This window comes from Melopsittacus undulatus, chromosome 2 (genome assembly GCF_012275295.1).
Source record: "Melopsittacus undulatus isolate bMelUnd1 chromosome 2, bMelUnd1.mat.Z, whole genome shotgun sequence".
Lineage (NCBI taxonomy): Eukaryota > Metazoa > Chordata > Aves > Psittaciformes > Psittaculidae > Melopsittacus > Melopsittacus undulatus.
In genome coordinates, this window is record NC_047528.1 from 67224062 (window position 1) to 67436622 (window position 212561).

The following is a 212561-nucleotide window of genomic DNA, read 5'->3' on the forward strand; positions in this document are numbered from 1 at the left end:
TAGGTTTAGGTTCTGGGGTACTTTTAGCCCTTAAAAAGAATTAGTAAGATTGTATTGTGAGCCCATAGCCTCATTTTTATACTCTTACCTGCCAACAGTGTTTTAATGGAACAAAGAAGGAAATAAAATCTTCAATTGTGTGAATGAAAAAAAGATAAAACTGTCCCCCCAAAACAGATTAAAACAAATATGTTTCAGCAGAGGCTGATATTGCATTCCCTATGGCTTAAAATAACAGCTCTTGCACAACAAGTGACGGTACCAAGATTACACCAATGTAAGAAATGTTAAGGACTGTAAAATATTGTGTTAATATTTTTAACTACGACACAATGCTAAACTGATTAGCATAAATATTTCTTAAAGTGAAACAGAATTCTAGACATTACATAGAATTATAGAATCACAGTATGATTTGGGCTCCAAGAGAGTTTAAAGATCATCTACTTCCAACCCCCACATTTGGGGGTGGGGTGCCTGTGGTCATCACTCCCAGTGCTACCCCCTGTTAGTCAGCTGGTCGCATCAGCAGAGGTCTTGGGCACCTCCTGGCAAGGACTTTGATCTCCCTTCATGGCTCCTGTGGTTCAGGAAAGAAACTCTTGAATGCCATTTTCCACACACTCTGATGCTGAAGGTGTCCTCTCTGGTGCTACTCACCTTGCAAAGTAAAGTGTTCTTACAAATCAAAAGCCTCCACATTGAAAGTGAGATAGACCAATTCGGTTTCAGTGGGTATCTGCTTGTTTGCTTGTTTGTTTGTTTTTGTTGCTTCTATTGTTGTTGTTGTTTGTTTAATGAGGGGGGGGGGGAGGCAGTGTGATAGACTTTTTTCAGGGTGCACTCACCAGGTTGCCAATTTCTCTGACTCAAGGTAAAACAGACTTACCAGTAATTTAGACCAGTTGCGCAATGGTATTGAGAGATGGGGACTGAGACCTTGAATGCATCACTTTCATATTCATAATGAGAAGTTTGACCTGTTCTGGCAGCAATTTATATGGAACAATATATGTGGTTTAACATATTATTATCAGAGAGAAGGAAATCAAAGCCAAGGTATGATCTCATTCTTCCATATAGTGTATTAACCTATTAAAAGATTTAGAGTACTCCATCACAGAAGAGAATTAATAATTAAATTGAAGGTTTCCAGTGATTTATCACTCTTTATGTCTGTACTTTTATAAGAAGAGGGGCATTAGTTTATTTTAAGAAAAAAAATAGCTTAACACTGGTTAGGAGCTTTAAAATGAAATACAAAGCCTCCACAGAATGCAGTCCCGCTTCCAAAATAATAATTCCTTCCATAGCACATTTTCAGAAGATGTGTTTATTTTTAAACGTAGATAATAATACATCCTTTATAGTGTACAGACTTACTGCTTAATTTTCTATTATTACAATTTGAATATTAGTTACTTTAATACAAGTAGCTAAATGTAGTGACAAAGACAAATGAAGCCCTAAAAAGAAATTACTGAACATCTGCTATTGTGAATGAGTTTTTCATCTGTGACTATACTCAGATTGTATCAATACAAACTATTAGGCACAACATATTCCCTTGTGATGGTGTCTTCTCAGGTGCACAAGAATTGCATTCACAACTAAAGATATGTATTATTTTAACTTTGATTGTCTAGTTCTGCAAATTGTTCATAAAACAGAAGATTAAGAATGACCAAATCTGATGTTGATGCAACCATTTTGATTGATACCATATGTTGGGGTTTTACACATCCTTTTCCTTTTATATGTGTTCTTAGTATTCTGATATATAAACTAAATGAAAGAGAAAGCTTCTTCGAGTCTTGAAAGTATAAAGTGTTATGAGTTCCAGCCTACTACGACATGAGCAACAAGAAGATAGCACATCCCAATGGTACAGGATACAATCATCATGGGGAAACCTAACCTGAAATAACAATAAAATAAAGATTAACAATGATACAATAGTTTGTTCTCCAAGCAAATTAGGAAAAGAAAGCTTAAGTTATCCTATGCATTCCAAGTCATGAATATGCTTATAGCAGTGCTGAAAGTATGGATTTACCGAGAGTAGGATGTCTAGGAGTCTAATATTCAAGCTCACATTCCCACTTCCAGCCTATTTAAGAGATAAGAGGTCAAAAGTATCATAATTTCACTGGTTTCAGGGAATCTCTTCCGATTAACTCTGTCTTAGAATCTCAGAACTTGTTATTTTGTTTGTTTCTTTTTGTGTTTTATATTTTCCAAGACAACATGCAATTATTCAGGTAAAATAACGATTCTTACAAATTATACAGCATTTTCTAATGCATATGAGGTGTGTCATCCTAGTATGGCACTTCATAACTTCATCTATGGCTGAAACTCATTAAATTGTTTCCCTGTTGACCTGTAGCCATGTACAGCTAGTATTCCTCTTCCATGCCTCTCGCCTGGTTTAACAGACTTGATTATTAATGGACTGTTGGAAATAAACACCAGACAGATGTAAAAGTGCTAAAACTTTACTGTTCTAAAAAGAAACAGCTATTTCTTTTTTACCACAGAATAAGCTTTCCAGACAACACCCAGATTTTATAGCTGTTTTTAGAGTGACAAACACAGGCAGCAGAGACAAACAGCTGGAAAGGATGTTGTAGAGTAGGCCAAGTCCTACTCTGCTGGATTTGTAGGTCTGTCATATATGTGAAAAGAAGAGTTTTCTGTAACTTAAAAGAATTATTTTATGATGCTGGGAGGCTATGAAGAACCACTGTTGTGATCACACTTACTTGGTTTATGTTACTAAAATCAAAAGAACTGAGATGAGAAACGATCATGCCACAAATGATCCTCCTTACATACTTTCTTTTCTTAGTTCCCATACACCTCATCCAAACATGGCAATGTTCTCTGAAGTACAGCTTTTCACTTATTCTCTTCCTTGAAGTAAGGCCTACTTATTACAAGTGGGTATATTAGTTTGCTTTTTTGCTTTGCATGTTAGGAGCCCTTAGGAAAGTTTCTTCAGCCCATTCCCCTCTGTCATAGAGCACTGATGGAGAGATGTTAATTCATATAAGAAAGGAATACACCATTCTCTGAGCTTGAGTGGATGAATAGCTCTTTCTTTAGGAAGCCACAGCTAGAAGGGACCTCTTTGGGCATTCAGTTTGGCCTCCACTTCCTCAGGGAATGAAACCACTTACATAAAATGAAAATAAAACTTCCCAATGGCTCACTGCAGTCTGCTCTTTCCACCTGCAGCTGTGACATTACTCTAAAACTTGAGATCTTCATGAATAGTCTTTCTTTCATTGCTGTTTTGATGAAAAGCTGACTGAAAGAGGAATAGATTTCACCAGCAGATCAGAGGTGTTTTCACCTTTAACAGGCTCTGATTCAAGTTGCTGACAAGGGAATTTTACCAGAAATAAGGGTCACTGCAAGCACAAAAATAATCAGCTCTGACCTATACAGTTTGCAGAATAATTAGGAAATTAATAAAACCCAAACACTCTAAAGAAAATTTTGGAATTATTTAGGGAAGTCCATAATGTCTGCTTCATGGTCATTCTTGACCTACTGTCAAAGTGGGCCTGTCTCACATATCAGAAGAAATAGAGGCAAACCAAGAACAGAAAGGAAACCTTTGCAAGGCTGTAAATGTACAAAGGGCAAGGCTGTCAGGGCTGACAGATCATCTTGTTTCTGCATCGTTAACATCCCCCAGAAGAAGCTGGTGTGTTCCCGTGTCCATGACCCAACCAATATTGCCTGCAAGATATGCTCCAGCAGGACAGTTCCCATGCCTGACTCCATAGGCTGTCTCCTTCATCTCTCTGGGACTTAGGACCTGCTGTGATGGCATCTTTTGCCAGTTTGGTAACAGGCATTATTGCTATTCTGGCTTCAAAGACATTAGTGTTAATCTGGTATTTGGATTTGAGAAAAGTGAAAGGAAGAGGAGGCAAGAGAAGGGCTGGCTGGGTCCAAGTGGTGAAAGGTAAGAAGAATAATTAGAAAGGGTCGTAGGATTGGCACAACTTTCAGATATTTCCCAGTGTCTTGGGTTCATCTGTAGCAGTCATTTTTCTCCTTCTTATTAGCTGGTGCAGTGCTGTGGTTTTGACTTTCAGCCTGGGAACAACGCTGATAACACCGATGGTTTTAATTGTTGCTCAGTAATGTTTACTCTGACCAAGGACTTCGTGAGTCTTGCACTCTGCCAGGGAGGAGGGGAAGTTGGGAGGAAGCAGAGACAGGACACCTGACCCAAACTAGCCAAAGAGATATTCCATACCACAGCGCGTCATGTCCAGAATGTAGAACTGGGGGCAGTTACCTGGAAGGGCTAGATCACTGTTTGGTCAGGCTGGGCATCAGTTGGTGAGTGGTGAGCGGCTGTATTCTCTTCCCTTGTTATTTCCCTTATCATTACTATTATTGGTGGTAGCAGCAGTGGTTTGTGTTATACCTTAGTTACTGAACTGTTCTTATCTCAACCTGTGGCAGTTACATTCTTTTGATTTTCCTCCCCTTCCCTCTGGGAGCTGGGGGAGGAAAGTGGGGGGAAATGAGAGAGTGGCTGCGTGATCCTGAGTTACTGGCTGGGCTTAAACCATGACACCCAAAAAGTCTGAAATGCATTTGGAAGATTTATTTTATTTTTATACTTTTGTTCATGTGAACATGTAGAAATATGCTGCAGATGACTGTTACTTCTTTTCCAGACTGACTGGTCAGATCCTTGATTTTGAATGACTCCTTACTTGAAAGAGCTGAATCATCATTCAGTCACTAAACTATGATCAATCTGATAATATTGTAAAATAGCAGAACTACACCATCTCTTGGAATTATTATAGAAAAAATAAATAAATTAATTTGATGGCTAACTAACTAGTTCTCAGACCCTTTCCTTCCTTCTTTCAGCAAATCTGATCTCTGGCCTTCCCTAATCTAACTTAGATAAAAGTGTCCAGATAAGACAAAAAAGCAAAACCAGAAATGGCTGTAGGAATAAAATAGCATAGATAAAAAATCCTCCTGTATCCTTCAGTATATCTAATGAATGCTCCCTGCAGCTGTGCCCACATGACAGGTTCATCATGATTGCTACATTGCTGCAACTCTCATAAGGAAATCGGCTGTTTTTTTGACAGAAAAAAGAGTTTTATTGACCTTGCAGTTAGCAAACTGGTAGGCGTGGGGACAGCACAGATATTAATCTGCACTGATGCAACCTAACAAACTTCGCTGGAGAACACACAGCAGCTCAGCGGTGAATGGCAACGTGATGCCTTGCAAAGACTGCCAAGTGGAGGGAAGGATCCAAAAGATTCACAAGCTACACTGACAAGAGAACAGAAAAGCTAGTTCCAGTCTGGAGAAGGTCTATGAAAAACAATGTATGAATTACACAGGGACACATACAAAGATGCAGGAATTGTCATCATAGCTCCACTACCACAGTGCCAGTGAAATGTCTAGCCGGAGCCAGACACAGTCAGTCTAGGGAGGAATCTCCTTTCATTTAGTGTCGATGTTTACATGGGGCACTTCTACAAAGCTGTTATTCTCATTGCATGGACAATTACCCCTCAACTTGAGGCCTGAATTTCGGGCTCACTGGCTTGAGCACTAATGTAATTGGAACAAATTCCATGTGGAATATGTGTACCAGAGAGAGCAGAGATAAAGCTCGGTCAGTAAGTATTAGTTACTACAGAATAAATTGATTACTTGACTTGGTTCAAGCCCCACTATGCTATTACAGTATCATCGCCCTCCCTCAAAGGAAGACACAGTTCCTGTCCAGGCCACACGCAACATAGTGTTTAGGTACCTATTTTAAATTATGTAAAAATTACTTCCAACAACTCTCATTTTCAGCACCATGTCATTCAGTGGCTCCTGTCCATGAAAAAGGACCAACACAGTTTAGGAGTCATAAAAACCTTTCTTTCAAAAAGACTTCAGATTAATAAGAAACACTAAAACACTAATTAGCATATTTGGCATAAAAACACATTTTTGTATCTGGCACTAGGCAGACTTTTCTTGCCTCTCCTCTTTGCTGACAGGAGATACACATGCCCTGCATGGTACAAAAGGTTCACACCAACTCTGCACAGACAGCTCAGGGAGTTTTCACCACTGCAGAGAGGAAGCAGGGTCAGACAAAAGGAAGAGATGGGTGACAGGATCTTGCATTCTTTCCTCCTCATCTGTGTAGTAGAAGCTTACATGTAAAACTGATCTAAATTAAGTCACTCAACTTAAATCTAACAAGCAGATGTTAGTTCAGTGTGAGACAGTGAGAGCATTTAAAGTGAGAACCCCAGGGATCTGTCTAGGACAAACTTCTACTTATTAATAACTTCAGTGATCCAGTAGTGAAAAGCTTGCAAATTGCCGCAGTGTGAGCAAGATATCTGTGGAGAGCAGAATTCAGCATGTTCTTGACAAATTAAAGTGAGAATTTGAAATGAGAAAAATGAAACTCTGTGAAGGTAAGTGTGAAGTATGTATTAGAAGTCAGATGTGAGCACAAAACCAGCAAGTGAGTGAAGCTTTTCACTGGTAATGACCTAGTTATTTCTGATCCTGCCTCACTGCAAGAGAAATTAATCTATTTTATAATGAGTATCTACAGATATTACAGTTTTCTTGGATTAGAAGTTTATCCAATATTATTTGCTAAATAATAATAGTGAAGCCTTTGGGGTTTGAACTGAGTTTTTGTGGACAAACTGATCTCCTACAGTACCTTGCAGCTCAATTTCATGATGCTTTAAGAGCTAGCAGGACCCAGGTTGTATAAGACGCAGGTTTAGTGCACTGTTCTGCCTGGTTTGGGACATGAATGTTAAAAAAGAAAACCTCAAAAAAGAAAACCCCCTCCTTGGGGGGGAACCAAACATTGTTATTTGCTCTACTGACTGATTCCCTACCTTTTTTCTTTAGCTTTGGAAAGGGATGGAAACTGAAAGGAATTTTTTTTTTTTTGCCTGCCTTACTCCAAAGCCACTATGAATTTTCCTGTCTGTGGTCACTGACCTGTCTTATTTCTTCTTTCCCTTTCCTTCAATGCAGACTGCCTTATGAGTCTTCTGTTTTTTTGGTTGTGTCAACCTTTCAATCATTCCCACTCCTTGACATACTGATCCAGTTTACCTGAAAGTACAGACTTTACTAGGAGCCTAAATAAAAGAGATTCAAAATATGCATCATATGCCCACAGCCCCTTCAAATCTAGACACCTGTTGTAGCTCAGAAAACAGGTGGCTAAAACTGCAAGTGATCATTAATTCAACATTAAATTGCTGTGAATTTCATATAGTCTGGAATTACCTTAAAATTACAGTGTGGTTACCTACTAGTTACTATACACAGGAGTTACTATGTAATTTAAATTACAGAACAAAACCTACAATCCTATTTTCTTCTGATTGCTAAAATTATATTTTCTTTATGATATTCTATCTGTTTTGAATCTATGCCAAGATTTCCCATAGAGTCCCTGCCAGGAGTGAACCTGAGATAAGGGATATCAGATCCTAAGTAAGAAAATATAAAGGTGTTAGGTTTTGCCTCCCACCATCTAGAACATCCTCCTAAAGGTGTTTTGCTGTAGCCTCAACGTTTTCATGTGCAGAACAAGCAATGAGCCTTTCCTTGGCCCTCCAAAATTCTGTTTATTTAAAGAAAAAGTACAGGCTTTCACTGTTAGAGAATAGTTGGCCTGCCAGCTCCACCTGGCAGATTCAAATGACTATTGAAGAATATTTGTTGAAGTATCGGTGGTACAACTGAAAGAAAATACAGGACTTTCAGAACAAGTGACTCTGCTAACTATCCAAACCCCATCCATACACAGTAAGCTAGCACCCTGCATGAGACACCATGAAAAAAAGAAAGTGAAACCACATAAATTCTATGAAAAAATTATACTCTAATTGATTATTTAAAAATCAACAAGGCACTAGCTATTAGATGGCAATGGTATCTGACCTTTTTTTATAAACTAAACATACAATTCAAATAGGAAATGGTGAAATCATGCAGACACCCAGGGAAGAATAAAAGTTCAAGTACAAAACCAAACCTGAAAACACAGATAGAACTAATAATGATGATTTACTGGGGAATAGCAACATAACTGGTAAATTTGTGGAGGTTATATTTTCCACTACCCTTCTAATATCCCTTTAAATGAACAAATTTGATTTAATAATTTGCCAAGAGGCACAAGGTATTCAAAACCTTGTATCTAGGTGACAAAGGGGGATGAGACAGTAACTTTCAGCATTTAGCCTTAGGGCCCCAGAGCCTTACATTTAAATGAGAAAGAGAATGATTTAAATCAAGCTCATTGTTGTGACAGGATGTAAAGGAAGCTAGATTAAGACCTTTGCACATGATGAGATGTATTTTAGTAAATTTATATAGCTCATCCAGATTACCTGGCTCTATGGATTAGGCTTCAGTGGGATATTTCTGTAGAAGAATGTCTTAAACTAAAATCACTTGTTTAAGCATGGGAATAATTCCATCTTAATTTAGAAAATACATTTAAGTGTTTTGCTGGATTAGGAGTCAAACAGACAAATCAAGTGACCCCAGATATCCCTCCCATAGTCTCTTTTGGAAGATCTCTAAGAGCAGAAAAGCCAATACAATGACAAAACAGTATGATCCCCATGTGTACCCATCTTTACTTCACCCATCAAAGTTTTGGCTTTTCTCCGTTTATCTGCTCTAAGGCATGAAACACCTTTGAGGGTCTTCAACAGTTAAGTTGCAGCTTTAAGTAAAAGTTTAGTTACTCTTGACATGAATTATATAATTGCCCAAAGCAACTCACAAGATTGCCCCAAGACAGCATCACTTACTTTCTGTATGACTACCAATATCAAGAATGACCAATGAAGTCTGAATAGGGCAAACACAACCTTTCCTCAAGAAGGCTTGTGTAATCCTTCAGCCAATGTGAAATCCAGGAAAACAAAGAGCAGAGGAAGCCCTCAACATTTTCCTTTTCCTAAGATCTGTATAACTGATATAACCTGCATAACAAGAGATACAGTATCAAGTGGCCATGACAGCCTAACACATCCAGTTTTTCCAGCTGAAACCAACTGTCACATAGTAACTTAAGGATGAGAGATCATCTGTTCACTCTTATACTTGAAGTGGGCAGATCTTTCCTTACTTTCCAGAAGGAAGAAATCTTGTACACATTGGTATAGCGTTCTGGCTTCCAGAGGGGTTAATCAAACCTCCGTTTTGATAAAGAGAAAGAAGCCTTTGCTTCTTTGAGAAGTTAGTTTTGCAAAGTCAAGACTATGAATCCTCATTTCAGTGGGGAGCTATGCATTCAGACCTTCTGTACTATTAGGAATTAAAAGAGATAATTGCAGCAACTCAGTTTCTTGGTTGTTATATCTTGATATTTAAAAGAAAACAATGTGCCTTTTGGTTTGTTTTTTAAAAATGAGCAAATGCTCGTGTGCTTGCAGCTTGACCAGTATTTGTATTTAACTCAGAATATTTTATTCCGATGTTGAGAAGCAGCTGATATCCTGAAAAAACAGATGTTGCAAATACAAGAAAGAAAATACTAACATTATGTTCTGTGTACAGATATTATATTGGGTTACACTAGGTTTTTTCCAAATTCCAGTCAATGAGCTGAATGGACTCTAATAATTTAGAAACACGTTTCTTCTTTTTTGTTCAGATTTTTCCTTTCAAAGGTAATGATAATTTATTTCACCTCTATTTTGCCTTGGTTTGTTTCTAAGTCGCTATGGGAAACAGAAGAAACTGTGTGCCATTTTTTTATTATTCATTATCTTTTCTATCATACCTACAGTTTCTTAAAGAGATACAAAGGTCCTTCAAGGATAACTTTTTATTTAAGCATTTTCCCTAAGTTTTAACACTACTAAAATCTACATATCCCTTTAAATGCTTTGTATCTATTTTTTTTCAGCAATTCAATCTGTATAGTCCATTTTTAAAAAAAGTATATTATGTCTGCTTTCCATTAACAGATACTCCCAAGAAATACACAGTATTCAGTGTAAAAGCTCCAAAGTGAGCTGTCTAAACTATAGGAGTTTATAATCAAAGTAATTATTCCATTCTTTGCCAGGCAGCATTGTTATGACTATTCAAAAAGAAGTGATGCATGCTGGCAAAAAGGAACATGTCACAGACTGAATTTTAGCTTCGTCTTTAGTCAGCTGATTTTTCTCTGTGTTGCAAAGTAACATACTTGACTATGTTTCTAACATTTGTGCTCCAGAGACCAAAGAATTGCAAGCACCATGTTTATTGTTATTGCCAATATGCAGCTAGACAAGTTGTTTACTGTTACATTTACCAGAGCAGAGATAAACTCTACAAAATTAAATTTGCATATCTTCTAGCAAATTCTACTGGTAAATTTAGTTTATACAGTTTCAATTCACATGAATTTCTGGTCCACTAATGACAAAATTAATATATTTATTGCCAAGACTATTTGAGTCCCCAGATAGTCCCTCACAATCCATTCACTGGTGCTTTAATATGAAGTCCTAGAGGCAGAATAGGTTTCTATTCATTGGAATGGTTTGTGGAACTAAACAATAAAGAGAACAATGGTTCATCTATTCACTGACATTAAGCAGGCCTGTGCCCTGCATCAAAACTGCTTTCATAAGAAAAAACTAAAAAAGACTGTTTGTGATTTTCACAATGGAGTGCTGCAGTGAATGGCTATAAGCTCTATGGAAGGGATAGGCAAAGAAAGACAGGTAGTGGGGAGTGTTTCAATTGTCTAGAGCTTAATGATGGTAATGGTAGGGTTGAGTGTTTATGGTTCAGAATCAGGGGAAAGATGAACAAGGCAGATATCAGGTGGTAGTCTTAGCAACAACTAAAACATTTGTGATCTATCTGCATTGATCTCAACTGAAGCCAAAACACAGCACCGCACCAGCAGCTAAGAAGTGGGGAAAAATAACTGTTACAGCTGAACCCAGGACAGTCCTGCACTTGGGTCACCACAACCCCATGCAACACTACAGGCCTGGGGAAGAGTGGCTGGAAAGATGCCCAGCAGAAAAGGACCTGGGGGTGTTGCTTAGCAGTCAGCTGAACGTGAGCCAGGTTGTGACCAGGCAGCCAAGAAGACCAATGGCATCCTAGCCTGTATCAGAAATAGCGTGGCCAGCACTATCATCATCCCCCTGTACTCAGTGATCATCCTCCCGTACTCAGCACTGGTGAGGCTGCACCTCGAATCCTGTGTTCAGTTCTGGGCCCCTCACTACAAGAGAGATGTTGAGTTGCTGGAGCGTATCAAAGATGTTAGCAACAAAGCTGGTGAAAGGTCTAGAGAACAAACCTTATGAGGAGCAGCTGAGCGAATGAGGGTTGTTTAGCCTGGAGAAAAGGAGGATCAGGTGGCACCTTATTGCTCTCTACAACTACCTGAAAGGAGGTAATAGCAAGGTGGGTGTCAGTTTCTTCTTCCAAGTAATGGGTGATAGGGTGAGAGAAAACGGCATCTGGTTGCACTAGGGGAGGTATAGATTAGGTATTAGGAGAAATTTCTTCATCAAAGGGGTTATTAAAAACTGGAATGGGCTGCCCAGGAAAGTGGTGGAATCATCATCCCTGGAGGTACTTAAAAGATGTGTAGACATGGCACTGAGGGGACATAGTTTAGTCATGAACTTGGCAGAGCTAGGTTAATGGTTGGACTTGATGATCTTAAAGGTGTTTTCCAGCCTAAATGACTCCATGGTTCTATGACTATTAGGGGAACACCTTCTTTATAGACAGGATAGTTCCCTTCATGCCCTGCTAAAGAAGTAAGAAATTCCATGATAAAGCGTGGCATAAAGATTCAACATGATATGCTAGTGATTTTTTTAGTTTATGACAAATTCATATCACCCTTGAGTTTATCATTGTATATCAGTAATATATTTTCTCTCCACATCCCGCATCACACCATTCTAAAGTCTAGGAAATGCGAATATATGTAACTAATTCAGCTCCTTGGGAAAACCATACTTTTTCCTCTCCCACACATTTGTGTAATGAGGTGTAGTTGTGAGTATGAGCTTAAGAAGATTAAAATCACCGTGGATGACTAGAAGAGAAAATCAATGAAATATGTCACCCCTGATAGTACTTTAAGAGATGCATGTACTGATGGTGAGTAAAAACCTCAGTATTCCTGGCAGTGAATTGTTCTTGTGAATTGTTCTTATGAATTGTTTGAACAGTTCTCATATAAATATTCTACTAATGAGATAGATTTTTACAAAACTAGTGAGGATTACTGTGCAGAAATAAATGCATTAGGGCTGCTGAAATAGGTTTTACAATGTTTGCAGTTAGTGTATTTGTATTTTGTGAAACTAGCATTTTGTAAAAGTGAGCTTTTGATGATTATATGCTTGTTGCTTTGCATTAAGCAAATTTGAGGCTTACCCACAGTCTTGTTGAAATATCTTTTTATAATCAAACTTCTCTGCTATAGAAATTTGTCATAAAATAAAGTTTTGTTTATTTTTGAAACAAATGATATCTATAAAGATTTTTAGACTATATTATTTTTCTGCATAGTCAAACAAACCAAAGATAATAGATATACCAATATTTCTTATGAGATGAAAGAGGGGACCTAACAGATGGACAAGATAGAAAAAGCGTAGGATAAAGAGGCAGATAATTACTACTAGGAGGATGTTTTACCATGGGCTAGCTACATGACCAGTTCACAGGTGCTGCAAGTCAATCAGAAGCATCAATTGAAGTTCAGTGTCTAATTGTTAGAGATGGCATGTAACCATTAAGGTGATCCAAATTAAAAGGTAAAGGGGGTGGGGGGAAACAACAAAACAAAACAAAAACCTTCCTGAATGAATTTTTCCCTTGTTTTTTCTTATACTTTTCAAGGCAAGTAGAATAAAATTGATACAAAAGAAAAAAAATGAATAAATCAACACCAAAACCACAAACAACCCCCAAAAACCTTACACACAACCCCCAAACCCGCAAAACCTTGTCTGTTTCTCAGGAATAAGTTTTGTACCTTCTCCCAGAGAAGTTGCTTTTAGTCATTATCAGTTTAAAACTAATGTCATTACATAACCATTATCATTTTAGCCTATTGAATTGTAATATGTCCACATTAAATTTTAAGGTACACCTATTTAAGTAATCCTCAGTGAATCCGAAAAACTGCAAGTGTTGACCAAGAAGTTATTATTCAAAATATTTAGTAGTGCTATTTAAATTAATGCAATAGCCCTGCATGCAAATATAATCAGGAAGATCATAGTATTTTAAAGTTATCAAAAATAACTTCCAAGTTCAAGCAACAAAAAAGCAAAGAATATAGTAAATAATATCACATTTGGTGTAATAAAATAATATCTAGTTTGCACAATAAAAATCTATTCTGTTATTCCATGACAAGCACTTCTTCCTTTGAGCAATTCTAATTTCAAATGCATTAAAATGAAAATAACATAAACATTAAATCCTTCTTTCTTCTGATCATGTTGGGAGACACCAGGATAGTCCATTTCATACAATATTCAGTAACAGAGGGAAAATTATTTTCCTCATTCTATTAGAAATATCAACTTAATTGAGAAAATGAAATGCCACGTGAAACTATGATTTTGGTGTAATTCCAAATGTCTGTATGATGCTTTGTCAAAAAAACATGAAGCATGGGATAAAGTGAGCTCAAGCTGAGAAGAATTGATTTATTCTGTTAAGAAGGCTTATTAGTCAGGGTTCATATGGCAAATGTATACAAGATTCATATTGACAGTGTTCTCTGAGTTTCACAAACTTCATGCCTTTTCCTGCCATTTAAGTTACCTTTGTGTTTGGATCTCTTGCAACTTGGTTTTCAAAACTAGAGATACTGAATTTCTCCAAGCAAAGATTCTCAGTCCAGCACTTTCTGACTAATTCTGATACTTGCCAAAGTATCCTATTTAAAAACTTTCTAATGTCAACAATGTTTGAACAAGACTCTTATTCAGAAACTATCGTGACTGTCTAATCAAATTTAGCATGTTGCAATTAAGTGGAAACTTGGTATTTGATGTAATAACTGTATGAAGATGCAAAAATAGGACTTTCTGGATAACAAGACCAATTTGTACCAGTACATGTGACATTACATTTGTGAGAATTCAGATACGTCTTCCTCAATGTAAAAAACTGAATATGAATTTTGTATTATCTCTCAGGTGGAATAAAAACAGACTGAGTTAAAGGTAGTTTGGCTTTTTCTCTCTCTGAGTCAAACTACAAAAAGCATAGAAATGGCTAAGCACTACTTCTTTTCTTCTTACAATCCTCTCTACTTGGCTGAAGTTGATCCTCAAACTCCCCTTTCTCCCTTCTCCCACCAACTCACTCATCATCAGTTTATGAAGTACAGTTTGTCAGAATAGGACTAAGTTCCACCTGGCTGTTCTACAATCATAAACCCTGCTCCTGCGTCTATAGCTCATACTCTTAAATGAATCACCTTCTGAAAGTTATTTCTCACAATGAGAGCTGGTGTGGAAATAAAAGTTGTCAACACTGTAGAATGGAACAGTGAGGTTGGATGAAACTTTCCTGACAAGTAGCTTTATGAACAGTGGAAAACAATGAAGCTTTATTTCCTATCAATTTGTGTCTGAATTTTGATTGACTTTCTAAGTAGAAAGCTCCAACTGAAGCTTTCTTCTGTAACTTATAACGATGCCTACCTGCATGGATTTTTAGAGTGTGTTAGGTGTGGGCTCAGACTGCACTTTGTCTTAGTGGGAACACTAGTGGGGTTTCTTTACCTCTTCCCAGTCACCAACTTTGATGAAACTACAGGAATTTTAATTATATTTGAGGAATCAAGCCCCTTTCCCCCCATCCTCTCCCCTGTTGAAAGTAAAGATGATAAGCATGTTCTGAAGTCATTAGGTGGGAAATAAGAGACACATTCACAGCAGTATGATCGCACAGGAAACCAGATTAAAAGTTAAGTTTTGATGTAAAGACAGGAACAAAAAGCTTTTCAAAAGCATTCTCTTTTTCTGAAACACATTTGTTGTAAGTAGTTAACTGATCTTGAGAGGTGCCAAAGGCTTACTTTGGTATAACTTAAGAATGATTAAAAAGAAGGATCTGTCTTGTATGTGCTAACATTATATACTTCTAGTCTCCAATTTATTATCAGACACTTATAGTTGTGGGAAGGTAACAGGAAAGAGAAAGAAATATGAAGTTAAAAGTTGTCATGAATTAATATTTATTTTTATTTGAAATTTCATGTAATCCCTAAGGAATTGTTTAGTTAAATGCAAAAACTTAAATTTGCTTACTAAGTTATAAAAAAGAAAAAACATTATCATAATTTGATTGTAAATTTCAAGGTGATTTTAACTAGTGTGCTGCTGTTGAAACTCCCATGGTACAGACTCAGACCTTAACAGTAAATTGAAAAGTGAAGTTCAATTTACCAATTTACCAAACTGTTTTAAAACAGCTGTATGACTTAATAAATGATCTCTTAAAAAGTTCAAATAAAAGGAGCATTTAAATCAGTTTATTACGCAGGTGTATACGTACTGAACATGGAAACATTGCTGAAGTAGTGAATAATTTATCATTATTGCCTAAAGTGATAGTACTTCTGTATCCAGTTTGTATTCCAAACAGTTACATATTTGGAATACTGTTCAGAAATCTCACAAACCCAAATATTAATATTCTAGCAGTCCACCTCATAACTGAAAACCCAATTATTCTTCTGATGAAGAATAATATCTGTCACAATACTAAGAACAAGTGAGCTGCTTGTATGGCTTTGTTGAAATTATTAAACATGAAAAATGCATTTGAAGATTTTTTCTAAATGCAACTACATCATTGCTTGGGCAGTTACAATGGAAATAAACAACTGTACAAGTGTCACTGAAGTAATCTATTTAATGATAAGCTTCAACACATATTTAATATTTCAAATTCTTTTATGCATTGACATACTAATTGCTAGCACTTCAGAATATACACTGACTAAATATAATTTGTGTCACAATGATGTACTCACTAGATTTTTCTGTACAATATTCAAAGCACAGGATAATTTTAGCAGCCTTTAAGTGATTACCTTAGTAACTCTTTAAGTGAGGAGGTAATCTGCAGTCTGACTAATACAATGCCAGAACATAAAAATCAATGTAAACATATGACACAAGTGCAGATTTAACCAATGGCCTGTTGAATGTCAGTGTACCAGACATGAAGTTTCTTTTCATTGGTATACATGTACGTGCATTTTCGGCAGGGAAAGAAAATGGTTCTTTGCTTCCTGGTCACATAATCAAAATGCTGACATAAGGTTCTTTCACCTCAGTGTCTCCATGCCCTTTTCTTTGGCCTCAAGAAATACCAAGGATCACTCTCCAGATCCAAGAGTTCAACCACTACAGGACTCTCTCTGCACCCCTCCAAAAGCTCTTTTTTGATGTAAGCAGGAGCTTTGCCAACTTTCATAGACTAGTATCTCATTAATTGTCTGATTATTCACAGTGCAATGTTTCCAGCTCCATCCTGGTTTCAGCCCTCATCAGCATTTGTCATATTTCATGTTAGCACCTTACTTCCACATGCTTCCCAGCATCAGTAGGGCTTACCAGCACCAGTAGGGCTTTCCTTAGAACTGCCTGTAAAGTCACCTTGTCAGTATTCCTCCACTGCCTTTTGCCCTGGCACAACTGGCAGTACACAGTCATTTTCATTGCAGTCTCAGTATTAACATTTATTTGTGCTCTTTCTCAGTTGGACTAACATCACCTAACATGGCATTTCCAAACCTAAGACACGACGAACTAGGTATCAGTATGTGCAGTTATCGGAAAGAGATAGGCATTTATATGCATACATAGGTGCCTATCTATCTTCAGATCAACTTGAACATTTTTTCCCATTATACTTGGTAAATCTGATAAAACTCCTTTCTACAAATTTTGTGCTTGCTATGTCCCCAAAACATGTAGCAACATCTCCCAGTAGTACAAGGCCAGGATAATAATGGAGGTCCAATACATATGAACACAAGTCACAAAAGGTCAGTTATTCATGACTGAAGGGAAGCCACCTTCAAGGCCAGGCAGAACTGGATTTATGGCATAATAAGGAGAGCAAATAAGATGTATCCAGTGTATTTAAAATACCGTACGTATGGCTAAATGCAAAGGAGGTGAGAAGAAGGTATAAAAAGTATTACAGCTCTGCTATCATTCTGTATACAAATGGCAGCAAATGAAGAGCAGAAAGAAAATTACTCCAGCATGGGATAACCCACATCTGGCCATTGTCGCTACTTATCTGTATCAGGTCCTTCTTCACCTTTGGAAGAGAACAATATCTGTTTTTCTCTTTGCTGTTCACAAAGTTTTGCTGCAACATCCCCATAATAACTTGTAGAATATTGTCTTTTACTATATTACTTCCTGTCCTGGTTTGAGCAGTAGCAGTCATTTTTCTCCTTCTTGGTAGCTGGTGCAGTGCTGTGTTTTGACTTTCGGGCTGGGAACGGTTGCTGATAGCAAGTATGTTTTGAGTTACTGCTCAAATGTTTGGTTAGTCCAAGGTCTTTTCTGAGCTCATACTCTGCCAGGGAAGGAGGGAGGCCAGGGGGAAGGAGAGACAGGACACCTGACCCAGGCTAGCCAAAGAGGTATTCCATACCATAGCACGTCATACCCAGGATGTAACCGGGACAAACCCAGAAGGGCTGGAGCTCTGGGGGGATGGAGGAGGTATTGGTCGGTGCTCTGTCGGGCAGGGTGGAGTGAGTTATGGGTAGGTGGCTGGTGAGGTGTTGTATTCTCTTCACTTGTTACTTGTTTCATCATTATTGTTTGTAGTAGTAACAGCAGTAATGATTTGTGTTATACCTTAACTATTAAGCTGTTCTTATCTCAACCCGTGGGGGCTACATTCTTTGGATTCTCCTTCCTAACTCTCTGGAAGTCGGGGGAGGAAAGGGGGGGAGTGAGTGAAAGAGCTGTGCGGACTTGGTTTTAAACCATGACACTTGGCAAAATAAATTACAATTCCAAGGAGATGTGATCCTTTCCAACCTTCCAATTTGATATAGTTACTGATACTTTAGTGTTAAGCTAACATCCATGCAGATACAATATGAAATCTATGATAATTCTTGGTTTATATTGACCTTACAGAAAGTACAGGGCAGGTTAAATATCTCACTTTAGTGGCCTAAATTAGCATATTTTTTGTATTCATTACAATTGAACAATCTTATACTCAGATTACAAAATGGCTGGACAGGTACGATGGGTTTTGATCAGTGATTTTTACAGTGCCTTGCCTTTTTACTGTGCTGAGCCTTGGAAAGAACTCAGCTCTGTAGTAATATGAATTGCACAAATCAGCACTGCAAGCCTGGGTGGAATAGGCAGCTCTGCACTGAGAACATGCACATTAATACAATCCTCATGGAACTACCTGCACAGTAACCCCATCTTGTAATAGTAGAGCATAAACCAGAAGCACAATATGTTTCTAGAGGAAAATTAAAGAAGCACTTACCAGAAGAAACACAGTGGTCTCCACAAACCAAGTTGGTATCAAAAGAACAATTAAATATTCTGTAACACTGAAAAATTTTGCCTTAACTGTGTCAGTTCACAATCCTGGGAATCAAGAGCAAGTTAGCTACGAAACATTATGCTAGCCTCAGGAAAAGATAGATAACCCTTACAGTCTGGGGAAGTGAACTTCAGTTACACGAATTCATATAACTGCATCTTATTTGGTAATGTATGTTTTTCTGAATTATATTTGAATTAAACAAGCACTGGAAGAAAAAAAGGTGGTATCAGAAACCAACAGATATTACTAGATTAACCAGATCATTTTATTCCCAAAGGCAGTGGCCCAAGAGGCAGCCTTGTAATCACCTATCAGCAAGGTATCATCTGGCAGAAAATTTCTTGCATTAGATTTCTTGTATCACCTCCTGGCTTACACCACATTACTGAACCATCTCATAAACTCTACATATAATCCAACAGTGGCTACAGTGACAGCATGCAGTCTAATGTGCAAAGAAAACATTTTTTCTTGTTCAACACTATCATTAGCAGGACTCATATCTGCTCCATAAATGACTAACCTTTAAAGAGGCATGAACAACGGCTGAGTTTATCATAAGGGAATGATCTGGCCTAGTTCTGCCCTCCACCAAACTCCTCAAGAATGCCCTTTAGCTTCAAGAGAGACATATTAGACCACCTATACGTACTTTCAGCAATCTCAGTCCTCAATGTGTTGTTTTTTAAAATGAGATGGGATCAGCCCTGGCAATAACAACAAAACAATTCAGCCTCTGATATTTCCATCTATCTCAGAAACAAAGTTAAGAGCAATGGGGTGTGACATTAAAAGTGGGATTCCTTTTCTTAAAAGCAAGATAGATTCCTTGGGGTGTAGGTCACCAAAGATCATAGCACAATGTAGACAGTGTGAACGGGGCTGAGCTAGCATTACATCTGCAAGCAGAGGTACCAGCAGCAGTCCAGTCTAAGCGCCATGGAGCTCAGTATATTCCACTGCATTAGCCATGTAATTGTGATTACACTGATACAGCTGATCAAGGTCAGGAACATCTGCATTGCACTGAAGTCACTTGAAATATCCTGGACTGTGGGATTCAACTCCAGATTCATCTACTTAAGCTCAAGCGGCTACTATGGGAGGAGGCTAAATTCTGATGGCAGTCAGTGAAGATCCAGCCAATACAGCAAATGAAAACTACAGAGGTGTCTATCTCATTCTGCCCTGATACCTGTATTTGCTCAGATAAGGACCTTTTTAGGGATAACAAAAAAACTCCTGAGGAGAAAAAGATTTTGTTGTTGTAATTGCTTAAATAGACTGGCAATGTAGTTAAATAATGCCCTCCTTCCCCTACCAGTTTGCATAAAGGTGCATAAAGCACCAGCTATCTCTTTGTAAAAGGCCACATTTTTCTGGCAGTGAAATTGAAAGATAAGCCAGACCAGTGTATTCTCTCCCACTGTCATCACAGCTAGATGTGCCTGTACTATCTAAGACTTACTCGAAAACAACCCCATTCATCATTCCTCTTTAGAGTAGTAAACAACCCTTTTAACCCTTTTAAACTTGGATATTTGGGCTCCTTTTAAAGGAAGGATGTCTTCATTTTATAACTGCACATATCAGGGATTTTCTTGTGTTTACTGTGAACTACTAACTATTCTATGATTCTATTTTATGAAACATACTTCCTGTTGTTCTGTTATATACATATCACAGTGGCTCCTGAATTGCATAAAGACCAAATACTTTCTGGAAAACTTCCCTCTTCGAATAGAGTAGCAGGTTCTAGGCCAATTCAAGTAAGAAAGTTTATGTTAACACAGAAAAATCAGCTGTTAAATGGTTTGCAACAGCTTAGCCATTTAACCTTAACCACTTTGGCATTACAATTCCCCTGTCAAATGTTCATGAAAAAACAAAAATTAAACCCTTTTTTGGATAAATCTTGATCCATACTACATAAAAAGAAAAAAGTTTTAAAATATGCATTAATTGTTTGCTATAAAAATAGTCCTGTTTTATTTCTAGCTAATGAACTATAAATATGTCCAATGGACTTTGCATTTAATTAGATAAAATGTTTTAAGAAATGAGATGCCAAACTGAAATAAAAACCCAAAGCTGATATATTAGTGTCTCCATTAGGTTCTCTAAGAATACATTCTCCTTCAAGGCTGGTCAAGTAAACAGAGGTAATTGTCAGAGATTCTAGAAAGAACAGAAATTTTCAGTTCAAATTGCCATTTCTATAACCCAAAGACAGCAACTAGATCACAAAACATACTTTGTAGACACTAGTATGTAAAAACCTTCCCAGCTGAAGCAGGGCAAACATCCTAAATCATACATGCTAAACTGAAAATTCAAGATTTGCTTTATTGAGAGTCGGCACTAGCAACTGCAACAATGATGTAGAAGGAAACTACTACACAAGGAAAAAAAAATCTCAACAATTTCCTTGTTCTTTTGGAGCATTTTAGGATGCTATCTGAAGATCCTTACCTAAGGAAAAATTGTAGACCATTTCTCTAAGAATTTAACAAGGTATGTACAAAGCCATTCACAGAAATTTTATGTTAGAAATAATTATATTTGAAAGTTTGCAAATCAATAGTAGGCCTTTGATTTTGCTGTTCTGTACCTTAGTTAATTGTTTTGTACCTTAGTTGTAACTTTGCTGTTCTGTACCTTAGCTGCAATTTAGGCATGGGTGGATTTAAGTATTGTAAAACCTTATCCAAGCAGAACATGCAGACTGACCAGAGGCAGCCAAGTGAAAACAAGAGAATACTGGCATTCACATAATGGTTGGGGCCCGTCCAAAGAACGAACGGGTGCAAAGGACAAAGCTAGGAAGACTTCTTACTTCATCTGAGGAAGACTCCTTACTTTATCAGGACTACCACCAGAGGGGGACTACGCAAGCGCAGAAGAGGCTGATGTCCTAATAGGCTGATGAGGCAATCCCTGATGCATATGTATTAGTTAAAGTAGCAATTTAGGTTGAATATGCATTAATTGTGAAACTTTTGATGTATAAATTATGAACACGATGTGACAAGGTCAAAGCCAGATTTGGGCGAGTGCCCCTGATTTCCCAGCGCTGCAATAAAGTACCTCATATAACCATTCCAGTGGTTATGTGTCTGTTCTTATGCTAATAGAACCGTTAAAAAGGAAAGTCAGGGTAAAAACTGTAAAATTACTAGTCTCATAGAAAAGAATACTTCTCTGACCACAAGACTCTCCATGAACTATAAACAGCTAATCTTGTATTTCTTGTGCAGCAAAAATTTCTATCAGCCAGTAAAACTTTTCCCATTTTATGCATGATTGGACTTGAAGATTATACAGATTATGCCTATCTATAATGCATGATTCTTACAGAAGTTATTCTCATCAAGTCTGAAATTTGCAGTAGGTATGCATCATGAGCTTTTGACTTTAATACAACTTGGTCTAAATCTGATAAATGCAGAACTTAAATAAAAATATGTTATGTGACAATAGAAGCATGAAGATGTACACAAAATTTTTTCTGGGATGAGAATTTTAAGGTGAAGCAAACATCGCAAAAGGATTATTTCCAATGGACTAAAGGGCTGACTGGTAAAGAATTGTAGGCTGTTAACTAAATATATTTTACATTTGGGAATGCAAAAACAAGGCAGTGTCCTTCCTTCTGTTTTTACCTCCTAAATACACTGGACAACTGATGCCTGCTTGTTGCATATAAATTTTAGATGTAAAGTGAAATACAACCGTGAGTGGTTGCTTCAGCATCCAAACACAGTCTTCACCAAGACTGCACAGATAGCACAGTAGGAGAATCCCTTTCAAGATCCCATATTCTCAAGGACTCTGACCTTCATCAGCATATAGCTGTACTCCCCATGAGCTGCCCTTTTATAGTCATTCCAGTGTTGGGCAGGAAAGCATACATGGAGAGAAAGTAAACACAGGAAAAAGAGCCACACAGTCCTGATGAAGCCAAGGTCCTGTCCAAGCCCCAACCTGTAGCACCAAGGGCCAGGCCTTCACTGTTGTCCCCTTCCCACCAGCAAACCAGGCCCAGCATCTTCAGCGTAAAAATTAGGACAAGACCGTCACCAGCCCTGAAACAGCAGGTGGTTGACTAGAGAATGAGATTACCATGTAAAGTCCGTTTCATTTATTTAGCCAGATGAAATACAGATTTTAACCTGGCTCAGACATACCATGCTGAAAAGCCCTGACCATTGACCTAATAGCCTTTCAGAAGCTTTGGAAGCACTAGGGATCTGTCTTGTCTGTGTCGTTATTCTCACACATCTCTATGGGAGAGGAAAACACTACCTGCTGCTGGGCAGGAAATAGCAAGGGAAGAGATATGTATAGAGGAACAGTAAGGGACAAGAAGAAAGAGTAGACAGTACAGAGCAAAACGAACATACATAAATGTGTTGCAGTATCCTTATTTTTTTTTCCTGTGTACACACTCTCTACATTAATATGTTTCTGTCTTGGTTATGACTCATTTTTCTCTTTTGCATTTTCATTTGAAAAACTTTTGTACCATTTCAGTGTATGCATGATGAGAAACTTATGCTGGGATTCAGCTCTACATTCAGACACATGTAGATGGAATCTATATGTGAAAGTATTTTTTGTCTAAGTTGCCATGTTAGATAGTGGTAAATCTAGTCAACGCAGTAGACAGAATGTAGAATATATGTGTCTACTGCAGGATGAGACAAATCACACATTAGATTCCATTGAGTCTATTGTGAGATACTCAAATGAGTTGTCTAAATAAAGGCACACAGTGCTTTTGGAGATACGAAGACAGTGTCACTTAGGTTCCATCTGCCACTTGAGAATGACATGATAGTCCATTTATCTTATATCTGTCAGATGCATGAAGACACCCTGGATACAGGACTAAAAAAATATGTTTAGGCAAGTGAATAAAGCCTTAAATCCCCGCTGGGAACTCCAATGGTATTTTAGACGATCAGCTCAAGCTGAATCCCATCTTTGGGTAAACTGTATCAAGATACTCCTGTTACATGAAGATTAGCCAGAATAAAATTATATTGAAATAGTGCATTCTTTCGCTCTTTTTTGTTCTACACTTTCCTGGAATAAAAAAAAACTCAAAATTTAGTGCTTCAAATGGTTAATAGTATTTGAAAATTGATTAGAATGGTTTGAAGACTGAATTATTTCAAAGTCAGTGTGGGTTTGATCTACTTGTTTTTTAGTTGGAAGTGTTAAATAAAAAATTGAAATATTAACTTTTAATTAAATACACTATATCAATGTAGAATTGCACTCAGTTACTATGCCTTTCATAGACATACACACATGCATGCATAAATTCCACTAAAAATGGTCAAGATAAATTAATAATTTTACCCTTTTTAGCTCTCATGAATCAGGAAGTAGTAAAAGCAATGTGTCATGTACCAGTATGTCTTTTTCATATGTGCTATCATGCAGCCTTTGTGTAAGAACTGGTAAAAATGAACTATACAGATATGGTTTACAAAAGGTGCATTTTGCATCATTTAGGTTTAAGATACAACACTATAGGTTTATTTTAGTCATCTGAAATAAAGCAACTTCAAGAAGCAATTCTCATCAGGAGATATCCCTTTAATATGTAAGAACAACTCTTCCCTTTTCCTCTCCACTGACTGCAGAAGGAATAAAAATGAATAGGCTGAATTAAATGGATGAACTCAGGTATGATGAGTTACATTTCTAGTCAAGTATTCTATTTCTAACAGTTGTCCTGTTGTTTACAAGGAAAATGTAGAAAATTCTGGAGTAACAATACCATAAGGGAAAATCTGTAACTTCTGTGAGGTGAAGGTTCACTCAAAAGGTGACCAGAAAAGTCACCAACCAGGCTAAACTTCCTTTAAAGTAATATCATATGATTTATACTGATAAGTTTAGGTATGCATTTTTTTGTGCTGTGTCTTACTACTCAGTACACAGCAGACAAAAGAGCCTGTAGACACTGCTTATGCTGGTAAGTCATCTGATTTTAAATTACACTGCAAAGCTGCCATGGCCCTGAAAGTACCCATAGACCACACTGTACTTGCACAACCTCCTTTCCATTTGCTTTGGCAAATGATTAATTTTTTATATAGTCATCTGCATAAAAATGAAATAAAATAATTTTTCTATACTACAAATAGTTCAGAATTTAGCTGCATTTCTGAAAAGTATTTTCTGATTTTCTGCATAATCAGAAAATTTAAAAATTTCAAAACCTGTAATTCCACTCCATTTGCAACAGCAATTATGACAAGCACTGGCTTATAACACTTTCTTTTATTCTTTCAGTAATGGTTGTTGATTGTATTTATTAATGGTCATATTCACTATCTCAAATCTTATGGAAAAGGTGGCCAGTCATTTTTAATTTATTTCTGTCTCTTCCTATCTGAATAGTCATAAAAATTAATATTTTTATGGCTTTTTTTTCCTGTGCCTACAAAAGTGTCAATTATTTTTAACCTCTAAACTAAGGGAAGGCACATTATCTGTCACTGAACTTTTGAGTTTGACATCAATTAAAGTTCTCCCATTAAAAAGGAGTTATTAGAACAACATGAAGCCTTACACAATCAATCTGTCAAAAGATATTCCTGTAAAACCTTCAAAAAAAAAACCAACACCTTTCTTGTCAAATACACACAATTTGTAGGTGTTAGACTTTAACTTCAAAATTAAATCTTAGACATCCCTAAGAGCCTACCTTGCTCCCTTGTCCATGACAGATAAGAGCAATTTTATTTTTTTTTAATATTACCCTTAAGTAATAAAATGTGACAGATCATGCGCTATACAGAAATACTGCCATTATATTAGCTACCAGACCAAATAAATCAATATCATGATAGGTCTAAAAATGAGACATAATCTAAGCTGTCGTTATTCTCGGGACTTTTATTTAACTACATAATACAGAAAATATTATTTTTACTAATATACTGATGACCACCTTCTGGCTGCAATAGTCAGTGGAAATAGTGCATAGAACTATGAACAACAATCTGAAGTCTTCTGAATCAAAGAGACTACCAATTACAATGAGTTCTCACTAATGTAAGAAAAGCAGAAGGCTCTGTAAACAACAAACCTATATTTGACTGTTCACCCAGTCACTGCAAATAGGCTTTACTATAAACACCCTTCATCAATATACTATATATAAGATATATAACAGATTTGTTTGTTTGTTTGTTTGTTTTTTTATTTTGCTGGGGTTTGACTTTCATTGTTTTGCAGTGTTTTCCATGTTTTGAATGGTCTCAATTTTGGTTTTATATCATCTTCCTGGTTTGATTTTCCATAGCTATACTACTCACCTTCTTTCTTTTAACATTTTATGTATCACTATCACTACAGAAAACCTCCTTCTGCTGCTGAGATGAGCATACTTTTCAGACTTAAAAATCTCACACTGGGAAAAGAATTCTATTTCGAAGTCAATCCCCTCCAAAACACATGAAACAAATCATGAAACAGTAAACAGGGTGCCCACAAATAGTGGGGACAGTATCTGAGAAGCAATCAGATTAATTTTTTTCAAACAGTCCAACCAGCACCTATGTAAGGCAAATTTTCACAGTTATTTAACAACCTAAACAGTGTTTCAATATAGCTTCGGCATTTGCTTTTCGAAAGACAAGTATTTAGGCCAAAGCAGCAATTTAGAACCTTCCTGGAACACACTAAAAATAAAACAAAAATGGTAAGATCAATTAAAGCTTATGTAGTAGCCAGACTTTCTAAGAGAGAAATTGGAAAAAAGATGGGAAAAAATCTTAAAGCATAAAGAAGTTGTAAAATACACATGGCTGTGAAAACATTATAAAAAGGGGAAAAAAACCCCAAACTTACAGCAAACTTACACAAGTCTATACACAGAGAGCTTGGAATATTTAGCAAAATTACTATTAGCTCATTTTTATTTCTTTATGAATGGCCATAATGCATGGCTGCCAAAAGTCAGGATCTGATCTGACCACCTGATTGACAGAAAACACAGCTCTTTACAGTTTATGTAAGAAATAGAGCCTTGCGTTCAGCTATGCCAACCTCAAAGCTAATCTCAGAATGGTTAACTACTTCTGGGCCAGGTGTCACCCAAGACCAAGTAACAAGCCACAGTCAAGTTTAGTTGTCTGTGAGCATACATTTTAACCTACAGGATAGGATAAACTACAAGGCCCAAACAAAGTTCTCTCCCAGAAAGTCAAGAGCTAGAAGAAAGGGCTTTATACCTCACTGAAGCACTTATTTACTGGTGCATCAAGAAGAGTAAATAGATGACTTCTAGAATAAAATAAATCATGGAAGGAAAACAACTTGTATCCTAATTAAGAGAGTAACAAGAGTATCTCCTTCCTAAAGAGAGAACAGCAATTTCCACTGAAAAATGAAGTCAGACTAGACTGATTGAACCCTGATAGTCACAGGGAGGGGGGAGGGCAGAACAATAGTTGATGTTATTTCAGAAGTAATCTGCACATTTCAGAAAACTATACTTGTAACAGCATGGACTTGTGGTTTTCTTGTTTTTTGTTTTTGGGGTTTTTTTTGTTCCATTTCTTATATTCTACCACTGTAAAAAAATACACCAAAGTTTTCCCACTTTTGTGGCAAACATCTCCTTTTTATAAACACTCTCTTAACCAAATAAGCTACAATGAAGATTTTGCATTATCAGATTCCCCTGCCCCTCTGCCTTTGTATAACATACAGCTCTTTTTCCACTACACAACACACAGGTCAATTGGGTACCACATCTATAAAGAGCAGACCTTTTCCTTTTCTATGTGCTACATAAAATAAGATGGTAACAAGAAGGAATTCAACCCAGCTGTTAGCTCCAAGACATGGTGTGGAAAGTCAGCAAAGACAGTTTCGGTCCTACTTCTCTTCTCGCCAGGAATACTCCCCTAAACTTAGCTGTCAAGCTGGCAATATGATGTGGGCATGATCACCACGGAGTGAAGTCACTCAAAAGAGGCTACAGACACTGTCCTCTCTTCTAATATGGATCTACTCACAGCTTGTAAGGCACTGGCAAACCTTTCATTTAATGATCTGCAATGAAATGAGTACTAAAGCACAGTGTCAGCAGAGACATAGACACACCAACTCTTGACATATAGCCCAAATTCTCATTAGTACTACTGACGCTGATGAATTATCTAGGAAAATAATGTACTGACCTCTTTTAACTACAGAAAAATATCTCTGATTTAATAGGCTCCAGCTTTTAAAAATGTAAAATCATGACATGCCTAAAAAGCATAATAGTGCATATGACCTTCATTTTGTACCTTTTAGCATTTAACAAAATCATATTTACCTCAAAGCAAAACCAGAAAGGCTTCAAATTAACTCCTGCCTTAATGCTGCAGAAGTTTAATCAGCTACAAATCTTCATATTTTGAGTCCAGATGCCCCTAAAACTGGATAAGACCTATTTTAATTATATCTTATATCTAACCATGAAATTATGTACATTTAGATACAGTAAAATTCAAACTAGCTTTAGAGGATCTGGTGGAAATTAAACTCAGCAAAATGAAAAATTAGGTAATCTATTTGCCTTTTAAAAGCTTGCTAGAAAGCTGATTTCATCCAATATTAGTAGTGGTAAAATATGAATTCTCACAGCCAGACATGTCAACAGAGTTTTTGTTTAAACTCCATCACCTACCAGTGAAGAATTATTCCCTGCAGATTTTTCTACTAATTCATTTTTTAAGTTTTTATATGGCTTCTATTTAAAGAGACACTGAAGAAGAAGTACATCATTCCTTGGATTTTTCAAATCCACTTGGGCACAAATCATAATCTGCTACTAAAATCCTGGGCTTTGTTGATACTTCAGGAATCTTTTCATAAAAACATGATTCTGTTCATTTTAAAAAACAAAAGAAAAAGCATAGTGTAAAAGTCTCGCAGAACACTTCCCAAAACCTTTCAATGTCACCCACCTAGATATAGTAAGAGTTCTGTCTTCTCTTCAGCTTCCTTTACAGATTATTAGAAAAAGAAATGCAAAAGCATTTGAGTAGTCTAAACATAAGTCTATAAATAAATTTCTTACTGCAATATCCACTTATGTAACAACTATCATAGATCTGTAACTTGAAAGCGGTGTTAATTCAGAAAACTCGTACAGACTTGTCATATGCAAAAGACTATGGAAACAACAATGTTAAAATAGAATCTACAGAAAGACAAGATTTTAAATCTTTCACAAACGCTAAGCCAATGCAAGAATGAACTTCTTCACAGACTGTTTAAATTCTTATTTTAGAAGAGGTTACTTTTTATTAAGGACTGCTCTAATAAAAAGATGATAAATGTGGTTTCTTACATATAAGGTAAAATACAAACTCATGCATTAACTAACTGTGGGTTAGCTACAGGAATCACTCCATTTTGATGCACATCTGATTTAGTTCATATGTTTCATTATTCATCCATATGTAAAAACTCATTAAATTGAACACTTCAACACAATGGCAGTAGAGAATAAGAAGCCAGATGTTAATACTAGTATACGAAGCCTTGCTCCAAGAACATGAGCAGTGTGAGTCTCTAAACAGCTATGTTCTAAAAGTCCATGTATGAGCTCCAACCTGAAATGAGACTTGAATACATCTTTCCTTCTTTCTCTTTGTTTCTTCTACCCCTACCTACCTCCAACCCCATGTTTTCTATCAGAAGAAAATATAAACAGGAATGCTCTTTCTGCTCTCAAGAAAGGACTATTATTTCCATGTATGAAAGTTGTCCCTTCATGTTTCCAGAATGCCTCAACATAGCTCCCAGTTTCTTTAATCTGATTTTTCCCTTCCAATTCTCTATCTTCCCCTTGCCATCTGTACTGAATATGAAATAAAATTAGAAAAAGTTGGTTAGAATAGACAAGAAAAGGGTTCATCTTGCCAAACTTTACCTGTGTAGGAGTTCCAGACTCCCTGTGCATTCAACACAGCTAAAAGTATGTATGCAGAGAAAAATCCATCCCATGTATTTTGAATACAAACCTTGGCAATTAATACTTTCCAGGTGTGGTTAGGCAGATTTGTTTAATGTAGATTAAAACTGTAGAATCCTACAGATTATACAGGATTCTATATAATCTGAATATATTCAGATATAGGAGCAATTTGATCTATATGAAAAACTTCATATGATGCACATAAATTGTATTTCAAGTTGCCAAAGGAAATATTTTCACATTTGAAGGTTTGAAATACTATTTTCCCCCCATTTCCTAAAAATAAACAAGCTAAAACCTCATTTGTTTACATTGCTACTTACAGTGCTTCTTGATCTTAGATAAAAACAAAAGCATCTTGAAAAAAAAGAAAGAATCCATAACTCAGGAATTATTCTTAACATAGTTTGGACCACGCTATTGCACAAATACTTACTTTCATAGGGTTTGATGTAAGATATGCAACTGTTTAATATAAACAGCATTCACTTTATTCATCTGCCACAAATGTCAACATAAAGCTTAAAAGCAGTCGCTAGACTGACAATGACTGCTCTTGGATACCTGAAATAAAACTGCCATTCTTCTTAAAAAACCCAACCTAGAACCTGATATTGGAAGATGAATACATGCTGAACTACTTTTCTGCTTCATTGAGAGATCAGCTGAAAATGAAGATTATTTACAGCTCTGCCTTTCTTAGCATAATAGTGAATAGCATCTTAAAAATTGAGCTACATTTGTTAAACTCAGTTCCCTAAATCTGTAATAAATATTTTCATATGTATCCATTGGATCTTTGTTAAATACTTGGAACACCCCAAAATTCTATCTTCTGGAGCTGCACAGTTTGTCAGAAAGCCCACAGGTGAATTTCATTCAGAGTTAGATCAAGGGGCAATGACTGAACTGAAAGAGGGTAGATTTAGATTAGACACTAGGAAAAATTCTTCACTGTGAGGGTGGTGAGACCCTGGCACAGGTTGCCCAGAGAAGCTGTGGCTGCCCCATCCCTAGCAGTGTTCAAGGCCAGGTTGGATGGGAGCTTTGAGCAGCCTGGTCTAGTATGAGGCATCCCTGCCCATGCGAGGGTGGGTTGTAACTGAGTGATCTTTAAGGTCCCTTCTAACCCAAACCATTTCCAACCATTAAGGTCCCTTCCAGCCCAAATCCAAACAGATTATGTGATTCTGTTATTCTGTGATTCTGTGTGTTAGATACCACGCTGCTCAACTGAAGTCTCCATCATCAATATTCACACCCAAAACACTTCAGTTGGTTATATTCTGATCAGAATCAGCCTTAAAACAGCTACACTGTTTCTCATAGAGTAGTATTAATAGCAAGAAAGTAGGAGAAAATAAGGAAAAGGACTATAGTTGTCTAACACATAATCAAGTAAAGACATTTTTATGGCTTTACAGAGCCTAATGTGGCTTTTTTAACAGTTATATTCAATATGTTGTGTAAATAGGATACACAGACGGTAGCAAGGAACATCACATTTGTCCTCCCACATGCATGAATGACAGTTTTCATGGGAAGCACTATTTCACAGTCTTTATGGGCGAATGCTTTCAAGCATGGATAAATGGAATATCCTACTGTAAATATTTTTGCTGTGAATATTTCCCAAGACAAATCCTATGATAAAAACAAGTTCTTTCCTAAGGTATTATCAGAAATCAACATTTTTAGACACTTCTAAATGATTGTTATTCCTAGAGAAGACAGACAATATTCATTCAGCTCCTCAGATGACATATAAACAGAGAGCAATGACAAAAAGTGAAAACCTGAAACTATGTACAATGCTTTCAGGATCATGCTCAACTAACCTGACCACTGTGATCTAAATTTGGTCCTTAGATTCATACCCTGTTGCTCTGGACAGTCTGCTTCCTCATGGATCAAATCGTCTCTCCTGTATTCTTATTACATAGAATTATCCAATTCATTTTTCTCTTACCTATATATCCCTCACCCTGAAATATTCACTGTCAGCCAAAATTTGGTTGAAATAAAAATAGAGTATTTCCCATAATACCCACTTTCTTTTCATGTCACATAAATTCAGCATTTATCTGTGATTCTTGATACTTTTTCTTTTTTTTTTATCATATTATGCAGCACAGACACACAGTGGTGACTGGTAGTGAATTACAATAGGATGAAGGAATATGACTTATTTTGCGTTTGAAATACTACGTATTTGTATAAGGTTATAAATGCCTCTCTTAAAGAGAAAATTAAAATCAAGCTGGCAATTTTATTAGCAAGTCGAAACAGATAATTAAAGCCCCTACAGCAATGAGAACTTCTGCTATGAAGCTGGAGCCAGATTCTTCATTGGTAACAATAGATTCCTGTCGAATATAATTTTGATAATCCATAGGGTGGACTGACCTAATGGATTGCTATACTGCATCAAACAAACTCAAAGATATGTCAGTAAAAATGTAAAAAAAAACCAAAACCAAAGAAACAAACAAACAAAAGCCAGCTTGAAATAAGCATCTAGATTGGAAGAGCCATCTGCAAGGCTATTTCTTTTATCTTATTCCTAGACAAAAACAAAGCTCTCTCAATTGTTCTACCATCTTAATTGACATAAAAAATCACTATATTAACCTCTGGAAATCACTCATGCAGAGACTGTGCTGACATTTGCCTTGACCATTTGCCAAGAGAAATAGTCATGCCCTACATCTGGGTTTTCCTTTATGCAAAGCTCCTATTTATGATTTAATGTTTCTGTGATAACTAGACTAAAAATCAAATGCATATTATCTTTCCCTGCCTTCTGCTTATTCATATATGCTGTCCCTGAGCAATTACCTTTATATTATTAACATATCTGATGTTTTGTACAGGGCCAAGATTAGCAAAAAATTGTTCTCTCCAGAGGCATAATGCTCATTCGCTTGCTCTAATGTTTACCCTTGACCAGGTACTGCAAGTATCCCACTGCTCTCTGTCTCCTTTTTCAAACTCCACTGGCTCACAATTATTTCTGGCTTTATCACTAAAATATTTGTATTTGTGTTCATCCTCCAATTCACTCACTAGATCACATAGCACACCAATTCCCTTTCCTCTTTGCTGATCGATAATCTGTTAATTAAAAGCACAATGTAGGAAAAGTAAAAGAACTTGAGAGGATGACGATATACTCAGGTAAGTAATGTGAAAACCAAAAGAAACTTGGATTTAACAGTGAATAGTAAATTAAACAGGAACTTGAAATGGCTTAGATTAACAATGAAAAGGCAAATAGGTCCTTTTCATTATTTAATCTTCTCTTTGCAAAATGGGACAAAAATTAAAAGGACTGTGCCTGGAATATTGTGTTCAGCTCTGCCTTCTGAATTACTAGAAGGATAATGAAAAGTTAGGGTGCATGTAAGATTTTTTTCAGGAGGATAGATTAAAACACATAAACACAATTTGATGAGGAAATTTTCAAGGTGGAAAAGAAATGCAATTGGGATGGACTGACTCCAAAAAAGCAAGAGCAAATTGCTACATCTGAGCTTGATCTTCCTAGGACTTTGACTTTTCTTTTAGTCTTAATATTGCTTTTTTTTTTCCTTTGAATTTGAGTCATCCAGCAGCAGTTATTTTTCACCTTTAGATTTCTGGGACTGTTTAAAAGCTGAATCCCACAATGGCTGAGCTTGGAAGGCACTGACAGGGATCACAAGCACCCTGGGGAGCATCAGTGGTGGTTTTCCTACAGCTGGACTTTGTGTGCTGCTCACAGCACTGAAAACTTCTGCCTTCTTCACATCTTTTGTCTGGAGGTTATTTCTCCATTCAGTGGCAGGCTCATATGTCCTCCAATCTTCCTTTTGCTGTTGGTATATCAGTAAAAGCTTCTTTTTGTTGTCATAACATGATGTGTAACAGATTCAAGGTAAAAGTATTTTCATGGTGATAAAGCTTATTACAGTATTCTTATTTTCTAAGGGACATGGTAATCTTTTCATTTCAGTGGAACATAATGAAGTATCAAGAAAAGCTCCTAAGGGCCAGAGCAGCAAGTTGAACTCATAGCAACCAAGGCATCTTTTCTCACAGGCAATTTTGCTCTTTCTCTTGCAAGCACTTTCAGACAAAACTGGTTTCTACATGCGTTGACAGGTAATGTGGGAGAAGGGAACGAGACCCACATGTGTTCGGGGTAAAATACACAATGACACTGGCTAGCTCATTCACATCCAGGACTTGACGTCTGCTCAACCAGCAGCAAACTCTGAATCAGGCTGCTTTAAGGTGCTTCAATGCAGGGAGGGAGGATGTATGCCTTTCACCCTCTTTTTTCAGTATAATCCTTACCACCTAAATGCCATCCTACTGCGGCCTCCTTTACAGGCACAGCACTTCCAGTATATGGGCCTGAGCTGCTTGGAAACTAAGAATGGGAAACTGGAGCTGGCTGTCTTCCCCTTACATCCAGCCATGTCTAGAAGTCTGGGAGGAGATGAATGCCCCCAGGTCCTTGGGGAAATAGGACTCTTGATTCAGAGAAGGAGGCAACTATATGTGCCTCTGGAGAGGGACCTTCCCTGGGATACTAGACTTCTGGCTAACTACAGCATTCATCTCAATTCAGGCATGCACGCCCTGGCACAGGATTTCTTCTGCTGAAGGCACTCCAGACAGAAGCACATCAGGCTCATCATACCACAGCATTCGAGGCAGGTTATCACACCTGACCACCTCTGACTCCGGCTGAGCAGCCAAACAGCATTGTACAACACACCAGCTGGGCTGCCACTGCTCCCCTCTTAAAAAAAGAGAAGAGGAACCATGAAACACACCAGGTGCCACAGTACAAAGGCACATGCAGGAAGGCCATGAGCCTATCAGCCCCCTTACAAATACAGAGCCTGGTTCTTGCTTTTTACTTTCTCTCCCTACAATAAAAGACATCACGATGCCTTGCACCCCAAGGCACTCACAACCTCCAAAGCCACTCCTGTTGTGTCAAGGTGCATTCACCAGACATGCTTAGCAGCCCTGCCCAAGGCTGCCTGGACTTCCTCCTCAGACCACCCTGTTAAAACGTGGTTTGCAGAAAAAAAGAGCATGCAGGTAAGGAGGAAGAGTATGGGAGGTAGCATACTGTGTTGTATGTCCCCCACCTGGAGACAGGTGTGTCATGGATTTCCTGCACAGAGACACCTGAGAAGGACAAAACAAACAACACTAGCATAGGTTGCACTGAAGACATCTAGCAAAAGTAAAGCAGCAGCAGGCCATCATCTCCCCACACATGGTATCCATGACTTTTCCCCAGTGAGTCAAAGGGATTTGCAAGATAAGACATTAACAAACTGGCAGAAGCATGGCAGAGGACCTGACTAGGGATGTGAAATGTAATGAGTGATCCTGGCCAAACAGGGAAGAAATGCAGACAGATCACTTCATGCTTTGAGACAAACTTCATATATGAAATTAAGCAAGATCAAAATCCTCAAGGGATACATGTAATACCTCTTAATTCCAGGAGAAGCTTCAGAAAATAATGAACTGGAGCACATTCAACTGAGACAAATATTTTCCTAAGACAAATTGTGAAAGAGCTCATGATCTGGTGGCTCGGTGATTGAGAAGAAGACGGAAAAAGTAGGCTTCTGTGTTCTTTCTGCTAATTAATAGCCATTGCTGTCTGTCTGTGATCAGTCTGGATTCAGTTCTCGCATCTTTGCTCGCACCATCTACAGCCTTGCCTAGTAACCATTTACACTGAAAGCCTATGTATAGAAGATAATTTCGTAACCTGTGTATTGTCTTTAATCTCCCCAAAGAATACAGTCCAGTGAACACTGCTGAAGAGACTTAAAAAAGTGAAACTTTATATCCTTGTTTTTGCTTAGGTACTCTGTCAGTGTCATGGAAGAATTAAGAACAAATCTACGTAGAAGACATATTGCTACATACAAGTTAAGTCCCCAAATGACAAGCTGAAAATCTGAAGTTGAAGCATGAACAATCCACAGCTGCATCACCATATTTTTTGTACAAGTGCCTGACTTCCAAGAAGTCTGCTAGCTATCGCTGTATACTATGTAAGACTGTACTGCAGTCCCAAAGGTCTTGAAAACCAAGACTTTCATTTGATAGGCATTCTGTCTTTCTACATCGTATCATCAGAAGACTATGTGTGAAGACTTAAGCTGTGCTCTGAGCAGCACGTGCTTATAGCAAGAGTTTTAGCAAGAACAGCTTAGACCACCTATATTTTAGGATTATCATTGTCTCTATTCCAGATACTCCCATGTAATAATCATATTAATTATGCAGGATTGAAGGCTTTGAAGTAACAATACAAAGTAAAGCTAATAGAGGTGAGAAACTAAAATAAAAAATATAAAGAAAAAAGAGAAAAAAATATTGGTGTGAACATAACAGTATCCTTTGCCCTAAACATGCAGAAAAATAAGCAAGGAATTATGTTTTAGATAAATCAAGTACACTTTAACTTCACATCTAGTCCTCTGCCAGTTTCCATTTACAGCTTTCAACCACAGTCTCTAAAATTGGAGGAGTTTGGAAAAATATTAAACTGTTGTACGCATTAAGTTCACCTGGTCCCTCAAACACCTGCAAAGGAACTTCCACTATTAAATAACAATTATTAATTATTAATTAAACAATTATTAAACAACAACTTGAGCTGTTACTAGCTGTGCATCACATTTTCACTCTTAGATGCTAAACATTTAGTCAAAAGAAGTAATTGCTTTTGGATAAATAGGCTTGCTCATGGGATCATGAAGTAAAGTTCTACTCAGTCTAAACTGGGACATTCCACTTTTTACTGGCAATGGAATGTCATGAAAATATGCAGATGAGAAACTACATTTAAACTATTAAATAACAAAACAAGAATTTAGTTTCATTACAGAGCTTAGGGTAAGTTGAGGGTGATCAAAGCAGTAACTTCTGAGGCTTTGTTTCTCCTGTGGTTCCACACCTTTATGCATTCTATCCAAGGTACATAAAAATATCTGTCCTCCACCCTCATTTCAGTTGCCAAAAACAAATTAGGAACAAATTTTATAGACCCTTTCTCCAGGTTGTCTCCTTTGAGAATCCATTGTTTGCCTAGAGAAAAATAAAATAAAGATTTAATGCAAGCAGTTTAAAACTGTACCTGAAAAACTCCATGAAAGAGAAGCCATAACCATGCTGTTCAGCAATTCCCGCACAGACAACGTTCGCGGATGCTCCAATCAATGTTCCATTACCTGCAGTTCAGAAAGCAAATACAAGTTTAGAGTTTTGCTCTGTTTCTTACTCTTCTTCATTTATTCTGTGCTAAAAGTCCTAGGATGTACTAGTCAGAAAATAAAAATCAATTTCTCTTACATGGGGTTGAAAAGAAACATACAGACAGTATATCCACATCCTATAAATAGCTTCACACTTTGAAATGTAAGCCTGGTATTATTCTCTGATTCTACATAAGCCATAAGAAATTAGTGAAAGAACATAATACCAATCTAACACTTGTCAGAATGACACCAGGTACTTGCATTCAGAGAAACTTGCTGATTTACGCTTTTACATAAAAGAAGGTGCCAGCAGAAGAGCTGGAAAAAAAAGGGTAAGATGGTTTAAGGATACTAAGATAAAATTATGGCTTTTTTCCTTATACAAACTTGATGTTGATGAATTAGTGTCTTTTTTATAGAGAGGGTAACTAATAGCTAAGGCATATTTTTTTAACAGAAATCTAAAAATAAGTGGGACAATGGAGGGGAATTGATCTGTTCGACATCTCTCTGCTAAAGCAAAAGTATCAACACAGATACAAAATTTATTTACCAAACCACAGTGGTTCTTTAATACATAAAGGAACACACCTTTATATACTGAGTTTCACCAAATTACATTGTACCAATCCCCTTAGGAGAGGAACATACCAAAGGAAAATAATATGACATGTTCAAAATGCGCACCTATCCTCTTGGAAGAGCTAAGCCTTTTCAGTAACTGTTTCTTGATTTTCCCTTTCTCTCCCTACACAGAGGGATAATTTGTGTTTTCTCTAAACTTTTAACAATCTGGCAATGTAGAGAAGTCAGGTATTCAGAACTCAGAAAGACCGAACCATTTTCTATAGCTTTCCCATGAGTCATACCTCAGACTTAAGAAATGCTGTATACATGACTTCCACAAAGCAGATGTCTTCAGCAAATGTTTCTGATCTAAGGCACGACTCAGGAAGTGACAGTGACTCCTACATTTTGTTCCTTAACTGAAATTTTGAACAGAAGAGCCAATAATCTAGGAGAATTTTTTTATACTGTGGCAAGTCATCTCTTTTGCCATATATCGCTACATTAACAATCCATTATTCTAAGCATGTCTTCCTTTGATCCCATTGGCATATAGTTACCCTTCTCATTTTGGCCTTGTTTAATGTTACTGCTCAGTGGAGACTCTTCTGGCCTGACTTTGAGAGAAACCAATCAGAAGGAAATTAATACTCCAGTTAATTGTTTTGACTTAATAAATGTTTCATGTCACCCAGAGATCAGTTTACCAAGCAATAGGTCAGAATAAAGGCAGAAGGATTGCTTCCTTAAGTGCACACAAAATGAGCAGACTTCTAAAAATATTCTTTAAACATAATAAAGCACTCTTATCATAGAATCATAAAATCATAGAATCATAGAATCATTTTCAGATTTTCAGGTTGGAAAGGAACTGAAGATCATCTAGTTCCAAACCTGCTGCCATGGGCAGGGACACCTCACACTAAACCATGTGACCCAAGGCTTCATCCAGCCTGGCCTTGAACAGCCAGGGATAGAGCATTCACAACATCCCTGGCTAACCCATTCCAGAGCCTCAGCATCCTAACAGTAAAGAATTTTTTCCTTATATGCAGTCTAAACTTCCCCTGTTTAAGTTTTAACCCATTACCCCTTGTCCTGTCACTACAGTCCCTAATGAATAGTCCCTCTCCAGCATCCTTATAGGCCCCCTTCAGATACTGGAAGGCTGCTATGAGGTCTCCAAGCAGCCTTCTCTTCTCCAGCCTGAACAGCCCCAACTTTCTCAGCCTGTCTTCATATGGGAGGTGCTCCAGTGCCCTGATCATCCTCAGGGCCCTCCTCTCGACTTGTTCCAACAGCTCCATGTCCTTTTCATGTTGAGGGCACCAGAACTACACACAGTACTCCAAGTGAGATCTCACGAGAGCAGAGTAGAGGGGCAGGATCACCTCCTCTGACCTGCTGGTCACACTCCTTTTGATGCAGCCCAGGATGTGGTTGGCTTTCTGGGCTGTGAGTGCACACTGAAGCTGGCTCATGTTCATTCTCTCATTGACCAACACCCCCAAGTCCTTCTCCACAGGGCTGCTCTGAATCTCTTCTCTGCCCAGCCTGTAGCTGTGCCTGGGATTGCTCCGACCCAGGTGTAGAACCTTGCAGTTGTCATGGTTAAAATTTGTAAGGTTGACATCAGCCCAGTTCACAAGCCTGTCAAGATCCCTCTGGATGGTATTCCTTCCCTCCAGCGTATCAACCAAACCACACAGTTTGGTGTGGCTCTTAAATTCAAATAAAATGAAGTTATAGGGTTCAGAATTAAGGAAAAGAAAAGATGTGATGTGGGAGGAACACTGGAGGAAGGAAGGGTAAGAGAAAGAGCTTGATTATAATAATTTTGATCCCAGTTTGGATTGACAGCCATACCATTGTCAGCAGATACTGAGATACAGGTTGTTGGCTGTTCATTCTAGGGACAGAACAACAACTTAGAGAAACTACACCCCTCCAAAGTCACCCAGGACATTTTTTTTTATTATTTTTATTTGATGTCATGAAAGCCAAATTTGAAAAGGCCTTCTGTGGACAAGATATTTCCAATTGAGTACAAACAGAAAATATGATTCTTATTTACTCCAGGATGGTCAATTTCTTTCAACACAAAATAGGCATCAAACTGAGATTTTCATCCTGGAGTAGAGATCTGAACATGGATATCTGTTGTCTCAGGTCAGTGGCTTAAACAATACTTACTAAGAACAGGAGACTGGTTTGGTTTCTCAGCAGCAGCCTCAAATAGCTCTTCAGCTGATACCACTATGGACCAAGAAAGAAGCTGGAATCTTGCAATGTGAGATGAAAAAAGTATTCCCCTCATGCCTTGCAATCCCAAATACACATTTTATTTCAAACATGTAATTGTCCTTCTTCCCCCTTTCTCTTTTTCTCTGCCAGCTCTGCTGTTTCCTACTTGCCGTGGATTTAGGGTTCTAATATTGCAAAGGAGCTATCGCTGGGTGCACAGGTCTTGTCTGTCCATGTTGAACTCTGCTTATGTTAGTGGAACTGCACATCAATAGAGGAATATATCCCTATGGATGACAAAATCATTGTGGAGCATTCCCAGGAGATACCAAGGGTTATTTGTGACCTAGGCTTCTTACCCTACACAGTGAAACTCATACATGCTTCAGTTGTGGAGAAAAGATGACTAACCTTACTACAGGACCAGAAAGCTTCAAAAAATAGTGCCTAACACTGGTCATTAGGAACTACACAGCTCGTCTTGCCTTCTCTTTGCCTCAAATAATATTTTAGTTACTTTAATGCATGTTTAAAGGTAGGAAATTGGACTTGGAACATCGGTGCTCCTCATAGGATCTGGCATGAGAAAGCCAAGACACAAAATCTGTGGCTTAAGGCAAAAACAAAACAAATTAATATAGCCTGATGTTATTAAAGGAGTCAGGCAGCAACACTTGAGGAATTTTCAATTCCAAAACTAATCAGTAGACTACAGCCTCCAAACATTTCATAAGAGGCTTCTGTTCAATGTGTAGTACAGACATCATGATCAGAATAATGTTATTGTAGACAAGGAAAATAGCTCTGGCTTCAAACTAAAGAAAGAGAACTGAAACTGCACTTTTCCCATGGCTGTGACTAGATACAGTCTATTTCTCCAAATGGCACACGTTCTCCTGTGCTATACATAAGCTATAGTGATGCCTTCACATAATGAAATATTATGGGAAGAGTTTCTCTATCAGCAGTGAATTTATTTCCCCAAGTAGATCTCACTTGAGAAGAAATTGTCACCTTAAATGTTATCTGAAAGGAGCAGCATTTCTTTTCCAGTTATTCAGTGTGTGTGCAGTTTAATTAGGTACTGGCTCGGCAGGCTTCAAAGAGCTACAGTGCAAACAGAGACAAACTTTTGTTTCTCCTCCCAGGAACATCTGTCTCCTCAGCAGATATTTAACTCAGTAGTGAAACAGCAACACTATGAACTCCAAATGACAGAAAACCCAAGTCCAGGTTAATGCACATGGAAACCTACACACATTAAATTAATTCAAATTAATGCAAATGAAGAACAAGCATTTTCTAGGACTTCACCCAATCTTGACTTCATCTTTACATCATCTCACTCTTAAGAATATTTAAGTTTAAAAGCACAGAAATGACTCTTACTTGCTTGCTTGTATGCTCAAAATGTAATAACACACAGGTAAACTGCATTAAAGAATAACTCTGGAACAACCAGTCTGTTTTTAGAACTCCTACTGTAACTTTTTTTGATGACCCCTACTGTAACTCATCCTTTATCACAAAGCAGATAGTTATTAAGAAGCTGTATTCATTACAATTAATTAAACAGTATATTTCTAACATCGATATTATGTGATAGGTATGAAGTAAGCCATACATTTTATCCTGCATATCAATTCTCCCTTTTATTCTTGGTAGACTACATGCACTGTTTTCAATACTAACTGCACTTAATAATTCATAAGCATGAATCAAGGGAGACCTTTTTATAATGAAAAAAAAAAGTCTCATTTTGAAGTGTGATCATAGAAAGATACAGATATGTCACTGGAAGACCTGCTGTTGCTGCCTAGGCTACAAAGAAGATGATGATACAGGAGGGTCCTCATAGATCATATTAGTTTTTCCATGAAACTGCCCTAACTTTGCACAATCATTGCAGAAGCACAGTAAAAATTCTTCTACTGTTTCTGTCCAGCAAAGGTGATCTAAAAGTATCTGTCTGATATTTCTCAAGGCAAATTACTTTGAATATCTTTAAGGAATGTGAAAACAACTCAGAGTATAAGAAAGTATTTGTCAGTTTTGGTTAAGGATAAAGCTATCAAGAAAGTTCCAAAACCAAACCCCACACATTAAAGCATGCCTTTGAATCTCCAGCTAACTTAAAGGTACAAGCAGGAAAATGTTAACAAGGTTTGGTAAGCCTGAGCTGACTCCTTCAGTATCCACTAGCCCTGCTTCTTCCAGCCTTCTGCTTCCATTTGTAGTTACTTCTTCTCAAGTCATTGTTCAGCCATTATCCTCTGCTACATTACTCCTTCAGAGACTACCAAATTCACACACAGAATGTGCACACCACATATAATGCACTTCTCTTGGGCCCAGATAGCCTCTCCCTCAGTATAAAGAGTTTGTCCAGATGACTGTAATCTGCAATGCACTAACAAATCAATGCTGGGAGAACTGATTAAGCTTACTAAAGGAAGGGGCTAGGAAATCGGAGCAGAATCTTAACAAGAAAAGAGAGTTTGAATCAGTAACATATTTCCTCTTGCTTAAGCCTCATTCTCAGTTTGATTTCCACTTCTCAGCAGCACATCTATTGTACCTAAATACCATTAGCTCTCAAGAGTCCCTTTGGTATCTCATCCTCAAAAGCAAGCCTAACCCTTGGGTTTGCTGCATTAATATGGTTGCCTGGAAAGACCTCAAAGTGCCTGGCAGGATTAGTGCTTATTACTCAAAGCACTGAAAAATCATAGGGAAGGGATTATCATTACTAAAGCTATTTGGCCTAACGTGAACAGCCTTCATGAACAGAAACTTTCTCAAATATAAAGGAGATAGTACCTTGTGCAACAGCAAGCTTAAGAGTGGATTGCTTATGGAAAAGTCCTGCTTTGTTGTGAGCACTACAGACCACTTCCCCTCCACATGTTCTCATGGCGAATATTAAGTTACACGTGTGCTTAACAGATTGACTTTCTGCATTTTCTCTTCCCTTCATCTCTGGATAGCTAATGCAAAAGCAAAACAACTATCTGTTTTCATGTCAACACAAGCCTTGAAAACAGCTTTTCCCCGGCCTTGATTGGACAAACATCTGGGGTGGGCCCAGTTTTACACAGGCACAGCTGTTGGCACAGCTTCCTCCAAGACAAGGGTTCTCCATCTGAAACTAGGAGTTTGCTACAGAGTCATGAATAATTTTAGGGTAAGGATTCTCAGTGCTGCTTTTTGCTGTAATCAAACAGTGTCAAAACAAACTTTCCTGAAGGAAGTTTATTTCCCACCAGTTTTGAAAACTCTATGTGGTCTCCCATGTGCTTTACATCATTAAATAAATGTAGACCAACATGTGTGACTTCTTTTCATATCATATTCTCTACTGAAGCACAAACTGAGCAAATGCAACAAATCTGGCTGCAGAAGTACACACTGGATAGCTGTGTTTTTGAGCAGCATTACAGGAAGCAGCCTTCCAACTTTCAGATATTTTCTATTATTCCACACAAATCTAATCTTCTTTTTTGCTTCTTGCCTCATTAAACAAAGCTATTTCTATTCATCTGTTAAATGTCTACAAGTTTTGAATATTTTTTAACAATGTAAAAGTCTTGAATATCCTTTAATATTTGTAATGTGTAAATTAACAAGCCCTGGATAATTAAACTTTGCAATCAATAAAGAGCTACAGAATCAAGGCCAATTAAACCATTAACAGCCACTAATTTAATAAGGAACCTCATGACATAGGAAGTAAGGGGGAGAAGCCATGCATGAACTTATTCCGCATTGTTATAGATTGAAGTTTTATGACACAAATAGTTTTTCATTTTACTGATTCAGAAACATTCTGAGCAGAGTGTTTCTGCACAAATGCATACACATGGACTTTTTAGAATAGAAAAAGAGTTAGATTATTCCTAAATTCTATTTAGTAATAGAAAAACAGTTTAAATTAAAGTTTGGAGTTAACTTATCAGAAGAGTTCATTGAACTGAATTCAATCCAACATTTTTAATTAGGTGAACTTTACTATTTTTTATCACCACTACTGTACCACTGGCAGAACAGTTACTCTAAAGTATTTCACTATTCAAACTCCATTTTTGCAATGAGGGGAAAAGGTGAAATTTAAATTTGTCACTTTTCTACTGCAAGTGAGAAATAAATAAGGCAAATTGCTGAACTTCCTGCACTTGTGACTTTAATGACACAAATAAATTCATATGCTTTTTCCAAATCCAGACATCTGTGAAAGAGACATAAAACCTGAGGTGATCACTAAAGTCACTTCTCTCCTTGAAGTCAACTTACCCAGTACAAGGGTAAAATAAACTAGTATAAGGAGGGATAGCGTCAGCTGTGAGTTCTGATATGCCATTCCCTCATGCCCTGAAGCACATATTCAAGTAGGTTCCATTTAAAGTTTTTAATGCTGCACACAAGTCCCAGTTTGCACATTTTTTTAATATCTGATTTTTAGGTTCAGAGACTAGAAGAATGTCAGCATAATTTCACAGCTTCTCTACATGTAGCATTATTAAGGACCAAATATAGAAAAATAGTTCCACGTAGAGAAACCTGGCATAAAATTACATTATCCAACTTCATCATAAATCACTTTGAAGCTGAGCAGAACAAGAAAATTTTAGTAAAAGAAAAAGAAAACAAAACAATGTCCCTCCATTAAGTTATTTTAGAATATTATTTGCTGTAAATTCAGATTCTATTTAATCAAATCTACTTGCTATTGAAGCCTACCTCTTATGTTTTGCTATGGTTCAAGTGTCTTGTTCAAAATAGAAATTCATTCACATTTCACTTTCACAGCTTTTTTCTGTATATCTTCCATGCCACAGAGGATTATCTTCAGTAATCTTAAAGATTAGAAAACCTCCTTTAGCTGTGAGGACTCTGGTAATGAGCCTGGCTCTCATACCAAAGACTTCACAGCACTGCTGGACCTTAAGAACACCACACTGAAAAAGCATGAAGATGGCCCAGAGTTTGAATGTCATGAAAGAGTTAAGGAAAACAGCAGCTGGATTTTTATAGAAGGTTACTGATTCTGCCTGTTCCAGAAAATAGCAACAGGACAGTTTGGGCACTCAAATATTGATGGAGGGAAAAGATGCCTTGTGTATATATCCAATGATGCAGTTCTTCATGCTATAACAAAACCCAAAACTTTCAGTTAACACCTGAATGAGTGTTTTTTTAAGAACAAGCAATAGTACTGTTATTTACTGGACAGCAATCATAGTTTAAGACCATTATTCATTTCCATTGTCACAAACATCACAGAAATTATGCAAAGTATACTCAGAAAGTAAAGTAGATGTTACTGTAAGACATAAAATACGTGCTGTATTTTGTTTCAAGATCTGCACAGTTTAGAAGTACTAATACTGCTAAAGACTGCTCTGAGGTCTTTCAAGAGAAACTGTGAGACATTTCGTAAATTTCCTTATTTGTTTTGCCGGCCTTTCAAAGTCAAGAACAGCAGCATTTTTTTCTTTTTGAAAGATCTCAAGTTGCTCTCATTCCCTACAATACCACCTTTTCACTTGAATGAAGAGTTTTATATCCATTTAAAAAATAGTAAGTTTGCTGATGACACCAAGCTGTGTGGTTCTGTTGATACGCTAGAGGGAAGAAATGCCATTCAGAGGGAACTTGACAAGCTTGTGAGGTGGGCTGATGTCAACCTTACAAAGTTTAACCATGCCAAGTGTAAGGTCAAACACCTGGGTGGGAGCAATCCCAGGCACAGCTACAGGTTGGGCAAAAAGGAAATTCATGGTAGTCCTGCGGAGAAGGACTTGGGGGTGTTGGTCAATGAGAAAATGAACATGAGCCAGCTTCAGTGTGCGCTTGCAGCCCAGAAAGCCAACCACATCCTGAGCTGCATCAAGAGGAGCGTGACCAGCAGGTCAAAGGAGGTGATCCTGCCCCTCTACTCTGCTCTTGTGAGACCCCACTTGGAGTACTGTGTGCGGTTCTGGTGTCCTCAACAAAAAAAGGACATGGTACTGTTAGAACAAGTCGAGAGGAGGGCCTTGAGGATGATCAGGGGACTGGAGCACCTTTCATATGAAGACAGGCTGAGAAAGTTGGGGCTGTTCAGGCTGGAGAAGAGAAGGCTGCGTGGAGACCTCATAGCAGCCTTCCAGTATCTGAAGGGGGCCTACAGGGATGCTGGAGAGGGACTATTCATTAGGGACTGTAGTGATAGGACAAGGGGTAATGGGTTGAAACTTTAACAGCAGAGGTTTAGACTGGATATAAGGAAGAAATTCTTTACTGTTAGGGTGGTGAGGTACTGGAATGGGTTGCCCAGGGAGGTTGTGAATGCTCCATCCCTGGCAGTGTTGAAGACCAGGTTGGATGAAGCCTTGGGTGGCATGGTTTAGTGAGAGGTGTCCCTGCCCATGGCAGGGGGGTTGGAACTAGATGATCTTAAGGTCCTTTCCAGCCCTAACTATTCTATGATTCTATGATTCTATGAAATCAGGGCTGTCTCACCCACAAAACATATAAACTGAGCCTCAGGACTTCTCATTAAAAAACTCCTTCGGAAATAACAGGAGCATTCAGTATCAGCATCCTGGTTAAAAACAAGCTCAGGTAAATATATTCTCTCAATTTTCCTACAGTTGCAAATACACATTGTATTGCATATTCAATTACACAACAATTAAGTTCAAAACCAAAGCTGAATAATGCTCCTCTTAAACAACTGCTATATTTTTATGGCATGTATTCGATTCTTGATAGCCATTTTAAATCTTTCAAATTGAAAAGTGTTACACAAAGTTGATCTATTGTAACTATAAAATAACTTCAAAGGAGCTACAATTGTGTCTTTTCCATAATATTAGTTATTATCTATTTTAATACAGTTTATGTTTGATTGAAGACTATTACTTTTCCTTCATATTACAAAGAACGGTTGGTTTAGAAATCTAAACATTCCTGTTTTTTTTACCTTCAGTGTGTCTGAAGCTTTAAAACCAGTTTAAGATATTATTGACCAGAGTCAGCAGGAATAACAAATCAGTGATACTTCACTATGCAAGGCCCTATCTGCACCAGGATACCTGATGAAGGGTGCCAAGAGATGGAATAGCTATAGCACTGGACCACTGAGAGAAATCCCACTATTTATCTACACTGTCGGATAGCTGTAATAGGTGTAATTAACACAATATCATATGGATAATGGATTTTATTCACACCTGGGTTTTGACCCTGTAGTCTTAGAGGAAAAGTGCCAGCAGCCCTCTCCTGTCTCCTTTCTTGAAGTAGAGCTTATAACCAAGATTGTGTGGCTGAAATAACATAGCTGTAGGCATCCTAGATTGCCTCTTTTGGCAGAATTGTGACAATGTTGTTTCAGAAAAATATACAGAGAAGAAAAATACTGCAAAACTAGACACTGTAGAAAATATTTCCTTCAGATCACAGTAATAGTCACTGCATCAGAGAAATACTTTTTGCACTTTTCTGTTCTAGCAACTAAGAACTCAGAAGGTAGAAACTTTCAGATATGAATTCAATCTTTTTTTCCTCCTTCTTTTTCTTCTTTTTTCAAAACATAGTTTTTATAAATTATGAAAAAAGATATAAAAAGACAAATAAATGCCAGCTCTTTAAATGTCAGACATACAAAACCCTTTCAAATAATATCTTAGGTATAATTTCTTCAGTTCAGTGAAGGAACTAGTTCTACAGTCTTAGCTGTGTAGAAGTCTAGTTCTGAACAGTCCTAACAGGTGAATTTCTGAATGTGCATTTACTCAAATTGAGTTGAATCCTTTTCTTCATGTGATTTTAAAACTCACAAGCAAATAGAAGTAGTACAATTAGAGCTCCTCTTGTTCTGAAATTGCTGTAGCTAGCAATCTTCCTTTGTCCTCCGAAATTTCAGGGCAGCATTCCCTAGACACTACTGGAAAGTCTGTATACAACTCAGTCTCAAAAAGTAGTATAAGTCCATCATGTACTATAATAGGAAGCATTCATGAATAAAGCTTTATTCAATGTCCTCTTGTACAAAAGAAGTACAGGTGCAGATTTGTCAGAACACCTGTCTTTGGGCACCCCACTCAGTTACTGAAGTTCTGCACACAAGGGGCCTGATGTGCTCTGCAGAGAGCATCTGGCAATTTCAGTGGTTGAATAAATTTCTGCCTCCCAGACATCCTCAGCATCAAACAGGGAGCCTGGGCAACCAGACTCCTAACTTACAATTTAAGGTTTTACAGATATTTGAGACAAGTGTAATCCTAAATTTCCAGAACAAGAAAAATTACCATGTTTATTTCTTAATTATGTAAGATTAACATGACCTGAAGAAAATTTCTGCAAGGAAAAAAAACAGCAAATTCTGAGGAAAACCCAAAGATTTCAAAATTGTAACCATCCCACCAGGAACTGCTATGGCCATCACTTTCCTTAGTTTCATGATTAAAAGACAAGATTTTTTTATCCCTTCTCACTTTTAGAGACACATTTTACACAGCAAAGAGCATCTATATTCCCTTTACAGACACATAAACTGTGTTTACCTTGAACCCCAGAAATGCCATCAAATTACCAGAATTGAAGCTCTGCATTATGCAGTAAAAAAATAACCCTAAAATATGTAGTTATGTCTCTTCTACAAAACGTCTTGTTTGCCAAGAGCCTTTGGTTACATAAAGAGTGATAAGATCCAGTCTTTTGCTATAAACCTCAATGCTTTCTTGGGGCTAAAAAATATTTTTAAGAAAATGCTTTTCCACACTTTTCATACTCTAACAATAAGATGCTTTGCATTGGATTTTGGTTTTACATAGGAAAGTCAGACGCATCACATTAATTTTCAGGCTAACACGCTTATGAGACCTTTGCCAGTATAACTCAGCATATGATCAGCTTTATCCTAATAGAGCACAGTCTGAAGACTTTAAGCTTTTCCTAATAATGATAATGATCTAACTTTTTATCCAAATATTTGTCAGAGTCTATCTGCATACCTGGGCACTCTGCATACCTCTCTAATGCCTTTAATTCAAATAATTCCTGTGCTACTCTTTATATTTTTACTTTTGCCTCAGTGCATATAAGTCTCTCTTAATATCCTGACAGTCCTTTAACGAATCAAATTAAAGGAATTTATGTTAAGATGATAACTAATGCTTTAGGAAAATCATCTGAGACTTGTTAAGGCTCCAAGGCTGGTGAAGTGACTCCCACACAGAATAAATCAGCATAACCTGGCCAACTTTATATTCCTTATGCCTTTTTTCTTTTTTTTTAATCCTAAAGTTTAATGAAATCAGACTATGTTGAGTGATTAGCAAATTGTGAAGAAAGACGATAACTTTATGGCAAACATCTATATAAAGATATGCCGATTATTCAAATCACTGATTTTAAAGAGCAACAGATTAAAGTCACAATATAATGATGAGTTTAGGGATCAAAACACAGCCCAATACAATGTAACTAGCATTACAATTCTCAGTAGTAAAAAAATTATATTAACTTCATTTCTCATTAAGAATGTACATTTTAATTGCACTTAGTACACTTGTTATTTGGAAACATTATAACACCTTCATAAGCGATTTGCAAAATATAAAAAAAAAATCAAGTATAAACATTAATTTAATTAATTTAGAGATGAAATTCTGGGCCCATAGTACATACATGGTACATTTACAATTAAAAAAAAAAAGTAATGAAAGCATCTGCTTGTTTTGTGCTAATGCACTGACAATACAAGAAATCCCAGTTAACATTAAGATGGGCACTAGGAGATGGCTATTAGCTTTCATTTTTGAGCTACATTTCCCAAAGACTTTCAAAAAGGCTTTCTTTAACATGAGCAGTGCTAAATAGGTCAGCAAATGGACACTCAAAACATTTCCATGAACCAGCCAGAAAACCTCTCAGTAACTTCAGTAGACTTCGAATCAAGCCTTCAGATCTCAACTGTAACACATTTCTGCATCTTTTCAATGAGCAATGGTGGTGTCTGTTCTGAAAACTAGATGTATCTTTGTATTTTCTCTCACAAAAGATCAGAACCCTATAAGCACCATCTGGGCTGCTTCTTTATGAATCTGTACTTTATGCAGATATGGTCTTCAAACACAGGCTGCAAAAATCCTATGGCAGCAGCAGAGAGTGACTGGGATCCTTATCCAGGAGTCCTTTGAAATCAAAAGGAATTGGATCAGGCCCTCCCTATGCTTTGTGTAATAAAATCATTGAACTTATTATGCCAGTTTATAATACCATAATTACATAGCTCTTACCTCATGACAGCTTCCTGACATAAACTCTTACCTCCAAGGCATGCACCCATGGCCAGTGAGAATATTAATGGTTTCATAGGCAAGTTAACATCAGGATCTTTGCTCAGGTTGAGAAGTACAGGAATCTATGGTTTAAAAAGAGAGAGATTCAGGAGACATTATCCAACCATCAGCATAAATATAAATAAAATTCATTAAATAAACCACCAGCGATTCTAAAAATAACTTGTGTGTGGTTGTTTTTTAATTTTTCTTTTTTTTTTTTTGTAATTAGTATCTTTGCATCATATTCCCCACTGCCTGTGCAAGTCCCACAAACCAAAGAGAAGTTATCACCAAAGTAAGGTCAAGCCTAACAGAGATACTGCTGACAAAACTGAAGCTTTCTTAAGGTTACAAGTGCTTCCCATTACATCCTTCTAGTTCAACAGGAAACTGACAGTGACTGTAAATCAATTCCCCATCCATTTCTTGATATCTATAGCCCCTCTTGAAACCTATGAACCTTGAAACCTCTTGAAACCTATATGCCCTCTTCTTACTGGAAAGAGATGCCCAGACCTTCACAATTCAAGATGGCTGTAGACTATGTCACTAACTAAAAAATTCCAAAATCCTTCTTATAGTTGAAAGCACCGGAACTGTTAGGATAAAGAGGAATTCTTAAGCAGAACTGATATTTTACTTTTTATTCAAACATATATTTACCAGAGAAAGTAAATTTAGTTCAGTGGGAAATATTTGCAAGTTTAATGAATATTATTTAATCATAAAAGAAATTAAATAAAATAAATAAAATAAAAACTTTCATGCTAATTGAGAAAAATGTTTTGAGTTCAAATTAAGTGTGTAACTCCTTGGTTTGAAAGAAAGGTATAATCAGTACCTGTAGAAAAGGTCATTAGCAAGAGGAGATTTGATAACGTTATTAGCCTGGTTTTAATGTGTACAGAGGTTTATGGGACCAAAAGGAAGAGAGAAAGAATAAGTAAGAGACCAAGCAGGAAGGAATTAGTGGAAATAACTGTAATATGTCTTAAAATCAGTGCTTTCTCAGGGTCTATGATTTTCAGTAGTGAATAGTTAGAGCTTCTAATCCTCCAATTTTGTCATCTGAAAGTATTTCACAGGTCCCCCTCAAGGGGTGTGATCTCAGAGATGGAACAGCTGCTTCCTGAAAAATGTTTTTGCTTTGATGGCTGAGTGATGCTCTCAGCTTTACTGACTGTGCATGTTCTTTTGGTATGGAGCAATATATAGGCTTTATGAAGAATTAAAATCCTTTCTGCCTCCCTTCTGTCAGTGGTGCTAATCATCTCTCTTAAATCCTATAATCGATTAACCTAAATAAGTTAACAACTAAACAATTATTCTTGAATTGTACATTGCCTGAAGACTTCTGTTTCTGTTTTAATGCTTAAAGAAGGGTCTGCATGCCCAATATCGTGCCTGGGTTTTTTTCCAGTAAACGGTAATGAAAGATTTTATTTCTCCCCACCAACTAGTTGATGGTTTCTCTCAAACCATCACTGTTACAACATGATATGCAATTCAAACTGCAGTCATATGTATTTCAAAACAATGCTGTGCTTCAACATAACCCAAAATTTAAACACAAATATTGAAATCACAGGGCAAGCTCAATCTTTTCTCTATCAAAATTAAGCATTTTCTCCTACTACATAATTTTGGCCAGAGAACCAAAACCATTTATTTAGTTCCTCAGGATCATTTGCAAGTATCCTGATGTACTACAGTAACTCACTTGTTGCAGGACACAATCTGAACCATGCAGACTAGCAATATCTTTTAAATTAGATTCCTCTTTGTGTTTGCCCTGCCCAGCACAGAGAATGTGGTTAGGCAAAGGAGATTAAAACATTAATCCTATTTTCTTGCTTTGAGGTTGGTCCTGAAGCTGTTGCCAGCCAGCTCCCAAACCCAGAGCAAGTAATGCCATTTTCACACCTTGCTGGTGAAAACCATGCAGAAAGCAAAGGCCTCCAGCCCTCCAGAAGCCCTCTCCCTAATTACAGCACTGTGAAGGACAGGGGAAGGGAGAAGTAAAACAAAGATCACAGACAGGAATTCTATGAGATGATTCTCTGCTAGGTATTTGCAGCCACATATGCCTAATACTCCCATCAGAATATTTGGTTCTCTGCTCAGTGAAGGAGCTCAGCATCAGGAGCTCTGTGTCCTGCAAATCTCTACTGATTAAAGATAAAGAAACACTCTAAAAGTCACTGAACAAAGGTTTCATCTCACTGTGTCTTCTTTTAAACACAAAAATGCATTTCAATGTACCAAGAGAAGGTGCAAAACTGTATGACATGCTTGAATCTCTTTTTCTTTTTTTAACCCCCAAATATGCACTTGACCTCCTTGGTTTTCATGTTCTCTCCTTGACAAAACATAACTTTTGTGGCAAGGGACAAACACTGAAACACGCCTTAGCAATGCATATGTGTGTATACTTGAATTAGAATATTTTCCCTATTTAAAGGAATTCACCTCTACCAAAGAATAATGGCTATGAGTCATATAGGGAGAAGTCCTACAGATCTCTGACACATGCCTGAAGTTAGGTCTGACATGCACATATCCTTTGTAAATGACAAGTATTTCCAACAAGGAATGCTGTGTGTATGTTTCAGTTTTGAATAATAATATGAAAGACAAATGCAAAACATCCAGTTAAATTTTTAGTGTTTCAGATAGTAATATTAGGTTAATTCACAAAGTACACTAATTTTTTGCAACCATTATGGATTACAGTGTATGTCAACTATATTCCACAAAATTTCCAGAAGTCATTGGTATCTAATTTTTTTATCTAAAAGTAGGCATCGTGAAAACAGATTGTTATAATTTTCATCCCAATAACCTTCCTTCTCCAGAAAAAAAAAAAAAATTAAGAAACTTGATCATCAGCCAGAACTCTTGAAGCGATGTTGGGAAGCAATTAAAACCAATGGGCTTTCCTCATTGTTTAAGCATTTGCATTTTAAATAGATAAGGATCATGCACAGTCAGTTACAAAGGAACCTGCCTCTCTGTTTTGTCCAAAAATCATCTTTAACACTTTTTTGTCACATTCATTCATGCAATTACGTGTTAGGCAACAGTTTTGAACTATTAGTATCTCAAACCTTAGTTGTTATAACTGACCTGAGTGCTAAAAACAAAAAAGCAAAATATAAAAGGGGTAGAAGGAAACTTTTCACTGAAGTTTTCAATGTTTTTGAAAAAAATAAATTGGTTCTACAACTCTTTCCAGCCATAAACATTAACAATAGCATCAAAAGTACTCCAAGCTAGAACACCTTGTAAACTGGTGTATAGTTGGCTGTGATACATGCATTTGTATAAATATCTTTGTCCCATTGATTTACCTTTTTTTGAATAAAGATTTTTCACGGTTTTACAAAGTGCTGATCAACAGCAAAAAAGCAAAAGTTAAAGCTTATGAAGCTTCATGTTTCCTTCATTATTCCTTCATCAGATTATGTCAACAGCATCGTTATCAATATTAGGAGAAAAATAACATCTTATGAGAAAAAGAGCTTTATTTTCTTACACCATTTATTTCAAGTGTCTTACCAGGATAAATCTCTGTTTCACTAGTTTCCTGAAAACTTGCTAATTTTACTGAAAATTTTGATATTGATGCACCCCACACTGCTGCTTGATTGTCAAGGTTTAGATGAGTGATGTAGCTCAATAAAGCAAAGCCATATCCCCCTCACCCATTCATTGTAAGACTATCTCCCTCCAAGTATTAAAACAGAAAAGCTCAAATTGTACCTGGAAAAAGGATAGTGTCCTCAAAGATTTGAAACAGAAAGGAGAAAGCTATTCATCTTGATTCTGTATAAGGTGTTATGTGTATAATATATACAGGATATAAGCTAATACAGAAGAACAACACTAGTGTCTACAGATGTTGGCACATATGTCTATATAGCTATCTTGGTAAAAATCAACCCTTGTGAAGAAAATTTTTGTTTATAACATATACTGTGGAAGTACATAGTTACAAATATAAAAAGAATAAAAGTGGAAATGTGCGTATTCTCACTTATCAGCTGTGCAGTGCAGTAGAAAGCATCACCTTATATTGTCCATTCTGTCTATTCATGCAAAATGACTAAAAATCAGCAAATCATGTCTTTATTTTGGAGTTTCATTGCTGCTCTACACCATGGGGTTTCATAGCACATGCTTTGCTAAGAACTGCATGTGGTGAAGATGTCTTCTGTGAAAACTGCAGAGAATATACATGGATAAAAAGTGAAATATTTGTGGTTTCCCAAATTGTAGATTATTGACCTGTCTCTGCAGACAGACATTATCCTAAAGTACTGAAATATGGGATACAGAAAACTCTTGTAGGGCAGAAGACAAAGAAGATTAAAAAATAAAATTCACAATAAGAACAAGAAATACATGCAAAACATTCATACAGCAAATAAAAAACAACCTGGTAGTTTTAGAGGCAATAAATAGTGGGCCAAAAATTACCTAGTTTCTAACAAAGACCTGTCAGAGACTAAGTCACCTTGCCAGTCAGGTAGTTAATGGAAATTGTTTATTATCTTATGTTGAGGAAATAGTATTTAAATGCAGCTAAAACAGGAAATCACTATGGTTATATTTCTGGTAATAAAAGAAAAATATAAACAGATGGCTCCTGCATATACAGCTGATAAAACATGCCAATTAAACTAAAAAGCATACTGCTAATAAAATCATGTCATCTAATATTCTAAGGACAAAGTCTGTGGCTATTTAAATGACAATACTAGGAAAATGCAGGCCTAAAAAATGAGCAAGTCTGCCTGTCAAGGAATATCATTGTGAGTCTAGTCTGTTGAAAAAGGAGGAGAAATATCAGAGGATTAACAGAATGGCACATAGACCATCACTACATGGCTCACCACATTTATTCTTCAAAGGAAGTTGGATATCCAACAAGGAAAAAAACCCTTACCATTCAATAATTAAAATGTGTGAGACTTGTTAACTAAGTACCTGCTTTATGAATTGCACATGCACAGAAAATTTGTAGGTGTGATTAAGCAACTCCCAGATGTATCGATACGCATTGGATTTGCTGTTGCAACATAGCTTTTACATACAGTCAGAGTTCTTGGAGTCCCCCACAAGGCATGTCTCAAACTCAAAATCTGGACACTGAGATTGTAAGAAACCAGTCTGTATTAGCTGAAGTCCACAGGGCCTGAAGGAGCTCATCCCAGAATACTGAAGGAGCTAGTGGATGTTATGGCAGGATCATCTACCAAACACCTTAGGAGACTGTGGAGGTCCCTGCTGACTGGAAGCTAGCAGATATTGTTCCAGTTCTACAAAAAGGGGGTGAGGGAAGACCCAGAGAACTCCAGACCCATTAGTCTAACCTCAGGTCCTGGCAAAATTATGGAAAAGATTATGTGAATACTGTTGAAAGCATTTAAAGAATAATGCAATCATCAGGCATAGTCAACATGGATTCACAAAGGGAAAGTCTTGTTTAGCTAATTTGATATCCTACGATAAGGTGGGAAGGTAGCAGTGTAGTTTTTCTAGATTTCAGGAAGACTTTTGATACTGTCCCTCATAGCATCCTTCTGGACAAGATGTCCGACTGTGGGATGAGTGGGTTCTCAGTGCACTCGGTGAAGAACTGGCTGAAGAGGTCAAAGGGTTGCAGTGAATGGGACTAAATCCAGCTGGCAACCAGTCCCCAGCAGTGTTCCTCATAGTTCAGTTCTAGGGTCAGTTCTGATTGATGTTTTTGTCAAAGATCTGGATGCAGGAGCTCAATGCACCATTAGCAAGTGTGTCACTGGGGAGTCAGTGGGAGGTGCAGCTGACTCTCTTGAGGGACAGGAGGCCTTGCAGAGGGATCTAGAAGGATTGGAGCATGGACTATGATTAATGGGGTGAAATGTAACAAGTTGAAATGCTGGATTCTGCACCTGGGTCTGAGTGACACTGGACACAAGCATAAACTGGGAAAGGAGTGGCTGGAGAGCAACAGATCCCCACAGAAAGGGATCTGAGGGTGCTGGTCTGCAGCAGGCTCCATAGGAGTCAGCAGCATGTACCCTGGCAGCCAGGAGGGCAAACTGCACCCTGGGGTGCACCAAACACAGCATCACCAGCCAGTCAAAAGAGGTGATTGTCCTGCTGTGTTCAGTGATGGTGCAGCCTCACCTTGAGTACTGCATTCAGTTCTGGGTGCCATGATTTAAGAAGGATGTTAAAGATACTTCAGTGTGTCCAGAGGAGGGCAACAAACCTGGTAAAAGGGCTGGAAGGAATGTTCTGTGAGGAGTGGCTAAGGACTTTGGGTTTATTTAGTTTGGAGAAAAGGAGGGAGAAAGGCAACCTCACTGGTACCGACAGTGTCCCCAGCAGAAGATGTGTAGAAGTAGGTGCTAAGTTCTTCTCCTTGGGATCCAGTTATAGGATGTGTGGGAATGGTCCAAAGCTCTGCCAGGGCAGGCTTAGGCTGGACATCAGGAAGCATTTCCTTACCAAGAGGATGGTCAAACACTGGAACAGGCTTCTTAGAGAACTGGTGGGTGCTCCAAGCCTGTCAGCATTTTATTTTAAAGGCATTAGTTCTTGGTCAGCCCTGGATTGTTCAGGCAATTTGACTAGATGGTCCCTGTAGTCCCTTCCAACTGAAATAGTGTATTCTATTCTATAATCCCAAAATACTTTGCTATAGTACATATTTTACATATTGACAAGAAATGATTGATTTTCGTATCCCTTGCAGGCAGCTATCACAACTGCCAGGCATGTTTATACATTTCAGCATAATAAACACTCCCTTGTATAAACATCTATTTAATTAGAAAGCTGGATCTTCAGTTTCCAGTGTTCAAAGAGAAGGGAAAAGTCCTGGGATTATAATTCATCAACCAAGTTTCTGTATCCTCTTCTTGTTTTGGGGTAGTTAATGATCTTTGCATTCAGGACAAATTATATGAAACAAGCAGTTGGAGGATACTCTGAAGACTGCTTTGTCTTTGTGGGGCTTCAATGCTATATTTTAGTTTAACACAAACAGAATTTCACCAAGACAAAACAGTAGAAGTAATAAACCTATGACAAGCTAAGTGCCCTCAGAAACTCATTCCACTGTTTCATGTATGCAATTATCTTTCTACAGCATCCTCTGTAGCATAAAATGCTTGCAGTGTTCTGAGCTCTTGGCAGAGATTTCAGTTTAGTGACCTCTGTACATTAGTTCAACATGGTACTGTCATTTTTGATGGCAGGGTTATACAAGATTTACTCTTGTCTAGAGCAAATTAGAATTTGACTAACAATGATGTTGAACTGAAAACGTTCAGGGTAAGGTGCTTCAAATAATAAACTAATCTGATTCTTTGCAATTTCAGAATGTTTTGGTAAGAGAGAAATCCTCACAATGCTGTTGCTGAAGGCTGCTGAAAAGCATCCATGTATTCAAAATGTTTAAATACATGAAGATTTTGCACCTTAACATAGTTCTATCTTAAAATACCTGAAAATATTTAGGTTTTGTTCTTAAGACTGCAGATAATTTGGTGTGTTTACATTTTAGGATAAGCAAGAATCCTTATTTGTGTACATAATTGCCCTGCCCATGGCAGTGGGGTTGAAACTACATGTTCTCTAAGGTCCCTTCTGGTCCTAATCATTCTATGATTCTGATGTACTTAAAAATTTTTTCTTCTAAGAAATTATTTCTCACCTGTTTTCATTACTTCATTTCATAACACGGTTTATTTCTAGAATTCTTTGTAATGCTGGCTCAGACATATTCATATTTTATTTTCCTATTTTAAATATGGATCTACAGCTTCAATTTTTTACATTTTGTTAAGGTAAGAATCAGTCAGCTATAAATTTTAATGCTGTCAAATCTGAAACTTAAAAAAGACCAATCAACTTTATCCAAATCCAGAAAAAGTGAAATTTCTAGGCCCAAGATCCATTAATAAGGCATTCACATTTTTTTCCTTGCACAAGGCAAGTCATTATGAATCTGATTATCCCACTAGTACAATGAAGCTGAAATAAAAATTTGGGCAACCATACTTGGGTCTTTTTAAGAAAACACAATCTCTCAGTTACAGAACTATCTATAGATTTTTCTCTTTTTCTGCCCTCCAGTTACACACCATACATATCAAGCCTCAGGCTATACTGGAATTCCATATTCATCCCACTACTTAAGCAGGTTCCAGGTCTAAATACTCTACATATTAATTGTATGGGCTACTTCTACATGACCAAGTAACATGGTGTAATAGGAGATGGAAGGATTTGTAGCTGAATCTCTTCTTATCTGCAGTGCCTTCAGCCCAGGGGGATCAGTCACCTTACATAGGAGGCCCTTGCTTCTGTCCATTCTCATGCCATTTCTCAATTACTACACTGAATGTGTGAAGCCCATCCCATCTCCCTGCTCCAAGTCTAGACAGCATGCACTGCGTAATGTTGTAGGGAAAGAATGGAAGACCTTATCCAGCAACACAGAGGCAGTGTTGGGATATCCCATGAAATAATTGATGCCTGTCTTCTTGCACCACATCCACTCCTGAAGGAACAGAGAAGTATGACTTTCTAGACACTCTTGTCATCGCAGTAGTTTTGTCCACAGCCACCTGGAAGCTCACAACCAGAACGCGGATTGGCAGGACTGTCTCCTCCGTGGAATACAGACAAAAGTCATGGTATACTCACTTTTCTAACACAAAAGATTATAGACTGTTCGTATCCTCAACTATGAGCTGCCACCAAGCCTTTAATCATCTCTGCATGACATTTTAGGAATCTATATCTGCGTATAAGTCAAACAAGCTGTCATCCTGTGAGCCTTGTTTCCCATAACTCCTACTGATCAGTGACTAACTACCTTCAGGTGAGCAACTCCACTACTGGCAGAGGTCTCTGACGCCATCCTCCAAACACTCTTTGCTTAGGCAGAGCATATAGCTGACACCTCTGAAACCACATAGAGTTTTTGTATCTTTAAGTTCAAAAGCTAGGCTGAACATCCCTACCCAATCCATCAAGGCTATGACTACAAAAATCACAAGAGAGATTCCCCCATTGTCATGCAGACATTTGTTCATGACTGAAGGAGATTTATGGAGCCCTGGAGGGCCTCAGCACATCTGTCTTCTATTATTATGAGTGCAGGCTCAGCTGTGTAGCTGGAACCTTTTGTCAGGAATGGACAGGATCATTCATGAATACACCATAGCAGGTGTCCCATACTCCTATATCACTAGGACATAAGAAACCAAACTTGTACATAAAGGTATGCCAATATAATCACCTGTTCCTGAGTACACACTTGGGGTAAACTTCCAAGCTGCTGCTCCCACTGTGTGAAGATGTGAGTGAAATATGTGGCTGAATAAGTGAATTTGTTGTGTGGATGTCTATCTAGTATTAATAATCACAACTTTATTATGTAAATAGCCAGTCAATAAATAAAAGGAGATACAAGAAATACCTGTTGCACTGTGTGTTTATTACACACATGCACTCAGTCCCCAGTAAGTAAAAAGCCATTCTACAAAAGAGCTGGGTTCAATATATGCAATATACTTCATCACAAGTTCATAACAGATACAGTGAAAAATTGCCTTTCAAAACTAAATAGTGGGGGTTTTTAAGTTGGAACCAAGTGCCAAAGAAACAAAAATTATTTTAAATGAAAGTTTATATAATCTTACATCAAAACTTGGGACTTTGTTACTTAGGAATTTTCTGTAAGTATTTTCTAATGTAGAAGTACAAGCTCATTCAGTGAGCTAGCTGACACTAGATCTCAACAGTAATATCTTAACACCTCAGTTATTGACCGCTTTTGCATAGGTGACAATATGCATTCACTTTTCTTTCTTCCTGCCTCCTCCCTCTGCCTATTTTTTAAAAAAGAAAAAATTATAACAGTTTCTTAGGTTCAGCCCAAAACAGAATGAAAAATATATACATTTTAAATATTTAAAATACTGGCACAGGTCCTTCCCATGTCCATCTGTATGTCCCTCTCTCAAAGATACAAAGGAAGTGGTCTTCAGCCATCCCAAAAGATTCCTGCATTTCAATTCTATTCATTCCCCAAAATATAGTTCTTTAAAGGGTTCCTTCCAAAACCTGTAAATGACTCTTTGGTCAAAGTGCATGTAGGTGCTTTCTGGTATTGCTCCAAGCCAATTTTCATACAGTAGCTGGATATGAGGCAAAACCTTCTAAGTTAAGATTTCTGCATTACTGCTTACTAGTCCTCGAGTATCTGGTGGGAGTGACTCAACCTGAAATAATTCCATGCCTATTGTTTGAAATCTGTTGTTAAATCAATATAATTCCACAGGAAACACCATGGTAATCAAACTAAAATACCAAATTAATATATAACAATAGGGCAGTCACAAATCTGTCCAATCTGTCATATGCCCTGTTAAGAAGTGCTGTAAACCTTGACACAGGTTAAGGGCAGACGTGACCATCTACTAACAGTGGAAGAAAAGAGGCACAGAAAAATTATAGTTAGCTGAGAACAAGCTGTAACAATGAATCATTCCTATGATATAATGAATAGATTATTGGACTTTGAACAGAGAACTTGATTGAATAAACCTGTCTGAGCTTGCCCCTAATTTGTTATAATTTTATACTTTTCTGATATTAAAACTCAGCCTCTGATAAGCATTTATTATGCTTAACATTATTTGCTGGTTTAAAACTAATTAGATAAGTAAGGTAGCAAAAAAAGGTTCAGATGTTAAAAAAAGCTTTACATAACTACACAGCACACAGAGAGAAAGTATTGACTGCAGTGGACAGATATTTTCCATCAGAAAGACAGTTTTGCTTATCAGCTATAAATATGGATATAAGGGAGAAAGTGCAAAAACGAAGCTAAGCAGTACCCCTAGTTCCACAGCTAACTGTAGCTTCTAGCAGCACTGGCCAGCTAAGTGCCTAAATGGTACAAATAAGTTCATGATAATGATTCGATCTCAGGGGACAAAGTAAACTACAACACAGCAGAGGTAAAAACAAAAAGCAAATAATAATCAGCAGGCTCAGCTCCCTTGCCAACACCAGGAGCATGCTCAAGTGCTGCAGAGACCTTACCATTGTAGCCGTGAAGGGGATATTGTCAATCACAGAGGAGGCCAAAGCAGACACCCAGAGCACTAAAATGATGGCCACCACCAACCGCTGGTCCTCAGGAACTACCTGGAATTGGCAAAGATCAAATCACAATTTGGATGAGATGCTCTATCACTCCCACACACATGCACACACACACACCCCCCATGGCATAATTGCACTTTCTTCACAATTTCAATTTATCATCATTTATTATTCCTTTAGGCTCTGAGACAGGAAAAGCATCTTAAAGAATATAGCCCAACACAATCTCTTCTTTCAAGAAAATTTTAACAAATAGGTATATAAGGACTGATATTTATAATACTCTTACTTTGATTTCACACAAGAAATACATTGTGCAACTGTGAATTTTCACCTTTAATTGTTTACACTTTTTTAACCTTTGTATTTTAGGGGGTTTTTAGACTACAGAAAAGGTTTCCCTTTTGCATTTATGGCTGCATTTATTCTGGCTGTGGACAGATGCATCCGTATTAAATATCAGCCATGCCAAATTATGACATGCTTTCTTGATATTGCTGATGCAGGAATGCAATCATTAGCATTAAATTAAAAATGGAAATATTATTCATTATTCTATTGGAGTAATTCATATTTATTATTCTATTTTCCTTACCTATTGAAAAACTGTAAATATTTTAAGCATACCTTTATTAATAAAGCCGTCTGTTCTCCTATATAGTCTATTAAGTGAAGATGAGCCAAAGCCTAAAAATATATATAAAAAAATTATACCAACTAGTGAAGTATTGGATGCATTTGCATTTTTTTTTCAATGAATGTAAGAAAATACAATAATTCCTTCACATTCACAAGTAACTTCTATAGCAACTTTGCAGTTGGTGGGAAGAAAAGGAATGGCAGAAACTAGTAGCTGTATTTGCAAAAGTGGGTTAGTTTTAGTGGAATGATTGGTAGTATTACTTGAGAGGGTGAGACACAGTCATCAAAGAAAGGCTGAAATTTAAAGATCACGTTCTTCAGTGAATACGTATTTTATGAATACTCAAACACAACTGAATTTAAACCAACTTCTCCAAATCACAATATAAATAGAAGTATGTTGTGTTTAAGGTTAGATGAAACCAGGCATCTTGGGCTCAGTCTCAGACAAAGAAATAGGAAAACAGAATACATATTTCTGTTAAACATCTTTCTCAGACTCATAAAAAAAAACCCCAACAATACCTATCTGCTAAAACCAGGACAGAGATCTTGGGTGAATGGAAACTGGCACTGAGGCAGCAGCACCTGAAAAGCAGGAAAACCAGCTCTCCAGTACCTAAGTCAAGCACCCAAATGAAGGAAGCGAGACCTATAAGCACTGGACCCAGGCACAGCCTGGACCAGAGTGCTCTATCCTCCCTGTGAGAGCTCCTCCCACTTGTACAGGACATTTAGACAGCATTCTGTACAATCATGGTTACTGCAATGGATGAAAAGACATGGGAAGACCCCAGCCTAGTGGTGATGGCTCTGATCGCCCCTTGGGCAAACGGGAGGATACAAACTGAGTGCTCACATCCAGGAGAATGATCTACTCCCTCAAACCACACGGTTAAAGGGTGATTTTAACTCATGAGAGCTAGCCTGCTATTTACTTTGGTTTTGTTTTCTTTTCTTACAAGGGTCCAGAATGAAGCACTATTTTCAGGTTGAAAAAGATATATCTATTGCTATGCTCTATTTTATGACTTCTCAGTTTCTAAGGGGGATAAAATCATTCTTGGCTCAGCTTGGACCAAGCTGTTCAGCTTTCTTTCATTTATTTTATTTTCTGCCATGACAAAGAATCAGTCAGCTGCAATGCCTCATTTACTGACTGCCATCCAACACAGAGCCACAGAAGTCAGTATTCACACAATGCAACTCCATATAACCCACACACCTGGCAATCAGACAGAGCCCTTCAGAGACATCGGTAGAAAAAGCACCATTCAACTCACATGTTGTCAAATTCCATGACAGAGATGGACAAAGATCCTAATAGGCACAGTATGGTGTGGTATAAGACATGGTAATGTCAGAGTGACGAAGGGGTTGTCGTTCAGACCTGCAATTCATGTGCCTGCAACTCATTCAGGAAGCAGCTGAATGTTAGTAGTTTGGGTATCACTGCATATTAAATTTGGCCCAGAAATTATATTTCCTTTCAACAATGCATTATACAAGAAAAAGTGTGTCTACATTTAAAGACACAGCAGGCAGAAAACAAGTGATAAGACTTTTAAACACATACCCATAACCCTTACATTTAAAAAATAGGTATTTTTTCATTACTTTAATGTCTTGAGAAAGTTTCCTAAGAAATGAATTGTTGCTGGTAATTTTAAGTTACTATTTTCATTCTAAGCTATCTCTGTTGCTTTATAAACTCAAATGTCATGACAGTGACTTTTTAAATATTTGCAAAAGCAATACATTAATGAAGAGTAATATTTTTTCTGCTGTTGCTTTGTGTTCACATTTCTACATAAACTTTTAAACACAGTTGTAAGCAATTCGACCCCAGAATTATATTCAGTTAACACTGCTGCCTTGTTACTTAATTATCTATTAACAGAACATATAACTTTTCAGTAACACTCAAAATTTGTTCTGGAATCCAGACATGGTACAGCAAAAGAGATATTCAGGAAAGAGGTAAGGGAATGAAGGACACACACATCACTCCTGCAAGACAGTCAGTCTGCATGTAACCTGTCATGTCAGAGATTATCACTGATCAGACAACCAGCTTCAGGATGTCTCTATGATACCCACGCCAATTGCCTTCAAGCACCTAAGTGAAAGTCAGTTAGCACCCTGGTACCGGCCTCCCCTAGGTGTTAACTGCACAGAGAAGATCTAGAAGATCTTCCCATGTCTTCTAAGAGGAATAACTGTTACTGTACTAATTAGTGTCTTCAGGCATAATAGTTCCCGTCTGAAAGCTCAAAATAGAGTTGTACTGCAGAAAAACTCATGTACCATTTTAGATCGAAGTTTACTTTAGGCACAAAAATCTGTTTAAAATCCTTTTATGGATAATATGCCATGATGACTGTTGTGAATAAACTCTGCCTGAAGCACTTAAGGTAAAATGTCAATTTTGACTATAAAGTGAACAAAATACTGTATCCCTGAGAGAGGAGCTTATGTCACAGAAGATTTAAACAGATTTTATAGCCTGTAACAGCCACTTGTGAAAAAAGACTAAAAAGACAGCTGTAGAGATGAATTACCCAAAGTATAAAATAGAAACCAAGTGAGCTCTAAAGGATTTCCAACTTTTTCATTGCAAAAGAGTAACCAGACTGGACTGATAAGCACCCAATGGCAGAACCTCCAAGAGCTCCCTCATCGCTCTAGAAGTCAAACCACATTTTCCAGATTGACTTGCAGCCTAAGTCCCACTCAGGTTTCTAAATGGGCCTTGTAATAGGAAAGGGAACATTTATAGTGGTAGGAAATAGCTTCAGGCTGGGAACCATCCAAGGTGAAGGATCACCAAGGGTGAGGAATACTAGCTGACAACTGCTGAATGCCTGGACCATGAAAAGATTCCATATAGTTCAATGCATATCTTTGTTTTGATTTGTTTCTTCTTGACACTGTTAACTTAAATGAAAGGAAAATGCCCTAGCAAGGACTGTCATCTCCTGCAAGTGCAACGTGTAATAGATTCAGACCAAAATTAGCAGTGATGATGCACAGAACATTTTTCTCATTCAGTTACATGGAAGAATTTAATGTCTCACACTTTTCTTTTGGTTATCTGTACAAGCTTCTTTCATGACCTTAAACTGCTGCTATTCTAGAGAGCTAAGAAAAATATTCTTTCATTATCAAACTATTCACTAGTGGCCTGAGAAATCATAAAAATGAAGTTCAGTGAATTACAACAGTTGTATCTGGAGTCTGACGGTAAATGGCAAATAACTTCCTGTGTGTTTTACTAAGTTATTGTGCAGTCACACAGAATCAAAATTAAAATCAAAAAACATTCAATCCAAACTAAAACAATAAATACATCAGAGAATGCAACTAATAAGCTGCTACAGCAGCAGTAAAAAAGAGAACGTGAATTCAGTATGGATTCCCTAAAAGAGCTAGAAAATGCAAAGGTATACAGAGTCTGGTAAGGTAGAGAACAAAAAATTGCCTGTACTAATGGGTGTACAATAAATCAATATTTTCTGGTGAATTTTGAACCTAGTAGCTTGAAAACAATCCTGTTAATCAGAATTTCCATTCATCTTTTCGGAGGTTACCAGATTTTGACTTCCACCTTGGTATTAATTAGAGTTAGCTGGATTATTCTCTTTATTGTTTCAAATTTTGTCCCTTTCACTGTTGATAATTTTTTTATAGTAGAACCCCGTTTACAAATTTTTTGTCTCTCTGCAGTTACTGGAGGCAGGGGAAGGAGGCTGAGTGAGTAAATTTGTTCTTACAGGCTTTTCCCAGCCTGCTCACTCAGACACTTCACTAGCCATGGCAGTGCCAGTGGTCACTTGCGTTTTGTCAGTCATGTTTATAGAACATTATTACATCATTTAAACCCAGCAAATTACTACTGAAAAATACTGAGCATTCTAGAAGTCTAATTGACCAATAAATATGAGCATTCATACCAAGAATTATCCAAACAGTTGGGGTAAAAACAAATCCTCTCAAGCTATACAAAAGCATCAAACAGTAAATAAAATGGGGTACAAACACAGCTGGACTGCATCTGATAGTCAAGCAGACAAACACACAGAAACTACACAGCAAGATAACCAGGCATTTCAAGTACGGAGTATCTTTTTAGATTGCAGTTCCAATCTGAAATTCAGTGATGTTATCCTATCAAACCATACTTCCATGAAATCTTTTAAGCCATTTGGTAGCCAGCATGCAGTAGACATCATTAGGAACATTTTCCACCTCTAATTTATTTTTGTTCTCTTATTTTTCCTATCACTTGTCTAAATAATTGCAAAGCAAACACATAAATACATATAGACTGTGCACACATAGATTGCCAACATACCTGGAAACTAAAATTCCACATATATAAAAATGATATATCAGATATATTCAGCAAATGCAGCAGAAGGAGAATGAGTGATACGAAGCTTAGATTGAAAAATTAAATCTCAAAAAGGTTCAGCCAGCTTCCACCAGTCTGCAATTTCTCTCTATTCTACCATGACTACATTCAATCTACAATATTCCAGTGGGATTGAATATGTAGAGGCACATAATTCACATTTTAAATCGGCTGTAACTATTCAAGCTTTAGAAATCAGAGAGTATTACCTCCATGAGAACAAACAATGCTGCAAAGAAAAGGAGGGTTGCCCACTCAACTCTGTTCAGTATCATCTCAAAGTCATGGATGTCTGCTAGCACAAGCAGCCAAATGGCTCCCAACATGGCGATCCAGCCTGTGTGAGACAGAGAACACTTTACACTTAATACACTTCTTATGGGTTACCAAAGTAAGAGTCTTGCCCTTTTCAGAGTGAGTCTGTAACAGGGAAAGTTCACAGATACTACAGGATGAATGGTCTCTGCTTTCAAATTAAAATAAATTAGGAAAGGAAAATGGCAAATAAAGCACATTTGGGTTACCCCAGTAATCAATGGTTGAATCACAGAGAAACCTTTAGGTGTTTATGAGGTAAACTGAAGGATTCTGGATCACCTGGCAGGCTGGCTGCAGCCCCAGGGACTTGAAGATTCACTGGCTACTTGCTCAGGAAGATAAATGGAGGAAAGAAAAATCTCTTTAAAACAGAAGAGGAACTGACTTTCAACAGCAGGACAGCCTTACTCCAGACAGGACCCCTCTATACATCCTGAAGTGATTTAAGGGTCATATTTAAGTAACTGATTGAAAGTAAATGCAAATCAAATGCAAAATCAGCCAGAGAATATAATTACCAGATCTCTGGTCCAAGCAAGGCTCATTTTCTCTCTGCACAGTTAAAATGCTTTAGCTGTTTGATTCCTCTGACACATTTATCTTAAACAATAGAATGGGATTTCAGATATGAAAGAAAAAGGGGTTGGGTGGACTTTTCCTCAGAATGATGCTCCTCTGTCTTTCTTCTCTATTTTTTCCTAAATAGCAGATGATTTTTTTTTTTTTACACAAAACCCTAAGATACATAATTTAAGGGTTTGTTTGTTTGGTTTTTTTTAATGCCATAGAAATGAAGCCTGCCACTGCATCAAGTTATTTCTCTCTTTGTTGTGACTATTTTATACGCTTCATCCTATTTCATATAGTCACAGTCAGAAAGTGATGGATTCACAGAAATGCAGAAAAAAAGAGGAAGAAAGAAGAATAACAATCCCTTCTGGCAAACAACTTCAAGTCACAAACTTATAATCAAATAGCAAATGTGACCTAAGGAGAATAGGTTCCTGCTATGAAGTAGATAGATGAATAAAGTGAGCCCTCTCCAAAAGCCTTCAACAACTGTAAGAAAATTCAGAAATAGAAGACTGTTTCACAAAAGTTTAGGCAATTCAATTTACAGTTTATGCATCGGAGTTTTTCCATTTGAGTTAAAAGAAGAGATCAAAAAATATCCAACAGTTTAAAATTAAGCTATATTCCATTTAACTCCTATTTAAATATAAAGGAATTAAAGGCCCCAAAGGTCCTCACTGTTCATGAAGCTGTAAACATTTATTTTCCAGAAAAAAAAAAAAAAGCTCTATAAAGTGTCACATAAGTATTCCCTAATGAAAGAATGCATTTTGCTCCCTCAAGTATATTTTAGGAGCTTTCAGTGACACACTGCACTCTTTAAATGAGAATTTCAGATTAACTGTGATCAGTAAGGAAGGTCTGCTGAAAATACTGTAGCTCAGTGTGGGCAATCAGACTTGCCTGAAAGCCAGAACCAGTAGCTAAGGAGTTACTCTGTCTGGTCTGTTTGGTAAGGAGATCTAAACCAGCTTGCACTAGTTCTGGCTTATCATGCTTGGAGGTGGGTTTATATTCTGCTGCGGTATTTGTGCCACAGTGAAATCATACTTCTTGCATTGTTTGGCTCCAAAACAAAACACTCTCAGTGCTACCAAACTCTTTGGTCATTTACCTGTTCCTGCCCTTTCAATCATCTCCAAGTGCCATTTTCTTCCCAGTTCAAATTTTCTTTTAATGTCACTAATCTGGCTTCTGCCCCCTCTGCTTGACTGAAACCACATTTTCCAGCACTACAAAAGCCTCCTCTGTTGTCTAGCTCTCTCCCCATGACCATTCTTCTTATAAAGCTTCCACACGGCTGCATTGCTCTTCCCTTGATAAGTGGCTTTCATAATAAATTTTTCTTTAGCCTGCTGCAAACTTAATGTACAGGGAGATGCAGGGAAATCCTTGTAAGGGGGCAGGTATGAAGGACTAGGAAATGTAATGGCTTGTCAGTAGAAATACCACCATATAGGTGGAAACAAAACCAAAACTAAGCAGAGAGATGAAAAATTAAGGAATTTTGCATCCCAAATTTTGTAGCTTCAGCTTCTACATAGCTCCCAATACAGATTTTGAGTAAAATCTGACCTGAATGCCTTACTGGATCCAAGAACCATGTCTCACAGCGCACTCTGCTCACCTCAAAAGACAGAAAAGCTGACATGCTGCAAGTCTATTCCCTGCTTTGGTCACAGTAATCTGTCAGAGAGTATAGTCAAAAATAGTTCATGCATGAACATCATACTGCAAGGGAGGAGGAGAGCAAAAACAACCACAAAAGAGAGCAAAGTAGGAATAGCTAGTCCCAAATTTCCTTGTGAAGAATGGTATTTTACCACTCACTAGACAGAGACTCCGGAAATGATCTAAGAGTGTGAATACTCGTACTGCTATGGATGAATGCTGGATTCCAGCATAAACTGAAAATGTATGGGTTTTTTTTGTGCACTGGACTCCAGGTATATATATATGTATATAGACACTGCAAAACCAGTTACAACCAAAGGGACAGGAGTGCTCCAAGAGTTCCTAAAGTAGCAAAAGAAAGTGAAGAGGGAACTGTCAGTTCCTACATACCACACCTTTTTTCTAGCATAATTGATTTAGTGTCTTTCCAAAAACAAAGAGAGTTCACTATGCAAATTAATAGTTATTTGCTCTGAACACAAAGGGATCATGGAAATGCACTGCCTTACTTTCTTCTAACTGCCGTGTTGGCTGTTCTCTAAATTCCAGTAAAGAACATTGGGCCCAGTTCCTCCTTAAAAAAATAAAGATGATGGCAAGTCCTGTAAAAGGAATACTCAAAGGGGAAGCAGATGTGTGCAGATCAGGAGCTTAGCAGCAGAATTTTACCACTATTTTGCACAAGTGTGACATTACATTTTGTCACATCCATTTTGCATGTAAGTACGATGAAGCAAAAAATTATAGAACAGTGATTTCTCAATAGTTCTGGAACAATCTGTAATAATATCTTGGCATTATTTCTACCCTCCTGCCTCAAAAAAAAAAAAAAAAAAAGAAAACTCAACTCGAACGTGCAATATGGAGATAATTATTTGCTAAAGCTAATGAAATGTAATTGAATTGCACATAAAGTAGATAGAGCAGGCATTTTCTAGCACCATGAAGTGTTATCAGCATGCGTTAGGTCCAGACATGCAGCTCTGCAGGACAGAACAGTGCCCTGCCTTACAGTATTGTTGCTTAGGAATATCGACAGACAAGGGAGGTGTCTTCCTGCAGTGCTCCAGTAAATACAGCTCTCCAGAGGCTCAAATACCTCAGCTGCCAGTTCTGACTGCAAGAGCTTGTTTCAGTCTACATACACGGCCTATTTGGAGTGTATTTATTTTCCTTGTTGTGCCTGCAAAGAGGAGTTATCCACCTCTCAGAGTGCAGAGAAGAAGGAGGGAGTCTCTTGAGATATTTGGGGCACTTCATCAAGATGTTTGTTCACAACACCCTTTAATACCATGGTTTGACTTCAAGCACCCCCGCAGCTGGACAAGAGTGAAGTCTTCTTCCACAGCCTGAAGGCCACAGTAGTTATTGTATGCACAACTTCTTGATTAACTGTTCTCTGCCGAATTGCTTGTCAAATTTAACTGCAATGTTAGTGTCAGCCTGCAGGTTTTCTAAGGTTTTTCCAAGGACATTCTAAGTATGTTCATGACTGTGAACACACTATATCAGTGTTTTATATATTTGGGTAGCTTTGCATTTGCCCTGGATTCTATTTGAAGTATTTCTTCCTTTTTGAAGAACTGAAAGTACTAATATATATTAAACACTAGCTTCTCTCTTCATTTATTTTCTAGCTTACTGGACCACGAAAGAGAACCAGGAGGAAGAGAAATAGAAATCATTTCAAAAAATAACTTCTCATTACTATAGTGAAAGCAAAGCCCATTTATGGTTCCACAGACCATTTCCTTTACTGCTTCTCAGTGCCAATAATTGATGCTGTGGAAATATAACATGGAGAGAAATTGAATCTAAGTTCCATATCTGCACTGCTTTGGTACCTGTTGAAGACTGTGAGGGTTTCTATTTATTTTAGCAAAAATAAAATTAAATTTTATTGTAAAATGCACCTTTCAAATTTATAATGCATTCTTCATAGAAAAGATTCCCATGTCTTCTGCTTGGGAGGAAAAAAAGTACAGTAGAAATATCTTTAGTGCTCTGCTTTTCTCATACACTTACCCAGCAGGGAGAACCACCTTTGGAACAATAAATAGCACATGGTAAGAGGAATACAATTGCAATTCTACTAAAAAAAAAAAAAAAAAAAAAAAAAAACCAAAAAAACCTTATTTTGAAATAATCAAGCAGAAGAACTTGAAAATAGAAAACAATCTAACAAAATCAAATACAAGTCTAGAATATGTGGGAGGAAAGTAGGTGAAAGAGAAAGAAATTAAAGAAAAAAATTACTGTGTAATCTGCAGGCTTTTCAAATGCTCATTAAGAAAAAAATGTATTCTTTAGTAAAAGTAATTTTGTCTGACCTACTACCAGTTGAAAAGCATAATAAGCTTCCTCCTAACAATGTGAACATGTAGACACTGTATGTTCTCTTTACGTGCAAAGAATTTGAAATAACGTATTGAATAATGAGGGCACAGAGAAGTTTCATTTTTGTGGAAACTGAAATGGCACTTAAGATATTTGCTCTGGAAACCAAAGCAGAATAACATTGCATGATCTCAGTGCTGGCTTAGGAAAAACAGCATGCTCCTCATGAAAGATGGGCACAGGGTACTACATTTAGGCAAGAAGATTTAAAACTGTACAAATCCAGGGTGGGAAGCAGCTGGACACCTAAGTCTTGCAGAAAAGACTCAAGAAACACAGGGATCACGTCTGAGCCTAATGATCCACTGAAATAAAGAAGCAGAACATTGATAGTAAACCCTGTGAAGTAATCTCTGATCTCTTTATCCCTGGTAAATCCTGACAATACACACTTTAAGATACATACCCATTAGGAAATCCAAGGCAGAGAAGTAAGCCCAATCGACACTCTGAAAAGTTGGCTTTTGAGGAAAAATTTAAAGAATCTAAGATATTTAGCTCTAAAACAAGAAGATTAAAGGGGTCCTGACAAGTCATTGGGCTATTTCAGAAGGTAGAGAGAAACCTGTTTGTCACAACAGTAGTGGGCAGGACAAGAGGGAGTGAGGAGGAGGTGTAATAGCAGTGAGGAACCTTCACATTACACAATATACAGGGTCACAGATTTATAGTGGTTGACAAACAAGTAGAGAGGGTTTTTTTTTTAAATCAGCTAGACCAGCTTCTGCCAGATGGAAATAGAATACTATCTGCAAACAACGGACACATTGATTTTTTTAACATTTGTCACTGAGCAAAGCATGACATTCTCTTTCTGCAATCTTAATTATCTATTTTGTCAAAATGGTAACAGCAACATTTTGTGAACTGCAGAAACCCTTTTAGCCCACAATGTCCACTACAGGCTGTCCTGGGTTTAACAGTAGCAGTCATTTTTCTCCTTCTTAGCAGATAGTGCAGTGCTGTCGTTTTGACTTTCGGCCTGAGAACAGCGCTGATAACACCGATAGTTTTAGTTATTGCTCAGTAATGTTTACTCTGACCAAGGACTTTGCGAGTCTCGTGCTTTGCCAGGAAGGAGGGGAAGCCAGGAGGAAGCAAAGACAGGACACCTGACCCAAACTAGCCAAAGAGGTATTCCATACTACAACACATCATGCCCAGAATGTAAAACAAGGGGCAGTTACCCAGAAGGGTTAGATCACTGCTCGGTTGAGTTGGGTATCGGTTGGCGAGTGGTGAGTGGTTGTGTTCTCTTCCCTTGTTATTTCTCTTATTATTATTATTGGTGGTAGCAGTAGTGATTTGTGTTATACCTCAGTTACTGGACCGTTCTTATCTCAACCTGTGGGAGTTACATTCTTTCAATTCTCCTCCCCATCCTTCTGGGAGCAGGGGAGGAAGGGGGGGAGTGGGAGAGAGGCTGAATGGCTGGGCTTAAACCACGACACAGGTTTACCAGCTAAAACATGTTTGGTGCTTACCTTTGAATAATTGGTTACACAGCATGTTACTGAATATATGAGAAATTCTGTTGTTCTATTCCAACAGCTTAATCAAATGTCTGCCTAACTCCAGGACCCCTCCAAATTTAGCCAAGTCCTTAATATACTTATGGTGTAGTTTTAATGTTATATAAAGCATATACTCAATTATACTCTTATACAAGCATATAGAAATATTGGTGTGAAAAAGTTGAAGATTTTCAGTAGTGCTTGCTCTACTCATGGAACATATTTTATCAGCAGTTGCGAATGTGAATTAAAATATCCTGTATTTAATTTTCTGTAGTTTGTTTTATTTTATCGGACATCCTTAAAAACATATATTCTGAAATCATGCTGAATGTTTATAAGTAATACTTGCTGTCAACTGATAAGCACTGTTTTATCTTTAATATAGTTAGAGATTGCTATAGATAGTCACTGCATCTACAGGGAGGTTGTGATGACAGATACATAGCTGTGTATATTGCACCAATCCATAAAGCTAAAAAATTTACAGACCTATCTCAGAAAAGGTCACTGTAAATAAACACACTCCATTGCCATCACCTTGTTGACTCCTATGAACCAAAAATAATTTGAGAAGATGCAGATATCAAGATAAAAGAAAGGTCAGCTTCTCCAGAAGTAACCAATAAAGTATCTGCTAGTGCAGCTTTTGTACAACTGCTACCATTCTTGTTTTCTTTCTCACCATGTGTATGGGCAGCTGCAAGGACTGAGGATATTTTCCATGCTTAATTACATGTTTTTAAAGATGACTGTGTAATTTCAAGAGCAGAATTTTTTGAAAACTATCCTATAGGAAACTAAGAGTGCAAGGATCATAGAAAGCAGATTTCTCTTATTTTCATGAGCAAAGTGTTATTCTGAGAAGGGGTGGTAAATAAGATCTGGACCAGACTTTGAATCTTAGTCAATTTGACTGCATCAATTTAGGTCTATTTCAACATTTTCATTATTACATAATCATAACATTTATTTTTAACTCTTATTCAGGATTTTTTCAACATCAGTATCAAAGATACCACTTAAATGGCTACATCCATTCTCAATTTAAAACACCAATTTGCATCTTTGCTCTGCTATTAAATCTCCATACTACATAGCCAGAGGCCAGCAGGTCAGTCCCATGCAATGCTCTTCTTGACCTCAACGTAAAAGTCTTTGACATCTTAAACCAACACCACTGCATGCCAAAACAGAAAAAATAGAATCATACAGTCATAGAATGGTTTGGGAGGAAGGGACCTTAAAGATCATCTAGTTCCAGCCACACTGCCATAGGCAGGGACACCTTCTACTAGACCAGGCTGCTTAAAGCTACGTCCAAGCTGGCTTTGAACACTGCTGGGCAGTCATAACTTCTCTAGGCATGTTCCAATGTCTCACCAGTCTCAAAATGCTCAACAGATGAACGAAGCACAGGCAGGGAGGCAAAAAGCACTAAATATGTCAAATTCTGTTGACAGTTATAGCTTATACCATCTGAGGAAAAGGGCTGCAGCTCAGCCCCTGCAAGCACAACTGCAAGCACCTGGAAGGATCTCCAGAAAGGCACAAGGACTTTCAAAGAGGACTGCCTAAAACCATGGCTCTAAACTTCCTATATCTTACTACATTAGGCTGAACACTTGTCAGATGCTACAGTTCATTGCTCTGTTTACCATTATAAGGTCAGGAACTAAAGAAATCACTTTAGTCATTGAAAGTAGTGTCATAGCTTCGTGTAGGTGGAGAGTTAACAGAAAATAGGAAGAAGCTGACGCAGACAAGAGTGCACAGGATGAGTAACTGCACCTAGTGATACTAAAGTACCCAGGTTTATCAGCAACTCAACTGTAGCTAGTTATAGATAACAGAGCAAACTTAGGAGACTATCAAAACTCATTTAGTGGTAACAAAAGCAGGAGAAACAAGTGTGTAACATACATACAACATACCACATATAAAATTGGGTATAATGCAGACCTGAAAACCAAATTTGAAAAAGTGAGGTGTAAAGCTTTAGAAAATGCATAAAAATGGGCTCAAGTGGACCCAAGTACAAGGAAAAAGAAAACATCAACACTACTCACCTCCTGGTAAAAAGGAGGAAGAGAACCCTATCACACTCATCTCTGTAAAGACCTGAAGATACCAGCACTATGTTGTGTCTTGGCTCAGCCCAAAGCTGTGAACCTTATCACCCTGCAGAGCATCAAAGCGTGACCCTAACATAAAAATATAAGGGAAGGTATTGAAAGTATTTTGGTGTTTGTTGGGTTATATTTACACTTTTATCTGTATGTTGTATATTGTTGATGAGTATTGGTTTTTATTAATTAATTTGGACTGTGTATGTATTATCATAAGAGGACAAACAATAACTGTTGTGTTTTGTTTATACTGATACAACTTTTAATTAGACTAACAATAAATTCTTAGCTCCAGGTATGAGCAATATTCCCTTTTTTACCCACAATATCACAAGCATGACATCACCACTGATACTTTGAAAATGGGAACCTACCATATACAGAGATACCTTCTCTGCTGTATACAGAAAAGGCATCCCTAATCCAAATGTTTTGTGAACCAAACCCATTCATCTACTTTACTAAAATGTGTGAAGGAGTTTCCAGGCAACAATAGATTATTCAAGTGATATTTTTAGCTCTATAGAAAACGTCCATAAATGTTGCTTCCCAGTTTTTTTCATGTCATTCCTTAATATATTAAGCCATGTTGGAAAGCTTTACAAGGTAATAAAATAAAATAAAAATACAAGAGAAAAAAAAGACAAGGGAAATAAAATCTTGGTTGTAACACCTTTAAATGCAATTGATAATTCATTATCACTTGAGCCATTACTTAGCAGGCAATATCTACATGCTCTCCTCAGCTAAAACTGATTAATATCACCAAGCCTACATAATCTGGAGGTAAATGTTAGATTCAGTGACAAATTAAAAAGCAAATGTACACTTTTTGCCAAGATCATATAGTTATATAAGACATGAAATATGAGATGCACTAAACCTAACAATGTGGCTTTTGGCATTCAGCCTATGCTTTCTCAAATCTATGTCATTCACCAGATTTTATAGCTTAATAGCTGACTGCCTCACCAGTATTTTCTGTTTTCTTAAGCACTAATCAATTATACACCAGCTTATTAAACTGATCTGGTTTGTTGGGGTTTTTTCCAAACATTTTTCAAAATAACTCCTCAGTACATTGAGTAGTTCTATAATGAATCTTTCATTTTAACCATTGCACAAATTAATCTGAAACAAAACATTTCCAAAATATGAATATTTAATCTTTTTCTCCCTTTCTATGTGTAAAAACACTTAAATTTTTAGTCAGGGTTGTTTGCTTCTGCACATATAACTTTATAGTTTGTAAACAGAGTCAGATTTATACAACTCCTCTTTCATACAGGAGAGTAGCAAAATATGGTTGAATCTATTTATAACTGATAGCAGATGAGAAAAAGTTCCAGAATAACATTTTTAAAGTGTGAAAATAAGAGTCTGATGGATGCATCGACATTAACACCCCTTTCAGCCTAATGGGATCTGTCCACATCTTTCTCACCCCTGTGATTTTTCTCCATGACCATTTATAAACCTTTTGGACCTGAGAAGTTCTGCTGCTCACTGTCAGGCAGGATTTTTCTCACAGTGCTGTGACGGAGTAGTCCAAGTTTAAATACATTTTCACCATTCTAAAGAAACTTCTTAGCACAGGTTCAAATGCACATACTTTGTCTGAGGGTACAGGTAAAAGTCAGGGTGGGGAGAAGCTTCTTAGAGTTCTTGGGCAGCTTTCTAGGCTGCACATTTGGAGAAAAAAACACAAAACATACAACTATATTTATTTCACTTGTGCAATATTAGTTCGTTTTCTTAGCTTATAGTACTGAATAATATAATCAAAGATCTCTACATTTAAGGTTTTCTGTCACTGCTTACAGCACTGCTAACTCTCAGACAACCTTTTACACATACTGACCCTGCCGATCTGTCTCAATGTTACTAGGGAAGGATCGTTGCTGCAGTGAGTTCCATACTGAAAATGTCGCAGAAGAGAATATGGATGAAGCTAGTTGCTAAAGTCTTTGTAGGCTGCAGTAACACAAAACTAGCTTCAGTGTTCATAAGTCAAGTAAATACTGACAGGGAATTTCTAACATTTTGTGATTCAATGGCAAATTTAAGAATGTTTGTGAAGCTGTCCAGGGCAGTGCAGCCTTTTCTTTGTCACTAAACAAGCTACCAGACAAGTGCCACTCAGTTCCAATGCTGTTATAATGATTGGTTCACCTGTGTAAATGGCAGTGAAAATTGTGCATGTCCACTTAAATAAAAGCAGGATGAAATTCAAGAGAAATTATATAGGAGAAATTTCCAGTCCAGTCCACTTCCCTGAATTTAAGGTGTCAAACCTCTCCAAGGGTTAAAAAGGAATTTTTGCTATAATTTGCGTAACATTCTCTGTAGACATAATTTAGGGGGGGTTGTTCTGCTGAAGCCCTTTCCAATTAAGGCATTTAATTTCTCATGTGAATTTCAACATTTTTTCTGTAAATTATGGAAATGAGTCAGGAATGTGACAGCTGGTATCCAAAGGAGTGACAATATAACAGGAATCTTTTGTATTGACAGTAGCTGAACATTTTTCTCCTTTAACACTATGGCAATAAAATAAAAAGGAGCTCTGCACAATGTGCCCTACCAAACAAACAAAAGCCAGTTTAAACTAATTGAAAACAATCATTTCCCTACTTTTCCACTGTTTCTGTCATAGTTTTAAGATGTTTCAATGATGGAAGATACAACTAGTTAAGATAAATTGCAAAAAGAGACTTTCACATCCTCAAAAACATCTGAATTTGCAGACCAAGCCCCAAGACTGAAGTTAAACCACAGTGAAAACAAAAGACAAGAGAAACTAGATTTAACTACATAAATGAGTTCTCATGAAACAAGATAACCTTTGTCTGTAAATATTGAGTGATATTAGCTTTAGAGAAAGGACAACATGGAAAATTTAGACTTAGGATGTTTGCTTGACAGAAGTGCATGTTGATTTATAGAACTGGTCTTGGTACCCAGAAAAGTCACAGTAATCATGTTAGCTAGTTAAAACAATAAAAGTGTAAATTATTAAAAGTTCATAAGTTTGTTTTTTTTGCTAACACTGCTTTGGTTAGTAATAGCAAGATTGAATTTAATTAGCAGTGAAACCCCCAAATAATCAATTACTAAGCCAAATGCCCATCTAGTTTTTGTGGGTTTTGTTTTCAAGTATCTATGACTAAAATTGTCATGAGAAACATGCATGAGAAGATGCCCTCTGGCATATAAAGAGTCAGGTAAGGTGAATCATTTAATGAATTAGACATTTATAGTTCAAATGAATCACCAAATGGCACCAAAAATACCAGAATGAGCTCAGGCAATAGGTGAAGGGGCAAAAGAAACCAGGATAGCTCCCTCAAGGGTTATGATTTGAACCTCTGTCTTCTACTGGGGGTTGAGCAAATAGCAGTTCTAAATCATGAAAGAATTCAGTGAATCCAAAAATCTCTCCTGGTCCCCATGCATAAATAATTCATCAAAGGAACATGAGAATAGCCATAGCTGACAATACTCTAAGTTCATCTATGCAAGAGTCCTGTCTCCAAGAGGGAAGGTAGCAGCAATAACGTGGGAATGAACATACAAATAAGGCAACATAAAATTATATCTCTCCTGTCATAGCTGCCCAGCTTCCAGCAGTCTGCAGCCAAAACAGAGACAGCATCTATTCTCTGAAACAGGCAATATATCTCTTGTTTTGTCTCAGATAGAACCTTGTTTCTTGGACATGAGAGAGGCAGAGTCTGTTGCAACCTTCTAAATAGGAGGAGAGGACCTTCCCCTGCCTTGGAAATCACTTAGCTTGGCCCTGGGAAAGAGGCTTCCAGAGGTGGAAGGAAGCAAGGGCAAGGCGGGCCACAAGAAGCAGCATGCCTGCATTATGTGCAGAGATCACTGAGAGGAGCAGACAAAAGCAGTGCCACAGAGGTGATGGGTCCCTCTTCAGGGATACTAGAAGAAGCTGCAGAGTCACAACAGCTCAGCAACCCATTGAGCTGACTGAAACCAAACCAAAGAAGAAGGAACTGCACTACAGAAAAAAAAAAGCAGGTTACAAACTGGTTTTGTGTATTCTTTCTGATCCATTCAGTTTAAGCACCCTCTATTAAAAAGGGGGAAAAAATCTAGTTTACATTTTAACAGAATCTTGCTTTATTTTACTTTTAAAATCTATTGTCTCTCTTGGGGATTCTCACTGTAGTTCAAAGCTCTAGACATGCCTGCCTAAGAGTTAAAGTCAAAATAGGGGCCAGGTACAATCCTCAAAGGGTCTTTACTTTGATCTTTTTTCATCTTCTCTCAGGTGTTTTATCAATGCTTTATCAATAAAGTCAAGTCCCAGGGGGATGAACGAAAGCACTGTAGAAATCTTCAAGTTTGCCGTATCTGTTCGTTTAAAGTCTTGGTATGAATCTTTCGTTAACATAGATATTTCACAGAATTAGGCTAGATAAATTGATGAACAGGTACAAGAAAACTGAATAGGAAAATGTTCTGCATTTGAAAAGGCATCTAAGTATGCAAATTTTATTATTTAAATTAAAATGTCAGTTCCCTCAAATTATATTAATGATTTCAAGTTCATAATGGAAAAATTGGATCAAGGCTGGGGACTGATAAAGAATTCTATAATCTTTCTAATTCTCTCTACCAAATGCAATTAAAAGTTATTAGATTCCTGACACTTCAGCCTCCATATAAAACATTACTCTTGCAGAAAATTAAACACTGAACTACAATCTACATTCATTTTTATGAGAAAAACATATTGAACAAATTTACCCAAACCACCAGAGTACAAGATGTACTGTATTTTAAGAAATTCATTTCCATGCACTGGAGGACTAAAATCCACAGAGGTTCACTGTGGCACTACTTCAGTAATGATAAATGACAGCTATCATCAAGATAGTGGAATTTAGGAACCAATGAGATTTCAGTAGAAGTTTACAGGTTTCACTAATTGTTCATAGAAATTGCGTATATGCTTTAATAACATTTATTCATTAATCTGAGGTTCGCCATGAGTACAGAACATAGAGAAATTACACAGAACACATGGAGCCCCTATTTACTTTCAAGGTTGCAGCTGAAGATCAGCTAGTGAATAATAGAAGCCTGCACTGCATGCCAACCATGCCATTTGTTTTCATTTATTTTACTGACATGAAGTAAGACAAAACCAATCATCAGTTACTAAGTTTCTTCCAGTATTGACTCCAACTGCTTTAGAGTTTTGAAAGAATATCTTACCAGCAGCATATGCAGCCACTGCTATGTGGTCTTTACTGACTGACTGGCTTTTCAAAACCACTCATAGATGTTGGGTTTAATTCCATAAATCCTACATACTTCGGTTCCCACTCACCTGAGACAGAAAAGTAAGACTGAAAATTGATTTCTTAAATTATCGATGTGAATGCCTTCCTTATGTTCTTAGCCACTGTGACTTCGAATGACCTCAAATGTCTTCAATTTCTGCATCTTCCTACACCTTAGTAATATAGCACTTTTGCTGTTAAAATATGTCAGTGTACCTTTTAACTTCTTGACAGCCAGAAATCTTTATAGGCTGAAATTGCCCATTTCCATGACAAATACTTTGGAACAGGGAAGCTGCTATAGCAGCTGCCACACAGCACTGACTGAAATGGGGAAGAAAGCTTGGGTGACACAACCCCTTTCCTAAACTCACACTGCTTCAGGGCACCAGGACTACCACCGCATGCCAACAGGTTTTTGCTGGGTGGATTAACATTGATAACTGCTTAGCCCAAGTCCACAGTGAATTTCTAGTTCCCCAGTGTCCCTCTAATGTAAATGTTGCTTTGCTCCCAGACTCTTTGGCAGTGACCCAGTTTGTTTCATCTAAGCCAAAAATAAACAAAAGTGCAATTCTGGAGAGAACTGGTTTCAGGGATCACACCCAAACAACATGGATGAGTCTGAATCAGGTTTGTGTCTCTGCTCCAACATTATTCCTAGTGGCTCCATGCACTCAAACTCCATCACATGTACCAGGTAATGCAGTATATGCCCTCAGCCTCATAATCTCAAAACACAGCTATGCTAGGCTGCCAAACTGCCCTTGCTTCAAACCTAAAAATTAATTATCCCACACATACAATGTCAAAAGGAAACACAGGGCCAGGTGCTGTGCTGTGGAGATACAGCCAATCTGCTCTGGAGGGGCAAGATCTGGGCAGTGTGAACACAAGCCATCCTGCACCTCTAAGGCCTGAGAGCTGGGAATCAGTCCCTGAAATAAATGCATTTAGCAGCGAAGCTACACCTATTAAAACATGTTCCTCCAGACACAGCAGCCCATATCCTCCCACTGGTGCCAACAACACATAACACTGGTGCTTCCTTTCCTATGTCATGGCACAGAGAAAAACTTTCTGCTGCTGGTACCTTTTTAAGCCAGTCAATACACTAGAGGTGTGTTGTTTACAACTTGATCACCATTGTACAGCTGTAACTAGCTCTGCACTGAGCATAACTAAAATGGATTCCAATGTAGTATCTAAGTAGGAAGACTGATTCTCTGATTTACTGGTCATAAGCTATTCCTCTTCAAGATTTACATCTTTCAGCCACTGCGATGAATGTACACAGTGGGGGTATTCAGACTGCATGAAAAAAAGATAAATCTGAAATTCCATAACTTTCAAGTGTTCAACAGCCAAAAAGAAATATTTCTAACTTTTTATAGGGCAATGCACAAGTAGGCTTTATGACTGTCCTTTGGTTAAATGTGAAGGTTAATTTGGTTTTTGTTTCTGGATGTGCAGCACCTGTTCTCATACAGGTACACAACTAGGTATGTAAAAACCTTCACATATAGGTCTATACATAGAAAGTATGCATACAGCTACTTTCATTTCACACACAAACAATGTCTTCCTGATTTTATTTTGAAGGATAATTTATTCTGGTAATAAATTAATGGAGACTGGAAGTCATACAAAGAGTTATATATACCCAAGAAATAAAGCCATATTCTTTTGTTCTTCCATGGATTATATTTTGATCTTTATCATGCATCTTGGTCATTCACTCAAGCCTACAGAGCAATAATGCCAAGGTCAAACTTGCTCATTATGCAATGTTTAGCCAGCTCGTTAGCACTGGGAAGTCAGAGAAATTAAGTCAGGAGCACTCTTTGTTATTCCTCCTGGGGCAACTGGGATGTGACTGCATTTCAAGCACCTGTTCTGAGAAATCACTTCTGATTAGCGTGGTGGAATTACAAGGCCAGAGACATATGGAAAAGGGCTTTCTGAGAAGATCCAGACACAGAAAAATATTACCATTGTCTTCAGAAAGATTGGTTGTTTTACTTAGAACAAAACTAGGAAACTTACCGAGATCTAGGTAGATGCCTGGAACAAATGAGTTGAGGAAAAACATAAGAATAACGCATCCAAGCACAGTCAGGCATTTGATGAGAAGAATTTTGTCTGTTATTCTGTGCTGTAGACAGGGAGGGAAAAATAATAACTGCATTAAACAAGGAGCTATCTATTATGCATATTGTTCACAAAAGTAAGTGTGAAGTGCAAACTCCTGTTTCTGTATTGTATATTCTTCTTCAGCATAAAAGACAGAACTATTAGAATTGAAGCACTTCATGCATACCTATAAAAAAAATGAAGATGTGGCCAAATGTGATCTGATACAAGTAGCTAATATCTGCCTGCATGCACTCAGCTGTGTTTAGCTACCCTCATCACAACTTCATTTCAGCAGGGCAAGTAGGGTTGAAATGCAGTTCCTACTAGAGAGGGCACTCCAGGCATTCTGTGATTTCATGATGCTGGACAAAATCACCCTTTTTTGCACTTATGCTTTGAAAACCTATAAACTAGACTAGAGGTTAAGATCTTTTATGCCTCCTACACAACTCTCGTGGACATGCCAAGCCCATAATCTTTATGGAGCTTCTAGACTTTTTCTTTGCCCAGGTCCTGCACCCCTGTGCTGACTTCCTCATGTTCTCATCCTCAGATCCAGTGCTTTCCTCCATGACTCTGCTTCTCTGCTCTGATCTCATCCCAATTTGCTACCAATCCAGGGAATCACCATCTCCCACCCTGAGTCCTGACCTCAATTCACATACTTCAAAGCTCTACTAAAGTACAAGTAAGTAAGTCTCCGATCTTTAAAAAGGTTGTCTTTAATGCAATGCCTTGGAAAAGGTGTAAAACCTAATAAGAAATTCTGTTGGTTTTGTTCTGGTTTGGTGTGACAGATAGGACAGTGATGTCCCAGTCAAGAACTTGAGCTTCCAAACACAGTCTTGTATTCATTAGTGATGCCAGTGAGGTGGAAGGATGTGACATTTAGACAAATAAAATTAGATGTAATTAATTCCACTGCAGAGTTTACATCTCAACAGACCCAGCTTCAACATACTTAGCCACTGTTAATGTATGCACATCAAAGAGAATAGGATTTATCCAAGTGGTTTATCCCTCTGTAAATAATAAAGCAGGCATGTCACAGACAGTGTAGTACACTAGAGTCAGTATTCAGTACATCAGCAGAAATGTACCCTATCATCACACATTACGGTTATAAACAACCTGTTGACATCTTCTGAGTCTTTCTGACCAAGAAAACATGCTGAATCATTTATTGATCCTTTAAATTATATTTTCTAAGGAACAAAAGTACAAAACCTAACAAAACCTCACAATGTGGTTTAGTAACCACATCCCACTGAGAAGCCAGCCAGCTTGCCTGCCAGCTTTTCTGCCATCCTGGGAGTTATTAATTTGCATTAGATTCTAAGCACTCTCTCTGTATAAAGGCATAGGTGCACACATACTAAGAAAAACTGCTGTCTACTTACTTTTTTCTGGAGTTCCTGAATATTTGTTTCCCAGTTTTTATCTTCTTGTGAAATTTGCCTGAAAGAAAAAGATACCTGCTTTTTTCCAGAGTGAAATTAAAGCTTTGCCAAGAGGGCTGGAATAAATCCCTCTCATCACAAATAGATCAACTTTTCCCCCATATAGAGTAACTTGTACCACAAAGGAATCATGGCCTTCTTACAGCCATCATCAAAATTCCCATGAGCATTCACTTAAGAGTCCACTTTTGTAACATGCTCCACTAATGCACAAACTCTTTGGTTCATGAAGAATGCCACAGCCTTGGAAGGAACTAGCCCCCAGAGTATGGACCTTGGTATAGGATCTGGCTATATGCAATATGTAGTTCCCTTCACAGTTTCAGGAGCTGATGTGTACCCTGCTGCAATAAAACAAGGGTCACATGCTAACATTCAAAGTCAGAATTATCATTTATTTTACATTTGCATTTTATAATGAATTTTTATGATCCAAATATCATGTTACCAGCATTGTCAGCCCTCCAGCAAAAAGCCCTGGGGTTCCTAGTTCAGGAACACTGACATTAATGCTAATGAATTTTTATGTTGCTGTAAATGTACTGTGCTGCAGGAATATTGATTTTTAAGTTTAAATACGCAATTTTTATTTATACTTCAGAAGTGTCTTCTTTAGAATGCTGTAAAGTCTAATAACTGTTATAATCTTTCTAAAAGAAGGCAATCTTAACAGCCTTTTTTGTCTTTAAATATTAATACTGTCACTGCATTCAAAGTACACAATGCCAACAAAAAATGTGAAGAAAAAGTCATCATATTACTGAAATAGTTTAAGATAACATATTTGCATGTCCTTACTCATACTGCCTATTTGACATGCTTATTAATTTAAAATATTCATTTCACTTTCAGTTTAGTCAATTCTATACTTTTAGACTATTTATCACTGCTATTTTCACTCATTAAATTCCATAGCATAACAAATGGGTTTGCTGGAATGTACACAAAATAAGGTTAACATTTTTGTTAGTCCTAGTTTCAATAAACTTCTTTTCTGTACCTAAACAGTTAGTTATGTGCCCTGGGTTTAGCAGTAGCAGTCATTTTTCTCCTTCTTAGTGGCTGATGCAGTTCTGTAGTTTGACTTTCGGCCTAGGAGCAGCACTGATAACACCGATGTTTTCAGTTATTGATCAGTAATGTTTAGTCTGACCAAGGACTTTGTGAGTCTCATGCTCTGCCACGGAGGAAAGGAAGCCAGGAGGAAGCAGAGACAGGACACCTGACCCAAACTAGCCAAAGAGGTATTCCACACCACAGCACATCATGCCCAGAATGTAGAACTGGGGGCAGTTACCCGGAAGGGCTAGATCACTGCTTTGGTTGGGCTGGGTATCGGTTGGCAAGTGGTGAGTGGTTGTGTTCTCTTCCCTTGTTATTTTCCTTATCATTATTACTATTGGTGGTAACAGCAGTGGTTTGTGTTATACCTTAGTTACTGGACTGTTCTTATCTCAACCCGTGGGAGTTACATTCTTTCAGTTCTCCTCCCCATCCTTCTGGGAGCCCGAGGGGAGGAAGGGGGGGTGTGAGACTGCGTGTTACTGAATTACCAGCTGGGCTTAAACCACAATATTATGTCTGCACTCAGGTTCGCACTGAAGATTTGATTATGAAATTATTTTAAAACTCAGCAGTTCAGTGGTAACATATATTTTGAACTCAACAGCTCACTGAAGAACACTAAGTTTTTGGTAAAAAAAATGAATTGTAGCATTTTACTACACTGAAGCCACTATTGCAAGGAAAAGCCTAAGGAGATATTTGTGATCTTTTTACACCAAAAACTACCTGAAATTTCTATGCCTTTAAAATCAGGTCATATTGATATATATTTTCCAAGTCTTACGCATCAGTTTTGTCCTAAAATTCTTTGTGTTTTACTGAGGTTGAGAGTGACTCTTCATATCTGCCCCAGTACTCATTTGATCAAGAGACAAAAATATAGGTCTTATCCTAGTGAAGATCTCTGAAAGTCTTCATTTCCAGCTCTGCCTAAAATTACCAGGTGAGAGTCCTTGGCTGGTTGAAGCAAACAGAAATACTAACCCTGACATTAGCAAAGCAACACTATCGTTCCTAGATGTAGACTGAGATGAGCAGGAGCTCCTTACCAGTCCAACAAACTGCCTATGCCTGCAGTTTGTCCCCACTCAGGGTCAGAGCAGGGAAGGTGGGACACAATGGTCACCACTCACCTGTGAAACGTCCTCAGCTTCTTCTTCAGGAGCATCTCTAGGGTCAGCACCTTCTGCATCAGGAGGCATTTCACAGCAGTCTCCTCTCTGCTGGCCGGGTTAATGCGCTGTGCTGTCAGTCTCCAAACATAGATCTCATGTTTCAGCTCTAAAAAGAAGCAAAATCACTTATTTTAGAGCAAGTATAATGTATATGAAACCAGAGACACACAAAATATGTGTAATGTGCTCTGGTCTCAAAACTTTTATAATTACTGGAATGGTTGCCCAAAAAATGAATGCTTTTACCATTGATTTTGAAGAGCTGAGGGGAATAAAAATGAATGGAAATTTTTCAATATTTTAAAGGTTTCCTGAGAGGATTTAATTCTTAGCACTGAAAACACATCTACCATCACCTATTGAAAGGTATCTGATCCTGTGTAGTTCAGACAAATTGATTAGTGCTTGCAATCAGCCTCCGAAATCCTGCAAGGATTTTCAACACTTTCTGATTTTACTTTTTTCCCAGTATTGTAAAGGCCTTGGAGAATGACTGAAAAGTGTCTGTTAGTGTGAGGTGTCCCTGCCCATGGCAGGGGGGTTGGAACTAGATGATCTTAAGGTCCTTTCCAACCCTAACTATTCTATGATTCTATGATTCTAGACCTTAGACTAGGCATGAAAAAAAAAGAAACAAAATCTCTAAAGAATTAAGAGGAGAATATTCATTCAGAAACTGCACAAATGTTTCCTGGTGAAGCAACAGGATGCTGGATTTACTTCAGAAGAGCATGTCCTTTGAAAATCAGAATAGTTGATATGTCTTTTTATACTGTGATTGCTGTGGTAACAATAATTTTCTGAAAAGATTTTCTAGTTAATCCTACACAATAGACGATTTTTCTCTATTTCTCTTTTATGCACAGTCTTATCATGACAGTTCACTGTGACTATCATGATAAGATAGGTGATCCATATGTATTGGTCATTGGTTTTGTTCTGAAGGAAACATAATACAGGACCCTGAAGTCAGTGAGAACACTGAACATAGATAAAACCCAGTAGGTTTTTCTATACTTCTCCCATTTCAGGTCTGCAAACCCATCCAGACAACAACCCCTAGAGTCTGGAATATCTAATATTTTATGACATGCTATGTTGCACACGGACAAGGGCTTAAGGCTTAAGTTCTTACCAGTCACTTTGAAATTGTATCTAGGGCAACATAAATGCAGCACTTGGCTGTCCCTGAATGGGAAGGTCTTACACCCTGTTCCCCTGTGTTCTTAAGTTCCTGCCCCCTACTGGACGGGGACCATCCAGGGTGAGATCACTCCACTCACTTTTCGAGCAAAACCCAATCTGAAGAGTTCTCACAGGGTTACCTTTATGGTGGACCAGCCTACCATCCAATTTATCTTACCACTGCCAGATCTATTGCTAATAACTGATATGGTACATGTGTGTGGAATGTACCTTTCATGATAGTTTATCTTTATAAAACATCTAAATTAACATTTAACTGCAACTGTAGTAGCAGTAGTAGAAGTGACAGAATACAAAGTTTAGTATGCAGTAATCTGTAATTAAAGAAGACTAGAGAGCTACAGCTCCAGCAGGGAATTCAGCCCATTATGATACTAAAGTCTCTGTGAATATGGTACATTCATAAAGCCCACAAGGAACCACAGCAATATATCCAGCATTAGTATTTCACACCAAAAAAAAATGTTTTTTCCTTTTTTTTTTTCCACAGAAAGTCCATTTCCAACAAGAAAATAATAGTTTTTTGATTAGTTTTAGTCTCAAATAAAGGATCAGCAAATATGTAAACCCTATACCACAGATAATGACAGCCTGATCCATTGAAGTTAATGGAGTTTCGGTTACTGACCTGAGCTATAACACTTTCTGCATTTTAGCAAACATTAAATTTCATTTTAAAATGCTTATTATTTCTGCAATCTGACAATTAATAGTCAGATTAATTTTCACTTAAAGTAATCATGCATTCCCTCCCACCTGACTGCCAGTAACAAAGATGACATCCTCAAAAACTGAGTGTAATTAATTCCCAGTCTCAGAATCTGAAAAGGCCAGTCTCGTTAATTGAAGATACTCAGAAGAGCATGACCAACCTTGATGAGATGATAAGAATTATCATAAAATGACAATTTTTAACTTGCAAGTGCACTAAGTACATTAACTACCTTTTTGCAAGCAACACAGTTTGTACTGCTAGGCTGTGACTAATGACATATAAAGCATGTTCCTGTGAAGGGGATGGTGTCTCCATGTGCTTTTATAGCTTAACTCTTCAGTAAAGCAACTATGTTTCTTTGCTAACCTCTCAGATCAAGAATACTTCTGTTTAAAGGTTAACTGAAAAGCAAATTAAGTAACATTAATTCTAGCTTAATCTAGTAATAGCAATATCCATAATTTTTAGTATTTTTTTAAATCCCTGATTAATGCAATTAATCTTTTAAGCATTATTAGATGGTGTTATCTCCATTTTAAAAGCACAGAAACTAAGTCAGAAAGGTGAAAACCAAGTACAGAAAGAATTCACTTCAAGGAATACTCCAGCTCAACAACTCATGCCTCAATCCTAGAGACAGCACCCCTCAACAGGACACAAGCATAAGGCTCTCAATCTGAGTGGAAAGAAACAAGCAATGTCTGAAATGTTCTTGACTTTATTCTTTTGGGTAGCCCAGGTCATCAATAGTGGTTAAAGTTAAGCAGAGGCATAAACATTGCAGGGTCTTCAAAACTGCAACAAAACATGCTTTGCTTTATTCAGCTAAATTCTTGCAAAGGAACGCAAAAAAATATGCACAATTCTGCGTAAAGAAATATAGAGCATTTATATAAGCTTTTCAACTCAGAGGCCAACAGCTGGAGCCCCATTTGGTCGCCAAGGCACCTAATGCTGTTTCAGTTGCCTAGCATGGGATTGCATCCATGCACAGTATTTACAGGTCAACCTCATCCCTGTAGTAAAGCAGCTGTAACCTGGCAGAAAACTGCAAACCTGAGAAGGTACCATACACCTCAGTCACCTCCCAGGAGTCTTCTTCCAGGCAAGCTGGGGCAGCAGGCCCAGGAGTTAGGCTGTTCAGAAAGCTGAAAAATACTAAGTATTGTTCTCCTTCAAAATATAACTGGAATCTTTCCTCAAGGCACTTTGGGTTCCCCCCTATAGTTTTAGCTACCGAAAGAATCTACAACACTACAAGCCTATTGCTGCATTTTATAAGAGAAAAGTAAATTTAATACCACTATGATGGTCACATAACAGTCAAATGGAGTAGTCTGCAGATATTAAAGAGGATTAGAACTCTTATAACATTTCAGAATGGTTGATAAAGACATACATTAGTCTTCAATTGGTTTGTCCCTGAATGAGGGATGGAATTTCACTCAGCTCTGTTCCCATCTCTGGGTAAGTCAGACTTAGAGCAACAAAGTTATTTCAGTCCTTGTGGTTTTATCCCTCAGTTTCCTCTACTGCAATTCCCCATCTTTTCAAAGCAGGACTCTGAGAATCACAATATTCAGTACTGAGAATGGCACAGGGTCATGGGAAATCAAGGGTCAAGTAGTTTAAGCATTTGATTTTCTTATATTCCAGTGTAGTTTTTTTCAGAAATTTTTCATCAGGTTTGAAATCTTGGAAACTAATTCTGGTTTACTCCCTTTCAAAAAGGTTTAATTCAAAACTGTCAGACATGAAAACCAATTTACCCAATGTTTTCCATTAAAGTACAAATCTCACAATTAAAAAATATCTGTTCAATTCATTCTCCTCTGCTTAAACTTGAACAGATACATTCCAAACAACTACTGTTGCACCAAACATAGCCACTGCTGAGGTCCTTTCAACACCAGGAAAAAAAAACCCAAACCAAACCAATCCAAAGCAAAGTAAAACAAAACGAAGTGCCACAAGAAACCACTTACAAATGGTATTCCCAAAGACCTATTCAGGAAAAAAGAATCATGAAAAGAAAGAGCCTCAAGAGGACAACTCATAATCCGAAAGACAGTGTCTCATATAATGCTTTTAATAGGATAAAATAAAGAGCAAAATAATGAAGCACACTTCAGACTCACCATGTATTTAGCAACAGGCTTAAATGTATAAATGGTGACTGATAAGTTTGGCTTATGGCAGGAATAATTTACAAATCTGTCAAGGTTACTTTTTTATTTGAAACATCATCACAGTGAAAGCTCTCTGCAGCAAACAGACACAGAGCATGTGTTAAATTAGCCTTAATGGTTCTCCTCAGTTCTGTATATCAGGAAGATCTTATGAGCTTCAATACCATCAGAGTAAAGCAAAAAATTTTGTCACAGCTTCCTCTAAACACTTAATGAAAAGGCCAGGTCTCGTCAATCAATGTAGATCTATACAAATATTTCACACTTATGGTATGTACTCAAAAATCAAAGGAGAGACGTGCTATAAAAGAAACAGGAGGTATCACTTCCTCAGTTTTTACCTTCCATCAGTGATTTTTCGGTACTAATTCCTTCTGTGAAAAATGTGTATAATAAATTGTGAAGTGCTGCTCTATTGATTCAAAATGCCACTGTATTACATTTTCTTTCTGCATAAGGTAGCTAAAATAGTATTACAGTTGCCTTCTTTTGATGGGTATATTACCAATGCACTAAACAAATAATATGAGATTGTCATATTTCTCTTATTCCGTAATGTCAGAAACCTAGTTTTATAATCCAAAAACAAGAAAAGACAGATTGACATTTTCTTTTTTCCAAAAGGAATACTCCATCAACTCTAAAGCAGTTCGAAGGACTTACAGGTCTTTAAACATTAAAAGATTTAAAAATCTTTTAAAAGTATCTGTGTAAAGTAAAAAACCTACACTTATTTTCAATCCTTCATTCATTTTTAATGATCAATTAAAACAGCTGTTTAAGGTGCTAATACTAAAAGACAGATTGCTGTTCTACATTTTTAAACATAAAACCATGACCCTCATGGATCTTGATATATTATCCAAAAAGGAGTATACAAAAATTCTGCAGGAACTGTAAGACTACCTGTTCCTTTGGGACTGAAAGATAACTCGTAAGAAAGCTGCATCTTTCAGTTTAGCATGGTATCATCCATATTAGGAGAGTTAAAATGTTAATTATTAAAAAACAAAAACTAAACCAAAACCAAACCAACACCAAGAACATGTTCATGTTCCTCATTGGTCTTCAAGATTTATAAAATGCTTCCCATATATTCCCATGATTTAACATCTCAGGTGAGGACAGTAGAGTGCAATGCATATTTTGAAATTGCTATCCAGATTAAGTTTGGAGTTGAAGGATGGAAAATATCTTGTAATATTCCTTTCCTTGAACATTATTCTCTGTATTATCTGCCTGCTGTTTTCCTCACCTGAATGAACTTTCAAGTGAGGACAGCCCACTATTTTTGCTACATTAAATACCAATAATGCTTTTCAGGCCCTTAGAAAGTATTTACATAGATACAAACACTCCTTATGACTGAGATTCGTTGATGTACTTGATCCAGCTAGGTACCTGATGTACTTCTCACTGATTCTAGCAAGAAACTACTAACTGGTTCCTACAGTTACAAATCGGTTACTAACTGAAATACGGCTAAGGAGAGTTCTCTGACCCCAAGCAAAACACATGGCTATGTAACACCTTAGCCTCGGTGCCCTCTGTGCCCCATTGGTGTCCTCATGGCCCTGGATATTATTATCATCATTATTATTAGCCTTTTTCAGTTCAAATTGAAGCAACACTGACGTTATCTCGCAAGTCATTACATTAGTTCTTCCCCAGCACTAAACCAAAAATTGTACATTACACTGCAGGGCATGGCATGAGGACATGCACCACTGTTAGAGAGCACAGAGGCCACCAGTACATCCTATGCCCTGAGGAAACAGCAAAGCTGTTAACCTTTTAACCACGGCCACCTGTGATGAGGACCATACATACCTCCAGGCAGGCATCTCAGAGCTGTGACAGGGCAAAGGGGTTCACATGGACTAACTAATAACAAAAGCACTGAGCTACACCTTCTGTTCAGCTATGATTACAGTTGACAATACCTGTGCTTGGTCAGTTGGCACAGAGGAAATGCCTGAAAACTCACCAGACATTAAATGCTGAACAAATTTTTCAATTTTACCTTGTTTTCCCTCTTGACCATCCCTTAGCTCTCTCATTCTTCTCACGGTTTCACACAAAACAAGGACCAATGTGAGCAGTCCACACGCAAAGGAATGAGAACAATGCCTGGACCTCTTTCAGGCAGCACAATCCTGTTGGTTGTACATGTCTCACAACCCTCAGTTATCACTCCCCTACTTCTTTCCTCTTTTAGACTTTACTTTTTCACTACTGGTTTTGCACCTCTTTTTTTTTTCCCCTCCTTCTCTTTTTTTTTTATTTCTCCTAGAGAAGCAGCTGTAAAGCTCCACATGGAAGAAAGAAAGAGATTTGCCCACTCATCTGCTTGCTACATTTCACACTGTGAGAAACAGCACTGTGTTTTTCCCATATTAAACACTTTACACATGACTATGATTAATTAGAAAATTCCTTCTGTTGTCGATTTTCCATGCTGACTATCATACTACCATAGCAGTACTTTCCCAGCTGCTGAAGTGAGCCACACCAGCAGGAATAATGGCAAAATAATATACTGTTAACACCTAAGGGAAGCAAAACTTTTGGTTTCCTCGGTTGCAAGTTTTGTTTTGGTTTTTTTTTTGGGGGAGGGTAGGGGGGAGAAGCAAGTTTAATTCTTGTTACATTCATATATTATTATTTCCCCTTAGATATTCTTTTAGGAAACTATATATATACACTTTTTAAACCTTCTCAGTTTTCTACCCTAACCCTATTATCTTTTTCTCCATCACACAAAACAAGGTACAGATTTATCAGCTGAAAGTCACACTCAAAAAAAGCCGTAAAATATCCCTTAATTTTTTAATAGCATTTGTTTTTCTCTCTCACAGATGAGTTCTTCAGATTCTTTTTTCTTTTTTTAATATGACCTACTTCAAGGGACTGCAAGTAAACAGTCGCTTCTGGGGAAGGAACATGTTTTTTTTCTGCTGTACAGGTGCTGCAACTCAGCCTGAAAGGCAACAATTTAAAGACACCGGTAGCACACAGCATTGAAATTAATCTGCCAATGTATTTTCAGAATAACAGCATGGTCCGTTCTTAAAATTAGTGCTTATCCATCCTCAATAATACATGTAGCCTAAAACAACAGACAAAATCCTAAAGCACATGGAATACAGGGAGAAATCTGGGGAGTATAATAATATACCAATTAGGTCTCACATATCTTGTTTAATTGTTAATTGGGGGCAGGGTGACGGAAGGCTGGTATTCAGTTGATTAAAGCAGCTGCTTCAAACAAGCCATTTGAAGTTATCAGAGAATCATTGCAACCTGAGATGGAAGGACCCCTGAAAGCACTTTGGAGCACATTTTGCAAATCCAAACCACAACAGCTACCAACTAATGGAGCAGTGTTGGTGGCTTTCTCTTCCCCTTTCACAGAAAATTTCAATAGGAAGAGTAGCTCTTCAGCATTTGCTCTAATTGAACACCTACTGATCAGTTTTGCAGCAATGGACAAGCAGCTGATTATAACACATGGTATGCTGATTAGGAGACTGCTATATATGAACATACTAAGCTGCAAGTAACAGATTACCAAAAGATGAACTGAGGTAAATATGCTAGCCAGTGTTTCAGTAATACGATGTTTAACTGGCAGAAATATTACATCAGTGAGTAAATTATAATATTCAAATTAATAAAAGGAAAAAAGTTATGCATACTTGATTTCTTAGAAATCCAAAATAATATTTTAAAAATTCATAGATGAAAGAAAAAAGAAAAATATATTTTCCAAACTATGTATTCACAAAATAATGTCATTACGTCAGGACCAAAATTGCTCACAGTTGACAGAATTAATTTTCTGACTGTTTAGATATTACTTATCTCAAGACTCCTTGCAAGCTGGCACTTTTAAAGAAAATATAAGTATTTAATAAATCTGGTTATTCATGAAGCTACGACTTCTACTGGAACATAAGAAATTACTAAAAGCAAGCTAATTCTTTTTAACTGATAAAGTTGTGAAGTTAAAAAAAAATCCTAATAATGAATACCAACAATTGGATAATACATTTCCAGGCAAAACCAAAAGTAATAATTTTCTTTAATAATTACTAACTACATAGGGTTTTGTCTGGAAGGTTGCAAAGGGTCCATTCCTCCCTGTCCTTTAGGATTAGCAGCCATTTTTTCTCCATCTTAGTAGCTGGTGCAGTGCTGTGGTTTGACTTTTGGCCTGGGAACAGCACTGATAACACCAATGGTTTTAGTTGTTGCTCAGTAATGTTTACTCTGACCAAGGACTTTGTGAGTCTCATACTCTGCCAGGGAGGAGGGGAAGCCAGAAGGGAGCAGACAGGACACCTGACCCAAAGTAGCCAAAGAGATATTCCATACCACAGCACGTCATGCCCAGTATATAAACTGGGGGCAGTTACCCGGAAGGGTTAGATCACTGCTTGGGTTGGTCTGGGTATCAGTTGGTGAGTGGTGAGTGGTTGTATTCTCTTGCCTTGTTATTTCCCTTATCATTATTATTATTGGTGGTAGCAGTAGTTATTTGTTTTATACCTTAGTTACTGGACTGTTCTTACCTCAACCCGTGGGAGTTACATTCTTTCAATTCTCCTCCCCATCCCTCTGGGAGCAGGGGGGAGGAAGAGTGGGGAGTGACTGTGGTTCTGAGTTACCACTGAGCTTAAACTACGACACTCCCCAACAAAAAGTAAATTCCCTTCCAGGGATGATCTTTTCCCCAGAAGATTCTCATTCTTAAGCACTGTGTTGAACAGGTAGGAATTTGGTCTGTATTTACATTTTGATACAGAATCACAGAATGGTTTGGGTTGGAAGTGACCTTTAAAGGTCACCTAATCCAACCCCTCTGCAATGAGCAGGGACATTTTCAACTAGATCAGGTTTCTCAAAGCCCCCTTCCAGCCTGACCTTGAATGTTTCCAGGGATGGGGCATCTATTATCTCTCTGAGCAACCTGTTCCAGTAGTTCACTATCCTCATCCTTGTATCTCCTCTGAATCTATCCTCTTTTAGTTTAAAACCATTACACCTATTTTATCACTACAGGTCCTACTAAAAAGCCTGTCCTCATCTTTCTTTGAAGCCCCCTTTATGTACTGAAAGGCTGCTCTAAGGTCTCCCCAGAGCCTTCTTTTCTCCAGGCAAAATACCAGCTGACTGTCCTCACAGGACAGATGTATTCCACCCCTGTGATCATCTGTATAGCCCTCCTCTAGACTCACTCCAGCAGGTCCATGTCTGTCTTGTGCTGAGGACCTCAGAGCTGGGCACAATACTCCACGTGGCGTCTCACAAGAGTGGAGCAGAGAGGCAGAATCACCTCCCCCAGCTGCTGGCCACACTGCTTTTTATTGACCCCAGGATACAGTTGGCCATCTGGTCTGCGAGCACACATTGCTGGCTCATGATGAGCTTTTAGCCCACCATGAAGAAGAGAAGGAGCAATAGGAAGATGAGCTTACTACCCAGCTGTTCAGATTATGCATCTTAGTGGCACAAAGCTTGCTAAAAATTATAATGAATTATTTCCTACCTCGTAAAGAAATTGTGAACATTTGGGTGTTACTGTTACATTTCACCACTTGAACAGAAGCCTGAGAACAAAGATGAATACTTCAAAACAACTGAACAGAAAAGTATAAAAGCATGAAGACAAAAAGGAACTAACGTAGTCAACCGCCATTGAAACAGGTTTAGCAAGGTTTCTAGGTGAGGTGAGAAACCCAAAAAAGATATAATTTGTTCTTATTGAATTATAGAAATTATACACTGGGGAAATTTAGAATTGGAAGAGCCACAGTGGCAAGCTGGAAAGACCTTGGAATGTTCTTCTACTCTTGAGGAAATGTCCTTCAGAGACCACAGACCAGGAAAAGATTGCTGAAAGAATCCAGTGGAAGAAAACCAGCAGAGAGGCAATGTTACGACACTATGCCTGTCATAAGGGAAACCTGAAATATTTCTAAAGCGAGGTTGTGAACTCAGCACTTGAGCAGATGTTATCTGTTGTGATGCAGAACACACCAGTATTCAAGCCTATGGCTATAAATTGCATAAAATATCCTCATAAATTTTGAAAGATTTTTAATAATTCATGTCAACACATCAACCTTAGCATCAGGAAAACATCAATTTCTAGAAGTCAGAAAATATCATGACTAAAAATGAGACCTAAATTATTAGTTAAAAAATTTATGTTCAGAGACTGCAGGAGAGCAGGCACTTTCAGCTGAGGACGACACTGTAATAGGCACTATTCAGTTTCTATTTAGCACATTCAGCATAGTGATAATAATTTTTTTTCACACTCCCACTTACCGACAATTTCACTTGGTTCCTTATTGTAAAGTTTTTTGTTCCAGTAAAGAAGTCTGAGGAAAGGAAAGGAGACCAGAACAACAAGGCAGATGCCAACAAACATGTGACCAGTGAAGGCTGCAAAATCCAATCCCTGGAAATAAAAATGAAAGCTTAAATTAAAAATCAGTTGTTTCTCTCTATTTGCTACAGGGAAAAGTATTCAACTGTATGTACCTTAGCAATCAATAAAAAATATAAAGCAATAAACTAGGTTCCAAGTCAGTAGAAGCTCTATTTCATCTGTTTCAAGGAGACAAGCCACATTACAATTTAATTCAGAAAACTAAAATATAGCATTACGAGTTATTCTGAAATACATTTAATGTTCCTTACATGGGTAGACAATCCCAAACTGAACAGTTAACTTTCATTTTTCACTTGAATCACTGTGAATTCATTTTAAATCACACTGAATTGTGAAATAGCTAAACTTTAATGACCATCTTTTTGAAACTGATAACATGGATTTTTACTATAATTCTATTATTGTATAATTCTATACAGTTCACAGCCATGATTTGAGTAAGATGTTGGATTAGATGACCTCCAAGGCCCTTTTCAACTGAATCATTCCATGACACCATATTACACACACTGTAGTGGATCAACGTTAGCCTTCGGGTTGGGATTTTCTGAAATCCCAGCTAGTCCTGACTAGCCTGTCCAAAAGAAGATGTTCATGAAGCTCCAAGGGGAATCACATCTAAGTGATTCCTCTGTATCAAGGAACTGTCTTATATAGAGCAAAGGCTGTTTGAATTAGTCATCTCAGTAGAGCAGATCTTTGACACTTGGAAGAAAGCATGGTCCAAGCCCTGGATATCTCAGGTTGTCCAAACTGAATTTTCAAAGAATTCCCTGATTTTCCAGAGGTTCTAGAAAGTCATGGGATCTCCCTATGCCACAACTCTATGTCTCTGTAGTGACTTGTCTTGTACCAAATACCTGTGTGTTACCTATAGACCCTTTGAAATTTCAACACATGTTAAAAGCAGCTTCCCATACAGCATCAGATGATACTACTCCTGTGTGTTAAGACTGGCAGGGACTTAGTACCTTAAATGTGCGTTCTTTTATATTGTCTCCTACTAAAATGTCTCTAGTTCAAAAAAGGAAAAAAAAAATAAATGTTCACTCTATTGCACCCCAGGGCATAATAAAGTAACACACAACAAAAGAAACTGATTAAAGTCATAAAGAACTTTTGTAGCCAGATAAAGATTAATGATTATTCACAAAAAATCCATAGTTTGCTGACACTTAAGTAAATCTCAAACCATAAATATGCAGACAGAGGATTAGAATTTGGTACTATTAAAAGCACAGGTTTCAGTTTCATGAGCTAAAGAAAATCATCCTTAGTTGCTATTTAACAGTAGATTCCTTGCCTCTTCTACTCTCCAGCCACTGAAAGGTGAAACTGTATACCAGTTCATTCACTGACCTTTCATCATAACTTAGCTACTGCCATTTCTTTTATGCAAGTACAAAGAAAACTTTTCAGGAACAGGAATAAGATTATTTTAAGAATTGGACAGAAAAAGATGGTACCACAAAGGAAAATTATATACTTTCATCCAGTTTGCTTAGATAATAGGTCAGCCTGTCAAATGTCTGACATCTCTGCAAGACAGACTTTACAAGCTAATTTTTATAAATGCTCAGAAAGATTGGCCTCTGGGCATCAAGTCAAGAATCAGAACTACAGAAGATGTTTCCATGAGGGATGAAATCAACATTCATAGCTCTAGGAATTTACAAAGAACAGTGAGAAAAATAAATATTTTGCAAAGGCTCGATGATTCTAAGACCTGCTGCCAAAAAAGTCCATAATCCCCATGTGTGTTTCCTTAATCACAGCCATTTAAAACTGAGAATAAATCTAATTTATATATGAGTTACCTCTAAGATTATACACAAAAAGAAAGATCACAATATTTTGGCCAGAAAAAAAAAAAAACAGAATACTTAAAATCAAGTTGAACTGGCCTTGGTTCAGAAATCTTTCAAGTATTGACAGTGTGCCATTAAATAGTTCAGGAAGTACACAAAACAAACATTCAGTTTTCTTTGGTCTCTAAAACAGCCTAACGAGAGGTAGGAAGCTGAAAGGAACTAAGCTGTAAAAACACTGAAGCTACATCAAAATAGCAAAATCTGCCTAAATCTGACTGGAAAACAAAAAAACCCAAGAAACCCAAACTGGGAAACAGCTGGTTGAAGAGCAATAAAGTAATTAGAGGTGGTCAGAATATATCTCAAACCAGAACTATCAGAACGAGGAAAATTACTTTAAAACACTCAACGTAGTCTTGCAAAAAGCAGTGGAGATGAAACTTTCTTGGGCTGGCAGGAATGTGCCCACATCATGAATAAGGATGCCAGCAGAGTGTACCAGCAGAAGTTCTCTGCAGAGAGATTCAGGCATAAAGATAACTACTATTGCAGAAAATAAAGAAGATAAATAGGAAACCAAAGAATCCTTGAAAATGCTTAAGTTTAAATATGTAATGTCTCCATCACAGGTAAATGGAACCTGACTTTAAGGACGTGGCTCATTGCAAACAAATGTAAAGATTTATGAAGTCACTCAGCTGTACATTTTGAATATCACATCAACGGTTGTGGTTTGTTACTGAAATGCCACAATGTAGAATCTTCTCAAAAAATACAGCACAAGAATGTGTCACTTGAAGCCAACAAAACTAATTTCTCTACAAAAGGAAAATCACATGAACCTAGAAGTAGAACTAAAATGCTGAGGTTAAGAAGCAGGTTTTAGGTCTGACTGATAATTTAAAGGACTTGAAATGAAAAGGAGATTACAATACTCTTAAAAGAAAAATCGGGATTAGCACAGATTTCTGACATAAGAACTGACATAAATGAGCCCTAAAAGTGGTTTACAGTCACCGTCACAAGACAAAAAAATTGTCAACTAGATTTTTTGGCATCCTATCTAGGAACTTACTCAAAGTTGCCAAAGAGAGTAGCTAGGCTACTTTCTTTGAGTATCTCAGGAGTTTGTTAAACTTCATAATACCATGCCATTGATTTTTCTAATTTCTGAGGTCCTTGGGGAAAAACATTCTGAGCTGCTGCTAATGCAGAGCAGCTTTCCAATTCCACTGAAACAAATAGTTTTCTAACAAGGACTGTGCTTATTTCAGGAAAGAGCTTGCATGACAGTATTGCCTGTGATAGTGCAAGGATTCAACCCTCTTCCCATCCCTTGCTCCTGGCTTTCCTCCCCATTACCTCCTTGCACTGATTTACATGAGCCGGTGAGAGAAAATGCATCTGGACAACCGCTAGCCTTGGACATCTGGTACCCCACAGCCATGAGGAGATTGAGGACAACCAAGTGCACTCTTTTTTATGGCTGATATCGGAAGGGATCCCAGTGAAAAACAGACCACCACCCACCCTGACACTTTGGCCTGGCTGCTGAGCACCAGCCTTTCTGATGCACACAGAATATGGTTTCAGTGAAGCAGAAGGCAGATTGCACACTAGATATTGTCAGGTAGCTAACAGTCAACCAGCAGCCTCTGGAAAACTTTAAGAGAATAAACGGTTCACATTGTACCAGAGTTACAGCAGAGGATGCCAAAATAGTGTCACAGTTACTTCACCAATTGCTCCTACTCCCTTTCCCACACCCTAGAAAAGGCATGTAGCACCTCCACAGAGCCTACATTCTTACCCTTTGTGGCTGTGGATAACACATTTTATACCTCCTGAGTCGTCTGCACTGCTGGGGCCAGGACTCAGCATTGTAAAAACATAGTAAAGTGCTCCACATGTCTGCTGCATACAACAAAATGTAATTTTCATAAAGGTTTTCTTTTTCCTACACAATAGACTGAAATAGAATTGACATGCACAATAGGCAAGAAACACTTTTCTCCCAGGAGATTTCAATCCATCAGATAAATACAATACCTGCTTCAAATGTCCCTTACTTGAGGCTATGTTGATTTTGTTAAATCTCTCCCATTTCCCAGTCAACAGAAAATCTAAAGATTCTGTTTGAGCAAGACAGCAGTCTAAAGGTTCCACTGCCTATGGATTCAGAACTGAAACAGAATGGGCATCTTCCCTCGGTTTATAGTTTTAAATGCAAAGTCAAATACATCAAATTCATATTAAAAGGAAGTACCACACTGTTTTGCTAAAACACTAACTTTCTATCATCATTATTTATTTGTTTTTGTTGATTTTGAAAGTGTAAAATTAACTTCTAGTAATTCAGATCTTTCCAGAAGAAATCTGCCATTTTAGGGCAAAGAGAAAGCAAAAAAAATATGGCTAGGTGCAGTAATTCAGGGAGTAGCAAATACTTTGCTTCTAGCCAGAATGACTTTCACTTAATATTTTAAAACTCATAAAATGAGGAAGAAGAAGAGTAATATATCATTTCTACATTGGTTTAAACATCCCTTCTAGCTGAGTGACTGAGATCTACTTTGTCTCGGGGGGAACAGCTCATGATGTCTCAGCCATAAATCACTGATGGTCTAACACAGCTACATGAAGATAATGCTTGTCCAAGACACTGACAAACCTCCTTTTTTATCTTGCTTACCACATGCAGAGATGGGGGAAAAAAAAATCAGAAATAAGCCATAAAGCCATAATTTTTATTTCATATACTTTACCTAGGATTTATTTTTTTCTTGAGAAGAGGAATCAATGAAACATCAACATAAAAGGGTAGTTTTAACTACTCTTCAGCTTGTATCCAGCAAACTCAACAAAAAAAAAAATGCCCAGTAAGGTATGGGAGTCCATTTCACAATCTTCCAGTGCTTGAAATGCCTTTATAGACTCATATGTATGATTTTCCCTCTACCATTTTTCAGAATTTCCTACTTTTATTCATAAATTTTTGGTACCACAACTTTTCATTAAATATAATCAACTAATATCTCATCATACAAAAAACCAGCATGAAGGCTGAAAGTCTCTGAAAAACAGAACAGGAGAACCTGATGGCTGCCATTTTTCAGGAAATTCCTGTTAGATGACAGGAGTAACTCTGAGTGTGATGCTGAAACCCCAAAATCCTCAGCAAACATCAGATTAATAGTACAAGCTTTATCACATGCTAACAAAGACAGTAAATAAGAGGATATAATCCAGTGGATAGCACATGCTAAAACTGCCTTTGCTCTTAGTATTATATCTGTTAGGCAGATTAAAGCTAGATGCGCTAGTGTACACTATGTTCACACCATCATATTGCTCTGGGGACCTATTCACCATCCATTCTCTAAAGAACTTGTAATGACAGCCTAAGCTTAGAGCATAAGCTGTTCTTGATTTTCTAAGGTGTGACTGCAGATACTTGTGATACTTCCCAAACACAGAGAACTTAATGTTCAGCTTTCTGAAAACAATGACCATTTCAAAATGGTTTGTGCCCTACTGTGCACATAAAAATGGAGTTCCCAAAATCTGAAGCATATATCTCTTCAAGAAAAAATTGTGATTTTGCTAACAATGGCCACTCAGTAGCGGTACTCTGAAGATAAAAAATTAAAGCATGATCTGTATTCACTGAAAGATTTTCCATTTGCTCTTTATGAAAATTCTTATTTGCATTCCCTGAAATCACAACATAAATGCTATCTAGTGAAACTTCTTCCAATTCCAAGAATAAGCAAGAGTACAACAAATCTTCCTCTCCTCGTATGCAAAAGTTCCACTGATTCTAGGCATGATTGACGGAATATGTCAGTATTATAAATTAACCACTGCTACAGATAAAAATATCTTTTTGGCATCCACTTGCATCTTAAGACAAATAAACAAAATTACCCTTATATTTTAATGAGTAAACTGTAACATAAAGCTTATTTATTCAAATATAGTTTAAATAAAATATTCTTAATATGACATGAGTTTTCCCCAGAACCTAAGGAGAAAAATCTCTTCAGCACTACAAAGAATTAAGCATTTCTAGTACTAAAACCCCCTACGAAAGCCACTTAAAGAAAGATTAAAAAAAAAAGTTACTTGGTACAAATGTAGCAGAGACACCCTACACATTTCAGAGGCAGATTTGCAGTTGATCACATAACCTGTCCTCACAGCAACCTTTGCTAGAAGTAGTTACCAAGACAAGACAACAGTGTCTATGTTTTGTCTTCTGAACAAAACGGAGCATGCTGGAGCAGGTGGACAAATTAAGAATTGAGCTATTAGCTCAATAGTGCAGACTGTAAGAGGCCAGATGGTCCAGCTACCTCCCTGCTCTCCCTCTTGGCTTTATCCAGTTACTCCTGCCAGAGCTCTCCCCAGCAAATCTTCTTTAGAGGGAGTGAGTTCTAAGCAGTGAGGACATAAGCCAGTCTGTGCCACTCAGCCTCAGAGCCAAGGACAGGTCTCTGACCATAGACTGTGATCTATATAAAAATATTTGTATAGATAGATATAACAGTTGAGGATATAGGAAAATAACAGTACAAGTCCTATGGGCCTGTGTTAAATCTGATCGATGTTCTTACATCCTTATTTCTGTGATGCAGCAAAAGATGTGAAAACAATCCAGAGCGAAAACATTTGGAAAGTTTTTGTGCTTGTTTCAAACACCGAATATGCTATAATGTCACATTTCTATGGTATTTATACATCTGTGTCCTCCCAAAAATATCAATATCTTATTCAAGAGAAATGTAAAATTGTTTTCTTTCAATGTGATTGCTTAATTGCTTCCCATGTTTATAGCCACTTCTAAAGGTTCTACAAAGATAATGAGTTTCTGACTATTTAGGAAAATGACCTGCCTGTCAGGTGCCAATTACTCTCTTTTAGAGAAGCAGTTTTAAATAGTTGAACAGATTTCATATTTAAAATGTAAAATTAGCTACCAAATCCACAGCCATGAATATTACAGTCTCCAAAGTCATCATCTGAACAAACTAATTGCAGCACATTTCAAATATTTTGAAAGTAAACGTTCAGTTTATTAAATGCTATAAACTTTCAAAGACATTTTTCCAACCTGGACAGTACTTAATTCATTTGAATGTATTCAGTTAATTGGAAGATATTTTTTTTTGGTACAGCAATAGAAATGTAATTGACTTTAAATTTAGAAAAAAATAAATTAAAAAAATTATATATATATATTTTGTACTATAGTTCCCTTATCCCACTTGCACAGGTATTTTCACACTAGCACATACACTACTTTGAATTCCTTTAGATTTATCTACTTTGGGGCTTTATGACAACTGGCCAAACCAGAAAACATGGGCTTGGCATCCCTACAAATGTGCCTGTTACCTTACAGCCCCTTCAGTGGTGCTGCTTGGTGGGGGTGTTGGTAGGAGAGCTAGGAGGAGAACAGAGCTGCCCCATTCCAGGAGTTGCTGCCCCTTGCATCCTGAGCAAACTGTCTCCCTGCTACCCCCAGTACACCAGAGGTGGGTGATGTGCCAAAAGACACTGGGGAGCACAGTGTCAGAGGCAGACATGGGATTGGATGCCCTCCTGTTCAAGGGTGGCAGGGATAGCTAAAGCTTGGAGAACTCACATAAACATCAGCTCCATCCAGAAGCTGAAGCCTGCAAACATGAACACCCACCAGCATTGGCCCTGCCTGTCCACAGGGTAAAGAGGGCCATGTGGATGGGAGGAGATGGTGGAACCAGGACAGTACCTGTAGCAGGTGTCTGGAGTCCTGCAGTCCCATCCACCAGCCACCCAATAAAATGAAAGAAAGGCCAAGTGTTGGAAGTTACAATCTGTCACTGCAGCCTGGAGATACCAAAATGTTGGCAGGAGGTGGGAGCCAACTGCGGCTGGTGCTGCATGGGAGGAACACACACTCTCCTTTCACCACCCGCATCCCTTTGGGCTGCAGCTGAAGGACAAATTCTCTTGCAGCAGAGTCTACAGGGCCAACACAGCCTCTCACATTGTGAGGTTTCGTGTATGGACAATTACTTCTAGTTGGGAATTTCTGAAAAATAATCAAATTGTCCTATTATTTTTAACTTCTGACAGAAAGTCTATTCTGAAAAAAGTTTGGATTTTCACCTTCATTTTCGCCTTTTTCTTTTTTTTTTCCCAACTTGCTGCCCTTTCTTTACAGCTTTCCATTGTTTTGCTTCTTTCTTCACTTCACCATTGACAGGGAAATCCTCCACACCATCACCACAAAAAAGGAATCTGGTATTCTTAGTCCATATCAAAAAGTCTGTTCTTCATTGCAATTTTTGTCTCCAAAATATAACTCTGATCTGCCTGATTGTCATACTAAGAGATAGCATGGCAGAAAAAGTGGATTATGTTCTGTTTGTTTGGCTGTCTGGGGTAAGAGAAGGTTTAACACTGAGTAAGTCAACATTTGTACTTAATTTTAGCAGCCAAACAGCTTTCAGTACATACCTTTTTTCTCAGCTCCCGCTTAGAAACGATAATCACATTTGGAGGATCCCCAACAGCTGTGGCAGCCCCCCCAATGTTTGTGAAGATTACTTCTGCAATCAGGACATGCCTAGGATCAAGATTAAGTACCTCACAGAGCCTGTGGTGTAAAGAGAATGAAATTAACTTCTCAGCCTAAGACTAAAGTACCTTAAACATTAAAATTATAAATTATATAAAATTACAATTAAATAAATTATAAAACCGATAAAATACAGTAATTTCACTGAAAATTTGCAGGATTTTAAACATAATATCTACATGTGTATATATTGTTAAATCTTTAATTGTGCTACATTATATGTGCTACAATAATCATAGTAATGTAAATGCAAAAAGTCTAGATTTTTTTTACCTTTATAACTCAACAATTAAAAAAGAATTTCGTTAAGAATAATCAACTATTAAGAAAGTTGGAGTGCACAAAAAATAGCATTTCAATTTTTCAGCACCATACAGCTTTTTAAACCATGGTCCCCAGACTACACTGACCTACTGAAAACTATTCTGGGCAACCACAGGCTCTGCACTCAGCATCAGTTATTGGCTTTCTTGTGCAATGCAGGAGTAGGGGACTGCACAGGCTCCCTATTAGCCACGAATCACGTATTAAAGACCTCAGCTTTCAGCCTAGGTTTATCTGATTTATTCTGTTCTTATTTTTCCCCTTCTCTAAAGCTTGATCATGGGTATTTCTGTTTATCATGGAACAAGAGTAGAAAATACAGATTTCTCATTATTAAAAAAATCTCAAAATGTTTTTAGCTGTTGAGAATTATTTAATGCTTCTTTAGTTAGATTCTTCTTCCATAAGATAAAGTAAAATGCTCATTAAATAAGAAGCATCTAAAAGTGCCAAAGCAAATACTGAGATTGACTCAGTAACCTCATGATCCATTTAAAGTCAGAGCTCACTTACACACAGTAATCTTCACACAGATTACTTCAATTCACACAAATGACATTTATGCAGAAATCCACACAATCCACTCAATTGTGAAGTACATGTTGGGCTATAAACTTGGGCCATGGTATTAAAGGCTGAAAGTTAAGGTCACACTTAAGCACTTTGGAATAAGGGATGACTGCTTTCCTGCTCATGACTTATCAGAACGTTGCTCCAGTGTGTAAAGATGGAGGCCACACTTGAATTATTGCCCCCTCTGCCTCATACAGGATACAGGGAAGTGCAGGCAGCAAGAATGTTTTCTCAGGATTGCTTTCACTGTAGTGCTGTCACACATTCCCCTGAAGGAAGAGCTTCACTCTAAGTATGTATTATTAATATCTATATTTTAAAGAGAAGTGTATATTGCACAAAAGCTCAACTTGATACTGTTGTGACTCAACTCCAGCCAGCAACTAAGCCCCTCACAGCTGCTCGGTCATTCCACCCTGGTGGGATGGGGAAGAGAATCTGAGGAGTAAAGGTGAAAAAACTTCTGTGTTGAGATAAAGACAGTTTAAGAGGTAAAGCAAAAGCCCTTCATGCAAGAAAAGCAAACAAAGGAATTCATTCACCACTTCCCACGGGCAGGCAGGTGTTCAGCCATCTACAGCAAAGCAGGGCTACATCACCCTTAACAGTTACTTGGGAAGACAAACACCGTCACTCCAAACGTCTCCCCTTCCTTCTTATTTCCCTAGCTGTATGTGCTGAATATAATGCCATATGTTATGGGATATTCCTAGGGTCAGTTGGGGTCAGCTGTCCCTGCTGTGCCCTCTCCTAAACCCTTGTGCACCCCCAGCCTACATACTGGTGGGGTGACGAGCAGAAAAGGCCTTGGCTCTATGTGGGCACTGCTCAGCAGTAGTGGAATGATCCCTGTGTTATCAACACTGTTTCCAGCACAAATCCAAAATATAGACCTATGCCAGCTGCTGTGAAGGAAATTAACTCTACCCCAGCCAAACCCAGCACATCATTTAGGCTGTCAACAACAGAGTCAATTTAAAACTCAGAAAAAACACTGTCAGATGACACATACCTCAGCACATAGAATCTCCAGAAAAAAAAAAAAAAACAAAAACAACTATGCAAAAATACACTATTTCTCCAAAAGCATAAAATTATGCAGTTAAAGGGTACTTTGTATTTGGATCAATTGCATCAGTTGTGGTATAAGACCATAGCTGTAGTTGAAATTCTAACTTCATCACTCCTTGATTTCTGAATGCTTCAAAATATAACCTTAACTTTTTTAGTGATTCTTTCTTTCTGATGAACTTAGTGATAGCTTGAAGAACCTCTGATGTATGCCAAGAAAGGCCAAGCCCAAAGTATAAAATCATCAGAATATGTTAGCTATAGAGCAGGATCAAACTTTTGTTTACTTACCCTGGTTGTATAATTCCTCATACAAAAATCTATCAGCCTTTTCTAGCTCCAAATAACAAAGTATCTTGAAAATAAACTACAGCTAAAAAGGGGTAGCTATTAATTATTTTTATCATCTTACTACAAAATGCAGAGTGGAAGAAGTATTATGTTTTATGCCTTATCTATGGAAATAAAAATCCTTATATTAATAGAGACAGTAGGATTTTCTGCAAGCTTTATCTCCATGGCAATGACAGCACAGTGCAACACAGTGAAGCTGTAGACAAGGACTGAAGACAATGGAAGGAAGATAAAAGCAAAAAAAATTACCTCCAGCATGAAGCTTTTAGAAATGGGCAATTAGTTCGTTTTACTAGGCAAGATAAAATTTTGTTCTGGCTTTGATAGTGATTCAAATAAAAATGCTACCCACATAGAGTTTCCCCTTCTTTAGCACTACAAACTTATTTAGTATAAAACTAAAGTATTTGGGGTACATTTAATATAAAACTCTAGTACTTAAAGGGTACAAAGACAAAGACTCACGTTTCACAAAGAACTACATGGAGAAGACAATGGGCAACAAGTACAAGTTGCACTGGGAGAGATTTCCTTTTAATATAAGGGAAAAAAAATCATGGTAAGAACAATTAGCCACTAGAACAACCTCCCCAGGGGTGTGGTGGATTCTGCATCACTGGAGGTTTTCAAGCTGTGATTGAAGAGAACACTAGATAATCTCAGCAAGGCTTCCTTTCCCATGAAATGTTGGACCAAATAGTTTTTTGAGGTCCCTTCCAAGCTGGGCTGTTCTTTGATCCTTTGAAAATGGAATAAATGCTACAGTAGCCATGCCTGTGAACAGGATTCTTTCATTATACATTGACATCTGGATTTCAATCTATTGCAAATTATCATTAATTCAAAATATTCTGCAACACAGCTAAAGAAAACTTGGTGTTTAATAGTTCCAGTGCTGCTTTACTGCTAGAGGTGAAATTATTAACTGCAGTTAGGCAAAGTGATCTCTTGAAAATATAATCAGACAGAAGACAAATGGGGTTTTCATTCACCAACTGTTTCCCAATCTAAAATATATTCTACTTGCAAAATTGGTTTTTACTGCTTCATGCTACATTTTAAAGTGAGAGCATATCTTACTAGAATTTTGTGTACTTTAATGTGATAATGACTGCAAGCATTACATTGATATTTTTAAAAACACAACAGGTGTTTCCAAAACCGAAATGGATTAACCAGATTTGCCTGGCCAGATGCAGGTTAAATTCAGGTTAAACAATAATTTAAAATCATATATTGATTAAATCTAGTTGCAAATCACATGATATTAATAAACAGAAATCTGAAGTAATTAAATTCACAGATTTCTATTAAAAGTTCCTGTCCTGGGTTCAGCAGTAGCAGTCATTTTTCTCCTTCTTAGTAGCTGGTGCAGTGCTGTAGTTTTGACTTTGAGCCTGGGAACAGCGCTGATAACACCGATGGTTTTAGTTGTTGCTCAGTAATGTTTACTCTGACCAAGGACATTGTGAGTCTCATGCTCTGCCAGGGAGGAGGGGAAGCAAGGAGGAAGCAGAAACAGGAGACCTGAACCAAACTACTACAGCACATCATGCCCAGTGTATAAACTGAGGGCAGTTACCTGGAAGGGCTAGATCACTGCTGTGGTTGCGCTGGGTATCTGTCGGTGGGTGGTGAGCAGTGGTATTTTCTCCCCTTGTTATTTCCCTTATCAGTATTATTATTGGTGGTAGCAGTAGTGGTTTGTGTTATACCTTAGTTACTGGACTGTTCTTATCTTAGCCCGTGGGAGTTACATTCTTTTGACTCTCCTCCCCCTCCATCCGGGAGTGGGAGGGAGGAAGTGGGGGGAGTGAGAGAGCATCTGTGTGGTTCTGAGATACCGGCTGGGCTTTAACCATGACAGTTCCAAAAATCGGATCTCAAATTGTGGAATTAACCACTGCTGTACCAGTGCCATGATCACCAGCAGAAAGAAGATTCAGTCTCATAATTCAAAACAAAGCTGTTGGTTGAAATCTAGTAAATTTTTTAATTTATTTGTGCCCAGTATTAGAAGGAATAATGACTTCACTAAAACATAACTTAGTACCTAAAATTGTATATAGATATGAGCCAGCAAAAGACAAGGCAGTTTTAATTGAAAAATTCTCTCTGCTTACAGGAATAAAAAGAAGAAATTCTCTAGTCCAGAGCATTTGGTGCAATATGCTATTGCAGTTCAGACATGAAGACAAACCAGAATAGTTAGCTGCCAAGACAGAGTAACAGGCTTCAGATATGTGCTTTCTATTAAATCAAAGAGAAAAAGCAACCCATTCCTTTGAAAATGTTAGCTCTTCACCCTACTATAACAGGACTATTTGAAGTTTTGAATTCCATTTCAATGATCTAAAAAAAATCCAAACAAGCATTTTGCACACGTCTGCTACTGGTTGCTAGCTATAAAAGACCAAGTCCAAAACCATAACAATAAAGTACCTTATGGTTACTGGAGTAAAGAGTAGCATAGTGGTAACGTTGTCCAAAAATGCAGAAAGAATTGCAGCAATGAGACACAGAAATGTAATCATGGCCCACACTCTGCCTCTAGAGAATCTATAAGCCTAATAAAACAGACAGACAAACAAAACAAAACAAAAAATCAAAGGGATTAGGTCACTCCATCTTAGCTTTTTAAAAATTATAGATAAAATAACTTCACAAAAGATGAGGCAACAGTAAGCTCAGAGCATTAGTACTCCATGCACCTCCAACAGCACCCTCTTCAATATAAATCAATTTAGCAAGAAAACATTTAATGGAAGAAATTGGAAGCAAATATTTTCATCATGCACAAGAAGAAACAAATCTGAAGAAAAACCATGCCAGGCATGAAGAGGGCATGAAGCCATCATCTTCTGCCTACACACCCAGGTCAACTAATGTGGTTGAGATCTCCCATCTCCTTCACATGCTGGGACATCTTCTCCATCCTCAGAGCAGGATGGTCAGGGCTACACAGTCTGGGCATCTATGTAGGCAGGGGTTGTGTCCACCTATGTTTTGTTTAGGGATTCTATGCTCAAAGCAGTCCTCCTTGTGATTTTTATTTCTTTCTTTCCACCCTTCTCAAGAAAATTGAGCTTTGCAGTAGGTGAAGTAGTCCCTCACCATGCGTAACACTTTTTTTACAACCAATCCATCAGAATTGCCCTTTTAATGTAATCTCTGGTTCTGCTACTGTGAAAAACTCTGTGGCCATTTTTCATGTGTGATCATACAGCTAATTATAGCTCCCATAATTCCTCTCCCCCTCTGTCAGGCATTAACGCAGATTGCAGTTGCAGTGGAACTGCAGCCCTGGGGTAGTCCTGGGGAATAATTCAGCTTTATATTGTCCATATGCTTGTGTAGCAAAAGGAGGCCTTTACCTTTCCCTTATAGAAACAGAATTGCCTTCAGGGCTTCCTTTCATCCCTAAGAGATTTCTCAAAATTATAAGTTGACCACTGTGATTTCTAATGTGATAAGTAGACACTGCCCAAAGAAAGATTCTTCAAAGATAGTGCCTGGCAACACAGCTGATTAAGTATTCATTTGATTAATCCAGTAGTAATTTAAGAGTACAAAACCAAGCCTACCTTTACTGCACAGTAGTCAAAGAAGCCAGTCTCTGAAAATATCGCCACCAAAACCATCTACCAAAATATGAGGGAAAAGAGAATAACTTGCAACCAAATTGTTACACAAAACTAAAGCAATGTAGTTTGTGAACCTGATGAAAGTCCTTCTTATCTGATACACTTCTGAGAAACTACCTTCATATTAGGATATCCAGTACAGCTGCCATATCTCTTGTCAATGGTGAAATTTAGTTCTCAACATAAGTAGTCCATCAATGTCATACTAGTCTGGTTGAATTTTAGTTGCAATAATTAATTAGGCACCATACATTAGGTACTCAATGTATCTCCCTTCTGTCATTAGCCAAGAAAAGCCAGTAAGTGGCTTTGCTTACTCCAGTAACACTATACAGAGAGCAGAAGATAGCAGCTCCAAGAACTACATGCATTTTACCACATTTCTGAGAAGATTCCTGTCCTTCCATCTTTGATCCTAACAGATATTTTTTTCTTTCTTTTTCTGTGGGGAAGGCAGGAAGCAGGGAGCAGTGTCAGGAAATAAATAAACTTCAGAATGGCAACAGATAATTGTAATTTTGTCTCTTTATATTGTATATTTTGTGTTAGAGTTTAATAGCACTTGGACAAATCTTTTTACCATAAATAACTCTGAGCAAAATGTTTAAAATAAAATATGATTATAATCTGATCAGATATTTTTCTTCCATTCCTGGTTTGCTTTTTCTGTGGCTCCGAACATAGCACTAAGACAAAAAAAAACCAACCTTTTCACCAGACTGTGTTTGGGGAAAGTTCTGAGTAATTAACCAGATAAATGACAGTGATAATACTTGGCCTTTAAACAGGTCTTTCCATTTATAGACCTCAAGGATGTTTTCAGTATGTTAAACACAATTTTACAGATTTTGAAAAAAAGTGGAAAGTGATCAGCATTTTCAAAAGGCTGCTCCAGAAGTCCGATCATCCTCCTTTTTGATAAATCCCTCAAGGCCCAGACTTTCATCATACCATGTCTCAGTAAAATACAGTTAACAAAATGCTTAAGAGGGAAATATCTCTATATTGAATATGATTAACTCAACACATTCAGATCAAAAGATACGCTTTAGTCACCATTCCAAACAGCAGTGCCAGTGTCTCATAGTCAATCCACTCCACCACTTTAACGATACTTGGCCTCTGCAATCAAAAAATACAATTACCAGTGAATGCCATAAAACACCTAATTTTTTATTTGCTATGAAATTTAAACTCCACTTAATTAATGAACCATTCAAATAAGCTAAGATGGAAATTAATGTGTTCCTACAAGGTACACAAAAAAGACTCTTTATTATTACCATTATTACTATTATTATTACTAATTCAAAAATCCTGCTGGTATCCTAAGTGGGTCATTATCAAAAGCCTACATTAGGCTATAGGTTTATCCAGTTGTTCCTTACGTAACATTGCAGACATAAAAGACGGATGAATTATATTGTACACCTTAGTTTCCTTTTTTGTAAGAGAACAGAACTATACCACTTCACCTGTGAACAAACTGGAAATAAATTAGGGGAATATAGCAATGATGTGATGACCAGTTATGAGAAAATAAAACATAGAAAATCAATCAAAGGTTTCATTAAATATCAACTAAGAGTAAGCCAATGGAGGGTGGGGGGAGGCTTTGGGGAAGAATGAGCAGGGAAGGACTGCAAGGTGTAAACATGAGGTGTAATTATTTAGGGTAGTATAAGGCAATGTATTTCCATTTAGGTTTGCTTGGTAACCTAACATTACTGAAAATAACAGTGTTGCAGTAACTCAGCATTAAGATGAAAACAGTTGTACTCAGTCTCCTGCAAATCAGAACAAAATACCACCAACTGACTTTTTTCCTACTCTTCTTGTCTATACTCTAGGCTGACTTGTTTTCCTCAAGATATTTCCCCATCCCAATATCTGCCTTACCATCTCTTTCTCTTGAAAAACTCTGCTTGGTCATGTGCCCAGTCATAACAGGGCAAACATGGAAATTCATGATAACATACCCAGAAACAATGTGAGCACTTACAGTCTGACAACTTACCTCCCCAACAGTAGCTAAGGCAGCTAAAGCTGCCAAAGAGCCAAGCATCGCGGCAAGGGTCCTGTGGACAATCTGCAACAAAGGGTAAGAATTGACCAGAGACTCTAATAAATATCTCCTTACTATTAAAAAGGAGGAGGGAAAATAATAAAAAAAAAATCATGTCATTGATGATTTTCTTGGTTTGTTTGGAGGTTTTTACTCATTCCACCCCATTCTTATTCAAAAAGACCTGACTACAGAATGCCTGATTAATTTGCCTTGCTGTAGGATGTTATTGAAAAAAAAAAAAGAAGCCATGCTTGTGCAAAACCCTGCTGGGAAGTCTCAGCTCTGATCTCAAGGCAGAGAAGCGACTTCAAAACCAGTTTCTTATATATGACGAGTGACCCAAGAGTGACAAGTGACAATGAGTGACAAGTGACCCAAGGTAAGCAATTCACCTTCCCTAACTTATTGATCAAAAAGCCTAGTCCTGTTGACTCCCCTTCAGAGCTCATGGAATGAAGACAGGAGTTGTTCACCTCATTCTTTAGAGATGCTTGTTCATCTCCAATGTCTATGAAGTAATTCCCAAGCAAATAGCTCAGACCTGGAACAGACACATCCTATGCATACAGAAACATATTAGACTGAGTTTCCAAGTCCAGTTCTGGGCACAGACAGATCTGTCAAGCCTGTACATTTGCTTTATGTCTCACTCACACAGTTTTCTTCCTTCATAAAGTGTTTCTTTACATCAGCATTTTCTCTACGAAGTGTTTTGACTCCAAGAATAAAATCTACTGGACACCTTTGCCATAGCCTCCTCAGTTCCTCAAAAGCTGCTTTCACCAGTGTATAGACTAACCCAGCCTTGAACAATGCTTCTCCTCTATCTCTAATGTTTCTCTAGCATACAAGCAATGCATCTGAAAATAGCATCCAAACCCCTAACCACAACACAGACATTCATTTAATACTGAAGCAATTACTACATTATATGGACATTTGTCCACGTCTATGTATCTAATGAATAAATTGTACTTAAAATTCTAAAGGAGAAAGTATAAAAGCAAGCATGCCCTGAAAATGTGCTTTTTCCTCCAAGTGCTCATTTATAGTTATTTAATTGACTATGACTGGAAGATCACAGATTGTGTAAAATAACTCAGTTAAAGTAAGAATGTAATTAATGAAAATCACACTACAAAAGACCGTATCTAATGAACAGCATTTCCTATTAAGGGGTTTAAATATTATTCAGGCACAAGAATTATTTCTCAGAAAGAAATAATGCTGTCTAAAAATATTGCACTTGTTGATAATTTTGTCAGAAATATTTTGCTGATAAGAAACAGTGGAATGTGGACCTCTAAAGGCTTTCCTTCCTGCCTGTAAAGGAAAAGAAAACAGAAAAGATTTGGCTTTGTTTTTCTTTGAACGTTGACTTTTTACAGTAGGGTAAACAACCAAGCAATTTACCAGATTACTAGAAAAATAAATACAGAAATCATTGATGTAGGAGTCATTCTCATTCTCATACGTTTTTCTTCAAAATGGACTGCAGAATAACCTATTTGTAGTGACAAAGCAGGAGACCAGAACAAGGATTTTATCTCCTAATGAACTAAAAGTAAATAGGTACACCTTACAGCTCCCACCAGCTCCCATAGAAATGCATGTGATATGTCACGGTTTCATTTTTGGTTTCCAGTTTCAGAGAGTTCATATGAACACATACATATGGCATTTCTGATTCTGGAAAGTTGGGGAGCATTTTATAGTTCTTGTGGCTGATGACAGGTTGCAGGAATCATACCTTACAGTTCTTTTCAACAAAAGGCAAGAAGCGGAGGTCTTGGTTACAGAGGGGGATCAGCTTCTTACCAGGGCAAAGCATGTTCAAGGGTAAGGTACTGGGGAATCCTCAGCTGTTCTGGGGCTGAAGACTTTCTCCTCATCTAATCACCACACATGTTACCTCTTTTGCAGTTCTCAGAAAGACACGTTTTTCCCAAGATTTGACTGGCTTTAATTTATTTGCATATTTTCACACGAGCATTTCTCCCATCACTGTTGTGTACTTAATTGCATGCATTGCGCTGACTGCGCTTTCAGCTTCCAAGAGTTTCCTGTCACCTATGGGTGAAATTTGTGTTAATTTCTGCAGAAAGATGGGGAAGAAATTCTGTGCAAGCTGAGTTATTCTGTCAGTTCCTTCATCCTGGTGATATTTCAAGACGGATGTACAAGAAGGATATCCTGAAGAATGAACACAGATTATTCAGGTACAAAGTTCTATTACAAAAAACTTGTAAAATGTACAACTCTTCATTCCAGCAAACTATTAAGTAGAAGTTATATGGGAACATAAAGCCTAGAAAGCCCACTTACAGAAACTCAAAGACATGTAAATACGTAAAAGCTGAGGTTTGGGGAGGTTTAGGAACAAATAGATTACTCTTTAATTTTTTCACTATAAAGCAAACTCAAATATATATATATATATTTGCAAACTCATTTCAAAAAAGCTTGCAAATGGAGAAATTAAGAGATGCAGCTTAGAAGTTGTGACACTTTTTGAACCATACTTCCATCTACTACACATTTGGAGGGCATTATATTAACTAGAATTTCATTATTATTATTATTATTATTATTTTGGAAAATAGTACAGATCTGATCCAAACCTTTTGAAGCCTGGCAGGAGGATGAGTGTCATTTCAGGATGAATCTTAGAGAGTACCCATAAATAAAAGCTCAGGTACAAAAAAGCTCAGAAATAAATTAAGACAGAGATTTAACCCCAGGAAAGCTGAGAGATCTGGTGGAGTTCTGAATCTAAAATACATTTGGAAAGATTAAGTGGAAATAATATGTGTTCATCTGATCCTTCTCATTCTTGAGAAATTTCTGTATTCTCCAATAAGCAAAGACAGTCACACTGAACCCCAATTTGTAGCATTTCTCTTTCAAATATGAATTGCCTATAAGATCACAAATTTGGGTTGACTGCATCAGCCTGACTAGGTTGAGTATAAGTCTTATGTGCAATCTAGGAATGGAAGCAGAAGGAAACAGTGGGCCAAAAGTTACTTCAATAGCAAAGATGTACAAATTCCAATAAAAGACTCGGTGTAACGTGTATTCATCAAAGACACTGACATAGCCAATATCTCTTGCAGATCTTATTATGGTACCTACATTTTCCTCTCTATTTCATCTTTTCAAAATGCATCTCCCAACACTAATAAACTCTTCCCTGGGCCACTGTTCAGCTACATGGTACTCATTCCTTTGACAAAAGCCATCACTAAAATTCTTTCCATCTTTCCATCCAAAACAACCCTTCTGCCTGATCTTCCACACTCTCTACAACTTGCCTCTTACCTGCATTTTTGTTTCCACTCTCTTGCACGTGAATACATCCTTACATGTTCCCATCCTCTGTGGCCTTTATTCTATAAAGGCCACATCTCAAAGTGACCTCTTATTTTCATCTTATTTCTTCCATTACACAACTGTGAATCCTCACATTTCAATGATTCAGTCAGTTTTAGCACACTCTGTAAAATTCACTTACTATAAAAGTCTCTTGCCTCATTTCCCAGAAAGTTTTCTTTAAAAATAAAACAACAAAACAAAACAAAAAAAGAACACACAAAAAAACAAGCAATGGCCATTTAGACGCAAAAAAAGAGGACAAGGAAGGTACAAAGATTTTAGTCTATCAGTTTGCAAAATGAAACTCCCCACCTCCCAACCCATCTACAAGCCTTATAATTTCTTCACAGAAGGGTTATTTTCACCATTAACAGCATCTTTATACTTGTCTGACAATTGCTTAGCAATGCTGACTTAATGAATCAGCAAGAGATGGTGTTTGCTTCCTATAAAGGGACAGTTATCTCAATACAAACTGCTATTGAACATAATGCAGCCCAGATTTCACTCTTCACATTGCATGATTCAGGATATCACTAGGCTGACAGATGAAGAGATTTCAAAAAGGAAATGTATATTTACGGAATTATATAGAAGTAATGAAAACACCCAAAGCTACAACAATAGAGGCTCTCAAAGACACCAACAGTGCAGGTGTGGCAACAGTAACATCATAGGGTCATGCTATAGGGTCAGCTCAGAATGGGCAAAGATTGAGAAAAAATTTTATAGTTATTTTGTTTCATAATCATCTATAGAAATGTTGTCTTATGATTGCTTACTGCGTGATAAAACACGGGGTGCTGGATGCTGGTTCTGTATAATAGTTCTATTCTTAATTAATAGTTAATTTTAAGGTGAGAAATAAAAGCAACCCATATAATTTACACCACAAGTTTTTGTGCTTGATATAAATTTACAATATACTTTTCCAGAGTTATAATGCAAGCTGGACTCAGACAACCTAAACCTTCTCCAGATTTAAATTTATCTCTCTGAAAGTGCTTTGGAATGTTTGCACAGAGTTCATCAAATCTTTTGTAGACTGCAACAGCATCACTATAAAGAAGATTCAAAATTCCAGACACGTTATCTTGTACAGTGCTCCAGGAGATAAAAAGAAATTATTTAGAAGGCAATTGAATGGTTACCTGTATGCTATTTCAGAGCACACATTTCTCAGCTTAAATCCAGGACATGCATATTTCCAGAATGTGCTTCTGAAGATACTTTATAAATGACACATCATGCCAAATATTTTATTTCCACAAGTCCTTATTTATAAGTGATAAATGGCAGTTGAAAGATGATTGTCAGTGACTTTAATGTAAATCTTCAAATGACTCAATTCATTTCTTAGCCACTATTTTTCCAGTGAAGCCTGTTGCATTTAACTACTTATTTTACTGATAAATTAGTTTCATTCAATAGAGTAACGGCATTGCTGTATTTCAACAGGAGACAGTTATTCCTCAAGCCTATATCCACATATGGGTTTTATGTATTTTTCACCTACCTCAAGAGTGTCTAAGACCTTCTCTGTAGAATCAACAACCAAATCCCCCTTAGACTTTTATAAAGTCTCTAGTTTAGTTCTTCTCAGGGGATAAGGAAGAAGAGGAGGAGAGTAAATTTGTTCTAGGATAGCTTTTTTCCTGGCATGTTTTATATCTATTCCTTTTTATGTTTTAATAAGGGTTTATTGGATTAGCAGGAGAAGAGGTTATTTTCATAGACAAGGAGTTTTGGTTATTCTGAAGATAATCAAGATAGCATTAGCGTGACTGCCTCTGAAAAGATTTTCTTCAGTCAGATCTCTTTTTGGAGGTTGTGTTATCATTTGCTGTCACATACATTATAAATCTGGTGGTCTGTTTTGCCTTGGTCTATTCCAGCTGTTCTAGCAGGATAGAGATGAAACTTCAGTTTTTCATGTTACATGTATTTGATCCAATTACAGTTTGGAAAATAAATCCCAAAGCCTGAAACTGACATCAGATATATTTGCAGAAATACAATGGTAATTTAACTAACTAATTTAGGTAATTTTTCCTAACTCTGTGAAGCAATAAAACTGAAAATTTCAGGTCATGTTAGCAAACAATAAGGGCCTAAAAAAGCCTTGCAATACTTTGAAGTGGATCTACTGCAGGGCAGAGTTCAAAGTTGAATGGCATCAAATTCTTAGTTCATAAAAATTTGCTTTACTGCTAGCATATTGCACAATTTGGGCAGAAGATAAACCGATAGACTAAAAATACAGGACATAGTCAGGTATAGGTGAGATCAGAGTATCAGAAAATGAAGGTCAGTGAAGCCAAACATGCTTACCTGATTTTCTTCATGCTCACCTATATTAAACAGACCATTAACCAATACTAATTAGTGAAGGTATAGCAACATACATTCCCTTCAGCTGGTGATGGCAGCTAATGCTTTACCTCCTCACCCTCCTCCCCCTGGGTTGCTCCCTACACGAGCTCTGCAGAAACAGTACTGCAGCTTCTTCAGCTCCAAGGCATTCTTCCCAACACATGGGAACCCCTTACAGAGGATGTGTCTCAACAGCTAGTGCAGAAAGAATGATAATGGAAAATTAATTGCCTTAGAATTACTTAGTTAAGCAGTAGCAAGTAAATTCTGTGAGGATTTTAATGAAGCAAAAGGGAACTGCTTGACATAGTTTAGAAAGTATGACTTACACTGATGCAGTACTCAGGGGTGGACTAAATCAGTTCTTGAGGCAGCCATGTAGGGTACAGCTGCTGAAAGATTATGTGTATCCCAAAGTGATTACAAGCACTACAAAAGTCAGTAACAGCAAGAATATCTATTTCTGTCTTTGTCTGCAGATTAGGACACTATCTCTGTATATTCTATGCTTGCAGACACAAAAATCATAAAATATGACTTTACACTATGTCAAATTTCTTACAAAATCTTATTATTAATATCCTTTTAGTAAATAAAAATATATCAAAACTGCATCACCATACATAAGTATGCCTTGCTTGAAAAAAACCCAACCAACCCTGGATCAACAGCTTACTCATTTTTACAAGAATTCAGTGTTGAGTCAGTATGATGGTACTACCATATGCATGAAATATATGCCCAAGATCACTAAAGAGCACAGACTGGAAAGGTGTCTGGAATTGGAAATATTAGCTGCATATTTTAGCACTAACATGCATTCTTCTTAATTGCACCGTAAATGGCTGATCCTTGTAACAGGGGGAGGGGGGATGTTAATATCAACATCAGATTCTATAGTAAACTGCGTAACCCCTAACGAACATCTACACAACCCCAAGGTAAGAAAGCACCCACCTATGACATTCTGCTGTAATGGTTTTTTTTTCACTCAGATAGCATGTCAGTGGAGAAAGTCATGTTGTAAACAATCCTGCCTTGGGAAAAGCCTTGGGAAAAGGCATAGAAGGCAGCAGTTTGCCACTTTCTAATGAAATGTTTCGCAATATAAGATGGCACTACTTAAGATGATTATCTTTAAACAGAAGGTGATTAAAAATAATACTATATGGTATCCAAGGCAAGTTAACACCTGTATTAGTTCACTGGTTTTCCTATGGTATTTTGATTGAGCAGTCTAAGAAATACGAAGTAGGGATATTTGGGGAGTTTTGTCTAGGAACAATAGCCCTGAAATTCATGATTTAGTAACTACAGTAAGCCAGAAAGTTTCATCAGCTGACAACAATTCTCTCTATATGTAAAACATAACTGCATAGAAGGAGAGATTGTGACTTAAGGACGTCAAATTATTTTCTGTGAATAAATTATTTATTAATTCATTCCCCTATTCTATATAGAAAATCTATGAGCTGTTTGTAGATTTTGCAAAAGTATTTGTTACTCCATAGCTTTATCAAAGGATTTGAATGAATAATGTGCACAATTTGGATTCTTTTCACTGTCTGTGAGCTTTTTTATTCGGTGATACCAGCTCTTGCTGCTTGTAGAGAAAATTGGATGTGCTAAAGATTCATGCTGATATGGAATATCGAATTAACTGGTTCAAAGTAGCACTAGAAGGATGCAAGGATAAATGTATCCTTACTTAATGGGAAGATCAAAACTATTGTAACGCTTATATTTTTATGCCTTGGAAACTCAGGGGAAAAACAAAGCTGGAGAAAGGAATGTGGGTCCAGGAAGTAAGGAGGGAAACAGCATTTGTACAGATCAGAAGATCAAGAAGAGGGATTATTCATCTATAAAGAAGGTTGAAATGACTGCTAGACTTCTGAGTATGGTTTTGAAATAACTTCCCACCACAGAATATTGCTAATAACAAGTGGGAATAAAAAGGTATATAGCATCACACTTAGTAAATATTTCTATCAGATTCATACAAAAAAAATAAGAGTCTGTCATATCTCTATCATTATAGCCACTGGTGGATGTTTTCTGGCCTCTGCCTGTTGGGGTGGCTCTGATGTAAGAAAATTATTTTTACACACCTCCAGGAAACACTAGAAGGGGAATATCCAGTAACATCTAATTGTTGCAGAGCCCCTCAGAGTCAAATCTTAAAAGTGAGTTTTTTATTTGCTATGAATTTGGGGGTTTTGACTTTATGTAAAATTGGACAGAGGCATACAGAGATGAATGAGCTGATATTCTGTAAATCAGGGTCTTGAGTTAGATCAGATTAATAGAAAGTGGAGTCATGTGGAAATACAGGATAGTGATCATTTTTATAAGCCAAGGCACCTCACTTCTGTAATGTTTTAGCTACAAAAAAAGTTTGCTGTCTGACTAAAGTAGAGAGATTTGGTCATGAGCCATTAAAAAAGGACAGATGTTGTTACCTTGAAGAGGATAAACCAGACTGCTACTGTGGGCTGACATGTCCAGAGCCTTGGTATATCAACAGGCTGACCTGGCAGCGAGCTTTCAGTCTTGCAAAACCTTCTTGCAAGGATCAGTCCTGTCCTCCAGCACCTATTTCAGCAGACTTTGCTGTCTGTCTCCATCCATTTCACATGCCTTGATATCATTTCCGATGTTCACTCAGTTTTGTGCCCTAAAAGCACAATGTGGGGAGGGCTGCAAGACCGTCTTTGCAGTTCTAGAATGTCTTCTGAAACTGAAGAACTGCCACCATCTCTATTTCCCCAGTGATCTCAGCATCGTCAAGACTAAGGAGTCTGTGAATTTCTCATAAAGAAATTACATGGAGCAAATCCCAAAAAGCAAAGCTATTTTACTTCCCCTGTGTGACTCTTTGTAAGTCTTCTTCCAACATTAGGGTAATATGACCATACAGAATTACAGCCATGCACTATGAACAAAAGTACATCAAACTGTAGCACTCACATTACCTTTATAGGAAGCTTTCTGCTCTAGCCAGCAGTTCCTCTGGGGAGTCTTTAATCACTGATGTCTCTCTTTCTCACTCCAGTTTCCTTCTCTGCCTTTCTTATCACATCTTGCTCCACTCCTTCCACCTACACTCTCTCATGTTTTTTATTTACTTTTGCCCTTGCTCTAGCTGAAGGAAGACACCACTTGAGGCCCAAAAAGAAGCCGAGTGGTTCTCATCCCTGTTTGTGTGCATTAGAAGTGTATGCGTGTTCTAACACCCTGTTAAAATGTTAAGGCTTCATGGCCCTTTGGTTGCCATAGGCAGGGTAGAAGCAGAACAGCAGCATTCAATTAAGCTAATTTAATGTTCTATTGCCTGTCTCAAAAAAGGAAGGGAAAAAACAACCCACAACAACAGACACAGTATGCAAGGGAGGCAACACATATGTGCTTGACAGTCTTTCAAAAATTGAACAAAATGTAGTTCAAAATTAGTTTTAAAAGGCAACAGAAAACAGGAAATGGACATTTGGAAATTAGTTTTTACACTTAGTGTTGAAAATATGACTCCTATTATTTAAAAAAAAATACATTCTGCATAAAGTGAAGCCTGGGCAACAATATATTTTAAAGTAGACAATCCTAACAATTCCTTAGAATAGCAAGCAGCACCATCCAGTGGCAACTTCTACCTAGCAATTTCTTAATTAAAGCCAATTTACATATTACAGAAGTACTATAGCACCCAAAAAGAAGGTATTTTTCCTTAAAGCACACATAATCAGAGCAGAGCCAGACATCTAAGAAGATAGATCTATCAATTAGGCAAGTCAGTGTAAAATCAATATTTATATTAAATTAATAATACAAAACCATTGTTACAAGATATTAAGCTGGGAATCAGCTGGGGATTTAGCTTGCTGTTATGCTGTATTTTTGTTTGAATTTAAACTTATCCTGTACTTGTCTTATAGCAATCTGCTTCTTTTACACCCCTTTTGCTGCAGTTACAGCAAGTAAAAGTGACTATAGCTTGTATAACTGGTATTGGCTTTGCCTGTTGGAGCCTCCTTGTTGGTGACAGTGGCTCTATCCAAGTAGTAGAAATCAGGCACCTCAGGTATACTGATCCAAAGCTCATTATAAGCAGCAACTTGCAGTGTTGCAAAGGAGCTCCTGCATAGCTGCTTTGAAGTCATTTTGAGTCTCTCAAAATGCACAGAGGTCACACTCTTCTTTTAAATAAGAGAAAGGCAGGGAATGACCGTAAACCTTGATAGTCCAGACAGATTAGTTGATAGCTCAGTCACAGTCCTTCTGGGAGAACTTCTAAGGTGTGTATTTCACTCTGGGGGATGGGACAGATGGATCCACCCCATGTCTGGATGCGCTTGTTCAGTCGAGTCCTCCAACACCTATCTCAGGAGGTTTTGCTGCCTGTTCCTGCTCTGCATACCTTGATACCATTCCAAATGTACACCCGTAGTTTATGTCTTAAAAGTATTATTCATGAAGACTGCAAGAACTGAATGTGAGCAAGTCCATGGGACCTGATGAAATCCATTCACAAGTCTTGAAGGAGCTGGCAAATGAATTTCCTAAGCCACTGTTCATCATATTTAAAAAATCATGGCAGTCAGGTGAAGTTCCCAATGAACTGGAAAAAGGGGAAAATAACCCCCATTTTCATGAAGGGGAATATAGAAGACTCAGGGAACTACAGACCAGTCAGTCTCACCTCTGTGCCTGGCAAAATCTTGGAGCAGGTTCTCCTGGAAGGGATGCTAAGGCGCATGAAAAACAACAAGGTGCTTGGGGACAGGCAGCATGGCTTTACTAGGGGGAAATCCTGTCTGACAAATTTAGTGGCCTTCTATGATGAGGCTACGGAACTGACGGACAGGGGTAGAGAAGTTGACGTCATCTACCTGAACTTGTACAAAGTTTCAACGCCATCCCACACGACATCCTTGTCTCTAAATTGGAGAGACATCAATTTGATAGGTGGAGCACTCTGTGGATAAAGAACTGACTGGATGGCCAAATTCAAAGAGTTGTTGGTCAACGGCTCAATGTCTGGCTGGAGACCAGTAACGAATGATGTCCATCAGGAATCTGGGTTGGGACCGGTCTTGTTCAACATCTCTGTCAGTGACATGGACAGTGGGATTGAGTGCACAATCAGCAAGTTTGCTGATGACACCAAGCTGTGTGGTTCTGTTGATATGCTGGAGGGAAGAAATGCCATCCAGAGAGACCTTGACACACTTGTGAGGTGGGCTGATGCCAGCCTCATGAAGTTCAGCCAAGCCAAGTGCAAGGTCCTACACCTGGGCCGGAGCAATCCCAGGCACAGCTACAGGTTGGGCAGAGAAGAGATTCAGAGCAGCTCTGCGGAGAAGGACCTGGGAGTGTTGGTCAATGAGAAAATGAACATGAGCCAGCTTCAGTGTGCACTCACAGCCCAGAAAGCCAACTGTAACCTGGGCTGCATCAAAAGGAGCATGACCAGCAGGTAGAAGGAGGTGATCCTGCCCCTCTACTCTCCTCTTGTGAGAACTCACTTGGAGTATTGTGTGCAGTTCTGGTGTCCTCAACATAAAAAGGACATGGAACTGTTAGAACAAGTCCAGAGGAGGCTACAAGGATGATCAGGGGGCTGGAGCACCTCCTGTATGAAGACAGGCTGAGAAAGTTGGGGCTGGTCAGCCTGGAGAAGAGAAGGCTGCGTGGAGACCTCATGGCAGCCTTCCAGTATCTGAAGGGGACATATAAGGATGCTGGGGAGGGACTGTTCATTAGGGACTGTAGCGATAGGACAAGAGGTAATGGGTTAAAACTTAAACAGGGGAAGTTTAGATTGGATATAAGGAAGGAATTCTTTACTGTTAGGGTGGTGAGGTACTGGAATGGGTTGTCCAGGGTGGTGGTGAATGCTCCATCCCTGGCAGTGTTCAAGGCCATGTTGGACAAAGCCTTGGGTGACATGGTTAAGTGTGAGGTGTCCCTGCCCATGGCAGTGGGGTTGGAACTGGGTGATCTTAAGGTCCTTCCCAACCCTAACTATTCTATGATTCTATGACTCTAAGTCTGCTCTCATTATATTGCACAATTTCAGCTGGATAGGGAAAAAGAAATTTAGAGTATACTTTTGAATGGTGATGGTGTTTTATGGTTATAGGAACTTTAAAGCAGACACACAATCCCATGCTGTCCTAGAAAGATGCAGCTAACTTGATTCAGAGGGAGCTAGATTTTAATTCAAGCTAAATTTTTCTACTGGATTTTATGATTTAGGTTTCACTACACAGGATTCAGGTTCCATGCAATGCCCAGAGTCACAACACTTCTGATTTCTGGTTTAGACTAGTAAGTTCACTCTCCAGGACCTACCTTTTGGCACCGTTTCTACCTCAGTGCAAAACTCTGCAGATAACCAAGACAGTATCAAGGCAGCCTTCTCTCTTCCCAGGTCAGGACAGTAGTCTCTCAAAGAAGGAAAAGTGTGCAGGAGAGCATCCTTGCCCTGCTGGAAGCTGGCCAGCACACCCAGGGGCACTGTCTTTCCCTCTCTGCCCCAATCTTATGCAGTTTTGCTCCCTCCCATCCCTAGAAGGGGGGCAACTAAGGGCAAACTTTTATTCTTGCCCAGTGAGGTATAGCTCAGACTCTTCACCAAGGAGGATAGATGGTTTTGTTCTGATAAACCTACCCTGATTTTCTGTTGACTCCTGCAGCAGCATCTTAATTCCTCTTCACAATTTTCCATCCTAGCACAAATGAAAGCAATAGCAGCAGGAATATTATATCCACCACAAAATTCAGGGAGAGCAGCAGCTGCAGTTTTGTTTTTTACAGTCTTTCCCAATAAACGCCATGGATTTTCTTCTGTCCCTTTGCTACCAATCTCTTCATAGGATATATGTGCCGGAGAGAACACTCTAATCCACACTCTGTCTATATTTAAAGACAGATCAATTGGAGAATGGATAGGAAGTGACAAACCGTGTTGAGTAAGCACATCATTAGTTCCTGTGACTCCTGATTGGAAAAACTCTCTCTTAAGATTAGCCTAGTACCATCACTTGGTACTACATTCCGTATATCAGTGAGCATCTCTCCTGTTTTCCTATTCTCTCTCCGAAGCATAATGTTCCATGTACAGATAAATAGCCTTATTACTGGAAATAAGCAAAAACTGGACTGTGTGAACACAGACAGCAGTAATAACAAACACCTTATTTCATTTGTAAAAATGCTTCCTGCAAGGCAACATTGGTTCAACCAGCCCACTGTAGTAGAAAAATGGTCAGACTGAACCACATTAAAATTTTGCTGTCTGCAGCTAAATTCTGCTGGTTAGACGCTATTAAAAATCACTCTGCTTTGAGTTAAAGAAATTAAGCTTAGGAGATGTTTATTCATAATTTAAGCTAGTTAATAACAGAAAAGTAATATGAAGAGAAACCAACACTCTCTATTTCCATTAAAGTAATAAAAATTATTATTATAGGGTAATAATTCATGCTGGTAAAAAGCTAGAACTTTTAAAGCCAGATCTCGCACTTTCAAGTATTTCTGTTTTAAGGAGAAATACAGACATGTAAATGTTATTCAAGGTGTCAGATCATTAAAACACCATTTGAAATATCCAGGCAAGATCATTCATAGGCCTACCTACCAGACAAGATATGAAACTGAATGATAGCTCCTGTGATTAAACAAGCCCTCTGGAGGCTCTTACAGAATTTCTGATACTTGCTGGTGTCACTTTTCTGCCATTTAATGTGCTACTAGTATTGCTTCTTCTTTTTTATTTTTTCTTAATTTAATAAAATGAATGTTATTCTGTCTTTTCTCCCAACTAAATAAAAAGTTTTATAAAATAGCCTTAAAAAGATCATTACCTTCTTATTTGTTTCTGCTATCTCATTGAAGCATCATAAACAGCTAACACTGCATTTTAAACCACAACATAAAATAAATATATTATTAAAGCAATGTCCTTTAATAATATATTTTTAACATTCCTCCTTACATGTTTTTAATTAATGTAGCTCCAACATAGCTGCAAACATGCAGTTAAGAATTGCTAGTAAGAGCTTTGTCAACTCAAGAAACTTTTCCAATTACCAATAAAATTTCTTAATATTAACAGAGTAACCAGCATATTATCCTATTCTTTGTGTATACAAATACAGGCAAAAGAAGAAAATCAAAGGTATCTTACGGTATTGAAAAAAAGGAACAATGAGATTTTATCCATTCAACTTTTTACTTGTCTATGCTGTACCACCAGAAATCATACACCGCTTCTTACTGAATCTGAGTGAACGGGATATAAAGAGTCTCTTAAGCTACAAACATAGAAAAAGGCTTTGCTGGAAAAAGAATGGAAATAAAAGAAGTCAAAAGACAAAGTGCATTCTTAGCTGAAAAAACAAAGATGTTTGGAGCATAAAAATGTAAAAAATAAAGTTCTTAATCAAAAGAGGCTATGCATTTTGAGGATCAAAACTAGAAAAAGCCTATCTTAAAATACATTGTGAACTAATTTAGTACAGCAATATTAGCACTGAACTCTGTACATCAGCACTTTACACCACGTGTCCCTGTAAACCAAAGTGAAAGCATACTTATATCCCATCTTAGCTATGTTTATCAGTAAACCTGAAGGGTCAGATGGTAAAAGCTGAGATCAACAAAGGTAAACCTGGCACACTTTTTTCTTGCTTTTAAATATACACTTGGATCAATTACCAATGCTGTGTAGGCTTTCAAGAACAAAATGAAATATTTGTTTTCAACAAGTCTATAAAACCATAGAATGATAGAATCATAAATAATTAGGGTTGGAAAGGACCTTAAGATCATCTAGTTCCAACCCCACTGCCATGGGCAGGGACACCTCAGACTAAACCATGTGACCCAAGGCTCTGTCCAACCTGGCTTTGAACACTGCCAGGGATGGAGCATTCACAGCTTCCCTGGGCAACCCATCCCAGTACCTCACCAGCCTAACAGTAAAGAATTCCTTCATTATATCCAATCTAAACTTCCCCTGTTTAAGTTTTAACCCGTTACCTCTTGTCCTATCACTGCAGTCCCTAATGAACAGTCTCTCACCAGCATCCCTGTAGGCCCCCTTCAGATAGATTAATTAAAAAATACCAAAAGAAGCAGATGTTTTTTCTCCTTTTTCCTCTGAGAGAGGGGCAGAGGAGAGAAGACTGAAATGCAAAAAGGCAACTTATCAATATTTATACAAAATATCGATTTTCGAAAATTTCAAGAGAATGAATGTCTAGGTACTGAAGGAAAAGATGATTACGTTGGGAAAAAAAAGAAAAAAAAACACAGATTTCAAACAGAAAATGTAACTAAGAGGTGTCCATCTAAAGAAAGTAAAAGCAACATATCAAAATTTCAAGGAACAAACTTAGACTGAAGAAAATACTCATATTTGTAGTAAGCTTTAAAAAAATCGTTAGAAATTAAAGAGGGAAAAAAGGCATCTTCTTTTACCAGAAATATTTGCATTTCAGGAATACATAACATGCAATCAATTTCAAAAGAAAGAACACTTAAAATAAATATCTTAAGAAATTATGTGCTGTGTTTTATGAAGAGCAGTGTACCCTGAGACAGTAAGAATTTTCCACTGACAAGGACTTGCCCATGACATGCATTGACCTCCTGGGGATTTGATGCCAACATAGAAGCAAAGAGCTGCCTCAAAGCAGAATTTACTCTGTGTCTTTACAGTGGTGAAAGTTTTGAGAAAATTACAGTTTACTGTAAGTGCACTTCATTTTCCAACAGGAACCTCTTACTTCATCAGCTTTTCCCATCATCTGTAACTGCAGGAGGCAGAAGTCCTTGCAGTTTATTCTCCTGCACCCTCCCTGGTGACTAAGGTAGCAAAGGGCAAGGGGAGAAGGGGGAAGAAAGATTAAAAGATGAGGACAGTGGGGCTGAGGCAGATCTACAGTTCACGTTCTGAGAAAAGTGCTGTGCAAGAGAAGAAAGAGGCACACTTTCAAGTGGCTTTTGTGAGTCATAACTGATAAAGTGCTGCTTCTTTCTTCATTAATGTAAGAAAATATGTAAAAATATAGCTCTAAGCCTTGTTTAGTGTATCGACACTGTCTGAGGTTGAACCCATATTGCCAAAAATAATTAATAAAACACAGGAAAATGATAAAAAATGGTAAAAGATGGAGAGCAGCAACACTGAATGAAAACCCATGAGAGAGATCTCCTACAGCAACACCAATTGATTTCTCTAACAGTGACAACTGCTAATGGAATAGAGAGAGCAATGTGTTGAGAAAGCAGGACTTCAGGCACTAAACTTATAAACATTGAATATAAGGTAAGCTATTATTACATAGTCTAACAATATTTACATCAATCTCTTGGAAGAGATCTCTGAGGGAACCAAACAACAGTCAAGTTCTCATTCTATGCCAGTTATTTCAAGCTTATATATTCATAGTTTAAAATTTACTCTGGTTGTAGCACTTGTCATTCCTACAGGTGTTATGGAGAAAACAGATAATATCACGAAGCAAAAGGTGACTTTTCACATTTTTAAAATTCTAAAATTTTACTTATAAGAATCTGTTTCTATTGTCCTTGATTTTTCACTGGAACAATAAGCTAAAGAGCTGTTTTAAAGCTTTTCCTTAGAAATTACAGGAAAATACATATTTTGCTTGCCTTTAATTTTCAGTTTCAAGCCTTTATTTCCTTTTACACATAAAGTGTTTCAAAGCAGCTTTCTAGGATGAAGCACAAACCCACCCTTTACATACATTAAAAACCTGATTTTTTTGCAATTTCTAAAGGGTTGCATACTTCGGGGGGGGGGGGGGGTGTTAAAAAAAACAACTCAAAAGCTGCATTTATAAGTATTAAGATTATTTTGGTGCTGTGGTGCATGCCTACATATATTTATAGTAAAATCTAGTCCAGTCCCCCTCCACACTTAGTATTATATCCCTTTGCTCATCTATAAAGCACATAGAGGTGTTTTAAGCTTCATAAATAAATCACTATTGCGGAACAACATAATCTAAATGTGTAAAGCATCTGTCGTGTTGTGTGTACCCATTATTGATATTTGATTAAAAGGTGTTCAACTATCTTACAATTTTAGCTGTTAACAGGATGTATAGTTAAAATACACAAGGGATGTGGACATAAAATGAGCATGCTGGGACATATTTGCAATGGAATACCTTGAAGACTTAATTTGATTCACTTTTCTGTTTCATACTAGTGTAAATCAGGTGTGATTCAACTTGGACAATTCACTGACAGACTGGATGCTCACATGAATTAAAAAAAATAAAACAATAATAATTAAAAAAAATCTCCCTCCAATCTTGTTTTAAGATAATCAGACAGTGTTTTCAGTTCAGAAAAGTCAGTTGAAGCCTTGTGCTGTTTCGGACATGTTTTCCATCCTTAGTGCTGATGCAGTGCATTTTCATTGGGTTTGGTACCTCAAGGCTTCAGAAAGATGTTGCAATATATACTTAAAGTTCCCTGTCCTTTCACTTCTTCATGTTAACTCATACTCAGTTTCTTCATAAAATAATGCAGTAAAAGAATTTCTAAATGTCACTCATTAAAAAGCGTGCTCAGTTTAACCTTTTAAAAGTACACTAGGTTCATTGTTTAAGGTGCCTTAGAGAAGGGAATAAGGTAAAGAAAAAAACTTTGGTTAACTTAAAAAAATAATTCACTTAAAAAGAGGTTTTACACTCCTTTTATAACCCAGGCTTATTTTCATTCTCACAGCCAAATTATAATTCTGTTAAAATACTGAAAATCCATTAGATCCTAATAGAAAAATATACACAATCACTGTAACATTAATATAACTTGCCAAAATCAGTTACAATTCAGAACAATTCCCTCACATGTATCTTATTCATGCCACTAGCAGCACAGATAGTATACCAAGGATTCACATACATATATTAAAAATATATTAAAGCCCACCAATGAAACCCTTCCTTATGCTCCATTTACAATATAAGGGAAAAATAAAATCAAAGTACAAAACTGGCTTACTTCCAGTATGATCAGCACGTAGACACCTACTAAGATGATGGACGCAATTGTTACTTGTGCCTCTATATTTGCATGGAGATATTGATGCTTCATAGAGAGAGGAACACTTCCAGGCCCTTGTAGGAAAGCTTGAATGTTTATGAAGATGGTGCCTCTAGGGAAAAAAAAAAGAAAGAAAAGAAGTTTTGCTTATTTCTGGAATGAAATACCATTAGTTTTATTTATGCATTAATTTTATATTCAGTATCTATAAATATTTGTGCATGTGTTATATATTTACAATCACAATCAACTTTCTAACATTTTCATTCTACACCTCTAAATAGCATTGTTTAGAAAGCAACTCAAGTACAAACCAGCCTTGTAAATCCATTTAAAAGCAATAAAATTTCATCCTTTCCTGCCCCTCTGAAACAGACAATGATGTATTATTTTTAAAACACTAGCTATTTTTTCACAGTCAGGTCTAAGTAAACTACTGTTTCAATGGTCCATTTCTCAGTCTCTCTTAGCCAACCTGTTTGGTATCTGAAAGGTTCGTGTTGTGATGATTTGCTGATTTCTTCTTGAACTTAAAGATAGAGACCAGTTGTATACCACCTGAAAGAGATAAGAACATTTGGCAATATTAAAAGTCAGTGAAAGTGATATGTCTCTGCTGTAGGGTTTTATTCCTTTTTGTTCTCTCGTCCATTTAGGAGAATTTAGGACAGGGCATAGCGCACATCAGCCTAAATTAATCCACCTGATTGAAGCAAACTCATTCCCTCAATCAATGAGGTGAGAGGCACATCCAGGAGGTGCAGGAGAGACAGGATGCCAAATCACACTTTATATTGACTACAGGGAGCATCTAAGACTCAGAGACAACAATGTGGTTCACTCCCCAAAACTGCCTGGGAAGAAAACTAACACACATAAGGTAGAGATGATGAAAGGCCCAGGAGCGATGTCATACCCTCAGACATGGTAGAATTTCAATAAACAAAATTACTCTTTGCTGATCTTCCAGAAAAAAAACAAAACAAAACAACAAAAAAAAAAAACTAAATTAAAAATATCTTCAGAAAATAAACACTTTGTTCCTTGCAACACACTGATGTTCACACAAGGACCTAAATCCTATGCCTGTCCTGACCCTGTATGCTGCAAAGTGCAATAAAAAAACAGCTTAATCAGCCAGCCTAGGACATCTGACACAGAGACATGTCTGAAGAGCAGGGAAGGTTAACTTGGGTACCTACTCCTTCAGTTGCGTCAGGACCTCCACTGACACGCCAGCAGAGGTGAGCTGCTGCAGCCAGCTCTGCACTGGCTGCCCCACAGCAGCATGAAGGCTGCCTGGGGATTGCTGCTGACAGCACAGGTCACAACAGCCTCCTCTTTGTGGGGTTGTGTGGTTTAAAGAGTAATTGCTATTATGGTATTGTTTGCCATGTTGAGGTAGTGGGACTAATCTTTTGCTGTAGACTGTGAGATAGGGTGAAAGCAGAAATATTGACAGCATTGTTTAGCTGTGCTGTCACAAGTAGAGGCAGGCCATCCCATCATGTAAACAGAACGGCAGACAGTTGTTTGTATGTCAGTGCTATTTATTAAATGATGAAACTTATTTTTATTTTTCAGTGATAAACAATGACAGGTTGTAAAAGGTCCTCCTTTGCCAAGTTATCTGGAAGAAAGGAGCAGGAACTTGTTAGAAAACAACAACGATGAGAAAGCCTTAAGAGAAATAAAGCAAATAAATGTGACACATTAAAGAAAAGAACTCGCAATAAAATGTGAAAATGTATTTTAGTGAGTGCAAAAAGGCACTTTGCACTTATTTCTCTTTCTAAGACAACTTTTGAAACATTGCCAATTTTAAACACAAGAACTTCCATGCTAAGTGTCAGGCAAGGGGGGCAAATTTTACAAAGCTAAAGGAAGTCTTACACAGACAAAAGAATGTGTAACTTTACTTTTATTAGAACAAGTTTTTTAATGCTGACATTGACACACCTCACAGCAGGGAAACGCATGACGATTTAATCTGCACAATGGTGATGGAAATACAAGTGATAAAACACATCTCAAAAATTTAAAGACCATCACCTGCTGCTGGTGTCTCCTCCTTGATCCAGCATCTTCAGACTGGCTGATTTGTACTACAATGTACTCCTCTGTTTGGTCATCAACTACATCTTCTACAAATGGGCCTCCTATGTCTAACTTCAACAGGGAAGAATCATGAAAATCGGTCAGATTCATAGCTGTTAATAAAGTTGTTAAGGTGTAAATTTTCAGTAAAAAAATAGCATAGGCTGTGCAAATATCAGCAAAAAATATAGTCAACATATATTGAAAAACATATTCTTCAGCTAAAATGTTTAAGAAACTATGTAAAGAACAAAATAGATGCCTACTTCTCACCAAGCAGCACTGTTTTGGCCAGGTTCTGTCCTTTTCTAGGGTTCTTTTTGGAGACCACCAGTGTTTTTATCTAATGCTGTATGTATACTAAGATCCAAATTAGTATATAGAAATACGTATAGAGGCAGAGAAGTAAGGCCCTTCAAGTGCTTTTGCCAGGTGAAAGGCAGCATCATTAACTCAGCAATTTAAAGGTTACAGAATTTGTATTGAGGAAAACATTGTGGAAGCTCCAACCATGGGGAAAATAAACAATAGTCAGTGTCCTATTCATGCCAGAGGATTTGCTTTCTGGTCAAAATTTTACTCACCAGATAAAAAGCCAAAGCACCACCAAGAAAATTAAAACTTAAAGAAGGAAAAGACTTGATTTAATACATACGTGTTCTGTTGAAAACATGTAACTTAATCACATGCTGTAGTATCTTAACACTTTTAACATCTGACATTTAATTGAGCATGCTAAGAAGAGTGAAACTGTTCCAAAAAAAAAGCCATACAAGTTCAAACTACCAGAAGGATTTTTCCAGAAAGTCATTTTTTGTCCACAGAACTCAGGAGATTCTAATGGGAGAATTAAAAATACAGGATAGTTACAGGGGACTCAAAGTAATACTGTGCCCTGCTTCCCAGTGAACCACAGTAGGGCCATCCATGGTAGACAAGCCTTTTTGGGGGAGCTGGAGTATATAGTCCCAGCTGGGAAAACTTTGTGACATTATGCAAGAGTCTTTCATCTTTAAAAAGAGCTGCATCTCTTCACATACTCAGCAGAACTGAATCTAGAGAAAAGATTTATCTCATATTAACCCAAAAAAGACCCTACCAGATCTCATGATGTTGCAAAGTAATGTAACTGTCACCCCACTTAGCCCAGTGAGCAGAGCACTCAGCACCAGTGTCACACATGCCACTCCTTAAGAAAGAAACTCCCAAGCATCTATTTGCTTAAAGGAATCACACAGAAAAGATAAAAAAATAGCCTTGGATGCAACAATTCAGGAGACCACCTCTTGTCAGGACAATTTAGACACACAGCCCTTAGCAAGCATAAATACAAATTACAATAGTTCTTTTCCTGTTCTGAAGAGTTTTAAGTGTGTTTTGGCATCACCATTTTTCTGTGTCCTAATTAATACATAATATTAATTTCCACAGGAGCTATAGCTATACCTTTAACTAGAGACATTAATTATACCTTCTAAAAGGCCAGCTGACCTAGAGTCATTAACCCCATGATTTGGGACACCTCTTGACAGTCTGCCTTTTATTAGGAGTGTAGCCAGTAATTTATGTCTTGAAAAGCTTCAGGTGCATATAATTATAGCAGCTTCCTTTTAAGCAATACTTTTAAAATAAATCCTGTAATTACCTAGATGACACATTCAGGAGCTATTATAAAGGATGGTTAAAATTAAAGGGGGGAAGAATTAAACCTTATTTTCAAGAAGAGTGTCTCCTTCCTTCTTTTCCTATAAAGATGGAGATACTTAAGTTTTTGCATTCCTTTCTGTGCATTTATAAAATTATCAGAAAGAGTCCTAGCAAAACAGGTTCTCCTTTGATTGCAAGTAGAACTGAACATCATTCACCAGTCTGCATTGAGGCTCTGAAATCCCATCAGAGGTATCTTTCTCCAAACAGTATTTAGAGACTCTGTCATAATTCCATTGTTATACTGCGGCAGATCACAGCCTTTATGAAAGGTGGAATCAAAACAAACCAGGAGAAAGCTTTAGCCACACTTATAGGAATCAAAATGCAATTTTTTTATTAAGCTACTTTTCAGAATGTTTTTGTTCTGCCTTATCTTGGTTTTATATTTTCCTTAAATTGCCAGAATGTGATTTCCTCCGTATTTAAATCACTCTGATATGACTAACTTGTGGGAAAACTATCTTTTTACTTCTAATATCCCCTTTTATTCTGCTGGGACTTTTTGCTTTTTCTGAACTTTTTTTGTAATGTAGCCTCCAGTGTGGGCCTCTAAAGCAAAAAATTGTCCCTGACAAGATTTACAGCCAGAGCTGTTATTTTTTATTTTACTTCAGCTAAGCTGCCTCATTTTTATGTAGTTCAATTCTTGAAATTATATTACTGCTGTGAATTATCCTGTCAAGGGATTTGGCTTTTTGTATGCTTTGTGAACCATTACACAGTGGCTGTCTATATTTACATCTGGGTCCAGACTGGGCCCACTGCTCAGAGCTAAACCTGTTCTTTTCTGATCTTGGTTTTCTGACTAGCCGCTCCTATAAGGTACTGAATAGTGCGTGAGAGTCACCTCATGTCACTTTACATTCTTTTAGCTTACATAGCCAACACAATAGAATGGATGCAGTGGCTAAAATTTGAATTGGTATTTGTTCACTACAGTTTATAGTTCTGTACTTGGACATCCGCATCTGAGTTGGTTACTCCTTTAACATCAGTAGAAAGAGAATGCTGTTAAGACAGAATTCATTGCTTCATTTTAGACTACCACACAAAGATGAGAGGATTCACTCACGAGAAGCATTGGTTCTCTCTATTAACTATAAAGGGAGCCTGGGATGAGTCAGGTGTAGCTGGGACAAGTCACTTCTCAGATACTGAGTCGCTGCTCTACCCTGAACCATGCCATTATTACAGTATGTATAGAGCTAGCTGAAAAGCCATGATTGACAGAGATTCTCTTATATTTGCATGCAGATGGCTGCCTTCGTGCTTTCTTTAACACCTACTTGTATACCTTCCTCTGCCTACTGTAAAACATACCTTGAGAATACTTGATTATTTTTCACCAGGTTTTTGAGGTACCCATATACTATTGATCCTGATTTATGGCCAGGTCACTCATGCTAGTTTCCCTAGGATACTACCATTTTAAAGAAAGTATTTTGCAGGGGTCTTAGCATCTGTTTCTACATGTTGTTTTTAACTTATGTTATTTCTGCATCACTCTCTGCAGCTTTCTCTTTTGATGTCCTATCCCTGTTTGTAGCTTATGAGGTCATCCCTTCACAATATACCAAGTTGAACCACATGCTTTTCTGCAGTTATTGGTTTCCCCATCTGAAGAATGTAATTTTTTTTTCTTTTTGGAGTGTCAGCAATGGGGTTCCATTTTTGTCTATATTGGATCCATCCTTTCTCTCTGTGTTCCACCAGTTCTAGAAGTTTTGTGAGTCCTTAATAAACTCTTTTCTACAATATTTTCTCAATATGCCTTGAGATTCTGCTTCTTTGCCTGTCTTTGCATGTTGTCATGGTCTTCCCTCGTCTACTTAGCAGCTTGAACATTGCAGGCCAAAATGCTTAGTACATTTCCAACAGCATCAACAAACAGAAATGATTTTTAAATGTATTCTGCAAGGAAAAATGATGGAGGAATATCTGTCAGTAGAGAACTAGAGTTACAAAATAAAAATTGAAAAAAAATATCAGAGGGGAAAAGAACTAAAGGTATTAGAGAGGTTGTTTCATTCATCAAGTTAACTTATGCTTCCTTGGAGAAGAACACATCTTTAGAACCTCTGTGGAAGCTGAAGGGTCTAACAAAATCTGATTAAATTCTTTGCCTCACAGCCTTTCTTTCTATACATACCTCTTGTTCAGGGAGTGGGTATAGTAATTATCAGTGTCATTAATCATCATGGCATGATTACAAGTTTTCCTAGTGACCTTTTCTTGCTCCATGATTAACACAGTTGCAACGATCATTCAAACTCGTGCAACTTCAGGAAGGAATTTGATAATAGGGTCATTTTATGTCTGCTCAGTCTCCCCATAAACTTCCATATGTGGAATCATTCTAAATAGTTTCACTGAATCCAAATGAAATGAGAAAAAAACAGCATATTACTGCTATTGAGACACATCTTCTAATTTCTGAATTTGAGATCTTAAACCTGAACTGGAAGTGATGACATCCCTCAGAGCTACCGAAGAAGGAGGTAAGTCAGTGACAATGGCCACTGGCTAGTGTATTTGATATCTTTTGTTTTGTCTGATTTGGACTAATCAAAGACCTGTTCAGCCATGACTTGAAATGATGTATTTTCATTAAGTTGTGTCTGGCACGTAAAGAGCAATTGAGTAAAGAACCCTTCAGATTGGGTGCTGTGCAAATATATACCTTGCAAAATGTCAGCCTTTGCTCCGAACATTTTACTGAGGAGATATCAAACATTTAAAGCAAATAACCAGATCAGGAGTGAAAGGCTTTAAAATGTATTTGTAGAAATATGAGCTCCTTGTCCAGAGTCAGAATTCACAATTCACTCCCCATTTATGATCATGTTTCAGGTCCAAAAGAAGTTCTGAACCAAAATGGTTCACCTAGGCTGATCTAGCTTTCCCTCACCTATAATAGGAACTGGCACAATTGCAGAGGCTGAGGGGGAAACACAAGATTGTTACTGAAGCACTCACCAGGGACAGAGTAAAGATGGAAATTCACAGCTCAACAAGGTAAGCGTGAAACCCATTGCACAGAAATGTGATGGAAGAAGTTTTATTTTTTCTTGTAAAAAGAAAATACTTCTAATATAGAGAAGTGTAAAAATAATAATAATAACTGTGTCAGGTGCAGTGGAAGAAAAAAGGCACTGTATCAGGGAGGCAGACACTTCTTTAAAAAACTGTGATGGCGTATAGTTTGATTGCATAGTTCATTAAGAACATTGACAAATACCCATTACTTTCTAATTTCATAAAGCCTAGTTCAATTCAAAAAGTTAATGCACAGTTCTGCTCCACCTGTCTGCTCCTCACTGCTGGAGAAAAAAATAAAGTTTTGCTTAGATCATGGCAGAAGTTATTAGAAACTAAGGAACAAACATGGAGAATATTTAGCATTTCAGAAGATTCTTCAAGCCTAAAAACCAATGTAAGTTACGGAGAAGAACATGAATATATCTTATTCGACTGATCAGTTTGTTTGAGCAGTTAATGGAGAGAAGTTGCCTGAAGGTTTGAATGGCCAAAGGGTTACAGAAAATAAAAACATTTATGTTTTAAAATAGGTGCATGTAACTAAAACTATTTAATTTATTAAATAAACTATTTAATGTAACTAAATAAACTATTTAAATGTAACTAAATAAACTAATGTAATAAATAAACTATTTAATGTAACTAAAACTATTGAATTTATTCACTCTATGTATTCTCTTCCATTTTATAATCTACTTTCCAAAGACACATCATCCTATTAATTATTGATGCTCTGCACTTAACATACAACCTTTAAGCATATGATCTGAGGAGAAAAAAAAACAAAACCAAAGAGCTTCACACATTTACATCAACTGGGGCATTGAATCTTGCTTCTTGCAGAAAAGAGTCCGCTAGCCAGCTTCAAAACTTAGTTTTTTCTGCCACGAGAGATCTGACTGTCAGAACTTTTAAGAAACTAATTCTTAAGTGTTGTTAAGAAGGAACACCATTACCACTATTTTGAAAAACTATACTAAATATGCTGAATTTGTATCTTGTGTCATAGGGAAATCACTATTAAAAATAAAGGCAGGAAAAGCAAGCTTAAAAACTCAAAAAGCTTCTACTAACTCACAGGAGGCAAGATACTGTTTTCAAAAACTGGACTCAACACACCTCAGTGCTGTATGCCAGATTTGTACACATGGGGATAGGCAAAGCAAAGAGAGATACAATTGGGCTAATAAAAAAATCATATAATGGGAAAGAAAACAGCTGAAGTAAATTCAGACAAGAGATAAAGGTGTAGAAATATAAACTAATGGGAACTAATGGGAACTAGAGCAAGTGAAAAAGTGCTAAAAAGATGTCACCCCAACACCAGCTAATGCAGGTCCCTCCCAACACCAAAGAGAGAATGTCCTGCCTCTGAGCAAGCCTGAGATCTAATGGGTGTGACAGAAAAACCACAGATATCTAAGTGACACCAGGATAACAAAGGACATGAAGCCCAAAGGGGATCACTTGATTTGGTTTTTAAAAATGTTTCAAACTTTGTTTTGAATTTTCTTCTGTATACAGACACATCACACAGCACACATGTCCATAACACTCGCATCAGTGTGCATGGGCACATGAACTCAGAAAAAAGTGCAGTGATTTATACCCATGTGGTGCTTCTTAACAGCTTCTGGGGCATATGCAAGAGTTAAAGGGTGTTCATTTGCATAATTTGGCATCATATGAGTTAAGAGACATATTTTCCACCCAAAGCAGTCTCACACAATAACCTCTAAACTGTTTGTCACAAGGACTACTGCAGCACATCTGTCAGGCTACCATGACATTCCTGTAGACATTCCGAGTAGCACCTAATGTCCACTGGGAATACCACAGTCTGTCAACCAGCATAAATCACAAATTCAACACTGCTGTGTGAATGGTTAATCTTATCCAAGCCTAAACAAAAAGCTGAATACTTTCTTCACTATGCAACAAGGTGTACAACAACCACATGAGCTTACTTCTGTGCAAATGAAGACTGGCAGCAAGAGTGAGATGACATTCAGAATTGCTGCTGCCCTTTCCAAACCTTATTTAGAAATGCAGTCTTTCTCCTTGACCCTTCTTACTTGAATTACCACATCACTCTGAAAATGAAGCATGGCTTTGCTGGTTTGCTTGCCTCTCACATATTTTCTCTCAGCTCTGTGACCTCAGGTAGGAGACAGAACATCCAGTTTTCAACACACATGACACAAATTAAGAAGCTTCAGCTTCATGTTTGTTGCATAAGAAAGTGGAAAGCTGTATTCTGACTGTCTGACACCTATTTTACTCAAAGCATCTGGACATGATAGGTAAATGTGAAATAAAGGAACACCTGTTTGAACTCAAATCCCAATTCTACCAGCACTTTCCTGAAACAAACAAAAGGAATAGATGGTTGCAAAGTCAGTGTGTACAATGCAGCAAGTATGGTTCCAACTCAAAATCTGTTGAAAGAGAGGGAATCCCTAAGCTATGTTACAACAGTTGACTAAAACTTGAACTTAAAGACCCAACAACACCCTCCCTTGGCAGAATGGGCCATGAAAGCCCTGGTGATGTACACCGCATATACAGGAGTTTTCATTTCTGCATTCTTGGCTTCATGCAAGCTGAACACAAGGACTAGGTGGGAACCACAGGGCACACAGGCAGGTGCCAGTCAATATGACTTGGACAGGGAGCATGACTGTGGCCTGCATCAAAGGACAAGTCTCAGTGAAGCCCAGGCTCTGAGGGCACCCAGTTTTCTCAGGGTGTAAAACAGAAAACAACCACACACCTAGTTCAATCAGTTTATCAAGGAAACTTCAGTTGAGTTTTGTGGGGTTTGAAAGAAGGATACAGAAACTTTCCAGAGGTGATACAGCCAACATCTGCCAGGACACACCTTGATCTGGATAAGTGGCAAATAAAATCTAGGGCAAGGATAAAAAACATTCATTAATAACACAAAAACTGAAAAATATTATCTCAAATAATAGTATCTCAAATAATTATCTCAAATATTATCTCAAATACTTAAAGTCTTTCAATCTGTACATTAAATTGTAAGATTGCTTTCAGTATTTTCAGGTATGTTTACACTACAGCTAAAAAACAGACCTGGGATACTTAACAAACATAAATAATATTCCTTTTGTAAATTTACTGCCAAAGTCAAATTTTTGATGTATTTTATCCAAGTGTCTCCTGGGACAAAGTTGTAATCTTCAGGATCTATCTGGAAAGCAACACCCACATCTGAGGCAATAGATTGTCATCTATTTTTTTTCTGATACAGAAGCCCTGCAAGACAAAAAGGAGTTCCTTGCAGCAACTAAAAGCATAAACTCCAACCTTCTGAAATGTTTCTCAAGTCTTGCAGTCTGAGATTTTGATGATTTGAAGATTCTGGAGGGGAGGGCAGCTTTCCTCCCTGTGGCCTTCTAGCTTCCACAGCACTGCTGTGGCATCTTCCCCAGCACAGCTTTTCCTATGAACATTCCTCAGGTGTCAGCCATTATCTAAAGACTCATAGACTCATCCTAAATTCAGCAAGCAACTGTAAAGGGCATACAAATTTGAGTGCCAGCTGCCTCCTCAGCCTCAACTGCTTACACTACCATATTGCCCAGGGTGGTGGCTAGTGCACCAAACAGTGGTGTGATTAGGCATGAAGCCCTGAACAATATTTTCATCTCTTTGCTGTCTGTCTCCCACCCTCAAGACATTTTTCTGTTAGCTAAGACAACATATTATACCTCATTTTGATCTAATTTTAAGGAAATAGAATGATTCTATGATTCTGTGAAATAAGGGCCAGGGGAAGACTGCAAATCCAGTACTTACAGAGCAGACAACTACAAAGATAAAAAGGCCTGAAACTTTTAGGTATTTTAGACAGCATCTGAAACATAAGAAACACGAATTTATTATATGGCTAATTTTAAACAAATCTTTTCTGTTCTCTTAGTAGCTCTGACATTTCCAAAGCATCATGGTAAGCATTTCTGGGTGATAATAGACCACATCAAAGTATGGACACAGAACTCAGAGTAAGCAGGGACTTGGGAAGCCTTAGTGACTATAAAGGCTCTCGCTCCAGGTTTGCTGCCAGCTGGGTCTCATTGCACAGGAAGGTTTTCCCCTCAGGAAAGCTGAATGAAGGCTGCAGCATGAGCTGGTGCCAGGACCTGGAGCTGCTTCTCCACTGCTATTGCCAGCCACTGACAGATCAATAGCCCCATCAGCCCACGCTGGTCGCTCCCAGGGAGGCAAAGGAGCATTGCCATTACAGGGAGGTGGCATGACCAAGCAGAAAGCATAACTTTTTGCATAGTGGGGTGGTGTCATCAATGACTTTCTCAAAAATTGGACTTCTAATATACATCCTGAAAAATATTGGGAAAAGACAGTTCAACAGCTTTAAGTACCTTCTGATTGTAATAGTGCTTCTTTAAACCAAATACACTTCGTGAGCATCTCTAGGTAAAACAACTAGCAAAACTAGATATTTTTTTCCATAGAATGCCTGTGCCCATTGAAGGAATACCCAGTTCTGGAGATGTGATGACATCAAATCCTCTGAGGTGTCAGAGCTTACTGGGTTAAGAAAGAATAACTCTAAATTAAAACTAAATTAAAATGTGGATGTTGAAAATGCATGCTCTCAAATAATACATTTTAAGATTTAGCACTTGTAAATTGCCATCTTTTTTAAGGTTACCATAAAAGGCAACTCTTAACTAATTATTTTCTGACCACCCAACAGTATGTTACACAGATGTCTTAATTTACAGAACTCTTTTTGGTGCTATGCCCTTATTACGTCTTTTCATTAACAGGAGGTATTGATGTTCTCATTCCTTTTAAAAAAAAAAAAAACAAAAGTGAACATTCAAACATTGCTTTTCTGACAGAATGATGAATGTAAGGTTTGATTTAAGCCTGATGACAAGCAGGAAGGAAAAAAATTTCAAGTTAGTAGAAAAATCAGCTGAGAAGGGAACAGTACAATAAATAACTGCATTGGCAGATGCTATAGAACAAAGTATTAAAGCAGAGTAGTGTGAAGAGAGTCAGGAACAATTTTTAATCACAGTGGAAATAGTTCCCTATATTAAGTTCATTGATTGAAAGCAACATAAGTGACTGGAGACCCATTTTTGAAAAACATTGTTTTCTAAAGATCACTTCCTCTTTATATTCCTCCAAATAGACAGGAACAAAAACCCAGAAGGTAATAAAAATGTGTTGCCACAGGCAAATGGATAGGAAGGGGCTACAATAACTTATGAAACACAAGTGCTAGTAACTTTATGTAAACTTTTGCATAACATGAAAATCTAGAGAAGACAGAGCAAGAGGGGGTGGAAACCAGTAAGATGACTTCCAGAAATGCCAGGTGCCCCTGCTCTACTGAAAAACATGGTGGGGGGAGGGGAAAGAAGAAAATAAAGGCTTGGGAAAAAAAAAAAAAAGGAATGACAACAAAACCATTATCAGCACTTCATAACTGAAAGCTTCTTTGCCTTCCAGTATCTTGAAGGGGGCCTATAGGGATGCTGGGGATGGACTCTTCATTAGGGACTGTAGTGATAGGACAAGGGGTGACAGGTTCAAACTTAAACAGGGAAAATTCAGATGGGATATAAGGAAGAAGTTCTTTACTGTAAGGGTGGTGAGGCACTGGAATGGGTTGCCCAGGGAAGCTGTGAATGCTTAATCCTTGGCAGTGTTCAAGGCCAGGTTGGACAAAGCCTTGGGTGACATGGTTTAGTCTGAGGTGTCCCTGCCCATGGCAGGGGGGTTGGAACTAGATGATCTTAAGGTCCTTTCCAACCCTAACTGTTCTATAATTCTATGATTTATAGGAAATACCTAATGCCAGCTTAGTCATGCATCCTCTACCCTGCTTGTCTATTGTCCCTATTTCTACATTACAGTTCTATTCAGGTATTTTTGAGAATTTATTGTGTTATGAGTTACCAAAGTCCAGACCAGACTGGGGTTTTAATGTACTTAATATTTTCTGTTTGCACTTTGAAATTTTTATTATTATTATTAAAACAAGAAGCAACATTAACTTGATTTTAAGCTTTATATTTCATAACCACTTGGCTATAAATAACACAAACTCATCTAAAGGAGTTGGCAAGGTATAATAAAAAAAGCTTTTGAAAATGGTCACTTTATTAAATGTAGAATTTAGAAAGCCTTGTTCCTCCCATCTGTTTGTTTTTGTGGCATTTTGTATTAGGGAAACAGCGCTTTTAACAGCTTACAGTTGAGAAGTGATCAGCCTTTGACTCACCCGTGGCTTGCAATCTGTCTCTTGCTATAGCACTAATCTGGCACAGTGATACAAGTAGAAACCCTGTGCCAAATCCTGCACTGATATATGCCTCCAGCACAATCCTATTTGACTTCAGTTGGAAATGCATGAAGCACAAATCTATGAAGGATTTCACTCCCTGTTCTAAACCAAATGACTTTTAGTCTGGTCTGCAGGTGGTGTCAGGCAGTTTAACTCCATTTATTATCTCAGCAGAGTTATGCTGATTTACAACAGCCAAAGAGCCGGTCCCATATGTACAAGTTGCTCTATAGCAATGAAAATATTTCAAGGGAAGTTCTGCATAAAAACACTCTACTCCCCACATTATAAACCTATGTTGTACTGGAAACAATGGACTCTACAATCCCACTCAATACCTTTGTTCCATTAAATACCAGGGAAATTTACTGTGAGTGTGAAGAAATTAATCTGCCAAACTTCTTCACATCTGCTTATATTGCGCAAATTGCAGTCACTGAAACTCTCCTGCTCCATTTGTTGAGCAGCAGTGCAGGAGACTAGCACTCCACACAATACCACATGCACGATGGAAGGAGGAAAACAACTGTGATTAGCTAAGATAACATACAAATTGGGAAAAGATGCACTGACATCTCATTGGAAAGATTCTGTGGATCAACGTGGAGATCTGCAAAGCTATTTGTAGAGGCCAAACGAAACTAGTGAAAAGTATTAAAACTCTGGAAGGGGAGAGAATTAGTATCCAAGATTAAAGGTTTTGCCAGTTAAATCTGAGGCAAAAAAATCCCAAGAAAATTTGACCTTAACCTCTTATTACTTTGGTATCTTCTTAATACATTATCAGATTCAATTTCCTCCATGCCTAAATGAGGTAAAAGACAAAGGTAAAGAGTGAAAAATACTAAAGTACTTAATGATAGAAAACAATCAGTTATATTTTGGACTGCAAAAAAGCTGCTTGAAAAGCTACTATAAAAACTACAGAGAGACTGTGTTAGTACATACTTTAATTAAAGTGAAGCATTTCGTAAAAGCAACAAAACACCAAAATTATGGAATCAACCAAGGGGTTTTTAAGGAATGGTTTCAAAGAAATGTTAGAAGCAATATAGAAGGCATTTAATTACAAATTTAGAATAGGTGTTATGATTGATGCTTGTAAGAACAAGGAACTATTGATCATTAGGTAGAGGTTATATTCAGCTTCACCAGGTTTTTTTAAAACTGTCAATGGCAAGATACACCCTAATCATTAAGTGTTATTTTATTAATTTGCAGGAAATAAATTATTTTCTAGATATCTATACTTAAAAACTAATCCCTGCAGAAATTAAAAAAAATAAAAATAATGGAAAAAGAAGTAAATTAATGTTTGAACTCAGACCTCATCCTTGATAAATTGAACTTGACATGAAGGTTGTCCAAGATTTCATATCTCTCAGAAGAAGCAGATCTGGACAAGCATGTAATTTCATTTCCCAGTTGAAACCTTTGCTCAAATTCTGCAGAGCTGTTGTCCCAGGAGTCATCATCTGTGGTAAAATCTGGATTATGAAGAGCCATGCACTGCAACCTGTCACACATGTTCGGGGAACATAATAAAACAAAACAGTGGTTTATTTTAACAGGTGGCAGATGTAACTGACCTTGCATATCCTCAGGTTCACTGTGAGAGATTTTAATGGAAAAATTGATTGACAGAGATCTATGCAGTACAGACTGAGCTCCCCTTGGTGACACAGCTGGGTAGACTGGGCACAAGAGCAGAGATCCCGTGATGTTTAGGTGCACTTGGGAGAACCATCTCTCTAATGCACCAGCAGATGTGCCTCAGGATTTGGTGTGTAAATCCCCTATAAGGATCCATGCTATAGCTCTGCTGTGTCTTTCACTGTACCTGATGTAACACCACATGGAGGAAATAAGAGCATACATACAGCCTGCAGTTGCCTATCCTTAGGGCTCTCTAATCACCCTAACCTCAGACTTTACATCTTTCCCTTCCCCATTTCTTTCCACTCAAGGCCCTTCAGGATAATTCTCTGTTTACAACCCCTGCTATTCACTTTATTTCCCAGCAGGTTTGGTGTCAGGATATAAGAAAGAACCATGCACTATTAAATAGAAGAGAGCTTAGAAAAAGATTTTGAGTGAAATGAAAGTGTCTCACCCATTTTCTTCTGAGGAAACCTTCAGTAGTGGTGTCTTCTCTGTAAAGCCAGTGTTTTTTGACCTTGAGCTGAATAATTTGGAAAAATTGAAGTGATATCTTTGAAGGAGAAAAAAAGACAAAATTAAACACAAATCAGTATATCTGAAGTACAATGATCGACTGCAGTTCTACATAATATATGGTACAAATGCATTTAACTAGTTAAATATTGTTTAAGAATGGTGTTCACCTAAATCAAGGTTTTCATTACGCTTGAACTAGTCAGGGTAGCTACTTCCTTACGGTCATGGAGAATGCTACTTATTCATATAAATTCACATTAGTATACTTCATAAACACAAAATAATAGGATAATTTCTGTCCTGTAAATTTCATTTGAGACATGGGTCACCAGAAATCTCCTAATATGTACAGCAACCTCAGCACCCTTTGTATTAGGGAAGAAAGCTTTGTCCTGCAGCACAATTCTTTCCAAACATTTTCAAGTCTTGGTCCTGGTGCTGCATAAAATTAATAGAGAGTAAACTACCTCTTGCCATACAGCAGCTTAGCACTGTTAAGAAGTCTTTTGCTAAAATATAAATCCCATCTTAAGAAGCAGCTGAATAAAATCAAGCACAATCACAGGGGTCCAGCTCTGGGGAAGGCTTCTGGAAGAGATTAATTGAGCCATTTTGCAATACTCAAGACTTGGCTCTTCCATAGACTTTTCCCATCAAACCACCGTTATTCAAACACACTCTGATTTATTCTGTACAAAACTGTCACGACCCAACAGCAGAAAGTCCCAAAGAAATCTGCTAGACATACAGTCAATATGCAGACAGTTTTATTCCCAGGGACATTTAGAAGAAAACTAAAATCTCTTCTGCTATTGCTGGACTGAAAGGGGAAAGAAATTATAAAATCATAGACAGCTAATTAAAAATATATGAATATGTCTGATAATTCAATCTTCTAAACGTAAGGACAGTCCAAAAAGAAAGATCTGTGTATTTAACCTTATAGCAAATGGAAGACAGTGGAATATCTTGTAATTTGTAGATGTATGTGTGAACTCACACTTTGTAGAATTAAAACCTCCAGTTAATGCTTTAGTTTGCTTGTTTAGTACAGCTATCTATCTATCTATCTAGTGATATTCTAGGTGTGGAGTGACTGGATATGGTTATATCATCTTTGAGTGGAACAAATGTCATTCAAACTCTGCAGCAAGCGCTGTATTTGCAGTCTCAGCAGAAGAGAATGAATGAGTTATAGAGACTGAATTATCCAGTACCTCAGATCAAATGTTGAGAAGATTACAATTCAGGTGCTACATTGCACTGACACTTCATTTGTGAAGTGATGAGTGCATACTCTGAAGCTATCTAAGTGCTTCCACATTTAAATAGGAGAATAACATTCACACAAAATGTTTAGAGCGGAGAAACTCGTGTATTCTGAAGTAAGTGCTATTCTAATGTTATCATGGCCCTAGATGTAAAAGATTACCCAGAGCTTTTACAAAATATAATCTGTAAGGGTAGCAAAATCACTGTCAGGACTTTAAATGTGTGCTCACAGAGCATTGCTGATCTGCTCCTGATATGGAGGCTAACTCCTGTATCCCACTATATTCAAAGTTTGCATCCAAAGGTGACAATTTTAATGGTGGACCTTGAACTTGCACAGTCAGAAATTTAACTCATGCAAAGACTGATTAGCTGTTTCTGCTTTTAAAAAAATGATGCCACTCTCCACAAAAGAAGGCTCTAAATAAAATGTATTGTATGCTGTTCTGATCTAACCTCATACTGAGCACACCATTAACCTTTCCACACTTACTTCTTTTTCTCCTAGCACATGTACATTCTGAGATTAATAACCATAAAACTCTCTACAAAAACTTCCAATTTCTTCTAATTGTTAGGGCTCGATACCAACATTGCTTTGCTCTACATAGGCATACATATATCTACTGACAATACCTCACCTCAGCAGGTCTTAACTGCTACTGTGAATGACCATTATGCAAAGAGAGCTGAAGGACAAAGCAACCACAGCAATGGCAAGCATAAAGGGAAAATAAAAAGTTAATGGAAGGTTGTTTAAATGACAAAACCTGAGGTAAAGGATCCAGAATGCTAGCTAAGGCATCATTTTTGCTTTCTTTTTGATCAATTGTTATGCCCACCTGCCAGTATAGGTCTTGCCACTTTTAAATGGAACTTTAAAATGTAGAGTTTTACAGATTGCCAGGAATGGCAAATACAGTAAAAATGGAAAAGGTCTTCAAATAAAATGAAAACAATTAATATATGACAACATCAATTTGCAGAGAGTAAAAACACATGGACAAGAATAAGCAGCAGGAAACAGCCAGGCTCAACAAAACAAAAATAATTAGAGAAAAAACAGAAGAGCCTCAACTCCCCCATGATGTGATTACTCTAATTAGAGAATGAGAGTAATACAAACAATAAAGCTAATCAAGGCATATAAGAACCTTGAAGGCTGAAAGCCTAGAAAGAAAAGTTGTAATATCATGAAAAAATAGCATGGGCTATAAAAACAAAAGTATTCCTAAACAGAGAGACTAATGCAAGCCCTTCTGTACCCATCTTACTTCTGCAGAGACACTAGTGGGGAGAATTGGTCACCCACTTTATTAAAAGATAACACATAAGATAATCATCTGCAAATAAAACCTAGGAAGGCCCAATGACCCCCTGCTATTAGAGGAACAAGTCTATAGTGCTCAGAAACCTTCTTAGCACCATTCTTGGTGCTCCTCAGCCCTGCAAGTGGATGGCAATTGAAATTGTCTAGATAAAGGAAAGAAATTAATGTGACACTTTTCAAAACCTTTGAAGTTTACACTTTGAAGGTTTTTTCACAATCAAAAGAGCTAGAAACTTTGGTTTTACCTAGATGCTAGAATGGAGTTCAATCCATCTCCATTAAGCAATTCAGCAACATTACCAAGGAGATAATCAGGAGGTCAGCTCATTAGCCCATTGTGGATAGATGCATTCATAGGATGAAAGGACTGCTCTGGATTTATACTACGTACAGTTGAGGAAATGGTAAGCTGAACACCAATTGTGTTCACTGTTCTTCTCTCATGGTTCAAACTCAAAAATCATTAGCATTTTATACATCAAACACAAGACATGAAATAAGTGCATTTACAAATGTATATATTTATATGTAGACAGGTTCATGGATCTTCACACAAAAAAAATTTACCATTCTCATTTCCCTTTCATTCAAAATTCATTGGAGAAAAATAAAACCAAAAGTTACTGAAAAAAGTGTTTGACAAGGACCTTTTTAAAGACTTACAAAGCATCACTCATATGGAAAGATCCATGTAGAACTGACATCAGGAAAAGAGCATATCCTGCCTCCTGTACAACCACTGCTGTGGCCACATTCCTTTTCACATTTGTTACAATTGGGCATAGTTTATATTTTAATTAAGAGAAAACTTTCAAATAGAAGATTCTTAACCACTTGGATACTGCTGTGAATCATATACACAGATTCTGTCTCTCTCTGCAGGAGTATAGGTCTGTTCTGAGGAAGTGCGGTTTTTGAGCTGGTTACTTGCAATCAAAGTCATACTTCCAGTTGCTAATCTTTCAAGCAATTACAATTTCTGACTGTCTCCATAGTAACTCAGCATTGTAAGAGGGCTGTCCACACCCCAGATGAAGGTCTAGTTGCCTGACAACAGCTGAAGAAGGATTCCACCTGCAACACACGGCTGTTTCCTACTACCTGGCAGGTGATAACTTCCAAAGTCTTCGGGGGACTTTGGATTAATTCCATAAAGAGAACTCTATTCCTGTTGTTGAGCATGAGACCTGCCCCACAATCACATTTTCAGGTATTTCCTAATGTGCCACTTTAAAGGAAAGGACAGGGAAGACTTTGTGGTTGCAACTGCTGTTCAGCAAGAAGCTACCTTTCAATCCCAAATACACTACAGAAGAGGACACCTAAAGATGTAAGCACACAACAAGAGAAACCTGAGGAACAAAAAGACCATTCTCATCCTAGCCAGCTTGCAAATACTTAAAATAGTCACTAGGTTTGGCTAGAACCTATTATTTAGCCTTGTATTGAAAAGTATAATCATGCCACACAATCCATTAAGTTTTCACTTCCTATAATAAAAAACATACATTTTAAACGTCAGCTAATAAAATGCTTCATCTGACATATGTTATGACGTGCATGTAACTATCAGTAAAAGCTATTTCTGTAACAACAGAAAGCAATAATTCCTACATCTACAGAAAGGATTTGGTCAGAATTGAAGAAGAGGTGAATATGGAAGCATAAGTTTTATGCAAGAACATCAACAGCTGTGAACATAACTTATTGCAAATTTTACTATATCAAAAATTAAAAGCAGGTTTTCAGGGAAAAAGAGTATTAAACATGCACAATGCAGGAACAAATTGAAAAGCAGAGAGCTTTTTACAAAAAAAAAAAAAAAACAACCTAGAAAAAGAAAACACCACACCAGTTTTTGGCCCCATTTAAAACACATTCTTCCAGCAAATATGGTATTTGTCATTTTCTGTTAAAGTCCAGTTTTGGACAATGGTTATATGGTACAAATTGTGCTGGCCAACATCATAGCATTCAGCTTTTAAACATTTACTGTGTACTAAGCAGCTGTTAGCATACATCTATGGACATTATGATATATATGTGCCCACACAGAGACACAAGACTCCATTATGTCTTCTCCTCAGTGTCAGTCCGTCATGGGGAACTGTTATGACTACCCATCACAAATGAAGTATAGTCAACTGATATACTAAGAGTCAAGGGAAGGATCAAAGACTCCAGAGCTTACATCTCTAAACAGGCTCCAGACATTTTCTGATGACTGCTTTATGGTAGCATCAACTAAATCAGCAAATAACCTCTAGACCCTTTAAAAGCATGCACCATTAAGATGTCAGAAAAAATTTAACAATGAAAGCATTACTTAATACAGACTCATTTTCTCTTTGACTTTCCTAATTTTCTATTAGACAGGACTGTACAGAATTCTCCAGAAGACTGTGGTGCTGGTACTACATGACAGCAAGACATTGCAAGAGGTACAGTCAACTGGCAGGTGTCATATTGAGAAATGTTTGCCATGCTAAGACCCCAAGCAAGTAAAGAACATGCTTAAGAAATATCACAGAATCACAGAATCCCAAGGGTTGGAAGGAACCTCGAAAGATCTTCTATGTAGTGAAATGTGTGCTGAGATTTTCCAAGACAGAAATAGCATGTGGTAGTGGTCTTTTTTCTTTCATTTCTGCCATATTCTGCTATTTTAAGAAGCAGGGCAATTTTAAGTTTAGAAATAGCTTGGAAATAGACTGCTTCCTGTGTTTGGGTTTTTTTGAATCAAATCAGGCTTTCTAGGGTTATTGTACTTCCCTGAGAAATTAAATTTTCAGATACCTCCAGGACCTGACAGCTCCTTTTCATCAAGAGTCTTTGCCTTCCTCTGTCAGGGGAAGTCTCCACCAAGAAGACATCAAGATGTGGTTAACAGATCAGTGCATCACTGCAGTGGGTCAAGCTAAAAGAATATACTTACATCCTTGAGCCTTGAAGTTCCTTTAAGTTCCCTGACTAACTAAAAGGACTAAGATGTTCTCCACACATTTCTCAGTCTCATGTCAAGACATCACAAGATCCGGCCACCCTGTGGGAGGAGCCAGGAACAGAGGGTGGTTGTGGATCTGGCAGGACCATGACCTCCCTAACCAGGGCTTATCCCACAGCACCCAGTAAGGGAGCAGGAACAGGACAGGGACAGGGACCAGGACCACCCCAGAACTCCATGAGTGCCCAGCAGGGCCACAGTGATGAAGCAGGGCAAAAAAGCCTGCCCTTTGAAGGACTGAGAAGTTGCACTGAAAAGGCATAACTGCTATTTCCTCTTCTCTATTTTCTGCTTCAGCAAAGAAATTGGAAAGCTACAGGAGATAGCATACAAAAACTGCAGACACTCCGAAGGAGAAAATACATCTCAGGAGCAGCTGCTGCCAAAACAGTTTAGCTGTTGGCAACTGCCAGCAAGCTGCAAATTTTAAATAGGCAGCAGTAGCTGGTACGGGTAATGGCGCAACTTCCAAAACCCCAGTTTCTATACAGATTACATAGATAACCTCTTAAGAGGTATTATTCTCAGTTGCTGCAGGGAAAAATGAATCTGCTATAGGGAAGCAATTTATAAGCAACACTGTAAGCATGGCTACACTTGTAATACTTTAGCATATTCTGCAAGCTTGGTTTTTAAATGCCAACATTTCTCTTTGGTATTCACAATGGGCTTTTAGCTTAAGCAGCTCTGACGCTAACTAAATTTATGACAAATAAAACAAGGTTCACACATTTTTTGTAGTCTGTGAGGCAATTCCAAGAATCTCAAAAGTTAAGGAAGTTGTCACAATTTAATGTCTTAACTACATAAGTGACCAGACTCTCCTAAAGATGCAAGATGGAGCACTCAGATGATGGAAATACAAACAGAAGGATAGGTCTGAGAAACAAACGTATGATGTGACCATCTCTAAAGAAGGTTATTCATTGAGCATTGAAGTGATATGATATTGTAGGCCCAAAGGCTTGGGGGAACATATACGAAGATATATGAAGATTGAAGTATGTATGAAGTATGAAGATTCAGACTATCTAAATTTAAGGATGATAAAAGAAAGGAAGTGCTATCAAAAAAGACAATTGACTACCTCCTAGGTGGTGGAAAGCTTTTCTACACAATGGTGAGACAGGTTCATGTTGATATAATTTCCCTTAATCCAAACAGTGTAGTGATCTGTCACATGTAATTATGCTTCTGGCCTTACATAGTCTTATAATATACTCTTATGCCACTCACCTCAGTTTTGAAGAGTGAAAAGAATAATTAGTGAACTATACTTAGAGATGAAGTAATGCAGAAGCTATTTTTCTTTCCTTTTCTCTATTTTTTTCCAAGACATTGATCTTAAAATTGTCATTACTTGTTTCATTCCAAGAATTTGGAGATGACATTTACAGATTTGCAACTCTAGAGAAAAAGGTAACTTTGTCACTAAAAACAAAGTGTTTTCATGGCTTGGAGGTTAAAAAAAAAAAAAAAGAAAAGCCAGACAGATGTACAAAAAAGCTCATTAACAACATGAAAAAATGTGATTGATTCCTATGCTCAGAGAGACAGTAGAGGTGAAGGCAAGCAGCAGGCGACTGCATGGCTTAAAAATTCAAGCTGCCATCAAATTAAGCTTTGTTTTAAAAAAGCACATGATGGACACCAACTACAGTAAGCTTGCTGGGACTTGTATTTTGCCCTTTGGTCAGAATAAAATGAAGCAAGGCAGGTTCAAGAACCCCTCTATCTGATAAGTAGTTGTTGTCTCATAAAGTGTTACAATATAACTAGGACAACTTCTATGGCCTTTATGTAGACCCTGATCTCAGTGGACTGGCCTCAACAAAAATGCTAAAATTTTCTCCAAATCTAGGGAATGAGACGCAGTACTCAGAGCAGACATAGAAGAAACAGCAGTAAAATTTTAAGATAAATAATTTGCAGTGAAATATATAGCTATCATATATTTAAATAATGGGCATTTTTTTCACTATAATGAACATCCTGCTATTTTTTTAATAATTTTAATTGTAATGGAGATAATAAGAATTCCTTTTCAAGTTCTGGCTGAGCATAAGAAACTGAGGTTATCCATATGACCTTTACCATCTATAGGTCTGATCTAAGATAGTTACAGTCACTGGTAAGAGAGAGACATCTTCAAATTGCTTTCATCCTCCCTGCCACCTATGTTGACTATACAATGAACCTGGAGAATTAACTCTGAGATAACAAAGCCTTCACTAAATAATGTATAAGCCCCACACAGTGCACTAAAAAGTACTTTCCTCATGTACATTTTCTTCACTCTTAGATGAAATCTCTTTGTCATACAGAAAACTTTTCACCAGAAAAGTTATTCAGTGTTGACTAGGAATGCAAAGAATTATCAAGCCCTTCCAAACATAATTTCCTCTTAACTTACTAACAAGTAACTTCCAAAACAAAGTAAACCCACATCACTAACCACTGCATTCCACCTTGAATTGCATCACAGACAAATATTTTTAAAGTGCTGAAAATCCCAGAGGAACAAATTAAAGAAACCAAACAGAATAAAAAGGTAGCTGATAATAATACAATATTTGTTTTTACATTTGAAGAATATTCAGTGAAACCTCTAGGAACAAATACAGTTTTATCTCACAAAGATGATGCTCTTCCCTTCACTAGTATCACTGAAATACATTAACATATGCAGTTTACAAGCCTCAGGAAACTCGTTCTGTTTTGCTATCAGACATCTTTTTCTACCTTGAAAGGCCTCAGATATGTATAGGTACCTGAAGGCTACCATGTCAGAGAAAGAGCTATCTAATTTATGTTAACAAGAAGCTTTAAAACACAAATTTTTGATTCAATGTCATGAGAGAGGAATTTGAAACACAAAGATCTGAGCCAGTCAACATATTCAACTGAGATTCACAAATTTAAAAAGAGGGAGGGAAAAAATAGTAATAAAAGGATTATAGATAGTGCACTGCAAAGAAACAGAGAATTTCCTTGTCTCATGCTGGGAAATTATAGTCAGCAAGTCTCTCCTCAGCTGAGGAAACCTGAACACAAAAACTAAGAATAATGATGTATTTTCAGCTTCCCTTCCTCGTTATTTAATCTGTAATCCTTCTTCATGTAAGGACGTATTCCTGTGCACTGAAAAGTCAAAAAACAGTGATCATGCTCCTCAGGGTTCAGAAGGAAAATTCTTTTCCTGCATGGCAGATGACATTGTTCCAGCAACACAGTGTAACTGTATGTTGTATTTGCAATGATCTTCCCCTCAAGTCACAGACCCTTTCCAGTCCCAGATTCCTTCTTCTCAGACATAGTGTTTGCTTTGGCCCTATACGGAGTGACACTTTGGTTTCTCCATAGTCTCACAAAGGGGATTTCCTTCAATCTTTCTCCTGAAATAACATATTCTTGATAAGAAATGTCATAATATTTTGCTATGCATGTTCTAAAAATCACCATCCCAAAGATAAATAAATCCTGGATAGTGATCACCAGAAAAAAGATAGGATTCTGTTCAGTGGCTGTATGGACAATAAGTCTTTGCATACGCATGAAAATTTCTGGGTATCCAGACACGAGGTGACATAAATAAGACCTAATTCTCTGATCCCAAAGAAAAAAGGGAAAGTGTCAGTGTTGATGGCTTAAAAATTAAGTAAATAAATAAATAAAGTATTTAGCAAGAGGTTAGTTGCAGGAAAGGAGAAACTCCTTGACTGACCATTGTCATCAGCTTCTTCCCCTTATTCAGGCAGGAGGCTCCAAGCTGCTATACAAAGAGACAGATGAATAAAAACACGCAGTCAGTCCTTGCAAATGAACCACATTAAAGAAGCAAGACAGATATATCTGTCTACAAAATCAGAATTGAGATGAAGGATCTCTGTTACTGGTCCCACCCTAGCAGAGATGATGTGGAGCGCACCTGATTTACAAAGTTAAAGACATAAGTTTACAAGTATTTCATTTTTCAGGCAGATGCTGCACCTGAATAATATATTAATTTTCAATTAAAAAATCCTCTTGTTAGCATTTTTAAAATCATGAAAAAACAGGGTTTCAATTAAAAAAAAGAAAAAAGCCAAACCTTGTCCTTTGCTATGTGTTAGACCAGACAGTTACTGCAGCTATTTGATTATAAACTCAAACAGATCAAAAAGGTTTAGTGCTCTTGAATCAACAGCACCTCCAAATAAAAGACGCCTGAAGCGTCTATACATCAGAAGCCTGAATGTAGGATAAAGTATAGTACTAACAAAACACAGTTTCTCACATGTATCTTTTGAATAAAACAACTCCAGAAACTGTTGCCAAGATAAACACATACTGCACTGAAAACTGTCTTTTTAATACAGTCTGCACAGGCAGTTTGCAAAAAGAAATTATCCACAGTGTGACACAGCAGGAATAGCCTGACAATATGGCAATGCAAAGGAAAAAGGTAAGTGGATACTCTAGGCAGCAGAGCAATATACAAAGTCACAGTAAAAGAAAAAAGAGATAAACACTAAAATGCCCATAACCACATATTGTTCTTAAAAGTTAATGTAGAGGTAGCTCTTCTGCACCTCAAGATTCAATACAGAATAATGGTTGTTCCTCTGCACAAAAATAACCTATTTAAACCTCACACAATGAGATCACATTTGAGTCATGGCACTTAGAAGTAGGTTACAATTGCAAAGAAAGGTTTTAAAACCAACCAAACAAAAAATGCTTATGAAAAGCAGAAGTCCATAGGGCACTGTCTCAGAGAAAAACAAATGTACTATTTTAAGGTTATGTAATGTGGAAGTTAATCAGAATAGTGGAAGAACTAAAGCTACAGGAATTATCTCCTCCAGAAGCATTAGAAAATAGCATGGGCTGGAGAGAAAAATTATCATGACACATGGCACAGCTAAAAGAACAGATTTTAACTTCACACAAAAAGCACATAGACATACTATTTTTTTTAAAGGCCATTGATTTAGAAAGGAAGGATGGACTCCATCAACATTTGTTCATCATTGCAGGAGGTATGGTTAGAATCTCGGCACTGCAGTGTTATGCCAGTTTAAATATTAATTTATTTTAATCAGTAATCAAACACTGTAACCTCAAGAAGGGCAAAGTATGCTCCTACTTGCAACTTTCTTGTTAATGAAGGTGATGTAGAAAATGATACCATGAAGACTGCATCGCTGAAGAGATACATATGTGGCACAGGCAGGCTCCATAAGGAAGCTGATGTCAATACCTAATTCTGATGATCTCAAGTCATTATATGTAGGACCTAAATCTCCCCAGATTCATAGTTTCCCAAGTATGAAAAGCCAGAAATGTCCTTCCTCTGTCCTGTCTGCTTGAGCCTAAAAGGTTTCTTGGATTGACATATAAAGAAAATTAAATGATCAGTCCTATTCTGTATTGAAAATAAATTGAATAAATTGGTACATTCGTCGACTGCTTTTGATGTGAAGTTCTTGTGTGTTCTGCCTCAAAAACATCCAGATTTCTATCTGAAGGAAAACATGACAAGTCTAATGACATCAGTGGAGCTTTTTTCAACTTTTGCTGACAGACCTATAGGTTCGAAACTGTGATTAGCATGATACTGATCCATCCAAATCCTTATGACAATCTATCATTCTCTTCTGCCAAGGACAGACTGTCTTCTGTCAAAATAGTGTAGTTTGAATATTTCTGGTCCTATAATCATCTTCAATACTGCCACGCAACCTTGAGCAGGTTTGTAATGAGTGTTTGATGGCACTTTTTTTGTAGTTAAAACAACTGTTTTACACAAGCTGGTGTTCAAAATTTTTTCACTTTGAAAAATCACTATTCCTTACAATTTTGGCTTAACTTGTTTTGGGGCAGAGGCTACAATATGCCAAGTAAACATGAACCAAAAACAATGTCTAAAATACACAATTCCATTGCGTCACTTCTGCAAAGAGCATTTACTCTTGCTGGCCTGCGCTGGAGAGCACTAGGAGGCACAACATACAGCACACACAGCATCTTGGCAAAGTAGCCACATGCAGCCAATGGGTGCAAAATCATGTATTTATATAATATTATGAAATAGCCCTGCTGTTTTAGCTTACACAATTAAATACAAATCAGAGGAAGAAGAAGCGCATTCCTCATTACCCTTCATTCTGGGTTTACTCTTCCTTTTATCAGACAGATTCACTAAATTCAGATTCATGCTTTACACTGTAAGAGGTTTACATGATGAGCCAGCTGTCAATAGACCCTAAAGAGGATTGCAGTTCATATGTCATTGATGTGGCTGAGGAGGCAGAGTTGCTCCTGTCACTCCTAGAAAGATTAGAGATGAAAGAATACATGAGGCTGCTTTTAATTTTTTATTTTCTCAGCAGCAGAGAAAATAAATTGCATAAGACTGCAAGGATGGGTGAAAAAGACACTCTGAAATACCCCATCCAAGGAGGTATCGTATTAATCCAGGATTACACTTCTTACGATAAATTCATCGATGGCATAGTGTTTCCTTCTCAAACAGCAAGTGTAATACTTGACCAGACATACCAGTTCAATATAACTGCCAGCACTGCTGTCTGAGACAAATGCTTGCATACTCCAGCATTGCCAGAGCTCCACTTCAAGAGAGGAAGTCTTTAGAGAAGCTAACTGCTCAAGGATCTCAGGAAATGAACGGCAGATGGACTGTGTTTGCTGTCCTTACTGACTAGCATGGAAAAAGGTGTAGCTCAGAAAGTGTGAGCAAAACCTTCAGCCTTTCACAGCTGCTTCTGAATGATGCCAATTCACAGACAGTACTGAGTCAGTATCTTATGCTGCACCCCTGAAAACTGTGAGTTGTTGCAACTGCCAATCTGTTTTCTACTTCACTCTGCCCAAAAGGAATCATATAAAAACGTGCAAAGTTAAAAACTAAGTGCATTACTTCTGAACCTGCACAGTCCTGTCAGACCTGCCTCCAGCTCACTGTGCTATCCTTGACTTAGCTCCAACCTACTGGGGACAAAGCTCTGGTGGTCCATTAGCACAATCATTGCAGGTTGCCCCTGCAGTCCCATTAATACCTATCAAGCAGAGAATTGCTTGCTTGGTCACTGTCTGTAACCATTTTGGTGACTCTTTGTCAGCTTTTGCTGTATTTTAGCAACTAAATCACTTGAGCTCCTTATGAACAGGAGGTTTTTAAAAAAGCCATATGATTTGCCAGACTACAAACTGTAACCTTTTATTTTTTAATTCACTGGCTAATTTCTTCCATCTGCATTAATCTATTTTGCCATCAGCTACATTTAATTTAACATGAATTTCAGTTCTTAAACCTATGACCACCGCTACCCTAGAAATTTTCACTGTGGCTGAGGAATGATTTCCAGTGCTTCCAACAAAAAAGGACAAACCACTCTGATGTTAATTAATTCTAATGGGAGAGACATTTAAAATGTTGAGCAGACTGAAACACATCTCTATCACCAAGAAGAACTATGCTTTAAAATATCTGCTAACAGGAAGCTTTGGGGGAAAAGAAAATATATATATATAAAAAGGTTCAAGTCTTAAAGCTAAATGGTCCAAACTTACTGGCAAAAAACAGATTCCTCTCCATGACTCTTACTTTCAACTATTTTTGGCTGCACTTTCAGGGTTTGACTTGCTCTATCTTGCAAATTCAGGGCCTGAGCCCTTGGAAAAGTTACCATGTTTTCATGCAGACCACTTACCATCCAACTACAATGCCACAACGGCTGCCTATCTGCATGTTCACCAGGTGCAGTGCTACACGTAAGGGCCATGGATTTCCAATGTTTTATTTTCCTTCTCCCCAGCAACTGTCAGCAAATGCTCATTGTTCTTCCCCATGTAAAGCTTTTGCACATGCACAACTACACAGCAGAAAATTAGGGACAAAACTGGATTCGTACTAATAAGCATAATTTGACCACCTGCTAGTACAATGTTCTGATTCCCACAGACTGTTTAGGATGTCAGAAATGCTACCTGCACATAGGTGCATCAGCCAGGAACTAAGCACACTGAGCAGTTTTTCAAAGAAAAAGCTTTATTGAGGGATACCGAGTGCCTGAATTGTTTGCTTCATCTTACATGGATAGCTACTCCTCACATCAGCTACCCTTAGCCCCATGTCTGCTCTCCTGCTCAACTGGGGCTGCCTCTGTGCAAATGTATTGGGGTCTGGCTGGGAGGGAGTTAATTTTGCCTATAACAACCCCTATAGTGCTCTGCTTTTGTACTGGTAGCTAGAAGGGTGTTTTGGCTAATGCTGAGCAGTGCTTACACAGCATCAAGTCAGTTTCTACAACATTGCCCCTCAACAGCCAGGACAGCAACCCAAACTGGACAAAGGGATATTCTACACTACATGATGGCTGCTCAGCAAGAAAAGCCAAGAAAATGAGGAGAAAGGGGTGGGGAGAGGAAGAAGGAGGCTGTGTCATTCCTTATTTATGACATTGCTCTTGCAACTACTACACGTCCTGAGCCCTTCTTCCTGGAAGTGGATGGACATTGCCTTCTGATGGGAAGTAGAGAATAAATCTGTTTTCCTTTGTTTCTACACATGCTGTTTGCTTTTGCTTTATTAAACTGCCTTCATCTTGTCCCATTACAGTTTTTATCCATCTTGTTTTCTCTTCCACTCTGTCCTGCTGAGGAGGCGAGTGATAGAGGGGTTTGGTGGACAACTGGCATCTAGCTAGGGTCAACCCACCACAGCAACACATTGCTTTTCAAAGTCTGGCTGTCTGTTTAGCTTAACTCTTCAACCATATAATGTAAAAAAAAAGCATCGCTGACATTAAAAGCCTCTCCCCTGTTTAAAAAGAGGTTTACATGAGGAAACAGCTGTCCAGCCCCAAAGAGGATTGAAGCTTGTATGTCACTGGCATTTTTCCATAACTGACCTACGAAGTCTAAAAAAGACAAACCCCACATACCCATATTAGTAACCATTAGGAAGAGAGCAGCTGCTTGCCAGATTCAACAGTTTTGTGCAATGTCACAGGGATTCAATTGAAACTTTTGATCTTTGGAGTGACAAGTTCAGTTTTTAGCCTGGCAGCTGGAAAAGTTTGAAGCAGTTAATTAGTATCCCCCAGTTTTTTCAGCAGAGCACTTAAAACCGCATTCAAGTAGCTACATGGGTGTGCTACGGTTTTAGTCTGCTGCTGATGGAATAGAAACTTTAGTACATGACCAATCTGAGATATTGTAAATAGTTCTAAGAAATAAGCACTGAGATGATGAATAGTACACAGCAACAGGGAAACTAAATAACTCAACACAGGGAAATCTGTCATGAGTGAGGTCTGTTTCTGGTTTGAATTTTTTTGTTAATTTTTGTATTAATAAGAAAAACTAAGTTAAAATCAGTGTTTTGCTGAGCACACTTCTTTTGCTCAAATGAAGCAAACATTTTCCTGAAATTATACCCTACAATCACATTTCTGTCTTCTGTTACCAGTCCAAGATGCTTTTCTCTAGGAAACAGGAAACAGTTATTTAGAAGGGAGCAGCAGAACTTCCTAATAACTTATTTATCTGTGTATTGTGCATAGTGTTGTCTTCCTGTTATACTTCCTAGCATTTGAGTTAAAAATGCACTAGACTTGCTTATTGGTTTTAGTTTTTCAGGTTTTTGAATGGTATTTTGTGATGTAATAGGGGCAACAGCAGAGAGCTGTAATCTGAGTTAAGTCAGAGAGACTCAGCAGTTCCATGCCCCTACACAGTTTGCTCAAGACAAGCTGTGTTACAGCCACATGCCTCTATGTTAGCAACAAACGTTTGAGAGAATATATTCAAAGCCAAACAAACCAAATTAAATCAATTAGTAAAATCACAAACTTCCTCAGTATTATTTATTCAGCACAGTGTCACAGCACTTAAAGATCCTCATGGGGAATCAAAACTCTGAAACATTTACTACAGATAAGAAATTGAAAGAAAGCCAGAAGCATCACCATACAGGTAGCAAGCAAGATCACCAAAAGCTACACAAGAATAATGAATATGGCTGTTTGCTATGAAGTCATCTATCTGTCCTGGACTCTGTAATGTTTGTGTGATTGACATGAAAATCAGAATGGTTTCTACACAAACATGCAATTATGGTGTGAAAATGACCACTTTCCCTGTTTGAATGTTGAACAGAAGATGATCCCATTTTATTCTAATAGCCAGAGATCAAAATTAGTCTCACAGCACACAAAAAAAAAATGTGTTTTGAATGTTTTTGAGGTTTTTTTCCTCATTCTGTTTCCCCTGTCTGAAAAAGCTTTCAAATTATCACATAAATTTTACTTATCTAGACAGTAACCATGTCTTGTTGACATCTAATTCTAAGTCTCATGAATGTCCTTTAAAAGTAGCAATACATCAACATAATTAAAAATCAAAATTGAGATTTATAATCCCTCACTCCTAAAGGCATAACTTCACTTTCATAGTGACTTTTCACTATAAAACAGCTTATCCTCTCCCAGTGTCTCTAACATTAAATACAATTACAATCTTTCTGTTGTATTGCTGCAAACTGAGAATACAATAGACAGTTTTAATTCACTGACTTCCTCATTGCAAACAAGCCTCCCTACTGATCCTAGCACCACAGACACAAGGCAAAGGAAGAGTTAAATATGGTTGATTGCTTTACTTGCATAAGTGAGCATTACATAAATGAAACTGCAGGACAGGAGAAATGCTGAGAGAAATAGTTTTGTTTGATGCAACACAAATTGAAGCAGATTCCAAAGAAGAGATTATTTTTTTGTTCTCCCAGACATGAGACTTCTTAATGAGGCAAAAAGATTAAAGAAAAAAACTTCTAAGGGGTATCATATTAAATGACTAGCAAGTTCCAGGGCTGTATTCATCCAAATATAACTTCAGTGGACAATAGAGCTTGGTTTCATCGCGTTGTTTTCACAGCTTAATTTCTTGTGAAAAGTTCACAACATAATGAATTGTATGACTGCCAACCTTCTTTTATTTCCCTTTCCTAAGAAGATAATGTTACTACCTGACCACCTAAAGGAGGTAAAACCAGCAACTGCATTAAAGAAAGAAGGTCAATATGAAATTAATGCAGAGTCTAGTTACGCTGTTACTCCTCTCTTCCACTGCCTTCCACCACAATGAATGCCCTTCTTTATTTAGTAGTACAGTTTTAAGTAGCAGCACTAAGTAATTGGTTTCATGAGTTTAAGAGTTAGTATTCATCTCATTTCTATAGTTGGCCTTCAAGACCTATTAACTCCTAAACCAAAACAGAGCTGACTTCACCCCACTCCGGTGGCTCACCAAGTAGGATTTCAGATTTGGTTGATATAAAAAGCCATGACATGACATCACTGATGATGATGGGACCAAGGCAATCAAGGGCCTTTTTTCTGTGGCCACATCCTGTACGTACATAGACAGAACACCCTGTGCTTTTGGAGATTATCAGGGCTGGCCTGAAGAGCAATGGTCATGCTGCCATAGAGCACCATGAAATCTTCCCGCAAGGTAAGAGGGTTCAAAGCCGAGAAAGGTGGCTTGGACCAGTGTCTATCAACTGCAAAAGCAACTTTTACATAACTATAATGAAAAAGAGCCTGTCAATCCATTGTTTAAAAGCTGAGGAAAATAGAAGTGTAAATTCAAATTTCAGAATTCACTGCCACCACAGTACTTTAAAACCTGTATTTCTGATAGACAAAACTGCACATTCCCACTGAACACCACTGGAGCTCATGTATCAAGAGGCTCACTCCAAGAGGCATGGCTGCATTTCCCACAGCAAGCAGGACCAAAGGAATTATGTTGCTTACAAAAAGCCAGACAGGCTTATTTTAGGAGAAAGGATGCTCTGGAAAGATAAAGTCAACAGAGTGACCACTGTGGATGGCCCAGGCCTCCTCACACAGAGCCAAGGGAGCTTCAAGCATTGCAGTAAAAAATCAGAAGGTACTGGTCTTAAATAGACAAAGTAAATAAGAAGGCATTTTGACAGGCAGGCAGCCTGAGACAATACACACACCGACCACAAAATACCTGCAGGACTGTGCTGCAGTCAAATGGAAATGTTCAGTCTAGAACAGGGTGGACATAAATGTCCCTAGGAAAAGGGTCCTGCCTAACTCAAGAACACTTTCTTCAAGGTTATTTAGGGACTGAGATAAATCCCCTGTTCTGTTAAATAGATTCTTTAGAAAGTCTTCTCTCAGTGTACATTTGAACAATTTAGAGAACCTAGGAATCTTATCCCTGAAAGATAATTCAGCAATTTAAGTTAAGTAGATGCATTAAAACCAACCCATACAGATGTGTGAATTTACTGAGCCTCTTTGTGGAAAAAAAAAATTTAAAAAAAGGATTTGGTCTCCTCTTTTTTAATCATTAGTAGTTTTCTTTGCAAGCAAAAGAACAATTTACACTGAAAGCTAATTTTCATTCTAATGAACTAATCAAACAACTCGTGATTCTGCAAAGGCTTATCCATGTTTTTGTCTGTATTCTGTTGAGCAGTCCCAATGATTTAAGGGTAATTACTCATACTAGAGGGATTACACAGTATTTTAACTGCACCTAATGTGCATTGGCTAAAATACATGCTCAGAAGAACCAGAGAAGATTCATCTCCATGAAAAAAAAATCAATATTGCAGGAAAAAGAGAGGTAAAGATAAACAAGGATAAATTTCAGGAGATCCTTTCCTGAGCCCTAATATACTGCTATAGAAGATTAGATATACTTTGTATGTAAGGGAGTATGGGCATGGCTCTTTAATTCGATTCCTAAATCACAATGACTACAGTTTACTCAACAGGAAAACAGTGTTATCAAAAGACCTGCAGGTACTCCCTGCACTTGCAAGAAGGTGCACTCCCCTGTGATTTAATGTTTTTCATCTCTGACACCTGCAACCATGATTTCCAAACTGTAGTTCATAAGTTCACAGCAAATTGTGTACCACCAGTACACTGGAAAATAACAGAAAGAAATTTAGCCTGAAGGGTGATAGCTGGTCCATAAGAATCACAGAATCACAGAATGGTTTGGGTTGGAAGGGACCTTTAAGATCATCCAGTTCCAACTTCCCTGCCATGGGCAGGGACACCTTCCACTTGGTTGCTCAAAGCTCCATCCAGCCTGGCTTTGTGCACTGCCAGGGATGAGGCAGCCACAGCTTCTCTGGGCAACCATTATGCCAAATAGCAAATCATTAAGTAAATTGTACTTTTATGTTTAAGTTTAATTACTTAGGGTTTTTTTTTAATCTGATTTAAACATTAAACTGCTTTGAAATCTACCATGTTTTTTCCTTATTTCTAGCAGTGCAATGAGACTATCCAGCATCAGGCTGGCACTCTACTTCACCACTGCAATGTGAGCTGTCTTGCTCTACGCAGACCCCCCAGGCAGTGTTTCAAGACATGTGCTCTGCAGGAGCTTGGATTAGGTAACAGCATTGCTCTTGCTTCAAGTTCTATCAAGTCACCTCTACAAATTCTCATAACTGCTCAAAAAGGTTGACAGTCCACCCTCATTGCCTTCCACACACTGTTCTTGCTGCACAACTTGCTCCATCCTGCTACCAAATGGGTTTAAGAAAGTGAATATGTGAACAGAAAGGGTTAAAAAGCCACCTGCAATATTTTAGGGGCTATAAAATATTTCTAAATGCTTACAAATAGAATTGTTGATGTTGTATCTGTCACAACAGGAAAGACTAGCGCTCCCACCCCCAAACCTGCACCTCTCCTGATACAGAAAAGGATGCACAAGGAGCCCACACTTGCAGGGTGTCAGCAGTCACAGTTGTGTTATTAGTGCCATTTTAGTATTCACAGTCTTACCTGTAGTGATTCAGTTCACAGCCTTACAGTGTGTTTTTCTGAAAGAGGTGGGGGGAGGGGACATGAAAATTTCTTTATCTCTGTGTGTTTTGTGACACCAAGTAGGGAAGGAAAGGCATGTTCCTGGTCTTGAAAACACAGTAAAATTGGCTTATGGCTGCTATTAAAGCTGAGACTAGCTAAAAAATCCACAACCCCTCCATAGCCATTAAGACTGCTCTGGTGCCCCATTAAGCTTCCTGTTCTCTATGTAGGTGGGAGAAACAACATTCACTTAATAAACATACATATCTGCTCTGTAAGGAAATAAAAATTAACTTTAATTAGGAGAAAAAATATTCTATTTGTCCTTATTCTTACCTTCCCTGAATGGGGACAGGGGTGAAATCCTTCCCCAGAGCAATGCAGACATCCTCCCCTATGGCTGGGTTTTCACACAGGGTCTGCTGCTCTCCAAGACTTGCTACCATGCCATGATACTCTTTCAAAAGCCGCAGCTCATTGCAACTTCTGGTCACCGGTTTGGCTGTCACTTTTGCACTTTGATGTAGAGATGTCTGATTCAACTCCATCTCTTGTTGTCTAGGATTAGTACTTTCATCTTTGTTATCCAAGTACATCTGTCCCTGGGGGGTGTTCTCCTAAAGAAAGTGAAAACAAATATATTAAGACTAAATTGAATTGACTCAACATTTACTTCAGTATGTGTGCGCTAAAAATGCCAAGCAGAAGACTTTATGTTTACCTTTGGATATTTCTCTTGATGGTTTATTACCACAAGAAATGATTCCAGCATCCTATACATCTTTGCATCTTCAAAATTAACCATGATAAGAAGCATTCAAATGCATAGAGATGGATCTTCTACTTTTTCCATGTCTACTGTGACTTTCTCCCACAAATTTCCCAGGACCTATCCCACAGAATAAGCAAAAATAATCTCCACATCAGTGGCACAAGAGCCACTGGTGCAAAACATCTTCCCAGCTTATAACAGCACTGCCTAACCACCGTGACACAGGTTTCCTTCAGCAGTTGTGGTGGCAGCAGCCCTGCAGAAGCCACCTCTCCCCTCCTAGCGCTCAGGCTCCCTCTGGAAACATGGTCAGGCAGAAGCTCTGTTGCATCTGATGGCCCCTCATTAAGCAGAGAAGGTACTTGAGTTTTAGGAAAACAACATGCCATTTCAGCACTTGCCAGAGGCATTTATGAAATGTGAATCAAACCTTGATGAAAATTAGGTTCTATTAGATGATTATTAATGGTGATTATAATAAAAATTAGTGCATAACAGTCAAAAAGCTTTTATGCTCTCATCATTAAAATTCAGCGTGAAAAGTGATAAAAAACACTTCAGAACCCCACAAAGTGCACAAATCAAGCATGAAGACCGAGTTAAAGATCTGCCTGTCTTAAACACACACTGTGGAGTCTAATCACAGGAATATTTCAGTATGAAGTGCTGAAGCCACCACAGAGTACAGCAAGAGCTCAGGAAACAGGCCCATCAGCCTCCAACATCCCTGCAGTGGGGGAAAGCAGCTTTGCCAGAGCACATATGGGGCAAAAATAGCACAGTAACAGGAAATAGGTTCTGCTTTGGTTCCAGCTGTAAAAATCACTAGAAATTGATATAACAAAAAGCTCATGATGATTTTGTTCAGCTTTGACCTCTCAAAGCTATAAAGTTATTGGCTTTACAGAGGTCTTGGGTTTAGACATGGCTGACATACATCAAGAGACACTGAAAGCAGTTCAATTTTCAATGGATAATACTTCTCCCCTAGATATTTTCTTAAAGGGACAAGCCCTTTCTTCACTCAGTGTAAGTAATACAAATGTGGCTGATGTAATAACAAATACACTGTCACTGAGCTGGTCTAGGGCCTCTCCATGGCCTGAAAAGCACGAATTTTGGTAAACCAAGACAAAATCCTGAGTAGAAGTCCTGGAAAGCCAGGCTTACCGCTCCTGCACTGGGGGATCTAAGGCTGCAGATATTGCGAGAGCCAGCACACCACATGCAGGAGCAACCACTGCCCCATGAACGTCTTCTTGTCACCTCTGGTAGCCTGCTGCCCCTAACAGGCAGCCGCTTTTGCCTATTCTAAGATCCCAAGCTGCCTTCCTCCCTAATAAATAACTTTGAAATGTGAATACCTCCAGCTCCAAATGGAAAAGATAATTGCTCTTGTTTTCAATATTACTTTATATTTTTATGTACTGTTTTTATTAAGACACTCTGTAAATCATAATTGAGATATCTGCCCACTTATTCCATTTTTCATAACATTTGGTTTGTCTGAGTGCCTGCTGTGAAAAGACTCAGACTTTTAAATTATGTCAGGCTGTGGAAACATGAGCAGTAAACTTACAGCAACTCAGGCTGTACCAGTTCTTCAAAGATGAGAACCTGAACACAACCTTTAAATTCGACCCTGTCTCACCCCAAAAGTGGGAAGCTTTTATCTGTAGGTAAGTAAGGACTAAATTAGTCAGGCTTTCATAGGTACAAAGCCCTTACTATGAAAGACATTAAGTTTCAGAAATAGTAAAAAACAAAAGAATGCCAAGGACAAAAAGCTTGAGAGAGAATCTGATGCCTAGATCCAAAACCAATAAAACACATTATTATGCATTCACAAAAGCTTTGCAAAAAGATAAAATAATACAGCATCATTTTGCCACAAGAGACAGGTTTGATTGCGATTACCTACGTAGCTAAAACATTGCTAAGGCAACTATCACCATGGTATCTAAGCTTCTAAGACATCGGTGCATTTACCATTCAAGAAATTCTCAAATGATCACATTTTGTCTGTAGTTAAAGAACTTTTCTCCACTTTTATTTCTTCTTCCTTTTTCTTCTCCTGCAATGTCTCCATCAGGAACAAGACAGAGGTGAGATGTTATCAGGTGAAGGTGAGAAGATATTTTAGCCAAGGAAGCTTATATGCGGTTCATCAGTCTAGAGCTATGCACCACCAAGGGCTTTTTTGCCACAGCTATAAACTGATCCAGTAACCCCACATCCAGAGTTTTACTATAAAAGCGCTAATACAATGTTTAAGCCATGCTTGTTATGCCTTCTTCATCCCTGTCATCACAAGGATCCACTTTTAAAGCCCTAGTGCAGAATTTATATTTTCTTCAATTTTTCAGGTGCTAATAAGATCAAAAGGATGTGTTATTTTATTTAAGAGGGTTAGAATATCCTGCTTTTTGGTTGCAAAACAAAATGCTGGAGGCAAATAATGTAGCTGGTAATACATCATCATTTAAAGCATTATTTTCCTGGGTATGAATTAAGCAAAGCACAGAATTTTTGCAATCCAAAATTAAGTGGAATTTTATCTTAGGGACCATGAGACAATGAAATATCGCATCTGCTCCAGGTAATGCCCAGGGATAGCATGTTTTCTTTCTTGCTTATCTTATTACCCAGCAAAGCCTCTCTCCCCTGAAGACTGGAAGAAAACATTACCTCTGCACTAAGCCACCTTCCCATTATCAGGCAGAAACCCAAATCCTGAAAAAGAGCTAGTTGAAGAGGGAGGGAGTGGTGCTGCTGAGCAGTGTGCCTGCACACCCACCTTACCCAGGGGAAGGAGAACATGGCTCTTGAAGCAACACTCTCACTTAGCCCCCAGAGCTTGGATGGACTGGAGTCTTCCAGAGAAATTTCAGACCAAATCTCACCTGCTTGGGAAATCTCTCCACGGCATCTGAGACTAAACAAACTCGTCTCTTGCTCCAACTCCTCTCTCAGTGTGCTCCTGTGCCAGGCACACTGCGGAGGCCATAGGTACAAGCTGCGAGGAACCTCCCACAGTCTCACACTGACAGAGTACACCATGCAGACATGCCCCCAAGGCACCTTTCTATATGTGCATCTCCCTTCAGATATGCCTCTCCAGACAGATTCCCCACAAGTCAGACAGTTGATGTTGTACTGGCCTGCCTTGGCAAAGACACCTTAAACTGATCTCAGTAGCAGGGAGGAGAGTTTTTATTCCCAGCCTGCAGCCTGGAGAAACAAACCAGGTCTTCATCACTACATCTCATAAACCTTCCCACAAGAGGCTTGCCCTTACATAACCACTGCATATCCCTGACCCTGCCATTCTGGGGACAGATAGATGAAAATGCAGCTCAAAACCCATCTTTAGGGCCATAAAAACAAGACACTGTACATGCACACGCTCCCACACTACCACAGCCAAAACACGGTAATTTAGATTTACTTATTTTGAATAAAGGAAGGGTGTCTATTGTCTATTGTCTAAAGCTGTGATGTGCAAACAAGAGTTCTCTGTATTTCTTAACTGGTGTGTTTTCTTTTATAAATAGAAGGTGCTTCTAACTGTAGGAAGAAGGTAAGACTGGATTTGGCATACAGGGTGTAGCAAATCACTTTGACATCAGGATTTCACAGTATGTTCCAGTGAAGCTGTTTTCCATGGAAACCCTGCCAATCCTACATATAGGATCCCCATTATCCCATAGGGTGGTGCTAGGGATTGCACATTGCACAGAATAATGCTGCACAGAGCAGCTCCCACTGTGGGAGGCATGACAGAGTGGGAAGACAACAGAGTATGGTGTGCAGAGAGTAGCTTTCAGGGCAGGTCAAACAGATTGCTGCTGCTGACTCTTCGATGGTTTTGGGGTCATCTCATGCCACCCATCAATGACAAGGGGAATGATGTGGATAAACCTTTATCATTATGCATCTACCATACAAATAAGACTACCTGAGGCTCATGCCTAATATAAGACTCCCTACTTAAATTCCCCCTGGATTCTTGGCTTACAGCTGCAGGGAGGACTATTTGGCATGTGGAAGCAGGGTGAGAGGCTATAGGAAGCTTTGTCTCCATTGGCCTGCCCAAGAAGAAATTGCTTCAAATTGTTCACATGAGATCCATTCCCAGGTGTTTGTTCCCAGACACAAAAATAATGTTAAAGCCCAAATACCTTATATTCTCTCTCATCAGGTTGGGTAGTGGTTTTCAACTAAAAGAGGGGAGGTTCAAGCTGGATGTGAGGAAAACATCCTTTACCACGAGGGTGCTGAAATACTGGAACAGGTTGCCCACCTTATAGTGGTGTTGATGCAGCAGTCCCTTTTACATACACAAGACCTCAAATTTGTTAGTGCCTGGGCTGATTGTCTCCCCCCACTGCTCACAGAGTTCATAGGGCTGATGAGGAGCCAGCACAACAGCTTCCCCTGAGCTTAACAAGACACAGGAAAAACCTTTCTGTGGTCAAAGTTAAAACTCTGTGGTCAGAGTTCATTTGCCTCTGCAAATGAGTCCCCAGTCTCCTTCACACTCAGCTGATTCTGCTGCAATCCAGCAGCTGCTGTGCCTGGAGACACGGCCTTGACTCCTGAAGACACTAGACAGCTGCAGAGCCCAGGGGAGATGTGGGAGTGGAGGCTTTGCAGGGTGGAGGTCCATCGCTACCCATGATGATAAGGATAGTCATGATGGCGAAGTCTGCTCAGGGGACAAGCTTATTGTACAGGCATGGTTAAAACAGCTTAAGAGGGAGAGCATTTGTGAGCCCTAAAACAAAAGTAACATTGTGGAGAAACTACTTGCAGGACAGCTGATGAAAGAAAAAAAATATGTTCTGTTATTCTCCTTTTTGAAGTGCAACCCCACAGGTGACTGCATCATTGCAACTCTGGGCAGCAAACCATAGCACAGAAGCAAAAGCAAGCAGCCTTGAGGAAAGAAAATGTAGTGCCCATCTGCATCCCAAGAAAGCACAAAACTGTCAGGCTGCACTGACATAGTCCCTCAGAAGGGACTGTGGCAAATAAGCATGACAGAGCAGATGTAATAGGAAAAAAAAAAAAAAAAAACAGCGTTGGCACAATGTGGCAACACTTTCAAACACCATGCTGCCAGCAGAACAGGGAAGGATGCGCGTCTTCCCTGGGTCACCTTCCAGTGCCTGTGTCGGGCAGGACACGCTACCTGTGGGATGGTCAGAGCTGCGGCACCAACACTGCCGCTCCTGGAGTGCCTTAGGGTAGTCCTGCGGGGCAGCACTAAGCGTTAGCAAGAGTTTCAGTGCCCCGAGGCTTCGCTCAAAACGGCCACAGCCTGAGCCCACCGGCCCGGATCCAAGCGCTTGCAGCCCGGCGCATACACGGGCACAGGCTGACCCCTGCTGGCAGCCTGACCGCCGACCAGAAACGCGTTTTCCCCGGGAAAAACATATTTAAAGGGATTCCATTTGTAAAGCCGGGTGTTGAAGGAGAATCCGCAACCCCGGGCCGCACCTGCAAGCGCCCTGCGAGAGGGAGGAGGGCCTGGCCGTGGCCGGATCAACCCCAACAGTTCCTGCCACAGCGCTCCCCAGACTGTACATCGGTATGCATACATATATATACATGAGTATATATAATTATACATTAGCCAGCAGACACTCGTTCTGCATACTCAGGAATGGTCTGATAGGGCAGTCCTTCGTGCAACAGGAAGAGGTTTGTATGTATCTTAAGGTGATGAGCAGCACAGGGGCATGCACAGGCTGCCATGGTCAGGGCAGCCAGGTTTTAAGAATTTGCCAGAAAAAAAAGCAATTTTTGAAGTTTCATCCAGTCCAGCTGAAGGTGGCATTGAACAGAGGTTACATCATCACCCAGGCAGTAACTGCTCATCCTGTTCAAAGATTCATTTCCCCATGTAACCACTATCCTATGCTAAAAATCCCCAGAAATTGGGCATTGTTAAAGAACACACTCTGTCCCTGCATGTTTATGTTCCAATGCCCTGCTCTTGCTCAGTGTTTAATCTACAGATTTGGTTTCCAGAGCCTTTTAGAAGGAGTCTTTGTTGAAAGAAAAATGTATCAGCTTGGTCGTTAGGAGCAGGGAGCACTGCACACATAATGGCAATCAAATAGGCCAGCTACCAGGAAAAGAAAAAAAATCCAGATAAAACAGTAATTTCCTTTTTCCTTTCTTATCGCATCTGTCAAAGAGGACAACACAAAGCACATTCAAATAAATAGGCAGACGTTTACTGTCTAATCAGATACAGATAAGTTGCAATACATTGGAAAGTTAGCTTCTCCCCTCCACCACCTTCATGTCCTAGATCCCTGTAAAGCCCATAGAGAGAGACAGGTGCTGGCAGCCAATCCCCCATCCAGCACATACTACAGTGGACCCCTGGGACAGGGTCAATGCAGCATGCCTCAGAAGTGCCTGGAACTCTCCCTTACTAGCTAGGGACCTGACCTGAGGCAGATGTGTGTTGTAATGACATCTCAGCTTCAGTGAATTTCCAGCAACTATCACTAGCCTAACATCAGGGACTGGAGTCACTGGGAACATGAAACCTGTGACACCAAATAATGCTGTATAGTTACTAGGATCAGTGTTGGAGCTTGATCATTTCATGACTTAATGCTGTCACATCAACAAACCACTGCATATACTGAAGTAGACTTCTTGCTGGTAAGATGAGAACAAGTGAAGAGGGAGGGAGGGTGAACATCAATACAACAAGCCACTGAACAAATTATTCAGCCAAGGTTGCTCGAGTATGAGAGTTGCATCACTGTGCACAGGGCCTGTGAGGCACTCTCACTGGAACCAAAACAGTGTCAACATCTTAGACTAAAAGGAGAGAAAAGCAGCCAAGTACAAAGCAGCTAAACACTATCTTAAGTTTATGAGCTCAGAGATTCAGAGGGCTGTGTCAGAAGACAGCTTTGTCGAATGGAAAATCGTGTAACTTTGAAACAAACTTTTTGGATTTTGGTCTTACTTTGGGTGATACAAAAAAAAAGAAAAGAGATGCTAGAAGAGACTTCCAAAATATAGCTGGTGACCACTCAGTGTATACAGCTTTCTCTGATTAAAAGATGCTGAGAAACCAGGCAGGTCTGAAAGGAAAAAGAGGTCACAACCAGTCTTGACCCAAGTGTAAACCCAGAGAGGATTTTCTTCACTCCTTAAGCTATGAGACCTGCTTTTTGCGCCATGAAGTTAATGATTCTGCATTCTTTTAAAAAGCAAATGCCATGTTGTTAGCTCAAAGAAGCTAAACAGCCTGCTGAGATGCCCAAGGCCATTCCTGGCAACTATGTGTGAGAAAGTGAAAAGATTCACACCTATGAGTAAAATTCCAGCACTGTAGCTTTTGTAGAGGACTTTTGAGAGCTCAGTACTTCACTTTTGCACTTTCAGAACCCGTCATTATATGGTCAAGGGAAGACAGTGAGACCTCATGGTTTCAGATCGCGTTAAAGAGCTTCTGTGGGTAACTTCTGAGGTCTCAAGGTAGAGACAGGCAAGAAATGCCAGGCCCTGTGGCACTTGCGAGGGTCTTGGGTGTCCCCAGAAGCTGCAAGCAAAGGCAGCACAGGGTGAGAACACAGGCAAGAGAGGCTGTTATGAAAGACTATTCTGAAATCTTACATATCTTCCAACAGGTCTTTAATGATTATTATAGATTGGCAATGTTGTTATTTTTACTTTGGGCTCTTTATCCTTCAGACATGTCTGACTAAGTATACAGCAATGCTATAGCTTGGTTTTTGATGCATATAGAGGTATTTACATCTTCCTTTTACTATAATGAGCAACATGGTAGGAAGGAGTTGATTGGTTAACACTATATTTTGAAATTATTAAAATAAGCCTGTCTAGTTTCTGCTCTATTTCAGAAAATAACAGGAAAATCAGGTTTCCAAGTAGAAAAGGAGCATCTACATCAGGGATTGGTTTTTTATTAGTATTATGCCTGTACTCTACTAATAAATGTTACAAGTCCTTAACAAATTATTCTACAGACTTTGAAGCTGAACACCAAGCTCCCTAAAACAAAGTGCAGGAAAATATATGTTATTGACTGCTGAATGACATATCTAGATTGTTATTTCCACAGTACCAATCATTCCTATGTCTAACTTGATAAACTGCAGGTGTTTGAAATTGCTTCAGCAGCTAGAATACTGATACACAATAAGCACTGATGTCACATTTCTCCTGTCTGCTGTTAGCCTAAATTTACCTCATAGAAAAGAAGATGATAAGGAGTCTCTTTGCACAGAGGAATTAGAGCCTCTGTATGCCTTGGCAGCTGTACCATGGTAAAAAGATAATAGCAGGTGCAGAAGAGCAGAGTTCATGGTATTGCTGGTTTCTCCTCTATTCCAAACATGCTGCAGAGTAGAATAAGATAAATATTTTCCTACAGGACCCAAGTGCAGTGAGATGTAGACTTGCAGTTTTTAAGTGGTCTCTTTGTCCTAATGTTATCAGACGAGTTTGGTTTGTGTAATGCTCTTTGGTGCAGCAACCATTTCAGAATAAATGTCAATTTTTCATAGCCTTCTACTATGCCTGGAGTTTTAACTTCACTGCAGGTAAAAATAACTGCTACATTATTTGTTGACACTGGCCATAATGCATCCAAGATAACTGAACCAAAGGAGAGACATTAAGGGAGGTAGGTTAGTATTTTGTACAGATCCATTTCCATATTCAATGCTCAAAAAAGTTTTTGTTTCCTTTTAAAAAACATTTTTATTTATTGAACAAATTGTTTATTTCTGTACTAAATAGTTTCATGGTTATGCTCAGAAACTGATGATTACCACAGGACAAAGCTATTTCTTGTCCCATAAAGCAATGAATGCAAAAATAAATGATCTCCTGAGACAGTCATGGCAAATAGCACGGCATTCCAGGAGCCTGACAGTGACCCTGTGAATGAACGTAGCTGTACTGGTTTCAGACATTGCTAGTTCATTAGTACTTGTTCTTCTTTGCAGAGTCAAAGGGATTTGGTTTTGTTTGTGTCAAAGTTTCTCTTTGATTTTAGCTGGGAAAGGGGCAGACCTGATTTAGCTAATAAGTCTCAGTCTGGATTAGAAACGTCAGTGCTATTCTACTGACCTGCTCTGGTATTAAAAACTGACCAAGCCTACACTGAGTAAGCAAGGGTGAAAATGTAAACCAGACATATTTAGAACTGTCTTTTCTGGGTCTGGGCACTCTGTTAGCACCCTACTGCTGTACACGGCTTTTTACCTGCCTCATGTTTTAAATGAGCCTACCTTTATTTACGTTCATGTTTCTTAGATGCAAACAATCATGCCTTAGAAGGAAACACAGTGTCTTCAATGAAAACTGGTATTTCTGTGCCATAGGGGGCACTAGTTCATGTTGTAGTCCTGACAAATTTGTTAACGTCTCTGACAGCTTTAAAGCATTTCTGCAAGACCAAAAGGCTGAAAGCATGGGGTATGGGATGTAGATCTGTGAAGCTGGCAGCTTTCTGGAGTGTTAAAGCTTATGAAAATCCAAATCCAAGATAAAATGTATGGAATGTGAGCCTTGCCTTGGGGCTTTATAAAAAATGCACTGAGGCTAGTGAGAGTCCTTCCACTGCCTTCACTCAGCTTTGGATCAAGCCTTTCAAAGATGTTTGGCCTATGTGTGAGAGTACATCTGAGTGTGTTTCCCTGAAAGGGGGAACAAGGGTGGCCTCTCTGTTCAGATAATCTTAAGTAACTACCCCCGACAAGTGATTTTGCTTGTTGGCACTGGTGGAAGACAGTGCATTCCTGGGCAGAAAGTTCACTGCACAGAAGAATCATTAGTGAGCCCTTCTGTGAATCCCTCCAAGTCTCCAGAAAGTCTGCAGCAAGAGTGAATTTCTGAAGGAGCTGCTTAAAGATCTGAGGAAAACTTGGCTAAAAGAATAGCCACATGATCCTCCAGTGCCCCAAGTATTCTTGGCTTTCAGACACTAAGTCCAGTGTGACATGGCAGCCTTACACAATCAAAAAAATACCATTCAGTGATAGAACAATGCGATATCATGACAGATAAACAGAGGGGAGGAAGGAGACTGAACCCACCTTCCCCTTTCTTTCTTTCTTTATTCTCATTCGAAGTTTTTTAGCATCTAACAGTTCAGATGGAAGTGGAAACATCACACAGTGATTCTGGTTGTCTGCAGGGCAGCACAATGGCTGCATGTAAGCTGCCATGAGCATGCATGAGCATCATGATCACCTTGTATCAAGGCAAACCCATGGACACAGCCAGCTTCGAGCTCTGAAAAATATCACATGAGTTTGTTTCACCTCCAGCTTTAGGCCTCCATCATTACACCATCCCTTTAAGAATCCCTACTGAAAAATAGCCCTTGAAAAATATAATTTGCAGGTCATAGAGCTTGACAGAAGGCTGGAAGAAACTATCACCTTGATGTGTGACAATTGGCTCTACTCTGCTCTATCCTTTTATTATGGTGGTGACATCCTATTCCACTGTAGAGCACAGATACAAATAAGAAGAGGAAAGGAGACAAAACTGTTGTGCCTGACACACACTAATGACTCTCCTCCCTACCATAAAGCTGGAGCAAGATACATCTGCACTTACTCTAAATCCTATTTTCACTGTCAAAGGAGTGTAAATGAATGCTAGGTTTGGTGGGAATAGGACTAATATCTTCAAAGAGATAATTTGACCTATCTAAACTTCGCAGCAGTTTCACTGGAATACGAAATTTTCTTTACCCCAATACAGTTTGGAAATCTCACACTAGTAGTCACAAGAACGTCGAAGACAATGACTAGGTAATTTCATGCATCCCAAAGCTTTAATTTAATCATGGATCATAGTTCAGGAGACATATTATTCAAAGATATGTATGAATTTCACATTGAACTACAGACATTTGTTTCTTTTGCTTCATGCAAGATAATTGCTAGATTATGGATAATTGTTAGATAAAGAAGTCGACTTTTCATTTATCAAAGTTCATAAAAAGTTACCTTACAGCAGAAATAGTCCTCAGTTAACACAGCAATAGAAAATTCTTCATTATTAACTTTCTCTGACATCCAAGTAGTCTGCATTTTAAAGTTAAATATCAGTTATATGAAAGTAAATCAAGCACTCTCTGATGCTCAGTGTTGTAGCTCAGTAAGTGACTAAACAAAACTAATTCACAACTTTGCTCCTTCAAAAATGTAAGGAAAACCAGCAACAGTTGCTTAGCCCAAATATCGCTGGAACTGTGGGAAGGCTCCTTTTGAAAACACAGACACCTTTAGTTTAGGATTGCATGCCCCAAAATTATTGAGATGTTTTTTACTTAATGGACAGCATTGCCCTTGGAATTATTTATGATTTTATGATAAAGTGGTTCTAAGGCATCCATCTGGACCCATTCCGAGCAAGCACCTCTGCAAACAGACCTGTGCAAATAATAGGTCTAGGAACAAGGAATGAAGTCTATTTACACAAAATAAAGCTCTATAGCAAGGAGCCACAGCCCTGCAAAATGTTCCAGCATTTAACAGACACAAAAAGCCTACAATCTCATGCACCATGTATGCATGTATTGGGTAGGAATTGAGATTGTTTTTTTCCCCTCCATATAAGAATTTGTTACCCACCAAGAGCTGGGTACAATGCTGGGGCTCTCATTTTGGAAAGGAATTTGGAAGAAGGGAGGCAGTGCAGAATAAACTCAGTGAAAATATTTCAAGGGCTGGAGAGATGCCTTCTCATGAAAGAGATCAAAGGTATTCAATCTGTCCCATTTCTTAAAAAAAGAGAAAATAATCTGATACTAAAAGACTCTTGAACTTAGCGGATAAAGCTTCACACAGACTGACGTCTAGAAGCTGAAGTCAGATAAATTCAAACAGGAAATACAGGACAAATTTTGTTGCCTTTTTTGTTGGTGGTCACATTGATTAACTACTGAAACAAACTACTGAAGACAGCAGCCCAACAATGTCTTCTCAACCTGAGTTATCACTGGAACATCTGCTTAGACAAGGCACACCAACGCTTTTACCAATGCTTGTAAAACTGACTGAAATGTTCGAATGTGGGATAAAGATGTGAGAGGTGGAGTTGAGAGTCCCCCTCAAGACCCAGATGCTATGAAAGTCCAGATGTACAGATTTATTTTTAGTCCATGATCTCAAATTCATTTGGGGTTAATTTTCCAGCTTAGGAAATAAATCAGCATCAGTACCAACTGGAATTTGGTTTTTAGACCTTGGCTTTGCAGATCTTTGATAACAACCAGGGATGACAGAAATGGTTATCACAGTAGAAAAGTTGTTTTAAAAAAATACTTGAAGTAATCTGTTCCTTTTGGACCTATAAACCCGTTCAGAGGCTTAGGTGAAAGAAAAGCCTCTAGTTATTGAGATTTTTTTTTTGTACATTTTCATGCTTAAAAAGCAATGCTTCTGCCAGAAATTTTCATTGAATGCTGTTATTTATAGAGCCACTTCAGCAATGAAATAGGAAGCTGAAATCACGCTCTGCATTCTTTGGCAGCCCTTGACATGGGAAGGATGTCTGAGAGGTACTGAGAGGTATTTAGACTCTTTTTTCTTAATAATAATAAAAAGATAATAAAAATCTGTCTTCAGAGCTTCCGTATAAAAGTGAAGAACTCATTAGCTGAGAGACACACAAAATGCAAAGAGCTCATTATGCTTTTGAAGATACCAAATTTATCCAGACATTGTATTCTAATTGGATTTTCCAGCAGCAAAAGCAGAAGACTCTCAAAATGAACCCTCTAAGGGAGTCAAGAAGTGACTCTGCTCTTTCCCTTTGAGATTCTGTAGTCAACAGGACTCCTCAAGGTCTTTGTTCCTCATGACTCCCACCGCAGTGGAGAAGCTCATTCACCCACCCTGTAGAGGAGGAAGCTGATGATGACTGCTGGTGCCTGCAGCCTCACCTCCCAGCCCCAAACTGCTGAACCTTCAGAAATGTCTTCCAATAGGCCATGCCAAAGAGGAGCTTAGTTATGTGCTCTTCTCACCAGCCCTACTCTTGTTTCAAACATGAAATACCTCAGCCCCTGCTTCTCCTTGGGAAGGTACTAAAAGCGACCCTTGCACCCAAGGGGAGCTTGGTGAGGTTAGTGGGACCCAAAGGTACTTGTGCTTGGGCAGCTGCACTGCCAGAAAGGCAGCCTCACTTATCTGGGCAGTCCCTTGTCCCCCAGTGCCCACCCATGCACACGTGCTTTTGTGCTGCACAAGCAGGAGCATCTAACAGCCTTGCAGGGGGTGTTACTGATCCATGTTGTTGTGTAATTCACTGTGTGGCATAATAAGGGATCCTGGAAAATTAATGCAGAGTGCCTTTTCTTCTTTTTAACACTCAGAATACTGCAAGCTGCTTTCTCACCTAATGATATGATATGCACCATATAATAGTTCAGGTTAGAAAGCACCTGTGCAGGTCTTCTAGTCCAAACCCAGGCTAATGCAAAACTGAATCCTAGTTACCCAGGGTCTTGTTTAGCCAGGTATTGAATATTTCCCAGGACAAAGATTCCTCAGCCTCCTTCTGCCTGTTGCTGTGCTAACACACTCTCATCATGAGCAAAAATTCCTTATACGCCAGCAGAATTTTTCTTACTGTAGCTTGAGTCTGTCACTTCCTGCCTTTTACTGTGCACATCTGAGATGAGACCTGCTCTGTCTCCTCTAGAACTGCCTTTGCATGTTAAAGACAACACTAAGATACCCTGAGAGCTTTCTCTTTTCCAGGCTCTCTTAAGAGAGACAGAGATAAGAAACTCAAAAGCCTGGATATCACACATTTAATATCCCCGATGTTTGCGTAAGCAGTGAATGTGGGCTGGCATGCGCAGTCTGAGGAAGCAAAGACAGGGCATTAAAATGTAGCCCTACCAGAAGATATCAACTTTGGTCAGTGCCACTAACATAGTGGGTAGCCCCAAGAAAACCTTTTAAAACCTCTGTCTCAGATTTCCTACATCTAAAGATTGCATCAATGAACTTACCACATCAGACATGTGAAATTTTTAGTCATTTGAGATTAAAATCAACTTAAACCACAGCAGTATTGCAAGTCTATCAGCAACAACATTGTCGTCAGACAGGCAAAGAATAAAGTACTCCACTAAATACACTTACTCCTTTTTGTACTAAGTACGTAAGGCAGAGGGACAAGACTGCCAGCCCAGCAAAAGCCCCTTTCCTGCCTGTCCTAAGCCCAAGGGAATTTGTACAAGGTAAATGGCTTCATGCTGTCAGAGGGTTTTGTAGAACTCAGACTTTTTTTCGCAGCTCATCAGAGAAAGAAGCTACAGGAAAATGGTTTACTGAGGGAAATATCAGACTCCCTGTGCTGTTATCCATGAGGAATGCATCTCCAGAAACATTTGGAACACAAAATCACTTCCAGCACAACAGCTATGGCATAATGGCTGCCTGCTGACCAGCTATCACCTGAAGCTAGCAAAGGAGAAATCACGAGCTGTGTGATGATGGTCTTAGGACTGGATCATACAAGTACATCATCACTGTGAACCTCGGAGCATGGTCATGGTGTGCAGGCTCTGTTCCCAGTGCTGCCACTCTGACGATCCTCACCAGAACCTCTGTGTCAGACCTGGAAATGGATAACCACATGGGGACCTGCTGCGAAACACCAGACACGTTCAGTGTAATGCAAGAGCTCTTACCCCAGTAACTTCTTTGGGTATTCATTTTTCAAATCTGCTTTAGAAAAGTGCTTTGGGTGAAACCTTCATTTCTGTGAAATGAGAAGAACTTTGTCCTCACTGAAGTCAGTGGCAAATATTTCTCTATTTGTACCTCTGGCAAAACAGGAAAATATACACTTTTGAAATCAAAATGAAGCTGTCTGTGGTTTCCTATTTTCAGCCAGGCTGCAATGACTTGGTTTCACTGTGGTTCCAACATGCATGCAAATGAATTTATTTACTGTTATTTAATTCAGTAAAGCTGAAGCACATATGTTGTGCCAGAGTTGAGACTTATGCCCAATTAAGCCTTGAAAAATAAGATCAGAAAGAGACACAAAAAGTGCTATAAGAAGCAGTGAAAGGGAATGGACAAAACAGAGTCACTGCTGACATCTTCAGTCATAAAATCTTCAGTACATGCAGGCATTTCATCAGGATCTTAGTTGCCTAGGATAATCTCCTAACAGGGGCTTACCCAAACAGAATAGAATCACAGAACAGTTAGGGTTGGAAAGGACCTTAAGATCACCTAGTTCCAACCCCGCTGCCATGGGCAGGGACACCTCGCACTTAACCATGTCACCCAAGGCTCTGTCCAATCTGGCCCTGATCACTGCCAGGGATGGAGCATTCACAACCACCCTGGACAACCCATTCCAGTACCTCATCACCCTAACAGTAAAGAATTTCTTCCTTATATCCAGTCTAAACTTCCCCTGTTTAAGTTTTAACCCGTTACCCCTTGTCCTATCATTACAGTCCCTAATGAACAGTCCCTCACCAGCATCCTTATAGACCCCCTTCAGATACTGGAAGGCTGCTATGAGGTCTCCACGCAGCCTTCACTTCTCCAGGCTGAACAGCCCCAGCTTTCTCAGCCTGTCTTCATATGGGAGGTGCTCCAGTCCCCTGATCATCCTCGTGGCCCTCCTCTGGACTTGTTCTAACAGTTCCATGTCCTTTTCATGTTGAGGACACCAGAACTGCACACAATACTCCAAGTGAGGTCTCATGAGAGCAGAGTAGAGGGGCAGGATCACCTCCTTCGACCTGCTGGTCACGCTTCTTTTGATGCAGCCCAGGATACAGTTGGCTTTCTAGGCTCTGAGCGCACACTGAAGCTGGCTCATGTTCATTTTCTCATTTACTAACACCCCCAAGTCCTCCTCCACAGGGCAGACTACACTGGTTCTACCCTGGGTTCTAGTGCTCAAACAGCTTATATGTCCAAGACAAAGAAAAGGGCCACGTAATGAAATCTCTTGCATAAAAAGTGTTAGCAGAAAGTGGTAATCTCAGGGTATTATGATCACACAGCCTTTATAAAGTTATAACCCTCATATATTTGCCACATACCTGTGCTGAGCTGTGCATACACAACAGTAAGTATGTCCTTTGCTAACCAAAGAGAAATGACCAAGTGATTCACTGCATAAATTGGTACTTATCTGATGAGAAATTCTTTGAAAACAGAAAAAGGGATGTAGGAGTGTCTCCTGATACATCAGGTCCCTGTTCAACCCCAGACCAAGTTAGGTGTGATTGTACATACAGTTACTCTAGAGTTTTTTGATGGCCAGTTACCCTTTAGCTTATTGAGAGATTTTCTGGCTTCTAGCTAAAGCATTCAGTGCCCCTGCAAAGCAGAGCACTGGAGGCAAGGCATCCTCTCCACCAGGGCAGACCCAGCTAAAACTGTCATGGCTGGCATGAAAAAAATTCACTGCTTAGATGGTCTTGGAAGCTAACAAGGAAAATACACGGAAAATGTCAAGGAGAAAAAGAAGAAAATTCATTTCCACGTGGTGCTTAAATAAAAACCCATGAAATTATTCATTGATATCAAAGACCATATTATTCATTTAAATCACTCAGCTTCCTTCTTCAGGAGAAAAACATTGCAGCATTGTATAGTGCTAGGAGGGAAGGAGTACTCCCTAACAACCAGACAGTACCTCTCTATGAAAGTCTAGTGCATCACTGATCACTCAGGATACAGACATGGAGCAACAGCCCTTAAATCCTTGAGGCAAATACAAGTTCTAAATGTAAGTGGTTATGTGTGTGTGACTGATACATCTACTTTTCCAAAGAAGATGCTTCTTTCAGTCTAAATTCACATTTAATTTTTTTAAACTCGTTTTCTTTCCTGTTTTTGATTTTTACTCAAAATGCTCACAGGCAGGCACAAGCACAAAGCACTAGCTGCTGCCCAAAATTACATATGCAATGTAAAGCCTGCAGCCTAACAAAACAGTAAATACACAATGGCACAAGAAACTCTCCTTTCATTACCTTCCTTGGTTCAAGTCAGGGATATAAAAGAAGTGCTTGCAAAAACATTTCTTTTGTTAAAGATGTACATTAGTTTGTAAGACTGACACAAGGATACACTATCACATTAGGATGTGGTCTGTGGAAGAACCACAGTGCTGCTGCTGAAATGCAGGAAGATTAAGGTTAAGTCACAGTTCAGCTCATCTGTCATGTCGACAGCCAAGGTCATGCTTATGGACCAGCTCAGAGCTGCCCTCCCTTGCCCAAAGTCCCATGTCCTGCCTTCCCCAGTATCCAAGGATTTGCAGCTCCAAGTGATGGTAGTTTTGCTCTCCACAGCCCTTGTTGGACTTCCATGGCATGAACTTGTCCAGCCATCTTTTGAACCCATGAAAATGTCAAGAATTCTCAAATTCCTGTTGCAAGTAGCTCCTAGCAGGTGATACCCCATTGCAAGTGATATTTTATTAAAAGAAGTTTTTTCCCTGGATGACTGCAGACATTCTGGTTAAAACCAGACTGGAAGAGGGACTCTAAGCATCAAGAAGACCAAGGGCTCATTTGGAATACAGGGGAGGTGGATTAAAATCTGTGGTTTAACACTAGATAAGCATCTGAATGTCGCACCAGCCCAGCATTCGACCTGACTTTGGGTATTTTGATGCTAATATGTACCAGAAGAAGCTGTTGGAGTTGCACCAGTTTCTGCAAACTGGTCAACTCCACCAATTTCTGCATATCTCTTGGATTAGGGAAAAGAAGATTTGTCAGCCTGTGACAAGGTATTTATTTCTTGTGGGTAAGATGCAGCTTGAAGTTTCTTCCCTGGAAGATCTGAAGCCAGCCAAAGCCCTACTGCAGAGGACATAGAACAAGAACAGTCAAGGCTGGGAGGGACCTCTGCAGATTGCCTTGCCCAAACCTTGCTCAAACCAGGCCTGGCTTCAAAGACAGCTAAGGCAGACTAAGGTACTATAATCTGAGATACCCAAAGCAGCCCAGGGTTTGAGCCAGGTGCTCCCTGAGTATGTGAACCCAATGTAAGAAGGGAATGGGCTCCTGATAACCAATAGGCTACAGCTCTGGGAAGACACAGATGTAGATTTTGTGTCTCCCAAGACTGAGGACAGCACAAGCACCAGACTGTCCTTCACAGAGTCTTCATCTGCCTCTTATTCATGGATACTTCATTTCAACTCAACACCAATGGTAAATGTTTCTTAAGCGTAATTCCCTTTCAGGAAGGTTTTAGGCAGAACTGGGTATCTCTCTCTCAATCCATAAGGTCAGTTTTCAAAGCTAATATGCATCCTTATTTTACCAAGGCAATTCTGAAAAGTTCACCCTCCACCCCATGTGCACAAGCCACCACCCTAGTCTGGGCCCCACTCTGCCCAGAAGGATGTTTGCTTTAAAGAAGATGGCGAAGCCTGTACCAAACTGTACCAGGCAAGGGCCAGACCCCGATGCACATGATAGCAGCAAGAGTGCTTGGCTGATGCCTGTCCCTTAGCTGACTGGCCTGACTGTTCTGTAAAATCCTGCAGACGCCAATGAGGCGTTCCGGGTTAGATGCAGACAATCAAGATGTAAAATCCACTATGGGAGGAGATGGGGATTTATGAATAAACCTCCCACTTCCCTGCACGCCTACAGCAACCTACCCCAGTTCCCTGCTCTGTCCGAGTACTCTTGAGCTGTCACATGAAGAGTCATCCATGGGCAACAAGCTTGCCAAGCTCCAGCTCAGATAAAGGATAATTGTCTGCTACTGGCTATAGTTAAGCACTTTCTCTCCTGTACTTCTGAACTTCTTAGTGTAACACACCAGGAAAAATAATTTCAATGGGAAACTGTATCTGCAAGGTAAAACACTAGTTTATAAACTAAATTAGCCCCTATTCATTCACTAGGAGGTTTTAAAGTAAACCAAGCAAGGGCATACAAGCACAAGACTGCCAATTTTGAAAAATGTGTATTAGTAGTTATATAAGCAAGTATAAAACACCAGTACAAAAAAAAACCAAGGGGCTCTAGCCTTCAATTGATTATAACAAGCTGAGTTTAGTATTGAAAAAATCAGGTCCTTTACTGAAGCTTGAGCCATGTTTGAGGGTATTTAAGGCACTCCCAGTAAGTTTTCTTGTGCCTATTAGTGAGTGAGTGTGTTCAGCTGCCTCATTTCCTACAGAAGCACAGCTGAAGTGCCTCTGCCTCCCCCTCCCTCTGTCACCATTTTCAGGACCTTATCTTAGGGGCACACAGCTGTCTCATCCATGTATATCCCAGGGCTCACTTTGGGGAGTTTCCAAGTTTTCCAGCAGTATTTGTATTCAGACTCTGTAATTAGCCTACTGCTATTCACAATTGCCAGGTAAAATTCTCCCCGCTACTGATGAGACAAAGCAAAAATGTTTAATTACCTAATCAGGAAAATAGAAGATTAATAACAGAGATTCATGAAGGTGCATTTTGTATTTGAAAAGGTAAAAGAAAACATGTTGACAGAGCTACCAAAAAGGTGGAAACTTGTCTTGTTTTAAAGAGCCCTCTTAACCAGAAATCTGCCTCCATATATTCTTGAACACAAATGGCAAATATTCAAAAGTACTGTATGGTATGAACATTACTGATGATAAATGACACTGCTTTGACAAATATTTCCACCTACAAAACTCTGGTTAGATTGATTAAAACAGATTTCTAAATTACCCATCTATCATGAGATCTCTACAGTGCTGTGAAAGTTGCTTCTACTGCATGAATTCCACTAGGAACTAAAATTAAGGGTCCTTGCAAAGAGCTACAATGACTAAGATTAACATATACCATTTGTAAAGATCAATCACTAGAGAAGATGTGCAAACAGAAAAATGGCTCCTTCAGCATCATACAACTATTAGATGATGTCGCTACAGACAAAGAGGTATTGCCTCAACTATGCATATGCCTATAGGTTATGATTAATGTCTGTCATAAGAGAACCTGCGTTTTAAGGGACTCTAGTCTGAGAGTAGTTTGTAGTGCTATATCCTGAACAGTTGCAACATCTCTCCAATTTGTACTTAGTACATCTTTTGGCACTGTGCACCTTGAACACTGCCCCATTCCCAAGAAAATGGAAAAAAAAATCTTATATATTTGTGGTATTTGTGTTATGACATAAATACAGTTCCACAAGGCACTTTAACCAATCCAATTGTCCTGAAAAAAAAAAAAAACAAATTGCAAGCTTACAAACCTACAAAGCCATAACAAAAATGTATTTCTATGACGAGCAATCGCAAAATGTCATGTTTCATTGGTACTCTGAAAGAGAAACTCTTTCAGAGGGAAAATCTTCCATAAACATCCTTTGCTGTTCAAGGAACGTGGACTGTCACATTTATATTTCTGCTTTGATTTAGTTTCAAAAAAAACCCTTTCCAGCAAGTTTCCCAGCACCCTTGCTGAAGCAGCTCCTGCATCGTGCACTTTGCTGTGCTCTCCCTGCTGCTGCTCCCCACAGAACACAAAAGACATCGCACTTGTACCTCATGCCTCATAGGACAGCCACCTCCCTGCATAGTTATTGACAAATCCATATAATCAGGAACCCATAAATCCAAAAGAACTCATGTAGCCGTACTGCCTTCCTGCTGCTGGACTGGGAGAAATCCTCCTGATCTGAATACAGGTAAAAAAATGAGTGTTCCTATGAATAATGGAAAAGAAAATATTACACATTCCAGTGCAAGGCTTGTGATCACAGCAAACCTTTGGCTTTAGAGCAGCCCTGGCATACCCCACCATGGCCAAGTCTCTCTCCCTTATATTTGACTAAACATTGCTCAGGGGTCATTATATCCATCAGTGAAAAATCATGGCACCAACTCTAATCTTGCTGGAGAAGAGCTCTTAGTAGGCACTCTCTGTGAAGCTGCTGAGAACTGCAGCCCAGCTGTGGCAGTAGCTGAATTAGGCACTAGCTTGTTCCCCACATCCAAGCCTCTGGTGGCTGAGCTGCAAGCTACAACATCACAGCTGTATTAGCAGAAAGCAGTTTAGTTGGGCTGAGTAGAATTTGGTAGCTGGGAACTAGTACAGGAAAAAAAATAAATAAAATAAAATAAAAATAGCCAATGAAACAAGCAGAAAAACCCTGCTGTCCCTTTTTGTGAAGCAACCAGAGAAATCCTAGGCCAGCCTCTTGAAAAAGAATAATCAATGCTCTTGTCAATTTTGAAATTACAAGTTATAATATACTATCATGCCCAGATGGTTTATGTAATTAAAACAAACATTTAGCAGATCAATTTTCTATGCTAAATTAAATTAATAATTGTAATGATACCTGTAACCACTAGATCAGGTTGCTCAAGGCCCCTCTCAAAACTTGCCTGGAACACTGTCAGGGATGGGGCAGCCACAGCTTCTCTGGGCAACCTGTGCCAGTGCCTCAGCACCCTCACAATAAAGAATTTCTTCCTAATGTCTAAGCTGAACCTCCTCTCTTTTGGTTTAAAGCAATTGCTCCTTGTCCTATCCCTATATGTCCTTGTAAAAAGTCCCTCTCCAGATTTCTTATAGGTCCCTCTAGGTACTGGAATCTGCTATGAGGTCTCCACGCAGCCTTCTCTTCTCCAGGCTGAATAGCCCCAGCTTTCTCAGTCTGTGTTCATATGGGAAGTGCTCCAGCCCTCTTATCATCCTTGTGGCCCTCCTCTCCAGGTCTGTCTTTCTTAGGTTGGGGGCCCCAGATCTGAATGCAGTACTCCAGGTGGAGTCTCACAAGAACAAATAGAGGGGAAGAATTACGCTCCTTTCAATGCAGCCCAGCATACAGTTTGCTTTCTGAGCTTCTGCATAGCAGAAGCACACACTGCTGGGTCATTTTGAGATTCTCATCAACCAACACCTCAAAGTCCTTCTCCTCAGGGCTGCTCTGAATCCACTCTCCACTCAGCCTATAGCTGTGCTTGGGATTGCCTGGCCCAGGTGCAGAACCTTGCACTTAGTGTGAATGGATGGTTTTGGCAGCCCCATGCAGCTTTTCTAATGGACACAGACTGTTTTCTTTCTTCTCTTTGCCAAACTGAAATATCAGTGGGTTCATTCCTCTTTCCTGTTTGATCTGTTCCTAGATGGACATGCAGATTTTAGAGCAGATGATGATCCTACAGTGACCACATTAAAAAAGCAAACATCTGCCAACCATTACCACATGGTGGTTTCTAAGATAATGCTCAACTTGTCCCTGCTCGAAGCAGTGACACACACAGCGTGTGCCTGCCAGAAAATAGTAGGATTATGGCAGTATTCTGGCTCTTTGCCCAAAAATTGTAAGAAAAGTCATCCAACCTTTGGTACCCAGACTTAAGTAATAATTTTCTTTTGTAAGCGGAACAGGCTGATGGGGTTTTGTAATGCTCTTGAAGAAGAAACCAGGTCATCACTGTATCAAATAGGGAAACTTTATTGCACTGTTAACACAATATGATAATATTTGCTCTTGTCTCAATTTCACTTTTTGTTCCTTTTGTTTTTAATTGAATAAAATAACCCTAACTGAATACAGTTGCTACCCTTCCCCTAAAACATATAATGGCTATGTAGCTATTCTACAGAAGTAATTTACCAAAACCCCAGCAGTTTAATCTATTCTGTGAGACGACAGCCAAATCTTAACAATAATAACCTGAAGGCTTTCTGCTGTAACAGGATTTAGCAATAACTTTTAATTGGCAGTTCAAAGTTAATCCTCAGGGGAAAATGTGATTTGGCAAGAGCACCCAGTCACAGAAAGAAAAAAAATGTATTCATTATATTATGGAGTTTTTTTCTCAGTATTTCTACAGCTACTGTTATTGGGAAACCATGTAGAAATAATTGTTGTATTGTCTCGGACTAACAAGGCCCGTCTTATGTGACACATTTTATCCCTTTTATACGTTATTTCTCTATTAATGAAAAAGAAGGCGAAAGTTTAAATTTCTCAGTTCTCCCAGTAGGCTATAGCTTATTTTAACACACTTTCTGAAGGGAAAATAGTAGATACATCCCTTAGACTAGCGCTCTGCTCTTCTCTTTCTGTCCCTCAACAGTTTCACATGGCCACAAGCCTGTGTTTTCCTTCTTTCCCTCTTTTCCTGCTCAAACATCGCCCCTAAAGGCTTGTGGTGAGGAACCATTTCTCCTAGATTTTGCTGTATAAAAACCTATAAGCCAGGCAATTCTTCTCATTAACTCACCAGGATCTGTTCAGCTCTAAATTTTAGTAATTCTGTCATCCATGGTTTCCTTTCTTTGTTCCAGTGATTTTTAAGACTAACTCATGGTGACCTGCTCAACTCAGAGGAAAGCATATGGATGCCTCAGGAGAGAACTGATGAGGTCCAAATTAGCCTCCTACTGATAGATCAGGGTCTGCATTGAAAGCTAAGCTTTCTGCAGCAATGCAGGAGTTCCCCTTGTGAAACTACCAGGAATTCTGATGGCACTATATAAGAAGACCAACTTTTTTTTTTTTATGAGAGTTCAGGTAGCAAATAAGAGTGTTTTCCACTTATGACTATATTAAGAAGCACAAAAATATCCCTATACTTCAGCTTAACCATACCTCTTGAAAGCTGCAGCTCTTCAACATCTTTATTACATCTATATGTAATAGATTTTATTCTCAAAAGTATACATATGAATATTTCCCATAAAAAATATATAGCAACATTTAAATGACAGATCCTCCAACCTCTTGCCTTAAGTTTTATTGAAAACCAAATGTTCACACCTAATCTGTAAAATCTCAAGCTCTTGGGAAGTGGTGAGACGGTTTCACCCTCTTAGACCTGCCACAAATGCAGGGCTGAGCACAACAGGCAAGTCCATTGTTGGTCTCCAGCTGCTCTCCTGCTGTCAGACTGCTCCAGCAAGATGACTGGAAAAATCACAACAGCCTGTTACAAATACAGCCAACATGACTGAAATTGTTGAAAAGGAATAGGAGTATATACCTGCTGCATTCATTATTTATTCAATCATTTTACTTCAGACAGGAATTCACTCCACAATACGAATGTTTTATCTCAACACAGAGACCTAAAGACACTTTTTAAACATGAAGGGTCATATTTTACAGAATTATCTAGCCCCAGAAGTAAGCCTGAAGCACTTCCCTTGCACATAAATTAAATAGGAGAGTCAAAAAAATATCCATTAAAAATGCAAGTAAGTTTGAGTCCCGAAGGAATCTACAATCTAAAGTAAGTTAAACCAATCTTTTAAATATTAAATATTCTGGGAAAGGTTAATGTTTGAGACAATGCAAAGGTAAAAGGAAATGTAACCAAAAGAACCATCAAACCCTGTAACATATACTCAATGTGTCTCACTGATGTTTTAAAAAGCTGAATACTCAGGTACACATAAATGCTCTTGAGAGATCCTGCGCTATTTGCAAAGTTTGACTAAGTTTTAATATGTAATATTTTATTGCATACATTAAAACTCATCCTCTCAAGATAACTGAATTACAACAAGCTATTCTAGAAAGCATTTCTTTTAGAAAAGTTGCATTTTACCTGCTCTTTTGAAGAATTTCTGAAGCAGTTCTTTTGCTTGAAAATAAAAAACTCTGAAATGAAATAAAATAAAAATAAAAATCACAGATGTTGAAAGGAAAAGAGGCTTGGTTCAGCTGAGGGAGCTGCAAGATGCCTGGTGTTTTCTGAAGAAAGAGTTTATTTGGGTAAATGACCTTGTCGCTATGGAATTCAGCTCAGTTCTTTGTAGTAAGCATCTCTGGATGGGGAGAAAGTGGCATTGTATCCTGTGCACACTCATAAATGAGGCAGGAATTCCCAGATTTGCCATCATGTGACTTCAGTGAGGAACTAGCACTTGACTTACTCCCAGGACCGGTTACTCCCTGCCCAAACACAGCTCTTCTGAAGCCTGAGATGGGTGTAACAAGTGGCAAAAGAGAAAGAGCACACTGATCATTATTAGCTTCACTGAGCAGACACTTCAGGCACTGCCCTGAGTTTGGGCAGAAAGCAAGAAGAAAACAGAGCAGAAGTACTGTTATGAAACTGCCACTGAAGTTATAAAAGAACAGATGTAATAGTTCTATGAAAAACTGCTTGTATTTGAAAGGGGAGTGAAAACTCACTTTTTCTGCCATCAGAAAGTACTAAAAAATATATTGACAAACACTCATTCTCATTCTTTATTCTGTGATTTCAAAGATTTATGAATTACATTGCAGTACTAACTGCAATATTAATTAAGCACCACACCACCCAAACTCTTTTTTGCCAATATCAGACAAAAACTGATAAAATATAATATAATCTACATTCCCTGTACATTATATGTCAACTGAGGAAACAGATGCTACATTAGTATGATAGCAAGATGCAGAATAAGACAAAGGCAAGTAATATAAAATTCATTCTTCAAAAAAAGAATTATGCTGTTGACATTTTGCCTTGAAGAGCTTCATGACATTAAGCAGTAATGATGGGGTTTGCTATCTGAGCCTTCCTGAAGAAGCAATTGTTCTTGAAAGATGAGTAACTATTTTTGACCTTCTAAGATTCAAGGAAGAGATGAACACTTCCAGCTCCCTCAGGATTATCCATAAGGTCATCAATAGTTATCTCACATGTTTTCATTTTATGAGCATCATGAATGCACATCCATTGCCTGACTCTTCTCTTGGTCCTGAGAGAGGTGTGTACTATATGAGTCTGGTGAAGAAATGCACTAAGGTAGACCATTTTGCAGTTTCTGTTGAATTGTTCCATTTGTGCTGTTGCTGGAGTTACTTAATTGTCCAAAAGTATGCTTTTCAAAGTTTGGAGATTTTTTTTCTCCTAGGCTGTAAAGCATATTTAATAGATGCTCTTTTATTGTAAAAATAGGTTCCAGTTTAGTCTGATTGTCTAAAAACACCAAGGTGACAATAGCGTAGACTCTAGGACATTATTTACACCCCTGTAACTGAAGAAGTGCCTGCTCATGCTTTGTGAATAGAAATCTATTTATACCTATACTCAGTATCACAGGACACATACTCCATGACTGCTTCAGTGTGGTAGTAGATCTGCCAGTGAGACAAGCCTTCTTAATTGCAGCAAATATAATTTCCATGAAAATATTATAAATATACAGATTATAAATATACAGGTGTCCTCCCATCCAATTTTATGTAGACCAGTGATCCCAATTCTCCTTTAAAAGCTTATTTGGTACAAAAAAAGAATCCCTTTAGTAAGATAAATTATCCATCTCCAACTTTATAATATATTTGTGTTTCTATTGCTTAGATGCTTCAGCCATGGCTGAGAATCCCAAAGTACAGAAAAATAGTAAGTTTCCCTCTATACAGATAATGTAAAATGCAGAAGACAGAAAACAGGGTAAGAAGTGAATAAAACATTGCTGATCTGCATAGCAATTGTAGTATTTCAGGAGGGCACACTTCAAAGGGATGCAGACTATTTTGTTTGCCGTAAAAGTTCACTAAACATGCATTAACTCATTTAACCTACACTTCCATCAAGATTTGTGCAATGTCACTGAGACAGCAGTATTGAGTGTAAGGCCAGGCAGAAATCCTGAGAAGTAAAAAGAAATGTTTCCTGTGAAGTTTACGTGTCAGATAAGTATCTCCATGCACTCTAGTGGTAATCTAGAGTCTTCTGTGCACACAGAAAGTATAAGTGCTACATGATGACATGGACTCGCTGTGTTCTTCCAGGTTTTCGAAAGCTGCATACATCCCCAGGCTGGAAGAAGCTGCAGCATTTCCCTCCCAGGTTATAAAAAGCCTACAAGAGTCAAGCCTACCCAGATGAGTGTACTGAAGAGATTAACTGAAGTGATTCTCACCAGCAGCAAAAAAGTGTTGCCCAGCATAAAAAATAGGAGGCAAGGTATCCTTAGGGAAAACAGATTAAGGCAAACTCAAGACACTCAGGACGCATGGGACAAAACAAAAATGGGAAGCAGATGGGCACCTTATGATAGAAAGGGGTTTAAGAAGGTTAGTTGCAGATCCTGTGCAAATTACAGCTGAGCAGATCCTGGAAGACTCCATAGTTCAGAAGAAAACACCAGATGACTTCAGTATCCTGAGTTATGTGCTGGTAAACAGGGGCTGGTGTCTGAGCAAGATGAGAAATGGAAGGAAAATGCATCAAGTGTTTATTATTATTCTCCTAGTTCCATGAAGCAAGAGCAATAAGAATTTCAGCAAAAGTGTGTCAGGGCTCACTTCCAAGACCTGTATGGCCAGCAGCTAGGTCTTGAACAAACCTCTGGCAGAAAACCGAAGAATGGGAATGGCTTTATGGGTTATAGAGATACAGGTATTAATACAGAGGCTGGAGTATAAAGGCTAAATCAATACACTGAGTCAAGTCAGTTCTTTAAAAAGTCTGTGCCTAGAAAGGCAATCAGAGGATGGCTGAGGGGAACAGGCAGAGGGGAGAATACAACCCTTGCATGGCTGGGGCAGGCAGGGTTACAAATTACCATAGAAAAGCAGAAAGTGAGATGTCAGCAAAAAGATGCAGATGAACACTGAAAGGCTGGAGGAGGCTCATTAATGTCATCAGTGAACAAGACACTGAAGACCACACTCCAGCATACACACACTGACAATGGAATTGGCAGAAATACTTCAAATTAATGGCAGATTATTTGCACACAAAGTGCTGTAGCCTTTGCTACACTCATATGCATGTTTGTGATGTTCTCATTCATTCCATGAGTATGCTGGGCATAGAAAGTGTGAAAGCTGGGAAGTCAATGTTGTTGAATTTTCTTATATTGCTAATGAAAGTTATTTTGATTCCCTAATTCTATTACTAAATACAAGAAAAAATAGCAAGGTAACATGTATTTGTACTAGAGAAAGTGGTGCTTAGTGTATGCCTCAAGTCTCTGAAAATAATGCATTTAACATGGTAGTGATGTACTACATGGAGCACCATACATTATGCTTGCAGAAGAATCTGCAATGGAAAAAAAGGCATGCAAAAATACTAGCATGTTATGAGATCACATCTAGTAAAGACTGTAGAGAGAAAGTTACTGTTGTCAGTAAAGGTAAGTTTGTTCTTGGACACGAGGGAAAAAAAAGTGCTTTTGAGGAAGTGTAAGGGACAGATGTCTTCAGGTATTTGCACGTGAGTAAGAGTATGATGACACTCATAACATACTGCCTCTGAGAAAATGAGATCATTGTACAAGGCTTGATGACAAAACATCCAGAGCAGCCTGTTCGAGTAACTCATTGAAGTCAAGAAGCATTTGGGCAGTTATGGTGTGTTTGCTACACAATGTATGCACTAGTTTTTCAAAGTGGGAAAAGAAGATTTAATTGTGCCAGAGCACTAATATTTTACTTTAAAATCCAGTAGAAGGTAGTGTCATACCATTTATTCCCTGGTTATTAGGATAGGTATTGCAAATATTGTAACATTTTACAACTCAGAGTGGTTTCATTTTATTTAGCACTTGAGTTCTATTCTGACTTCTGTAAACTTAAATATTTACTGTGTTTATGAGGTGAGTTTCTTGAGACATACTTGATATTTTAATATATTGGTGAAACTACCTATTTGTTGTTAAACTGACCAAGGTTTGAAATTCATTACCTCTACAGGCCTCTATTAAGTGCTGGAGATCTTTTGCAGTGAATGCTGTGCAATGAATGTCTCTCATGTCTGGAAATTCTGGAATTAAGGCCTGTGCCCCATCCTCCAGATTTTCTCTGTCTGCTTATGAAAAAAAGTTGAGTCTTTTCTGAGTCTTAAAAAAACATGCAAACCCCAAGAATGTTAAGCAACCTTTCATCTGAATTGAATTGAATTTCCCCTGAGGGTAAAGAGTGGACAATCTATCACAGAAGTGCTCATGTGGTCGTCTGCTGTCCTTCTCTGGAGACACGTAAGCATCCAGCTTGATCAAAGAGATTTGTAATCAGGTTTTCAAGGGTGAGTCATGCCAAATGCCAGAAGTCCAAGTACTGAGACCAAGTTCAGTTGTCATTCTTGAACTTCAAACCCCATTTCAGGAACATAGGAATTACTATAACATGGAGAAGTTGTACAACTTGCTGAGGAAAGAAAAAGAATGTCAGGCTTTTTCTTCGAAGAAAATCACAAAGTATCTTTCATGTAAGGAAGCAGTTTTTGTCATTAGTTAGTGAACCACATGAAAGTTTTTTAAGCCTACTTCTTTGTTTTCCCATCCTAACAAAAGAGTCTTGAACATCATTTTACATTTACCTGTGGATGCATTTACAGTGTTTCTGAGCAGTCACTTCTTATTCTTGAAAAACCATCACTCCAAGTGGTCAGAAAGAATTTTGTTCTCTCCTAATTCGATTTTAGATGCAAATACCTAGTCTGAGGAGGAAAAGAACTCAGCCTTGCAAATGAGGAACGGATTTCTGGTCCTCCTTTCCCTTCTCCATATGTTACTTCCCTGTAAAACCAAAGATAATGTTTTGATTTATTATAAAGCTTTAACATTATGAAATTGCAGAAGACTGAGAGAGAAAAATCCCTTCTCATGTTCAAAATTACTTTTTATTGCCTGGGTAAATTCCTGATATTCTAAAACCAACCTGTTAATAAAGAGAGAAGCTCATTGAGTCTGATCAGGGACTCAACATACTCATAATCATAATCATAGTATTTGTTTCTTCACATGTTAGTCAAAGAAGTCTTCAGGACAGCATAACATCATATATAGGTACTTGCCTCCCCTGTAAGCACCCTTATCAGCAGCCTATGTGCAAAACTAAGCCATGCAGCACTCTTCTAGAAAAAAAATATGGGACCTCATTGATAAAATGTTTTGACTTATTAAAGAAAATGTACAGATGTGTATTTTCCTGTAGGTGTTGCATTTTGAGGTTAATTTCCCAACAAGTATTACAGTTAAAAATTATGGTATTAATTAAAACATGTAACATGATTCTTTTGTTCAACAGGGGTTCAAGGGTGTGAGATTGGTGAAAAGTTTTTCTACTGATTCTGCTGATTTGTATGTCTGAAGTGTGAATATTGATGGGGTATCTGGAAGGCACAGTGCTTAAGCTTTGTGTTTGGTCGTTTGGTGGCCAGTGAGTATCATTGTGCAAAGATCTCACAGAAACACAGAGCAGAATTGTCCCAGTTGTTTCTGACTCTCAGCATATGTACTCAGCTCTCTGCAGTGAGTTTGGCTGAGGTGCACTGACATTGTGACCTGAAAAAGGTTTCAGAAGAAGCATTTTGAGAAGTCTGCACAGAGGACGTGGAGTCACATGCATGATGTAATACAAAATCCTCTAGGATTCTCTTTTGTAAACAGGTCAGTGTTAAACAAAAAGAAACTTAATTCTAATTGGGCACTTGCATACACTCACTGTTGATGCTAAGCCTTAACAGGAATGGGGTACAGCACTTCTAGAAAGTGAAGTCCAGAACAGTAGTACATCTTCTTGTTTCACTGTGACAACTTTATCAGTGTACGGGGGCAGAAAGTGTCAATCTGTTCAGTCTTGGTGGTCAGCTGAGCTTTGATGTTCTGTTTAGCAGCAAGTCATCTAGGAAAATGAAATCCAAGGAAGTGTAAACTCAAAATGCGTGAAATTGGGATGCTTGCAGCCGTAGCAGACTGCTCTCACTTCTCTCTCCTTATGAAGAGCTTGACTTGTGGCCAAGATATGACAGTTAATGCTTCTTCCCAAACCAGTATGCCATTTCAGAGGTCCAAAAGGGGAGAAACTGAAAAATGAACAAGCAGATGAAGTTCTGCTTTGTTTCCCTAGAAGACAGACTTTTGAATTAATCCTTCCATGTAAAGTGTTTCACCACTATTTTGAGGAAAATATGCTCTTTAGCAGCAGAAACTGACCTGTTTTGAGCAATTTCCTTCCATGTTGCAAGTAAAATTTTTCTGACATTTGTTCTGATATGCTTGACATTTGCGGATGAACATGTGATTTGTCAGGCACAACTGATGAACCATTCAAATGAAACCATTCAAATCCTTTGACCTGGTAATTAACAGTTGGGGCAGGGTTGCTTCACTATAGCTTTTCATACTCTCCCCTCATTTGTAGTGCTCTTTCATAAATAAACTAAAAAGGCTTCTTAAATGAGGTGGAATTTAAACTGCAGGAAAAGTGTGAAGGTCCCTCCTAAACTGGAATTTCGTTTTGAGTAAGGCTTCTGCATGTGTCCTTCCTCGTTCTGCTGCTTCTCAAGATTTTAATTTATTTTATCACATTGACTTTGAAGCATCCCTTTAAATAACTAAAGAATCGGGTCCATGGCCAAAAGGAAGCTAATAGAAGGGCTGTCTGACAAAGTGACAGGATTGAGTGAGATGTTTTATGCCTATTACAGTATTGCTAAGGGATGTTAAGAGTGTGGCCACCTCTTTAAGGCACCCTGGCCAGGGACTCTCCTGCCCAGCTGTTGAAGCCTGCACTAGGGGCTGTGATGTGGCTGCCTCTTCCCACTTTGAAGGTCCAACCAGTGGCCAAGCTGTGTGTGTATATGGCCACTGGTTGATGGCCAGATATGGCCAGTCCCACCCCAGTGGCCAGGGGTTGAAGAGATGTGTCCCCACACACCCCGACTGCTCCAGCCTCATTTTGCGCACTGCCAGCCCCCTTTATACCTTTTTGTGTCTGCTTTCTTTGTCTCTCCTTGCTTCCCTTCCTCTGCATGTCCTTCATTAGGGGACACAGTCCCACCCACCCCCTTCAACACTGTGCAGCCTCAGGTTTGCATCCCTATCAGCCACAAAGTCCTATTTTGCCTGCAGATTCTTGCTAGACCATCAATTACCGTCTGACTGTCCTGACAACACTTACCACCTTTATTTCTAGTTATTTTGTCTGCTAACCCTAATTGCTCAGATTTCAGGGCTCTGTGTGTTTGTATCCCTCCTGTTCCTTATCCTCCTGATCGATAAAATAAGCATTCCCATACCCACACATCCTTATCAGTTAGTGTAACTGACCACACTTGTTCTTGTCCTGCTCTCCCCTGTCATGCGGCAGTCAGGTTTGTCCTTATTCTTGTTTGTGGTCCTTTTGGCCTGATACCCTCAAAGGAGAGGCCAGTCTCCTTTCACATACCCTTTTGCAAGTGTGGTCAGACTTGCTATGCAGCAGAGGAATTAGCTGTGTGATGCCCTATCTGGAGATGATCGCTGAGCTGTGGAGAAGTGAACATCCAAATGTCAGTGTTGATGGCAAGCACACAAAGAATCATAGAATCATAGAATAGTTAGGGTTGGAAAGGACCTTAACATCATCTAGTTCCAACCCCCCTGCCATGGGCAGACACACCTCACACTAATGTTCCCTTCAAGAGCAGTTTCACAGTGCTGCTGTGTATCTGACAGGGACTGGGTAGACAGGTGGAAGATACACAGAGAGGCACCCAGCAGACTGGATGGGTGTTTGGGGCAGGTATGGCCTGCAGACTGTAGGCTTCCATGTAATAAGACCAAGCTCCTTCCCACAGAGGTGAAAGCTATGAGGACAGGCTGTAGGACCTCCATCCACACCTGAAGGTAGGCCCATGCTGACAGGATTTGTGAGGTCAAACAGAGTCTGAGCTTTTCCCAAAGGTCTCCACCTGGACATGTAGTGGACAAAATTTTGTGTATTGGGAGTGGACTATCCTGGCAGTTCACACACAGATACTGGGTACTGACTTTTCTGGATACCATGGTGCATGTAAATGAAGCTGTGGCCTGAAAGAAAAGTCAAGAGCATGTGGAGTCCCTTTATCTGTAGTCAGAGTCAAGCAGCATTGTGAGTGTTTCTTGATTAGGCAATACTAGTGGACTAAAGTGTGTAAGAACCACAGACTAAACAATTCAGCAATGAGGAGCAGTTTCCAAAGGTGCAGTTATCCTTCCAGAAGAATTTCATTGGCATTCAGTGGCAGAAAGTCAATTGTAATCTGATAATGAATCAACCTGTGGCTGGAGTACTCCTTGATATTCTCTAAAACACAAGCATGCTCTCTGAAGAAAGTACAAAGGGAAGTACATCTCTGGCACTGTTAGAAAACGGAGGTGAAGGAGTATGGGAAAAGAAAGAACGGGAACTTCTCACGGAAATGCTGGATAAAAACACCATAATAAATATTTCAAGACATAAAACACAGTGATATAAAAGGGAATGATCAGTTGTCCACAGTTATCCAAAGCAGGTTGAGAAGGCACTTGATGCCCCAGCCCTCCTCTCCCACTTTCTAACTTCAGAGACACTTAAGCACTAGAATGTCCAGCCTAGGTAGATCATGAATTTTGGCCAATGAGAGTTTTAAAAGCCTCATTAGACATCTTTTGGTGATGACATGATGATATTCCACCTATCCTCAGTCAGGGCAGATGCCCAAACTGATTTCCTGAGTCCTGTCAATTTACTTGTTATTTCTGCAATGTTCCATTCATTATCAGCTTTTCTAAAAATGAATTCCTAGCAAGTAGAATAGACTCTGCAATGGCACCCTGCCCATCATGTTCTAGCCAAGTTGCCCCAACACAGCCAAGCTTACTGTAGACAAGACCCTTGAAATCTTTATTAGTTACTGCAAGTGAAGACATGGGAGCTGTTCAGATGCCTGCTTTCCCAGAGTGGACCTACAGTGGCTCAAAAGGATCTTTTCAAAACCAGCCTCCTTAACCAGATGCCAACTCCTCTGCATACACAGTTCTCCCTGACCCCATAAGGGTTTACTGATGTCGTGGTTTAAACCAAGTCCACACACAGCTCGTTCACTCACTCCCCCCTTTGCTCCCCTGACTCCCGGAGAGTTAGGAAGGAGAATCCAAACAATGTACCCCCCACGGGTTGAGATAAGAACGGTTTAATTGCTAAGGCATAACACAAATCACTACTGCTACTACTACTACAAATAATAATGATAAAGCAAACAACAAGTGAAGAGAATACAACACCTCACCAGCCACCGACCCATAACTCACCCCACCCTGCCCGACCGAGCACTGACCGATACCTCCTCCATCCCCCCAGAGCTCCAGCCCTTCCGGGTCTCTCCTGGTTACATCCTGGACATCACGTGCTATGGTATGGAATACCTCTTTGGCTAGCCTGGGTAGGGTGTCCTGTCTCTGCTTCCTCCCGTCCTCCCCTCCTCCCTGGCAGAGCATGAGCTCAGAAAAGGCCTTGGACAAACCAAACACCAGAGCAGTAACTCAAAACATACTTACTATCAGCAACCGTTCTCAGCTCGAAAGTCAAAACACAGCACTGCACCAGCTACCAAGAAGGAGAAAAATGACTGCTACTGTTCAGACCAGGACAACTGATCATTTAGGATAGAGACAGGCTGCCCTTCTGAGCAGTGAGAGTCCTCTTACAACTTCCTCCAGCTTCATCCAGAGCCCTGTATGTGCTGGGACAATGCCACAGCTCTGGCTTAGCCTGATGTGGGGGGATGAGTGGTATCCTCCACCCCAGGTGAGCCTAGAGCCCCACAACATCTGTGGCCTTACAACATGATTGCTCACAGCTACATCAGATTGAGGTGCATGCTGCCCCCCTTGTTGATAGTGCTCAGTTTAATGCAGAATCACAGAATCATTAGGGTTGGAAGGGACCACTGGAGATCATCTGGTCCAACCCCTGCCAAGGCAGGGCCACCTAGAGCAGGTTACACAGAAACGTGTTCAAGGATGTTTTGAATGTCTTGAAACAAGGGGAACACAAAATCACAAGATGGAATTTATAAACCTTTAGAATTAGTTTTAAGCAATGTTAAGTTCAATGGCTTTGTAACAGTAGCAGTGGAAAATTACTGAGGTGCATAATACATAGAAAAAATAGAGTACAGATAGAGAACATACTGGCACAAGATAAATCGTTATAGTTGATGTGGTCTTAAGAAAAACAGTCTAGAAAAACGGGACACAGGGATAAGGAGTATCTGGGAATAGCAGGTGTCCAGGATAGGCTACGGGTAAACTAACTGATAAGTAGGAGGATAGGAGGATTATTATGTCTCTGGTGCTAACGAACCAATTAAACTGGTATAAGCATCTACTGCACATGCTTCAAAGGCTGCCAGAAGTGACGAAGATTGTTGGAAGAAGTAAACGACCCTCAGAGACCACCACCACAATTCTGTACGCATGCGGGGAGCTTTCTGGAAAGTGATGTAATCCATACGTAGCCTCATGAATATGTATGTACGCCCAGGGACTATATGAGGATGGCTTGTGTAGCAATAGAGAGACACACGTTAGGAGGAGTTATCCCCCGTGTCTCCCGGTGCCGCAATAAAGAATACCTGCTTGTCAGCTTGAAAACTTTGTTGGCAAGTTTGTTCCTGGAGTTTTCTCTGAATCAATTTGGCACCCCAGATGGGACCCTCTCTGCTCGGCTGCAGGACCCGCTGAGGACAGGGCTCCCTAGGGCCCTCGGGAGTTTTTCCCGGAGGGACCCCTCTACTCATTCGGATCACTGCGGGAGCAGACAAGGACCATCTTCATAAAAGGTATTCTTTTCTTTCCTATAGTCTGTAAGGTGCAGGGGGCATCTTGCATAAAGACTACATTGGTAATTGGGTTGGTTTGGTATGCGTACACAAGGTTTGGAAGCCTTCCGTAAATCGAGATAAGAAATCTCGTAGGTAAAGGCGTATACCCGGCTGCTAGCGTCTGTTTGGTATACACCCTCAAGAAGCAGGGGCTTCTTGTGGTTTGGGTTCTGCAAGACGCAGGGGGTGTCTCGTGGAAATGGTTTTGGATCTTCTTGTGGCTTGTTACATTAAGGATTTTGGTCTTGTGATTTTGGTATTGGTGACAGGATGTTATAACTGTTATTAATTGTGGTTTGTTTGATAGAATTTTAGTCTCTGTCTGTTACAAGTGTTGTAACTGTGTGGAGTGTGTCTGTGGGATCCTGTGTGTGTGTGAGTGAGAGATTGATAATGGAAAATCAGCAGAGTGAAGAGATCATGCAAAAGAGTCCTTTAGGGTGCATTTTGGCACACTGGAAAGAACTGTGAGGGTCTCCTGGGGGCTCAGTAAATAAGAAAATGTTGTCCAGCTGTTTTGAAAAATATTGTAACCGATGGTGGCCTTTGTATACTTTGGAAGATCAGGAAAAATGGCCTAAAAATGGAACCTGAACTATAATACATTGTTACAATTAATGTTGTTTTGAGGCTGCAAGGAAAATGACATGAAGTGATGTATGCCGATATGTTCGTCACTTTAAGAGACCACGTGGAGTGACAGACGCAATGCAAAATTAATATAGCTCCGCTAGGTCTCTTAATTTTGGCTTTGGAAAAGGACAGGAAAAAACTGAAAGTTAAGATGGAGAGATGTTGTTCAGCCTGTGATACTGGGGAAAGATGTTTAAAGTTAAAAAGCAGTAATCAGGAAGATAGGCTGTAAAATTATCTATCACAGGCACCTCCGAGGAGCACCCTCTGCATCTCTCCTCTCTGATATTCGTAAGGAGCGAGAGATCACTGTCACTGGCACCAAGCGGCAGATGCACATTCCCAGTTCAGAAAGGGTTAAACCAGCAGTGCTGTTGCGGAGGTGGCATCTGCAGCCCCTGCAGAGCAGGGTGAGCAACTGTGAGGAAAAAAAAAAGGAAACCCAAGGGGGAAAGGAGGGGAGCTCACGCAGCTCCTGTGTTTGAGTGTGGGATGGGTGCTGAGGCAGGCAAACAAGTGGGAACAGACATGTTCACGGATGGGACTGAGGGGTTGTTGAATAAATGTGGACAGGAGGAAGCATGGAGAGCGTATAGGAATCAGGAACAGGTAGAAAAGAAAAAGCTGGGTCGTGCTATAGCCACGGCTGCGGTGGTTGCTTTGAAACTGGGGGGGGAGAGTTCGGACGCTGGAAGTGAGACTGCCCTGGGGGGGGATAGTGCCATGGTGTGGCTCCAGCGACTGAATTGGAACCAGACTGACAGGGACCTGGGGAATCTACCCTAGCAGATCCACTGGTTAAATTAAAAGTAGGAGCTAGAGGAAATAAAGTGGAATTTTAGTGGATAGAGGAGCAACTTATTCGGTGTTAAATCTGAGAGAAAAGAATTTGTTACAGATGTGGGAGCCACTGGCCACCAAGAAAAACAAACAAACAAAAAAAAAACCAAAAAAACCACAAACAACCCGAGACATTCTTTCTGAAACCCTTAAAGTACAAATCGGGAAAACAAATAGGAATGCATAAATTTTTATGCATGCCAAATTCTCTAAAATCTTTCTTAGGGTGAGAAGCAACATTTAAAGATGGCAGAATGGAGAGTTAAAATCAAAGAGTTAATTGCAGTTTTGAGTTTATCTTTAATTCAACAGAAAAGCAAACAGGAGGACCTCCCTGAAATAGAAGAAATCCTTAATCAGGTATATCTGGGAGTATGGGCATCTGAAGTTCCAGGTAAGGTGAAAAATGCTTTGCCTGTTACAGTGGAAATAAAAAGGGGGGCCTGCCCAACTTAGAATAAAACAATATCCCTGAAAATTAGAAGATCAAAGGGAATTTAAAAAAAAAGGTCATCGATAAATTTTAAAATACATATTATTAATTGAATATGAATTGGAATATAATATTCTGGACAGTAAAGAAATAGGATGATAAAAGTTGCAGATTGATTCAAGATTTCAGAGCAGTCAACAAAACTGCAGAGGATATTTGTCCAGTAGTAGCTAATTTGTATGATTTATTGACTAAATTGAATAATAATCAGAAATGTTTTGCCATCTTGGATTTAAAGGATGCTTTCTTTTGCTTACCATTGGCCAAAGAAAGCCAAAATTGATTTGCTTTTGAATGGAAAAATACTGACACAGGAAGGGAAATTCAATTAACTTGAATAGTATTACCTAAAGGGTTTAAAACAGTCCAGCAATTTCTGGAAATCAGCACGAGAACTAGGATCATGGAAGCCACCTGCTCAGACGGGGACTCTTACAATATGTGGATGACCTCTTAATTGCTACAGAAATAAAGGAAGAATGTATCCAGTGGACAGTGGAATCATTAACTTTTCTGGGACTGAATGGTTATTGGGTATCCAGACAAAAGGCCCAACTAATCCAAACCCTAGTTTCCTACCTAGGATATGAAATAACAGGAGGACAGAGAGAACTTGGAGCTGCTAGAAAAGAAGCCATCTGTCAGACTCCACAACCATCAACTGGCAAGGAGCTCCGGACATTACTGGGAATGACTGGATGGTGCAGACTTTGGATCCATGATTATGGTGTTCTGGTAAGACCACTATATAAACTGTTGAAGGGAAACCCTCCCTCTTTAGAATGGACTAATTCAGCAGAGGGGACTTTTAGAAATTTAAAAACAGAGCTAATGAGAGCTGCAGCTCTGTGACTTCCGGATGTAACTAAATCCTTTTGGCTATATTCCTATGAAGAACAGGGAATAGCTTTGGGGGTCCTTGCTCGAAAACTAGGACCCTACAGAAGGGCAGTGACGTGTTTTTCAAAATAGCTGGATGAAGCGAGCAAAGGATGGCCCAGATGCCTAAGGGCTGTGGCAGCAGTTGTCATGAATATTGAAGAAGCTTGCAAATTCACCTTGGGACAAAAATTACTGTGCTAATGTCCCGTGTTGTATCAGCAGTCCTGGAACGGAAAGTAGCCCACTGGTTATCTCCTTCATGTTTTTTTAAATACCAGGCCACCCTTGTGGAACAAGAAGATATAGAAAGTGTGGTCACTAATGTTGTCAATCCAGCATCCTTTTGCAGGAACAATCGACAGAACCACTAACACAAGACTGCTTGGCCACCATAGAGACTGTATGTGAGCCGACCAGACTTGAAAGAAAAACCTCTGGAAGATGCTGATTCTTGGTTTACTGATGGTAGTAGCTTCATGAAAAATGGTAAACGAAAGGCATGATATGCCATTAACACCACTTCACAGGTAACAGGGGCTAAACCTTTATCCTCGAATACCTCTGACCAGAAGGCAGAAATAATAGCGTTAACAAGAGCCCTGGAATTGGCTAAAGATAAAAGGATAAACATTTGGACTGATTATGCACATGGTGCTATCTGAAAAGAATGAGGACTTTTGAACAAACATGCTACAGAAATTCTACAATTACTGGAGGCTGTTCAGCTACCTGAAGAAGTAGCTATTATGTACTGTAAAGGACATCAACAAGGTGACTCTGATAAGGAATTTGGAAATAATTTGGCCAATTTTGAAGCCAAACGAGCAGTTGAACAATCACAAATCATGTCCTCAATCCCTGATGGCAAACTAACAACTGAAAAATCTAAACCTAGGTATTCAAAAGAGGATAGAAAATTGATTGAGGATCTAAAAGGACAGGAAAATAAAGAGGATTAGGTTCAGATACCTGGTGAGCAAATTGCAATCTCCTATAACCAACTCTGGAAGTTAGTTCAGGGAGAACATAATAAAACTCATTGGGATAGCAACTCTTTATATAAATATTTAGACAAACAAATTGTAGGAAGAAATCTATACACCACAGTTCAATCAGTGACAAAACAATGTCAGTTATGTCTTAAGAATAAGCATAAAACTGAAAATAGAAATCAAACTGGGACAATTGTGAGAGGAAGTTGCCTGGGACAGCAGTGGCAAATATATTTTTCTGAATTATCAAGAAAAGGGGGTTATCGATACTTGTTGGGGTTAACAGATACTTTTTCTGGCTGGCCAGAAGCATTCCCTTGTAGGATAAATAATGCAAGACAACTGATTAAAACATTATTTAATGAGATAATACCTTGCTTTGGAGTACCAGCGGCAATTTCTTCCAACCGAGGTTTGCAAGGTCTCACTGAATGGCAGCACAGCCTTCAGGTCTATCAGCCACTACCCTCAGCTTTGTATCATCAGCAAACTTGTTGAGGGGACACTCTAGCCCTTCACCCAGGTCACTGATAAGCAAGTTGAATAAGATCAGACTCAGTATTGATACCTGGGCAACACCACTGACTATAGGCCTCCAATTGGATTCTCCTCCACTCATCACAATCCTCTGAGTGCTGCCATTAAGTCTGCTCTCAGTCCACCTCACTGTCTACCAATCTAACTCACATTTCCTCAGCTTACTTACAAAGATGTTGTGGGAGACAGTGTCAGAAACCTTGCTGAAGTCAAGGTAGACAACATCCATAGCTCCCTCCTCACTGACCCATCTTGTTGTGTCACTGTAGAAGGCTATCAGATTGGTCAATCAAGTTTTACCCTTACTGAATCCATGCTGACTACTCCTGATGACCTTCTTTTCTTCTACATACTTGGTAGCACATCCAGGATGAGCTGTTCCACCACCTTCCCAAGGATGGAGATGAGGGTAGTTTTCTGGATCCTCCTTCTTGCTCTTTTTGAAGACAGCAGTAACATCAGCCTTCCTCCAGTCATCTGGCACCTCTCCTATTCTCCATGATTTTTCAAAGATGATGGAAAGTGACAGAGAAACAACATCTGCCAGATCCCTCAGCATCCATTGGTGCATCCTGTCAGGGCCCACAGATTCACAGGTGTTAAGTCTGACTAGCTTCTCTCTAACCAAATTATCTATGACCAGGGGGAAGTCTTCCTTCCTCCAGGCTTCATCTCTAACCTCCAAGGTCTGGAACTCATGGGGACCATTCTTAGTAGTAAAGACTGACACAAAGAAGTAATTTCACCTTCTCTGTGTCTTCTGTTACCGGGACACACATCTGATTCAGCAGTGGCCCCACATTTTCCCTTATCTTCCTTTTGCTGCTGACATACTTGCAGAAGCCCTTCTTGCTGTTCTTGATGTCCTTTACCAGGCTCAGTTCTAAATGCGTCTTGGCCTTCCTTGTTCTATACCTGCATACACTGATGATGTTCCTATTGTCCCCCCACATGGCCTGTCCTGTTTTCCATGCCCCGTAAAATTTCTTTCTTGAGTTTAAGATTTACTAGGAGCTCTTTGCTCATCCATGCAGGTCTCCTGCCCCCTTTGCCTGACTTCTTCATCATGGGGATACACTGGTCTTAGGCTTGGAGGAAGCTGTGCTTAAATATTAGCCAGCTCTTTTGGACTCCCTTGCATTCTAGGGCCCTATCCCATGGGATTCCTCTAAATAGGTCTTTGAACAAGCTGAAGTTAGCTCTCTGGAACTTTAGGGTTCTAATCCTATTTACTGTTTTGTTGCCCCCATGCAGGATTCTGAGTTTCACCATTTCATGTTTGTTACAGCCAAGGCTGACGCCAATCTTTACACCATCAGCCAGTCTTTATTGGTTTATAAGTACACGGTTGAGCAACATCCCTTTCCTCATTGGCTCCTCTGCCACTTGTAACAAAAAGTTATCTTCAGTGATCTGCAGGAATTTCCTGGACTGCGCACACTGGGCTGTGTTATCCAGCATGACCAGCAGGTCAAAGGAGATGATCCTGCCCCTCTACTCTGCTCTCGTGAGACCTCATTTGGAGTATTGTGTGCAGTTCTGGTGTTCTCAACATAAAAAGGACATGGAGCTGTTGGAACAAGTCCAGAGGAGGTCACGAGGATGATCAGGGGACTGGAGCACCTCCTGTATGAAGACAGGCTGAGAAAGTTGGGGCTGTTCAGCCTGGAGAAGAGAAGGCTGCATGGAGACCTCATAGCAGCCTTCCAGTATCTGAAGGGGGTCTATAAGGATGCTGGTGAGGGACTGTTCATTAGGGACTGTAGTGATAGGACAAGGGGTAACGGGTTAAAACTTAAACAGGGGAAGTTTAGCCTGGATATAAGGAAGAAATTCTTTACTGTCAGGGTGCTGAGGCACTGGAATGAGCTGCCCAGGAAGGTTGTGAATGCTCCATCCCTGGCAGTGTTCAAGACCAGGTTGGATGAAGCCTTGGGTGATATGGTTTAGTGTGAGGTGTCCCTGCCCATGGCAGGGGGGTTGGAACTAGATGATCTTAAGGTCCTTTCCAACCCTAACTATTCTATGAACCCTCCAGCAAATATCTGGGTGGTTGAAGCTGCCCATGAGAACCAGTCTGTGACTGGGAGGCTATTTCCAGCTGCCCATAGAACACCTTATCACCTCCCTCCTCCTGATCAGGTAGTCTATAATAAACACCCGCAACAGTGTCCCACATGTCAGCCTGTCAGATGTTATCATGTTCAGTGTAAGGTTGGTTATCATCTAACCTGGAGCCGATATGAAGCTGACCCAAATTTTGTGTTATGGACCTTAGCTACCTGTGATGGTGGGCTACACACACACACACAACCTGACCTTTATTGCCTGTAACTCTGCTCAAGTGATAACCACCAGTGGCACTTGTAATAGATGCATCTAGTTGTGATGGGTGCGTCCAGCTCAAAGTGGATTTAGGGGAGACAGATAACAACACAATAGACAAGGGCTAATATGAGCAGTGTGACCACCACAGTGTTGGTCAAGGTCCAACTCAAGTTTGGAAGAAACTAACATGTGTAATTTGTATGCAAATATGATTGTAATTATCTTACTCCATATATAGTTAAATAGTGTCCACTGAGGTCTCCTGCATGGCAGTGGACTGCATGCCAGGATCTTCCCTTGAGTAGGGATGCTTCTCATGGTTACTCCTTGATGGTAACTACTCAAGGCTGAGAGGATCCTTATTGTGTCAGCTACTCTGTAAGTGATTAATAGTATGCTAAACTTTGAAATCTTGGCTCAGTGACATAAGGATTGACTGCACATACAGTCCTTCAGACATAAACCACTGACCAAGTCTGAGACTAAGCCTGGATCCAGGCACACTGTCAGGTGTGTCAGTCTTGGCTCCAGGTGAAATCATTCTTGGCTTCAGACCCCAGATTTGCCTATCAGTCTTGGTTCAACAAATTAAACTGCATGCATGCTGCAGGTAATCAATACCATTTTGATGTTTGATTCCACAATGGTCTTGCTTGTTCCCAGGCAGTTTTCACTGGTGGTAAGATACCCGTGCATAAGCATGACCAGGGAGAAGCTTGTGGGAGATTTTCAAGCTTCCTCTGTGGTTAAGGCACAGGACCAGAAGTCAGGAGATCAAAGTTCCTGTGCTGTACAGAAAAGCTATTTCAATACATAGGCTTCATTGAAAAAAAGTGATCTTTTAGGAGTTCTACACACATTTCTTTGATGGGGCCAATGCTTTACTCTTGCCAGGCAGTGCACTGTAGAGAACTGGCTCATCCTACCTAGGAAAGGCCACCATCCTGAAAAAAGTGTAGAAGACAAGCAACCCATGCTCACTGGTCTAGGAAAATGTACATCATTGTGCTCATGAAAGAAGCCTCAAAGAGGTGAACTCAGAGTAGAAAGAGAAAAGACCAGGCAAGAGGTGACTGTGCTTACTTGCGTCACAAGAGTTGGGAAGGATGTGGTCAGCGTAACCACAGCCAGGAAATGCAAGTAGGACTAACCTTTTATTTTTTATAACAAATTAATGTTGATCTGGGTATTGTTTGACAAAGATGTAAGAGTTACAGAACATAGAGTCAGCCAATGGAAAACAGTTTGAGCAAACATTTGTTTACAATAGCTGGCCACAGAGATGGCTCACATGCTAAAAGACTGCTTTTGGGATATCTGTTCATGGAAGACTCTGAAGGGAAAAGTAGGGAGGACAGAATCCTTAGCTAGAACTTGCTTACAGGTTGTTTAATTTGAAAGTCAGCTGTACAAGCTGTTTCTCTCCATTAGGGAGTGGTAGGAACTGTCTTACCACCTTCTCATCCCTTACAGGGTGGTGACAATTGCTGATAAGGCCTTAGGGAAGATAGTAGAAGAACTGTTCTGTGGCACCTCTGGGAGATTCAGGTTACTTTGTGGCCTCAAAACTACTCTGAGACAGTAGCGTTCGCAGGAGAAGTCAGGGCCCCCTCTACCCATTGGAGCCTAGATCCAACTTCCCTGCTGCTTTTACAACAAAGGTATATTGCAACTACATTTAGCATTCATTTCTTAAAGCACACATTTACTGATATGGCTGGTCTTGGGGTCATTTCGTGAGTTTTCAGTAACTTGTCTGTTGCTCAAAGAAGACAGCAGATCCTAATATTACAACTATGCTACTGCTGTGTGAAATGACATTTTCCTATCAGTGAGATCGACTTCGTGTTGCTAATGTTGAGCAGCCCTCAGCACCCTGTGTGATGAGATCCACCCCTCAGAGGTGAGCATTTGCATGTAACTCAGAAATGCAGGGTCAGCGATGGTTCCTGGAGGATGCCAAAGGTGATGGTGCAGAACTGGTTTCTTTTGGTATGGCTTTTGGTCTGACTGAGTTACATCAGTGAATAGAGTTTTTACTAAATTGTTCTTTAGTCATTATAATCCAGTTTTCTGTTGTAGGATACTTGACCCTTAAAGAAGTGAAATGCCCAGGTCACCCATAGCAAGTTACATCTTGAAGAGACCTAACAATATCTGGCTGGCACAGAATGCCAATATAGCAGATAGAAAAGGAGAAGCAAAAAATAGGACAGTGGGCATTACTGAGGCTGGACATTTTTAACAGCCCTGTTGATGTTAATGTGAGACATTTTTGTCATTCCCAAAGGCATGAGCGCTCCTTTCCCTTGAAAAGGTCAAAGACAAAAGCTGTGAAGTGAGATGAAACAGTGCCTTGTGAAATACTCCTCTCTTCCATTCAAGTCCAACATGGAGACAAGGATTTATATGGTGAGATGTTCTCACAGGTAAGCTTATGGGAGCCAGGTTTAAAGAGCCTAAAAGAAAATTCTTTTCACCAGTTTGGCAAATGTGGAGTTAAACCCTGTGGAGGTAGAGATGTTTCTGTGGACCCAAACTGACACGATGGATTCTGTGAAATGGGGCTGTCCTAGCAACATTACAACTTTTCTAGCAACTTGTATATAAAGTGCATGTGTATCATTAATTATCAGTATCATTATTAACTATACACATGCATGGCAAAAGAATGGGAGAGGAATATGTAACTTTGATGGGAAAAAAACCCTTGTGAACCACTATTAAGCTTTACTGGATAATCATAGCAGTCAAATACCTTCTTTTATGAAAAATTTAGACAACTACCCAGTTGAAGCAAATTAGTTTCACATCTGCTAGAGGCATGTTCTCCACTCTGCCTGACACACAGAAACAATGGCCCCAGAACCCCATTTAGGTTTGACTCTGCATGGGCACCATCATAGGTATCCTTTAAATACTATTTTTCTTGCTCCACTCCAGATCACTGCAGGGTGGGGAAGTGGAGAGGGGGCATTCATGGTTACTCTGGAATACATGGGGAGACCAGCGTAGGTGAAGAGATGTAGAACTTGGAGCCATTCAGTAACAGTTTCTCTATGGAGAGGGAGTAATCCAAGCAAATACAGATTTATCTTTGAAATCCAGAGAGATCCACACAGATAAAGATTTATCTTTGTAACTGCCTCAGCTGACTTACAATTCACCTTAAGTATATGGGATGACATTTGAATATGGAGCTATTCTTGTGCAGAGAGTAGTCTCATGCCTGTTTTGACCTCTGTGCTCTTGCATGAAAGGGTTTTTGCTCTTGTAATTAAATCTTCTTATGCAAGTAAGAGGAACATAATGGTCCTAGTAGCCCTTCCTGTGTCACCTGGATGCTGCTCTGCTACCCTTGTGCCCCTGAAGCAAAGTATAGATGTGTGGCAGCTCCCTGCCCTGTGAAGACAGGCAGCATTTGGCGTGCGGGGCTGATGCAGCTTCCAGGGCTGCAGCTGGGAGAGGGAGCAGCATGAGGCAGGCAGTGAAAGCCACCTTTCAAGGCCCAGAGCTGAAAGGGTACCGTTGTTAGCTGCATCCCTCCCTGGCTGCATCCCATGACCTGGTGCATGGGGCCTTTCACAGTGGATCCAAGCACAGAAAACAGGGCTGGGATGCACACACATCTTCTTGCCAGCAGCAGGCTGTGAGCAAGGATCACAGGTTCATGGGTTCTCTGCT

General features: G+C 38.6%; 1 protein-coding gene across 1 annotated transcript; it reads right to left on the reverse strand.

The window, feature by feature from the left end:
- Positions 1–1317: 1317 nt before the first annotated feature.
- On the reverse strand, positions 1318–191267 carry OCA2 (OCA2 melanosomal transmembrane protein). Its single transcript, XM_005151395.3, has 24 exons — positions 191163–191267; positions 166145–166425; positions 146261–146359; positions 145475–145663; positions 141621–141678; positions 140635–140707; positions 133005–133162; positions 131428–131510; positions 130911–131064; positions 113070–113141; positions 112109–112174; positions 110993–111049; positions 109851–109975; positions 104966–105104; positions 96524–96656; positions 86036–86183; positions 83778–83835; positions 82288–82396; positions 66534–66661; positions 61896–61955; positions 61206–61310; positions 50080–50173; positions 36834–36927; positions 1318–1918 (listed from the first exon to the last, which is right to left on the reverse strand). Exons 2-24 carry the CDS (start codon positions 166402–166404, stop codon positions 1831–1833), a joined length of 2550 nt encoding a protein of 849 aa, XP_005151452.1. The 5' UTR covers positions 166405–166425; positions 191163–191267; the 3' UTR covers positions 1318–1830.
- Positions 191268–212561: the final 21294 nt, after the last annotated feature.

Bases quoted from the DNA above. Each gene is read 5' to 3' on its own strand.
- OCA2 (XM_005151395.3), bottom strand. From the start codon at position 166,404: ATGTACTTGGATAACAAAGATGAAAGTACTAATCCTAGACAACAAGAG. The intron at 145,664-146,260 runs GTGAGACACTTT...CATGTGTGACAG, and splicing joins GTTTCCTCAGAAGAAAATGG to GTTGCAGTGCATGGCTCTTC. The intron at 140,708-141,620 runs GTAAGTACTGGA...TCCTTGCCCTAG, and splicing joins TCTTTGTAGTTGTCTGCTCT to ATTTTATTTGCCACTTATCC.